Source organism: Strongylocentrotus purpuratus, unplaced genomic scaffold, assembly GCF_000002235.5.
Source record: "Strongylocentrotus purpuratus isolate Spur 01 unplaced genomic scaffold, Spur_5.0 spur5_scaffold_21, whole genome shotgun sequence".
Classification (NCBI taxonomy): domain Eukaryota; kingdom Metazoa; phylum Echinodermata; class Echinoidea; order Camarodonta; family Strongylocentrotidae; genus Strongylocentrotus; species Strongylocentrotus purpuratus.
Genome location: NW_022145607.1, coordinates 18,576,745 through 18,865,102, shown reverse-complemented (window position 1 = coordinate 18,865,102; position 288,358 = coordinate 18,576,745). Strand labels below are relative to the sequence as shown.

The 288,358-nt window shown below is 37.6% G+C and overlaps 9 protein-coding genes and 2 long non-coding RNA genes across 15 annotated transcripts; 4 read left to right on the top strand and 7 right to left on the bottom strand.

The window, feature by feature from the left end:
- Positions 1-86,868: 86,868 nt before the first annotated feature.
- LOC105447081 lies at positions 86,869-89,738 on the bottom strand. The gene is made up of 3 exons (XM_011684728.2): positions 89,471-89,738; positions 88,442-88,600; positions 86,869-87,423 (listed from the first exon to the last, which is right to left on the bottom strand). Exons 1-3 carry the CDS (start codon positions 89,607-89,609, stop codon positions 87,413-87,415), a joined length of 309 nt encoding a protein of 102 aa, XP_011683030.2. The 5' UTR covers positions 89,610-89,738; the 3' UTR covers positions 86,869-87,412.
- A 747-nt stretch (positions 89,739-90,485) lies between these two features.
- Positions 90,486-97,561, bottom strand: LOC100894041. The gene is made up of 4 exons (XR_143695.3): positions 97,209-97,561; positions 94,168-94,260; positions 93,365-93,684; positions 90,486-90,721 (listed from the first exon to the last, which is right to left on the bottom strand). It is a non-coding gene; the product is annotated as an uncharacterized LOC100894041 (long non-coding RNA).
- Positions 97,562-99,003: 1,442 nt separating this feature from the next.
- LOC593338 (transient receptor potential cation channel subfamily A member 1 homolog) lies at positions 99,004-147,828 on the bottom strand. Of its 3 annotated transcripts, none has more exons than XM_030995239.1 (25): positions 147,373-147,828; positions 134,730-134,898; positions 133,234-133,331; positions 122,056-122,232; positions 121,155-121,364; positions 120,635-120,728; positions 119,436-119,631; positions 118,931-119,114; positions 118,225-118,332; positions 117,451-117,539; positions 116,787-116,933; positions 116,037-116,148; positions 115,369-115,505; positions 114,272-114,393; positions 113,698-113,829; positions 112,750-112,764; positions 109,372-109,502; positions 108,406-108,723; positions 107,921-108,073; positions 107,014-107,122; positions 106,525-106,616; positions 105,565-105,783; positions 104,515-104,583; positions 103,752-103,940; positions 99,004-103,053 (listed from the first exon to the last, which is right to left on the bottom strand). In XM_030995239.1, the coding sequence occupies exons 1-25, from the start codon at positions 147,556-147,558 to the stop codon at positions 102,871-102,873; spliced, it is 3,639 nt and encodes a 1,212-aa protein (XP_030851099.1). In that variant the 5' UTR covers positions 147,559-147,828; the 3' UTR covers positions 99,004-102,870. The 3 variants fall into 3 exon arrangements, with proteins under 3 accessions (XP_030851099.1, XP_030851098.1, XP_030851100.1); XM_030995238.1 differs by lacking the exon at positions 147,373-147,828 and adding an exon at positions 137,973-138,681; XM_030995240.1 differs by lacking the exons at positions 112,750-112,764; positions 147,373-147,828 and adding an exon at positions 137,973-138,679.
- Positions 147,829-158,378: 10,550 nt separating this feature from the next.
- On the top strand, positions 158,379-160,581 carry LOC105440398. Its single transcript, XR_004065821.1, has 2 exons — positions 158,379-158,647; positions 160,443-160,581. It is a non-coding gene; the product is annotated as an uncharacterized LOC105440398 (long non-coding RNA).
- A 6,327-nt stretch (positions 160,582-166,908) lies between these two features.
- LOC584165 (cAMP and cAMP-inhibited cGMP 3',5'-cyclic phosphodiesterase 10A-like) lies at positions 166,909-184,882 on the top strand. Its single transcript, XM_030994215.1, has 18 exons — positions 166,909-166,948; positions 167,383-167,441; positions 168,190-168,240; positions 168,682-168,740; positions 169,676-169,727; positions 170,477-170,619; positions 171,323-171,415; positions 171,926-172,124; positions 176,393-176,541; positions 176,949-176,961; positions 177,040-177,182; positions 178,072-178,222; positions 179,006-179,212; positions 180,236-180,357; positions 181,474-181,585; positions 182,416-182,496; positions 183,164-183,252; positions 184,469-184,882. The coding sequence occupies exons 1-18, from the start codon at positions 166,909-166,911 to the stop codon at positions 184,554-184,556; spliced, it is 1,851 nt and encodes a 616-aa protein (XP_030850075.1). The 3' UTR covers positions 184,557-184,882.
- Positions 184,883-188,368: 3,486 nt separating this feature from the next.
- LOC100893048 (protein fem-1 homolog B-like) lies at positions 188,369-192,513 on the bottom strand. Its single transcript, XM_011670474.2, has 2 exons — positions 192,387-192,513; positions 188,369-191,024 (listed from the first exon to the last, which is right to left on the bottom strand). Exon 2 carries the CDS (start codon positions 191,018-191,020, stop codon positions 189,002-189,004), a length of 2,019 nt encoding a protein of 672 aa, XP_011668776.2. The 5' UTR covers positions 191,021-191,024; positions 192,387-192,513; the 3' UTR covers positions 188,369-189,001.
- Positions 192,514-196,636: 4,123 nt separating this feature from the next.
- On the top strand, positions 196,637-211,428 carry LOC589772 (NADPH-dependent aldehyde reductase ARI1). The gene is made up of 8 exons (XM_011665180.2): positions 196,637-196,993; positions 200,603-200,804; positions 201,171-201,352; positions 205,037-205,174; positions 205,883-206,089; positions 207,123-207,203; positions 207,571-207,692; positions 209,771-211,428. Exons 1-8 carry the CDS (start codon positions 196,975-196,977, stop codon positions 209,888-209,890), a joined length of 1,071 nt encoding a protein of 356 aa, XP_011663482.2. The 5' UTR covers positions 196,637-196,974; the 3' UTR covers positions 209,891-211,428.
- Positions 211,429-211,646: 218 nt separating this feature from the next.
- LOC100889322 (NADPH oxidase 4) lies at positions 211,647-256,181 on the bottom strand. 3 transcript variants are annotated; one of them, XM_030995234.1, is made up of 18 exons: positions 255,692-256,181; positions 253,187-253,684; positions 230,999-231,094; positions 225,306-225,416; positions 224,308-224,389; positions 223,366-223,463; positions 222,405-222,432; positions 221,468-221,540; positions 220,885-220,965; positions 218,004-218,214; positions 217,351-217,515; positions 216,694-216,756; positions 216,158-216,218; positions 215,383-215,455; positions 214,710-214,829; positions 213,715-213,835; positions 213,060-213,229; positions 211,647-212,696 (listed from the first exon to the last, which is right to left on the bottom strand). In XM_030995234.1, exons 2-18 carry the CDS (start codon positions 253,343-253,345, stop codon positions 212,576-212,578), a joined length of 1,833 nt encoding a protein of 610 aa, XP_030851094.1. In that variant the 5' UTR covers positions 253,346-253,684; positions 255,692-256,181; the 3' UTR covers positions 211,647-212,575. The 3 variants fall into 3 exon arrangements, with proteins under 3 accessions (XP_030851094.1, XP_030851095.1, XP_030851096.1); XM_030995235.1 differs by lacking the exon at positions 255,692-256,181 and adding an exon at positions 255,003-255,200; XM_030995236.1 differs by lacking the exon at positions 255,692-256,181 and adding an exon at positions 254,169-254,255.
- A 4,166-nt stretch (positions 256,182-260,347) lies between these two features.
- Positions 260,348-266,995, top strand: LOC100889053 (sine oculis-binding protein homolog A). Its single transcript, XM_003729408.3, has 4 exons — positions 260,348-260,577; positions 262,209-262,320; positions 262,884-263,033; positions 264,114-266,995. Exons 1-4 carry the CDS (start codon positions 260,485-260,487, stop codon positions 266,099-266,101), a joined length of 2,343 nt encoding a protein of 780 aa, XP_003729456.2. The 5' UTR covers positions 260,348-260,484; the 3' UTR covers positions 266,102-266,995.
- A 6,026-nt stretch (positions 266,996-273,021) lies between these two features.
- LOC115928235 lies at positions 273,022-276,612 on the bottom strand. The gene is made up of 2 exons (XM_030995233.1): positions 275,898-276,612; positions 273,022-275,394 (listed from the first exon to the last, which is right to left on the bottom strand). Exons 1-2 carry the CDS (start codon positions 276,202-276,204, stop codon positions 273,242-273,244), a joined length of 2,460 nt encoding a protein of 819 aa, XP_030851093.1. The 5' UTR covers positions 276,205-276,612; the 3' UTR covers positions 273,022-273,241.
- A 701-nt stretch (positions 276,613-277,313) lies between these two features.
- Positions 277,314-285,119, bottom strand: LOC585198 (sorbitol dehydrogenase). Its single transcript, XM_030994214.1, is given in 11 exon segments — positions 277,314-278,327; positions 278,831-278,952; positions 279,610-279,763; positions 280,303-280,306; positions 280,675-280,740; positions 281,560-281,678; positions 283,186-283,345; positions 283,815-283,916; positions 283,919-283,981; positions 284,490-284,523; positions 285,017-285,119. Coding segments are annotated over 11 exon segments (1,059 nt in total). The 5' UTR covers positions 285,077-285,119; the 3' UTR covers positions 277,314-278,152.
- Positions 285,120-288,358: the final 3,239 nt, after the last annotated feature.

Below are 288,358 nucleotides of genomic sequence, written 5' to 3'. Positions count from 1 at the left end.
GAAAAATGTTTAAGTAAGTATGTTCAATGTTGTTTTGCTTGAGTGAATTAAGTCAGAGACATTAGAATTTAGTTTTGAATGGGTTTTATTTTGTCATCCTTGGTATACAGTAAAAGAGGGTGTAAATAAAAAGTTGAATCTGCTGTGTTATATTTTTTAAACAGAAAAGCGATGAAAGGTTTTAAAGTTAAAATTGACAAAATGTTTGTTCTTAATCATAAGATATTAAGCTTATTAAGCTGCATGAAGCCATTTGTGCTCCCTTAATTTTTATGAACGTACTCTGCATTTTCAATTCAGGCCTTGTTTCAACGTGTCCCCTTTGGCTAGAGAATTGAAACAGATATAAAAACTAAATCAGTAATGATCCAGTCTGATTGGAAACCAATCTTGATATATTGACGTCACAATGACCTTTCACCCTTGTACATGCAGAGCCTAACCCACCCATTGATGAGGTGATTCAGATGGGCGTGGTTTCGAGGTTTCTACAAGCTAAAACTAAGAGTGTCCTCCAGGTATGAGCAACGCATTGTTTTTCTGTTCTTGCCCTTAAATCATTTTCCTATCTCCCAGAATCTTATTTTTCTTTTCATTCCTTCCTTCTTATATGCAGCTTGCATATAATGTTTCTGTGTTTCTGTCTCTCTCTCTCTCTCTCTCTCTCTTCCTATGTTGCAACGTAGTTATGTTGCTATTCCTCTCTCTTAAGTGCTTTTCTTGTCGTAGAACAAATATGCCATCTCTTAAATTGTTCATTCTGCTCCCATACGTTTTACTTACTTTTTCAATGCAGTATGCATTACACTAAATGTCAATTTTGTTCTTGTCATATAGTTTGAAGCTGCCCGGGTCCTTACAAACATTGCATCTGGTACCACCGCTCAGACGGGCACTGTCATAGATGCAGGTGCTGTTCCAATCTTTACACAACTGCTTCAATCCCCATACGACGATGTCCAAGAACAGGTGAGATAATCAATATTACATTCTAGCTCACATCACTAGCCTTCAGTAGGTACATAATCACTAAATATAGAAAAAGGTGAAATTCATGCAAAAGTCATCAAACAAAATAATGTCATCATCCACCTCGTCGTTACTATTAAATTGGAAGAAAGGAAGTAATGCTGGAGAGTTATTTATTTTCAATAGAGAGTATGCAATTCACAAGAGTCGATTGAGTTGGGGAAAAGGTACGCTCGTCGCCCACATCCCCCATCCACGCGATGTGGAGCCCATAAATAGATTTGTCTTGCTAACATGCATGGATTGAAAAAGGGTTAGGAATAGTTTGGAATGCCCCCCCCCCCTTGACACCAAGGTACAGATACACCTCCGATATAGCATTCACCATATTGGCATCTCAATCACTTTGAAAATGGCAATTTGACATTGTATTTTTTGCGGCATTTCCATTTCCAAACTATCTTTGAATAAAACGTACATTTTGAGAGATATGCTAAACAATACTACCTTGAAGTGGGTCACCCAAAAATAAAATTATCCTGAATTTCAGAAATGTAGAAAGGTGTAAACAGGCACACATTATTTTGCAGGGGGTGTCTAATGCCTCTTGCTTGAATATCAACTTCCCCCCCCCCCCTTTTTTTTCTCGTCGGACTGTTGTCGGTCTGTTGTCGATCTCGTTGGACTGCGGTATAAATGCTAAAGGTTTAATTGAAGCATGTGAAAGGGATATATTTTTGTATAAAGAAAGCATTCTTATTTATCTTTTTAAATTTTCAGAATGAGCCTGGATTGCAGCTATATCGGTGATTGCAGTTAATGTTACATCCCAAAATGAAAAGCATCTAGGAGACCAGACGTCAAAGGGAGAACACGTGCAGGCACGAAAGTGGGACGCCTTTTTACTAGACGTGATGGGGCCACTCAACTCTTGATGACTTTATACAGTGCTGTGGGCCATTCAAATTATGTGCAACAAGGTAGGAACATTATTTCCCCTTAAATGCCTTTGGGTAAATCTCAATTCCTTGATATCATATAACATCTTGAGACTTGAGATTTCAAAGTGAACTTTATGACTAGTATTTACAAAACAAAACACGATGTAGACGAGCAACACAAAGCACAAAGTCAAAAAATTTGTAATAATTAAACATACAAATTCAGCTCGATAAAATAAATCTCAATACCTTTGACATCTTGAGACTTGATATTGCAAAGTGAAGTTTATTCATTTATTTGAGTATAATTTACATAAGTAATTACACAAAAATACTGTACAAAAGACAATAGTAATAAAAAGTCATTAAAAATAGTACATTCAAAACAAAACAATAGATACAGTAACAACTTTAAATCAAAGAATATTGATGGTGGGATAACGGAAGTGGCTAATGGATGTGAAAAGAATAAAGGTTTTATGATTTGATTTCAGCAAATTCATGGAATCCTTCCCCGACCTTTTAAGTGACAATACTTAGTTGTTTTGTTTTAATGATCAGTTATTCAATGAAGATACCAATAAATTTGTATTTTACCTGTTCATATGCTTGTATTTATCTATTTTTTTTTGCTGCTGTTATTTTTTTTATTCTTACCAAACAGGGCCTCATTGAAGACCGCCATATTGGTGATTATGTGTCACTCTGTATAAATATCAGAAATAAATAGATAAATAAATACTACCTCAGTAACATACTGGCAGACACCAAACTGACTCTGAACCGATCATTGCTGTTGTAGTAATATCATTTTTTTTCCCAGTCTGTAGTCGGTCCATTGTCGGTCTGTTGTAGGTCTTGTTGGACTGGGGCATAAATGGTAAAGATTTGAAATAGTTGAATTCAGGCATGTGATAAGGATATACTTTGATATAAAGAAAGCATTCTTATTCATTTTTTTTAATTTTCAGAATGAGTCTGGCTTGCAGCTATATCGGTGATTGCAGTTGATGTTACTTCCCAAAATGAAAGACATCTAGGAGACCAGACATCAAAGTGAGAACACATGCAGGCACGGAATGATGGACGCCTTTTTTATGATGGACCACTCTACTCTTGATGACTTTATACAGTGCTACGGGCCATTCAAATTATGTGCAACAAGGTAGGAACAGTTTTTGCTCTTAAATGCCTTTGGGTAAATCTCAATTCCTTGTGCCTTGAGATTTCAAAGTGAAGTTTATGACTAGTATTTAAAAAACAAAACACGATGTAGATGAGCAACACAAAGTCAAACAATTATTGATAATTAAACATACACATTCAGCTTGATATACAGTTCACAAGAATTGTTTAGTGCGAAAGCTCAAATTATAGTCGACATAAATGGGAAAGGACATGTGTCTCCCCCCCCCCCCGCTATTTATGAGGACCGCTATTCATAAGGACCGCTTTTCATAATTTGAGAAAAGGGTCATTATTCTAACCATCAGCACATGAATGAAGCAGTAGAGAGGGGGTTTTACACAATATTCAATCTTGTCGTAAATATACAATATTGCACGAAGTTAGATTTTCAAGATTTTAAGCCAAATCAGATACGATTTTGTGACCGTAAGGCATTTTGCGAACGGTGATGTCCCCTGTATTATGTCTTTTTAAAAGTATATTTTTCTTTTTAGCTTTGATAATTATATAGAGACATTCCCATAAACTTGCTTATATAGTTCCCCTGCTCCAGTGATTACAAAAAAACAAAAACAAAACATAACTCACGATTAATCCTATCGTAATTTGTCCCCCTTGTGGGAAATCTTGCCCCCCCCCCCCTCCCCTTAACTGAGAGTAAAACTTATGACAATTTATTTTGGTAACAAGACGCTATATTTTACCCCCAAAAAACACCTACCCCCCCCCCCCCCCCCCTCGCCGAAATAAATATAAATGTCCTACATATGAATGTTCGAATCTTCATCATGAAATTATAGGCGTAGGCGGCGGGGTTAAGATTAATAATATGGTTTTAAAACAACTATAAAACAAACAATCTATTCCTGTTCTCAATGTGTATGAAGAAATGACAGGTGGTCTGGTTTATTATGATGTGTTTGTTCTGTAATTATCTTTCTTGGTTCGGTTCACTGGCGTACTGATAAGGGGGGGGGGGTGGGGAGTTAACCTCCCAAATAAATTTCAAATGTGGTTAATTTCTAATTCGATACCAGTGATTTACAAATGATGCTGAAATGACAGGGTTTTTCCTGGTTTTTCCTGGTTTTTCATTAACTGTTGCCCATCACACCAGTGGCGGAATTCCCCACTTTTTCCCCCTTTTACATAGGACCAGTACCCCTTTTCTTTTTTGATAACTGTCCTTTACCTCTCTTTTCATCTCTGGTGAGTGCTTGCAAATGTAGATCGAGTCACAAACTAGCTTAGGCTGTTTGGGGCATCCCCCGAGCACGGAGAAGATATTTCCAGGGCCAGAAGACCCGCACTGGCTAGATAACAGACGCGAAAGGGGCAGAACCCTTAAGAAGTTCACTCGAATTTTATTGATTAAAATAATTAAATATCAAAACGAATCTCACTCGGGTCCCTCCAGAACGAAGGCTCACTAACGAACGTGGTTGCCTAGATCGGACCTGAAACTGGCTTAGGCTGTTGGGGGCATCCCCTACAAAGCTCACTCGAACTTTATTAATTAAAATAATTTAATAACAAAACGAATCTCTCTCTGGTCCTTCCAGAACGAAGGCTCCATAAAGAATGTGGCTGCCTAGATCGGGCCACAACTTGGCTTAGGGTGTGGGGGCACTCCCCTGCCCCCAAGCACGGATAAGAGATTTCCAGGGCCAGAAGACCCGCACTGGCTAGATAACAGACGCGAAAGGGGCAGTACCCATAAAAAAATCACTTCGAATTTTATTGATTAAAATAATTAAAGAAAAAAACGAATCTCACTCGGGGTCCCTCCAGAACGGAGGCTCCCTCAGGTATTTGGCTGCCTAGATCGGGCAGCAACCTGGCTTAGGCTGTGGGGCCATCTCCTGAGCACGAAAAAGAAATGTCCAGGGCCAGAAGACCCCCACTGGCCAGATAACAGACTCGAAAGGGGCAGTACCCATAAAAAAATCACTTCGAATTTTATTAATTAAATAAAAAAAACGAATCTCTCTCGGGGTCAGTCCAGAACAGAGGCTCCCTAAGGAATGTGGCTGCCTAGATCGGGCCACAATCTGGCTTAGCCTGAGCATGGAGAAGAGATTTCCATTGCCAGAAGACCCGCACTGGCTAGATAACAACCGCGAAAGGGGCAGTACTTGTAAGAAGTTTACTCGAATTTTATTAATTAAAAAATTAAATAACAAACATATCTCTCTCGGATCTCTCCATAACAGAGGCTTCCTTAGGTATTTGGCTGCCTAGATCGGGCAACAACCTTGCTCAGGCTGTGCGGGCATCTCCCGAGCACGGAGAAGAAATGTCCATTGCCAGAAGACCCGCACTGGCTAAAAAACAGACGCGGAAGGGGCAGTAACCTCAAAAATATCACTCGAATTTTATTGATTAAAATAATTAAACATTAAACGAATATCACTCGGTGTCCCTCCAGAACAGAGGCACCCTTAGAAATGTGGCTGCCTAGATCGGGCCAAAACCTGGCGTAGGATGTGGGAGACATCCCCCCGAACACAGAGAAGAAATGTCCAGGGCCAGAAGACCCGCACTGGCTAGATAACAGACGCGGAAGTGGCAGTAGCCCTAAAAAGTTCAATCGAATTTTATTGATTAAAATAATTAAATATTAAACGAATCTCACTCGGGGTCCCTCCAGAACGGAGGCTGCCTAAGAAATGTGGCTGCCTAGATCGGGCCACAATCTGGCTTAGCTTGAGCACGGTGAAGAGATTTCAATTATTAGAAGACCCGCACTGGCTAAATAACAGGAAGGGGCAGTACCCTTAGAAATATAACTCGAATTTTATTTATTAAAATAACCAAATAACAGATCGAATCTCTCTCGGGGCCACCCAGAATGGAGGCTCCCTAAGAAATTTGGCTGCCTAGCTCGGGCAACAACCTGGCTCAGGCTATGGGGCATCTCCGGGGCACGGAGAAGAAATTTTCAGGGCCAGAAGACCCGCACTGGCTAGATAACAAACGCCAAAGGGGCAGTATTCTTAAGAAGTTCACTCGAATTTTATTAATTGAAATAATTAAAGAAAAAAAAAAACGAATCTCACTCGGCGTCCCTCCAGAACGGAGGCTGCCTAAGGAAAGTGGCTGCCTGTATCGGGCCATAATATGGCTTAGCCTGAGCACGGAGAAGGGATTTCCATTACCAGAAGACCTGCACTGGCTAGATATCAGACGCGAAAGGGGCAGTACTCTTAAAAATATTACTCGAATTGTATTAATTAAAATAACCAAAACGAATTTCTCTCGGGATCCCTCCATAACGGAGGCTCCCTAAGGAATATAGCTGCCTTGCTCGGGCCACAACCCGGCTCAGGCTTTTTTTTTTTGGGGGGGAGGGGGTGCATCTACCCCCCCCCCCCCCGAGCACGGAGAAGAGATGTCAAGGGCAGAAACCCGCACTGGCTAGATAACAGACGCGGAAGGGGCAGTACCCTAAATAGTTCACTCGAATTTTGGGGTCCCTCCAGAACGGAGGCTCCCTAAGGAATGTGGCTGCCTACAGTTTGTACGTCTTTTCGGATAAAAAAAAACCCTTCCTTTTCTTGTATCTGTTACTCTTCACCACTGATCAGTGCCCCTTTTTTGAGTTCTGCACGTGAGCCTTTTCCTTTCTATTAAAAATTACCATGTTTCCTTCGGATAAGTGCCTCTTTTCCTCTTTTATATGAACCTCTCCCACTTTCCGAAATGCACCTCTTAAGATCTGATAAATGCCCCTATTAATATCTGATAGGTGCCCTTTTCCTTCAACAGATTCCTATTTCCATTCTCACAAGCGCCTTCTTCATATCTGTTGAGTGTCCCTTTGCAGGTGCAAGAAGTGCCATTTCACCTCTGCTAATAATCCTTTTTACTTTGACACGAGCAGCTTTTCTTTTTTTTTATAACTGTCTTTTTCCCTTTTTTCCTTTCTTCATAGCATGCACCCCTTATTCATGGCGACTTAGAGCCCTTTTGTCTATAATTTTCCCTAGAGCTCGCTCGCATTTATAGATAGTTATAATCATGTTACTTATAAAAAAGGACTTTTCAGTCTTTCTTCATTAGATTGGGCTTATTAATACTCATCACGGTTTGTTTTTTGCACTGGGACCTCACAAATCTTAAAAATTTTGCTCGCTCGCCTCTCTCGCCCTAAGATTAATATATAGACCATCACACCAACTGCAAAGTATGTTGCTTAATTAAGCAGTATCTTGTACAACGTAAATAAAAACATTGATTTCATCCCTGATAGTGTAATCACAATCGTGACGATGTAGGACTATATACCAATGTCTAAAAATGGGATATGTTTTTTGATGTTTCCCTTTGTAGGTGCCCCTTTTGGGTTTGTGCCCCGCTCCCCTATTTTGGAAGACGCTCCGCCGCCACTGCATTATGCTATTTGGTGGTGATACGGATTTTGGTCTGACCCCCCAATTTTTTTATTTTGTTTGCTCATTACGCCACTGTGTTTCATGACAACTCACGTCAGCTTTACTCTTCGTTTGTTTTGTTACCTTTATCGTATTTTATTTTGTATTTTTACTATAAGCTATTTTCTACAAAATCCTTATTGTCGTATAAACAATTACTAGTTTCTGAAATATCAAACTAATTCCTTAAATAACTATGATAATGGGCCTGCTTGGTCTACTTAATGTCTCAGTGGCGTAGCCTGGATAAGATCAGTCGAGAGCAGGGTGGTGGGGTAAGATCTCCCACAAGGAGGATAAACTTTTTTTCGTCACCACAGGAGCGGGGGATGTCTCTATACAATCATCAAAGATAAAAGATAAAATATAACTACTTTAAAACAAGACAAATATGCAAGGCCATATACCCCCCCCCCCCCCTAATGGCTACGCCATAGCCGTTGGGTCGTCCTCCATCCAATATCTCCCTTTGTTATAAGCATTTTGTTTATTGCTTTGGCCTATTTAGTTTTATGAATAGCGACCCTCATTTCGTGTTATGAATAGCGACCCTCATTTCGTGTTATGAATAGCGACCCTCATTTCGTGTTATGAATAGCGACCCTCATTTCGTGTTATGAATAGCGACCCTCATTTCGTATAATGAAAAGCGACCCTCTTCTCGTTTCATGAATAGCGACCCTCTTTTCGTTTTATTAATAGAGACCCTTATTTCGTACTATGAATAGCGGTACTTACGAGTAGTGACCCCAAATGTAAATTATGAATAGCGCCCCGTCTTCGTGCTTACGAATAGCGACCCCGATTTCGTGTTATGAATGCTAGTCCTTACGAGTAGTGACCCTCAATGTGAATTTATGAATAGCGGTCCTTATGAATAGCGACCAGACCCTGCTCAACCCGACCCAGAGTATTCAGTGTTTCTGTTTCCTAATTCAAAGAGTTACGGAAATATCCAGAGAATTTCGAGTAAAAAAAATATAGACATTCAATAAAAATGTACAAATTGTTAACTAATATTAGATACTTCAAAGCATTCATAAAAGTTATGAAAATAAAATTGAATTTCATACAGGTTTGTTACGGAATGATATAGAAAGTTATTATTTTGTGCACTTTGTTTTCTTTTCTTTACTTTTCCTCTCCCGGCTGCGGTTGAGCTGGACTAGGAGGTGGCGGTGGACTGGACGGACCGCTGTAGGGAGGACTCGGCATCCCCGGCAGTCACAGCGGGACAAGTTCCGACGTCGGCGGCGTCAGGTCGGCACGGTCGATCGTCGTCATACAAGCCAAGTATGCAGGCATCGGGGAGTGGGACGGCTGACACCGGTTCGGGGATATCGTGATTAGAAAGCTCTCCGATGCGCAGTCGGGGGGCGATAGATCGTGGTGGCCTTTCCTGTAATGGTGGACCCTAATTGTCAATGATTTTACTCATTCAAATTCATGCAGAATCATGCAAATTCTAGTATACGTGTTAGACATACATCAGTGGCGTATCCAGATATTGGTGATCCAGACTGGCGGACGCCCCCATCTCTAGAAGGCACAGGAATTTTGAATCCACAATATGCAGGGATTGTGCATCACACAGGGCTGCCTAGATAATTATGTCAGGCTTCCCGACTAGAGAGGATCCTGTCTCCTGCTCATTATTATATGGATATGCCACTGTTTATTATGGAAAGTCCAAGGAATTCGGTCGCTAATTATTGTAGTCCCACAAGTTACTAAGTATTGTGGTGTTCTTAACCACATTGGCCTACATGTAAAATGTATAATTTCCTTCATATTATTTGGTCTGATCTAAGCTCTTAATTGAATAGTCAAACACGATAGCAAATACAATGTATTTTCGAAAATTCATCTAGTAAGGGCAATTCCAATCGCATTATGTGTCACCTATTAAAATGAGCGAACTTGGCAATGACGTATTTCAAATCCGAATATTTTCTATGGGAAATACAATAGCTTTGTCTGAACCAGAAGATATAGCAAGGTAATACAGTCATCAGATAAAGGTAAATATTTATATTTGGCAACATATAGGACAAAATATGCTTGGATTTGCCGAAATTAATTGTTTTAGATTCTAGGATAACCATCCCACGGATGGACTACCCTACAGGCCCCAGGTTTATAGGATTAAATTTGTAGATATTGGACATTTAAATTTGTCGGTAATTGGTGGCTAGTGTTTTTGGTAATCGTTGGCCTCTACACCCCCCCCCCCCCCCCACTTAAAAAGGTCTAGTTAGTTGACATCTGTGTTTATTTAGTATTATTTGTTATTGATGTACTTTGCTCTAACATTTATTGCTTATAAATGATTTACAGAGTAAGATAACCACTTACTGTTACACAACCGCGCTATCCCAATCGTTTCAGAATACCTCACTGACTTTACAAAGGGCAAATTGAAGTTCTTATAATTATGGAATGTTTTCCAACGAAAGGCTTTGAACACCATAAACTAAAACTAAGTCTCTTTGTCGACGATCGTTTGCTCACCTCCGACTTTGTCTGCTTTTGATAGATTGACACATTCACATTTTGATAAAGGATCATCCACGATTAACATATTTTTTTGCCTATAAAGGCGTTAGTGGTTTGACAAAAACAAAGAATTCGAACTGAGGAAAGTGACGACCACAGGAGTCAATTTTGTTTGCTGTTTGTAGTGAAATAAGCAGTGAGTATTAAAATTCGTCATTTTCAAACAAAGACCAATAGCAATAGACAATGGAAATTTGTAGTATCATTTTTCTTGATGTTAATGTTTGTTCTGGTCAACGTCCTGGTACGATCCTTCCTTATTTAATCATATAATGAGACATATTTTTTGTTCCTATCGTACCTAAATGATTGCAGGTCTTGTTATATTATTTTATTATATTGTAAGAGTGAATAATTGTACAAACTATATGTTTATATATACACAGTACGTCCAAGAAAAAAAGAAACCGAGACTTATTGATGTTTCATCATAACTTAATCACAATTAAAACTAGAAATTTAATTCGTCATGGGGACGAATTAGGTGGTCTGTCTTCAAGTCTTATGATGTATTATAATATTTACTATATTGAGAAAGGGAGAAGTTATATAGACATGTAAACAATGATGATCATGATGATGATGATGATCTTGATAGTAATGGGGATGACGATGATGATGATGATGATGATCATGATGATGTTGATGATTATCATCAAGAGACCACGATGACATCAGACTGAAAAAAATGAGAGAACATTTAGATAGTATATAGTCTCAGCTACAACATACTTAAAAATCAACAAAAATCAAGCCGAAATAACGGCGATATTGCTCGCAAAAGACAAGAATGTAGAATCCAGATTTCAGAAAAAGTCATCTCCCATAAGGATTACACGCAAAAAGTAATGGATCTAGTGATAATAGGGTAATAATAAAGTAAATATGGTTGTTTATTACATTATTTGCGATTGTACGTGTTTTAATATTCAAAGGAGATGGTAGAGTGAATGGTCAAAAAGAAAAAAAGTGAAGAAAAAAAATTGTTGGAGACGCCCGGACTCGAACCAGGGACCTCGAGGTCGGAAGTCAAGTGCGTTATCGATATACCAAAACATTTCCCATAGAGATTACACGTAAACGGAAAATGGAATGCACAAATCCCACTTTGTAATTGAAATATGAGCATGATCCCGGCATCTGATCGAAAAATAAAGGGCACACTTGTGATAGCTTATTGTCTCAGCTACAACATACTCAAAGTTCAGCGTAAACAAAGCTAAAACGACGGAGATATTGCTCGCAAAAGACAGGATGTAGAATCCAGTTTTGAGAAAAAGTCATGTCCCATAGAGAATACACGCAAAATGTGAAAAATTGACATGCCTCCTTTAATCGCAAAAATACGCCATGATGCCTTTGTCAAAATGAAATATCGTGTTGACTGCATTTGTAGAGAATTGTCTCAGCTAGATCATATCAAAATTTGAAAGAAAATTGATCAATATTGACAGAGATACAGTCTATTTTCCAGAAATCTGCTGACGTCATAATATGCAAATTGAAATTTTGAGTTGGGAGGCCATTATGATGACGTCATGAGTTAATTGAGGGTCAAATGAGACATGAATTCATATCTCCAACTCATGCTTTTTCCAACCATGATATAAAAATTGGGGGTCAATGGACTATCTGAAGAGCTATTTTGATTTTTAAAATGGCATGTTTTTGATCAAATTTGCATTATATTGCCCATAGCAGCACGCGCGGATTTTGAACTTTGACGCGCGCTCACGGCCTTATGAAAGGTCAAGAGTGACTGAAATTAATGTAAATTGTCATTTACGGTAAGAGGAATCTAAATCATGTAAAAAAAATTAAATTTGACTTTTTACGCGCGCTGTGAGCGCGCGCAACGCGCGCGGGGACACTTACGGACGGAAAATTTTGAAATGCTTAAAATGACCTGAAACGTGTGCAAACAAAATTTGGGACGAATTGGAGCATTTTAAAAATTTTAAGCGGGCGTACGTGCGCGTCGAGGTGCGCGCACGGATTTTGTTGACATTTTTAGTTGACCTTTGACCGGAAGTTGATGTATACTAAATATGGTTTATTTTTGATTACTCGTTATTGAGATATGATAATGACCTGATTTTTACAAAATGGCGCCTGGATTACGTCACGATGACCCCATGAACTTGAAAAAGGTTTCGGGAACTTCATATCATAGGGCCTGATGACTAGCAGAAATTTGAAGGAAATTGACCAGGTCGAGTTCGAGTAAACGTATACACAAAAAAAGTGTACGGAATAAATAAAAATAAATAAAGAAAGAATAAAGAATAAAGAATAAAGAATAAAGAAAGAAAATTCTAACGAAATCAATAGGTGATCTGTCATCGACAGACCACCTAATGAATAAATGACACATATTTGTAAAGCTTAAGCTCCGGTCTTTCATTTGATACATCTCATATGATGTATTTATCACGCATAAGTGATTAAAATCAATTTAAAGAGAGGGAACCCAAAGTCATTTGGCGGACGGAATGTGAAGTTCAAAGAGAAAATCACTTTTCCAGACAGTTTAGTTTCTGCCCTTTCATATGACACCTCAATCAGGAAAAATGAAACAAACAAAAATGAATAACAAAGTTCTTTTTGTTTAAAGTGAATGTGCTTACATGTCCATAATTGTATTAAACGAATTCATTTTCACAGGCTGTCTGCCGTAGCAACAAACAGAATTGACAAAAGACTTAACTCCGTTTCGTCGACAATCAAATCAGCCCTGCATGAAGTCTTTTGAGTTGCCCCCCCCCCCCCCTAAAAAACAAAAATAAACATGGTTTATTACTAATTCGATACCGGCGATTTACATTAATGTTGCTGAAATGACATAATTTTCCAAGATTTTTCCTCACATTTTGAAAGCAAATTAAACCTTTTTTGCGTGTGTTGGTAAATGACAAATTCCTTAATTTACAGTCAGGCAAAAAATATGCCTATTTAGAGGCCCCCCCCCCCCCTACTAACAAAAAATGACTTCCTGGCACCCCAATGCTGGAAAAAACACACATTTTAGGAAACTTCACTTTTTCATGGAGAAATGCTCATTTGTTCTATGCACGTAAGTCAGATTAAGCTGATGATACAACGTTCCCAAATGGTCGATCAGGCGCGTACGCAGGGGGGGGGGTGGGGTGGTTAACCCTCTCCCCCTCTCCCCCTTTGGTATTTTGTATGTGTGCATTTTGAAGGAAAACCTCCCCCTTTGGAGAAAAAAAATTATACCAATGGCTGACCTAAAAAAGGAAAAAAGGTGACCTTACCCCCCCCCCCCCCCAACCGAGCAAAATGTCAAATATTCAAATTTCGAGACCCCCCCCCCCCCTCCCGTAATAAATTTCTGGATCCGCCACTGTGAATAACTGGTAAAATTTTTTGATTATCGTTCTCATCTGTGTTTATTCAGTATTATCTGTTATTGATGTACTTGCTTTAAATGAACAGTTAATCATTAATTAGAACACATCCAGGAACACAACCGCACTATTCTTGACTTATGAAGGGCAGATTGAAGTTCTTTTATTGGATGTCATGCAACGGAGGTCAGTCTCTTTGTCGACGATTATTTGTCTGCTTGTGAAAATTTTACACATTTACATTTTCAAAAAGGATCATCCAAGATTTACATGTATTTTGCCTATAAACGCGTTAGTGGTTTGACAAAAACAAGGATTCAAACTGAGGAAAGTGACGACCACAGGAGTCGATTTTGTTTGCTGTTTGTAGTGAAATAAGCAGTGAGTATTAAAATTCGTCATTTTCAAACAAAGACCAATTGCAATAGACAATGGAAATTTGTAGTACCGTTCTTATTGATGTTAATGTTTGTTCTGGTCAACGTCCTGGTACGATCCTCCCTTATTAAATCATATAATGAGACATATTTTTTGTTCCTATCGTACCTATATGATTGCAGGTCTTGTTATATTATTTTATTATATTGTAAGAGTGAATAATTGTACAAACTATATGTTTATATATACACAGAACGTCCTAGAAAAAACGAAACCGAGACTTATTGATGTTTCATCATAACTAAATCACAATTAAAATGAATAAATGACACATATTTGTAAAGCTTAAGGTCCCGTCTTTCATTTGATACATCTCATATGATGTATTTATCACGCATAAGTGATTAAAATCAATTTAAAGAGAGGGAACCCAAAGTCATTTGGCGGACGGAATGTGAAGTTCAAAGAGAAAATCACTTTTCCAGACAGTTTAGTTTCTGCCCTTTCATATGACACCTCAATCAGGAAAAATGAAACAAACAAAAATGAATAACAAAGTTCTTTTTGTTTAAAGTGAATGTGCTTACAATGTCCATAATTGTATTAAACGAATTCATTTTCACAGGCTGTCTGCCGTAGCAACAAACAGAATTGACAAAAGACTTAACTCCGTTTCGTCGATAATCAAATCAGCCCTGCATGAAGTCTTTTGAGTTGCCCCCCCCCCCCTAAAAAACAAAATTAAACATGGTTTATTACTAATTCGATACCGGCGATTTACATTAATGTTGCTGAAATGACATAATTTTCCAAGATTTTTCCTCACATTTTGAAAGCAAATTAAAACTTTTTTGCGTGTGTTGGTAAATGACACATTCCTTAATTTACAGTCAGGCAAAAAATATGCCTATTTAGAGGCCCCCCCCCCCTACTAACAAACATGACTTCCTGGCACCCCAATGCTGGAAAAAAACACACATTTTAGGAAACTTCACTTTTTCATGGAGAAATGCTCATTTGTTCTATGCACGTAAGTCAGATTAAGCTGATGATACAACGTTCCCAAATGGTCGATCAGGCGCGTACGCAGGGGGGGGGGGGTGGTTAACCCTCTCCCCCTCTCCCCCTTTGGTATTTTGTATGTGTGCATTTTGAAGGAAAACCTCCCCCTTTGGAAAAAAAAAATTATACCAATGGCTGACCTAAAAAAGGAAAAAAGGTGACCTTACCCCCCCCCCCCCCCCCAACCGAGCAAAATGTCAAATATTCAAATTTCGAGACCCCCCCCCAAAAAAAAAAAAAAAAAAAAAAAAGAAAAAAAAAAGTGTCCTCTCATCCCCCCCCCCCCCCCCTCCCGTAATAAATTTCTGGATCCGCCACTGTGAATAACTGGTAAAATTTTTTGATTATCGTTCTCATCTGTGTTTATTCAGTATTATCTGTTATTGATGTACTTGCTTTAAATGAACAGTTAATCATTAATTAGAACACATCCAGGAACACAACCGCACTATTCTTGACTTATGAAGGGTAGATTGAAGTTCTTTTATTGGATGTCATGCAACGGAGATCAGTCTCTTTGTCGACGATTATTTGTCTGCTTGTGAAAGATTTACAAATTTACATTTTCATAAAGGATCATCCAAGATTTACATGTTTTTTGCCTATAAACGCGTTAGTGGTTTGACAAAAACAAGGATTCAAACTGAGGAAAGTGACGACCACAGGAGTCGATTTTGTTTGCTGTTTATAGTGAAATAAGCAGTGAGTATTAAAAATCGTCATTTTCAAACAAAGACCAATTGCAATAGACAATGGAAATTTGTAGTACCGTTCTTATTGATGTTAATGTTTGTTCTGGTCAACGTCCTGGTACGATCCTCCCTTATTAAATCATATAATGAGACATATTTTTTGTTCCTATCGTACCTATATGATTGCAGGTCTTGTTATATTATTTTATTATATTGTAAGAGTGAATAATTGTACAAACTATATGTTTATATATACACAGAACGTCCTAGAAAAAACGAAACCGAGACTTATTGATGTTTCATCATAACTAAATCACAATTAAAATGAATAAATGACACATATTTGTAAAGCTTAAGGTCCGTCTTTCATTTGATACATCTCATATGATGTATTTATCACGCATAAGTGATTAAAATCAATTTAAAGAGAGGGAACCCAAAGTCATTTGGCGGACGGAATGTGAAGTTCAAAGAGAAAATCACTTTTCCAGACAGTTTAGTTTCTGCCCTTTCATATGACACCTCAATCAGGAAAAATGAAACAAACAAAAATGAATAACAAAGTTCTTTTTGTTTAAAGTGAATGTGCTTACAATGTCCATAATTGTATTAAACGAATTCATTTTCACAGGCTGTCTGCCGTAGCAACAAACAGAATTGACAAAAGACTTAACTCCGTTTCGTCGATAATCAAATCAGCCCTGCATGAAGTCTTTTGAGTTGCCCCCCCCCCCCCCTAAAAAACAAAATTAAACATGGTTTATTACTAATTCGATACCGGCGATTTACATTAATGTTGCTGAAATGACATAATTTTCCAAGATTTTTCCTCACATTTTGAAAGCAAATTAAACCTTTTTTGCGTGTGTTGGTAAATGACACATTCCTTAATTTACAGTCAGGCAAAAAATATGCCTATTTAGAGGCCCCCCCCCTACTAACAAAAATGACTTCCTGGCACCCCAATGCTGGAAAAAAACACACATTTTAGGAAACTTCACTTTTTCATGGAGAAATGCTCATTTGTTCTATGCACGTAAGTCAGAATAAGCTGATGATACAACGTTCCCAAATGGTCGATCAGGCGCGTACGCAGGGGGGGGGGTGGTTAACCCTCTCCCCCTCTCCCCCTTTGGTATTTTGTATGTGTGCATTTTGAAGGAAAACCTCCCCCTTTGGAAAAAAAAAATTATACCAATGGCTGACCTAAAAAAGGAAAAAAGGTGACCTTACCCCCCCCCCCAACCGAGCTAAATTTCAAATATTCAAATTTCGAGACCCCCCCCCCCCCCCCCAAAAAAAAAAAAAAAAAAAAAAAAAAAAAAGTGTCCTCTCATCCCCCCCCCCCCCCCCTCCCGTAATAAATTTCTGGATCCGCCACTGTGAATAACTGGTAAAAATTTTTGATTATCGTTCTCATCTGTGTTTATTCAGTATTATCTGTTATTGATGTACTTGCTTTAAATGAACAGTTAATCATTAATTAGAACACATCCAGGAACACAACCGCACTATTCTTGACTTATGAAGGGTAGATTGAAGTTCTTTTATTGGATGTCATGCAACGGAGATCAGTCTCTTTGTCGACGATTATTTGTCTGCTTGTGAAAGATTTACAAATTTACATTTTCATAAAGGATCATCCAAGATTTACATGTTTTTTGCCTATAAACGCGTTAGTGGTTTGACAAAAACAAGGATTCAAACTGAGGAAAGTGACGACCACAGGAGTCGATTTTGTTTGCTGTTTGTAGTGAAATAAGCAGTGAGTATTAAAAATCGTCATTTTCAAACAAAGACCAATTGCAATAGACAATGGAAATTTGTAGTACCGTTTTTCTTGATGTTAATGTTTGTTCTGGTCAACGTCCTGGTACGATCCTCCCTTATTAAATCATACAATGAGACATATTTTTTGTTCCAATCGTACCTATATGATTGCAGGTCTTGTTATATTATTTTATTAAATTGTAAGAGTAAATAATTGTACAAACTATATGTTTATATATACACAGTACGTCCTAGAAAAAGCGAAACCGAGACTTATTGATGTTTTTATCATAATTTAATCATTATTAGTTGTAAAGCTTAAATCCTCCTCTGACATGTGATACAACTGATATCGGATGCATCTATCACGCATGAGTGATTAAAATCTGATCTAAGGGAGGGAACCAAAAGGTCATTTGGCGGACGGTATCTGAATTTAAAGCAATGCTTACATTTCCATAATTGTATTAAACGAATTCGTTTTCACTGGCTGCCTGCCGTATAAACAAAGAGAATTGACAAAAGACTTAACTCCGTCTCGTCGACAATCAGCCATCATGAACTTTTTCATCTATGGCTGATCGTCAACGATAGGAGTTAAGTCTTTTATTATATTTTTCATTATTTTAATTATTATTTGTTTTTTTAATCATTATTATTATTATTATTGTGAATATTATCATTATTATCATTGTTATCATTATTTTTGGTTATATTATTATTAATTTCATTATTAATAATACTATTGCGATTATTGTTATTTTCTGTAGCATTTGTTTAAATATGTATTATTATTATCCTATGTAAACTCAACGTAAATAACTATTTAAGTTTTGCAGTGATAGTCAATATGTGAATATGAATCACAAAGCTCACATGATTGTTGGTTGTTAAAGCTAGAAACCTATTCACGATCATCATAGTTTGTTGATTTTATGATGAATAAAATAACCAAATTTCCTATGCTACGTATTATATTTAAATAAATAATATAGTCAGTGAAGTTCATCCATATAAGAATATTATTTTTGAGCTTTTTAACAATTTAAGAAATAAAAAAGGCACTAACCAAAATGAAGATCAATGTTATATTTATATACATGAAATTCAACATGATGGATCAATGGTAAATATCCTTTTGTGTCTTATTCTGTTCTTGTAAATACTTGAATTATTTTCATTTATGTCACTATCTAATGTCTGTTTGACAAATTTGATTTAATGAAACAAAATTACATCATATTATTAGAGTCACTGTGTTATTAACATAAGTCCTAACTCAAATGTATAAAAAGACATAGAGAGAAAGGAATTTTCACTGTCGAGCGATGGCAAGTGAGATACATCTGAGATTTTCCGACGAGAACGCGGATCCACGTGGCGGCCCCCTCCCCAGCCCTAAACACTGTTTAAAAATAGGATGATAACGTAAATTAAACCTCTAAAACCCCCCCCCCCCTCAAAAAAAAAAAGTATTTTTGGCCACAACAACAAAAATTATTGGTTCTCCTCTCCATGACCCCACCCCTACCCCCCCCCCGCTTATTCACCGGCCGGCTGAGTCGGCGCTAAATTTGTTCTCAAGATTTGGCCCCCCCCCCCCTTGTCGCCGGCTGGATTCACCCCTGGAATACTACTTCTACTACTATCACTACTATCTCTACTACTACTTCTACCACTTCTACTACTACTAGGACCAAATCAAGATATTCGGCCAAGGATCACTTTGCCTGTTATGCTACTGTTCAGATATAAATTATGATCATATTTTGTGTACATACTACAGGAATTACACAATGAGAGTCGGCATTATCACCTGCGTGAACTGCATGACCTGTATGTTCGTAGTTGCTTTGACGATGGGAGGGCCAATCAGAAGACAAGCTGCTCAGTCAGGTATGTTGATTTTTTTATGCATGTTTTACAAAGCATAAGGAAGATTGTAACATGACCATTTCTGGTAGGAGCTTGAGTACTGTATATGAATTCAGGCCCTCCCTCTCTCTTTTTCTCTTTCTCTCTCTCTCTCTTTCTTTTGTCTCCCCCCTCTCTCTCTCTCTCTGTCTCTCTCTCTCTCTCTCTCTTTGTCTCTCTTTCTCTCGATATATATATATATATATAGAGAGAGAGAGAGAGAGAGAGTTCTGAACTTTATTAACGGCTGCACGTGACAACAAGAGCTCTGCAAAACCTTGTCAATTGCGCAATTTTTCTCACTTCGGCAAATATTTTCACCTTCATTTTGTGTCACCATTATCATCACTTCCATCAAGGTAACGTTGTTGAGGTCCGAAAAATTGTCTCTTCGTTGTTTATTCTTCATGTTTATGTAACTTTGTCTGTTTGGAGCCACAATGCATTGATCCATATTACTTTGAAAAGGAGTTAACGCCCTTGCGACCCCAAATAGGAGACATGTTATTTGTGTCTGTTAATATGTGTGTATATTAGTATCACATATTCCATTAGGAATAATATGAAGTATTAGCCCTGCATTGTTAGTAAAAAAAACATGACCTAGACCTTTTTCTCTTTACTATTTTTATATACAAATTTTTTTGGGGGGAGGGATAGTATCTATACAAGTGTATGTACTAATACTTCCTTTGTTAATAATCATGATTGTTAATAAAGTGATATTATAGTAATAATGACTGCTATGAGAGACATAGTTGTTTTTAAACGCTCAAGGGGAGGTTACATCGTGCTATGATAGCACGATGTAACCTCCCCGAGAGCCTTAAAAAACACCTATGCTTCAAATATTAAAGCAGTCATTATAACTTGTATATACCTAAAAGGGTCATAGAATACATAGACGACTTACCAATCATGGTAATCAAGTTTGTTAATAGGGTGTCTGATCGCGCACCACTCGAGTTTGTGTGCTAAAATTCTTCCCACTGAGATTGCACGCATATACGTACAATGCCACAACCGGTCAATAGTCTTTTGAAAAGTGCCCTAGGGCATTTTTCAAAAGACTATTGACCGGTTTTGGCATTTTACGTTTCTTTATGGGAATGGCTAAAATCACGACTCCAATTTCGATCAACCAGGTGGCTGGATTTCTAAAGTGAGGTATATAATGAAACATATATCTTTCTCTCTATATCTTCCTCTCACATCTATTGCTCCTGTTTCATATTGTTTTGAGCACACACCCCCCCCTCCCACCCCCTCTTTGGACTCTATGGTTTGGATCAACTCTCATTGAAATAGGCGTATAAAGGTCCCTTCTCTATACAGGGCGTCCCAGAAAAAACGAAACCGAGAAGTATCGATCTTTTATCATAACTTAATCACAACCATAATTAATAAATGATACATATTTGGAAAGCTTAGAGCCTCCTCTTTCAGTTGATGCTACTCAGATGATGCATATTTCATGCATGAGTGATTAACAGCAATTTGAAGGAAGGAAACCAAAAAGACATTTGGCGGGCGGTATCTGAATTTCGAAGAAAAATTCACATTTCTAGAAAGTTGAGTTTCTGCCCTTTCATATGACACCTCAATCAGGAAAAATGAGCGAGGAATAACAAAGTTCTGTTTGTTTAAAGTAGCCATTTTCATAATTTTAACAAACGAATTCGTTTTCACTGGGTGCCTGCCGTAGCAAAAAGCAGATTTGACAAAAGACTAAACTCCGTTTCGTTGACAATCAGCCATGCATGAAGACTCTCGTCTACGGCTGATTGTCAACGAAACGGAGTTAAGTCTTTTGTTAATTTCGTTTATTGATACGGCGGGCAGCCAGTGAAAACGAATTCGTTTAATAAAATTATGGAAATGCAAGCACTACTTTAAACAAACAGAACTTTGTCATTCCTCGCTCATTTTTCCTGATTGAGGTGTCATATGAAAGGGCAGAAACTCAACTTTCTAGAAATGTGAATTTTTCTTCGAAATTAAGATACCGCCCGCAATATGTCTTTTTGGTTTACTTCCTTCAAATTGTTTTTAATCACTCATGCGTGAAATAGGCATCAGCTGAGTAGCATCACATGAAAGAAGAGACTCTAAGCTTTCCAAATATGTATCATTCATTAATTATAGTTGTGATTAAGTTATGATAGAACATCGATACTTCTCGGTTTCGTTTTTTCTGGGACGCACTGTATATAGCATAATGTACTACTATTACTGCCACTGGATTTCTCAATGAGCCAGGGAATACAATTCTTATTTGTTCGTGTATGTATTTCAATGTGAAAATACAAATTGCACGATATGCTTTCAATCATGCACATGATGAATAGAAAGAAAACAAAATATCTGTATACACGACTAGAGAGTAGAGTAATTTATCCTTTTAGGTCTGTATTTGATAGCGCCCTGCATCAGTAAAGGCTCATTATAGGATATCATGCATTTCGCATGGTAATAAAGCTGCCAGGTTTTGGGGGTAACCAAAATGAATGGCAAGTAGGGATGAACAAACAAAAAAAGCTATGTATTAAAGTGTATAATGATATTAGATCTGCATGTATATGATAATTTTCTCCTTCTATAGAGAAAACCGCCTCCATAGGAGGAAATGTCACTTTGCTGTGTCCCCTTCCCCCCGACGATTTATGGATATGGGTGTTCTGGAAGAAGAACGATAACACTATCTACTCTCTCGAAGTCAAGAGTAATACCCCATGGACAAATGACACAAGATATGAGAGCAGCAACCATGCTACACGTTTAACGATCAAGGACCTCAAGAAGACAGACAGTGGACTCTACCACTGTCAAGTGGCGACTCTACGCTTCATTAAGGAACGTGGCCAAGTAATGCTATCTGTTATAGGTATAATAAAGTATCATATCACTTCTAAAGCATCATCCTAAGATAACTTCCACAAAATTAGCCTGGCTACGTTATATAATACTTACTAGAGTTTGATACACGCTTGAACCTCCATTTCATTTTCATAAGTCATTAATTTATAACCCGACTGTACTATCATATTCATTACCTTGGTTACGTGAAAATCATTTACTACTTTTTTATTTATTCTTATTCATTCTTTTTTTCTTCACCTTATTATTATTATTATTTCAAATACATAACAAAATTCCTTTATTAGTAAATTAAACAGTACAAGTTGTCTAAAGATATTGCCGTATATTTATGATAATTATGATAATAAAGCATAAAAGTCAACTACAACGTAATAAATAGATTTTAAAAACGTTTCATCATTCATGTGTGGCGACGTATAGTGAATGGGTCTAAAGTAAAGCAAGGCTTGTTTTGGATAGGCCCAGTGAATCAATTATTTACGGTCAGGTAGAAAAAGAGAATAGTAGAACGGAGGAATGAAAAGGAGAGAATATTAGAAGACAAAGCAAACATTGTCACAGGAATTCGTACGCACAGTAACTAGACTAGAAAAATCAGAAAGGATGGACAAAATAGATGTTATCGTTATTTTTGAAATTTATAGATGAAGAGAAATGGTATGGTAAAAATAGAACGGGGATTTCCCGCCACCATCTTTGTTTGGGAAATGTTTTGTTAGACCCTGGTCTTAATACAGTACACCCCATTCAAACCCCAAAACAACAGTATTGATAATGAAGCCGACGAAGAAAAACGATGAAATCACCAACAACAAACATTGATATATAACCCACCTCCAGAAGGTATTCATAAATATCTACCGAATCATATCGTCAAAGATTTTGAAATAGCTGAGCTGTATTTATAATGTCTACAAACCAGATATATATATATATATATATGCATGTTTAATATTAGCCTCAACTTTCTCAAAATGAAATAGCGATAAATTCATGATTATTTCGTATGATTTTTCCTTTATTAGACCAAGAGGTAGGACCTTCCACCCCGGTGGGGTCACTCCCCTGCAAAGAGTGACACGTATGACCGTTACCACCAATGCATATAACCCCCTTTTGCGGTCAATTTCAAGGACATTTTGTGAAATTTAACCCCCTTTTTTACGTCAAAACAAGGACAAAATCGTACTTTGGAATACCCCTATTTATAAGATTGTAAGGACACTTTCGAAAATTTACCCCTATTTTACCATATTTCAAGGACAAGACTCGGCTCCGAGAATTTTTCTTCCCGGTTTTCTCTTTTCCCTTTTCCTGACCCCTATTTATCAATTTCGGGGACACCTGTGCCCCCCTATTTTCTTTATTTCGAGGAATATTTTGTCCGCGGACATTGCTTGAAATTGACCCCTTTTTCCGCGATTTTGGTAACGGTCATGCGGTCCGGAAGTCACATTGAGTGACCCCACCGGGCCTTCCACCACCTCTCCAGGTTTTTCCTTTAGAGCTTCTACGACGATACCCCCGCAACCTGAAAATAAGAAAGCCACCGTAGCCTTCTCAATATATGGCTTCCTAATCGGCGCTATCATGGTGTTTATTGTTTACATGTACGGGAAACGTAAGGACATTCGTTTTTTGCCTTCGCTAGAGTTATTTACATTGAACAATTTTTATCAGATATTCATGTTGTTTGTTAATTAGGACCGTGATATAAACGTTGCCCTCAGGATTTTGGAAATTAGAATATCACATCAATGTTTTTTTCTAAGAAAATGAAATTAGAAAATATAATACCTAAACATCATGACTTTCCAATATTAGAATTTATATAGAAATGTTAACAACGTTACTTGTTTACATAGTGAGCTGAATTACCGAGTTCCACATTTTGATTCATGATTTAATTTGTATTAATTTGTTTTTATTCATAATGTTTTAATATAATCTACTATCATATTATCATCATTATTATTATCATTATCATTATTATTTTATTAATTAATTGATTTAATTGTTTATATATATATATATATATATATATTGGGGGAGGGGGCAATTCTGTTTTTGAGGGACGGTTGGGCTTGTTAACAATATTGGCGGGGATGGGGAGGGGGTATATCTTGGAAAATACATGCGCTATGGACGAACATTTTCATTTTTGTATTATTATTATTACTATTGTTAATGAAGGAGGCATAGACCTCGAGCATAATTATGCAGGATACATCAGATCTCAATCAAATTTGGTAAACAATTTCACTTGCTTTTGATTCGATTTGCTTTGATTTTTATCTACCAACATTCATGTCACACAGAAACAACAACAAACAACATGTGTTCAGGCCTGTATGTGTTCACAAGAAGATATCCGTAATCACTTGATAACAAATACAGCTGTTCAGTGTGTTTGTTATTAGTTTAGTTCGCAGAACCCCATCAGGTTTCGGACAAAAAGGAATTTAAACTGATCAACATCATGAAATGTCTATTTTTTCTTTAGGAATTAAGAATTTTCTGACAGGATCTGTGAGTGCCTTCACCAGACAGGTAAGGAAGTTCCACGTTCATTTGTTTTCATGAAGTATGATACAAAGGATAGTTACCTGCAAGCAAAGGGTACTACGCGCTAGTGCGAACAGGGTTGCTTGTATACGGCATGACGCAAAAATATACTAATTTGACCTAATGGTATATATAACATCTAAACATGACTGGGAGTAAAATAAAATAATTAAAGATCCTCGCAGTCGATACACGTGACGAACTTTAGTTTAATCACAGTTTTGTATCTGTAAGAGCTATCTAATACAGCTCTCTACTTTGTAGGTCTCAATAAAATATTCATTTGGGACCCAGTCCAGCTGTTAAAAATGGCTCATCTGAAATACTGATACCTCCCGTTTGTCCACAAATTCAAACCCTTGAACTAATTAGTATCAATAACTGTGTACAATAATTTTTCAGCAATTGCATCATATTTTATATGATCTGAATGGACTTCCCTCGATATTCCAGACATAATATGTACAGGAATGTGAAGAGATCAGTGGTTCTTGTTTTGTATGTAATATAGAGCACTAGAGGTCAGCCAGTCACAAATTTTCATTTTGACTATTTTTGGCTTTGGGGAACAAGGCGTTGTTACATTTAAAAACCTAGGAAGATCTACAAAGATCTTTCGGATGAATCAGAACCTATCTCTGTAAATTCGTTTACCGAGGTAGCCCTTTACTATTGACAATCATCATATCCTTTCACTTATAGGCACACAAAAATACTTCTACACCGTTGGACCCTGTTTCTTCTCATCTTGAGATTGGTGACGAGGTAAATATCGAAGTTACAAAATTGTTATTATTAACGAACAAGCATTTCCACAATTTTGTTGTAAGAGACGGACCATGAAACTGTAACATAATTTGAGGGCTATTCTGTTTAATCAGGATTCCCCTTCAGTAATAGTCACTTCAACACGCACCAAACCCTGAAATCCATTTTTTATCAATGACTGTTAATTTTTTCAACCATTGCATCGTCTTTGAAACGATCTGATTGGACTTCCCTTGATATTCCAGACATATTTACAGGAATGTGCAGAGATCAGTGGTTCTTGTTTTGTTTGTAATAGAGCACTAGAGGGCAGCTAGCCCCAATTTTTCAAGGAGGGGGTCACTTGGTCTATGTTGTTCATTGATTGATGAAATTCATGTAGTGTCTTGTATCAAAGATCTTGTTTTATATTACTTATTGCGACAATTTCTTGTTATGTGAATTTCTTAATAATATGTGAATTCATGAAGAAGGAAATAAAATATCATTTAACAACAACAATTTTTTAAAAATTTTTATTTTTTTTTATTTTTTTTAAATAGGAAAGTACGCAAATATGTTTACTCAGCTCAGACACACGTGGCAGATATGATGTAGACGTAGATTACAGGCCAGAAGAAAGTTCAAATGCATCAAAAGCATTGGTAAGTACACTCTTATCAATATGCCTACCCTGATTTAAATTTTTTTTTTTTTATTTGCCCTATTTGTTAAGCTAATTTTTAAAAAAATCAAATCTTCTAATGAGAAAATGGGTGTCACAAATATCATCAAAATTTGGGGGAAGATGTAATGCTATTTCACACAAAAAGTACAGCATTGTCATTTCGACATCAATTCGAAACGGAATAGCACATTGAAAATCAAAGCGACAGTGCAGTCATTTTCATTTCGACTATTTTTGGTTTTGGAGAACAAGGCGTCGTTACATTAAAAACCTCATGCATTTTGGTCAATGCCATCATCCATTTTTTTAACTGTCAAAATGGATTCTTCAGGAAGATCTACAAAGATCTTTCAGATGAATCAGAACTTATCTCTGTAAATTCGTTTACCGAGGTAGCCCTTTACTATTGACAATCATCATATCCTTTCACTTATAGGCACACAAAAATACTTCTACACCGTTGGACCCTGTTTCTTCTCATCTTGAGATTGGTGACGAGGTAAATATCGATGTTACAAAATTGTTATTATTACAAACAAGCATTTCCACAATTTTGTTGTAAGAGACGGACCATGAAACTGTAACATAATTTGAGGGCTATTCTGTTTAATCAGGATACCCCTTCAGTAATAGTCACTACAACACGCACCAAACCCTGAAATTAATTTGTTATCAATGACTGTGAATTTTTTCAACCATTGCATCGTCTTTGATACGATCTGAATGGACTTCCCTTAATATTCCAGACATATTTACAAGAATGTGCAGAGATCAGTGGTTCTTGTTTTGTTTGTAATAGAGCACTAGAGGGCAGCTAGCCCCAATTTTTCAAGGAGGGGGTCACTTGGTTTATGTTGTTCATTGATTGATGTAATTCATGTAGTGTCTTGTATCAAAGATCTTGTTTTATATTACTTATTGCGACAATTTCTTGTTATGTGAATTTCTTGATAATATGTGAATTCATGAAGATGGAAATAAAATATCATTTAACAACAAAATTATTTTTTTTTATTTTATTTTTTTTTAAATAGGAAAGTACGCAAATATCTTTACTCAGATCAGACACACGTGGCAGAGATGATGTAGACGTAGATGACAGGCCAGAAGAAAGTTCAAATGCATCACAGTCATTAGTAAGTACAATCTTATCAATATGCCTACCCTGATTTAACGTTTTTTTTTTTTATTTGCCCTATTTGTTAAACTACTTTAAAAAAAATCAAATCTTCTAATGAGAAAATGGGTGTCACAAATATCATCAAGATTTGGGGGAAGATGTAATGCTATTTTACACAAAAAGTACAGCATTGTCATTTCGACATCAATTCGAAACGGAATAGCACATTGAAAATCAAAGCGACAGTGCAGTCATTGGTAGGACTTTATATTAACGACAATAGAAAGAGGCTGAACAAGTTTATAATGTTTCCCCTGCCTTTAAATGGTTGAACCAACCTATACAATATTGTCTGCCTCACGTTACAGACCTCAGAAACAGGAGAAACTCAACTGCCACTTTTAGGACCAGTGCAAATAGACACCCAGGTTAAGTAGAGATGGACCATGAAACTGGAACATAATATAGGGACTAACCCACATTTTTAAGAGAGCTAAGGATATTTTCTTTTTATACCATACAATTGACAAATAATACTTAGTTACATAAGTAAGTGGCGGAACCAGGGGGGCCTGGGGGGAAAAAAGTTTAAAAACACGTTCATTTTACCTTTTATTTTATTTTTTAGATGGGCCCCCTCCCCTGGCGCTCAAGAGGGGGGGGGGGGTGGGGTGCGATTTTTCTAATTTTCGAGGGCTCCCCTAAAAAAGAATTGTGCTCACTACCGACCCCCCCCCCCCCACACTGAGTGATTTTCGGCCGGTGCGATTATAAAATTTTCGGAAGCAAAACATAATAATAATAGTGCTCACTACCCCCCCCCCCCCACACTATGAGCGAATTATTGACCGGCTGTTTCGCCGCTAAATATTTTCTCATGAATTGGACCCCCTCCCCTGTCACCGGATGGATCCGCCCCTGACATTAGTGGTCTTATTCAAGCTATATACACGAATTTCAAACGTTTAATAACCTTTTAAATACCTTTATATGAGAGAAAAGAAAGTTGGGAATTGTATCCGCTTCTACATGAATAAATGAATTAATAAATATATAAATAGGAGGTACGTTTATTAGAATATAGAAATACATGTCCACATGAAGCAATTGTCCTTTCCATATCCAGGATTGCCTCAGTGATTTTGTATCAAAATATACCATGCACTGAGAGGCTCCAGTTGAAATATGGATTCACCAAGGTGATTGACAAAGACACAAAGTACTCGCCCTCAGCAATATTCACTAGTGACTAGTCACTACGTCACCCACCAAAAAGATCCATAATTTTACCAAATCCTAAAAAGAGCACATATTGTTTACATTTACATCCCGGATCCAAAAATTGAAATTTATTAGGTACTTTAATAATTTGTAAAAGTTAATATGAAAATATAAATATTCATATCCTTCCCAAACTGTATGAGAGTCTATTTTACTGTATCATTTAAAATAATGAAATGCATTTCTAAGGCAGAGATTGACACAGGGGATAAATACTAATTTTGCCAATTTCATTTTCAAAATTTGCCTTGATAACTCGTTGAAATATTAGATGAGTAGTGAAAATATGGCGATATAGATAGCTTCTAACTGTAACATCATGGTATACCCGGGATTAAAAAACCGTCGCTATTTCTTTTATTCTCGTGGTGGGACTACTTTATGTCACATGAGCCATCCCTGCCCAGGATTTTTCGACACGGGGTATAGTACTCACTATGAATATGACGGACAAAGAAAGAGGACAAAATATACAGTTCCTCATTCTACCCTCAACAATTGCTGTGGTAGACAAAGAAGTATCCATTCACTGCTATGTTGTAAACATGTGTAGAACAGGTGTCACATGCATATTCACCTGTTTTACACATTTTTACCCAATAGCAGTGAAGGGATGTTCCTTTGTCTACCACAGCAATTGTTGAGGGTAGAATGAGGAACTGTATATTTTGTCCTCTTTCTTTGTCCGTCATGTTCATAGTGAGTTTAAAGTGTTTTCCATCTACGGTGACAAATCCCTTGTGGATGAGGGCATTTCATTTTCTAAGGCTTAGCTATATATTTTTCTTTTAATAGTCGGATACAAGCACTACTTTACTCAGCTCAGACACACAAGGCCAAGATGATGTAGACGTGCATGACAGGCCAGAAGAAAGTTCAAATGCATCACAGTCATTAGTAAGTACAATCTTATCAATATGCCTACCCTGATTTAACGTTGTTGTTTTTTAATTTGCCCTATTTGTTAAGCTACTTTTAAAAAAAAAATCAAATCTTCTAATGAGAAAATGGGTGTCACAAATATCATCAAAATTTGGGGGAAGATGTAATGCTATTTCACACAAAAAGTACAGCATTGTCATTTCGACATCAATTCGAAACGGAATAGCACATTGAAAATCAAAGCGACAGTGCAGTCATTTTCATTTCGACTATTTTTGGTTTTGGAGAACAAGGCGTCGTTACATTAAAAACCTCATGCATTTTGGTCAATACCATCATCCATTTTTTTAACTGTCAAAATGGATTCTTCAGGAAGATCTACAAAGATCTTTCAGATGAATCAGAACTTATCTCTGTAAATTCGTTTACCGAGGTAGCCCTTTACTATTGACAATCATCATATCCTTTCACTTATAGGCACACAAAAATACTTCTACACCGTTGGACCCTGTTTCTTCTCATCTTGAGATTGGTGACGAGGTAAATATCGATGTTACAAAATTGTTATTATTACAAACAAGCATTTCCACAATTTTGTTGTAAGAGACGGACCATGAAACTGTAACATAATTTGAGGGCTATTCTGTTTAATCAGGATACCCCTTCAGTAATAGTCACTACAACACGCACCAAACCCTGAAATTAATTTGTTATCAATGACTGTGAATTTTTTCAACCATTGCATCGTCTTTGATACGATCTGAATGGACTTCCCTTAATATTCCAGACATATTTACAAGAATGTGCAGAGATCAGTGGTTCTTGTTTTGTTTGTAATAGAGCACTAGAGGGCAGCTAGCCCCAATTTTTCAAGGAGGGGGTCACTTGGTTTATGTTGTTCATTGATTGATGTAATTCATGTAGTGTCTTGTATCAAAGATCTTGTTTTATATTACTTATTGCGACAATTTCTTGTTATGTGAATTTCTTGATAATATGTGAATTCATGAAGATGGAAATAAAATATCATTTAACAACAAAATTATTATTTTTTATTTTATTTTTTTTTAAATAGGAAAGTACGCAAATATCTTTACTCAGATCAGACACACGTGGCAGAGATGATGTAGACGTAGATGACAGGCCAGAAGAAAGTTCAAATGCATCACAGTCATTAGTAAGTATAATCTTATCAATATGCCTACCCTGATTTAACGTTGTTTTTTTTTATTTGCCCTATTTGTTAAACTACTTTAAAAAAAATCAAATCTTCTAATGAGAAAATGGGTGTCACAAATATCATCAAGATTTGAGGGAAGATGTAATGCTATTTTACACAAAAAGTACAGCATTGTCATTTCGACATCAATTCGAAACGGAATAGCACATTGAAAATCAAAGCGACAGTGCAGTCATTGGTAGGACTTTATATTAACGACAATAGAAAGAGGCTGAACAAGTTTATAATGTTTCCCCTGCCTTTAAATGGTTGAACCAACCTATACAATATTGTCTGCCTCACGTTACAGACCTCAGAAACAGGAGAAACTCAACTGCCACTTTTAGGACCAGTGCAAATAGACACCCAGGTTAAGTAGAGATGGACCATGAAACTGGAACATAATATAGGGACTAACCCACATTTTTAAGAGAGCTAAGGATATTTTCTTTTTATACCATACAATTGACAAATAATACTTAGTTACATGAGTAAGTGGCGGAACCAGGGGGGCCTGGGGAAAAAAGTTTAAAAACACGTTCATTTTACCTTTTATTTTATTTTTTAGATGGGCCCCCTCCCCTGGCGCTCAAGAGGGGGGGGGGGGGGTGGGGTGCAATTTTTCTAATTTTCGAGGGCTCCCCTAAAAAAGAATTGTGCTCACTACCGACCCCCCCCCCCCCCCCCCACACTGAGTGATTTTCGGCCGGTGCGATTTTAAAATTTTCGGAAGCAAAACATAATAATAATAGTGCTCACTACCCCCCCCCCCCCCCCACTATGAGCGAATTATTGACCGGCTGTTTCGCCGCTAAATATTTTCTCATGAATTGGACCCCCTCCCCTGTCACCGGCTGGATCCGCCCCTGACATTAGTGGTCTTATTCAAGCTATATACACGAATTTCAAACGTTTAATAACCTTTTAAATACCTTTATATGAGAGAAAAGAAAGTTGGGAATTGTATCCGCTTCTACATGAATAAATGAATTAATAAATATATAAATAGGAGGTACGTTTATTAGAATATAGAAATACATGTCCACATGAAGCAATTGTCCTTTCCATATCCAGGATTGCCTCAGTGATTTTGTATCAAAATATACCATGCACTGAGAGGCTCCAGTTGAAATATGGATTCACCAAGGTGATTGACAAAGACACAAAGTACTCGCCCTCAGCAATATTCACTAGTGACTAGTCACTACGTCACCCACCAAAAAGATCCATAATTTTACCAAATCCTAAAAAGAGCACATATTGTTTACATTTACATCCCGGATCCAAAAATTGAAATTTATTAGGTACTTTAATAATTTGTAAAAGTTAATATGAAAATATAAATATTCATATCCTTCCCAAACTGTATGAGAGTCTATTTTACTGTATCATTTAAAATAATGAAATGCATTTCTAAGGCAGAGATTGACACAGGGGACAAATACTAATTTTGCCAATTTCATTTTCAAAATTTGCCTTGATAACTCGTTGAAATATTAGATGAGTAGTGAAAATATGGCGATATAGATAGCTTCTAACTGTAACATCATGGTATACCCTGGATTAAAAAACCGGCGCTATTTCTTTTATTCTCGTGGTGGGACTACTTTATGTCACATGAGCCATCCCTGCCCAGGATTTTTCGACACGGGGTATAGTACTCACTATGAATATGACGGACAAAGAAAGAGGACAAAATATACAGTTCCTCATTCTACCCTCAACAATTGCTGTGGTAGACAAAGAAGTATCCATTCACTGCTATGTTGTAAACATGTGTAGAACAGGTGTCACATGCATATTCACCTGTTTTACACATTTTTACCCAATAGCAGTGAAGGGATGTTCCTTTGTCTACCACAGCAATTGTTGAGGGTAGAATGAGGAACTGTATATTTTGTCCTCTTTCTTTGTCCGTCATGTTCATAGTGAGTTTAAAGTGTTTTCCATCTACGGTGACAAATCCCTTGTGGATGAGGGCATTTCATTTTCTAAGGCTTAGCTATATATTTTTCTTTTAATAGTCGGATACAAGCACTACTTTACTCAGCTCAGACACACAAGGCCAAGATGATGTAGACGTGCATGACAGGCCAGAAGGAAGTTCAAATGCATCACAGTCATTAGTAAGTACAAGCTTATCAATATACCTACCCTGATTTAACGTTGTTGTTTGTTTGTTTTTTGCCCTATTTGTTACGCTACTTTAAAAAAAAATCAAATCTTCTAATGAGAAAATGGGTGTCACAAATATCATCAAAATTTGGGGGAAGATGTAATGCTATTTCACACAAAAAGTACAGCATTGTCATTTCGACATCAATTCGAAACGGAATAGCACATTGAAAATCAAAGCGACAGTGCAGTCATTTTCATTTCGACTATTTTTGGTTTTGGAGAACAAGGCGTCGTTACATTTAAAAACCTCATGCATTTTGGTCAATGCCATCATCCATTTTTTTAACTGTCATAATGGATTCTTCAGGAAGATCTACAAAGATCTTTCAGATGAATCAGAACCTATCTCTGTAAATTCGTTTACCGAGGTAGCCCTTTACTATTGACAATCATCGTATCCTTTCACTTATAGGCACACAAAAATACTTCTACACCGTTGGACCCTGTTTCTTCTCATCTTGAGATTGGTGACGAGGTAAATATCGATGTTACAAAATTGTTATTATTACAAACAAGCATTTCCACAATTTTGTTGTAAGAGACGGACCATGAAACTGTAACATAATTTGAGGGCTATTCTGTTTAATCAGGATACCCCTTCAGTAATAGTCACTACAACACGCACCAAACCCTGAAATCAATTTGTTATCAATGACTGTGAATTTTTTCAACCATTGCATCGTCTTTGATACGATCTGAATGGACTTCCCTTGATATTCCAGATATATTTACAGGAATTTGCAGAGATCAGTTGTTCTTGTTTTGTTTGTAATAGAGAACTAGAGGGCAGCTAGCCCCAATTTTTCAAGGAGGAGGTCACTTAGTCTATGTTGTTCATTGATTGATGTAATTCATGTAGCGTCTTGTATCAAAGATCTTGTTTTATATTACTTATTGCGACAATTTGTGGTTATGTGAATTTCTTGATAATATGTGAATTCATGAAGATGGAAATAAAATATCATTTAACAACAACAATTTTTTTTTTCTTTTTTCTTTTTTTCTTTTTTTTAAATAGGAAAGTACCCAAATATCTTTACTCAGCTCAGACACACGTGGCAGAGATGATGTAGACGTAGATGACAGGCCAGAAGAAAGTTCAAATGCATCACAGTCATTAGTAAGTACAATCTTATCAATATGCCTACCCTGATTTAACGTTGTTGTTTGTTTGTTTATTGCCCTATTTGTTAAGCTACTTTAAAAAAAATCAAATCTTCTAATGAGAAAATGGGTGTCACAAATATCATCAAAATTTGGGGGAAGATGTAATGCTATTTCACACAAAAAGTACAGCATTGTCATTTCGACATCAATTCGAAACGGAATAGCACATTGAAAATCAAAGCGACAGTGCAGTCATTCTCATTTCGACTATTTTTGGTTTTGGAGAACAAGGCGTTGTTACATTTAAAAACCTCATGCATTTTGGTCAATGCCATCATCCATTTTTTTAACTGTCAAAATGGATTCTTCAGGAAGATCTACAAAGATCTTTCAGATGAATCAGAACTTATCTCTGTAAATTCGTTTACCGAGGTAGCCCTTTACTATTGACAATCATCATATCCTTTCACTTATAGGCACACAAAAATACTTCTACACCGTTGGACCCTGTTTCTTCTCATCTTGAGATTGGTGACGAGGTAAATATCGATGTTACATAACAAGAATTTCCTAACTTAGTAGAGACGGACCATGAAACTGGAACTTTATTTGGGGACTAACCCATGTTTTTAAGGGAGCCATGGATTTTTTGTTTTATAAGAATACCCTCTTAGTAATAGTTACTACATTACCCACCGAAAAGATTCCATTATTTTACCGAATCCCCCCAAAACAAAAACATAGTATGTTTACATTTACATTCTTGATCTAAAGATTGAAATTTATTAGGTAAGTTAATACTTTAAAAAATTGATATCAAATTTAATTATTCATATCCTTCCTAAGCTTTGTGAGAGTCTATCCACTGTATAATTCTTGTATGACATAGACATTTGTAAAATAATCAAATGCATTTATAAGGCAGAGATTAATTAAAGATGGAGGACAAATAATAAATTTGCCATTTTCATTTTCAAACTTTGCCTTGAATATAACTCGTTGAAATATATGATGGGTAGTGAAAATGTGGCGATAGATTTGATACGTCATTGTATACCCAGATATCATATTTACAATGTTGGAATTTCTTTTATTCTCGTGTTTGGATTATTTTATGTCATATGAGCAATCCCTGCACAGGATTTTTTTTTACATGGGGTATAAATGTAGTTAAAAGTATTTTTCATATTCAGTGACAAACTCCTTGTTGATGAGGGCGTTTCAGTCTCTAAGACTCCGCTATATTCTTTTTTTTTAATAGGAAGGTACACGCACTGAATTACTCAGCTCAGACACACATGGCAGAGATGATGTAGACGTGGATGACAGGCCAGAAGAAAGTTCAAATGCATCCCAGGCATTGGTAAGTACACTTTTACCCTGATTTAACATATTTTTTTTTTATTTTTTATGTGCTCTTGTTCATTTTTACATCGCAACTTCGAACCAGAAAAAGGGTGTTACAAATATCATCAAGATTTGGGAGAAAATATAATGCTTTTTTCACACAAATAATACGGCATTGTCATTTTGACATTGCATCAATTATAAACGGAATGGCACATTAAAAATCAAAGCAACAGTGCATTCATGTCTGATATTTGTGAAACCCTTTTTCTTGTCAAAAGATTTGATGTAATATCTCATCATCATTTTTTTAAACACCAGACACCAATGCCACGATCACTTCTAAAGTAATTATGACACATCCAGGTGGAGGCTTTAAACAGATTTTGTTTGGTTATCCTGGAAGGCTGATATGATAACAAGGTGGCTCGATGGATGAGAAATAACGTTTTAATATCTCAAGGCGACAAATCCTCTGTCAGTAACCATGGTATGTGTTTTTCTTCCAAATTTCCATGTTTGACTCCTTGTTGCTTCTGTTTCACTTTGACTTCGCAGAATATATGTAACACCGATGATGGGACAATCTGACAGCTCTCGAGACTGACATTGCCGAACCTTTGGTATTTTTATGTGTGTAAACCCCCCTAAAAAAAACTAAAAACCCCCCCCCCCCCCCTTTGTTTGTTTGTTTTGTTTTTTTATTTTTTTTTTAAATTAAAAAAAAAAAAAAAAAAAAAAAAAATTATGCCCACGGCTAACGTAAAGTGACCTTACCCCCCCCCCCCCCTCCAACGAAAAAAAAAGGTCAAATTTTCAAATTTCGAGACAAAAAAAAAAAGTGTCCGCTTACCCCCCCCCCCCCCCCCCCCCCCCCCCCCCCCCCCCCCCCCCCACCACTGAGCGACTTTTCGGTTGGCTGAGCCTTTGCGATTTTTTAATTTTCGGGAGCAAAATATTTTGAGCCAGATTTTAAACCCCCCCCCCCCCCCCTTGAAAAAATCCTGCGTACGCCCCTGGGCAGGAGTCATGTATTATGTAGTGTGTATATGTTTTGATTTGTTGTTGCAGGCTTTGCAGCTTTGAAGGGACTATCCTATATTTTAGAAAGAAAGAAATAAACTAGCAAGTTACGAGACCACTGCTCTACCATTGAACCATCGCGTTATACTGTAGATATATACTTTTTCCTAACTCGTATAATTGTTTATGTATATATTTCATGTATTTACCTTTGAAGTTTTAATCTGTTTGCTGGAATTGAAATAAACAAATTGAATTAAATTGAAAAAAAGTATATATACCATAGAGATATATACAATGTACATGTATTTCTGTAATTGTAAAACTTTATGACTGCACTTTTACGACAAAACAAGTTTGCTCTGCTCTCAAAATAGCTTGGAGAAAATCTGCACAAATCGCTCACAGAATTAAAAGGGAAAAACAAGGGTCCATGTATCATCCAAACGTTTTACGACTTTGTACCTATCTGATCAGTTTTTGCAAGTATGATAAATTGTCCACAAATAGATCAAAGTATACACAATTAATGGTTGTCTGATAATAATGATAATAATTATGAGGGTGATGATAATGGTTAAAGGCGGGGGGTAGGGGGCGGTCGCTCCCAAAATAAAATTCAAACGTGCTTTTTTCTTCTAATTCGATACCAGTGGTTTACAAATGTCGCTTAAATGACATGATTTTCCTGGAATTTTTCTCAATTTCTTATTGTAAATTAAACTTTTGTAGGCCTATGCGTTTTCTTGGAAAATTACAAATTCCCAAATTAACAGTCTTGCAAAAAAATATGGTTCTTTAAAAGCCTTCATGTCAGGGCCTGAAACGGCGGGGAGCGGGGGCTTGAGCCCCCCTCACGTTTTTTAAAAAGTATATTAAAGAGAAAAAGAAAATGAGTGACCTGCCAGTTTCACAGATGAGGTATCAATATATGCTCTTCTGAGTGTAATTAAATGCCTAAAACCCCTTAGCTTACTGGGGCTCCACCCCTGGACCCCACCAAGGGCCCTAAGGCGGGCCCCTGGATGCTCATCTAAACGTAATTAAATACCTAAAAAAAAACCTGAGATTCATGGGGTTCAACCCGCCACACCCCCGCCAATGTGGGGTAATTGTAGTTTAACAAGAATTAATTCCTTATTTTTGCTTCAAAAGAGAGCGATTCGCATGATCACTAACTCGCATTATATATCACACACAGAACCTTTATTTCGGCGTTTAAAAACATTAAAAATACAAGGTATCCACATTTTTCAGACATGCATTTTTATGTATGAATATTCTCGTAATCAACTACCATCCCTATTTCACAATATTTACAGTTTAAACTCAAACATTCACACATACCCCACCCGTTGTTCAACAAATTATCACTCAGAAAATCCTAAAATACTTTTAGCACAAAAATCAGTAAGACATCATGGACCAGATGTTTGGAACTCCTTACCAAATTCAGTAAGGCATTGTTCATCTCTCTATTCTTTTAAAGCATATCTCAAAAAAACTCTTATATCGAAGTATCTACTTAACTGATTTCAACATGCAGTAGGCAATTGTCAAATTTTGGTCACATTGCAACTCAGTTTTGCAAATTTTGTTTTCTATTTCGTATTCTTAGTTTCCTTTATTGTAAAGGCTATATTTGTTTGCACTCCTCTATACCCCACAGAGCTACGTGCACTTCCACTATTCGTTACAAACACATACATACACACGCGCACACCCACACATACACGCACACACACCACGTGTGTTCGTGTGTGTGTGTGTGTGTATGTATGTGTTTGTAACGAATGCATAATTACTTGTATTTTATATGTTCTTTGTTCTTTGTTATTCAGTTATATTTTAAATGGAAAAAATGCAGAAATAAAATCAATTATGATTATATAGATATATGTGTGTACATTTGCACAACACCCTCACCAACTCATACATCGTTTAAACACTTTTTAATTTTAAGGTTTACCTTAAGATTTTTTTTTTTTATTTTTTTTTTTTTGAGGCCGCCATCCTTGTCAAGCTTTGCTTATGATTGCGGTCTCCTGCACTTTTCCAACAGAATAGTTCGATTAATACTTTAAATTAATGATTATATTTATGATTATATGTTATGGAAATTTCAATCATAAGCAAAGCTTGACAAGGATGGCGGCTTGAAAAAAAAAATCTTAAGGTAAACCTTAAAATTAAAAAGTGTTTAAACGATCTTTGTATGTTCTTTGTTTCGTTATTATATGTACATATATTATGAAAAAAAAACATTTTGACATGAAGAAATTATTGTTTATTTATGTTGTATTATACCTTACATTTATATGTTCTTTGTTATTCAGTTATATTTTATATGGAAAAAATGCAGAATATAATAATATATAATTCCTATATATGCGCAATTTCGGGATTGAAATGACAAAGCTCTTCTAATTTTTTGTCTGTCGCGCCTTGATCGGAGGATACGTGCGCGTTATAAATTTATATTATTATTATTATTATTATTATTATTAATCCAGTTCGAATGTAAATGATATAATACAATGCAAGTGAGTATGCATTGGTGTTTTATTATGATTGTGTTCATTTGCAATGAAAATTTAAAATAAATCAAATAATTTTTTTCAGATCAGTTTGTTAAGTGTGTATTCATTGAATACTGAGAGCATAAAATACGTCGCCACACGCATTGGGCACTTGGGTGGATATGAGGGCTTTACAAGAAATCAACAAATTATAACAATTTTCATTCCGACCCCTCATCCTATCTACAGGGGGCACGTTCCCTCCTAATCGAATGGCGAAAATAGAAAAAATAACCCTCCCCATCAAAAGAGGGGCAGAGAGAGAGAGAGAGAGAGAGGGTAGAGAAAAAGAAAGGAAAGTAAAATTGTAACGTTAGAGAGAAAGCAATATAAATTCTACTCCCACTCCCCTCTCGAACGCCCAGTTCTCGCACAATTCATTCAAGTAAGACCGGTTCAGCCCCTCTTCCTGACGCCCTTGCCTCATCAATAGCCCGACACCCGCAACTCCAATAACCCTCGTTTAAACACAATGGCAAGGGCGATAATCAAGGGGTAAGGAGGGACACCCCCCCCCCCCCCCCCGATTAGAAAGGGGGACACGTTGTCATTTACCTCACGATTTTTGTTTTTGTTTATCCTTATCTTGATTGCGTCCGAAGCACAAATTAGGAGTAGTTATTGAATTAATCTTCTTCCGACAAAGTTTTCATTACTAAGGAGTCATATTACGATGGTTATGGCCCGGTCCCACTGGCCGATGGACACAAAACGTATGCATAAAGGACACAGCGGACGAGCAACATTTCGGGGGTGGCTCCATCTGGTTTCATCCGCTCCAGAAATGGACAAAATTTGCGAAAATTTGCAAAAACAGAACGGAAAATAACGGACGTGGGTAGTATGTAGCGGGGATGTTAAACGGATGTTCATCGGAAGCCTAGCGGATGAATGCGGATGGAAGTGGATGACAGCTTTGAATACTTTATATACGAGATGCATACGCTTACATCCTTTCTATTTCCGTGCTACTAACGATGTATAGACGTTCCATGTACCTTCCCTTTCCTCCCTCTATCCGTTTTCAGCTGCAGCGGATGTGAGTTGCGAGGATGCCCCGAGGATGCAGAGAGGATACAGCGGACGTTTAACGGATGATAACGGACATAGAACGTTTGTTGCTCGTATTTGTCGCGGATTTACATTGTACACGGCGGAAGTTCATCCGTTCTAAAAGTTTTGTGCAGCTCAAAACTTTTTGCGCGGATGAAATCACAGTGGACGGATGCTCGATGGATAGAGCGTATGAAACACGTATGCAATGAGTACACAACGGGTGCATAGCGTTTTCCAACGGATGGCAAGATTTTGTTTACGTTTTACATCCTCTTTGCATCCGTGAGTGCAGTGGGACCGGGCCTTTAGAATATCAGCTGACGTATACCTTGGGTAAGATTGTATAGTGTGTCGCTTTGATGGAGTATGAACTATTTCATATTTTAAACGCGGAAATGTAAAAGAAGAAACTACAGTATGTGGGTAGACTATGTAGTTTGGGGTGTATTATTCAGTTTGTGAGAAAAAGTGTTGAGAGTCAAACAGGAGGAAATAATAATAATGACAAACCACCGAAGAATAGTAATAATATTGGATATTTATATAGCACACATATCCACCATGCATGGTGCTCAAGGCGTTCCAATATCACAGCATTCAAGGAATACTTTCCTACCAGGACCCATTTAACAGCAGGGTGGAGAGTGGCAGTGCAGAATAATGTCTTGCCAAAGGACATTAGTGCCGCGGCGGGACTCGAACAGCGGACCCCGACTTATCCACTAGACCACAGCACCTCTTTAGCAGGATCATTCGCACCCCATGACCATGGACCCTACTACAGGTGGACTAATAATGAGAGTCTTTCTTTGATCATATCATGACCACGCCACCTGATATGTGTTTGTTGATGAGGACATTAATTTGACACAACAATATTGATTATGTAATCACGCATCATCACAGACAAATTTAAAGAGCCTTTTCCATCCCTTCAGATTCTTTTCGCTGGACCAGGGCTCAGAGTGTAGTTGCAGGAAAAGTATCGTCATTTAAGACCAGTTAGAGGAGCAGTGAACCCCAAATAATGACAATTTGTGTGACATTAGATTGATTATTAAAGAAGTGGACACTGGTGGACATACACCTGTACACTTGCCAGACTTTGAACAAATACACATTCTTTACTGTCCTATTACTATTCAATTCAATTCAATTCAATAATGGTTTATTATGTAATTTCAAAATACATGCATGATAATTGTCATTTTACATGAAAAGCAGCAGAAGCTGGATTATTCATGTGTACATGTTGACATAATAAAGTGACAGGTTGCATTTTTAAATATTTACACGTTAAAAAGTTTGTTAAAAATACATTCAAAATAACATTACACGTTAAGAATAACAAAAAAAAGTTTTATACTCTCGTTTAGAATGAATACATTGGATTTTAAGACTAAGGACGACTGAGGTGAAGACTAGTACTGTGTTTGAAATTTAACACGTAGTTAAAAAAGCATTTAATTATGGTTAATTAGATTGATCAAATATGGTAAAGGGCTGTTTTTGAAGCGATTGGTTTTGCATTTGAAATTATGATATGTAGGAGTCTGACGTAATGATATTCTAATTTCTTTTTTTGGAGGTAGCCAGTTCTGGCATGCTGGGTGAATTGCTAAAGATTTTGCAAATTTTATACACAGTACTAGTCTTCTTTCCTCAAGTGTACTTAAATTGCATATTTGACATGCTTGTGAATATGACATAAAATTAGAGCCTAAAATAATTTTGCAAACCCTCCGTTGTATTCTTTCGAGACTGTTTTTCTGTTCAGATGTAAGACCACTATGAAACACAGGGGCGCAATATTCTAATACTGGTCGTATATAACCTGTGTAGATTAATACTAAATCATTTAAAGGTAAATTAAATTTCTTGAGTTTCCTCAACATATACATTTTTCTATTACATCTTTTCATTAGCTCATCAATATACCTTCTATTCCTTATAAATGAATAGGATAAGTTTTAAAATGAAGTTCAAAATCATTGTGTTACAGGAACTTACAGCCAAATTTAAAGGTTTCTCTTGTAAACTAATTTCCTATTCAAAACTTCATATACGTCAATATTCATATGTACGCCACAACTGCACATGCATTTCCGTGATTTTAAGCGATTCGGTTTCTTTTGCGCAGGCACTTTGTAGATTCTTCAAGGCTCAGTTCTGTTTTTTGTTATGGCTGAGTGGAGGCGGTCGTGATGAGATCAAAGTTTGGAAGCATGTTTGGAATGCCATTATGATACTTTTGACAGAGTCAGGTACATGAATGTATTATGGTACCGATCAGTGTCCATTTGTAGTATTTCCATGCCATGACTAATGCTTAAAAATCGTCTAGGCCCTATTCATCATTAGACTTGTGCCTTTCAATCGTCATATTCTTTTCTTCTCGTTTGCCATTCTTTCGCACTGTATGCCTGCACAATGTGACTATATTTTGAAACTGTTCATGCATGATCACTGCCAAGTATGTAGTAGTTTGAAGTTGGACGATGTGCAACCCGGCACCCTCTTGAATGCGTCTGAAGCACAAATCAGGAGTAGATATTTATGAATTAATCTTCTTCCGACAAAGTTTTCATTACTAATACTACGAAGGTTGGAACATCAGCAGACGTCTAGCTTGGGTGAGATTGTATTGTGTGTCGCTTTGATGGAGTATGAACTATTGCATATTTTCAACACGGAAGTGTGAAAGAGAGAAACGATAGTATGTGGGTAGACTTTGTAGTTTAGGATGGATTATTCAGTTTATGAGAAGAATTGTATTTTCCTGCGGTACAACGGTATAGCAGGAAAATGTTGTATATGCGGATCTTTTAAATGATTACGTAATAGCGGAGTGGCGAGCTATAGCTTAGACGCCACGATCCCACAGTGCAGGGTGGTTTAAATAACTTGGGCAGGTGAACGTTATTGTATTGAGAGGGAAATGGTGTGGTAGTCATTCTAGCTTTGTCAGATACTAGATACACGACACAAATTTCAATTGAAAAATTTTAATAAAGAAAAATAGTTTGGTGATTGTTTTTGTTGGTGGTATAGTATCAGTATATACTTAGGTGTGAACGTTCACGATTGAGATTGAAATTATGCAATGCTAAGAATATTTACATTATATGAAACTTTTATTTTTTTCAAATAAAGAATGAGCTTAAAAACTGGAATTATTTGATGTTCAAAACATTTATTAGAAGGCATTATGTAACAAGATTGTTCAAGATTGTTCTTGAAGATACAACTCGAATAGAAGCTGGCTTGGTCGGTCTGGCAGGCTTTCCCATAAATATTTACATTGATGTAATATGTGAGTCATTAGTATGCGTAGTATTCAATGAGTAATGAAGGATGAGAATAATTGTTAATGCCTGGATTACATTTGCCCCGGGCGCCGTACGAATAATTAGTCTACGATTTTTCGTAGACATCGTAGGAGGCTACGGGCTACGATGTTTGTGTTAACATCATCTACGAGCATCGTGCCATTTATTGTATTGGCCCTCAGGGGCAGGCCGGGGCAAATCCGTACAGAGGCTGCTCGGAGATTGTACGGAAATCGTGCAATTTGCATGCAGTAGCCGTGCAGTCTCCGCAGCCTCCGCACGGAAATCATACGGAGCCCGTGCAGCTTCCGTGCAAAGGTTGCGCGGAGAAGGCGCGGTGACCGTATAGCAACCTTGCGATAGCTGTGCAATTGCCGTGCGAATGCCCCATGAGTCTACAATCTCCGTACGATTTTCTTTGCCCCCATGTTCACCGAAAAATCGTACGTTTGCTGCACATTCAGTGCGAGGCCTCCGGGCGATGCCCGTGCGGGGATTGTGCAATGCCACCTACGACATGTATACGGGCTACAGGCTTACGATTTTTTCAAATTTGTTTAAATTCTCGCGAAACAAAATCGTAAAGGCTGCGGAGCCTGTGAATCCGTACGAAAGTCTCACGGCCGCCTCCTGCCACCGCACAGAGGCCGCACGGAAAAGGGGATACGAACAGGATACGGGCTCCGTAGACTAATCGCAGGCCAAATGTAATCCAGGCATAAGAGTCAAACAGGAGGAAAAAAGCAAGATCATTCGCACCCAATGACTAATGCTGAAATAATCTTCTGGGCCCTATATTCATTAGACTTGTTATCAATTACAACCGCAAAAATGCTATAACAATTTTGTTCACACTCAATTGACAAATACAAGGATTTCAGTAGCATATACTATTATCAGATATTTAACTTTGTCATTGATAAGACTTTTTATGAAACAGGGACACAGAGGAAGCCTGCTGTTATTCACATTCATATCATTTTCTTTACAAAGTGCAACGGTGCCTAGCAATTGTCAGATTCTTTTCTTCATGCTTGCTATTCTTTTGCACTGTATGCCTGCATACTGTGAGTTGTATTTGAAAACTTTACATGTACATCATGATATCACTGCCAAATGGGCAGTAGTTTGAAGTTGGACGATATACAACTCAGCGCCCTCTTGATTGCGTCTGAAGCACAAATTAGGAGTAGATTTGATGAATTAATCTTCTTCCGACAAGGTTGTCATTATCGAATGAGTCTCTACGTTGTCAACGTTCTTTTTAAAATTCATATTTAATACGAATGTTAGAAATGCATTTGACGTCTAGCTTGGGTGAGACAAGGAGCGGATTCAGCCGGCCGCGAGGGCGGAGACCGAAGGGGGGGGGCACACAATTCGTGAGAAAATATTAAGCAACGAATTAGTAAGCGGAGGGTAATGAGCACCTTTTTTCTCAAGGGGGGGGGGGGGGGGGTAGTGAGCATTTTTTTTTTTTTTTTTTTTTTTACTTAACACCCCCTTCCCCTTTGAGCAACAACAACAAAAAAGAAAAAAAATGTAGTGACCATTTTATTTTTTTATCTTTCTTTTTTGCCTGGGGGTGGGTCCGGTTAAACAGGGGTCAAAATTTAAATATATTCCAATCGTGTCTATATGCATATCAAATTACTCATCTAGTCATGAGGATTTTTAAAATATATAGTTTGATATGTCCAACCTTAACTGAGTCAAATTCATCAACACAGTTAACATTGTCCGATTCTAATGATTTAGTGTCTAATAATATGTTTTCTGGAATGGCAAAATCAAATATACAACTCTCAAATATAAAGAAGCTTACCTTGAACATGAACATGCAAACTGGCTGCCAAAAGGGCTACTTAGAGACTTGAAACAGGATCATTGGTTAACAATAACACAGTTATTTCGAAACGCATTGTTCAATGATGCTTATCCTGCTTTATTGCCCAGTTCGGTGTCATATCCATCAGAATCAGAGTCAGAATCACTGTTACAATTACTAGCATCTGAATCTCTGTCACAGTCTTCAGTGCAGTTTGGCTGTGAATACCATATTGGCAAAAATTTGCCCTCTCTCAAGCTCCAACCATGTGAAGGGGAGATAACGGAGCATCTGGATTTTTATAGATCCTAACATGGTGAATGCCTGATAGTTGGCCTGTTTTTCTTTCAAATTAGGTGAATTTGTATCATGAGGAATCCTGAGAGTCGATTTCCTTAGCATCCATCCCACCTTTTAGCCCGAGCTTCTACAAGTGTCTTGCTTGATTTTATCCTTGTATATGTATTTGATCGTATACTGCTCTATCATCGGAAATCATGCACGGAACATGAACATGACTCGGAAATATGTCTTTAATTTGATATAACTGGAACAATACAAGTATAAGAACATATTTTAAAAGTTACAGTCCAACTTCCCTTGTACTGCTAGAACTGGAGAAATATCTTTTAAAGTTGTAATCATTCAAAGCCAATTTGACATTTTGTTGTACAGAGTGAGTCAGAAAAAAATGTCCCACTTTTTAGAAGTTGTATTGTTTGAATAATGAATATTTAATCATAGGTTTCGTGATATGTCTTGATAGAGTTATCCTCCCAGTACATTAGATACCATTTTCATTTGAATCTCTGCATGCATGACTGAACATCAGACAATCTTTACAAGCCAGATCTCACTTGCGCCAAGTTACTGGATGAGGAATAAAACAGTACATTGAACAAAGACAGTCAGACAGACAAACACAGACAGACACACACACACACACACGCAGACACGACACATACGATGACAATTGTTTCATAATTTCCCCTTTTCTTTATTGAGTATCGATTTTTATCAAAATCGCTGAATGTTTAAGTGGCATTTTCCTGACAATCTTTCCCTTTAGTACACATTCACTACCACCGTCATGTCATCATCACGTCATTGTAATCATCTTAATCTTCATCATCATCATCATCATCATCATCATTATTAGGCACCACATCCGCCAATACGCACCAAGAGGACAGCGGCCACTTAACTTTTCGTACGTGAAGAATAATTCACTACAAAAAGTAACAGTTCAGGTGGGCCTTGTCTGGAATGGAACGCTCATTTGTGTTTGTGTGCATATCCGTGTGCGTGTGCGTGTGCGTGTGCGCGCGTGTGTTTTTGTCTGTCTGGCTGTCTTTGTTCAAAACACTATTTCATTCCTCACCCAGCAACCTGGCGCAAGTGAGATCTGACAGTCTTGTAAAGATTGTCTAATGTTCAGTCATGCATGCAGAGATTCAAATGAAAATGGTGCTTAAATGTACTGGGAGGATAACTTTATCAAGAAATATCATGAAATCCATGATTAGATATTCATACTTCAAACAATATAAATTTTAAAAAGTGGGACATTTTTTCTGACTCACTCTGTATAGTAAAAATGTAATGAGTTTCTAATAGATATACTAAAACTACTATTAGTACTACTACCAGAACTACTACTATTTAAACTACTACTGTTACTACTGCTATTACTACTTCTACAATTACTACTACTACTACTACTACTACCACTTCTACTATTACAATTAATGATTTATAATGGTAATAATAATGATGATAATAGTGATGATGAAAATATCATTTAAAAAAATACAAATTATTTAGTGGACTTCATGAAATTAGGGATGAATCCTTAACTGAATTGAAAACAATCTCGCGTGGGGTAGGACAACATCAAGATGTTCAACCAAGAACCACTTTGCCCGTTATGCTACTGTTTGGATTATATTTTGTCTACATACTACAGGACTTAAACAATGAAAGGCATTATTACTTGCATGATCTGTATGTTCGCAGTTGCTTTGACGAGGGGAGGGCCAATCAGAAGACAAGCCTCTCAGCCAGGTAGGTTGATGTTTTAATGCAAGACCATTGCTGGTAGGAGCCTGAGTAAATACAGGAAGTCAAGCCCTCTCTCTCTCTCTCTCTCTTTCCCTGTCACTCTTTATACAGTGCGTCCCAGAAACTGAAAATTATCGATGCTTTATCATAACTTAATCCCAATGATAATTAATAAATGACAAATGTTTGTAAAGCTTAGATCCTCCTCTTTCGTTTAACGCAACTTATATGATGCATATCTCACGCATGAGTGATAAAATCAGTTTGAAGAGAGGGAACCAAAAAAAATCATTTGGCGGACGGTATCTGAATTTCAAAGAGAAAATCACATTTCTAGAAAGTTCAGTTTCTGCCCTTGCATATGACACCTCAATCAGGAAAAAGGAGCTAGGGAATAACAAAAATCTGTTTATTTTAAAGGCCCACTGCACTACTTGTAGCTACTTGCGCCCTCTATATAACAAACAATGCCTAATCGGTGACCATTGGTCCCCCATGATCCTCTTTTTCTTATGTTAATTGAGAGCTGAGTTGGTGAGATAACCACCTGTCCAGTGACCTTGCAGGGCAGTCTAATCCCTCCTGTAATCTACGGCAGATAAGCTTTAAGTAGTACTTGCATTTCCATAATTTGATTAAACGAATTCGTTTTACTGGTTGCCTGCCGTAGCAACAAGCGGAATCGACAAAAGACTTCACCCCGTTTCGTTGACAACCAGCCATGCATGATTTCTTTCGTATACGGTTGGTCTTCAACGAAACGAACATTGATAATGTCTACAAATCAAATATAACTACCGTTATATGTATATTAGCTTCTACGTTCTCAAAATAAAAAAGCGATAAATTCATGATTATTGTGTATGATTTATCCTTAGACCAAGAGGTAGGACTTTCCACCACTTCTCCACGTGTTCCCTTTAGAGCTTCTACGATGATACCACCGCAACCTGCTGAAGTTAATAAAATCTTCTTAGTCCCCTTAATATTATTCCCCATCATCTTCATCTTGTGTCTTGTTTACAAGTACTGGGAAGGTAAGCACATCCGTTCTAATACCTTCTCAAAGACTATTTACATTGAATAATTATGATCAGATATTCATGTGTTTTGTGGGATTGCACCGTGATATGAATGTTGCCCTTAGAATTTTGAAAAAATCAAATCCAAATTCTTATCAATGTGTTTTTTTCTAAGAAAATAAGTGGAAAATATGATACTGAAAAATTATGACTTTCTCAGAATTGAAATTCATTAAGAAATGATAACAGCGCTTATACATGTATATTATTATGTATGTAGACAGAGTGAGCCGAATTTATACCAAAGTCCACATTTTATCTTTTTGTTTTTCTTCGTTTATTTATTTTATCTCATTTTATTTTATTCTATTCTATTATACTCTATTAATATCATGATTATTATTTGTATTATCATTATATATTATTATATTTATTTGTTTATTATCTTATTAATCTAATTTTTTAATTTATTTATTTATTTTATATATATATATATATATATATATATATATATTCGGGGAGGGGGATTCTGTATTTTAAGGGACGGTTGGGCTTGTTTACAACATTGGAGGGGATGGGGGAGGGGCTATATCGGGGAAATTACATGTGCTATGGACTTTATTCAAATGTTATTATTGTATTATTATTATAACTATTATTAATGAAGGGGAAAACAGACCTTTGGTATTCGCAGGATACATCAGATCTGAATCAAATTTGCCAAATATTTTAACTTGCTTTTGATTTGATTTGATTATTATTTACCAACATTCATGTCACATAGATACAACAAAAAGATAAACGACATGCAGTATATAGATTTTTGGAAAAGGAAGCTTACAAAACCAAGCATGATGCTAATAGAGATCAATCACTTGATAAAATAAGTACAGCTGTTCAGTGTTTATATTATTTATTTAGCTCGCAGTTCACATCACGTTTCAGACAAGAAGGAAATTAAACTGATCAATCCGGTGAAATGTTCCATTTTCTTTAGGAATCAAGAATTTACCGGCAGAATGCGTGAGTGCCTTCAGAAGACAGGTAAGGAAGTTTTATTCATTAGTTTTTTTTAATAAAATGTCATGTAAAGGATAATAATCTTTTTTGATATTTGCCAAATTACTTAAAGTTTCATTTTCCTTTGGATTTTGTTTGTTTGAGCCGAGATGAGACGGTCAAGAAATCTAATCAAATATTGTGCAGATATTGACCGGTAGGGTGTGTAGTATTTCAATTTTTGGACCGCCTCTTTGGATAGAGCGTCTCTTATCTTTCACCTCGTGCAAAATCTTACTATTGCACTCATGGCCATTCACTATTTGTATATTGACCTGCTGGTCAATATAACATATCAAAATGATTGGGAGTGAAATATGGTAATAACAATACACGCAGTCTAAACATGTGAAGAGCTGTGGACCAATCACAACTTTGCATCTGTAAGAGCTATCAAATACAGCTCCCTACTTCGTTCAGCTTTTGTGCCGATTAATATAGGTCTCCATAAAATATTCAATTAGGACCCGGCCCATCTGTTCAAAATTTCTTAAAAAAAAAAAAAAAACAACCCTCTCCTGCCATCAAATCCAGCAACAGCTGTCCTTCTCGATACACAGTTCGCCTCTGGCATTCCAAATATCAAAAAATGTTACGCAACGCCGTCTGCTTCCCTAAGTTCTCTATTCACTCGGTCGTAAAAATATGCAGGCATCGAGCTTAAAAGTCATGCGTGGCACCGCAAAATTTAGGTCATGATCAGTGAAGATGTACATCTATTTAGCTATAACATATAAAATACAAAATTCACAACATATGACCAAATTGGTCATATGTTGTGAATTAAGAAAATCGTGAGTTAGAGCAAATGTAAGGTTTTTATCATCATGATTTTCTCATCTAATTATTGAAATTTTCCGAAATTTTCCGAAATTTGTACATAGCTAGGAAGGTAGTCCAAAGGTTTATCTTTCAGATCTAAATGATATTGTGTTATATGTTTGCGCATTTGTTGGATTAGGGTTAGAAGTTGTCAATTCATCACCACTTTTAACGCAAGTACGGGCCGGCAACGCAAAAGCCGCCGTGCTCGATGGGCTGGGTTGTGAGTGGAAAGGGAGAACTTAGTGCTACTAGGAAGCTGTACGGTTTCGGAGGGGGATTAAGGGGAGAACGGTTGGGGAAACAAATGACGCGCGGTGCCACGGATGACTTCAAAGGGGCCTCTTTGACGGGATCTCCATTCATTTCAGCTTCCTGGTAATATAGAGCCCGAGAGTTGCAGGTAGTCACACGTTTTCACCATGAATTTTGTCTTGGAGTATGAGGCCATATGTCACATTTAAAAACCTCATGCATTTTGGTGGATGCTATCTAATGTATAACGTTTATGTTACATAGAAATTAGGAAAATAATGAAATGCTTTTCTAAGGCGGAGATTGAGATTGGGAATTTAAAACAAAACTTTTCCTTGAATAACTCGTTGAAATCTCAAGGGTAGTGACAATAGTCGCGAGTCGCGTATTCGGGTAGTCGCGATATCGATAGCTTCAAAATGTAACGTCATGGTAAACCGATGTATCATTAAAAACGTCGCTATTTATTTTATTCTCTTGGTGGGACTATTTTATGGGAATCGGTCCAGCTGTTCAAAATGGCTCATCTGAAATGATGATACATCCCCTTTGTCCACAAATTAAAACCCTTGAACTAATTTGTATCAATGACTGTGTACAATACTTTTTCAACCATTGCATCATCTTTGATACAATCTGAAGCGACTTCCCTCGATATTCCAGACATATTTACAGGAATGTGTAGAGATCAGTGGTTCTTGATTTGGTTGTAGTATAGAGCATTAGAGGGTAGCTAGTCACAAGTTTTCACCGCGACTAATTCTGGCTTTGGAGAACGAGGCTAGGCTACATTTAAAAACCGCTTACATTTTGGTGAATGATAGCATTTATTTTTTTTAACTGTAAACTAAAAAGTGTATTCTTCACGAAGATCTACAAAGATATTTCAGATGAATCGAAATTTACCTCCGTAAATTCGTTCACCGAGGTAGCCTTTTAAAAAAATACTATTGACAATCATCGTATCCTTTCATTTATAGACACCAAGAAGTACTACTACACAGTTGGGCCCTGATTCCTCTCATCATGATATTAGAGACGAGGTAAATTATCAATGTTACGAAATTGTTGATGTTACAAACAAGTATTTCCAAATGTTGTTGTAAGAGACGGACCATGAAACTGTAACATAATTTGGGGACTATTTTGTTTAATAAGAATACCCCTTTCACTAATAGTCACTACAACACGCACCAAACCCTTGAATTAAATTTTATTAATGACTGTGTACAATATTTTTTCCAATCATTGCATCATCTTTAACAGAATCTGAAAAGACTTCCCTTGATATTCCAGACATATTTACAGGAATGTGCAGATATTTGTAATTTTGTTTTGTTTTGCAATAGAGCACTAGGGGGCAGCTAGTCACAAGTTTTCACCCTGACTATTTTGGTTTAGGAGAACGAGGCTATGCTACATTTAAAAACCGCTTGCATTTTGGTGAATGCTAGCATCCATTTCTTTTAGCTGTAAACTGAAAAGTGGATTCGTCAGGAAGATCTACAAATACATTTCAGATGAATTGGAACTTGGAACCTCCGCAAATTTGTTTAACGAGGTAGCCCTTTTACTATTGACAATCATCGTATCATTTCCTTTATAGGCACCGATAAGTTCTTCTACACCGTTGGATCCTGATTCTTCTCATCATGATATTAGAGACGAGGTAAATATCGATGTCAATTAAGAAGAATTTGTAAATTTTGTTGTAAGTAAAGTTGGACCATGAAACTGGAACATAATTGTTGGAACTACTGTAACCCATGTTTTTAAGGGAGCCATGTATATTTTGTTTTATAAAAAATACCCCCCTCAGTATTAAAAATTGTCACTACAACACCCACCGAATAGAATCCATACTTCTACCCAATCCTAAAAAAGAGCACATAATAGGTTTACATTTAGATCCCTGAACTAAATACTGAAATGCATTAGGTACATTAATAATTTTAAAATAATTAATATGAACATGTAAATATTTATATCCTTTCTAAGCTTCATGAGAGTCTATCTACTGTATAAATATGACATAGAAATCTGGAAAATAATGATATGCATTTCTAAGGCATTGATTAAGATTGGGAATTTAAAAAAAAAACCTTTCCTTGAATAACTCTTGAAATATCAAATGGGTAGCGAGAATGTCGCGATATTGTTAGCTTCAAAATGTAACGTCATGGTATACCCGTAATATCATTAAAACACGTTGCTATTTCTTTTATTCTCTTGGTGGGACTATTTTATGGGACCCAGTCCAGCTGTTCGAAATGGCTCATCAGAAATGCTGATACCCACACCCTTTCGTCCACAAATTAAAACCCTTGAACTAATTCGTATCAATGGGTGTTTAAGATAATTTTTCAACAATTGATCTGAAGGGACTTCCCTTGATATTCCAGACATATTTACAGGAATGTGCAGAGATCAGTGGTTCTTGTTTTGTTTGTAATATAGAGCACTAGAGGGTAGCTAGTCACAAGTTTCCACCACGACTAATTCTGGTTTCGGAGAACTAGGCTAGGCTACATTTAAAAACCGCTGGCATTTTGGTGAATGGTAGCATTTATTTCTTTTAACTGTAAACTAAAAAGTGGATTCTTCAGGAAGATCTAAAAAGATCTTTCAGATGGAACTTACCTCCGTAAATTTGTTTAACGAGGTAGCCCTTTTACTATTGACAATCATCGTATCATTTCCTTTATAGGCACCGATAAGTTCTTCTACACCGTTGGACCCTGATTCTTCTCATCATGATATTAGAGACGAGGTAAATATCGATGTAAATTAAGAAGAATTTCCAAATTTTGTAGTAAGTAGAGACAGACCATGAAACTGTAACATAATTTGGGGACTAACTCATGTTTTTAAGGGAGCCATGTAAATTTTGTTTTATAAAAAATACCCCCTCAGTATTAATAGTCACTACAACACCCACCGAATAGAATCCATAATTGTACAGAATCCTTTTAAAAAAAGCACATGATATTTTTACGTTTACTTACCTGATCTAAAGATAGAAATTTATTAGGTACGTTATTTTATGTCACATTAGCCATCCCTTTGCAGGATTTTTTTGACGTGGGATATAGTTAAAAGTGTTTTCTATGTACGGTGACAAAATGTCTTGGCTTTATTCTATTTTTTTAATAGAAAGGTACACGCATCTATTTACTCAGCTCAGACACACATGGCAGAGATGATGTAGACGTGGATGACAGGGTAGAAGAAAGTTATTGTTAAAATTCTCCGAGGTGGCTGACAAATGACTCCCCTTCAGTAATATTTACTACGTCACCCACCGAAAATGATCCATAATTTTACCGAATCCTCAAAAAAGCACATGGTTTGTTTACATTTACATCCCTTATCTCAAGATTGAAATTTATTAGGTACGTTAATAATTGAAAAAATTAATAATTATTAATTTATATATTGACTTATTTATTTCTGATATTTAGACAGGGTGACTTATTGTCACCAATAGTGATGGTCTTCAATGAGGCCCTGTTAAACATAATAAGGAACAATAGTTTAAGAAATGAAAAATGAAAAATAATAATAATAATCATGATCATAAACTCATAACAAAGAATAAGAAAGAACATGCATGTATAAACATATATACAAAGCATTTGATATCCTTGTAATGAACGATATGAAAATGTAAATATTCACATCCTTCCTAAGCTTTGTGTCTATCCACTGTATAATTTTCATGTGACATAGAAATTTGGAAAATAATGAAATGCATTTCTAAGGTGGAAAATGAGATGGGGAACTTTGTGTTAGTAGAACCAGACACGATTAGCATTTAATGCCACTTCATTAGTCTTGTTCAGACGGGGTTTTGCTAGTCGGCGTAAGTTAATCCCTGCAGCAGTAAATACCTCAATCATGTATTTTTCACTTACACCAATAGTTGTCCACACGCTCTTACTCTGACCAACTTGCCACGATTATTTTTGGTCGGGGTAAAGGTAGGCGTAGCTAACACGATCATCGTTCAGACGGTCACTACTCCGACCTTTACACCGACCTTACCATATTTACCCCGACTAGCTCTTACACAACCTTTTTCCTGGGGTAAGTTGCCTCAGCCTTAACAAGACTAATGTTAACAATTCACATTTGATTGTTATATTGATGCACTTTTTGTTTATATACTTTTTTTTTGGATACTAAAACTTCAAACTCAAACTCAATCTCATTCAGCAATGCTAGCATTCAATTCATCAGTATATCTATATAACACAATAAATAAAGCATATGTATCTGTTATGGTCAGTAAAGAAGATTTATTATTCATTCGACATCATCTCCATACTGAAATACAATCAATAAATTCGTTAAACAGATTTAAACGAAAATTGAAATTTTTTTTTTATTAACAACTGAATATATCTTAATCATGTTTTTTAATTTTTTATACTGCATTGTGTATTTTGTGTAGGATTTGTATAGGTATTTGTTTTTGTGTCCTTTTTCCTTTTGTTTTGTTATGTTATGATATTTATTGTTTAATTAACTGGGTTAACTCGTTTTGTTATGGCCATCCTAATTCTTATTCTACCTTTTTGTTAAATTTATACTGTATTATACTGTATATATATATATATATATATATCTATACTTATTTTAAAACCCGTATATGTACGTATATATTTCATGTATTTACCCATGTGTTTTTAATGTATTTTGTGGAATTGAAATAAACGAATTGAATTGTAAAAATTGTAAAATTTATAATTAAGTTAACTGGGAATAAACAAATTATGTCAAACATATCCTGCAATGTAATAATAATAATAATAACAATATTTATAAACCGCAACATATCCATCTCTAGAGATGCTCAAGGCGCATGTATTTCATTTATACTTTAATTTGTTCGGTTGGCTATTTCGAGAAAAAAAAAATTGTTTTTTATTGCCATCTTAATTCCTATTATGCCTTTTTGTTAAATTTGTACTGTATTATACTGTATATATATATATATATATATATATAAATATATATATTTTTAAAACTCAAATATGCATGTACCGGTATATTATTTCATGTGTTTTTAATGTATTTTGGTGGAAATAAAATAAACGTATTGAATTGTAAAAATTGTAAAGTTTATCATAAAGTAAACTGGGAATAAAAAATTATGTCAAACTTGTCCTGATATGTAATGATAATAATATTAATAACAATATTTATAAAGTGTAACATATCCATCTCTCGAGAAGCTCAAGGCGCATGTATTTCATTTATACTTTAATTTGTTCGATTGGCCATCTCGAAAAAAAAAAAATAGTTTGGTATTGCCATCCTAATTCTTATTATACCTTTTTGTTAAATTTGTACTGTATTATACTGTATATATATATATATTTAAAAATTCGTATATGTATGTATATATTTCATCTAAATATTTACCTATGTATTTTGAATGTACTTTGCTGCAATTCAACGAATTGATGCAATCGCGAATTTTCATCACTGAATCATTATAGAACCTTAACAGTACATTTAACCCCATTTCTACAGCACCCCAATCCATGCAACACGAATGTTCCATGGCCAGTGTGTGTGCGTGGCTATACAATAACATGCTGTAGAAATAGGGTTTATCCCCCCCCCCCCCTCTCTCTCTCTCTCTCTCTCTCTCAGAAATACACTTGTTGCACTTTCGGGATTGAAATGAAAAAGCCCTTCTGAATCCAATTCAAATGTAAATAATATGATAAATACAAGTAATTATGCATTGGTGAATATCATGAATGTGTTCATTTGCAATGAATATGTAAAATAAATTAAATAAATCATTTTTAAAATGTGTATTTATTGACTACTGAGAGCACATAATCTGTAGCCGACCCCTTCGAGAGCCTGGTGCAGGCGCGTACGCAGAGGGGAGGGAGGGGGGGGGGGGGGTTTTAACCCCTTTGGTATATTTTATGTGTGTATTTTGGAGGAACCCCCCCCCCCCCCTCCTTTGGATTTTTTTTTTTAATAAAAAAATAAATAAAATTGTACCAATTGCTGACGTAAAAAAGTTGATCTTACCCCCCCCCCCCCCCCCCCAGAGCAAAATGTCAAGTTTTCAAATTTCGAGACCAAAAAAATAAAAATAAGTGTCCTCTTACCCCCCCCCCCCCCCCCCACTTATTCAGCGGCTGGCTGAGTCGTTGCGAAATTTTCGGCCCGATTTAAAAATGTTAACCCCCCCCCCCTCCCCCCTTGAAAAATCCTGTGTACGCGCCTGGCCTGGTGGATATGAGTGCTTTACCAGAAATCAACAAATTATATACATTTTCATTCCGACCCTCTCGTCCTAGTGGCGTATCTACAGGGGGCACGTTCCCTCCTAATCGAATGTCGAAACATAGAAAAAAATACCCCTCCCCATCAAAAGAGGGGATGCGAGAGGAAAATAGACAAAGAGAGAGAGAGAGAGAGAGAGAAAGAGAGGGAGAAAAAGAAAGGAAAGTGAGAATGTAACGTTAGAAAGAAAGCAGTACAAAACTCTACTCCACCCCCTCTCGATTGCCTAGTTCCCTCACAATTCATTTATCAAGTAATACCGATGCCGTCCCCCTCCTTGACATTCGCGCGTCATCAAGTGCCTGGCACACGCAACTACAATGCCAACTCTAAAGTATCATGGGCTGAAATCCTGGGGTAGAGGGAAAAGTCCCTCATACTATTCGATAAAATTGGGGGGGGGGGGCGGCACATCAATAACTCCCATGATTTCTGGTCGTTCGTTCTGCTAAATATAAATCATTCAAACCAAACATGATTGTCCTATTAAACTTTAAAAAAGTAATTTAACAAAATGTCTGGCCCGTCAAAGAGGAGGGGGTACGACGGTCTCACCTTTATTCTTGTTCTTTGAGTAAAAGACTCGCATGATAAAATTGTTATTGTTGTTTTTTGGTGTTATCGACGTCCTTTGTGAGAATTTTTTACTGATGACCCCCTTTTTACGCTAGCCAGGAAAACAAAATGTGCCCCCCTCACGTTTGAAAAGAGATTTTTGTCCATGTAAATTGTGTTTTAAAATCGTTGATGATTATCTTGTCCTGCTCTAGATTGTAAACCTCAGACACACCTTCAAACCAACTTCAGACCGTTTGACCCTTCGCCATTTAGGCTATAATTGTAACTTTAAATTTAGTAAGTGTTGATCTCGGTGTGATTGGAGTATAGGGTAAGAAAACATATGCGCGTCCATTGAACGATTACGTAATATGCACCCAGGCGATACACGAGCTCGGGGTGGCGGGAAAGTTTGAATAGCTCAATAGGCAGGTGAAAGTATGTGATTGTATGTGGTGGTACAGGAATGGCGTGATACAAAAGGGAATGTTGTTCAGTCACGACCATGCACAAGGACAACATCTTTGTAGAGTTTCCACTGCGGGAAGATACGTCTGGGAACGTGTCACATACGAATCCATTGCTAAATATACGACCAGTTTTCACCTTTCTTAGAAATGTAAACCTACCAATAAGAGTAAAAAATAACAGGTATTTCAAGAAGGACGGAGGTGTGTTTCGTCTACAGAACCTTTTGGCACTACAGTGAGCAGGCGATACAGAAATTCATCATGCAGCGGAGAAACAAGATTCGAATAAGATCGGGACCTGGTAAGTCAATCTTATATGTTATATGTTTTGAAAGAACTAAATTGAGTTAGCAGGAAATGGGGTTAATGTACATGAACGTTGAAGGCCTAGGGTTAGGGTTAGTGTAATGGTAAGGGTTAGGGTTAGCCCGTTATGGTTAGGTTTAGTGTTACTTAAAACGCTTAAGTCTTGAAATTAAGCTTCATTGGTGAAGTTTTTGGTACCGTACGAGCGTTTGGTCAATTTTAGTGGTGGGGTATTCTAAAGTTGTTCCAAGAAGAAAGTAATCGACCTACAAATTACTGTAAAATAATGAACGTAAACTGAATATTGTACTTTATTTTGAAATTATAATTGACAACAGACCGTCTGTTTGGATCTAGCCATAACGGGAATTAACTCTGTATAAAAGATATTCATTAACATCCTCCTGACTGCAATAAAACGAGATAATCTAATCCGAAAATGTGAGACAGTCAAACAATCTTGAAAATCATGTTCGATTTGGCCTGAGTAATGAGAATGGTCTGCTTTTTACATGCTAGACACCCTTCCATGGCTGTCGTCATTTTACATTTGTATTATATGGCAATAGTTATGTCAGAGTGACACCTGTACGAGCTATTGCATCAATTGCCGTTATACAATGGATATGATGTTGCATACAAATTGTAATTCAAAGCCACCGATGCTAAACGGCTGTCATATTTTAGCCTATATAAATATGCACACATCGCCATATAGAGTCTGGCCCATGACATATGATATTGCATTAAGTTTTCTGATGTACGATTTTGTCAATTTGTAATAATTTTTTTGTTCGTCTAGTCTGACAAATTATGCTTGCAAAACGCTCCTCCAAAAAGTCTTATCACTATAACTTTATGAACATAAGGGAAATAGTACCCAAATATTATGAGGAAATCCAAAAAGTAATAACTCTTTACATATTATATAAGTCATCTTTATCATTTTTATCAGTAGAAGAAAATCAAAGAAACAAATGGAAAATACAAATTTCCTCTGCCAGCAGAAGAGAAATTTTTCTCCTCACCCACTGGCGTACTGATGGGGAAGGGGGGGGGGACAGTTGACCCCCCCCCCCAAATAAAATTAAAACGTGGTTTATTTCAAATTCAATACCAGTGATTTACAAATTTTGCTGAAATGACATGATTGTCTGGGTTTTTTCTCTCATTTGTGCCCATTTTGCCAGAGGCGGCACTCCCGGTGGGGGGCACTGTGCCACCCACTTTTTAGGTACCCGCAAAAAGCCCCTTTTTACATAGGACAAGTACCTCTTTTCTTTTCTAATAACTGTCCTTTTCATCTCTGGTGAGTACGTCTTTTCAGGTGCGAGAAATTCCGCTTTTCACCTCTGATATTTTTGCCCCTTTTTACTTTGACTCGTGCCCCTTTTTTTCTTTTTACTAAGTGTAACTTTCCCTTCTTAATAAGGACCCCCTTCACAATAAGAACTCCTTCACAATAAAACCCACTTTCTCTTGAATGCTACTTTTATTTTGACACGTGCCCCTTTTCCTTTTTTATATGAGCCCCTCCACCTTTTCAAACTGCAAAATTTTAGGTGCAAGACGTGCCATTGTCACCCCTGAATGCTCTGATAATTGCCCTTTTTACTTTTCTATAACTGTCCTTTTCCCTTTTGACATGCACCCCTAATTTAAATTATTCCTAGAGCTCGCTCGCTACGCTCACTCGTATTTATAGATATTATAATTATGTTACTTATAAAAGAACTTTTCAGTCTTTCTTCATAAGATTGTACTTAATACTCATCAGGAAATGTTTTCGTCTTTATAAGATGTAATTTTTTTGCACTGGGACCTCACAAATATTGTTGTCGGTCTCGTTGGACTAGTAAAGATTTTAAATAGTTAAATCGAGGCATGTGAAAGGGATATACTTTGATATAAAGACAGAAGCATTCCGTTTTTTTTTAATTTTTAGAATGAGTCTGGCTTGCAGCTATATAGGTGATTGCAGTTGGTGGTACATCCCAAAATGAAAGACATCTAGAAGACCAGACGTCAAAGGGAGAGCACATGCAGGCACGAACGAGGGACGCCTTTTTCTGATGGGCCTTTTTATGATGGGGCCACTCTACTCTTGATGACTTTATACAGTGCCATGGGCCATTCAAATTTCGTGCAACAAGGTAGGAACAGTTTTCGCCCTTAAATGCCTTTCGGTAAATCTCAATTCCTTGATATCTAATAACATCATGAGACTTGAGATTGCAAAGTGAAGTTTATGACTAGTATTTATATAAAAACACAATGTAGATGAGCAACACAAAACATTACACATACACATTCAGCTTGATTTACAGTTCACAAAAATTGTTTAGTACCAAAGCTAAAAATTATAGTCGACACCAGTGGGGAAGGACAATGTGCACTGATAAAAAAAAATGAAAGGGACAGCGAACATTTGCTGAGATACTATTTTCTGTGTATGTAGGAATTCGAAATCCTGATATTTCATGCGCTCTTGTATCTCACCAACAGGTTAACAGTTGCAGATTAGCGCATAAAATTACTTTTCGGCGGCTTGGAGCATGGGGTCAAAGGAGAGCGGCTTGATTTAACTCCTTCTCTATCACCTCCCTGATTATACCAATATTAACTTGAGATGAGAGCATCAAACACAATAATTATCATGAATTTCAGGGGGTAAAAAGAAAATATACAACGGTGTATACAGGCAAACATTTGCAGGGGGTGTCTAACGTCTCTTGCTTGAATATCAACCTTTCTAATTTTTTTGTTGGTTATACAAGCGAGTGATATTTGAAAAAAAAGTTAAAACGTTGTAATAATGATATACTTGATGAGACAAAATCAAAACAAATAGCTCACGTCCAACTCGCTGCTCGAATATAAGACGGGGGGGGGCGCCCAGGGCATGAGGTGACGGCTGCTTAAATACTGGTAATGTCATCTTTTTATAGGGAGAGGGTCATCAGAGCCCACCTTATACGCCTGTTTGTTCTTAGAAACCCCAAATCAGGACTTCTTATGTTGGAAAAAAAGGATCCTTTTTTCTTCCTCAGCCATTTAAGTGACAATACTTAGGTTCTTTGTTTTAATGATCAGTTATTTCATGAGGATACCAATTAATTTGTATTTTACCTGTTTATATGCTTGTGTATTTATCAATTTTTTTGTTTTTTGCTGCCGTTATTTGTTTTAATCTTACCAAACAGGGCCTCATTGAAGACCGCCAAATTGGTGATATGTGTCACCCTGTATAAATATCAGAAATAAATAAATAAATAAATAAATAATAATAATAATAATAAACACTACCTCAGTCACATACTGACAGACACCAAACTGACTCCTAACCGATCATTGCTGTTGTGGTAATATCATATTGTTTCCAGTCTGTAGTCGGTCCATTGTCGGTCTGTTGTAGGTCTCGTTGGACTGGGGTAAAAATGGTAAAGATTTGAAATAGTTGAATTGAGGCATGTGATAAGGATATACTTTGATATAAAGAAAGCATTCTTATTCATTTTTTTAATTTTCAGAACGAGTCTGGCTTGCAGCTATATCGGTGATTGCAGTTGATGTTACTTCCCAAAATGAAAGACATCTAGGAGACCAGACATCAAAGTGAGAACACATGCAGGCACGGAATGATGGACGCCTTTTTATGATGGACCACTCTACTCTTGATGACTTTTTACAGTGCTACGGGCCATTCAAATTTTGTGCAACAAGGTAGGAACAGTTTTTGCTCTTAAATGCCTTTGGGTAAATCTCAATTCCTTGTGACTTGAGATTTCAAAGTGAAGTTTATGACTAGTATTTAAAAAACAAAACACGATGTAGATGAGCAACACAAAGTCAAACAATTATTGATAATTAAACATACACATTCAGCTTGATATACAGTTCACAAGAATTGTTTAGTGCGAAAGCTCAAATTATAGTCGACATAAATGGGAAAGGACATGTGTCTCCCCCCCCCCCCCCCCCGCTATTTATGAGGACCGCTATTCATAAGGACCGCTTTTCATAATTTGAGAAAAGGGTCATTATTCTAACCATCAGCACATGAATGAAGCAGTAGAGAGGGGGTTTTACACAATATTCAAACTTGTCGTAAATATACAATATTGCACGAAGTTAGATTTTCAAGATTTTAAGCCAAATAAGATACGATTTTGTGACCGTAAGGCATTTTGCGAACGGTGATGTCCCCTGTATTATGTATTGTTAAAAGTATATTTTTCTTTTTAGCTTTGATAATTATATAGAGACATCCCCATAAACTTGCTTATATAGTTCCCCTGCTCCAGTGATTACAAAAAAAACAAAAACAAAACATAACTCACGATTAATCCTATCGTAATTTGTCCCCCTTGTGGGAAATCTTGCCCCCCCCCCCTTAACTGAGAGTAAAACAATTTACTTTGGTAACAAGACGCTATATTTTACCCAAAAAAAACACCTACCCCCCCCCCCCCCTCGCCGAAATAAATCTAAATGTCCTACATATGAATGTTCGAATCTTCATCATGAAATTATAGGCGTAGGCGGCGGGGTTAAGATTAATAATATGGTTTTAAAACAACTATAAAAAAAAAATCTATTCCTGTTCTCAATGTGTATGGAGAATTGACAGGTGGTCTGGTTTATTATGATGTGTTTGTTCTGTAATTATCTATCTTGGTTCGGTTCACTGGCGTACTGATAAGGGGGGGGGTGGGGAGTTAACCTCCCAAATAAATTTCAAATGTGGTTAATTTCTAATTCGAAGTGATTTACAAATGATGCTGAAATGACAGGGTTTTTCCTGGTTTTTCATTAACTGTTGCCCATCACACCCATTTCCCCCTTTTACATAGGACCAGTGCCCCTTTTCGAGTCACAAATTAGCTTAGGCTGTTGGGGGCATCCCCCGAACACGGAGAAGAAATTTCCAGGGCCAGAAGACCCGCACTTGCTAGATAACAGGCTCGGAAGGGGCAGTAACCTTAAAAAGTTCACTCGAACTTTTTTACTTCAAATAATTAAACACAAAAACGAATATCACTCGGGGTACCTCCAGAACGGAGGCTCCCTAAGGTATTTGGCTGCCTAGATCGGGCAGCAACCTGGCTTAGGCTGTGGGGCCATCTCCTGAGCACGGAGAAGAAATGTCCAGGGCCAGAAGACCCGCACTGGCTAGATAACAGACGCGAAAGGGGCAGTACCCATAAAAAAATCACTTCGAATTTTATTGATTAAAATAATTAAAGAAAAACACGAATCTCACTCGGGGTCCCTCCAGAACGGAGGCTCCCTAAGGAATGTGGCTACCTCGCTCGGGCCAAAACCCGGCTTAGGCTGTGGGGGCACCCCCCCCCGAGCACGGAGAAGAGATTTTCAAGGGCCAGAAGACCCGCACTGGCTAGATAACAGACGCGGAAGCGGCAGTACCCCTAAAAAGTTCACTCGAATTGTATTAATTACAATACCCAAATAACATATCGAATCTCTCTCGGAGCCATCCAGAATGGAGGCTCCCTAAGGAATTTGGCTGCCTAGCTCGGACCACAACCTCGCTCAGCCTCTGTGTGTGTGTGTGTGTGTGTGTGTGTGTGTGTGTGGGGGTATTTCCAGGGCCAGAAGACCCGCACTGATTAGAGAACAGACGCGGAAGGGGCAGTACTCCTAAAAAGTTCACTTGAATTTTATTGATTAAAATAATTAAAGAAAAACACGAATCTCACTCGGGGTCCCTCCAGAACGGAGGCTCCCTAAGGAATGTGGCTACCTCGCTCGGGCCAAAACCCGGCTTAGGCTGTGGGGGCACCCCCCCCCCCCCGAGCACGGAGAAGAGATTTTCAAGGGCCAGAAGACCCGCACTGGCTAGATAACAGACGCGGAAGGGGCAGTACCCCTAAAAAGTTCACTCGAATTGTATTAATTACAATACCCAAATAACATATCGAATCTCTCTCGGAGCCATCCAGAATGGAGGCTCCCTAAGGAATTTGGCTGCCTAGCTCGGACCACAACCTCGCTCAGCCTCTGTGTGTGTGTGTGTGTGTGTGTGGGGGGGGGGGGGGGGTATTTCCAGGGCCAGAAGACCCGCACTGATTAGAGAATTAAATAAATTAAATAATTAAATATTAAACGAATCTCACTCGGGGTCCCTCCAAAACGGAGGTTCCCTAAGAAATGTGGCTGCCTAGATCGGGCCACAACCTGGCTTAGGCTTCCTGATGGCTGTCTAGATCGGGCTTCAAACTGGCTGAGGCTGTGGGGGCATCCCCCGAGCACGGAGAAGATATTTCCAGGGCCAGAAGACCCGCACTGGCTAGATAACAGACGCGAAAGGGGCAGTACCCTTAAGAAGTTCACTCGAATTTTATTGATTAAAATAATTAAATATCAAAACGAATCTCACTCGGGTCCCTCCAGAACGAAGGCTCACTAAAGAACGTGGTTGCCTAGATCGGACCTGAAACTGGCTTAGGCTGTTGGGGGCATCCCCTACAAAGCTCACTCGAACTTTATCAATTAAATAATTTAATAACAAAACGAATCTTTCTCTGGTCCTTCCAGAACGGAGGCTCCATAAAGAATGTGGCTGCCTAGATCGGGCCACAACGTGGCTTAGGGTGTGGGGGCACTCCCCTGCCCCCAAGCACGGATAAGACATTTCCAGGGCCAGGAGACCCGCACTGGCTAGATAACAGACGCGAAAGGGGCAGTACCCATAAAAAAATCACTTCGAATTTTATTGATTAAAATAATTAAAGAAAAAAACGAATCTCACTCGGGGTCCCTCCAGAACGGAGGCTCCCTAAGGAATGTGGCTACCTCGCTCGGGCCAAAACCCGGCTTAGGCTGTGGGGGTACCCCCCCCCCCCCCCGAGCACGGAGAAGAGATTTTCCAGGGCCAGAAGACCCGCACTGGCTAGATAACAGACGCGGAAGGGGCAGTACCCCTAAAAAGTTCACTCGAATTGTATTAATTAAAATACCCAAATAAATCGAATCTCTCTCGAAGCCATCCAGAATGGAGGCTCCCTAAGGAATTTGGCTGCCTAGCTCGGGCCACAACCTCGCTCAGCCTCTGTGTGTGTGTGTGTGTGTGTGTGTGTGTGTGTGGGGGGGTATTTCCAGGGCCAGAAGAACCGCACTGATTAGAGAACAGACGCGGAAGGGGCAGTACTCCTAAAAAGTTCACTTGAATTTTATTGATTAAAATAATTAAATATTAAACGAATCTCACTCGGGGTCCCTTCAAAACGGAGGTTCCCTAATGGAGGCTCCCTAAGGAATTTTGCTGCCTAGCTCGGGCCACAACCTCGCTCAGGCTGTGTGTGTGTGTGTGTGTGGGGGGGTATTTCCAGGGCCAGAAGACCCGCACTGATTAGAGAACAGACGAATCTCACTCGGGGTCCCTCCAAAACGGAGGTTCCCTAAGAAATGTGGCTGCCTAGATCGGGCCACAACCTGACTTAGGCTTCCTGATGGCTGTCTAGATCGGGCTTTAAACTGGCTGAGGCTGTGGGGGCATCCCCCGAGCACGGAGAAGATATTTCCAGGGCCAGAAGACCCGCACTGGCTAGATAACAGACGCGAAAGGGGCAGTACTCCTAAAAAAGTTCACTTGAATTTTATTGATTAAAATAATTAAATATTAAACGAATCTCACTCGGGGTCCCTCCAAAACGGAGGTTTCCTAAGAAATGTGGCTGCCTAGATCGGGCCACAACCTGACTTAGGTTTCCTGATGGCTGTCTAGATCGGGCGTTAAACTGGCTGAGGCTGTGGGGGCATCCCCCGAGCACGGAGAAGATATTTCCAGGGCCAGAAGACCCGCACTGGCTAGATAACAGACGCGAAAGGGGCAGTACCCTTAAAAAGTTCACTCGAATTTTATTGATTAAAATAATCAAATATCAAAACGAATCTCACTCGGGTCCCTCCAGAACGAAGGCTCACTAAAGAACGTGGTTGCCTAGATCGGACCTGAAACTGGCTTAGGCTGTTGGGGGCATCCCCTACAAAGCTCACTCGAACTTTATTAATTAAAATAATTTAATAACAAAACGAATATCTCTCTGGTCCTTCCACAACGGAGGCTCCATAAAGAATGTGGCTGCCTAGATCGGGCCACAACCTGGCTTAGGCTGTGGGGGCACTCCCCTGCCCCCAAGCACGGATAAGAGATTTCCAGGGCCAGAAGACCCGCACTGGCTAGATAACAGACGCGAAAGGGGCAGTACCCTTAAGAAGTTCACTCGAATTTTATTGATTAAAATAATTAAAGAAAAAAACGAATCTCACTCGGGGTCCCTCCATAACGGAGGCTCCCTCAGGTATTTGGCTGCCTAGATCGGGCAGCAACCTGGCTTAGGCTGTGGGGCCATCTCCTGAGCACGAAATGAAATGTCCAGGGCCAGAAGACCCTCAATGGCTAGATAACAGACGCGAAAGGGGCAGTAACCTCAAAAATATCACTCGAATTTTATTGATTAAAATAATTAAACATTAAACGAATATCACTCGGTGTCCCTCCAGAACAGAGGCACCCTTAGAAATGTGGCTGCCTAGATCGGGCCAAAACCTTGCGTAGGGTGTGGGAGACATCCCCCCGAGCACAGAGAAGAAATGTCCAGGGCCAGAAGACCCGCACTGGCTAGATAACAGACGCGAAGTGGCAGTAGCCCTAAAAAGTTCACTCGAATTTTATTGATTAAAATAATTAAATATTAAACGAATCTCACTCGGGGTCCCTCCAAAACGGAGGTTCCCTAAAGGAGGCTCCCTAAGGAATTTGGCTGCCTAGCTCGGGCCACAACCTCGCTCAGGCTGTGTGTGTGTGTGGGGGGGGGGGTATTTCCAGGGCCAGAAGACCCGCACTGATTAGAAAACAGACGAATCTCACTCGGGGTCCCTCCAAAACGGAGGTTCCCTAAGAAATGTGGCTGCCTAGATCGGGCCACAACCTGACTTACGTTTCCTGATGGCTGTCTAGATCGGGCTTTAAACTGGCTGAGGCTGTGGGGGCATCCCCCGAGCACGGAGAAGATATTTCCAGGGCCAGAAGACCCGCACTGGCTAGATAACAGACGCGAAAGGGGCAGTACCCTTAAAAAGTTCACTCGAATTTTATTGATTAAAATAATCAAATATCAAAACGAATCTCACTCGGGTCCCTCCAGAACGAAGGCTCACTAAAGAACGTGGTTGCCTAGATCGGACCTGAAACTGGCTTAGGCTGTTGGGGGCATCCCCTACAAAGCTCACTCGAACTTTATTAATTAAAATAATTTAATAACAAAACGAATTTCTCTCTGGTCCTTCCAGAACGGAAGCTCCATAAAGAATGTGGCTGCCTAGATCGGGCCACAACCTGGCTTAGGCTGTGGGGGCACTCCCCTGCCCCCAAGCACGGATAAGAGATTTCCAGGGCCAGAAGACCCGCACTGGCTAGATAACAGACGCGAAAGGGGCAGTACCCTTAAGAAGTTCATTCGAATTTTATTGATTAAAATTATTAAAGAAAAAAAGGAATCTCACTCGGGGTCCCTCCAGAACGGAGGCTCCCTCAGGTATTTGGCTGCCTAGATCGGGCAGCAACCTGTCTTAGGCTGTGGGGCCATCTCCTGAGCACGAAATGAAATGTCCAGGGCCAGAAGACCCTCACTGGCTAGATAACAGACGCGAAAGGGGCAGTAACCTCAAAAATATCACTCGAATTTTATTGATTAAAATAATTAAACATTAAACGAATATCACTCGGTGTCCCTCCAGAACAGAGGCACCCTTAGAAATGTGGCTTCCTAGATCGGGCCAAAACCTGGCGTAGGGTGTGGGAGACATCCCCCCGAGCACAGAGAAGAAATGTCCAGGGCCAGAAGACCCGCACTGGCTAGATAACAGACGCGGAAGTGGCAGTAGCCCTAAAAAGTTCACTCGAATTTTATTGATTAAAATAATTAAATATTAAACGAATCTCACTCGGGGTCCCTCCAAAACGGAGGTTCCCTAAGAAATGTGGCTGCCTAGATCGGGCCACAACCTGACTTAGGCTTCCTGATGGCTGTCTAGATCGGGCTTTAAACTGGCTGAGGCTGTGGGGGCATCCCCCGAGCACGGAGAAGATATTTCCAGGGCCAGAAGACCCGCACTGGCTAGATAACAGACGCGAAAGGGGCAGTACTCCTAAAAAAGTTCACTTGAATTTTATTGATTAAAATAATTAAATATTAAACGAATCTCACTCGGGGTCCCTCCAAAACGGAGGTTCCCTAAGAAATGTGGCTGCCTAGATCGGGCCACAACCTGACTTAGGTTTCCTGATGGCTGTCTAGATCGGGCTTTAAACTGGCTGAGGCTGTGGGGGCATCCCCCGAGCACGGAGAAGATATTTCCAGGGCCAGAAGACCCGCACTGGCTAGATAACAGACGCGAAAGGGGCAGTACCCTTAAAAAGTTCACTCGAATTTTATTGATTAAAATAATCAAATATCAAAACGAATCTCACTCGGGTCCCTCCAGAACGAAGGCTCACTAAAGAACGTGGTTGCCTAGATCGGACCTGAAACTGGCTTAGGCTGTTAGGGGGCATCCCCTACAAAGCTCACTCGAACTTTATTAATTAAAATAATTTAATAACAAAACGAATTTCTCTCTGGTCCTTCCAGAAAGGAGGCTCCATAAAGAATGTGGCTGCCTAGATCGCGCCACAACCTGGCTTAGGCTGTGGGGGCACTCCCCTGCCCCCAAGCACGGATAAGAGATTTCCAGGGCCAGAAGACCCGCACTGGCTAGATAACAGACGCGAAAGGGGCAGTACCCTTAAGAAGTTCATTCGAATTTTATTGATTAAAATAATTAAAGAAAAAAACGAATCTCACTCGGGGTCCCTCCAGAACGGAGGCTCCCTCAGGTATTTGGCTGCCTAGATCGGGCAGCAATTTGTCTTAGGCTGTGGGGCCATCTCCAGAGCACGAAATGAAATGTCCAGGGCCAGAAGACCCTCACTGGCTAGATAACAGACGCGAAAGGGGCAGTAACCTCAAAAATATCACTCGAATTTTATTGATTAAAATAATTAAACATTAAACGAATATCACTCGGTGTCCCTCCAGAACAGAGGCACCCTTAGAAATGTGGCTGCCTAGATCGGGCCAAAACCTGGCGTAGGGTGTGGGAGACATCCCCCCGAGCACAGAGAAGAAATGTCCAGGGCCAGAAGACCCGCACTGGCTAGATAACAGACGCGAAGTGGCAGTAGCCCTAAAAAGTTCACTCGAATTTTATTGATTAAAATAATTAAATATTAAACGAATCTCACTCGGGGTCCCTCCAAAACGGAGGTTCCCTAATGGAGGCTCCCTAAGGAATTTGGCTGCCTAGCTCGGGCCACAACCTCGCTCAGGCTGTGTGTGTGTGTGTGTGTGGGGGGGGGGTATTTCCAGGGCCAGAAGACCCGCACTGATTAGAGAACAGACGAATCTCACTCGGGGTCCCTCCAAAACGGAGGTTCCCTAAGAAATGTGGCTGCCTAGATCGGGCCACAACCTGACTTAGGCTTCCTGATGGTTGTCTAGATCGGGCTTTAAACTGGCTGAGGCTGTGGGGGCATCCCCCGAGCACGGAGAAGATATTTCCAGGGCCAGAAGACCCGCACTGGCTAGATAACAGACGCGAAAGGGGCAGTACTCCTAAAAAAGTTCACTTGAATTTTATTGATTAAAATAATTAAATATTAAACGAATCTCACTCGGGGTCCTCCAAAACGGAGGTTCCCTAAGAAATATGGCTGCCTAGATCGGGCCACAACCTGACTTAGGTTTCCTGATGGCTGTCTAGATCGGGCTTTAAACTGGCTGAGGCTGTGGGGGCATCCCCCGAGCACGGAGAAGATATTTCCAGGGCCAGAAGACCCGCACTGGCTAGATAACAGACGCGGAAGTGGCAGTAGCCCTAAAAAGTTCACTCGAATTTTATTGATTAAAATAATTAAATATTAAACGAATCTCACTCGGGGTCCCTCCAGAACGGAGGCTGCCTAAGGAATGTGGCTGCCTAGATTGGGCCACAATCTGGCTTAGCCTGAGCACGGTGAAGAGATTTCAATTATTAGAAGACCCGCACTGGCTAAATAACAGGAAGGGGCAGTACCCTTAGAAATATAACTCGAATTTTATATATTAAAATAACCAAATAACAGATCGAATCTCTCTCGGGGCCACCCAGAATGGAGGCTCCCTAAGAAATTTGGCTGCCTAGCTCGGGCAACAACCTGGCTCAGGCTATGGGGGCATCTCCGGGGTACGGAGAAGAAATTTTCAGGGCCAGAAGACCCGCACTGGCTAGATAACAAACGCCAAAGGGGCAGTATCCTTAAGAAGTTCACTCGAATTTTATTAATTGAAATAATTAAAGAAAAAAAAACGAATCTCACTCGGGGTCCCTCCAGAACGGAGGCTGTCTAAGGAAAGTGGCTGCCTGTATCGGGCCACAATATGACTTAGCCTGAGCACGGAGAAGGGATTTCCATTACCAGAAGACCTACACTGGCTATATATCAGACGCGAAAGGGGCAGTACCCTTAAAAATATTGCTCGAATTGTATTAATTAAAATAACCAAAACGAATTTCTCTCGGGGTCCCTCCATAACGGAGGCTCCCTAAGGAATATAGCTGCCTTGCTCGGGCTAGAACCCGGCTCAGGCTTTTTTTTTGGGGGGGGGGGAAGGGGGTGCATCTACCCCCCCCCCCCGAGCACGGAGAAGAGATGTCAAGGGCAGAAGACCCGCACTGGCTAGATAACAGACGCGGAAGGGGCAGTACCCTAAATAGTTCACTCGAATTTTGGGGTCCCTCCAGAACGGAGGCTCCCTAAGGAATGTGGCTGCCTACAGTTTGTCCGTCTTTTCGGATAAAAAAAAAAACCCTTCCTTTTCTTGTATCTGTTACTCTTCACCACTGATCAGTGCCCCTTTTATGAGTTCTGCACGTGACCCTTTTCCTTTCTATTAAAAATTACCATGTTTCCTTCGGATAAGTGCCCCTTTTCCTCTTTTATATGAACCTCTCCCACTTTCCGAAATGCACCTCTTAAGATCTGATAAATGCCCCTATTAATATCTGATAGGTGCCCTTTTCCTTCAACAGATTCCCTATTTCCATTCTCACAAGCGCCTTCTTCATATCTGTTGAGTGTCCCTTTGCAGGTGCAAAAAGTGCCATTTTCACTTCTGATAATAATCCTGTTTACTTTGACACGAGCAGCTTTCCTTTTTTTAATAACTGTCTTTTCCCTTTTGATAAGTGCCTACTTTTCCTTTCTTCATAGCATGCACCCCTTATTCAAGGCGACTTAGAGCCCCTTTTTCTTTAGTTTTCCCTAGAGCTTGCTCGTTATGCTCGTTCGCATTTATAGATGTTATAATTAAGTTACTTATAAAAGGACTTTCAAGTCTTTCTTCATTGTATTGGGCTTAATATTCAATTGCATTAAGCAGTATCTTGTACAACGTAAAAAACATTGATTTCATCCCTGGTAGTGTAATCACAATCGTGACGATGTAGGACTATAAACTAATGCCTAAAAATGTGGTATGTTTTTTTTTTTTATGTTTCCCTTTGTAGGTGCCCCTTTTGGGCTTGTGCCCCCCCCCCTCCCCTATTTTGGAAGATGCTGCATTATGCTATTTGGTGGTGATGCGGATTTTGGTCTGACCCCCAAGGTTTTTGCGTCATACCAAAAGATGGGAGTTGTTGCTACCTTGTTTTGGCGTTCAACAATAAGGGATAGAGCAACGTCGATCTGGCGCTGCTCAGTGGCTGCCGGGCTAACGATCAATTGGGCAAAAAGAATTTCCGTTTCGGTTTAATAAAATTTTGAGTGGACTATTAGGCTATTATTATTATTATTATTATTATTACGCCACTGTGTTTAATGACGACTCACGTCAGCCTTACTCTTCGTTTGTTTTGTTACCTTTATTGTATTTTATTTTTTATTTTGGTACTATAAGCTATTTTCTACAAAATCCTTATTTTCGTATAAACAATTACTAGTTTCTGAAATAGCAAACTCATTCCTTAAATAACTATGATAATGGGCCTGCTTGCTCTACTTAATGTCTCAGTGGCGTAGCCTGGATAAGATCAGTCGGGAGCAGGGTGGTGGGGTAAGATTTCCCACAAGGTCAAAATTACGGTAGGATTATATGTGTTTATGTATTACTTCTTTTTTTCGTCACCACAGGAGTGGGACGTGTCTCTATACAATCATCAAAGATAAAAGATAAAATATAACTACTTTAAAACAAGACAAATATTCAGGGCCATATGCGCCCCCAACAGCTACGCCAAAGCCGTTGGGTCGTCCTCCATCCAATATCTCCCTTTGTTATAAGCATTTTGTTTATTGCTTAGGCCTATTTAGTTTTATGAATAGCGGCCCTCATTTCGTGTTATGAATATCGACCCTCATTTCGTATTATGAAAAGCGACCCTCTTCTCGTTTTATGAATAGCGACCCTCTTCTCTTATTATGAATAGAGACCCTCATTTGGTATTATGAAAAGCGACCCTCTTCTCGTTTTATGCATAGAAACCCTTAATTCGTATTATGAATAGCGGTCCTTACAAGTAATGACCGTCAATATGATTTATGAATAGCGACCCTCAACTCACATTATGAATAGCGGTCCTTATGAATAGCGACCAGACCCTACTCTACCAGACCCAGAGTATTCAGTGTTTCTGTTTCTTAATTCCAAGAGTTACGGAATTTCCAGAGAATTTTGAGTTTTAAAAAAATAAGGACATTCAATAAAAATGTACAAATTATAAACTAATATTAGATACTTCAAAGCATTCATCAAAGTTATAAAAAATAAAATTGAATTTCATACAGGTTTGTTACGGAATGACATAGAACGTTATTATATTGTTCACTGTGTTTTCTTTTCTTTTTCTCTCCCGGCTGTCGCCCAAGCCTCAGGTGTCGACACAACCCTCGACTCTCTCTCAAGAGCTCCTTAGTCACACATAGGAGCGGGTGAATATCGAGGACGACGATTCCAGAGCACCAAAGCGGTCAGGTCATCGGTTGAGCTGGACTAGGAGGTGGTGGTGGACTGGACGGACCGCTGCAGGAAAGACTCAGCATCCCCGCCATGCAGTCACGACGAGAAAAGTTCTGACGTCGGCGTCAAGACTAGTCGTGCCGGTCGATCGTCGAAATACAAGCCAGTATATCATCGGGGAGAGGGGCGGCTGACTTCGGTTCACGAATATCGAGGACGACGACGCCAGCACCCAAGCGGTCAGGTCAACGGTTGAGCTGGACTAGGAGGTGGCGGTGGACTGGACGGACCGCTGCAGGAAAGACTCAGCATCCCCGCCATGCAGTCACGACGAGAAAAGTTCTGACGTCGGCGTCAAGACTAGTCGTGCCGGTCGATCGTCGACATGCAAGCCAGCATATCATCGGGGAGAGGGGCGGCCGACTTCGGTTCACGGATATCGAGGACGACGACGCCAGCACCCAAGCGGTCAGATCTACGGTTGATCGTCAACATACAAGCCAGTATCCGATGCGCAGTCGGGCGGCGATAGATCATGATGGCCTTTCCTGTCATGGTGGACCCTATTTATTGTCAATGATTTTACTCATTCAAATTCATGCAGAATCATGCAAATTCTAGTGAGTGTTAGACATACATCAGTGGAGTATATATCCAGATCTTGGTGAACGAGGCTGGCGGACGCCCCCGGGCCGCGAATTTTTTTTCCGTACTCGAGAGGGCAAATACCCCATGTGCGCATGCGCGTGGACTTGTGATTTCTCTGCTACTTCCCATACGAAATGTACATGTATTCGCATCTACTGTGCACGATTCGCGTTCTACGAGTAAACGATGGCATAGTAGTCTTCAAACATAGACTCTGATTTGCCAGTTTGACAAATCAATATGCGTATGTGTCGCGATGTGCTTATTCAAGTCTGTGTAGTTGTATGATTCAGACCCAGTAGTGCATATGGAAATACATTGCAACTTGTATAGAATGGTATAGTAGTCTGCAAGCACAGACGCTAATCTGACAGTTTGACAACATACTAGTAGTGTGCTGAGAAGTACTTTATTCAAGTCGCCAACTTGTATAGAATGGTATAGTAGTCTGCAAGCACAGACGCTAATCTGACAGTTTGACAGTGATTTTATGCAAGTTTGTGTAGTTTAATGATTCCAGACCCCATGGTAGGCCTATGTATTGTGCCACTGCTCTCTCACACTCTTTCTCTCTCTCTCTCTCTCTCTCTCTCTCCATATCTCTCTCTCTTTCTCTCTCTCTCTCTCTCTCTCTAGCCCTCCCTCCAGTATGCTCACTACTCATCAATACACAATATATTATTATGTCCTTGCAGACTACTATACTACACTCTACACATTGAGATGCATTTCTAACGCACGCACCAGTAGGGTCTGAATCATACATCTACGCAGACTTGAATAAAGTACTTCTCAGCACACTACTAGTATGTTGTCAAACTGTCAGATTAGCGTCTGTGCTTGCAGACTACTATACCATTCTATACAAGTTGGCGACTTGAATAAAGTACTTCTCAGCACACTACTAGTATGTTGTCAAACTGTCAGATTAGCGTCTGTGCTTGCAGACTACTATGCCACTCTGCAAGTTGAGATGCCTTTCCAATACACGCACCAGTAGGGTCTGAATCATAAAACTACACATATTTGAATATAAAGCACTACTCAAGACACTATGTTGTCAAACTGTCCGATTAGCGTCTGTGCTTGCAGACTACTATACCATGCTATTCAATTTGGGATGCATTTCTGTAAGCACTAAAATGTCTGAATCATACAACTACTCAGACTTGAATACTAGTACTACTAGTACTATTGCTACGCACGATATATGCGTAATTGTTTTGTCAAACTGGCAAATCAGAGTCTGTGTTTGAAGACTACTATGCCATCGTTTACTCGTAGAACGCGAATCGTGCACAGTAGATGCGAATACATGTACATTTCGTATGGGAAGTAGCAGAGAAATCACAAGTCCACGCGCATGCGCACATGGGGTATTTGCCCTCTCGAGTACGGAAAAAAAATTCGCCCCCGGGCCACCCCTAGAAGGCACAGGAATGTTTTGTACACAATATGCAGTGAATTTGCATTACACAGGGCTGCCAAGATATATAATTCGTCGCTGTTTTCACGAAGTGACGGTAGTGAAAAAAATTGCATTCACTTTGCGTTACGATTTTCCTCACTACCGTCACTTCGTGAAAACAAGGACGAATTATGATGTCACGCTTCCCGATAAGGGAGTTTATAGATACAATCTGCGCATGGGCAGATAAAGGTCATTACCAAAAAGGTAAAACGCACAGAGATGAATACTGGATATGCGCTCATGAAAGTTATGTAACATTATTCATTTATGCACCAACGGTACATTCTATGATACGCAGGTGGAAGTATTCTTTTCAAGAGGGCAAACAAAAGGTATTCATGAAGCACATCTAGGACTTTGGCAGTTATTATTCTAATATGCTCAAAGCTAGTGGAACTTCTCCATGTGTAAAAAATATGTGGATATTTGAGGTCATTTGTACCATGTGCTATCTGTAAACTCCCTTATTAGGGAGGACTCCGTCTCATGATCCTTATTATTATGGATACGCAACTGGTTATTATGAAAAGTCCAAGGTATTTGGTCGCTTAATCTTGTTGTCCCATAAGTTACTAAGTATTGTGGTGTTCTGAACCACATTGACCTAAAAATGTATAACTTTTCCCTTCATATTTGCTTTGATCTTAGCTCTAATTTGCTATTAATTGAATAGTCAGATAATTTATAAACACGATAGCAACTACAAAGAAATTTCGAAAATTCATCTAGTAAGGAGAAGAGATAGCAACTTAGTACAGTCATCAGATATAGTTAAATCTTTATGTTTGGCAACAAATGCGACAAAATATGCTTGGACTTGCCCAATATTAATTATCTTATATTCTAGGATAACCATCCCATGGATGGACTACCCTACATGCGAACCGAATCCTATATATAAGTAAATCTCTTGTCAATGGCTTGATTCTAAGTTTGGAGGCACATGTCCTCAACGAATAGTGAAAAGGGCGAGGAAAAGGATAGGAACAAAGGGAAATCAGATAAAATAAAACTAAAAGGGAGAGGGGCAAAAGAAATTGAAAGAGACTCCCCCTCCCCACAATGATCCCCTCCTTTCACTTTATATGAATTCCGTTGAAAAATGGTAAGATATGTAATGTTTTGATATTTAATGTTTTAAAATGTAATGTTTTGAAATGTTATGCTTTCAAGCAATGTCAATGATCATTTAACTATGAATGTAATTTTGGAAGTGTCATATTATCTGTATACGTTCAAAGTTTCAGTGTGTTATGATAACTGCAGAGAGACTTTCTATGATTGTTTGAATAATGGTAAAGAATCTCAGGTTTGATCGCCCCATAGAGCCTGCGTTTGCTTTTATCCATCGTGACTGTTGTAGAAAAAGGCCTATATTCATCAAAACAAGTTTTTGGCTGGCCAGAATGTACTTAAAAATCTAATGAGATTGGAGATTTTTCATATCATTTAGCAGCTAATTCCCCCGATTTTTTTCAAGGAAGTAAGATTGCCATGCACAACTGTAAACTGATGAGAGGCCTCTAAAATTGCCCTCCCCCTTTCCCTTTAAAAAAAAATATTATTGCCAATTTTGTACAACCCAAATGGTTCAAGGAGTACAAGAAAACAAAAATTTTCAGCATTGATATTGCAAATATGACGCCGTCCGATTCCTAAACAAATTGGGCGATAAATAATGTAACTTTCTTCATTTTAAAACATTTTGCAATACAGCATATAGGTACCTTTGTCACTGTATAAGTTATAAGTAGTTAGGGGTATACTTATGAAAATGATCGTATCCACTATTTGTGTGTCTATAGATTTTAGTCTAGTCAAAATAAGAAATTTAGGCATACCCAAAACTAATCGCAAATGAATTTATTTTACAGCAGTCCACTTCAAAATAATCCTCCTAACAACATAGAAAAATTGGGAAAGTTTATGAAAATCTAAGTAATGGAAAGTCAAAGTTGCATGATATGCAAATTAGTTATTATCATTTTAGAAAATTCATATCTACATTATTTTGATGGCATTCATATGTATATTTTGCAAACATTAACCGCAATAAGATTCTTAAATGTGTCCACCTTGTTCAATGAACTCAAAAACATAAGCTTGACCACTTGATTTGGGTCAAATTTAAAGGGAAATATGACACACTAATGCATTCATGACCGACGCTTATTTGCATATTACGCAAAGTGAACTCGGTTTGGTCATTCAACAAAATATTTATGTCATATTTATCAACATTGTTAACATGTGAAATATGTGAATTAATTGTTAGGTACTGAATCAGATATGAAAAATTATGAAAACAAATTAATTTCTTTTCCTGGCGAATGATAATTTACATAACAGGCCAATCATATTTATATTATTATGAAAATGTCATTGTGTTTACTGACATTAAAGAAAACAAAATCATTTTAAGCACTAAAATCCCTTAAGTATGATAATTGGGTGCAAGTTTAGAGGGAAACTATGAATATTCTAATATGACAATAGCTATATGCATATTATGCAAAATTAAATACTAAAGTCTTTCCTGACTTCTTAGATTTACCGAAGGTTTTAGTGAGTTCAGCGGAATATTTTGAAGTGCACTTCAGTGGAATAAATTCTTTTGTAATTAGTTTATTACACAAGATTCGTTTTTTTTACTTGACTAATTTTATTAAATGACATTATTTTCCTTTTTTGGCTACTTGTCTTTATTTTGTTGTTCTTGTTACACTTCATATGTAACTCCCCTCCTGTCTCCCTCTGTTCTCTCTCTCTCTCTCTCTCTCTCTCTCTCTTTACCAACTTCCCCCACTCCATTTGTCACTCTCTTGCACCACTTGTTTGCCAATTTGTACCCCATTCTCTCTCTTTCTCCCCAATTTTCATTTATAATCTCTATATTGTTCTTTGTACATTTAGCATCCCCCTTAAAGGTAATACAAAGTTAGGGGAAATATTGAAAATTGGGTGGGTATAGTGATTCTATACCATTTTTGATATATTTGGATGCCCCTATGATGTATTATAAGCACTAGAAAAATTATCCCCTAAAATACTTCTGCGTTTGAGAAAAATTGAATATAAAAAATTACCGGTGCTCCCGGTAAATTTTGATGAATTTCAAATAGCTCCTACGGTCGTACAATGGTAGCTGCGGCCATGAACATCTCGGAATATGAAGTTGGGATATATAATTTCCAAACGGGAAAAGCTAATCGATCGATTTTAGTCAAACATCGTTTCATAGCTTAATTAATATCTTGACCTTGAGAGGGAGCTATACAACATCAAGAGTTTATTATTTATAATTTCATAACTTTAGACTCTATTTCAACTGCGACAACGGTCACTAAATCGCAAATGCTTCCAATTAATATGTTCATTTGAACCAAGTTTATAACCCCATACCAAAACTTTGTATTACCTTTAAACTCTTGTTAATCATTATATTGTTCGTTATACATTTGGCCACCCATTCCCCTCATTCTCTCTATCTTACCCCCCCCCCCCCTCCACTCCATTCAGCATCCTCCTGCATCCTTTCTTGGCCCTTTATACCTCGCGTATCTCTCTAGTTTCTTCATTTTTCTTTTTATCCCATTCTCTCATTCCTTATTAAATCTCCCCTACTTCATCTCCCCTCTCCCGTTGGTTTAAATTATACATTTAGCATTTCATCACCCCCCCCCCCAATTTCTCTCGATCATTTTTTAAACCTCCCCACTCCGTTTTTTGTCATCTGTTTGCATCCCTTACTTTCTCTCTCTCTCTCTCTCTCGTGCATTGTACATTTCGTCCCCTATTTTTCTCTCATTCCTCCTTTCGCAAACCTCCCCCAATCAATTCGTCATCTTTTTGCACCCATTTTCTCTCTTTTCGTTATCACGCATTTAGCATTTACCCCCCCCCCCCCTCCTTCTCTCGTTCATTCGTTAACGCCCCCCCCCCCCCATGGCCATTTGTCATTTCTCCATTTCTCCTCTTTCCTCTTACGCCTCCCCCTCTTTGGTCATGTCATCTAACCACCCCCTCCCCTCCACTCTTCTCTCTCTCTGTTCACTGACACTTTAGGCATAAGATGAACTACATAAGATTTTAAAAAGTACGATAAAATTTTATTAAGTAAAGTTTAACGGATCAAAAAATGCAAAAACCTTGCAGAATGACTTCTTCACAACATAAACCGATCCGTGAATACATTACAATGTCCTCTTTGATATCAGAATGAAAGATATAAACACTAAAAACTTTGAATTTCAGAACTTTATTCTCTTTTAGTCTTTTTTTTTTAAGTGCAAAGGGCCAGAACAACCGACCTCTTTGGTCAATGAGGGAGGTCCCTGGGCCTTGCAAAAATGTATTGCTGATCGGTCTGAGCTGTGGTCCTCTTGCTAAAATTACACAACTTGTGACATCACTACCGAAAGACCTATTTTTGATGATGTACAGAGAGGGCCACCTGATACCATCACACATGACATGTCCCCTCCCTAATGGAAGTGTTTTAATTGCGATTTTAATGAAGATTTCTCTAGCCTAGAGTAAACGGGACAGCACAATGAGTTTTCCCGGCGATGGTGTCACTAATGAAGACAATTATGGCTTTTTTTGCCTCAGTGACAGATTCAACTATTTGTAATTCTTCCAAATATTTTGTTTTGCAATTTTCAGCAAGTTGTAAGAAGTATCATATATGTAACTTGATACATGTCATATTTATCTCTATCCTTCTCTCTTAATCCATTGATCTCTGTTGCGGTCACTGTGTCCCTCCTCATACTACATCTCTCGCTCTCTCTCTCACTCATTACCCCAACCCCCTCTTTTTCTTGTTACCTTAAACCCCCCCCCCCCTCCCCCATGCTCTTTCTCTATATGTCTCAATCCATACTTGCAATCTCTCTAGTCCTCCTTGTACTACACGACTCCCTCCTCTTTATTACCCTAATCCCCCTCTCATTACCTCATCCCCATGTTCTCTCTTTCTCTCTATCCTTTCTTCATGTGTATATGTTGATCCATTGAGTGCGGTCTCTCTATACCACTTCTCATTGTCACTCGCTTTATCTGTCTTCCTTTCATACCCTTTGAACATACATCCATCATGACTGATTTCTAATATCATAATGTTCCAAGTATTCATTCGACCAAGAGCTTGTTTTGTTTTTTGTTTTTTGTTTTCACTTCAAAGCAGTCAATTGGAAGAGTAGTATCAACTATTCTGCTTATTTAATACACTTTATTTCTCTGCACAATACAATTATGTTTTTATGAATTTCCAATGAACATTGTGTTTTGGTTAAAATTTGAAATTAAACCAAATAAAACAAAAAATTGTGCTACCGGGTTTTCTTTTGTTGTTGTTCTCAATTAAACATTCGTCATCATAAAGGAAAATGAATGTTTGTGTTTGCGTAACCTTCATTTCACCTCACAACTCTGAAAGATAAGGAAGAAGCATCGGAACAATAATACATTTATGTGAATAGGGTAGGCTCTCAACATAGGCCAGTCCCTGAGCAATTGTTACTTCATATTCCCCAATTGTCTATAATGCTTTATCGATCATTATGATACATGTACCAAGAGGTGAAGCGCAATGTCATATTTCGCGGATAGCATGGGATATTTCTTCAGATAATCAATGATTCTCACATCACTGACCTGGTTGCTTTCTTAGCATTCAGGTAAAACAATCATCGATCATAATCAATCATCATGTTTCTTTTTATAGACAAAGTATGGTCAAGCCGACGGGATGAAAACCATGAAAGGAACAATATGAAGGACAGAAAAGCAAAAAGGGACAACCAAATCGAAGATGATCTGTCGAGTACCCTCTCACGTCATCATGAAGAACAGCTTTCCGCGTAAGCAAGATTTCAGACGGCAATATCCTTATAAGGTCAAGTGATACAAATGTTGTCATCATCTTGGTTTGGTTCTGTGGGAGGTCGACAGGGATATCCATCATTAAGGACAATGGTCAGACAATAATATCTCGGATGTAGCTACCCTTCTTGAAATGAAAAAAACTAGTGTGACAGAAGCCCGGAATTGTTTTCATGCACAGACTGGGAGTGACTTGGCATCATTTTCTAGAGGAGTACAGTCTAGCCCAAAGAACCACTGGGGTAAAAAGGATGGAAAAATAACGGGGACAACTAACAGTAATGTGATCTGCTGAGCGATCATATATCGAGGCCAATACTCCTATAGCTTTTCAGGCAACCAATATTGTCAATATTCTTGAAGGATTGAGTGAAAGAGAGGTCTTCATCCTGGTTTGGTTCTGTGGGAGGTCAACAAGGGTCAACAAGGACAATGGGTCTGGCAAAAACAGGAGATACACGACATCTCAGGTGTAGCTGCCCTTCTGGAGAGGAATTTACTGATGTAACGAATGCACAGGATGGTCTTCATGGCTTCGACTCGCAAGTTGAATCCCTTTAGGTCAAGCCAAATGAATTGAGAACAATCGGATGGATAAATAAAAGGGACAATCAACTAGAAGTAGATCTGCAGAGTTCTTTCTGATGACATTACAACAGAATCACAGACTCTCATAGTAGCATATCATGCCAAGAAGATTGCAGATGACATTATCTTTGTGAAGTCCACAGCATGGAAACCACAGCAACACACATTGAAGTGCTCTGATCAGCAGTGATCACTATCACTAACAAGCATGGAAGTAATACCCGCTATCATATCATTCGCCTTGGTTGTGGATGAATAAGCACATTTGTTGAGGTGAGAAGTGCTGTCTCGCAAAATTGAAGCAAATACTGGTAAAGTATCCCCTCTTCCCTCGTTTGCAAAGACATGATGGGTAATCAGATAAAAAGAGCACACTACGTCGCCGAAGTAGAAGAGGGCCGATCAGAAAGACCAAAGTAGTGGGGCTAGAGCCTTAGACTATGGCTGGAAATCAACTGACCACTGCCTCGATCCAGAGTGGTACACAGCCAGAATTGCAGTCCCAGAGTCACTCAGAAGTTCACCTATCACAGAGGACTGTGACAGCATCCAGGTTGAGAAGTGATCAGATGATGCTTGGAGTGAAGAAAGTCATGACAGCGATGCCAGAATCAATGATGAAGAAGACTCGTAATATTGCATGCTATCTGCGAATTATGACATTGCGCTTTACTTTCTTGATATTTGCACTGAGATAATCGATTAAGCATTTTTTTTTTCACAATAGAGAATAAACCTTTAAGCACACAATGCTCATAAAAAGTGGGTAAAAAGTAGTAACCGGAATTGATTATACAAATCTTGGCGGACTAGCCCATATATATTGAGCATCGACCCTATACACGAGGAGTATTTATCGTTCCAATGCTTTCAATATTTTCCTTTATCTTTACACATTCTGAGGTTACATGACGGATACGCAATCACAAACGTTAGGTCTCCCATTATGGAGAATGAGTAGAGAACCAAGATTTTAAAAATATTTACCCAAAGTAGCCTGTTCAGTTGGAAATCCATAGAAACATAACCATAAATGTACATAAACAGAGTATATTGATATAGCAAATCAGTTGATACTGCTCCTCCATAGGGCTCTGCATTCAATTTGTAAAATGATCGAAAATCAAAGTACTTAATAATAAAAATCTCTGATAAGCACAATTTTTGCAGACTTCTTAGAACATTATCATATCAGTCATGATGGATGTATGTCCAAAGGGTATGAAAGGAAGATAAAGAAAGCGAGTGACAATGAGGAGTGGTATAGAGAAACCGCAATCAATGAATAAACATGTCAAAAGGATAAAGAGAGAGAGAAAGGGGTGAGGTAATGAGAGGGGGTTGAGGGTAATAAGAGTAGGGGGTGGTGTAGTACAAGGAGGGCTAGAGAGACTGCAAAATAGATCGATGGATTGAGACATATAGAGAAAGAGCATTGGGGGGGGGGGGGGTTGAGGCAACAAGAAAGAGAGGGGGTTGGCGTAATGAGTGAGAGAGAGAGAGATGTAGTATGAGGAGGGACACAGTGACCGCAAAAGAGATCAATGGACAGAGAAAGAGAGAAGAGGGGGTTACATAAATATGACATATCAATAAGTTACATGTATGACATTTCTTACAACTTGTTGAACATTGCAAATAAAAAGCTATTTAGAAGAATTACAAATATTTGAATCTGTCACTGAGGCAAAAAGCCATAATTGTCTCCATCAGTGACACCATCGCCAGGAAATCCCATTGAGCTGTCTCGTTTACTCTAGGCTAGACAAAATATCATTAAGATTGCAATTAAAACACCAACATTAGGAAGGTGACATGTCATGTGTGATGGTATCATGTGTTCCTCTCTATACATCCATCAAAAAATGGGTCTTTCGGTAGTGATGCCACAAATTGTGTGATTTTGGCAAGAAGACCACAGCTCAGACCGGCAGCAATACATTTTTGCAAGGTCCAGGGACCTCCCTCATTGTCCAAAGAGGTCAGTTGTTCTAGCAAAGGCAATTGAATAAATCTTCTGGGCTGCCGGTCTAACAATGTTTACCCAAGAATAAAAGGGGTTACAAAATCATGAATACAATACATGTATATCGAGGAGTCAGTGACACAAAGTTACAAAGACGTAACTCCATTTTGGCCATTTTGAGAAAAAGTGGTTTTGTGTCACTGAACACTTGGGCATTTAGTCTATGTTTCACTAGCCATTGACTTCAATGGGGTGTTGGGTGGAGTTTAAACTTTGTGTTTCCCTGAATGCCCACATTTTTTCTGAACATTTTGATATCAAATACTCATTTTGGCAATATATGGTTACGTCTTTGTGTCACTGAACCCTCAATATGGTCTTCATATAGTGTACTATGGGGCAGGTCCAAGCTACTTAACATGTGACATACAGGACATATCAGAACTTACACATTATAAGCAATTGTCATGATGTCATAATGAAATATACAAATTATTAAAAAAATGCACTGATAGTATAGCTTTTTGTGAGATTTTCACAAAATTTTGTTTTTAACAAAGACCTTTTTAACAAGGTTTTGAATGCATATGTGGCATGAAGTATATTGACCGGAGAAAAGATAATATTTTCTAAACCAAAATATCAGTTATCATCAAAATGATCTTCTGAAGTTTAAAGGACATATTTGTCTTTAAAAATAAGGATACACTTCATTATTTCATCCAGAAAATTTTGTAATGGCACTCAACATTTATTTTTCTAAGGTATTACAAATCTATAAACTGCTTTGAAAATTATAAGGGACTATCTGATCTATTCTTAAACAGTATTATTAGTTTTTGGCAGACTGTACATGCCATAACTAGTATCCAACAAAAGTGAGTACATGCACACACCTATCATTATGCTGGATATTTCGATTTCAAAACTTTTTACAAATTGTATTAAAAACCCAAGCCTTAAATCCCCACTGCACTACTTGTTGCTACTTGCGCCCTCTATATAGCAAACAATGCCTAATTGGTGACCATTGGTCCCCCATGATCCCCTTTTTCTTATGTTAATTGAGAGCTGATTTGATGAGATAACCACCTGTCAGTGACCATGCATGGATGTCTAATCCCTCCTGGCCAAACTAGTGCAGTGGGGCTTTAACAAAAAGGTTGTGTTCTGGTAAAGGTGAGAAATAAATTGGAAGCTTTCTCATTCTTTTTGTCAGTGCAGAAGAATATCATAGAAGAAATGTCTACTGGAAGGGATTACTATTGATATACCCTCATATAAAAAGGTGATATGTCCCATACATACATTTTTGTGTGCCGTGCATGAGACTGTCAGGATTTAGGAAGATTCAATTTGTTATCATTTTGATTTGCATCAAATCTCATGTCCTACATTATCAACCTTTCCTAAATTGCTTCCAGTTTCATTTAAAAAAAAATCGCAGAACCAGAACCCAACTTATCTTTAATACTTTCTTGTAATGCAAAAAAACTCACTTAATTAGCATAATCAACAATTTTCAAGCTCAGTTTTTCACAATGTTCATATATATTTATACCCACCCCCCCCCCCCCAAGCATGAAAGAAATCTAAATTCAACTTGAATAAGTCACACATAAAAAAATACTATGTCCTGTATGTCACACTACAACATTTTCACTATAAATAATAAGCCCAGAATTCAGTAATTACATGTCGTAATTTAGGAACATATAATAAAATATTTTCACTTCATAGGTGAAGTCCACCCTGGTGTTTAAACATAAAGATTATAGAAAATGAAAATTAATAAGTGTCCTATTTCTTTGTTATGGTATTTATTTTGTACACATGATACAGGGGTCTTGTAAAAGCATACAGTATATCAGTGGTGCATACTGTATGTTTAGAAACTTTCAGAAAAAAAAGAATTTATGATTTTATTGGTGCAGAGCAAATGGAATAAGGGTCTATAGGACCTCGTAAAATATTCCACAGATTTGCCAATTTGAGTTTGATTGATTACAATTTTTAAAAATTCAAATCTTTCTTATCTTTTATCAGATTCAGCTCAAACTTTCAATTACATGTATCATTATGTCTCTAATTTTTCTGCTACTGTTCAAACAAATTTTAAACCAGGGTGGAATTCCCCTTCAAATAGCAAACACTGTCCATTTTTTACATTCAAATAAGTTTGAAATATCGACACTTGAGGAAAATAAAGCTTGGACCCGCCCCTAAGAAATAGGGATATTTATTACTCCTAAATAACATTTCATATGAAAACACAGGAATAGTTGAGTTTTGTTGCAGAGGGCGCTACCTAATGAAAAACTGAGTGTCAAAGTTGAAAGAATGTACAATTTAAATGACAAAATCATCTTTGTTTGATCAAAATCGGTTCAAAGACAGTTGAAATATCCATAAATATAACGATTTCTATTATTTCTGGTGTCCAACAAAATTATTGATAATCTAAACCAGCCGTTTTATACGTTTTATTACAGCCAATGCTGATGATGTTGGCTTTTTGTTGGCTTTTTCGTGTTGGTATGATCGTATTAATGTCATAGCAAGTTTAGGTCCTAAAAGGGCAAAAGAAATGTCATAAATAAGAATAAGAGCAATAACCATGTACTTTGAAGGCACTTGCAGTCTGAAACAAGAACTCAACTATCCCTATAAACTCAAACTCCTAGGTCAGTACTCAATTCAATACTTATGTCTGAAATGGTATAGACCATGCATAAAATATTATATATATATTAAGGCTGTGCATAACAGTGTAATGAGGTACCCGAGTACACTCCCAGGCTCACAAGCGAATACTTGAATATTCGGACACCATGTTTTTTTATAATTTTTTTGAATTTTTTTGAATTTTTTTGAATTTTTTGATTTTTTGATTTTTTTTCTTCTTTTTTTCTTTTTTTGCCACTACCATACCACTCGGCAGTTTCCCAGGTCCCTCGCCGAAAACCATGCAATTTTACTTCGAGTTGCAGTTGAAGGCGCCGATTGAATAAGAATAATAACAGTAAACAATGCTGTTTTAAAAACCAAAGATGGCAGAATAATCCATTTTCCTCCAAGTCCAAACAAAAATCTGGTCCCAGTTTCTGAAAGGTGAGTTTGACAGTGCTTGAGTTGGGAAACATTTTTACTGACAGTACCAAGCCAACGGCTGCCGCTCTCCCTGGAACGGGTAAGCCTGGACATTTTTTAATATTTTTTTTTAATTTTTTTTTTTTAATTTTTTTTTTTTTGCGGCCGAATATTTGGGTACAAGAAACCCGGGTAGTTGTCAACCGTGCGGGTACTCGAGCATTCGACTACCCGTCGCAGCCTTAATATATATGGATTCTGCTGCAGCAAACATTGATCTTGAATAAGCGTAGGGCTCGTGTTCATATCCTCACCACATGGAGCCAGTTCTGGAGGGCTGTCCTCGAGTCTGATGCTGGGAACTTTGAGAGAGCTTGGAAAGCATGGTCAGAGTACTTACAGAGGCAAAGACAACCATCTTGGTCAGGTGTAGGGCTCTTGTTCATATCATCACTGCATGGACCATATCTTGGAGATCTCTTCTGGAGTCCGGATGCTGGTAATGATGGGAACTTTCAGAGGACACAACTGAAAGAGCTTGGGCAGCTATGGCAAAGACACAGTCCCAACCTTGATCAAGCATAGGGTTCATGTCCATATCCTCTCTGCATGGACCATGTTCTGGAGGGCTGTCCTCAAGTCTGATGCTGGGAAAGCTGAGAGACCTTGGAGAGCAGTGTGAGAGTAGCTCAAACAGAGACTCTTGTCTTTATCAAGGGTGGGGCTTTGACGAATCTCAGGTATCAGCTGTAAAAAAGAAGAAGTAGAAAATGGAGGTTAAATGATGGATTCCTTAAGAGCAAAATCATTGTTCTGTCCAGAGAAAACAAGACACAGAAGCAGTGAGCACTTAATAAGCTTCCAAAAGCAATGTGGTAAATAACAAATGAGCTCTGGTAAAAAACAAAAAAAATTGTTAAAATTGCATTTAAACAACAACAAATCGTGAAACAGTTCCGGCGAACAAAAAAAGTATTGTTTAAACTGATACTATCTATATCAGGGTTTCTCAATCATTTTCGCTGATGTGTTTCCCATGAAAGCTAAAAGCTCCGAAACATGGGATGCCATTCGCGATAAAATTCTTAGGGTCATTCGTATACTTCAAATCAAGTAGAACAATTTACTATTAATTGCTGAAAAGCTGGCGAAAAATTAAAAATTATTTAATTTCCTTTCAGACACAATCTACTAACATTTACAGTAATGAGTACACTGGTAATACTGAAGAAAGTGATGCTTGTTCTAATATGTCTATGTCTGATCCAAGGGGAACAGTTACAATTTATTTTTAAAAAGCAGAGCCTCACGGTGGTCCGGATGAAAATGCATGGCCGTCCAGACTTTGTGAAGACCTGATCTATATGATCTCTACTCTTTAGCAATGAGAGACTAGGGTAATTCCATAACAAGAACAAATAAGATATACCGGTAGTCAAATAGTAGATTTAAGATACATGTAGATGCGGTAAGCACAAACAAATGTATCACTTCTGTGACATTTAATTTTACGGTACTCTATTTCTTGTAATATGCCAACAACTAAATGAATATATAACGGTCAATATTGCAAATTGTTTCTTTAGTTTCACACAAAGCACAAATAAAACTTTACAGTTCGAGTTTAAAAACAGGGGGAAAGATCTAAATTTGCATGATATTTACTGAGCTGCCAAGTTATGTCAAAGCTTTGCAGTAATCTCAAATCTTAAACAAAAATCACTTATTTTCAGACAAAATCAGCCTTGGTTTTTGTTTGACCTACCTCTGAACTGGGTGTGGGTCTCGTTCGGTAGTTTGCTGCCCCAAACATCCCGGCGGTCATCGTGACCTACATGTAGGCTGAAGGGGGTGGTGGTGACCCCTACAGGATGAAAGGGCAGGTGGTGGCATGGGAGAGGGCACTCATAGGGATGGTATTTGCCTAGGAATACAAAAGATACAACATATTCAATAACAGCAAGTGATTATCAAATAAAAAAGCTTAAAAGTTTAAATACATGTATTTCAATAACAAAAACAGGTTTGTGATTAAAGTGCTTACTGGTAACTTTATAGCGTACTTATCACCTACAAACATCTTGCTCTGTATGGTATGGGTTCAATGTCGCTATACTGTATTAATTTATGAGCTCCAAATATTAATTTCTACAAAAAGATAATGCAAATCTAAATACACTCTCATTTTACATATAAGCAACTTATAAGTACACTATTCACACATATATGTGCTCACATAAAATATGGCATGGAATGGAACCAAAGCCTAGTGATTTGGGTTTCAGGCACAGAGATTACTCTTTATTCTCTTTATGCTCCTTGACCATTAACCCAGAGAATGCCAGGTAAAGGTTTTTTTAAAGTTAATTTTATGCATTCCAGCTGTACACAGATTTTGTGGGTAATTGGTCCCCTTTAATGATTATTATCATTGTAATAAACCTGATAGAATTAATAATGAAAATTGTAATGTACCGGATATGGCAAACTTGATTAACATTTCTATTTGTTGGATCTATTTCAAATATATACATCATACTTAATTGTCCTCCATTATTTCCATTTTACCTTGCACATTTTGGTAATATTTTGTGTAAACATACTTCTAGCATTCTGGGGCACTTTATGAGATTAAGATAAAAGTTGACACTAGATGGGTGTATTCCAGTGAGATCACTTGAATGTGAAGCGGTTCCAATGTTGGGGTTATAAGTTTTTAAATTTTTAATTTAATACAAGGTAGACTGGTAGATTGGAAACTAAGCAAAATGGACAAATTATTTGAAATGTTTACCTTGAGTAGAGGTTTCATGGTGTAGTGGTTCATTCACTTGACTCTCAATCCCGAGGGTTGTAGGTTCCAATCCCAGCCCAGCAATAATGATGATGATGATGGTGATGATGATGGCTTCGTGTATAGCACCTGTGTCCATCTCTGATGTGCGCTCATGGCGCTAGACATTAATCCACATTTGTCACTGTCCATCCACGTGCAAATGGGCAAGTGTCGGAGCAATAACAATTGCAGGGCCCTCAGGAAGAAGGACATTGATGCTGATGAGGCTTCCCTGGGTTTAAAAAATATATATATTCATCAATCCTATCACATGGACACTGGAGGAAATGTTGAATATTACTAAAAGTATAGCAGAAATAATTTATCTTACACAACCTAGTCAAACACATTAACATTTTTCCCCCTTCATTATGAGTGTACTCAAAGCTTGTAATTTGTAAACATCACATAAAATACATGTAAGGCAACCCCTCGGAGTGAATTTCAACTTCTATATTCTGGTGGGTCTATCTGTTACTCACTGGTATGTTAAATATGAGAGGAAAAAAGGAACCCAAATTAGTCACATGTTTAAAAATATTGAGCAGAAGTTTAATACAATATATTTTAAAACCATTCTACTAAAGATAAAAGCAGAAATGAAAGTTTTTGTTGTTGAAGTTTTCAATGTTTCGGTTTGCTTCACTCTACTTGGTGTCTCACTACATACCTCTTGACGTAGAATTAATATGAGTTCTCTCTTGCGTTGACCCAGGTACCTGCCGATTCTGAAGACTCTTCTTGGAGATGAAGGTGGAGCTGAGGCCAAGGTCTTCTAGGTACGGTGTGCCTCCAGTCCAGTGGTGTCACTTCATATTGACATTGTGTACGCATGATAGTTAGAAATTTTCTAAATATGTAATATTTTGGGGAAGTTTGCGAAGATATTCACAAATTTGAAAGAAAAACTTTTTTTTAAATCTTTATTTTGAAGAGTAAGGAATTCCATGAAAAGGGTTAGAAACTGCGACTCAAATATCACTTTATAAAGCAAATTCTATGAAAAGTATATACTAATTTGTATTTAAAAATACAAAAAATGGATATGTTTTTATGCAAAAAGGGTCCATATTTTGATGGAAACTTTTCTTGAATGGTCATTCTAAACTTGATAGCGATCGTGCGGTACCCCTTTCAATATGAAGTGACACCTTTGGGATCTCCAGCTACTGGCAAAAAATATCTGGGTTCTTGGTCGGCATGGTTGAGCTGTAAATTGATGGGAAAAAAGGAAATATTGGTTTAGTTTTGTCATATGTACAGTAGAATGTCACAAAGATTCACAATCGGCAGATGTATTTTCCAAGAATATGGATACCACTAAGTTTTAACTTTCTTTGCTTACATGTACATACGGTGTATTCAGTCTGTATACAATGTACAATGTTTAACATCGACAATGGCAGTGACAACTCTTATACATGATTCCTCTATACCTTAATTACAAAGATTTGAGAATTACAAAACACGTAACCCTGGCAGCTGTATGCTTGCCAAAGGTTGATAGCTACATGAAGGCCTAAAACCTAATTTTCATGAAATGTGCGTTTGGTGCGCTAAGTAGTACAAGAGGCCGAAAATTTGCATCTTCAAATGATCATGAGATGAACACCTGTATATAACAAAACTTTTTATTAGAGTTAATATTTTTCCAAGCTCTTCATGACAGCTACTAATGTTTTACTCATTGAGTGCATCACTCCGCCATGGACGGACGTGTACGATTTTAGCACTGATTGTTATCAGGTTTTGAGTAGAAATACAGCAGTAAATCAATTTACTCATCAATGACTCTATCTTCCATGGTCTTTGTGGATAGCATTCTTAACAGGATATTGAATCTTCCTCAGAGATATTTAATTGATGATCAGTGTTCGACCTTGTGATCATATGAAATCTGCTCCGCACGCATCACACCGTGAGCTACAACACTTGAAATTTCTTACCATCTCATGCATTACCTACGCTAAATCACAGCAACAGCCTAACTGAATCCACTGTTAATACCGTCTCGGCCGGTGTTTTAAAATTCAATATATTCTCTTTAAGATGATATAAATTTGGAATAATTTCATTCATGGGAAAAGGTTGCACTTTTTGCTTAAAAATGTTCCAAAAAACCCTTTCACGACACTTTCTCTATGGAGGTCAACCGATTTTCGCCCAAAATTTGTCAACTCTCCATACTCATCTTGGCTGTAGATCTGATTAGATGGCCGAATTGCACCGTCTCGCATATCAAATTAAAGCAGAGTGTTCAACGATTCCAGTCATGTATCATTCATTTTAATTGGATAAGAGGAAAAGGTTGCACTTTTGCATCCAATGATTTGCTGTCTCTCATGTATGCTCCTTTTTGCGCAAGAGCATGAAATATGCCACACTACACGAGTTCCATAGACTTTAGAGTTTGAGTTGACAACAAGAGATGAGAGGATTACAAGAATGGAAAAGGAAATTGAGCAATTGAGAGAGCATCAAGATGAAGCAGAACAATATTCGAGGAGGAATTGCCTTATTTTTCATGATCTGAATGAGAATGAAGATGAAAATACAAATGAAATTGTGAAAGGAGTCTGGGAGAAAAAAATTAGCATAAATCTACAAAATGGCGACATCGACAGGGCGCACCGACTGGGCGCAAAAAAGGGCAGGTCACGTGGTATAATCATACGGTTCACCAACTATGACCCCATAAACCGTGTGTATCGAACCCGGAACCTACTGAGAGATCTACCAGGAGTTCCCATCTTCATTCAGGAGAGTTTGACTACATATGTAGGTCAAGGTCTGAACTTTTCAAGGAAATTCAGTCAAACCACAAAAGCAAAGTCAAAAGCATCTGGACCCAAGATGGTCGCATACGTGTGTTAACCAACGGAGGTCATCGCCTTACGTTGACGAAGAAGTCTCATATAGTCAAACTTCAGTCTGCGGATTAACGTTACAATTGGTACAAATAAATTCATGGGCCATCCCGCCATCTTCTTTTTGTAAGTGTGTCTTTATGATTGTAAATGCATATTTGTTGATGTTTTTTTAATTGACGAAAAATAATTAAAATACAATATAATGGCACGGCGAGTGTTTATCAAAGAAACCCCCAGAACGTGAATCAACTCGACCTGTCTGTCAGCTAAAGACCAGACGTATGTCTATCAATCCAATTGAAGAATCAATTCAACCATGCGTCATAAGTAGGAAGACCGACCCTCCACACTTCCGTGATGCTGCCGAGCAACTAGTGACATTGAACCCAATTATTGACGAAAAGGCAAGGGATGCTGACTTCACGTGGAAGCTATTCCATAAACCTGAGGAACAAGAAGTGCCGGATGGATAGGCTTCAATGGCAAGATTTAGAGAACCCGTTCTCCATCTCAGACACGAGATGTGAAGCCACACAGAACTATTCACAGGCCTTCAGATAACGATGTTGTCTCCACATTTCTATGCAGATCTGTTGAGATGGTGGACAAGGTTATGGATTCTGACCATGGCGGAGGCCCATGCTCTGTCTAATCTAATCTTATCAGTTAATTGGCTCTGCCAGATACATACAGGTACATGTACATGACCCCAGTTTGGCAGGAATCAATCGGTCTGTTCTTGGGATAACGCGATCATGAGAACGGGTTATACGGATGTACGGACGGACGGACAACCAAAAAAAATTATGCCTACGGCTACTTCGTAACGGAGGAATACAAAATGAGAGATAACATATACACATTGGAACTTATACTAGGTATCACTAAAACCCAGAAACAACAAGCATGCCAATGCCATTCTTCTGACTAAAGACATCACATTCACCTTGTTAATTCTAGGACCAATTGAGTCAGAACTTACTTTAGTGAGGCCACGGCTTTTAGTTGAGGCTTCCTTGTCATCTCATGAGGCTCTTTGTGGCTCAGTGCTTGTTCCTTCACATCTGTGCGAAGAGGCCACTGCTCAATTCAAAATCTTCCAGTCTGGTGGTTCCCTCTTTCCAAGATGACCCCAGGTCAGGCTTGCTGGTAGGGGTTGTTAGTGTAGCAGTACAAGAAGGCTCCTTGTTCCAGGTTCCGAAAAGCCACTGCTCAATCCAAAATCTTCCAGTCTGGGGGTTCCTCCTTTCCATGATGACCCCAGGTCAGGCTTGTTCGTAGGGATTGTCAGTCTAGCAGGTCCTGTAAAAGAAGACTATACAAATGATTCATGTTTGCAAACTTGTGTACTAGTGAATATGCACTTCCCACAAGTTAAGTCACAATCGGATAATGAACGCGACTTTTCGATTTGTTGAGTTCAGTTGGTGACATAAAGGAAATAAAGGAACAGAACAATTTTAATAATTTGTAAGTCCGAAGATTTGGGAGATAACTGATTGTAAAACCAGGAATTTACGAGACATGAAACTGCCGCAAATTGTTAAGGATCGCTATTTGCACGGAAGGACACTTTTGGAAAATTGCAAAAATTTAGTGTTGTGTCTGTTATGATTCAATTATTTCACAGCATGAAAATTTTGTTAACTTGAAAACACTTACAAAAGCCACTAACATTTGATGCAAGTGACAGTCTCAGGTTCTACAGTAATTAGAAAGGGTAATTCCATATAACCTGCTTTTAGGAAACCTGAATGTCTCACAAACTTTCTTTCATTTCCTCACCATCATGTGTTGATGCATCAGGCTCTTCTTTGACGTTGTGTGTTCCCTTGGTCATCACAGCTTCTTTCTTCAAGATAACACTGTAAGGAACTCCTGAAAAGTAAATTACAATTACACTAATTACAATTTACAATCATATAGCATTCTTACAAACTAACTGTTGTTTCAGCTATAATGTACAGTACATGTAGGTCACCAAGCTGTGAAATGCAGGCAAACATGGTTTCTTGATAATAGACCACTTTGGTAATGCATTCAAATGAATGGACATTCTCTTACAACATACTACGCTGTGACAAGCTACTTGGTTCAGCTGTTTCAAACAGTTGAGCAGTTTCTTTTGTTAAGCAGCATTTGGTATGCATAAATTGTTGTTTGGTCAGATGAAGCTTGACTTATTATTCAAAAGAGTGACAATGACATAGAACTGCTTGCAAAAATCACAGATTTTAGATACTGGAGTGAAAAGACTTTCTGTTAAAGTAGATATTCATTGATTTTAAAAACTAACTTTATTTTCATTATTGCAAAGTTGAAACTTTGATTCGACAAGGTTATCAAAATTTAATGCTTTGAAACATTTAAAGTAATGGTTATTATAAATTACAAAATGCTTAAATACAGCCCCGGCATAGCACCTGAAGAGCTCTCCGAACGCTGCTGAGATGTGTGAGATCACAGTATAGACATGATTTGCACAAGCAGACGATGTCCCATGACATCTCACACATTTTCATCTTCTCTTGAGTTCTTTCTCTTACTTCCCTACCGTCAGGCTAAATGTACATGAATAATCTATTGCCTCACTCTAAACCCCGCGCATCGTTTTATTTTGATGACAAATGCAACGATACAAAAATTAAGGAATCTGTCGCTTGTAAACAAAATAAGACGCCATTGTATATTCAGCTGCACACACTGTGGTATGTTCGACGTTTCAAGAGGGAACAAATGCCGTCCTTAATATCATTCCGGGGGTATTTCAATTTGAAAGTCTGGTTTCTTTGATTGTTAATTAACTCCTACATGTATCTTGTGTATTTACAAGCAAATAATTTTAGTTATCAGAATCAGGTCATATCCCTTTTTGAATGGTTTGACATTTATATACACTACACTAAACTCATTATAATTGACAAATAATAGTTTTGCAATTGGGCAGGTCCAAGCTATTTGGATTGTGACGTACGGGACATTCAGAGACTTTAAACAAGAAATAACAACAGATGAAATTATTTATATGGCTATCTTTTGGTATGAGTCTGTGGCTGTTATGGGCTAGTTCGTTTAAGTTTTAGTTCTGACCAACTCTTTAGTTAATTTTTAATTTAATTAATGTGCCGCGTGATGTATGGGATGCTGCAAACCCCCACGTCACGCAGCACATTAATTACATTAAAAATTAATTAAAGAGTTGGTCAGAACTAAAACTTTCCACAAATGAACTAGCCCATAATAGCCACAGACTCATACCAAAAGATAGCCATATAAATAATTTCATCTGTTGTTATTTCTTATTTAAAGTCTCTGAATGTCCCTTACGTCACAATCCAAATAGCTTGGACTTGCCTAATTATGTTCATTCTTTATGGGATGTCGTCTGCTTGGGCAGTATTGTGATGTCATTAAAACATCGTTATTTTTCTGGCGAATCTCTCGTATATCCCAGCTGCTATGGAGGTGGTTGTATTTGTATTTTTATAAATCACCCGATATGTACATGTAGTTGACCTAAAACTTGTACGATGGCCATCTGTTAGCTTACCAGTTTCTAGTGATACATTACCGTAGTTGACATATTTGTGATTTTCTTTAAATTTCAACTTTAAGCAACTGTTGGCATTATACATGTATGTATTGTGAAAGACAAATATAAAAGCTTGCCCTATTATAACATGTACAGTTATACAGTGCATCTACAATGTAATATGCATTCTGACTGCTGAAATACAATTATTTTAACAGGTGAATTAAATATTTTGTATTGAGGCACTCAACAAAGACATATTAGGCCTACAGTTCATATGTAGATTAAATTTGGTTACATTACAAAATGGCCTACATACTTTCCCTTTCTCTCCTTTTCTTTTTTGACACTGTTGAGCATGACTGCCACTTCAATAGTGACAGCGGTTTTTGCCTGCAAACTAGAATGCTAGTGCTGTCCGAGTCTAAATTGTAAATGAATATTTTTCGGTTAGTGCAATAATTTAACTTCAGCAGCCTTGTTCCTTTTCATTTTCCTTTCTCTTTTATTTATTTATGTTTTACTCCCACTTAATTTATTTTCTTGATCCTGTCGCTTTCTCCTTTTTCCTTTTCTATTAACATTATCATTCTTCTAATTTTTTCCTAGAGTCTAGATCTTTTTAATCCTTCTCATTTCATGTACATGTACGTCCCTCTAATTCCTCTTTCTTTCTTGGCTACTTGTCTTTCCGTCCAATTCAGTTCAAGGCTTCATTTACTTTTCTCTCTCTCTCTTCGCCATGGCATTATCTTTCAACTTTCAAGTGACATTGGCCACTGGCACTATAGGCCTAGGCCTACTGTTTTTTCCTTCCTTCTCTCAGGACTTGCCCTTTTCCCTTCTCGTTTCTTCCTCTCCTTCCCTTCTATGTTGTCCTCCCTCCTCTTTCCTGGTTCTATCCTTCCCTTTTATGCCAACAGAGGTGACACATTTGCAGACAGAAATGTTTAGTGGGACTGGGTCACGTACGTCCTAGACAGAAAGAACTGTCTGATATGGGTCATTTCTTTAATAAAACTGACATTTGTTGACATTCTATAATCGGAGGTCTAGTGGAGCCAGCAAACTGCAAAGTCTCAGTGGAACAACCGACGATATAGAGAGACATGAAGCTTTAGTTTTGGTCTACGTACGTCCCTGTCATTAAATTTAAAGTTGAATTATTAATAATCTAGAAGTCTAGGCCTATTAACAACAATGGTTAAAAATGAAAAAGAGACAAGTTAAAACAATTTTAGAATACGTTGTGGAAAAACTAAAAATCAAATCATCCTAATAGATGTGTACGCACCTTCGAATGGACATGGTGTGATGGGCTGCATGTGCATCGGCATCGGCCAGCAGTCTTCGCAGCTCGGCTCAGCTCAGCTAGCGGGCAGAGTCCCCGCTGGCACGGAGATCTCCCGGCCCACGCCACGGCCTACTCCTAAACAAGACAAGCGCAGCGCTCTCTCAAGTATCATTTTTTAACGTTCTTTGCAATCCGTCTAAGTTCAATTATGATTGCTCAAAGACGTTTTCTCCATCAATTCTTCTGAATCTGCGATCTAAAGCTGCTAAGATACTTTTTATCAATCAATGGAAACTTCTAAAAAAGGAGTCGGTGGCCAATTTTCAGTTCCACTTTTGTACTCCCCGCGATAACATCTGTATATTTTATAGCCTCATTTCAAGACCTCATAGTGCGGTGTGCAGTGGGCAAAAAGATAGGCTCTGTGAAAACAGAAATCTTTGATATAATTTAAATTGAGAAAACAAGGATTAATGGTTCATTATCAAAATGACTCGTCATAATTATATGTGAGATATCTTGGGGAAAGGGTGTAATAATCTTTCTTTCTATAAATTCCACCTCTCTCTCTCAATCTCTATTCCCTCTCTCCCCTCCTTCGCTCTTTTTCTCTCCCTCCCTCTGCCCCCTTCACTCTCTTCCTCAATCCCCCTCCTTAATATCATTCTTTTGTCTGCTTTCATCCAGTTTTTGAATGCCGGTGTTTAAAAATATCTCTTACTCATTATCTTAACATAAAAGTCCAAGGCCTTTTAATTATTCTCAATCAGATGCATCAGTGCACAAATGAATATTTACACATAGTCATGAACAAAATCAAACATATCAAACAGAAAGAAAATCAACTATTTTCTTCAAATAAGCATTTTATTGTGTTGTGTAACAGAGATGTAAAAGATATAAATTGAATAAGGTTAATTAATAATTGATGTCATAGTACACAGTTAAGGACACAATGGTTCAGGAAATCATTAAAGAAGTTGGCCCACGATAAAACAGTATGTCTCGAGTAGGAATTACGGGAATGTATTCTAATACAATGCTGGTAACTAAAATATAGCAAAACTGTTAAGTACTAAATCTAACTTAAAGTTAACATATAAACAAATTCTTCAAGTTGGATAATTTGATACAAATCCAGTGCTTCTAAATCACAAGCTTCTTTCAACTTGGCAGTGCATATAGCACAAAGTATTTAAAGCCGGTCTACTATATAAATCAGGTTCTGATTTGAAACCAACATGAACAACAGACTAAATGCCTTGACTGCTGAACATACACATTGAGAATTCACACAAAAAGTCTTGAGATTAAAAGATAAAGAATGGACCACTTCATATCTTTCATTAATTTACAGAATAATGACATATTCTTTAGAAAAAGAACAATAAAATATCCATGCTATTTGGATATGTACAATGTACAATTATCGATAGGGATACAATGTAGAATACAGACATAGTAGTAATATTGATAAATATCAGGAAAAAATATATAAGCACAAATATTCAATAACAGGCCTCCTGAAATCCTTTATGATACAGGTCGATGAAATTTAATAAACAGTATTGTCACCATTTATGGTAGTTGCACATAGACACAAAAGAAAGAGCAGCTTTCAGTTTACAAGAAGAATATGATTAGTTGTAGTCTAATGTACAGGTTAAAATAGAACTATACAAAAATCAAAACAAAACTGTGCAACCTCCATTTGTTTGGCACAGTATTTAATTATTTTACACAAAATCAAAGCTTGGCTTCACCTAATCATCAAAATCACTAGAAATACGCTGAATTGTACATAATCTGGTTGCTTTAATACTTATAAGCATCGATGCTTTCTCAATATTAATCAGGTAAAACAAACAATCAATCAACAAAATATTACAACCCTGTATCCAAATTTCAGATTGTTCACCATGCAAAAAAATCATAGCGAAAAGTTAGAATACATTTTAGCTTGTGATCTATAATCATTGTTTTTAGAAATTCTTAATTGGCGCTCCTTCTTTGGGGCTTTTTCGTTGTTATTGTAGATTTCGATAGATGTTTGTGAAAGACAATAAATTTGTGACACGATAATAATTGTAACTTGCACTACACCCGAGGGTTGGGGCTAACATTGCGCTATATTACACGCCTACTCCATCAGATATCCACACACACACAAAAAGTTCTTAACTGTAACAGGCCTGAAAGAAAGATTAAAAACATATACAATTAGATATGTAAGTACAGCTAAATGTGCTTACAATAGATCTTATAGCTCTTATAGACATTTTTCATGGTTGAAAATATATACTGTTTAGAGTGAAGCAAACAGACAAGAAATAGTATCACAATAAAAGCTCGTTTGAATATATTATTTGAAAGTTATCTCTTTTTTTACACAATATAATAAAAACATCTTTTATTTTACAGAAATACAAATACAAATCTTAAGTAAATTTGAGATGATAAATGAACATGTAGATACAAAATGATGTAATCAATAGAAAGTACAACGTAAACCCCACAATTTCTTTTGGAAACTCAGGTTTGATCGATCTTTGAAGAGGGTATGACTGCTGTGTTAGTGTAGTGCACTGCATAACAATACCAGATAATAAACTTTTACCTACAAAGTACATAAAACAGGGACTATTCTTCACTCGGCTTTAATAATAAATCCTCCCACAGTTTTAATCTATTTATTATTCATGATATTCATTCACACAACTGGTATATAATGGGTATTATATCATACCTTAGATATCTATCATACTAAATTTTGTTAACATAGAATCATAATACATGATACATAGATATATAAAGTTTCACTGTTCATAATTGACAATTTTACCCAAAAATATTTGCATCAGGACGTTCAAAAATATGACAAACATATACAAATATAAAAAGACTAAATATTATGGTAATATAAATCTTCTTAATAAAACTTTCATTTTTTCCCCTAGCTCTGCATATGACATATAAAGGACATAAGGTTTTCATAGTTACAACATCGCTTGAGACTATTTATACAATCTTTAGAGTGTAGGAAAAAGAATAAAACTTTAAGGAAGAAACTGACAGAGAATTTGTTCAACAATTAGAAAGAAAAAATACTGGAAATGGAAGGGAAAAGGGGGGAAAAGTTTACAAAATGAACAAGGAGAAGAGGTGTTAACTCTGTATTAAAGAATATAAGTGAGTGCTCTTTTGGCTTCAAACTGACGCTATTATCTTTGAAATACATATGGTTCATTTGTACAGATTGTGCACATATAACCTCTTTCTACCAAACAAGTTTTGTGCAAAATATTTACTTGAACAGTGACTTCTTTACACACATCCTTGAAACTGCAACATGTTTCTTTATCAAGTGTATTCCTGACAATGGTAATGGAAAGATGTATTCGATCTTAGTTTATACATCAGTTACATTCGTAGGAATATATATTTTGTTATAAGTTTAATAATTATCCTTATTAATTCTCTATAAAGGATTGTAGTTTTAATATTCCACAACCTGATTACCGTACAGATGACAGGCAAGATTGAAGATAAAGAGTTATTGAAAGATATCAAATTTCTATTTAAAAAATCTGAGTTTCCCAATATTTGCAATTGCTAGAGGCTTAAGGTCAAGACTCTTATCATTTCAAGGTTATCCAATGACAACAAGGCAACAGTGAGATGTAAAGTTGATAGGTTAGAGGAGAATGTTCATATATTATTTTCATTCGATGCATAGAGATTTGTGAATACATGCACAGTTCATTTCTTTCTTGGACGATATAAATACTGACAATTACTTAGCATGATTGTGTTGTATACACTAAAATATGATAGGATACATCCATGATTCTATATATCACATAACTATCTCGATGCATATGATTGAAAAAATATACATGCGAAATATGTTATTACACAAAAATATACACTATACAATACATTTCAAAATTATTCTTACTTTTTACAAATAGTCAAAGAACAAATATAGCATTATCATTACAGGGCACCATCTGTTTCACCTCCTATTCTAGGGACATATGTGACCAAGCACTAATCAGTGCAACAGACTATCAACATGTATACACAGGTTTAAATGCCATAATTATAAAACATGATCATCTTAATAAATGGCTGACATGATTCAGATAAAGAGATCCAAAATACACACAGACGCTGGTATTTTTGTTATATCAACATTATCTCTGTACATTTGGATAAATTTAGGACCAATCTAAACTCAACAAAAAACAAGTATTGGTATAATACTTTGGCATATTTGGAAATGTTGCTGTCTAAGTATCATTTCTACTTACCATGGGTATGGAAAGAAAGAATTTACTTTGTAAAAATTTGATCTCAAAGCAGGCCTGTCTCAAAGCAAGACTATTTTTTTTGGAAGTATTCATATGGAAAGTTGGCAATAACTAGGATGAGATTTGGCCATGTACATGTAAGTATCAGGAATGACTACACTGGAATACAGGGAAATATTGGCGAACTTCAATTTATCATGCAAGGAATGACAGTGTTTAATAGCACCGGGGTCCAGATAACTTGAATAGCACTAGGACAAACTCGGCATGGTGCATTAATCAGGTATTAAGAATTCAGTGCCAGATGCACATAATTATATGTCTTGTTTACCCAGGGTAGCCTCATCAGTATTCTCCTGTTGTTGTTGTTGTCAGGTCCCTGTTATCACAGGACCACTATTAATAGCATTAAAAGTCATATGTTGTGGAATTTCACATGATGATATTTCTACCATAACCTCTTTACTATTTACCCAATTCCTATCCAATTATTTTGTTTAAGTTGTGTATCACGTACTCAATTTAAAATTTGAAACTAAACATTCACATATGTGTTGATGATATATTCAGATCTCTGAACTACATGTACATGTAACAAGTTTTTGCAAAGTCTGAGATGTCCCTAGTGCAAAGTTGGCCCAGAGCTGTAAGTGCTTCTCTTGGACTTTAGGCATGTTTATATTCAAGCTAGAAACAAATTGCAGGCATATTGATATGATTGAGATAAATGTAAATTGATTATATAAAAAAACAGAATTCCTGAGCATATCACAGTTTATATTATAATCCAAAGTATCATGTAACATTCGTGCCTCCTAAAAAAATTGGGGTCGGGAAGAAAAATATCAATTAAAGTTTCAAAGTTTTGGCTAAACAATAATTCCTGAGTAATATTACATATACTTGTGCCTCATCTTGAATATTCTAATATTTGTTCATTTGCTGTTCTGGTTACTTTCAATCGGTTTATGCCTATCACATTAAGTGATACTCAATCTACATATTGAAACAAGGAGAAAGAAAATCAATGGATGAACGTTTTTGATTCATTATACGACCATCATACTCTGGTAGCTGGATTAATGTAAATGTTAAGCGTAAAATCAATATCAAAATGTTAATCATACAGACCTACAGTGTATGGCAAAAAAGTTATCCTACAGACTATTTGTATCAAAAAATTGATAGAAAAGTCTGCCCCATGGGATCCTTAAGTCAACCAATGCCTGAGAAAAAGTAGTTCTTGTATCAATGACTTGTCAGATCTTAACGATAACAATCAATTGTTACCTAATCCTGACGAGACACAAGGGACCCAATCAATGAAGACTACACTCACTGATAATTCTCTATTCTCCAATGTTCTCGACAGAGTCTGCCTCACCTAGCGTCAGGTTGCCGTTGTCCAGGATCAACTGCAGCATCCTCTCCATCTTATCGTTCTGTGACTTAACCTGTTTCATCCTCCACTTGAGGTTCGCTACCGTGTCGCTGATGACCTCCTGCTGCGCCCCGATCTCCGCTAACTCACCCTACGATAGGAAACAAAAGAACATTAGAAGATACAGTGAAACCTGTCTATAAAGACCATCCAAGGGAGAGAAAAGAGGTCTTTATAGGCAGGTGGTTGTTATGTACAGGTTCCTTTAATACATGTTTCATTGCGAAACCATTTTTAAGGGGGAAAAAAGTGGTCTTTGTAGACAGGTGGTCACTAAAGCAGGTTTGACTGTATTTTGAATATAAAAAGGTTTTGCACTTGCAAAACTCACCCTATGATAACAAACAAAATCATAGTGGAATGTAATTTGAACGAAAAGAAGGTTTGGCAAGTATTAAAACTTTAGTTAGTACAAAATCTTCAGAGGCAAAAAAAAGTTATAACTTTCCCTTTTATTTAGCAATAATTAATTATCACATAGATACATTTATGTTGGGCACATATCAATCCCAGGGGATTCTCAAGACACCTACCAAGGACTAGTAGTACCCTGGATTTAGCCAAGACACTCAAAGCATTAAAAATATAAATTCCTATCGGGTACCCATTTACTACACCTGGGTGGAGAGTGGCAAGTGTAAATTAATGAAGATTGATTTACATTGTGGAATAACTTAGATAAAATATCAGTAATAATAAAATAATTGGATAGCAAATTTGTGCAGATTATATAAAATAAACAATGATAATAGTAATGGCAGCAAGGGTTCTGCTTTAATAGTGACCTACCTTTTCTGGGTTTAGAGCAGTTTCGATAGCTTCAGTGAGAACAAAGTCATAATCTCCCCTCAATGAAGCATAGATTCTGCTGAACATACTGGTAGCAAATCGATTGGGGTAGATTCTCTTTGTCTTGATGATGTAACGCCTCCAGATAAAGGACGGTAAGGCTTCTTGTACATCCATGGCCAGATCAACCTAGGAAATGACATTGAAAGGTTTACAATCATAAAGTTATCAGGATAAATATCATTAAGTGCATGTATAGTTGCAATTAAAGTTAATACTTTTTTTATTGTCTTACTAATTATTTCCAGGTACAATCTTCTAAGAGAAAAAGTATTGCACTCACTTAAAACTTTAGCGATTAACTAATGGTTATTTGTCTATGTTAACAATGTAGTTCGTAATTTACTGGTATATAAATGTCAGAGTCTTATGTTTCGCAAATGACTTCTGCCACAAAAAAGAAACATAGTCAAAGTAGTACAGTACTCTCTTAATTTATAAGACTTATTTCTAAGTGTGAAGGGTAGTAGTACTACTACTTCTTTCATTTTTTTTCTTTTGAATTCCATTTCAACTACAATATAAATCATAAAATATGAGAGCGTATTTTAAACAATCTAGGCAACACATACAGATATCATCACATGCAATGACTTTACCGAATTGCTGGATTTGAGCATATCCGCCATCTCCGGATTGGTGCCGGTACTGATATAGCTGGATAAACTAGGTTGAAATTCAATAATCATTATAACTCTCTTACCTGCATAGCAAGTCTCTGTAATTTGGCTTGTTCCTGAACCTCCTTGATGTCATCTACTGCCAGACCAACCTGGGAGAGAATGAAAAGAAACAAAAGAATAATGAAAAGATCCAATATACACTACCCTATGCTGTATCTATATATTCCCACAGGAATATTCATAGTGCAGAAATAAAGTGCATTTCAATAATATCATTTGCATTTTATTTATTTCCAATAAAATAAAATAAAATACATGGGATTACATTGTACATAGTGAAACAATGAAACTTAACAATTTATAATTGTAATTGTAATTGTAATCGTTCTACAGTGTACAACAGGCATTGAAAACAGGTTGGTCATGGAGAGGACTGCTGAAAAGCTGGGCTTGTAGATTGCATCCCCTTATCGTGTATCAATAATATTAAGAGAATGCACAAATAATAAATGTGTGTGTCTCTCTCTCTCCAGAACCCCTGGTTTAACATACAACCCCATTCACCTGCTATGCATAATAGCATCTCTATAGTTGGAATCCACTTTGCATACACTGACTGTTGCTATGTCTGGCAATTCTCTGACCAGCTTTTGGATTTGTTCAAGAAGCATGCATGATTAGACAACAGGTCTATTAATTCAAAGTGACGTCATAAATCCCAAATATTTGTGAATCGATTCATAGTGGATTGGGGGAGGGGGTTATATTCATCCTTGCATGCATCTTGATGTTGTGCATAATTAAGTGTTGACTTATAACCAATTAATTACTGATTTCTCGTATTCCCTTAGACTTTATACGAGGGCCACCTGGTTCCCGTAGAAAATGGCCTGAATTCAAGTGTGTTTCAGACCAAGAATTGTCTGAACCTTGGTCTGAAATGCATCGTAACCTAGGTTTGTCGACAAACCTCCTCTGTGAATTCGGGCCAATGGATTCATGACCAAGATAGCACTGACATCAGAATTTTAATTACTGATCTGTACACAAACATGTAAGCCAATGCTGCCACATGATTGACTCTAAATAGATACTCTCCACCAACACAGATCTCTACACGTGGGACTCACCAGTAAGTTCATGATGATGATTGACATGATGACCACGAAGACCACGAAGATGATGTAGGTGATCTCCTGGTAGTAGACGTGGCCAACGAAGTCCTCCTGATTGGTCAGATCAACCTCGGTCAGATAGTCTTGGGTGTGGAAGATGGAATCAAACTCAAACTCACCGATCATCATGACGAAGGTCTTTACCAGGGAGTACTCTACACGGTTGAATGGAGACTGCAAACAAAGAAATCAAACAAAGAGGATGTATTATCCCAGTAATAGTATACAAATAATACACAGCAGTGAGGGCATTAATAAGAATTACCCACACAAGGTACCTTTGGAACAGTCTAACATGCCTGAGGCGATAGGTGTTTGGACTGAGGGTGTTTGAACTGTTTCAAAGATAACGAGTGTGGGTTATTTTACTAATGCCCGAACAAAATGATGTGTATCATTTGTTTGATAAGGTGATGTTTCATTTCTTTTATAAATGTTACGTGTTAGGCAAAATAAATGCCTGGTCACGTGTACGCTCTCAACCAATCATTTGATTAAGATCCGCTTCATCATCTTATTAACACCATAAACACTTCTGTGCTTTCCTTGCCTCTCTGTATGGTCGCTTATTAGCGCATGCGCAATAAATTCTACTGCACGGCAAGTCCGAGCTAGTCTGTCTCATATTCTACTGCGGTGACCCCATTTAAAATTGAAGATTATCTTTTTATTGTATGGAGTATATAAAGTGAAACAAATATATACGGTGTCAATGATAATATAATAATAATAAAAACAATATTCCATGTTTATCTAGGGCTTAATTCGACGATGTCTCTAAGCGCTTTACAGATATATTATTAACTCGGTCATCGGATTTAGGCTTGCCCGCACACAATGTATGCACATTCTCCACCCCCGCCACAGTCTGACGACTTATCCACTAGACCACAACACCTCTATGGAATGACATACCTGATTCATAAGGAGAGCGTAGAAGGCCAGTGCAAAGGCAATGATGAAGAGGATGAACAAAACCACAAAGTTGGCAAAGGTCTTCAAGATATCTGAAATGATCAAGATAAAAAATCAGGGTAAAAATTCATTAAAATTAAATAAAAGCTCATATCAATGTTAATACTGAACACCTGCATGAATTTCAGTGACAATTTCAATTCCTATCATTATCATTTGAGTAAAGGGTACACTAGACCACAAAGCTTATCAGAATTTGATCATTATTATGCTGTGGGAATTCAGTCCATTATTATTTTTGTTCCAAGGGAAATCCCCCTCTATAACATCAATTTTTTTTCTCAAAAAGGAAAAACAATCATTTATAAACCCATCATCTTTATTTCTTTGAATTCAAATTAAGCTGTGGGTAATTTGATTTTTGATCAAAGAAACTATTAAGGGCTAGTCACTATCAATGACAACGATGAGTTCTAGATAGAAATTCACCTGTAAACATGACAACGTAGATGCCGAGCTGAGGAAACTTTCTGATGAAGAGAATAAGGTTGATCCAAGCTAGGAAGATACCTGCAGCACCACACTGCCACTGCCATGCCTGTGTGGTAAAATCATGAAATAATAAAAACAGTTTCAAGATTCAAATCATCTGGGAGAGGGGGGGGGGGGGGGGGGGGACTAATATTTCATTGCGATCCCATACTAAATATATCATAATCCTTTCATTGGCTCGTGAATGTATGCAAGCTTTCAGTTCACAGCAATGGCATCTTGATACCCCTGTCACACCGAGAAGACCGACACCAATCTACTGCTCTTGGCCATTTGGGGTAATTTTAATTTTTTTTCTTGTCCTTTCTATGCTGTCACAATTTTTCAATTTTTTATCATAAGTGAACTTTAGACAGCTAATATTTGACCTGTGATGATTCGTTAATTTGTTTTGTTTTGGTCATGAAATATCTCCAATGAGGGAAGAGAACTTTACAACATAGGTATTTATTTCTGTTTTGGGAAGTATGTGTAGCAATTCGTAGCTAAAAACATATAGCTGAACAATGTTTTCATTTGGGGGGGGGGGGAATGGGCTGGATTTGCTGCCCATTGCATGGAAAGGGTAACGTGAAATGCCTTCGAGATGATTGCTAACTGCATATGCTGGCATTTTAGGTGACAGTGCAAGTTTTTGCTCAACGAAGGAGGGATTAGACCTCTCTGCAAGGTCACTGACAGGTGGTTATCTCATCAAATCAGCTCTAAATTAACATAAGAAAAAAAGGATCATGGGGGACCAATGGTCACCGATTAGGCATTGTTTGTTATATAGAGGGCGCAAGGAGCTATAAGTAGTGCAGTGGGGCTTTAATAGGAGTAGAAGGAATGGTGGAATACTTGCCTCTCTAACCCTTATTTCGCCCGCGCCATCTCCGTAAGGGTACAAGTATGGACTGACAGGTGCTACGAAGAGAATAGCCAGACCGTAGACGCACCATTCCAGCAGGTTCTCAAAGCCCAGGTAGTTCAATTTCTGATGATAGATCTGAACAACCTGGAATAAAAACGTCACAACAGGCAAGGACAAGTGTAAGCAAAATAATAACATCCAAATTAGATCACAATTATGTTGAATATTTATCATCATTGTATTTATTTACGTTTACTATATAATTATACGGACTTTCAAAATCTCAGATATTGTACAAAAATCCTCATTAACATGTTATGACTGCGAGGATTTAAAATGGATTGTTAATGTGGTGCCAGCCACTGAGAAGTTTATCCCAAATCTAAACTAAAACCCAACTCTATATCTTTGGCGAGATGAAACCTGTGGCAAATTGTCTCTGGAGCAAATGTGAGATCACCTTGAATTAGACTTACCTCTCTCAGTAGATTTATCCCAGCAAGTGCTATGATGAGCCAGTGACCAATCTCCCCAAAGACGAAGAACGTTGCATTGCTGTACGACTCCATCCAGCGCACCTCTCCATCAAAGTTGAAGACGACCTTGGCGTCCGCCGTGATGTTGTAGTAGAACGGTGGAGGGTTGACCACCAGGTAGCCGGTGAAGAAGGTCAGGAAACAGAGGTAGAAGAGGAGGGAGGAGTAGTAGAAGAACCGACCGTAGTTGCTCCACTTGTGGTTGAGGAGACTCGTCACCAGGGGGTGTCCTAGCAACTGCTCACGTTTGGATCTCACCTATAAAAGGAAGAACAAAAATGAAGATACAGTGAAACAGGCTTTAGTGACCACCTGTAGAGAAAGACCATGGCCCTCTTGCACAAGGAGCCCAGTAATAAACACCACCTGCCTATAAAGACTGCTCCCCTTGTCTCCCCTGAGAGGTCTTTATATGCAGGATTCATTGTATCATGAACTCCTTCCTGTAGGTCCCTCTACATTACTGCAATCTCTAGAAATAGTATTCCAAGGCAAGTAGGACATCTTAGACAGTCCTTGGAGAAGGATCGGTGAACTTGGATTTCATACTTATTCCAAGTTTTCATGGATTTAATAATGCTCACCACATATGACGTTTGTTAATGAGAAACTAGGGGACTACTCAAACATGCAACACTCTCTTCACATTTCATTCAATGTGGGTCACTAAAGCATGTTATTTCTAGATTTCTCTTATTATTACGTATATAATAATAATTATAAATATTTATACTGCTCATATCCGAATCCATGCTCTCCCGGATATTTCTATTTCTACCCTCTGGACTATCTTTAAAGATGTATCCTCTTTCAAAATAAACTTGCCCCTTGAGATGGATCCAACCCCTACATCTCCAATGGGAAAACCCAATCTTCTTATTCAAGGTACTATAGGATGGAACTTACCATTATGACAAGAGGGTGGTTTTTTCTTATGGTTTCAGCACGGGTGGTGTATGGTGTTGCACTGTCCCTTAGTTGGCCATTGTCTTGGAATGGCGAGTCTGAACCTTCTGACCCATTATCAGATAAGTTGTCTGTTTGGATTCAAGTCAACAATACAAATAACAATTATTTTAATATCGATTTAACCCTATTTAGCCCGGGGGGGGGGGGGGGCTTGAGAAGCCCCCCCCTCGACATTTTTCGCGATAATTTTTTAATGCAAGAAAATCTTGCACTGAAATTTTGTGACTTTTTTCTTTCGAGTCTTGCGCAACTTTTGAAAGAAATTTTTCGAAAATCGGACCTACCATTACAAAGGCACGTGTCCTTTTGTCTTCGCATGTCAGCCCGAAAATCGCTCATTTTTGTGATTTGTGTACAAAACATATGGAAATCTCATTTTTCAAATAAAGAGGTAAAACATTGGTTATTTGGTCTTGTTTAGATTTTAGGTGTTTATTTTGGGGTCAAAATAGTTGAGTTATAGTTGGAAATGAAATAAAACAACAAAAACAATAAAATACATAAGTTAAAAAAACAAAGAAATACATAAGAAATTATCAAAACAATAGATAACATAAGGAATAACCCTGGTTTTTCAAATTTTTGTGTTGTATTATTATTCCAAATGGTCTAACAAATATATGTAGTGAGAAAGAATGCTTATATGTAAATATGAATAATGTCTGATTTATGGGCAAAAATGTGAATTTAATGACCTTATTTGCATAAATTACCATAAATATGCAAATGAGTGAATTTTTCAAAAAAATTGAAATTACCATAGTATTCTATACACTTCACTTAACATGTATGCAAATTTTCGCGGCGATCGGGCGTTTCACGGCCGAGATCATAGGGGGGGGGGGGCCTTAGAAGCCCCCCCCCCCCCCCGGGCTATGCAGTTTCAAAATAGCCCGGGCTAAATAGGGTTAGGTTAAAGGGATTGGGTATCTTTGTCTCAGATTCTAAACAAAATCCTGGATTTACATATACCTGTAGCTCATGCTGCAATCATGATTATAAACCTTTAGGTTAGTCAGAAATCCCATGACGTTTACAAGCCTATTGCCTGTCTGCTATCAAGATATTTATCCAGATCTTAGATTTAAGTACAGAATTAACATAATTCTAATAGATTTAAATAATTTTTATGAATATTCCTTTTTGAATATGATTTTCTTTTTACATTGCTTGCATAATGTACATGGCAGGGGTATAATTATATTGTATTGTGTTGGTTTATTGGGATAAAAATCATCGAAAATGCAGCTACATGTAAGAGCTGGAGTTGTTCAATTTACACAGTAAAAAGTACATGGCATGAAATCACATTGAAAATTCATTAAAAGATATTTAAACTGAACAAATGTTGTGTCTATATGCAAGTGAGTTAAAAAGATTCATTGTTTATATAAAATTGCCATTTGTTTTAAGTAAAACAGAAATCTTAATAATACTATACATGTTTATTGCAACAATGACAAGTATGTATGGCCCATTAAAGGGACTTTGTAACATTGTTCAGATGAGAGATAGTGGTGCTAAGGTAGTGACTTCAATGCTAGAATTACAATTAAAGATAATGTGAAAATTTGAGCGAAAACGGACCATTATTCATGGTACAAATTGGGAAAAAGTGATCCGATCGATTCCTTAATTCTCCCAACTATATTATTACAATTTAATTACATTTTACGTGAAAGGAAATCTCACAAAGCAATAAAATGGCTCTACATTCCATTCCAGACATTTAAGTGTTGACAGATTTTTTATGGCCTGTTTTTATGTCTTTTTTTCATGGAAAAACGGTTGGGAAAATTAAAAAATGTTTGGGAGAATTTCGATTCAGAAGCGCCACACATCGACGCCCGTTCGAAAACCCGTAGAACTTTGTTTAAAATCTTCATATTGCGTGAATTAATTTCGGATTTGGGGCATCGTAGTTGGATAATCCATACATACAAACATAATTTTACGTGCTTTGCATCCTGATTCAACCGATTTGTGAAATCAACCATCACAATGTTACTAAGTATCTTTAAGACTGAGAAAGATTGTGATTGTGATATCACATGTACATCAGAACATTACGTAATTGTGCATACATTGTTGTGCACATATAAACATTTTAACTTACTAGGGGTTAATATATGATTATACATGCACATCTATATCTACACAAATCATATTCAAAATAAATTAACATAAATTTACTAAATTTAAGCTTATCTAGACACATTGCACAAGAGACAGTTACAATTAAAAGAACAGTTACTAGTTCACACAGCACTCAGCAAATAAAGATAAAAATGCTCAAATTAACTTGACTAAAAATTTCTACCATGCTAATTTCATTATTTATTTAAAAAAAGTTAATGAATAAACATCACAACTTAGTGCCTTGTATGCAGAAGCAACAGGTGAACAGCTAAATGGGGGGGGGGGTGTAAAGGATGGGATGAAATCTATATTTAAAAGTCATATCAAAAATCATATCAGAACATTCCAAGTTGACTTATAATTGCCAAATAATCAATCTGTTTTGAAATTTAACTTTACATTAAACTTGGTTACTTTGGATAGCTTCCGAGTAACAAGATCCTTTGTTTTAATATATCTCTGATATAGTGGAATTTAAGCAAAAGTCACAGGGTATACTACCGGAATGTCCCATTTGCAGGCCCAAAAAACGAAAAGGTTAAATTCGAACGGCATTTGAAAGATAATACAATTTAGAACTTCCCTCAAAATGAAAGGGCTTGAAAATGTGTTTTAGTGGGAAAATAACAACCATTAGTTATTGAATCGACTTGAGTGACTGCAATCCATTTTAATAGTACCGAATGGTTGTACTTTTTGTGCTGCGCAAAGATTCAATCTGTTTATTTTGGCCATTATAAGTAGTGGGTTATTGATGTAGACAAATGATCATGTACCTGTTACAGCTCATTTTATGTATGTTGGTAGCAAAGAAAAAAAAGTCAGTCAGTCACTCAATAGTGTCTGACAGTGAAGTCTACGTAAACAGGATTCCTTGCACAATTTGAATAATAGGACACTGCTAAGTCTTACATTTCACAGATAGGACATACGTGACATATTCATAATTCCTGGAAATTTCTACAGAATTTGATGTTGGCTGCAAATGGGACATAGTACCTTTAATAAACAAGTTTCACTGTGTTACAATGACACATAATTAATGGAGTGTAAGTGCACACTGTCTACAAGAAATGATTTAAAGTGACAATACAATATGAGAATGTTAAGCAGATATTAAGATAACATTTAACTCTTCATTATTAAGCAGCACATGTCTCAAACACAAGATCTTACCTTTACCAAAGTGACCTTAATTTTTTGAAAGCATTTAGGTAATTTAGCATTTTTATAGAGAAAAGATTTAATAAAAAATGGATGAAAATATATAGCTTACAAAATTATATCCATTAGCAACACCAATTATGTTCTTGCCTTTATAATCCATCTCCATATTCATGCATAATTATTTTGTGAGCTGTTTAATTTTTTTTTTTAATCAGCGAAAAAAATAAATGTCAATTTGAACTTTAAATAATGCAAAGGAAGGAAAATACAATAGGTTCAGCTTTTAATGCACAATATATCCTTTTCTTGTTCCCATGCATATCATATTACAAGGTACAGGCAGCATTCCCTTTTCATTGCAGAATAATATAAGAAAAATCATGAAGAGGATAATAAAAGAGAAATCACGAAGAGAATAATTTATACATGCTGCAGACATCATAAGGTGATGCAACTAGTATACAACCATTTTGAAATATTATTGAGAATCAAGCCAATCGGAGCAACATTGAATTCTCATTTCTGCTTAAACTCTTTGAGGGCTGGGGGCTGGCGACTACAGAGCTAATTTCAATCAAACGAATGTCAAGTTGGACTTCCACTTTAATCTCTCTATAGGCATTCTTCTGCCTAAAATGATGATAAATTGACCATTTGGAAAATAACACTTGTACAAATGACCCCAAGATCCTCAGATCTTTTCAACAAGGATAAGTCACACTTTGTGCATTTTAGAAAAATCACTGCCAGAGTGATGGTGGTGCTTCACGAATACCTATTGTTTGCCCTCTTGAAAAGCATACTTTCACCTGTCTATCATAGAATGCACCGTCTATTCATAAATGAATACAAATTAAATACTTTGATGTACAGATACCTAGTATTTGTCTAGTTGGCCAAAATGGAATTAAGTCTTTGTGTCACTGACCCCTCTATTATGAGAGTAATCTGTCTCACCTGAGGTATCTTCACCCCATCTGGAGAACATGTCATCCAGGAGCTCGTAATCAACCGTGATGCAGTAGTCCCTGTGTTCCCGGGGTTTGTCGTTCTCAATCATACAGTTGTTGAATACCTTCGCCGCCACCTCTGAAAAGGTGCAAAAATGTTTCATTATATCAAGGTAAAATATTGAGATACAAACTAGTTCATCTGTAGAATAATCAATATGTAGCATTGCATTGCTGACAATTACTGGCCCTAGTATCAACAATGCTTCTTCTATATCATAAACTCCAGATAGCTGCTGACTTTTGTTTTCTAACTCCATCACATGAAAAACAAATCATAATTTATCGCTGTATTAAAGCATTATACCTCTTTATGTCGACATTTTCTATTACTCCTTGGAATTAATATTCCTGTGGAAAAGTAAGACTGTAATAAACAATCATGCCATGAAAATATTTTCAAGGCCTTTTTAAAAATGATTTTCGAATGGGTGTGGAAGCTACTATACAAAATGTTAAAGTTGTATTCACATGGGAGCTACTGTACTCTATTAAATATTCATGCTATATAAGTATCTTACCAGGCATTTTCTTGATGAGTTTTCTCATTGGTGTGGTCCTTTCCATGGTAACGGCATCGATACTCTCAGAATTCAAAGCATCTTTCCACTTTGAATGAGAGATGATCGCCATAGCAACATCCCTGCAAACAGAAAACAAAAATTTACATCGTCCAGTTTAATTCAATTTAATTTCAATTACCGGTATATATTTTCCACATTCCAGTGAGAAAAAAAACATGCAAAATACAGAATGATGTACCTTTCATAAAATAGAAAGGAATACACAAAGAAACAAACACATAAACACAGTCAAATAAAGGACAAAAAGGAAATTGACCTGAAAATGTGATGAACCTTTATGTTAAAGGTAATACAAAGTTTTGGTTTGGGGTCATGAATTTGGTTCAAATGAACATATTGGAAGCATATGCGATCCCACAATATTCAGTGATTGTAGTCGCGGTTGAAATCGAGTTGAAAGTGATGAAATTTTAAATAATAAAGTCTTTATGTTGCATAGCTCCCTCTCAAGGTCAAGAAATTAATTTAGGTTTAAATAATGTTTCTTGACTAAAATCGAACGATTTACTATTCCCTTTTGGAAACTATATATCACAACTGCATATTCTGAGATTTTCATGGTCGCAGCCAAAACTTTGGATGGCCGTATAAGCTATTTGAAATTTATCAAAATTTACCGGGAGCACCGGTAAATTTTTATATTCAATTTTTCTCGAAGGCAGAAGTGTTTTAGGGGCTAATTTTTCTAGTGCTTCTAATACATCCTCAGGAGCATCCGAATATATCAACATTTTAAAGAATCGTTATCCGGCCATTTTCAAAATTTCCCAAAACTTTGTATTACCTTTAATTCTGGTTGCTGTTATAACTTTTTGCACTGTGCCCCCTTCCCCTACCACTTTAAAAAGTCCTGGGGCCTGTTTCACATAGCCTTTTTTTCGATGACAAATGACAAAAATCTGTGACAAATCTCCTGATAACCAATTAGAAGCAAGGATTTCAGTAGCTTATAACAAAAACTATCATTTGTCACAGATGACAAGTTTTATGAACCCCCTGGATCCACACTTGGAGAGAGTAGAAGGAACACTTACTCATGGCCACTCTCAATAGCCAAGTCCAAGCAGTTCTTCTGGTCAGTGTTGACCAAAGAGAGATCAGCCTTCCATTCTAATAGCAGCTTGACCATGTCAACGTGACCACTGACTGCTGCAAGATGCAGTGGGGTTACCTAGTAAAAAGATAAGTTAAAAAAAGAAAAATATACACAGGAGAGCTTAGCGATCAAGCTCTACAAAACTCCATAAGAGCAGTAGTGGAAAAAGTCAATAGCTCTGGTTAAAAAAAAAATGGATCAATGCATTGAAATATCGCTCAAAGTATAGGATAAGAAACATAATAGCTTTTCTAAACAAACAAAAATAATAAATGAATTAACATTTATCTGTGACTGGAACTAATATGTTCTCTTTTGTAGGACCACTTCTGTGGAACAAGCTACCTTGTAGAATCAGAAACATTATAAATTCTGTTTACCTCGAGCTACACTAACTGAGTTTTGTATATGTTGTATAACATGTACATTTTTTGTGATTTTATTCCTAAAACTATGAATGTAACTGTATTGTATGACCTACATGCATAGTGTATCAAATTTACTGATTATTGAAATGCCTTGAGTGACATATTCTGTCAGAAAGTGCCCTAATAAAAAATCTATATTATCGTTATCAATAATATTTTTGAAATACAAGATCATTACCTTGGCTTTATCTGTTGGATCTACAGTACTGTCATTTTCTAGCAGTGCATAGGCAGTTTTCACCCATCCCTTATGGGCTGCACAGTCCAAAGGAGTCCAGAGCTGCTGGTTCCTGTAATGCAATAACAAAACAATTACCTTAGCAAAGGTCTCACTATCGCTAAGTGCGTGCGCAACATGCATCCGTAGCTAAACCAATCCAAAATTATGTATGATGAAAAGCACATACATGGATATGTAGGTCAAAAAATGAATGTACGGTACATGTATGCCCAATCTGAAGCACATCATATCTTTTAATGCATTAATCAACTGTTATTTAGTGAACTAAATGTACTTCCAGTTAAAGTACTACAGCGATGCATCGCATGAATAGTACACTAATGTATTACCTGCAAGAGGAAAACCCTACCTGAATTCAATATCAGTGCCTGCATCAATGAGAACCCCTACTGTCTTAATAGCCTGTACATAATTTCATAATGCAATTCGGTAATACCAGTCAAAGTCACCTGTCTATAGCGACCGCCCAAGGGAAACACAAAACGTGGCCTTTGTAGACAGGTGGTCTTTGTAGACAGGTTCCTTTAGTACATGTTTCAATGAGAAACTATTTTCAAGGGAAACAAAAAATGTGGTCCTTGTAGACAGGTGGTCACTAAAGCAGGTTTGACTCTACTTGGTAATGTATAAGACATCACTTTGACTTGCCTACTAATAAATAAAGACCTTGCGAGAGGTAGATCCTACCTGGATTCAATATCAGCACCTGCTTCAATGAGAGCCCTGACTGTCTTAGCATGCCCTGCCATGGCAGCCTGGTGAAGAGGTGTGTTGGAATTCTCATCTTCATCGTTGATAGTCGACTCGTCTCTCTTGACAAACTCCAATACGATCCTGCAATCATAATGGTCATGGTAAAAGTATGATAGCGATGCTAATAAATGATTTTAGAGTTAGAACATTGCACATGATGACATTTATATCACTTGTGGTAATAATATACATATAAGGATCATTAGTTATTGGTCACATTAACAGTAGAAAAAACATTAACAGATTTTTTTTTCCCTACTCTGTTTTTGGGGTGAAGTTCACTTTGTGGTGACAAATACTCAGTGGTCAACATCCCCATAAAACAACTTCTAACTTCAACACTGGATCGCTCACTATACCTAGCCCTCAACCACTTCACAGCATTGCAAACCAGACCCTAATCCTAATCTCTGGCAAAATAAAGCCAAGAGTAAATGTAGCAGGATCACTAAAATATCAAACAGATACTTGACTATTGTTAAAAAACTCTGTGGCAAAACAGGGTTAATCATTTCTGAAGTGCCGAGCAACTCTTTCTGAAGTACATGTATACTACACACATTGCGGAACTAATTGCTTTATCATAATCTTAACTTACGCTGTATGACCATTAGCAGCTGCAACATGGATTGGCGTTTCCTCATCCTCATTCTTCCAATCTAAGGCTGCTCCATTGTTTAACAGAATCTGTAATGGCAAAATCAATCAAACATAGCACATCTATCCTTATTACATTAATAATAGGTTTAGTAAGCAAAACAAAACAAAACTAACACAAAACTTACAATGGATAACTTAAAATTGACAATGTATCTCATCTTTGTATCTTTCTGATTGCTGTGTCTCATTTTGATATCTGTCGGATTGTATCTGATTTTACTGTACCCGACCTTGTCATTTTGCCCAGTTTTGCTAACTTTTGTATTACATGTGTATCTTGTAATTTATTGATTTTTGTGCGCCTTGGGTGCCATTATAGGCTGATATGTGCGCTATACAAATCTAAAATTCTAATTCTCATTCTGAAATTATCATATTTCTTTGAAACATCAAAATTACGAAGGAAAAAAAAGAAACAATACAGATGATGAGTTTCAAAATTACATTTTTTTTTATATGTGACATTATTGTGAAGCTTTTGTAGAATCGATGAAAGTGTGAGAATTTCAATGTTTCTGGCATCAGAGCTCTTTCTCAGCTCCTGTATAATATATAATATATTTTTCCATGCAAAGGAAATACAAAAGCTACTAAATAGCAAGAGAGAGACAGAGAGAGAGAAAGGGGAGACAGATATCACTATCATGCATATTGATATTCAGTTCGTACGAAATGAAACTCTAATTATGAACAGAAGTGAACTTTGACCTACCCTAACAATTCCCAGATATCCATTCTCTGCAGCAATGTGAAGCGCTGTGTTGTCATAGCGATCACTGTATTCAAGAATTTTTGAAGCCATCCGATGTTCCAGCAGAGCCTACAGAAAGGAACATTATAAACAATTATATCGTACTTGCAACTTGGTCAGTCAAAAGGAAAACATAACATGTGAAGTAAATATAAAGATTTTAATGTGATAAATACCACCAGGCCTCTTCGCATTGCATGAGAAGGTCTGCTGGTGAATCATTTAATAATGCAACTTTTTCTACCATCACTACACACTCTATGTACTACAACAATAATTATTACTAATGTTGAATGAAATTGCCCATATTTATGTACTGTTGATATCAATACTACCAATACTGTTCTTTTCAACATCATTTTTGATCATTCAGCTTGAAACCTGCAATTCATTGGAAAAAAAAGCAAGAGCAAATCATGACATATTATTATCATTGGAGTAATCTAATTTTTTGTTCTGGGAATAAATGGGAAATTAGGTCGCTATTTTATCAAATCTTATTATTTTGGAGGTGGTCATTATTCTCCTGATATATATGCACATGTGAATTGAATTGATATAAATGGCATTTAACTTAACCCTATGTAGCCTGGGGGAGGCCCCCCCCCCCCCCCCCCCCTCTACAAGTTTATGGACAATCATATGAACCTAACTTTATTGACTATACCTGGAGCGCCTCAGGCTTGTTTTCCTCGGCAGCCCAGAAGAAGGCTGTCTTGTCGTGCTTGTCTATGGCTGCAATGTTAGCTTTCTTGCCCAGCAAGACCTTGATGGTAGCACTGTGCCCAGAACTGGCTGCGATCAGGAGCGGAGTGAAGTTGTCCTTGTCCTTGGCTTCGATTCTTGCACCTCTGATGTTTTATATCATTAAAAAAAGAGAATTAAAATAGTTAAAACATTAATGATGATACTAACTATCAATCAATTTTTGGGCAACAATAGTAATTTCAAAGAGATATATGAATATGAATCGTGGGCAAACAAATTTACATTATCATAAAAGAAAATAAACAGAAACAGTCAGAAAGAGAGATATAGTTGTACTCACAAATAAACCATGATTAGGTATTGTTTGCTATATAGGGGTCACAAGTCGCTATAAGTAATGCAGTGGGACTTTAAATTAAAACAAAAGAAGAAATTAAGTAGAAAGGATTAACTACAAGACTCACTTTTCCAGAAGATGCTCCACAATCTTATGTCTATTGAAAGAGCATGCCCTGTGTATTGGAGTGGCCCTGTCTGCATTGACGCTATTCACATGAGCTCCTTTCTGCAGCAGCAGCTCTACAATCTTCAGGTTACCGGCCACACAGGCTGCATGGAGTGGGGTGCTCCTGTTGTCACGGTGGCAGTTCACGTTGGCACCTATGGTGGAAGAGGAGAATGATGATAATAATATTTCAGGACCAAAGGCCCTCTCAAGGCGCTTTACAGATACATGTATAAATCATTACCCGGTATAGGATTCAGGCTTACCCGCACACAGTGTATGCACATTCTCCATTCCCTGGGGAGCATTCCAGCCAGGCGTCATTTTTACAAGCGCACACTTGCTCATCTAACCACAACAACTTTCGCATCCTACCGGGTACCCATTTAACACCTGGTTGGAGAGTGGCAAATGTAGATCAATGATGATGATGCAAATAATAATGTGATACCCCCTGTTCACACCACCAACACCAACACAATACTGACACAAGAACGTAGACAACAGACGGAAGAAAATTGATGTTACCCGGAATGACCAAGGATATCTGTACAGTGCTTAGAGACATCGTAGAAGTATTAAGCGCTATATAAAAGCGGAATATTATTATTATTATTATTATTATTAAGGATCAGTCGTTTTGGAGAGGGTGTGGAATCAATTTGGCAGTGTTTCTGAGTTATGACAGAGAGGACAAATTAATGAGGGGGACCAGTCATAACAAATTTCCTTGCTCTGTTATAATTATATAAAAATCTTGATTGATTCATAAATATTTGTTTATTTATTAACTCTGCTACAATGTGTCCAGTAAATCACTATGGCTTTCAGAATCTATCAGGTCCCTTTTTAAATCAAGTATACAGAGTGGTACGATTTTTAAAAATATATTAAACTATTTTGAATATAAAATATTAGGGTGAATAGGAAAAACATGGAAAAGCAGTTTCAACATCATTTTTCTCCAAGAATGTGGCAGACCCTTTTAATTCCTTGGTGTCAGGATCCTTTCTGGGAAAAAAATTATATAAAAACACTTTTCCCATTTTTGTTCCTATTTACCCCAGTTCATGGTATGCCATAAATAAATGCAGGATGAAGTCGTTCTAGTTTGATGTGAATTACTATGAATAGACTGAGAAAGTCAATTATACTTACTTTTAGAAAGACAGAGCTCCACAATTTCAAAATATCCACTGTCTACAGCAAGATGAAGAGGGGTGCTGCGGTCACTGTTTACGTCGGTCAACATCTAGGATTAAAAATGGAATGAAAACATTTCTGAGTAATATGATGATTAAAATTGTTTTTAAAAAGAAATTTTCCATCACACATATTAAAGTGATTTTAATTATGTAAACTGCAGTGTAAAGGCCTTTAAAAAGGCACAATAGATTTTGTTTCCCCTTTTTTCCCTCTTACTTCTAACATATTGATTTTTTTCCCCTACCTTTCTGTTTGGTTTGGTTAATAAAAAAAACACAAAGCAGTAGTCCAAGGACTAATTGTACAATGTTTAAAATTTAAAATGTTTATAAGAATAAGAACATCAATAACACATTTATGTCAATCAAAGACCAGTCATTTACAAATGCCAGATTTATGTAACTTGTCATTGACAACAAATTTTAAGAGAAGGGTTCCCTGGAGGGGGGCATAGTGTGATGCCCTGGTTTACCTGTTCCAGAAGCCCCTGACCCTCTCCTGCTTCAAACAAGAGATTGACAATATCCAAGTGTCCCTCTGTGCAGGCAGCATGTAAGGGGGTCCCCAACTCTTCGTCGGTGGCCCTGAGCTGTGAATGTTTCTGGATCAGCATGGCCGCGATGGTGTCACTGCCGTGGGTACAGGCCATGTGAAGTGGGGTCATCATCTGCCCATCACAGGCCTGTTCACATTGACACAAAAGATGACACGATTTATATAAAGTTAGTGTAGTAATTCTAAGCGTTAAATAATTACATTTTCAAACAATACACATTATGATGATAATCTACTAAATGATATACTGTACATGCAGGGATGCCAACCTCTTGACACAAAAAACAGACTGAATATCCTAAAACATCAGATATTTGATATTTTGATTTTTGATGTGAATATAATTGGAAAGTTATTCCCAAATAAATCAATTGGCAATGAGAGTAGTATTTGCATGTAGTGACAATGATCTTTGTCATTGCTTTTACCTTTCATATTTGTTTCATAATTAAAAATTAAAAATATACAACATGCAAATACATGTACATACACATGTAGAAATATACAGAAATATTAATCGTAAACAAGATAGTAATGAGAGAAAAATAGGAAAATGAAATAAAATAAAAATGCAACAGAATTCAAAGGAATAAAATTAAAAGGGTTGGTACATGTAGGAAAAGAACCTTTAGACAGGGACATTCCTTGCTTGAGGGAATTGTCAAGGCACCGACCATGCAGTTAATACTAAAAAGTTGCAGTGTACATATATAAAAATACAAAACATTGAAAAAAACATGGGAGGAAGAAATCAGAAAAATGGGTTAGAACTTAGAAGTGGTGGGGTTTCCTTTTCAAATCTATAGATTTTAACTCACATCGACTTGTATGGTCTTGATACTGAGGAGTTCGCTGGCCGCTATGTCGTTGTCCCTAATGGCCGCCATGTGGAGCGGAGTGACGCCGTAGATGTCCTTCGTGTTTACGTCGGCTCCTTTGGATTCCAGGTAGAGGATAACACTCTCCTGCTGCTCTTCCGTTCCATTGGCAACAGTCTGTTTGAGACGAGGGGGAGAGAAGGGGGAAAAACAGAGAGAGAGTTACGTATACGTACCTGATGTTATTATAGGGAAGGTCAAGTTTTAATGAGAGTTAAAAATGCATGTACATTTAAATGATTAGCTTTCTCACTGTTTTTCATTCATAAATGAAAATATTATACATATGTTGTAAAGTCAGTTGGACCGAGTTGCTCTTGAAAAGCCCGCATACTGAATACATGTACTGTGTATAAACATATGGGTATGTTTTCTACAAATTCATTGGTCCAAAATCACATTTAACAAAAGGAAGAATTTAAGTATTAGGGACAGAAGCCTCAATCCACTACTGGGTTTAGTAGAAAACAAGCCAAATAGATTTGTTTGGAGCTTTGCACTAGATTTGGGATAGGAGGGGGGAGGGGGGAGGGGGAGGGGGAGGGGGGGAGGGGGGAGGGGGAGGGGGAGGGGGGAGGGGGAGGGGGAGGGGGAGGGGAGGGGGAGGGGGAGGGGGAGGGGAGGGGGAGGGGGAGGGGGAGGGGAGGGGGAGGGGGAGGGGTGGGCTTAGGGGGTGGGGGGCTAGTTACAAATAGAGAGAAGGTAAAGTTTTGGTAATAATATTTAGACAAGTATATTGTGAGTTTTTTTTTTATTTTTTTTATTCTTCTCATACAGTGGAAGTATTTTAGCCATGCCAGATGAAAAGGATACACCAAGCAAATACCAATAGTACTTGGACCAGATTTGGAGTGGATAGGTAGGGGTGGATGAAGAGAAGTAATAGAAGTTGGAGGCAGGCTAGAAGGTAGAGTACATGTACTTGTGGCACTAGGTTACCTACGGTTTTGAGCTTTCTCAATTTTTTATTCCAGGTGAAAGATTCAAAGAATAGTAGTGTCTGAAGTTAGAACTCGCACCAAAATTGTCTTCTTAATTTTGGTGTAGTCCCATTAAATATATCCAAATCTATGTTCAGTGCTTTTCACTGTTTATATAGATTTATTTACATTGTACAGTCAAACCTGTCTATAGCGACCACCCAAGGGAAACACAAAAAGTGGCCTTTGTAGACAGGTGGTCTTTGTAGACAGGTTCCTTTAGTACATGATTCAATGAGAAACTATTTTCAAGGGAAACAACAAATTTGGCCTTTGTAGACAGGTGGTCTTTGTAGACAGGTGGTCACTAATTAAAGCAGGTTTGACTGTACTACATTCAGACCGACTACTTGGCATTTTACCCTTTAAATGGCTCTAAATGTAAAGGACAGGATATGATGGAAATATGCAGTAAAGGATCTAAACTAGCCATTTTCTTTCTTTTTTCTTTCTTTTCATGCACAGGAAATGATGAGGTTAGAGTGTGGGTGAGCTTTTAGGATGTAGTTTAATACAGGTGCCATATATTGCTCAATTGATGATCAAGTTTCTTTCTACCTGTACCCATAGACTACACATCTACACTGAACATCTGCATTTTGTACACGAGTGTCAATTTTTTTTTAATTGACTGCTATCCACTGTAGTGATGACCGTTCTTCTTTTTCTTTGAATTATATGTTCAGTTATTTCAAATCCCTTTTCATAACTACGGTTTTCATGTATAAAATTACACATGAAAAAAAATATACATGTACAAATACATGTTCCGGTATACATGTATATACACTGTACATGTACATGTATATTTAAGAAAGTATTGACATGCAATGCACATCGAGTAGAATCAGAATTATTGGTGACTGTGTGTGAAATAAACTGATATCTCCCCACATACCCAAAACATATATTGTTCTGTTTTTGTGCTGAAGAAGTGCGCCACACTGACAACAGGCAGAACAAAAGTTATATTTCCCATATAATGGAAAAGATTTGGTCGGTCTGGAATCAATTTGGAGTCTGTTAATACCATGGTGACTAAAGTAGACTTGCCAAAACATAACAAAGCCTCCATGTGTTTAACTATTTCCTGTATACTTCCTGTTGTCAGATTTAGATTGACAGTGACTTTTTGTCATTTTCCTCATTCCTTGCTCGATGGGTTGAAAATACAGTAAATTTGAATGTTCATAATGGTTTGTTATGGACTGCATTTTGACATTCCTCACATATTTTAATTGTTGTTTTTTTTTCAATCCTACACTGTACATGCATTTTGGGGCTCTAAATTTCCTATCGACTATTCTTCAGTTTAACTTTATAGATACAGCAAATGTCCCATTATTACCCAACACTTTTGGGATTTAAATATTTGCTAATTGTTACATGTGTCTAAAATTCCAAAGTACAGGTGTAATAAATAGTTGTACAGTAGTTCAATTTGTTAAACATTCTATTATGGAAGAACTAGTCTACAAAGGTAAGTAAGAGGGGAAATGTGTTTTTTGTCTGCTGGAAATATATTTAGAAACAGGAGATGGGGAGAAAAATAAATGAGGTTGAAGATTTACAATGGATGTCATCAGAAAGACCATGTAATCTCTTTGAGATACTTTGAGACATGGTGAACTTTCTGAGATTACCAGAGCAATATCACTCATAGCTCTCCCCCCCCCCCCACACCCGTAATAGGGTACGATGCACTATTCAACATTATGAACATGGCATACATGCAATCACACTCAAGTAGAGAGCATTGAATGAATAGCACAGTATGGTATTCCAATCACCGACTTCCATGTATCTGAGCAATCATCCCTATCAAAGCCTGATTGATCGATACAAGAGGTATTCTGCTTTATGCAAAATTCATCAGGCTTTTTGTATACACTGTTAATGTACATGTAGCTGTACAAATACATGTTTGAAAAACAGCCAGTAAATGATATATATATATATATATATATATATATACAGGACTACACGTACAATGTACATGTTTATCATGTCAGCAGGCCTTTATGATTTATCATTCTGTTTGTCTTTCCTACATGTACATGTACATGTACCTGCACATGTAATATTCCTAAACTTCACTGAATATTCTCCTGCTTCTCCTGTTTTTGAATACACTGGACTCTTTCCCTCTTTATTTGTCCTAGCTCACTATAAAACTCTTGATTCTTTTATACCATTGTAAGTTGAACAAAAGTTGTTGAAAAGGTAAGACTACATGTTGTACAGTGTATACATTGTGTTTGTTAAGCCAGTTTTTCCTCTGTATACTGAAAAGCATGAATTGCATATGAATTAACGACCTAACTGAGCATTTCTTAGTATTTTATCCAAGTAGGCCTAATCTTCAGGAGACCGATTTCATGGCTATTATCAATATCACTTCATGTACAATGGGACCAGCCCCTAAATCTAGAGCCATGGCCAACGGTTACCGTATAGTTTAGGCTATCATATGTACAAGCATAAATGTACATGTACTGTAGGACCTACATGTACTGTACATGTAAATTGGAAAGTGAAAACCGTGAGAATGAGTCTTTTTTGTTCTCTTTCTTTCTTTTTCTTCCTTCTGTATGCTGAATAAATAGCTGATTAATCGCAAATAGAGTACAATGTAAATTTACTTTGCAAGGAAGAACAGACCACACCTTTTTTGTGTGTAGATTGTATTCATTGTTATGCATAGTATGGACTTTATTTGCACCTGAAAAAAACTCACGCGGAGACAAAAGGCACCATACCAAAGTCCTTCAGAAAGTCCTTCAGAAAGTATAAGTTATTTATCTGTTTCATGGATTGTCAGTGAGTCATGGATGATTGCATTGCATCATTTCCTAAACTGAAATAATTGAAATTCAAAATGAAACTAAGGGCGTGTTTATGCTTGATTTTGAAGGTAGAATGAGCGATTTGTAACGCTCATCGTAAATGCTCATCGTAATCGCAGTTCCACGGTGTACTGTTCATGCTCACTTCTCTGGCTCCTCCAGGCAATTCTCCGTGGGTGGCCTTAATTGGTCTTTCAGCTGGATTCGCAACCGTGAAATGCGCATGCTATGTAGACCATGGTCCATACGTAAACCCACTAGAGGTCAGTGCGTTGACCCCATTTAAACGCGTTTACAAATTGTAAACGCATCTTTTTGTGAGTTTACGATCGGCGATCGTGATCGCCGTTTTTCGGTGATTCTACAAAAGTGAGCATGGACGCAACCGTGTTTTAAACTAAACGCGTAACAGATGCCTGATTCTGGCCAGAAAAAGTGACGCATAAACACGCCCTAAATGTAATAAGGGCCTACATGTCCATGAAGATGTACATGTTGTTTAAATATAAAAACATCTTCTGGGCTTTTCACACACCTGCACTATCATAATAAATTGAATACCATTTATATTATATTCAAAGACTTAAGCATCGGTCACAAATGCCATTCTGACGTACGAACGATTTTCAGACAATGGAAATTCCGGAAGACAATGGAAAAAAGGGAGATTTGTACGAAATTATCCTTCGTACATACGTTTGTGACCGTAGCATTACATACATGTAGACCTGTACATGTTAAGAGAATCCTACTTCTTAGTATGAAAAAAACTATTACAAAAATTAGTTATAACAATAATAATAATGGTAATAACAATAATATAATAAATTACAGGTATATCAATTTATATTGCCAGGAGTTACATGTACATGTATACTCAAGCAGTCATCCAAATACATTGTATTTACTCTTTCAATTGAAGAGATTCACACCACTTGGCTATTTACAATACAGATGCTTGCATAACCTTGGCACAATTGTAACCCAAGGTATTTTGTGATGAAATCTAGAATTTAAAAAAATCTTATACTGTATTATGCACCCTATATTCGGTCAATATGAGAATTATTTGCTTTCAGTTTCATTTTTGTTTTTTGACTTGTACATGTAATTTCAAAGCATTGCATTGATCTGGAAGGAAAGAAAGAAAAAGGATTGTTGAAGTTTGCCAATATAAATACAAGGTACCTTAGTTGAATTTTCTTTCTTTGAGGAAGAGATGGAGCTGTTTCACATGTAATGATAATTCTTTCTGAATCAAAGAATCTGAGAAGTCAAAATATAATGAAATTAATGCTTCTATACAGATTTATACATGTATTTATTTACTTTTTTAAAAGTTAATGTGTTGAATTTGTTAGAAATTATAGACAAATTATACAAAATTCCTTTATACATGTACATGTACTGTAGCAACAAGCCAAGAAAGAGGATTTAAATGTGATTTCTGATTATCTAAAAATCAAGTCTACATAGTTTGAAGAAGAAAAAAAAGGATTAAACCATAACATATCCATGGCTGACCACAATAAATACCTTTCTACCTTGAGGATTCTAAAGACAGGACATGATGAATATGTTTGGAATGACAGAAAATACAAATTTCCTTAGCAACAAGCCACTAAAGAGGATTTTAAATAATAATAATAATAATTGTAAATTTATAATGCGCAGTTTCTATATGTATATACTCAACTGCGCATGACATAATGATAGTAAAAGGAACAATACAAATAAACATTTAAAAGTTAAAATCGATGCTAAGGGGGAACCTGTGTATGCTTTACAATGAAAATGTCTATGTAAAACTTTCCTGAAACAGATAGGTTTTCAGGTTATTTTTAAACACATTGATTGATGATGCATGTCTAATTGTGGCAGGGAGACTATTCCAGAGTTTGGGTGCAGCGCTAACAAAGGCGCGGTCACCTAGAGTAACCTTTGTTTTACAAGGTGGAAGACTCAGGAGCATGGTATCATGGGAACTACGGAGCCTGTAGGACTGGGTGGGTGATTTTAACGTCAGGAGTTCACTGAGATAAATGGGGGCCAAGCCATGGAGTGCCTTATAAGTAAGGAGGAGTATTTTGAATTTGATTCTCTGGCGAACTAGAAGCCAGTGCAGATCATGAAGTAGTGGGGTTACATGAGAGAATTTGGGGGAATTGCAGATGAGTTTGGCACATGCATTTTGTACACGTTGTAATTTACATATCTGAGATTCTGGTAAGCCAAACAGTAGTCCATTACAGTAGTCCAATTTGCTTGTTATAAAGGCATGGACTAATGTAATGATACATGTGCGAGTTAGGTATTTCCGAATGTGACGTAGGTTGTACAGATGATAGAAGGCTGCTTTGCATGTTTTGGATATATGGGTCTCCATGTTCAACTGAGAGTCAAACCAGACACCAAGGTTTTTTGCAACCACAGACTGCTCGACTACAGTATTTCCGACTGTTATACAATTTATATTAAGTTTTGACACTTGCCTAGGTGTTCCAATAATAAGAAATTCAGTTTTGCTGTCGTTGAGTTTCAACTTACAGCTTAACATCCACCTACGAAGATCCCTTAGACAGTGTTCAAGAGCTGAAACACAGGACTGTTCTTGTTCCCTGACTGGGCTACATGAAATGTATAACTGGGTATCATCTGCATAGCAGTGACAAGATATGTGCTGAGAGTATGCTTTGATGATAGCAAAAAGGCGACTCGAATAAAGGGAAAAAGGAGGGGTCCGAGCCTGGAGCCTTGAGGAATACCCCATCTAACATCGAATTTCTTTGAGGTGGTGTTACCAATTGATATTTGTTGCTCCCTATCGCACAGGTAAGACTGTACCCAAGATAAAACAGAATCTGTAATCCCAAAATCAGACTGTAGTGTTTCAGCTAGTATATTATGATCGACAGTGTCGAAGGCGGCACTGAGATCTAAAAGTACAAAAAATGTAACTTTCTGCTGGTCCATTGCCATAAGTAGGTCATTCTTAACTCTTAGTAAAGCGGTTTCTGTACTGTGATACTTTCTATACGCCGATTGTGTTAAAGGGAAAAGGTTGTTACGAAGGAGGTGATCCTGAATTTGAGCAGTGGCTGCCCCTTCAACCAACTTCGACACATATTGGAGATTACTTATTGGCCTGAAGTTGCTGAAGTTCATTTCAGAATTGGGTTTCTTTGGAATAGGTCTAACCAAGGCAAGTTTCCAACCTGAATGAAACTTGCCATTATGTAATGACAAATTTATGATTTGTGTAAGCACAGGTAGTAAGGTATCTAAACATTCAAATATGCTCTCTAAGAATCAAGGGCACACATTTTGCAAATAAGGATTTAACCAGAGAATATCCATTGAATTTGTTTGGAATTAAGACAAATTCCCATAGCAACAAGCCACAAAGAGGATTTTAAATGTGCAATCTGATTTTTAATTTTTGATATTTTAAATAGTATTTGGAGGTTTGAAGATGTTCATGTGCATGAAGGCCTATTCACAATTGTCCAAAAATAAAACCACAGCCAAGTCTGAACGTCTATAACAAGATGCACGTTTGAACATTGTTTCAAATGAAAACGCAATACAGAATCTGCATCCCGTTTTAGTCTGAATGGCATATCGTAGGAAAAGTGTACAACTGGGTAGGGCTTTCTGTGAGGGCGCACTAATAATTGGCCAGATTTTTTTATTCAGTGACCTTTTCAAATATACAATGTAATTTAATGTGATGTTTCTCTATGATGTTGTTTTCTAGTCTGTACCATTCTTTCATTGTAAGTTGATTCTTTATACATGTATATGACATTTCTTTTAACACAAGTTTCATATAAATATCAATAATATCTGAACAGGATATGAAACATACATGTACAGTAACTGTATACCCTCATTATAAATAACACCTTCACCTCCACCATAATAAAAAAATAAACAGTAAATGCACACTTCCACCAAATCACTTCCACCAAATCACTTCTGTCTGTTTTGATGTGCCAATAAAATGCTCTTCATGACAGTACATGTATTTGCAAAGTGCATGAACCTTTCCTGTGCCAAGGTGATCTACAAAATGTATATAACGGTACATGTAATGGTTTCTACATGTAGTTGAACTGAATCAGAGACCTAAAACAATGCGCTGTAAAAAAAAAAATCTACAATTCTATTCTAAGTTTGTGGACACCTACAGTACATGGAAAAACACATACACCTGTAAATGTAAATCTCTTAAACCAGTGTTTATTTGAGGTGTCCACAAACTATGATTTATCACTTTATTGCAAAAGGCCCAATATTTCTATGAAGAATTATGTGGACAGTACACCTCAAACTCCATACACCTGTACATGTACGTACATGTACATCCCAACATGAAATACAGACTAAATGTACACTTTTCAAAATGAACTCCTTATCCCTTCGACTACATTTGTACCGTGCACACCACTACAATGTGTACACAAAATGCAGGAAAAATGCTACATGTACAATGTACCAAAGTACAAATTTAAGATTAAGAATTTGAATTGTCTGGAAACTGAGAATGTCCATTAACCGTAAAAATCTCTACAGTGAACATTTACATGCTGCACTAAATAATTGGAAATTTATACAAAATCTACCTTTCTAGCTACATGTAGCTTGATGAACAGATTTTATGTACATGTATACATCATGAATATAGTTTGTAATGATTTGTAATCTACTTTTAATATGCAGCAGGTCTTGCAGGGTGAACAATTCTAATTCTATCAACATATTGATGTTATTTAGTATTTATTTCTGTTTGCGAAAGGATGATCCAATGGTACAACTTTTAGAAAGAGACTTGCATGCATTTACAACTCAGAGTGTAACCAGTCTGTGAATGAATTTTATTTTTTAGCACATTGTCTTCTGAGAGCCAGTAGGGTGTGTTTTAAAGCACTTCACACATAAAACCACTGAACACAATGGTAGCTTTAGCAAATGCATTGGCGCGACGCATCCAGAACACTACAGTGTATTAGGTGATACCAATAAAATTTTAAGCTCCTGTTTATGTCTGAATGACAGTTAATAGGTGATAATGATATCACATGTAATAAACCCAATGAATCCTGAATTCTCTCATTTCTATAGGCTTTCATACAGGAGCCACCTACAGTACTCCCCATAGGCAATGGGTTAAAGGGTAGGCCTAAGTCCACTCCAAAAAAAAACTCATAAATAGAAGCAGAAAAATAAAATTTTGATTGGTTTATCTGATTTTTCTGCTTCTATTGAAAGTACAGTGTACGTGTAAGTTATTTTGGGAGTGGACTTGGACTTTAACCCTAATCTAGGTAAATGTAGTTAATGATTAAAGTATTTACCAGATTCATGTCCTGGCAATGTATTTCTTTGCCACAACTTTCAAAATTACTCTCTTTTTTGCATTCCGGATGCATCTTATCGCGCCACTAAATTTTGCCGAGCTACCATGCAGGGACCCATTTCACAAAGCCATTTTTCAATGACAAATGACAAAAGTCAGTGACAAATCTGCTGATAACCAATCAAAAGCAAGGATTTCAGTAGCTTATAACAAAATCTGTCATTTGTCACTGATGACAAGTTTTGAGAAACGCCCCCCCCCCCCCCCAGAAGTTCACATTCTTCAGGCTCTCATCAGACAGTGTGCTTTATAAATTGCAATAGAGGGAGGTAGAACAGATACCAGGTTGTGTGCACAATACATTTGGGAGACAGATTATCAAAATGTTTGGCATTATTACCTCATCATAACCATTTGGAACATCACCTGTGTGCTAAAATGATAAGAAACAAAATATCACACAAGCACAAATACATTTTGTACATGTACAGTGAATGAAGCACATGTACAGGGTAGGGTAAAATGCAACAAAACATTCTTAATGAATAATGATATAGAACAGGCAAGCACAAAACTTAAAAGAGAATAAATGTACACAATACTGCATGTGCATGGTTTCAACTATCAAGTACATTGTATTTTATAAAACATCCATTTGAAGTTAATTTTTGAAAGTCAAAACAAGCAGACCATAGGAAAAGTAAACATGCCCATTATTTGTTCTCTCTTCGGACCTAAAATATGTAATTTAGTATAATCCCACAGAGCATACAGTGTAAGTTTAAAACCCACATTGTATTACTTCATATACAATTATCTTAATAATCTATTTACACTGTACGTAAAGCAGGTCCTCTGTGCAACTCAAAACACTAGGCCATACGCAAATTCAAAAATCTATTTATTCTTTTCTATTTATCGAACAAATATTCTATTGTCGTGAAAATATGCTTTTGTATTATGAGCCTCCCACAGATTCATACGTGACACAGCTAAGATACAGGTTGCAGCTCACAGGTATTGAGATATTGCCTGCAGTGCCACACCTACTTGTATACCCTCTTGTACCTTGCACCTAAACACAAATTATGCATTACGAAAATACCTATGAGATAGAAGGGATTTCACTGTACACATGATGCAGTGTATGTTTATACATGGTTTATTAATTTGTTCAGCATTTCTTCTTTCTCAAAACTGTTCTCAAATAGAACTAATTTTATGATATTTGATAGTGATACAAATAGGCAAGGGATACTGTAAGTACAATATATAGTATAAAGTAGGTGTCTTATCTCACTATAGTGCATAATGGAAGATACAAGCAATGCATCATTGCTATTAATAGCTCACTTGGTATCTAGAGCCTCCCACACTATGCAATACTCACTGGTAATAATGTGTCATGTTGATATTGGGCCAAACATACATGTACATCACATGTACATTAAACACACGTACTGCACGTTGCAAAAGCCTAGCCTTTTATACTTTCTTTGAAATTTTGTATTTTGGAGGGATAGTAGTTAAACTTAATCATCAACCATTCGCTTATTTTTTCTTTTTCTTAGAGAAGATGCTCTGTATACTAAAAGGAGCAATTTCCTACAATGGGGTTTTCTGAATCCATCCTATTTTATTTGTAATGTTTGCTTATTTTGGATCCTACAGTTGCTGAATTTTCTTTCTATATATTCAATACGTTTTTTCACACCTGTTTCTATCATTTAAGACATGTAAAGCACAAAGAGCAAAATAAAAACAAATTTTTCGAAGGCAGTTCTTCTCTCTAGACTGAAGATAAAATCAAAGCACATTCAATGAAAACACAAGCAAATACATTGAACATTACAATTTACAAATAATTAAAGAAGGAATTTAATGTTTTAAAAAAAATGTATTAATCCATGAATATGTATGCATGCAAACTTACCGCATCTTCACCGTCTAATGAGCCAGCATATTTGGAATGTTTGTACTTGCAAGCAAAATGAAGAGGGACCATTCCTCCTTCTCCTTTCCAGTTAACATCTGCAAGAATATGGGCAATAAATGAAAATACATTCAAGTATTAAAGAAAAAACAACATCGGTGACTTTTAAAGCCCCCTAGCTACATGTACTTGCTCTCTCTACTTCCCAAATCGGTGCCTGTTGGTCCCCCATGATCCTCTTTTTCTTATGTTAGTTGAGAGCTGAGTTTAATGAGAGAGAGCCACCTGTCAGTGACCTCGCTGTGTGGTCTAATCCCTTCTGGCCCAGTAGTATTGACGGTCTTTAAAATTTAAATCCACTGAAGATATACATTGTATGTACACTGTACATTCAATATGCATCCATTAAATACAAAAAATGTATACATTTACAGCTCACGTGATAGCATACAAATCATCCCCACATTGGGAGAAAATAAGACTTTTCATGTTAAGAAATACTTTTCAGAAATAGTCATTATTTATACATACTGTGTATTTGAAGCTACATGTATACAGGAATGTACACCTGTATGTACATAGTAAACATATCTACACCGCAAAGATGCGGTTGAGGTAAATTTCTACATGTATCTCATATACATGGACGGAAGAACATAAAATTTGAAAATAGTTGCATATTATTAAATATAAGTTCATCTTGATTAGTATTTTTCGGCCTCCACCAATGAAGTGACCTGAGGCATTATGGTTTGGGTTGTCCGTCTGTCTCTGACTCATTATATTTTAAGAACCGACCGATCATTTTGAAATTTTGTTTGAAAAAGGGGAAACATTAACTGATTGATTTTACAGGAACAGTTAAAGTTTATGAATGCAATTTCGACCAATCAGATGGCTGGATTTCTTAAGTGAGGTATATAATATTTTTTATATACCACAACATTTAGTAACAGTTCATTACACTACAACCTCGCGATATATGTATATTTAGCAATATTATTTCAGACTTTAACATTATTTTTTTTGCTGTTTTCTGACTTAGACTTATGGTTACCGGTATTAAAAAAACTTATGACATGTTTTTGTTTCTTTTACGTTTAAATTTTCATTGAAATAAGCAGAGTCACTCATCACTATTTTGTTTCACTCTAACTTTGGCTTTCTAGCTAGGGCACTTGAAGAACTAATCACAATAATTTACATTTTCACAGTCTCATGATATCAAGATCTCTGGATTAACTTTAAAGTTTCTGAAGTGAACATATCATCTTTCTTTTCCAGTTGATCTTATCTGATATTTCTGCCTTTTCCTTTGTCTTTGAATGTAATGTTTTACACTTACAATGTAGTCATCTTCTTTTATCTGTTTTACTCCTCCTTGTCGTTTTGTGGTTGTTTATTGTTTTGTAATATTGTCTTTTGTTTTCCACTTTAACCGTACAACGTAACTTAAAGTTAATAGAGTTTCATGTGAACCTCTCTATATATCTTACCTGCTCCATTGTCGACCAGCATCTTGACCACAGGGAGATGATTATATCTGGCAGCATAATGTAATGGACTGATTCCATTCTCATCAAGGGCATTTAAGGCTTTCTTCTTACGCTTTATAATCTGATTTATCAGTCTCTTTAGAGTTATGGCGTCCCCATCACGAGCAAGCTGTAGAAGAAAAAGAAAAGTAATAGTAAAGATGAAACAAATAAAACAAATGTGGGAAAAAAGTTTGTGGAAGATTTACAAGACACAATTAAGCATATTTTTTTAATTTAATTTGGAGATAAACACAATGTGCTAACTATCAAAACTAACTTAATTAATATAGGGTGGACTTCCCCTTTCACAGGTTACATTTGTAATTTTGTATAGTGATCATATAAAAGAAATGTTATTGGGAATTTCATCTGTAAAGTGTGAGTTTTATATCTGTATGTACGTGTAGTGAACATGTGAAATCTGAGCTGTCAACTTCATATGCATCACTGCATACTGCACATGTACTGTACACTGTACCATGTAATTGTACACACGTGCAGCACCAGTGTATTGTATGTGTTGAGCCAAATCAATCAGATTTCCTCTGAGCCACACCAAATATCCTGTAATTACCCGCAATTACTTGTACCGGTTTTACAAATGAATCCTTCAATATCTTGTGCACGAGCTGACAATGGATTCCAAAGGCAAATTTATGATCCTATGAAGTGTACATGTACATGTATGATCACTCCAGATTGTAACATAATGCTATGTACCAGTACATTGTACATAATAATAATAATAATAATAGCCGGCAGCCACTGAGCAGCGCCAGATCGACATTGCTCTATCCCTTATTGTTGAATGCCAAACAAGGTAGCAACAACTCCCATCTTTTAACGTCTTTTGGTATGACGCGGTCGGGGTTCGAACCCACGACCTCCCGGTTGTGAGGCGGACGCCCTACTGACTGAGCCAACACTCCGGTACTCCGGTACATGATGTATACCACATTGAATTAAATAATAGAGATGTTAAACAATCATGAGTTCTAATAATATTTCATATTAAATGGTGCATTTCATAATTTCATGGGAACTGACAAATACAATGTAATTTGCATTTTACAAAACAAAGCGTTTGTTTACAATGTACTTTTATAGCAGATACCAAAGGACAACACAGATAATACAGCCTCAAGCATACACTGTGCCTACAGTATGTGTATGTGTTTAGGGTATACTTTTAGTACTTGAAGGGCATGGTGCACAGTGCACTCTATCTATTAAGGACACACCCTCTGAAAGCTGTACATGTGCTGTACATGTACATTATTTATGTCCATGGTTACAGTTACAATTTACAACTTCAAGAGATGTTAAGGGTGCAGCAGATAAAGGGATGTACATGTACATGTAAATCCCCTAAAGTAGATATTCTTTGATTTTTAAAACTAACTTTATTTTCATTATTGCAAAGGTGAAACTTTGATTGGACAAGGTTATCAAAATTCAATGCTTGGAAACATTTGAAGTAATGATTATTATCAATTACAAAATGTTTATTATAAATATAGCCTGGCATAGCACCTGAAGAGCTCTCCGAACGCAGGTTGGACATGATTTGCACAAGCAGACGATGTCCCATGACATCTCACACATTTTCAGTGCCTGTTAAATCATCTTCTCTTGAGTTCTTTCTCTTACTTCACTACCGTCAGGCTACATTTGTAAATGTTATCTATTATTTCCTAAACCCACACATGGTACAGTTGTACCATTTTGATGAAAAATGCAGCGATAAAAAAAATGAAGGAATCTGTCGCTTGTAAACAAAATAACACGCCATTGTATTTTCAGCTTCATACACGGTATGTTTGGCGTGACAAGACGGATCACATGCCGTCCATGCTATCATTCATCGTCGTCTGCTTGGGCAGTATTGGTGCATTATTTGACGTCATTAAAACATCATTTTTTTTTTGGCGAATTTCTTGTTTATCGCTGATCTATGCTTTGGAGGTGGTTTTATTTGTATTTTAAAAAATCACCCAATTTGTATTTGACCTTAAACTTGAACGAAGCCATCTGTTAGCTTTAATACCAGTTTCTAGTGATATTTGTGATTTTCTTTGAATTTCATGATGTACATGTACACCTGGGCATCGTTTCACAAAACCGTTATAAGTACAAGTTTGAAGGTATTGCATTGAAATGTTCATTAACTTTTATTACACATTTCAATAGGATGTCAGTGAATTTGTACTTGTACATGATGTACTGTATGCGGTTTCGTGAAATGCTGATAAGCTGAACAAATACATGGTAGTGCCACTTTAACTCTTTCCTCCATGTAAAATGTACATGTAGGAGAAGTCTATATAATTCAGCCCAATATTTAAATAAACAAACACGTTTATAGTACGTAACTTAGTAGGGAGGCCAATACCAAAATCAATCAGCCAAGGATGAAGTCTTTCATCTACGGCCCAAGTATAAAAATACTTTTAAAATGTTGGGGGCTACTTTTCAAGCTTGCTTGCATAAAAATAACACTCTTTAATTTGTTTTGCATTGAACTCTAGACAGTCTATTCAAAATTTGGGGGCTCTTTTGGGCATTTCGGGGGCTAATTCGCCTCGAGCCCCCATGTATTTTTTTCCCTGCTACGGCCGATCGGTAACGAAACGGAGTTAAGTCTTTAGTCAATTCTGTTTATTGCTACGGCAGGCAGCCAGTGAAAACGAATTTGTCTGATAAGTTATGAAAATGCAAGCATTACTTTAAACAAACAGAACTTTTTTATTCCTAGCACATTTTTCCTGATTGATGTGTCATATGAAAAGGCAGGAAACAAACTTTCTAGAAATGCAATTTTCTCTTTGCAATTCAGATGTACTGTCCGCCAAATGAATTTTTGGTACCCTTTCTTCAAATTGATTTTAACCACTCATGCGTGAAATATGCATCATATGAGTTGCCTCAAATGAAAGAGAGGGATCTTAGCTACATAATGTAAGCTTTACAAATATGTGTCATTATATTAATTATAATTGTGATTAAGTTATGATAAAACATCGATAATTCTCAGTTTCCTTTATTCTGGGACGCGTTGTTAGACCTAGTCTAGATCTAGATCTAGATCTACAGTATATAGACTAATCCCAATTTATGTTTGTATTTACATGTATTTGTAAAGTGGTCAGAAAAAGTGGTCTTGCATTAGTCGCAATCAATGCCAGTAGATCTATTACAGACCTGATGAAGCGTCACTCCAAGATCTTCTGAGCTTTCCCAATGCCGGAGCACTGTTGCAGTAGGTTGAAACTCTTCTTGACCAGTACCAGCAGGCCTGTAATCGGGCATCGTAACTGAACGTCTGTTATGGTCGCTGCCCGTTCTGTACTTTAGCTCGTACGTTGTATCCTTTCGCTCCAACTCCGACATTGTGCCTTCTTCGTTTCCACTCTTCTGCTGATCAGGGGCAACTTTTGAGGACCGCAGTGTAAATGGCGGTATAACAACACGACTGGCACTCGCAACACTAGCTTCACTTGGAATCCGGCATATATTTTCAGGTTCTCCGGAAACAGATTTATCAGAAATCTGTTCTTGGGCTTGTTCTTCCAGTCTAGTTCCTCGACGAACTTTCCTTAATTTCCGAGACTCTCGCAGCGGTGGCAATGCTGAGGTTGAGACGTGTGCCAAATCTTTCCCTTCACCTTCACGCACAACCGCAGGCAGTGCAACTGAGGGCTTGATTAGTATAGCAGACTCCACTGTCTCGTCTGTATCGACACAGTCCAAATAGTCGAAAGAATTACGCTTCTCCAGGGTGATTATTTTGCGTCACAAACTGTATACAAAAGTTTCACGTCACAGCTGAGTGGTTAGTAGGAATGGGTTAAAGGTCCCCCTTTTTACGATAACACTGGCACTGTCGCTCCTTCACGTGCACACACAATATCCAAGCTAGCTAGCCATATCTAGTAGTTATCTTGGTAATCCGATTGCGCATGCGTACAGTGCGATAATGCACGCTTGATTAATTAATTTAAATGACAAATTCGGAAACACCTGTCATGCAGCAGAACGAGATCTACAGTAGTTCATAAGCTCGCGATTACGCAAAGGGCGGCGATTTCTTTCCATGACCGGGGAGCGGGGCGAAATGTGATCGAGAGGGGGGGGGGGGGGGGGGGGGGGGGGGGGGGGGGGGGGGGGGGGGGGAGGTGACGGAGGTGACTATTATCAGGGATATGTGAGTTAAAACCCCTCAGAGGTTTCTGAAGTTTTGGTGTATTAAAAATTACATTCCTTAGCAAAACTATAGTATAAAAAAACAAGCAATATACTTTTTTCACAATTCACTTTTACTTTGCCGGTAATTAGTGTGCTGTCGGCAGGGTTGTAAATAAATATAGGTAAATTTTAGTAAGAAGGCCGCTTGGGCACGGATGGGATTTCTAGTTCCCACTCCATGGGTGGGGGGGGGGGGGGGGGGGGCACTCAGATTTGGTTTGGACAGGGGTACGCAGCTGATCGAAGCCTCGAAACCCCTACCCATTTTTAAGGGTCATTTGAGGGGGATTTTTCTCGAAGTTTAAAAACGCATGAAATGTATTGAAAAAGTGTTAAAATGGACTGGAAAACCTCAATTTACAAGGTTGTTAACCGTGAGAATATACACTTCTCTTTCTGCTAAATCCTCCGAACACAAGGTGGGAACATTTTTTGGAAAAAATCCCTTCATCATGAAGGTTAAAGAGAATATTGATACCATCAGGTTGAAAACAATGTCAACAACTTATTTATCAGCTGCTAAATATCCAATAAACAGTATAGAGTACTCTAGTATACTCCCATCCCACTTTTTTTAGGCTCATAACCCCTCTCTCTCTTCTCTTTTATCCCCTGTTACTTTGTTTCCTTTGTTCTTCTTTTTTTCCTTTTCTTCTTTCCTTTCCTTTCTTTTCTTTTTTCCCTTTCTTTCCTCTCCTTCCTTTTTCTTTTTTCTCTTTCTTTCTTCTCTTCTCTTTCTTTCCTTTCTTTTCCTATCCTTTTTTTCTTTTATTTCCCTTTCCCTCTCATTTTCCCTCCCACTTTTATCATTTTTCCCGACAGCAGCGCAATTCTACCGACAATTTTCTGACAGGTGAGGGGTACACACCCGCACACACCCTCCCCCACACACACCTCCCCCCCCCCCCCCCCTCTTTCATGACGCCCCTGGTTGTTATCCCATTATTCTGTTAAAAGAAAAATACAATTCCTCAGGATCTCGCACTTCTCTCCTATCGTTGTTTTATTCTCTTTCATTTTGTTTTCCTTTTTCCTTCAACTCATAAAATTCTCTCTTTTCCCCCTTTTTTGTGTTCTTCTTGTGCATTTTGGGGTTTGGGGGCTTCACGCCTGGCAAGAGGGACCCTATTTTATGCACACTGCGAAATTGAGTGCCCCTCACCCCTTTCCCGGTATAAAAAATACCTTCTTATAATATCATCCCCCTTTCTGTCTTTTCCCTTCTCATCATTCTCCTTTTCCCCCTTTTCTATACTCCGTCTTTCCCCCTTTCTTCCCTTTCCGCCTTTTCTGTCCTCTCTCTCCCCCTCCTTTTCTCCTCTCCACTTTTTCTCTCCCATTTCCCCCTCTTTTTTCTCCTTTTCTCCCTTTTTCTTTTCCCTCTTTCCTCTTCCCCCTTTATTTTTACCGGGGGGGGGGGGCACGTGCCCTCTGTGCCCCCCTATATTCGCCACTGAACAAATTGGACCCGTTGCATAAAACTTTTTATCTATAACAAAATAATGCTAATTTTATATGACAAATTTGCTCTCAGCCAATCACATGCCATGATTTCATTAGCAGCTTTTAACAGCAGCTTCTTACTTGTCAGATCACTAACTTCGATCAGACGGATGCGAGATAACTTTAAAGTAGATATTCATTGATTTTAAAAATAGCTTTATTTTCATTGTTGCAATGTTGAAACTTTGATTCCACAAGTTTATCAAAATTCAATGCTTGGAAACATTCGAAGTAATGATTATTATAAATTAAAAAAACGCTTAAATACAGCCCCGGCATAGCACCTGAAGCGCTCTCCGAACGCTGCTGAGATGACTGTGTGAGATCACAGGATGGACATGATTTGCACAAGCAGACGATGTCCCATGACATCTCACATATTTTCAGGGCCTGTTTTTTCATCCTCTCTTGAGTTCTTTCTCTTACTTTTCTGCCGTCAGGCTAAATGTATAATATATTGCCTCACTCTAAACATCGCGTATGGTTTCCTTTTTTATGTCAAATGCAGCGATACAAGAATAAAGGAATATGTCGCTTGTAAACAAAATAAGACGCCGTTGTATATTCAGCTGCACAGACCGCGGTATGTTCGGCGTTTCAAGAAGGAACACTGCCGTCCTTAATATCATTCCGGGGGGTTTTCAATTTGAAAGTCTGGTTTCTCGGATTGTTAAATAACCCCTCTCCTGTGTATTTACAAACAAAAGATTTTAGTTATCAGAATCGGTTTCATATCCCCTTTTGAATAGTTTGAAATGCCATCACAATTATACTAAACTCATTATAATTCGAGAAATAATAGCTTTGCAATTAATATGTTCATTCTTTATGGGATGTCGTCCGCTTGGGCAGTATTGGTCCATTATGTGACGTCATTAAAACATCGTTATTTTCTGGCGAATCTCTCGTATATCACAGATGCTTTGGAGGTGGTTGTATTTTTATAAATCACCCGATATGTAGTTGACCTAAAAATTATATGATGGCCATCTGTTAGCCCACCAGTTTCTAGTGATACATTAGTTGATATTATTTGTGATCTTCTTTGAATTTCCACTTTAAGATGTTTTCCATGTATACTTAGCTCTAGCACTTCACTATTCCAGGGAAGGTTCACCCCAGTCACCTACATGTGCTATTAATTAGTAATGATGCGATAAACTGCCTAAGAATATACAGTGTGAAATTGAATGAGATGAGCTACGCAAGTTGACATTTCTATACACTGCAAATTCGTTGTGTAACGACTTTACACAACGTTGGGTAAAAACATAATTACACAGCTTTACACAACGATTTTGCAGTGTAAAGTTGTTTATATTATTTTACACAAGCTGAACACAACCCCTGTGTAAGGAGTGAACCACCCAATGTTGTGTGAACTGTGAAGGGGGGGGGGGGGGGGTCGGGGGTTAACCCCCCCCCCCCTTGGGACTTCGTATGTGTGTATCTTGGAGGAAACCCCCCCCCCCCTTTGTTTTTGTTTAAAAAAAAAAAAAAATTAAATTATGCCAATTGCTGACCTAAAAAAGTTGACCTTACCCCCCCCCCCCTCCCCCACCGAAGAAAAATGTCAAATTTCCAAATTTCGAGTCCAAAAAAAAAAAGTGTACTCCTTACCCCCCCCCCCCCTCCCCCCCCCCCCCCCCCCCGCTTATTCAGCGGCTGGCTGAGTCGTTGCGAAATTTTCGGACCGATTTTAAAATGTTAAACCCCTCCCCCCCCCCCCCCCCATAAAAATCCTGCGTACGCTACTGTGTGAAGTCGTAACACAAATAATTTGCAATGTATATTATATAAACAGAATGCATTGTGGGGCCATTGTTGTTCGCAGCTGTATATTTTCCAGAACCCCCCCCCCCCCCCCCGGCCCCTATCCCATAGTAATTCCTTTTGTTTGAACCTGAGGATTTGCCAGGTGGATTCTGAGGCAGTTTACAACTGCTTTAAAGATGTGTTGACGTACAATTTGTTAAAAGAGGCAAACATTTGTATACATTCTTTGTACCAGTTTAATGCCCCCTCCATATCCAGTACTATATTATAGATCCACATCTACCCCCCCCCCCTCCCTCCGTGATCGGATGGATACCATGCGTGTTACCAAAATGTCCGGTAAAGGGTTAATTTTCACGCACCAAAGTCCGGCTCGTAGCAGGCGCGGATCCAGGATTTCTTAGGGGGGGGGGGGGGCCACTTTTTTTTTTGTCCGAAAAAAAATCGTAACGACTCAGCCAGCCGCTAAATAAGCGGGGGGGGGGGGGGGGGGAAGAGGACACTTTTTTGTTTTTGGCCTCGAAATTTGAAAATTTGACATTTTGTTCCGTTGGGGGGGGGGTGAGGTCACCATTTTTAGGTCAGCCATTGGCTGAAAAAAACTTTTCAAATTAAAAAAAAAAAAAAAAAAATCACAGAAAGGGGGGGGGGGGTTGCTCCAAAAAACACATAAAAAACCGAAGGGGGGAGGGTCAACCCCCCAACCCCTTCCCCCCTTCCGTACGTGCCTTCTCGTCTGAAAATAGTTTTTTCCCCTCCCGCGCGAAGCGCGGAAGTTTTTACGTTTCATTAAATCATTAGAAAAAGAAGACGATTCGTTGTACAGTTTTTTACTCTTAATCCTCGTCTTAATTCATCCCCCTCTCCCGCGCAAAGCTCGGAAGCTTTTACGTTTCATTAAATCATTAGAGAAGGAAGACGATTCGTTGTACCGTTTTCGACTCTTAATCCTCATCTGAATTCAGTTTTCCCCTCCTCCCTCCCGCGCGAAGCGCGGAAGCTTGTACGTTTCATTAAATCATTAGAGAAAGAAGACGATTCGTTGTACCGTTCTCGAAAATAATCCTCGTCTGAATAAAGCTTTTACGTTTCATTAAATCATTAGCGAAATAAGACGATTCGTTGTACCGTTATGACTTTTACTCCTTGTCTAAATTCAGTTTCCCCCCTCCCACGCGAAGCGCGGAAGCTTTTACGTTTCATTAAATCATTAAAGAAAGAAGACATTTCGTTGTACCGTTCTCGACTCTTAATCCTTGTCTAAATTCAGTTCCTCCCCCCCCCCCCCCCCGCTTCGACGTTTCATTAAATTTTTAGAGAATGAAGACGATTCGTTGTTCCGCTCTCGAAAATAATTTAGTTTCCCCCACCCGCGCGAAGCGCGGAAGCTTTTACTTTTCATTAAATCATTAGAGAAAGAGGAAGATTCGTCGTACCGTTATGACTTTTAATCCTTGTCTTAATTCAGTTTCCCCCCTCCCACGCGAAGCGCGGAAGCTTCGACGTTTCATTAAATTATTATAGAAATAAGACGATTCGTTGTACCGTTCCCGCAAATTATCCTCGTATTAATTAAGTTCCCCCTGCCCTCCCCCGCGCGTAGCGCGGAAGCTTTGACGTTTCATTAATTCATTAGAGAAAGAAGACGATTCGTTGTACCGTTCTCGACTCTTAATCCTTGTCTGAATTTAAAGTATGTTCTTTGTCTATTCCCTTTTCTTCCTACGTCCTCTTCCTTTACACTCCTCTCTTTTTTGGCCGGCGTTTATTGGGGGACCACCCCACCGCCCCCCTGGCTACGCGCCTGCTGTCAGATGAACATATGTTGATACCTTGTCCGCCCCGGAAGCTCAGGGGTTTAAGGTTTTAATTTACGGTCAGATTAGCATTCAGGGGTCCGCCTTAGCGCCCTAGACGGGGTCCAGGGGGCAGAGCCCCGGAAGTTCAGGAGTTTAGGCATTTAATTACGGTCAGATGAGCATTATTTTGATACCTAATTGTTACAATGGCAGGTCATTAATTGGCTTGGGGTTCAGGGGGCGGAGCCCCGGAATCTCAAGGGTTTTAGGCACTCAATTACGGTCAGATGAGTATCGAGGGGCCCGCCTAAGGGCTCTTGGTTGGGTCCAGGGGGCAGAGCCCCTAGAAGCTCAGGGGTTTTAGGCGTTTAATTACGGTCAGATGAGCAATTTTGATACCTTATTATTTGTGACACTAGCTGGACACTATTTGGCATGGGGTCCAGGGGGCAGAGCCCCCAGAAATCAGGGGTTTTAGGCATTAAATGACCGTCATATGAACATCTAAGGGCCCGCCTTAGGGCCCTAGGCGGAATCCAGGGGGCATTAATTTTAATCATGGTCAGATGAGCATATTTTGATACCCCATTATAATGTGACACTGGCAGTTAACTATTTTTTCTTTCTCACTCTCTTTCTTTCTATTTCTCTTTAATATACTTTTTCAAAGAAAGTGTGGGGAGGGGCTCGAGGATCCCGATCCCCGCCGTTCCGCGGGCCCTGATATGTAGGCATCTCAAGAAGCATTTTCTTGCCTGGCTGTAAATTTAGGAGTTTGTCATTTTCCAACAAACGCATGAAGTGAGGAAAATTATCTCATTTCAGCATTATTTGTTAACCACCGTTATGGAATTATAAATAAACCACGTTTGAATTCTATTTCTCCAACCCCCCCCCCCCCCTTATCAGTATGCCAGTGCCCCCCCCCCCCTCCGATCTACACCTTGTTGGCGGGAAAATTGCAACTGATATCCCCTACCTTTCTTCATTCTCTTTTTTTTCCTTTCCCTTTCTCTCCTCTTTCACTTTCCCTTCCCTTACTTATCTCTCTTTTAGGTTTGCTGGGGGGGGGGGGGGAGGGACACGGTCATTTTGGTCCCCAACACGCTCCACACATTGTTGGCGGGATTAACCGCAACTGATCTCCGCTTCTTTTCTCCCATTTCGTTTTTTCTTCCTCTTTTTGTTCCCTTTTAGCTCTCCTCTTTTTCTTCCTTCTCTCTTTTTTTTTTAGCGGGGACGGGGGGAGGCTAGGGTCTTTTACCCCCCCCCCCCTTGATCCACAACTTGTTGGCGGGAAAATTGCAACTGATATCCCCCTTCTTTTCTTTTCTTCTTCCTATTTTGTCCTTCCCTTTATCTCCTCTTTATCTTTTTTCTTTCTCTTTCCTTCCTTCTCTTTTATTTTTTTTATTGGGGGGGGGGGGGAGGCAAGTCCTTCCCCCCGATCTCCTTCTTCCCTCTTTTCTTTTCTTCTTCCTCTTCTTTTTTTCCCTTTCCCTCCTCTTTCCCTTCTCTTCCTTCTCTCTCTCTCCTTTTTTTTTTTTTTTTTTTTTTTTTTGCGGGGGGGGGGGGCCAAGGCACGCTCGGCCCCCCCCCCCCCTGGATCCGCGCCTGGCTCGTAGTACACAAAAGCCCGTTTTACACACCGGACTTATAGGGGGTGTTTTCAAAAGGAGGGAACATGCATAAAAATTATGCGTACCCTAAATAACACTGAGTTGGGGGGGGGGCACATCATAAATATATAGCTAAGGAGTTTACATTTCAAATGCGTTTGAGAAATAAACCTTGTTTCACGGAATTATTCCAGAGGGTTTGGAAAGTTATTCTATCAAAATTGAACATTGAATAGAATAATAGATCATCTCATCCAACTTCTAAAATCTGTATAACTTAACATCTTCTTAAGATAACAAGGCAAAATATAAGCTAGCAAAAGGAATTTTAACATCTAATCCAATTTTATGGGCTTTAGAAAAGGATATAATATATCATGACTTAAATTCATAGCGGATCAAGAAACTAATGAAAGGCTAAATTGCTTGTTTCTGATTCTACATCTTCACAAGATAGCTTGGAAAATGATGCCTGAAGGTGCTTTGGAAGGCGCTAACTCCTTTTTACTTCTGTAGAGAAAGGTTCTAAAAAACGCCTTATTATTTCAATTTGACATGGCCTAATATATGTAATGACTTTAATGTATCGTGTGTCTAAATTTCCATACTGCCTACATTTTATCTAACCTAGATAGCATGGCCCTCGAAAGTTATTCAGGCTTGAACCCTGTTTTATTTTTGTATTTAACAAATTGTTTGAAAGATGATTTAACTGGTAAATGGAGACAGCATCCCAGTTTATCTCATTTGTCGAGATTTAAAAACTTTATACGTGTGCTGAAGATATTGCATGGATAATATCACTCTCGGCAATGACTGTATAGTAGATACATTAAATGTTCAAATATCTTATTTGTATTGAATAGCTTATCAAACGGCTAGTTCATTTCTACTACAGTCAAACCTGTCTATATACAATGCGTCCCAGAAAAAACGAAACCGACAATTATTATCGATGTTTTATTATAACTTAATCAAAATTGTAATTAATAAATGTTTCATTGGATGCAACTCATAGGATCATAATGTCATGCATGAGTGATTACAAATAATTTGAAGAAAGGGTACCAAAAAGTCATTTAGCGAACGGTATATGAATTTAAAAAGGAAAATCACGTTTCTAGGAAACTTTTCATACGACATCTCAATCAGGAAAAATGAGCCAGGAATAACAAAGTTCTGTTCGTCTAAAGTATTGATTGTATTTCCATAATTTTATTAAATAAATCCGTTCCAATGGCTGTCTGCCCTATACAACAAAGGAGACGATGCATGGCTGATCGTTGACGAAACGGAATGTTGTGCAAGTACAATGTCACTAAAGTACTTTTTTCTTGTAGACTACATCTGTGCAATATGTGTAGCAGGATGAGTACGATCATATTTCAGGAGCATCAGGGACTATAATATAATATGATTTTACAAATGACCGGTCATTATCCAAATTACGCGTTAGGCAAAATAAATTCCTGGTTACGTGTACGCTTTCAACCCATCATTATTAGAATCCACGTCATCATCTTATAAATTGTGATAAAGAGTTGATAAGGCGCCATTCATTGAATGCTCAAGGCGCTGAGAGTGTACAATCATGTTTGATATATATTTTTTTAAAACTTGGATTCCAAATTTAACCAATCAATGCCAAGTATTACAAACCTGATGAAGTGTGATTCCAAGATCTTCTGAGCTTTCCCAATGCCGAAGCGCTGTTGCAGTAGGTTGAAACTCTTCTTGAACAGCAGGCCTGTACTCGGGCATCGTAACTTGGCGTCCACTCCCATGGTCGCTGCCCGTTCTGTACTGGAGCTCGTAGGATGTATCCTTTCGCTCCAACTCTGACATTGTGCCTTCTTCTTTTCCAATCTTTTGCTGATCAGGGGCAACTTTTGAGGACCGCGGTGTAAATGGTGGTATAACAACACGACTGGCACTCGCAACACTAGCTTCACTAGGAACACGGCATATATTTCCAGGTACTCCGTAAACGGATTTATCAGAAATCTGTTTTCGGACTTGGTCTTCCAGTCTATAGTTCCTCGACGAACTTTCCAAGACTCACACAGCGGTGGGAATGCTTTCCCTTCACCTCCACGCTCAAAAGCAGGAAGTACAACTGAAGGCTTGATGAGTGCAGCAGACTCCACTGTCTCGTCTGTATTGACACAGTCCAAATAGTCGAAAGAATTACGCTTCTCAAGGGTGGTTATTGTGTGTCACAAACTGTATACAAAAGTTTCACATCACGGCTGAGTAATTAGTAGGAATGGGATTAATGGGGTTTATACGATATATATTGTGGTTATATTACAGTTGTAGTTATATCCACATTTTGGGGTGGAGATGTTATAAAATTTGTTGTTATTTATTTTACATTTGTGGGATCTATAATGTACTAATAAAAAGAGAAGAGTTCCTTGCCTCTTTCAATAGTCGACCCTCTATATAGTCTTGAACATCTGCAGTCTCTATAGCTGCTTCCATTATCATGAACAGACAATTAAATCTTTACATGTATTTTGTTATGATCCTTTGAATAAGACACTCTGTAAAGTTATGTCCAAGGGCAATCCAATCCTTGCAAATACGTTCATTTGAAGGAAAGCAGAAACATCGTAGAAACAGAATGGCAAAAGGTTGAAATAAATCGGAACAATAATAAGAAATGTATTTTTTTTTTCTCTTTGCCTCATCAGAGGATTTATTCATTATATATACATGGTTACATTCAAAGATACAATACTACAAATCAAATTTACATAATCGCAAAAACGATAAGAAATGTATTTAATGTTTAAAATCTGAGATCACTACGGGAATATATATTAGGGGGGGGGGTATTATTGGTCCTCTTAAAAGAAAAGACCATCCCGAGTCACACATAACCCCCCCCCCCCCCCCCCAAAAAAAAAAAAAAAAAAAAAAAAAAAAAAAAGTGGGAACAAAATTAAATTTTTAGTCATTTTGTGCGTTGGGACAAAATATTGGGAACGCCGTCCGCCACTATACATCACTGAGACAGTAGGCCTACCAATGTCCGGACATTAGCAAAAATGATGTTGTCAATTTTACTTGGAATTTAACGAAATATACTCAAATGGCACTAACTATAATTTTGTCCTATATTACACCGTCCAACATAAATCCCCAAAGGTTTATGAAATATTGCATATCACTTCTTAAAAACTACTGCTGAAATTGCTGTTTGAAATCAACCGTCCGGACACAAGTCATGACAATAAAACTACGACACTGGGGAGCTTTTGCATTTCCAAATTTTCAACAGAATTCATTGACAAAAAAGTACAATGTTTGAACAGGATTTCCAAAGGGCACTTCAGAGCCAAGAGGTGTAGCGTACGTTAACTTACGTATCTACAAAAGTGGTAGTAGATAGCAAAGGAATTTTACATTTCAAATGTGTTTGAGAATTGACCCTTGTTTCACGGACTGATTCCAGAGGGTTTGAAAGGTGATTCTATCAAGTTTGAATAGAATCATTTCACTTCTAAAGTCTGTATAACTTTACATTTTCTGAAGAGAGCAAGGCAAATAGAATCTAGCAAAAGGAATTTTAAGATCTAATCCAATGTTATTGGGCTTCAGAAAAGGATATTTAACATGACCTAAATCTAAAGAGGATCGAGAAACAAATGAATGGCTAAATATTGCTTGTTTCTGATTCTACATCTTCACAAGATAGCTCGGCAAATGATGCCTGAAGGTGCTTTGGAAGGCGCAAAGTCTTTTTCACTTCTGTAGAGAAAGGTTATAAAAACCGCCTTATCATTTCAATATGACATGGCCTAATAATATGACTCGTCTTTATTGTATCGTGTGTCTGTGGCCGACTGCCTACATTTACATCTAGAGTAGATAGCATGGCCATCAAAACTTGCGAATAAATATTTGGACTTGAGCCCCGTTTTTATTTTTTTATTTCACGAATCGTTAAAAAGATGATTTTATAGTTAAAAGGAGCATCCCAGTATACCTCATTTGTCAAGTTTTTGAAATGCTATGTCTGCCGAAGATAGCCTGGATAATATCACCCTAGACATATTTTTAGTAGACACATTTGAATGCTCAAACAGCATATTTTTATTTAATAGCTTATCGAAGGGCTAGTTCATTTCAACTACAGTCGAACCTGTCTATATTATAGTGGCCATATACTTGTTCTCCCTTGAGAAAGATGTATTGTAGAACCTGCCTAGAAAGGCCATCTGTCTACAGTGGACACTTTTGTTCGTAGGTGGCCTCAAAAGAGAGGTGAACTATACATACACAAGACATATCAAACCAGTTTGATTGCCTAAATAGGTATATACACGGCATGTTTACAGCACTATATTGCTTCAGAAGATAGCAGGAGAGTTTTGTTAATTTTTAGCAGTTTTTATTTTTGTTTTCTTTTTAGACAGTTAAGAAAACATTTAGTGTTGTGGATCTAACACTATACTTCTATCATGAAGTTTATTCCATTGTAGATCTACAGTGAAAACCAGTAGTCAGAGAGAAATCTTGCCCTAGTCCAAGAACAGCAGCTTATCTACTACACAACAAAAGTGAGTAGCATTGGATCAGAGGCGGCGCTCCCGGAAGAAGGGTGGGGGCACAGTGCCCCCCCCCCAATTTTTCATGTACCCCAAAGTGCCCCTTTTTAGATAGGAAAATTGTCTCTACAACTTCTTAAGAAGTGTCCCTTTATTCATAGGAAAAGTGCCCATTTTACTTTAACAAGTGCCCCTATTACTTTGCACCTATAAGTGCTTCTTTTATTTTTGACACGTGCCTCTTTTCCTTCGACAGGTCCAACTTTCCTTTGCAATAAATTTCCATTTTCCAAAAGTGTCCTTTTTAATCTTTAGTTAGTGCCCCTGTTGACGATGATGATGATAATGATGAGGGTACGTTTTGCCGACATGTCTTTTTTCTTCTTCTTCTTTTGCATGCAGTTTTAAAGAAGAATATTTGACAGTATGAAGGCACTTTTTTTTTTTTGGTCTCGAAATTTGAAAATTTGACATTTTGCTCCGTTGTGGGGGGTGGGGGTGAGGTCATCTTTTTTAGGTCAACCATGGGGGTAATTTTTTTTTTTTTTTTTTTTTTTTTAATAATAAAAAAAAAAAAAAAAAAATCCAAAGGGGGGGGGGGGGGGTTTAGGGATTTTTTAGGGGGTTTACACACATAAAAATACCAAAGGGGGGGGGTTTAACCCCCCAAACACCCCCCCCCCCCCTGCGTACGCGCCTGATGTAGACTGTTGAATGTTCTTGTTTCGATACATGAACCACCCCCTTCCCAAATGTGAAAGGAATACTCTGTTATGCTTCGAGTAGACCAGATAGATAATCAGTTTCCTTTAGTATGCTTTGGAATCAATAACCTTCATGGGATTATCTGTTTGGCTATATGACTTTGTTCTCCCCCCCCCCCCCCCATTATTTTAATCTTCTCTTATGGGAATTCCCCTTTTTTGCTATAGGCATCTATTCATGAATCCTTTTGCATTCTTCTTGGGTAGAATAAAAAATGATGGAATAAAAGATTAGTACGTGAATGAACACACCATTCAAGAGAAGAGAAAGAAAACTGCCTCCGTATACCCAGTCCGTTGGTCTTTATTAATCACAGTTCCCTTTCATATAGGTTTTCTTACAAAGGCTATAAGGTAAACAAAAGGGAACGGTATCTGTATATTAATAGTCTATAGTCGAACTGCTCAACTCAAATTTACATGTTATTTTTTTCATCATGAATCATTAATAATAGGAGTCTTATTTTCCTATTTGAACCTTATTTCAAATCTAATGTTGGCAAATATAAATTCGATTTCTGATAAGTTACGGTTGTACAAAGTAATGGAACTTCCTTTGACTAACCATACACAGAAAGCAATATAAATGTTTTTTAGATACATTTTTTTCAGGACTGATGCTACATGTACATGAACATGCTCATATTATACATGCATTTTGTTTACATGATTGATTTTTCTTTTTGTGTTATACTTGTTGGTAATTTATTTCATTTTTTTCTTCAAACTGAGATTCCTAATCTTAGCTGTTTTAACGAATTTTTCAAAACAAGTATATACTGTCTTGTGCATGAAAATGGGCAAATATATAGTGCTTAAGCACTCCTAGTGCCATTATAAACAAGTCTTTTGAAAGTTTTGGTGACAAATATTATGTAGACAGAAGAAAAATTGGAGCAATGCCGACAAAAGATTGGCTCAAAGTTACTGCATCTGGAGTTCTTAAATGAAGTGTGATACAATCGAAGATGAATGTATTCTGTTTTGAGGCCCTGTCCGATTTGTACGGTACATGGAATTTTATAAACTTTCACTTTCTTCATTACTGATGACGGAATAGATTTTTTGTTATTACCAAACATGGGTTGTATAATTGTATTTGCATTACTCATATTTAGGGTGCACGTATAATTATGATTGAAAATTTTCTAGAAGGAAAAAGGCAATTTCTATTGTTTTAAGAACAGAGCAATGGGAGGGGATCTCGCATAATACATGTACGTCACAGAGTTGCAAATTTGTTTGATTGATCGCAACGTTAAAAAATTAATAACTTTTTAAATTTTAAATCGGAGTTTGCTCAAACTTTTGTTGACCTGTTCCTCTCATGTTTATGCTCCTAATAAAACCAACTTTGTATCAGGGTATAATTCTCTTTAAATAGGGTAACTTGGTGCCGACGACAGCGCGGCACTATTATATTGCCAACAATTCGGGAGAGGGGCTATTTTCTATCATTATTATTAATCTCATTCCTAATAAAGGTATAATCCAAAAGAAAAAAATGGTCCGAAAAGAATGAATGGGCTTGTATTTGTCACAATCAATGTGTATTACCTGATGAAGTGTCACGCTAAGATCTTCTAAGCTTCCCGAATGTGCAAGCACTGATTCAGTACGTTGAATCCGGTCTTGATCAGCAGGCCCGTAATCGGGCATCTCAAATTGGTCACTGCCCGGTCTGTTATTAAGCTCGATGGTCGTCTCCTCTTGCTCCCATTCCGACATTGTGCTCTTCTGCTGATCAGGGGCAACTTTTGAGGACCGTCTAGTTCCACGACGAACTTTCCGAGGCTCACGCGGCGGCGGCAATGCCGAGACGTCGTGTGCCAAATCTTTCCCTTCACCTTCAGACACAACCGCAGGTAGTGCAACTGAAGGCTTGATAAGTGCACTTCACTCTCTCTTTTGTATCGACACAGTCCAAAAAGTCGAAATAATTACGCTTCTCCAGTGTGAATTTTTAAATATTTTTTACAGAGGCTCTTTGGACCATCAAGGTGAGTGCATGTAATTATATAGACTGTTGTATACTCTTGTTTTGGTACAGGAACTACCCGCTTCCCAAAGACAACTGCTGAAAGGAAATATTACCCTGTTAGTCTGTTATGCTTCAAGCAGACCAGATGGAATATCAGTTTCCTTCAGTTTGCTTTGGAAGCAATAACCAGGGGTTACCTGTTTGGCTGTATGACTTTGCTTCACACTATAGATACAATTTATCATGGGAATTCCCCCTTCTTGGCTACTCTGAGAGTTATCTCAAAGTTCATTGAAATTTGTTCATGTACCCTTTTGTTTTCTTCTTAGGTAGACTAAAATAAATGATGGAAAAAGAGTAATGCGTGGATGAATACACCACTCAAGAGAAACACAAAAAACTGCCTCCGTATAGCCAGTCCGTTGGTCTATAATAATCACAGTTCCCTTTCATATAGGTTTTCATACAAAGGCTAAGGGAAACAAAAGGGGACGGTATCTGTACACTAACAGTCTAGTGGAACTGTTCAACTCAAATTTACATGTTTTTCTTTTTTCATCATGAATCATTAGTAATATGAATCTTATTTTCCTATTTAAACCTTATTTCAAATTTTATGTTGGCAAAGTCAATATAATAAGATTCCTAAGAATCCTTACAGTTTGGCATAATAATGGAACTTCCTTTGATTCACTATAGCTACATAAAGCAACACAAATGTTTTTGAATATACATTTGTTCAGGACTGATGCTACATTTTGTTTACAGTCATGATACTCAATACTTCTCTAGTATCACCTACGTGTATATGTACATTATATATTTCAACTTATCACTTTGTTTTCTACAGCACATATTCTCTGGAAAACCAGCAGGGATCCATAATTACTTTTTTTTTTCTGTCACACTCACTCAAATTTGAGAGTGTACGTGCACTGTACACCTGTTGGTGTCATGTTTCGAAATGTGAATCTAATAACTAATTTAGATACATGTTTTGTACTTTTGTTGACTAGAATAAATTGTGTTTGTCATTCAATTTCAAGAAAACATCATTTTCCAACAAGCACTTTTTCCAAACACCCCAAATAACTCTAATGTAAAATTGACATGAGTCAAAGTTTACAAGTATGTTCATGTCTACACTAACTAGATCCTACTAACTTGTTAGAGATGAATAATATTCATACAACTATAATTTGAATTTTGCGAAATGATTAATTAAATATGTTTTTTTTTAGTACAGGGCAAAATAATATGGGAGGAGACCTCGCAAAAAAAAGTACGTCACAGAGTTGAAAACTTGTTTGATTGATCATAACTTTTTATTTTTAAATCGGAATTTACTCAAACTGATATTGACCTGTTCCTCTCATTTCTCTGCTTCTATTAAATCCAACTTTGTAACAGGGTAAACTTTACCTTTCAGGGTACATTAATTTTGTGCCGACGATAGTGTGGCGCTATACTATTATTATTAATCTCATTCCTAACAAAGTAATAATCCCAAAGGAAAAAGTAGTCTGAAAAAAGTGGTCTCGAATTTGTCACAATCAATGCTAAGTATACAGACCTCGTGAAGTGTCACTCGAAGATCGCTGTCCGAACGCTGAAGCCATGCTGCAGTATGTTGAATCTGGTCTTGACCAGCAGGCCCGTAATCGGGCATCTCAACTTGGCGTCTCTCTCCCCCATGGTCGCTGCCCGGTCTGTTATTAAGCTCGATGTTCGTATCCGTCTGCTCCCGTTCCGACATTGTACACTTCTGCTGATAAGTGGCAACTTTTGAGGACCGTCTAGTTCCTCGAGGAACTTTCCGAGGCTCACGCGGCGGCGGCAATGCTGAGACGTGTGCCACTTCACCTTCAGGCTCAACCGCAGGCGGTGCAACTGAAGGCTTGATATTAAGGGCAGCAGACTCCACTGTCTTATCCGTATCGAAACAGTTTATAAGAGTCGAAAGAATTACGCTTCTCCGGCGTGATTATTTTTGGTCACAAACTGTATTCAAAAGTTTTCACATTACGGCAGAGTCATTTTATTGAAATGGGATTAAAGGTCGCATTTAAAAGAAGATAAAACTGGTACAGGTAGTATCGCCCACTTCGCTCAGTATAGTTATGAAATAATAGTATCCAAGCTTCCTTGGTAATCCAATCGCGCATGCGTTAAGTGCGAAAATTCACGCTTGACTCATTAATTTAATTGACAAATTAGGCGGCACCTGTCGTGCAGCGGAACGGGATAGTTTATAAGCTCACCGATACCAACTTCCACCCTCCACCCAGTAGTACCTGGTATGCTGGTAACCATGAATTTCTTGGGGGGGGGGGGGGTTCCCATATTTTAGGTGAGGTGAGAAATCGGTTATTGCTCCGTGAACACTATCCACAATGAAAATGTTAAACGTAATTTGTATGTGTTTTGTTGCTGCTTTTTTTTTAAATACTAACGATTTGTCATATCTAATGCTCCAAAGTACAAACTTTCAAAAATTCAAAATAAAGAGTTACTCACAAATTGATAAATACAGAATCTCTTAACAATTCAAAACCCCTTCAACATATAGAAAGAAAGCGAGAGAGGGGGGGGGGGGGGTAGGTGCTCCCCTCATTCAAGGATAATATATTGTTCCGTTTCTAGTGCTGCTCCAGTACGAGAATAAACCTGACGGTATAGCCTGCACCCTACTCCAAGCGAAGAAGAAGAAGAAGAAGAAGTTGCAAATGATGTTTACATTAATCATATTTTTGCTTTGAGCATTATATTATACCATGCTACCATGTGAAAAATTTCTACTGCTCTAAAAAAAAATCCGACATTCTTTACGTAGTCGCTACGGTCGTAACACTGAATAGAAACCAGTGTAACAAAAGTTTCCCGCTATTGAAGGGAAGGGGAGGGGGGGGGGGCGAAAAAATGATAATAATGAATATATCGAAGTTAGTATTATATCCAATGACCAAACACGAAATTGACTATATAAATAATGCTAGAAGTGCAGGAAGTGTTGGGATACTACTTGAATTTAAAAAAAAGTATGGAATTAATTGAAAAAGGTGTTACAATGGACGGGAAAACCTGAATATGTCATGGTCGTTATTCGTGAGAATATTCACTTCTCTATCCCTCTCTGCTAAATCCTCCGAACACAAGTTGGGAACATTAAAAACGATTCCCTTCATTATGAAGGTTGAAAACAATGTCAGAAACGTTATTTGTCAGCTTCTTAATATCCAAATAACGTTATGATATATTGGTAAGGACTCTTACCCCCTTACCTCTCATGCACAAAAAAAAAATCGTTCTTTATCAGTGCTACGGCTTACATCCTTGGGCAAGATGTTTTACTTAATATGTCTCGTTATATATTAATCTTTAGGTAAAAACAATATTAGAAACGATTGCTACTGAATTTGAGAAACGATCATTTTGCAATCGATTTTCACTCCTAAGTGATCACGGACGTCACTCCCAAGAAAGTGAAAATAGAGTGAAATTCACTCTTTCAGGACTCATACTAAAGAAAAAGTATGGAAATTGTGATCACACGACTGTGAAAATGTGGTCTACTTTAACAGCCAGGGTATATAGCCATATCTTTATTAATACTCCTGTTCCTGCGGGCCCTGCACATTATTACTCCATCATTCACAGGTACACCTGGGTCGAGAGGAAAAATCATGAACATGTTTTTTTTTTCTTGATAGTAAGCTAATATTTTTTAAAGAAATTTATTTATCATCGAGTCAAGTTAGTTAAATATAAAGGGCACTTATGATCATACTTTGTATACGGGCACTTATCAGTGGTGAAAAGGGTGTCCGGACACTCAACAAAAATAACGCTATCAATTTTACTTGGAAAATAACAAAAACTACTCTATAGATACTAACCATCATTTGTCTTTTATGAAATTGTCCAACAAAAATCTCAAAAGATTTATGAAATATTGCAAGTAAATTACTCCAGAAATTAGGCCTTCTGTTTGAAATCAACCGTCTGGACACACACGTGTCAAATATAACTACGACACTGAGGAGGTTTTGAATTTTCAAACTTTAAAGTTCCAAAGGGCACTTCAGAGTCCAGGATGTAGCGTACGTTAACCCACTTATCTGCAATTTTTTTTTTGTATAGGGGTGGCCTCCTGTATGTGTGTGTGTGGGGGGGGGGGGAGGGGGCTTTGCCAAATTTTGTTGGGTTTTGATCCCCCTCCCCCCCCCCCCCCCGGGGTCGGAGCGACCGCATGCGAGTTCCCCAAATCTCCGGTAAAGTGGTTCTCTTTCGCGCGACAAAGTCCGGCCCGCCATAGACACCTGAGATAGGGGGGGGGGGGGGTGCTTTAAAAAAGAGGGAACATGCATACGCGTACCCTACAGAACATAGAGTGGGTAGGGGGCGGGAGGGGGAGGGGTAGGAATTTGGATAAACGTGTCCCTGACAACTTTGTTGTTGTCCCAAGGACTGTACAGACATATGGAACAACCTACAACAAGCAACAAACCTCCTAGACTGAAGCTTTCGGAGGTCTAGTGGAGCCAGACGTAGTCTCAGTGGAACAACCGACGATATAGAGACTAAAGCTTTCGGTCTACAAACCTCCCTGCTTTCATTTAAAAATGCAGTTAAACTTTTTTCAAAAATGTAATCGTCCACCCTACATCTTCTTCGGAATATTTAGGAGGAAATGAATCCAAGATCCAAGAGGGGGGGGGGGGGGGGGTCCCTTTCAACTGACCGAGGCATCGATCTTTCGAGGCTTTCGACGTTATTCCTTTTTGGGGGCTTTCGCAAGTTCAGGCTAGTTATCATTTGACGAACCCTTAAACACCAGTCAGAAAGTAAGGGTCATAGCAGTCGGATTGAGTCTTCGGGGGGGGGGGGGGGGGGTACGTTCTAAAGAGAAGAGCCGACCTTACCCAAAATAAGAGGCTAATTAACGAACGGAATTAGAGACAGAAATTTTCAGTCTAGACCTTCAAGAGTTAACTCATTCGCGACAATCGACCACATTGTGTGGTTGCTGTGTTTACAAAAAAACTAGACCGTCTGGCGACCTCTGATTCAGTCAGACTCTGACAGGATGGTCCTTCAGATGAAAAGTAGGTCAAAAGTCATCCTTGATGATAAAGCCAAATTTGGCTACAAGGCTTACAACACTAGAGGTCATCAATGTGTACATGTATGATTTATAATGGTTCGATGTTTTCGTGTTGGAAGATTGGCTTATTTCTATCATTGAAACCAGCCACAAAGTCTCAAGGAAAAGCCAAAATGCAAGCATAACGCGTTTTGAGTACGTACGCGCATTATTACGCGCATATGCAGCTTAAATGGAATGGAAGATAGATCTAGCTTTTTTAGGTATCACTCGGGTCTAAACTGAGGTCACCTAGCTAATAATCCATTAATATTCGTATCATGAGGTGAAATGTCTTCACCGTGGAAGCAACTGGAGCGCCGTCTTCCTTCATTACCCGGCAACTCATCCCACTCCCAGTCTGTTTTTGCATTGAACCGAAGTGAAACATTTGAATCGACACAATCCGCTCCTCCACAAACCCAGGGGAGACCCCATTCAACACGGGAAAGAAGTGACGGAACGGATAGATCTATGGCGCACCAAATCAGTAAGTTGGGCATTCAATTATCTTTTATTCAATGTCAAGAATTTATCTAATGTCTAGAAATCTAGCTTGCTTAGTTTTAATTTGAGGACCTAGACTTTTTCTAGGTCTAGTCCTAGATTCTAGACCACCAAATCTTGTCGAGAAGGAACAAAGAAAGGAAGAAAGAAGAGACTAAACTTAAGTTTAGTCTAGACTTTAGTTTAGCTACACGAGCCACAACACGTACGGTACCGGTACCTCAGGAAACTCCTTCATCCAATACTCTAGACCGAATTTTCCGTCTCTTTCGTTCGTTAGCCTCTTATTGGGGTAGGGTCGGCTCTCTCTTATTGGGGTAGGGTCGGCTCTCTAAAGAGAGAGCCGACCCTACCCCAATAAGAGGCTAACGAACGAAAGAGACGGAAAATTCGGTCTACCAATACTCCACCCGCACCAATTGTTTTAAACACTCCTACATCATGACATACCTCGTACCATCAAGGACTGGAACTCACTAGTCTACCCTCCGACATCCAAAGGACCACAAACATCGACACCTTCAAACTCCAAGCAACCAACTTTTTCCGCAACCAAGACTCAAGCAATTAAGACCTAAACTGTAAACAAGCACAGTGCACACCCCCTCATCCTCCTCGCTTGGTTCCTAACGGAACGTTGAGGAGTATCCCAGAAGAAAGAAAGAAAAAAAAAAGAAGAAGAGAAAAGAAAGAAGAGAAAGGACTCAAGTCAAGAGTCAAGGGCAAGTCATTGAAGATCTAGCCTATGGCGGTTTGACCATACTCCATAGATCTAGTTCACGCGTGACATGTCCCAAGACAGTTCGGTATCTAAAAAAATCGGCGCTAGTGTAGCAAGGTATCCAAAATATAGCCTACTAAAACAGACCCCCAAATTTCAGACCCCAAATTTTGTGGTCATCATTACCCTAACCCTAACCCTAACCCTAACCCTAACCCTAACCCTAACCCTAACCCTAGAGATAATGATAAACACGAAATTTGGGGTCTAAAATTTGAGGTCTGTTTTAGTAGGCTATATTTTGGATACCTTGCTACACTAGCGCCAAAAAATCTGTAAGATGTCAAAAATATGATAGACCCTATCACCAATGGAAAGAGGAACATGAAATTACCCAGAGACGAATTTTCCTTGGAATTGGGTGTTAAATTATGAAAATATTAACAAAAGATCAGCAAATTTTGCAGTCATTTGAATTTTGAGTCCGTTCCGAAAAATTATTAACTAGAAAAAAAATCTAGATCTAGGTCTAGGTCTAATCTAGGCCTAGTACCGTCTAGGCCTAACCGATAAAAGTCTAGAAATCTTCATTTGTAGAGCAAATATCCTAAAACTTGTAAGTAAAAAGTAAACTGATTGTACAATATCTTGCCTTGCAAATTATGAAATTACCTTATTTTTGATGGATCGCTTTTTTTGATAAATTAGCTGTAGGGTGGAGGCCTTACTATTACTAGCCTGTAAACCCCTGTGCATGAAGTAAGGTCTCGCTGTTTTTATGACCTTTTTAGTTGCATCGTGCATGCCAATCTGACACCAAATTTTCTAGATCGCGATATCTCAGGAAATCCTTTGACAACAAATTTTGTAGTTGAATCAATTTGTAGTAAAAAACTTTGCAGTCCATATGATAATATTTTAAATAAATACATTTGTGTACTGTAGAAACAAACAAACTTGCAAACAAACTTGATAGTCTTGACTCTTTCTCCCTATAATTAAATCAATCTATGAAAGCAAATGTCTAAAGTTCTAGCATTTTATGTACATCCACAAGTTCCAGGTATTCTTGCCACACCCCGGGAAATCAAACGCTACCTGGCTGAAAACCCTTGGCTGGTAGAAGAGCATGTGAAGGATAACTTCAGCCTGGATGATGTACAGAAATGGTTCAAGGAGGAGAGTAGGCCCAAAGGTGAATCAATAAACAAGGTCACAGTGAGGAAGAGAGAGACAGAGAGAGAGAGAAAGAGAGAGAGGAACAAAGAGAGAGAGAGAGAGAGAGAAAAGGGGAGAGAGAGAAAGAGAAAGACAGAAACAGAGAGACAGAGAGAGATGAGGGAGAAGGGGGTAAATTAAAATCACAGTAGATCGAGTATGGGTAAATAATACCAAAAGATGAAAAATTATTGATATGGAACAGATGAAGGGAACATACATTTTGCCAGGATATTAGAGAAAATTAAATCTTCTTGTTGAAATTTATCCTTAAAGCAGGAAAAGAACTGTCACTTTAGTGTTCGAGTAAAAAAAAATGTGCTAAATATCCTTGGGTTGTAAACAGGGATAAATATATAAAATAGCTTTCATGTATAGCTGGATATTAATACTGGGCACAAAATTTAGATTAGCTGAAAGCTAAATGTAAAGGTTTCTGTTCTTTTCTGTACTTGAACACAGGAAAAAAGGAGAGGCCTTCTTCAGTGAAGGAAGGCAACTTGTTGGTGAGTGAATATGTTAAAATTAAAGTAAGATAAAGGAAGCACCAAAGCATGCTGGGAGAAATATGAATCATAGTCAGTTTGATGTCAGCATTGGAACATTTTTGAAAAGTATACAGTATTAAATCCAAAGTATTAAATCATATTCTTAAATATATGAATATTGACGTAGTACCTGATACAATATCTGGGACTATATTCTTGATAGTTACTGGAACTCGAATAAAAATTAACAGATCTAAACGTAAAACCACAGTGAGTCATTACCTAATTTCTTTAGATAGATAACTGTGCATGGGCATAATCGACAAAGCTCCTAACCAGTAAAAGTGTCTATTCCTTGCGATGCAGATAATGTATGTTACAATTGTTGAAGGGCAATCTCAAATGGAAGATGGAGGTGATCAAAATATCAATCCTGGCCTTCACAATCACTTGAGCTTTTCATAGAATTTGTCAGCAGCTGGTTACAGAGTACCCACTTGGGTTCTATCATAACTTCATATCTAAGGAAGATACCGGTCTTGCATAATAATCATACATAACACACAATGATTTCTATTCGACACCTGCAGTAATCCATCCCTTATCTTAAACATGATATGTGTTGTACATGTACATATACATGTACATATGATTTTTGAGTAGGTTCACTTTCTATTTCCTTATTCATTGATTTTCAGAACATTATTTCATGTCATTAATTACTATTATTCAGGATTATTTACTTTTATATTATATAAGAAATGTTAATAATTTGAAAAAATGTATTATAATTCAACTGCTTTTGCATCGAATATGATTAAAAACAACTAATCACTCAATCACACTCACTCTTTTGTCTAGGAATGAGGGTTGACGTGCAGACTGAACCTTATCTTACAGATACTATTCTTGTTCTATGTCTATGATGCAAGATTTATGAAATGTTTGATTGAAACTAAGAAAGAAAAAAAGATTGGAAAAGACATCATTGAGTGTTTGACAAATTTCCACCCATTGGCTTCTCAACAAAATGGTAAAAGTCATAGAATCAAGGAAAGAAAGAACCCACATTTCCTGGTTTTCATACGAGATGGAAAAAATAGTTTTGCTTGAAACCTAAACTGTACCCATTTAAAAAGAAAAGTAATTTGATATTGTTAGTAGATAATTTTTCTTCCATCTCAAAATGGAAAATACTGATAATAGTATACTTTAAACCTGATTTTGACAATCCTTGTAGTGTCCGAAAACCGGTGATGACATCAAGACTTTCCTTGTGGACATGGTGGAGAGAATCGAGGAACATGATGGCATACCTGATGTCCTCTATCAACTCAGCTCCAACATCTCAACAGGTAAAATGGTCAGAAGGGTATCAACTAATGGGGCGTCGCAAGAAAGTTGCGATTGATTACAAATTGCAAAATTTGCAACTGATATTTGCAATCGATTGCAAATCAACTTTCTTGCAAGTTGCAACACCGAATTAGTCTCCTAAATTTCCTAGGATTTTGTTAGGATCAAAGTTTGAACAATTAGATTAAAAGTTAACTAGATCTAGCTTTTATTCCCCCCCCCCCCCCTGTCTCTCTCTCTCTCTCTCTCTCTCTCTCTTACTAATGGGGCGTTGCAAGAAAGTTGAGTTGTGATCAACTGCAAATTTACATTTAATTGCAAGACTTACACTTGATTTTGAGGATTTGCAATTGATTGCAACTTTCTTGCACACCACATTAGAGCTTTTAACACAGAGTTCATGCCCTTTTGGTGCTTAACAGATGCTATAGTCATTGTTGATGAATGAGCTAATTTTTGAAATTTGCATTCGGTGCACTCTTTAAATTAAGTTTAAATTAACATTACAAAATTTTTTTTTTAAACATTTACGTAAATCCAGTTGTATCCATAAACTTTATCATTCTTATTTGTAAATTGACCAACTGTTTTACAATATGGATAAAAACCTATGGATATGCTTTTGAAAATAACTGGGGAACATGTATGCAATTTTAAGAGGTAGAGGTAAATAATATGTATGTTAAGCAGCGTTCATAGACTAAACAATGATTCTGTTACATTGTATAAGAAAATGATGCTGATAAACTTTGGAGACTTAATAGGAGGTAAAATTAGTAAGCTATCAGTGAGATTTGCAGTATTTTAAAATGGTGTTAAGAAATAGCATCTCATGTTGGATATATGTACATGTAGAACCATTATTATTTTGTACTAATTTATTCTTTTTTGTACAGCTGTTAAAGCTGATGAAGTTTTCCTCTTCATGGTTGGTGCACAGGAGAATGTAAGTAAAATTTAAGGACTTCCTTTAAAAAAAAGTCAGTCTATTTTAAGCATTTTATATTTGTACTTGTAAAATTTTAACTTGAAAGAAAAAAAAACTTTAAAGCAGCGGTCATCTATTCTTGATTGCATTATTGTAGTTGCCATTTTATGGAGAAAAAATGACATTATCCTTTCGTGCTCTCAGGATGAACTGTGTAATCATTATTATTTATATTTGTTTTTTGGTTGTGCATACAACCTCTTTGTTTTCCTTAAAAAATAATGTGAACAAAATTTATGCATCAATATATGCCATCTATTGATCTTCTGTTGCTTCAATTTGTAATTTTATTTCATTTGATGCTTGTGATTCTTTACATATTTAAATATATTTATTTTGATTTTTGTAGAGTTTGTATCTGTGCAGTGAAGGAGAGGAGTGGTAAGTATTCAAATTTCACCCATTTACACTATGAAAATTGTACTGACAATCAGGATAGTGTTGTAGACTTTTAGATATCAATGGAATGGAGTGTAACACGGGAACAATTCTAAATAACAAAGAATATAAAGCCTAATACCTCTGATGAATGCATCTCACATGAAATTCTGAATTTATTCAAATAATCGGGAAGTCTAAAAAAAAAGTACAATAAAATATGCAATAGTAAGGGAGTCATTTCACTCACTTTTAGACCCCTGATAAGAAATGTAATTAGTTTGAGTATATTGGTGGGATTTTTTGTTTGTTATTTTTTCGTTTAGATGTTGACTTACTGTTTTCAATGACCCACATACTTGTACAGCAAAATTGAGATTTAAAACCTGATTGTGATTCTACATTATAACCTACAAGCATATTTTCTTACTCGGAATCCAAACCCTCATTTGTGATCAATGCATTGAAAAGATGGACAATTATACTGGTGAATAAGAGTACAAAGTTGTATGGTCATTGCACGTCAAGAGAAAGTATACTTGTAAATGCTGTTGATTTATTCTATTTAGCATCCAGTTAACTCCCTTTGCTCCAATTGATCCTGGAACAAACATCGTTGCTCATGTAGCCCACAGCAGGCAACCAGTATTTTCAGAGGACATCTTAGGAGTGAGTCCTATATTCTCATTGCTCTATGTATTCAATATTTTCATTTTTTATTCTTTGTTCCTATTTGAAATATACTTATCTTTTTTGGTATTTGGTATTAATAAGAGAAAAAAATACATCACTCTCTTTTTAATTTTGTTTACTTAATTTTAAATGATATACTGTGGTACCTCAATGTCAATCAACACATATTCTTGTCTCTATCTTTTATGTCCAGTATTGCATGGGAAGATTCACTTTATAATCCCTATCTGATGTTCGTTTTCAGGACTTTGACTATTTCAATCATTACCGGTAACTTGAGTTGCATGATATGTAGACCTCTATGTAGACCTACACATGTACATGTAGTGAGCTGAGATCCAGAAGGGCATTTAGTAGTATAGTTTTACACATGATTTCACTTTTGGCTTTCAACAAACCATGCACCTGTGAACGTGTAAATGAATTGTCTGTTGATTTCTCCATATTTTTGACATTTCATAAAGTTATCGTGAGCAGAACAAAGAGATGATAACTGAAATCCGATATAGCCCTAACAATCTCTTTCTCCTATAACATCATGTTTTGATAATGCAGGATGAGCGCTTCCCATTAGGGACTGGCCGGGATGGTAGCCTAGCCAAGTCTGTCCTGAGTCTCCCTCTTATTCAACCCAATGGAGAGATTGTGGGTGAGTCAATCAGTAGCTTTCCTTAAGGCTTACGGCAACTTAAAGGTCATGTTTCTTTAATTTGACCTTAGTGTTATAATAATAATAAATAATAATAATAATAATAATAAATTTATATAGCGCAGCTTTTATACAAAATATATTCAGCTGCGCTGGTCAAGAGCTCCTTTTTACTAAATTCTACAAAATTAGATCTCTCAGTTGAACAAATAAGTTTTTAAATTGGATTTAAAAACATTGAGAGATGGAGTGCTTCGTATTTCTATTGGCAAGTTATTCCATAGTTTGGGGGCAGCAATAGCAAAAGCATGGTCCCCAAGAGTTACTTTAGTTTTGCCATGGGGAATCTGAAACAATAATTTATCTGTGGAACTGCGCAGGCTACGACTGTGTGACTGGACTTTGAGTTGAAGTACATGTAATTCTGTGATGTAATTAGGGCTTGACCACTCAATGATTTATAGACGATTAACAATATTTTGAATGAGATTCTTTGACGGACTGGCAACCAGTGGAGTTCTCTCAGAAGAGGTACGGTTGAAGTGAATTTCGACCGACGATAGACAAGTCTTGCACATGCATTTTGGACTCTTTGTAACTTAGCTATCAGAGAATCAGGCATTCCAAACAGCAACCCATTACAATAATCAAGCTTACTTGTGATAAGAGCATGTACAACCAATTTTATACTTTCTTGATCAAAATATTTGCGGATACGTCTGAGATTGTACAGAAGATAGTATGTTGATTTGCATATATTTTTAACATGTGTTTCCATGTTCAAATTAGTATCAAAGTAAACTCCTAAATTCCTTGCTGTAACAGAGGGTATCACATTGGAGGATCCAACACTTACACCGTTAATGCTTATTTTTGAGATCTGTTGTGGAGTTCCTATAACCAAAAATTCACTCTTACTATCCTTTAGCTTAAGATTATTCTTAAGCATCCATCTATGAATAAAATTAACACATTTTTCCAACATTGAAACACTTGCATCTTGAGAACTTGTGGATGGTCTAAAGGATAAAAATAATTGTGTGTCGTCTGCATAACAGTGACAGGAGACTTCAGGAAAATTATCCTGAGTGCTCTTGATTAGATTACTCGTGTATAACATAAAAAGCAAAGGGCCGAGCCGAGAGCCCTGTGGCACACCAAAGGGCACCTGGAAAGAGTCAGAGACAATATGCCATCAATTTTAACTTTTTGATGTCGATCAGACAAGTATGACTCGATCCAGCCGAGAGCAACACCGTCGATACCGCAACATATCTTTAAAATATCTAGTATTCTGGAATGCTCAATAGTGTCAAAGGCAATAACATTCTGAATTCATATAATGCTTAATACATCAAAATATGTACCATGTATCATAAGTGCTTTTTATCATGTACAAGGTTTTTTTATATGTGACATAAACACATTAATTGACCAATTGGACATTGAAAGATTGTTGTTTGTAGTTTTTTACTGAGTAACTCACTCCTTTGACTTTATGCGTATTTGTGAAATAGATTTGTTTTGATCTTATGTTTAATTATTTTGTTGGCTTTGTGTCTCTTGGCATTTGTAATCCAGTATCATGAGGCCACCAAAAGATTGGCAGATATGATTTTTTTTAATTCCAGATTTTTGTTTAAGTTTAGGTCAGATTCTAAAAGAGGAGATTCTCAACTTCAAAATGAGTATAATTCATCAAAAAGTGAGAAGACTGTCTGTCCAGCCCTAGCTTTGTGAAAGATTTGGTTTAATGTTTGGAGTCTATCAAGACTCACCAGGTATCGTGCAAGGTGACAAAAGGAGGGTTATAACTTGGCAATTCCTTATCAGATTGTCCTAAAACAAGAAACAATAATTGAACGAATTCTCATCACATCCTGCTCTATCTTTATTGTGTCTTGGTATCAATGCACCAGTTTGTTCCATTAAATGAGACCATTTGCAAGGGCTATAGAGAAATGAAAACTAATATTAAAAACTCCAACTCACACAAACATACATGTAGGTCTACAAAAAACTGCCAAAATAATCACTTACAGATTATTCACGGGTTACAAATTTGAAAATACATAGAAGCTAGGTAGTTTGCTCCTTCAACAAATAGAAACAAAAGGAAACAAAATAACAAAAACAACTAAAAGTGACACATGCTGGTTGACCACTTATTGAATAAAAAAAGTTTGCCCATGATAAACTTGTATTTTTATTTCTATGCTATACACAGCTGTGATTGAGTTGAGTCGGCAAGTTGGCAGCCCACCCTTCACGCAACAAGAAAAGCAGGTATGCAACATGTCTTTGTATACAGTGCGTCCCAGAAAAAACGAAACCGAGAAGTATCGATGTTGGGCGGCCAAATGTCTTTTTGGTTTCCTTCCTTCAAATTGCTTTTGATCACTTATGCATGAAATATGCATCATCTGAGTAGCATCAACTGAAAGAGGAGACTCTAAGCTTTCCAAATATGTATCATTCATTAATTATGGTTGGGATTAAGTTATGATAAAACATCGATACTTCTCGGTTTCGTTTTTTCTGGGACGCACTGTATATTGAAATTCAAATAGTCATCAGATACAAATAAATTCATCATTTTCATATCTCTTGTTTATTACAAGTTTCTCCATGGTAATCAAAACCGAGAAAGTTTTGGAGTGTGGGTTATATTGAGTTTGATTATTTAAAACCAGATAGCTTTTAGTTGCTGTCTGGATTTAAAGTGTATGTTATAACTCCAGGGTACTATCAGTCTTGGCTGTCTTGGAGCTCTTGGCTTGATTTGTATGAAGCTTAATTTCACCCTATTTTATTTTGATATACATGCTATGGCTACAATGTATTTCTTTTTGATTATGTATAAGTCTTAATGTCAAATTGTATCATATTTACTTTGTATTGCATTTATTTAAATTGTTATGATGTAAATTCCACTCAATTCAACTGTGAGCTGCCATGTGTTTTTTTTTTATTAATGCCTTTTCAAATCATATCAAATCAAATCAAATCAAATATTTCCTTTGAATATCTACAGATTGCAGGAACCTACTTCACTTGGGTGGCCATCGCTTTGGACAAAATTCAGGTAAATTTGCAATATATATGTGAGCATACCAGTATCAAATATTTATCAACCTGTTTTTAATATTTCTGTATGTGTGTATGAAGATGTTTTTGTGTAACATAGCAATGCAGGAAAAGCTAATGGAACACTTTACATCTATGGCAGCTTGTTAATTCTTATGAGATTGCTTTCACATTGAAGCTTCCATTAAAAAAAAAATTGTTCATATAGCATACAGTGCATGTCCAAATTGTAAGTTTCTATGGACCTAGATTAATGCATCTCACAGCAGAATTTGACCTTTAAACCCAACACTGACCCTTTTTTGCAGAAGTCTACTTATTTTTTTTATCCATTTCAAATTCCTGTCGTGAAATTTATACAATGTTTAAACAAAAAAATATGATCAATTCAGGCTTTTTCATCCAGTAAATTTTGTCGGGCACCTTAAATATCATACAGGTTTGCAATGGTCTCATGAAACAGAGGGAGTTCAATGATTTCCTTCTGGAAGTATCTAGGTAATACAAATGTTCAGGGAGTTCAACCAACAGTTGATAAGCTGGATATGAGAGAGTTTTGTTAATGAGGCTAATCAGTTTATAGAGGTTTTTCTTTACTTTGCTATTACAGTGTTGCTAATCTTTTGTTTTAGTAGTAGTAATACATTATATTATTAAAATTGTTCAACTTGTTCAGCTTATTAATTTTGTTTTTTACCAGTTCTTGAGAACATTTGGTGTTATTCAAGTTTTAACAAGAACACCATTTCTCTGATTCTGTTTATATATTTAATTACCTGTTTCACATTGATGACATTAACAAAGGTAGAACATATGCAATATAACAGCACAAGTCTTCTCAAGAATCCAGTTTTTGAAAATATGAATAATGTTCAAGGTACTATGTGTTCAACATTCTTAGTGAAGTGGAAATATAGCAATGAATACAGACATACTAAAGCTTTTTGTCATACCCTCATCAAAGTAATTCACAAAGAAATGGACGTGTTTGAAATTTGCATACACACATTTTTAAATGCCTGAAAGGGTTTGTTTTTATGTTATCTTGTATTTCATGAAACTTTTGCATGCTTGTGTTTGATTGATTTGTTGAATACAATACAATACAATGAACATTTAGGGCGCCATTCCCATAAGGCTCAGAGCGCTAACATCAAGTGTCGTTTATATATTGTGTAGGTATTTGATTCCTATACCCTTGGTGAGTTCTATAGATGCATTCTTTTGATTTTTAAAGTCAATGCTGGTTTGTGGCAATATCAACGTATTTAAGTTCATGACTTTTGTTGTTGTTTCAATGTTATTCTTCTAGTTATGTTTGGAAAATTCATGTAATCAGAGCTGTATAGCACCAAGACTATACACGTGAAGTAGTATGAGAAATTCTAAAGTTGTTATATATAAGATTGCTCAAATGTATGTTTCTGCTGCAGGGTAATCTTTGATGACATTGTTGCAATCGATGACCTCAGCCAGCACATCATGGTAAGTTGAGTCCTTATGCATCTTATTAACCCCTTGACTACTGAATTATATAGGCCCCATAGGCTTAACACAGGGACCGCTAGGTTCCCGTAAGCACAGGGTTAAAGCAATCTTCAGTATTGTAAGTATAGATTATATTCTGGCGGGTTAGGAATAGAGCTGATTGAAGATAACAATTCTTGGTCCTGCATAATAAGCATACATAACACACAATGATTTTTATTTGACACCTGCAGTATTCCATCCCTTAGCTTAAAGTATGAAGTACTGGTTGACACAAAGCAATATGAAGATTTGATATACTGAACATTGTAACGTTTAAAGTAACATCTCTTCCAATATATTTTCCTTCATATTCTGTAGAATACTCTTGTAAAATATTAAATTTAAAAAAAATCAAGATCACATATTTTAAGTGCCTGGTAAATCAAGAAAAAAAACTTCAAGCCCTTTAAGCAGGAATCGGCTACGCCTGAGGAACTGCAATTTCATGTAGGAACATCACCGAGCAATATACCGCAAATCAATTTTACTTAATTAAAGCAAGTGTCACATTTTTATTATTATTATTATTATTATTATTATTATTATTATTATTATTATTATTATTATAAATAAATACATTATCTTTGGCACTCCAATCACTATTTCTTTAATTCGATCATATCTTTTTTTAAAAGCTACATTATATGGATGCAACACCTTCATCAATACATCACTTTTCATTTTCTGAATACTCTGTCTCACAGATGTTTGCTAAGAGCCTAGTGAGTGCAGACCGGTGCGCTCTCTTCTTGGTAGACACTGAGGCAGAAGAGCTGTACGCTGACCAGTTTGATGATGGCCTAGACAGGGATGGGAAACCAGTCTTTGTCAAGAAGAGCCAGATCAGGTCAGAATTATTTCTCTCTATCATCCTCTATACTGAGTATCAAAATAAAGTGTTGTTTTTTTTTTGCGGGGGGGGGGGGGGTGGGGGGGGGAGGGGGTATTTTGCACACAACTTGTGAGCATCCCCAATGCTTATTTTGAAGTTTTTTTTTTTTTTTTTCATTGAATATATCAAATCAAAATTTGTTGTGCAAGCTTTTTAGGTAAAGTGCTCTTTTTAGAAGAACATCCAAATATACACTAACAGAGACGCCAAGTTCAAAGACCAGCTATGCGTGACATTTTCATGACTCGGCGCCCGAGGGTGTGACACTTGGTAGCTCTGCACTAAATGTGTTCAAAATTCACAAAATGATGTTGATATACACTTAATTGTACTAAAAGTACACGAAATACATCAAAGACGTTATATATTATTAAAAATACATGTGCACTAAAGATGATTCAATTACAATGAATTAAGGTAAAATATTGCTAAACATATCAAATTGATTGGCCTCTTTCTTTCAACAGACAAGCAATTAAAGTATGCTTAAAAAACTGAAAGATGCCTAATTCACACAAGATGCAAAAGATCATGCACATCAAAAATGTTCTAAACCGTAAGGAAACAATAGTAAATCTTTGAACAAATTACTTGAGTGGTTCTTATCTAATTATGTGGTGTATGTTTACAGTTTACCTGTGTTATGTTTTTGTGCTAGGTTCCCATTGAGTAGAGGCATAGCTGGACATGTCGCTAAGACCGGTGATATTGTCAACATTCCAGATGCTTACCAAGATCGAAGATTCAACAGGTTTGGTTTCCATTTTTCCTTCTTTACCTCCTTTTGCACTCTTCATCTAGTTCATGATATTCCTTCCAATATGGTCATACAAGAAGAGTGTCTTAAACAGATTTTCCTTTAATTGTAAAATACTACAACCTAATAAATGCCTAGGTCTCATGTACACCGGGCCCTGTACGACTTTCCCTTCCCGGCTACTTGCCGTGGATTTTAGAGACCGTACGGGACCCTTCTGATTTTCATTTCTACAGCATGTGTGATCACATTCTGCGGCGCCCGGGAGGCATCCTGCAAAACTCTTCCCATATTTACAAATAAAATACCTCTTTTAATTGAACCCTTATCATTGTTCTACCACTGTTTACATAGTTAAGGGTGGCGGTGAATTGGTACACTTCTAATTTTCTTGGGTGGGACTGAGTCATCACCCACAATATGTACATTAAGTAGAGGAAGATGACCGTTGAATAACCTCCATCATCAATGTCACTCATTCGTGTTCTTCTCCGATGTATACAGGGAGGTGGACGTGCAGACGGGCTACTCCACCCGCTCCATCCTGTGCATGCCCATTACCAGTCACGGTCTCATCATCGGCGTCGTCCAGATGATCAACAAGATGGGTCAAGACGGTCAGACCACCGCCTTTGACCAGACGGATGAGAGTAACTTCAAGATCTTTGCCATGTACTGTGCTCTAGCACTTCACTTCTCCAGGGTAGGTCCTAGCTTCTCAAGGCTTGTGCACATCGTAGCGTTTTGAGAGAGATAGTTGTGACACACACATCTACGCATACGCGGTCATAAATTAAATCATGTTGCTCCAACATACACATACAATCTCTATGAGATGAGAGGGAACTATTTGGAGCTTCATAAATTGACACATTCAAATGCTCAAACATGTAAATGAACTTCGCAATGATTGCATTTGGGGCTTGTGGGCGGGTCGATGAGGCGGTAGCTCCACCAATCAGAAGCAACTTCCAGTGATGTAACTATCTATCTCAAGTAGCTATGGTTCACATATGCACCAGTAAACCATTGTGATGAAGGGCACTGGGCTTATTGACACACAGAGCAATGTGTATGCAGGAGACATGGTTGCTACTTTTTACCTGTTTAAAAGATGCTTATCTGTTTTATAGAGTTAAAACCAGTAATATCTTAGAAATGTTGTGTTTCTAAGTCTACATCTTTAGTAGATAGCTATACAGTTACAGCTTTGAAAAGCTTTTGAGATTTGAACTTTGATTCACAAAACCTTTCCAAAAGGTCTAAAAGATCGTTTTATCAACCTTGTACAGAATAAATGAGCATACTCAACTACTTGAGTCTATGTTGTTCTACATCTTCTAAAGATAGCTAGGCAAATAGAAGTCAATTTTAACATCTAATCCAACTTCATGGAGCTTCAAATTAGTTAGAGAGAGAGATAGAGAGAGAAAGAAAGAGAGCAGGAGAATAAAAGCTAGATATATTTCACGAAATTTAATTATTAAAACTTTAATCCCAACAAAATCCTAGGAAATTGAGGAGACAAGTGGGGCATTACAAGAAAGTTGAATTCCGATCAATTGCAAATATCAGTTGCAAATTTTGCAACTTGCAATCAATCGCAACTTTCTTGCAACGCTCAATAAGTCTACATCTTTAGTAGATAGCATTTCAGTTACAGCTTGTAAATGCTTTTGTGACTTGAACCTTGATACAACAAAGTTTTCCAAAACGTCTCAAAAATTGTTTAATCAAACTTGAAGAGAGAAATGAGCATACTCCACTACAAGAGGCAATTTCGCTCTACATCTTCTGAAGATAGAAGGCAAATAGAAGCAAATTTTCAAATTAGTAAGAGAGAGAGAGAGAGAGAGAGAGAGGGAGAGAATAAAAACTAGATATATTCAACTTTTTTTAATTTAAATTGTAATCCCAACAAAATCCTAAGAAATTTAGGAGACTAGTGGGGCATTATAAGAAAGTTGAATTCCAATCAATTGCAAATATCAGTTGCAAATTTTGCAACTTGCAATCAATCCCAACTTTCTTGCACACCCATAAATCTACACCTTTAGTAGATAGCATTTCAGTTACAGCTTGTAAATTTATTTATTTATTTATTTCATTTCCAGGCAAGATGATAACATACAAAATATCACAAGGTTAACAAATGATAGAACATACTGTAAACATAATGATATTTAGCACCAGCCAATGCCTGAGGATCACCTAAAAGAATTAAAAAAATTCTGTCGAGAGGCTCTCCACATTGCTTTTGAGACTTGAACCTTGATACAACAAAGTTTTCCAAAGAGTCTAAAAGATCATTTTATCAAACTTGTACAGAATAAATGAGCATAATCAACTACTTGAGTCTAAGTTGTTCTACATCTTCTAAAGATAGTAAGGCAAATAGAAGCCAGTTTCATACATTTTATAATATTCGCGGTATATTAAATTTTGCATATTTTGTGTTAAGATCGTTAAGCGCAAATTTTAGAACTCGCGAAAATATAAGCATCACTTCTCATGCATGTTTTGAATGGGCTGAATTGTGAGCAACGCAAAGTTAAGAACCCGCATATATTTTTTTGGGTCGCTCAGCACAAGAAATTAATCACGCAAAAATAACAGCGTTTACAGTAATCCAATTTCATGGAGCTTCAAAAAGGATATCCAAAAAGGCTTTAATATTCTAAGGATAAGAAACCATTGAAGGGCTAAATGGATTGTTTCTAAGTCAACTTCTTCACAAGAAAGCTTGGCGATTAAAACCTGAAGGTACATTAGAAGGCGCAAACCCATTATAATTCTGAACAGAAATATTATTAGAACAACCTTTTCTTTTTTTACACATTCAACATCAAAGTAATGAAGGTACAATTCCGGTGTCTAGTTTGGCTACATCTATATCTAAGGTAGAGAGCAGGGTCCTTATAACTTGCAGATTAGAACTGAGATTTGAATTGAACATTGGTTCAATTGATTTTGGTTTCAAACTGTTTGCAAGATGATTTTAGAAATGGACAGAGCATTCCATTTTGTCAATTTTTAGGATTTTTGCAACTCTACATCTACTAAAGAAAGCATAGCTAATACTACTCTTGATGCATTCGATTGCTCAAACATCATATTTCTATTGAAAGGGCTAGTTCATTTCCACTATATACGATAGACGTATTTGTACCAAACTAGTTTAAAAACCAGTTCAAAAAGGATATTCAATAAGGATTTAATATTCTGAGTATAAGAAACCATTGAAGGGGTAAATAGACACAAATTAATTAAAAATTAATTAAATTAAGTAAATTAACACAAGGATACTGCACAAAATACAATAGTATTACAAAGTCATTAAAAATAGTACATTCATAACAAAAAATTATAGGTACACCTTAGATCAAAGAATATTGATGGTGGGATAACGGAAGTGGGTAATGGATGTGGAAAAATAAGTGTTTTATATGACTTTAAAAGCAAATTCATAGGAGGAATATAACAGTTGAATAAATTATGATCAGTGCTAAGAAAATTTATCTGTTTTGCATGCTTCAAAGTAGGCCTATTTTAATGTGGGTGCAAGGTACATGTATATGGAGAACAAAATGGAAGTATAATTCACCTATTAAGTCGCTTGGAGAGTGAAATTATAGTTTCACTTCCTATTATTGGCTAATAGAGAATATGGTTGGTAATGCAATATTGAAATCAATATAATCCGTATAAACAAAACAGTAAACCTTCAGTAAACAATATAAGTTTTCATTCAAGCACATCTATAAGATAACAATTTGATTTACGTATATGCTCAGCATTTATGAACAAACGATCTGTCTTTACATTATTCCAGTTTTGATTTGAGTAACCTCACAATGAAGGGGAGTGCGCTCTTTCTGTAGTGCTCATTTTTGCATTTGATTTCAGAATAGTCATTAGCGTTGCGCAGGTTGCGGGAAGTGCGAGAAGCTCGCGTAAGGGGGAACCAGTGATAGAAGGGGGACGTTTCCTTTGCGAGGTTACTCGCAAATTTCTTTGTTAACCTTTCCCTCCTCTCCTCCAGTGTGGGAAGGTCAAGAACATTGAGGGCATCATCATAACTCGTGTATCTTTGGCCAAGCATGAGGCGACACGCTCGTTTCTGAATTATCTCTATCAGTTTCTTGTCTGCCCTAGTCAAACCTGAATGCCAAACAGGTGCGCAGTATTCGACTTTCGGGCGCATGTACGAACAATACACAACTTTCAGATCCTCAACAGGTAGCTGAAAACCTCAACATCAATGTGATGAAGTTACAATTATACCGGTGTCTAGTTTGGCTACATCTACATCTAAGGTAGAAAGCAAGGTCCTTATAACTTGCAGATTAGAACTCAGATTTCAATATCGTTTCAATTCAGTGATTTTTGTTTCAAATTGTTTGAAAGATGATTTTTGAAATGGACAGAGCATTCCAGTATATCAATTTTTAGATTTGTTGCAACTCTACATCTGCTAAAGATAGCATAGATAATTCTCTAGATATGTATACATGCAGTAGACGCATTGAAATGCTCAAGCATCATGTTTATTATTGAATAGCTTGTGAAAGGGCTAGTTGATTTTCATCATATACACTAGACGTACTTGTAGCAAACCAGTTTAAGTACCTAAGAGGAGCGTTTGAAAGGCATGTTTACAATTCTACTTCTTCAGAAGACAGCAGGGCCCTGTTGCACAAAACTTACCATTGACGGTAACTTTGTGCCATCAGTGGTAACTACCATGAAAACCTTGATTTTGATTGGCTGTTGAGCCCTGTTACCATGGCAGTTGCCATTGATGGCAGAGCTACAATCAATGGTAAGTTTTATGATACAGGGCCCAGGTGAGTTACTCACGTTTGCAAATTTTTAGTATTTAAAAAAAATAAAGAACTAATTAGAAGACGTTTCTTGTTGTGGATCTAATTGTACGTACATCATTAACTTTATCTACATTTTCCATTATAGATCTACCGTGATAGCCAGCAGTCAGAGAGAAATCTTGCCGTAGTCCAAGAGCAGCTGATCTACTACACGACATGCAGTGAGCAGCAGGTGGACAGGCTTCTCAATAGCTGGAATAAACAGAGCTTCACAGTACCAACGGAGATAGAACAGTAAGTGAAGGAATTAGTGGAAAGCACATGTAAACATTGGAATGTGTGCGCTTCTTTGGTAGATTTCCAAGTTCAAACAAATTATTCAGTTGAAAATTATATTTGGTATCTGCTGAGAATGTAACTTTGAAATGTTTAACATTGAAACTCTGTCAGATGGAAAACAAAATTAACCCAAAATGAATGATAATTGAAAAGAAAAAAGACAAAAAAGAAGCCAGATGTACATGTATGGAACTCTAAGGAGCAGTTGCATTAACATTTGGGTAGATACATTCTTCTTGCTGCAAAGCTGATCATTATAACTTCTTTACATTTGAGATTCTTATTTTGTCAAAGCATTTATGAGAAAAATATCAACAACAACACCAAATAAAGATGATGATGATGATGATAATAATGATGAGGGTATACCTGCATGTAGGTATACAATGTTTTGCCATTATGTTTTTTTTTTTTGTGTGTGCAGTTTTTAAGAAGAATATTTGATAATTGAAGGCTTTGGACTATCTAGTAAAATGTTCCACAAACATGTATGTATATATTCTTTCCATCAGGTTTGATTTTCACAGCAGACCTTACGTGAGTTCGTTAAATGAGATATTCATCTACATGGTACAAAAGCTCTTTGGACCATCAAGGTAAGTGTATGTAATATGTAGACTGCTCAATCCTCCTGCTTCGATACAGAAACCACACACTTCCCAAAGACAACCGGTGAAAGGAAATATTACTATGTAGACCAAATGGATAATCAATTTTCTTCAGAATGCTTGAAAGGGATAATTTGGGTTTATCGGTCTGGCTGTATAACTTTGTTTCCTTTCATTAGATTCAATTTTCTCTTTTGGGAATCCCCCTGTTTTGCTACTTTGAGCGTTATCTCAAAGTAATTGGAAATGTATTCTTGTTCCCCTTTTTTGCATGCTTCGTAGGTAGAATAAAAGAATAATTGAAAAAAGACTAATGCATGAATGCATGTATACACCAGTCAAGAGAAACACAATAAACGCTTCTATAGCCAGTCCGTTGGTCTTTATATTCATAAATTCCCTTTCATACAGGCTTTTAAGCAAAGACTAAGGGAAACTAAAGGGGGCAGTGTCTGTACATATGCATGCAAGTTATTGCTGATCCTGGTGTGAACAGTATGCATTTCTTCAACTTAAGCTAAGGCATGTGTCCATTATCATGAAGCTGATTAGTGAATTAAATTTGTGCCGATTTGATTTGATCATTTCTCACATAACAGTTTGGTCACATAGATACAACATGTTGATAGGTTTTGTTAAAAGGAACCCCCACCCCCCCCCCCCCCACCCCCAAACAAAGAAGTAAAAATAGCATACTCCCAATCCCGATTAGTCTGGTTAGTATTATATCCACTGTCTCTCCCAGTTTAATATAAAGTTGACAACATAGCTATAATGACAAGTTCAGGATTTTTCTATATACAGATTGGTAATTAGCAAATATTGTACAAATTTAATGAGACCTCATGTAATTTATTCCTACATCCCCCCCCCCCAGCTTTGACCTGACGACTCTAGCTCGATTCATCCTGACTGTCAGGAAGCATTACAGGCTGGTGCCATTCCATAACTTCTGTCATGCCTTTGATGTGTGTCATTGCATGTTCATGATTCTCTTGCACAGTGAAGGCAGATTCACAGATGAGGAGGTGGGTTTAATAGTCAAGAAAAAACTTTAAGAATACATTATTCCATGGATTCATCTTTAAATGTACTTGAGATTAAAAAAAAAATAGGCTGGTCCCGTTCTATAACTTCTGTCATGCCTTTGATGTGTGTCAAATTATTCATGCTTCTTCTACACAGTGAGGGAAGATTCCCAGATGAAGAGTTAGGCTAGTTGTAATCATATTTACAGTGAAACCTGTTTTTAAAGAACGCTCAAGGGGGACAAGAAAAGGGATCTTAATAGGCAGATGGCCTTCATGTACAGGTTTCTGTAATACATGTAGCATTGAAACATTTATTCAAGGATTTTTTTTTTTTAAATGTGGTCTTTATAGACGAACATGTGTACTATATACACCTGTAAGAAGCCACCATTATTATTTTTATTATCATTATTAAGTGGTCCATCTATGCAGAGGGTCACTGGAGCAGGTTTTAATATAATTGTGTTTCTCAATAAAAGTTGTGTTATTAATTGTGCCTACCATACATGCAGTAAGTTGTCATGCTTAATCAGTTTCATACAGTATGTCATTTTTCCAAACAACACTCTTGAGGACGAAACTACATCTTAAAGTTAGTTACAATGTTGATACCATCCCCAAATAGAACAGATATGTTCATAAAGAAAATTGTATAGAAATTCAAAATTCAATTGAATATTACAGGTAAAATAAATCGTTTTGGTTCAAGCTAAATTGACCTCTAAAAGCTTTGTGGTGAAATGCAAGAAATTAAACTTTCTTCACTCTATTACAACCCAGATGTACGCCATGTTCTTTGGGAGTATCTGCCATGACATGGACCACCGTGGATTGACCAACAGCTTCCATGCCAAGTTTGGAACCCCTCTCGGTAAACTCTACTCATCCTCCATCATGGAGAGCCATCACTTTGCCATGATCGTCTCCATCCTCCATCGAGAGGGCTTCAATGTGTTCTCTCATCTCCCACCCGACACATTCAAGAAGGTTAAAAAAAATGATTGATTGGTTGTCTGGTTGATTGATTGATTGATTGATTGATTGGTTGTATGGATGATTGATTGATTGATTTAAGAGACATCACTTTGCAATCAATGACGGTCTCCATCCTGCATCGAGAGGGCTTTAATGTGTTCTCTCATCTCCCACCTAACACATTCAAGAAGGTTGGTTTGTAATGATTGATTGATTGACTGGTTTAATCTTGATTGGTTGTTTTTTTGGTTGATTATTATTTGATGATTGATTGATTGGTTTAAGAGACATCACTTTGCATTGACCGTCTCCATTCTGCATCAAAAGGGGGCACAAGGTAGGTACATGTTCTCTAATATTCCACATTCAAGAAGGTTAGTTGCAATCGATTGATGGAATAACTCGTTTTGACTAATCAGTTGATTAACTGATTTAGTGAATCTTCATTGATGAATTAAGTGATTGATTTTTGAATGGGTAATTGGTTGATGATTTGAAAGGCATTGTTTTGTGATGAATTTGTTTACTTATTGCTTGGTCAATTGATTAATGGTTGACTAGCCGGAGGATCGATTTGGATAGATTGATTAATTTAGTGACTGGCTGGAATGCACCTCCGTGGAGTAGACAGTGTGTATGTTAAGTGGAGAATCACCCTCATCTACCGAAAAATGTTTTTACAGTGGCTGATTCGAAAACATGAAACAATATACCACTTTCCATCAGTGAATTATTAAACCTGTCTTGCCTCCTTCAAAGGATCCCATAAAAATACTTCTTCCCTCAGTAACCAAATGCGATTTACCTTTTTGGTAATGAGTCTACTGTCTACCGGTATGTACTTTACGTCGCATTCTGTAGTTTTGTAAGCACTGGTAATTAATTATTATTTTCAGCGCTCCAAAATAATGAATATTATCATATTATTAATAGAATCATAATTGAATCCAGTATACTGTAAACTGCTTTGATCAGTAGGGTGTAATATAAAGGTGATATGTAAACACCGTTGCTATCGTTGTCATTACTATTCAGATAGTGGATCTGATTCAAGATATCATCATGTCGACAGACCTTACAAACTTCTTCCCAAACCACAAGGAGCTCTCCAAGCTGCTGGTTGCTCAAACCTTTGATTGGACCATAGATCATCACAGGTTAGAGCATGGACCTACTTCAATTTTTTTTTTAAATGTCTAGTATGAGGTTGTTACTGTACCCTAACAATAATAATAACATTAATAACGGTTTCTTATAAAGTGCTTTACGTGAATATTGCATGTAAACGCAACAAATTTACTTTTGGACCAACAAATTTCGAATTTGAGTAGGTCCATGGTTATAGAGTCTCTAGAATAGGATGTCAAACTTTGAGTATTTTTCATTGCATTTATAAGAAATAGTTTGTTGAATTAGGTAATTCCTAAATAGATTTTAGAATACAGACGGACATGATAATGATCTGTTCCCTCTTTTCTCTTTCTCTCTCACTCTCTTCCTCATCTCCTTTTATCTCTCTGGAACCTTGATTATAATAACACATTTTCCTCTAGAATATGATGTCAAAATATTATTCTTTTGAATACTGTAATACTTTAAGAATAAATTAGTGAAAAACTTTAATTTCTAGTATAAGGTTGTACCCTAATAATAATTATAACATTAATAACTGTTTCTTTAATATAAAGCGATTTACCAGTTACAACATATACAATCAAAGCGCTCACAGTATTATGAGACAAACATAAACATTTTATATAGAGTTCTTTTTCTTAATTCGTCTATTTCTCACTTTCATTCTTTCTATATTTCTCTCTCTCTTTCTGTTGATCAACACATCTCCTTTCTTGTATTCCTTTTGGTGCTTGTAATGAATAAATCATGGTTTGATTGATAAATCATTCATATACTTCTTTTGGGCCTGCAAGTAAATGCTTTAGGGTGACAAAGTTTTACATGCTAACCTTGGTTGCTGCTTTTGTGTGTTTAAATTTTAAAAAATGAAAAAAATGAAAATGCTATTAATAAATGTTTTATCCACTTTGATCACACCTGGGCCGGTTGCATAAAACTTACTACTGATGGTAACTTTGCCATCAATGGCAACTACCATGGTAACAGGACTCAACAGCCAATCAAAATCAAGGTTTCCATTGACTCATACCATATTGCATGATGGCAAAGTTAATTACCATCAATTATAAGTTTTGTGCAACGTGCCCTGGAGATAAAGAGAGTATGTTAAGATTGAATCATAATCTCATATCATTCAGATGGAGCATTCGTAACATGTGCATGACGGCCTGTGACCTTTGTGCCTCAACCAAGATGTGGCCCATTCAGCAGCAGATTGTTGAATGTCTCTACGAAGAGTTCTACAGTCAGGTAGTTCAAGCATAGTTCTCCAAAGCCTTGTTCGTCAAGCTTTACTGCATGATTGAGCCAACTGCTGCCATGCAACAGCTAGTGATCGAAATATTGATTTGTTGATGAATGGCAACAGGCAATGTTGTGCAAGTACAATGTGGCTAAAAGGGTTAAAGTACTCTTTTTTTGTAGACTACAGCTGTATGGGTGACACATTGAATGGTACGATCATATTTCATGAGCGTCCGGGAACAATAAAAAATTGTAATGATAAAGAGTATCTGTAAACCGCCATTCATTGAATGGGGGTGACATGGAGGGGAAAAAAAGACAATTTTTTTCATTATACCTCACTAGACATAATGTTGGGATTTGTTAGGGTTAAGAATGTTATCTTACTAACCTGTTTTCATAAAGTTACTTGAGCCTTAATATGGACAAGGAATTATATCAGGACTGATCTTGGAGAAGATGGATAGAACCCATCTACTATTTCCTGGGTTGTTTTTAAATTATATATTTTGTTTTCCTCCAGAAAAGATTCTTAAAGTACAATCTGCATCAAAACAACATCAAAGATAAATGTATTTCATAAGGAGAAAAGAAACTGAAGTAAACTGTAACATTAGTCATTTTAGCTATAATGGGTTTAAAAGCTTATATTCTAAATGATGCATTTAAGGAAGACAGAGAAGAAATCAACTAATGAGGATAAATGCTTAATTATGACAGACCTGAGCACTATACAAAAAATGCTTTTAGTGTTGTCTCTGTTAATACTACTTTGATTATAATGATTGTGCGTTTTTTTTTTCTAAAAACACTTTGTTCGCATTCTTTCCCTCTAGGGTGATATTGAAAAGGAGAGAGGGGAAACCCCTATTCAGATGCTGGACAGAGACAATCAACCAAACCGTGCACAAGAACAGGTATATACTAAGAAGTGAATGAATTCTAGCTACCAAAGAATCAATAACACATTAAAAACAATTTCATTTGTAATGACAAAACATTTCCAAAGGGTTTAATGCACAGTTAGCTTGGACTGAAAATATGTCATATAGGTTTAAGGTAAGGGTTAGGAAGAATGAACCATTCACCTGGGCCCCGCTGCACAAAACTGACCATTGATGGTAACTTTGCCATCAATGATAACTACGAAGGAAACCTTGATTTTGATTGGCTGTTGAGCCCTGTTACCATGGTAGTTGCCATTGATGGCAAAGTTACCATCAGTGGTAAAAGTTGTGCAACAGGCCTTGTACACTCAACCTTACATATAATATGATATACAAATAATTCTTGTGATGAATTTATTATGATAGACCAAGATGGCCAGCATGACCTCTGAAAGTATTAGTGAAAAATATTTTACAACGCCTTTTCTGATGCAACAATACTAAAATAAGCTATATACTGCTTAATAAAATAAATATCAGCATTTGCAATTAGTGATGTTTTCTTCATTCAGAGATTACAAAACAAAAATCATTCAAAATCAACATCTTGCACATTGGAGTATTTAGCCCATCTTGTTAAAGTAATTCTTCACACTGAAAGAAAATTACCAGCCCCATTTCTTGTGGTTGATGATAGATTGAGTTCCTGACAAACGTCTGCTTGCCATGCTTCAGTGATATAGCAGACTTGCTGCCTGAATCTCAACCTCTCTTGTCAGGATGCAAGTAAGTTCTAATTCTTATGCTGTTTTTATATTCTTCCTTAATTACTCTCTCCTTTTCTCCTGTCTTACTCTTTCCCCCACTGACTCTTTTTCTTCTCTCTTACTTTCTTCTTCTCTTTTGCCTTTCTCTCTTCTGTGTTCCCCTTTCCTTCTCTATCTATTTTTCTTCTCTTTTGCCTTTCTCTCTTCTGTGTTGCCCTTTCCTTCTCTATCTATTTTTCTTCTCTCTTACGCCTTACTCTCTTCTGTGTTTCTCTTTCCTTCTCTATCTCTTTTTTTCTCTCTTACTTTCTTCTGCCTTATTTTCTTCTATGTTTCTCTCTCCTTTATCTCTTTTTCTTCTCTCTTACTTTTTTCTTCTCTCCTGTCTTCCTCTTTCCTTCACTGTCCATTTGTCTTCTCTTCCCACTCCCCTCACCATACTGAATCTCAACCTCTCTGGTCAGGATGCAAGTAAGTTTGATTCCTACACTGTTTTTCTCTTCTTTCTTTCTCTCATCTGTGTTTCTTTTTCCCCCATTATCTCTTTTCTTCTCTCTTACTTTCTCCTTTTCTTCTGTCTAACTTTTTCCTTTACTATCCATTTGTCTTCTTGTTCCACTCCCCTCACCATCTCTGAATCTCAACTTCTCGTGTCAGGGTGCAAGTAAGTTTGATTCCTACACTGTTTTTCTCTTCTTTCTTTCTCTCATCTGTGTTTCTCTTTCCCCCTCTATCTCTTTCTCTTCTCCCTTACTTTCTCCTTCTCTCCTGTCTTCCTCTTTCCTTCACTGTCCATTTGTCTTCTCTTCCCACTCTCCTCACTATACTGAATCTCAACCTCTCTTGTCAGGATGCAAGTAAGTTGGATTCCTACACTATTTTTCTCTTCTCCCTTTCTCTCTTCTGTGCCCCCCCCCCCTCTCTCTCTCTCTCTCTATTTCCATTCTCTTACTCTTTCCTGACTTTCTCTTTTTCTTCGCATTCCACTCCCCTCTTTTCTCCCCTCCCCTCACCATACTCTTCATCTCCTCTCTCTTACTCTCTCCCTTTCCAGTCTCTATTCTATCTTACTCTCTCCCCTACCCACCCTCTATCTCTTCTCTCTTAATATCCCCTCTCACTCTTACCCTCTTCCCTCCTACTCTCTCTTTCTCTTCTTACTTTACCCCTATATAAAAGTTGAATAAATATATCCAACTTTAATTTGATTCCATCTTCTCCTACATTCTTTCCAGGGACAACCTCCAGCAGTGGCAGTTGGTCAAAGAAGGCAAGGCGGCATCAATGTGGAACGTAGCAACATCAAGAGTAGATAAAGAATGATTTCTAAAGCTGATATTGTGCCTCATGTTTACCAGAGAAAACAAGTATGTACTTGCACGCTTAACCCCTTCAGTACATGGAAACAAGAATGGCAAACAATCATCCTAAATGAAATTTGAGGTTTAATGTTGATACATTTGACCTCAACTATTTTCTGTGGGAATACACACCACTTTTGGGAACGTTACTAACCTGTTGCATCAAAGAAAGTGCATTTTATTGCAATATTATCTTCATCAAGAGTAGATCAAGAATGATTTCTAAAGCTGATATTTTGCCTCCTGTTTACCAGAGAAAACAAGTATGTACTTGCATGCTTAACCCCTTCAGTACATGGAAACAAGAATGGCAAACAATCATCCTAAATGAAATTTGAGGTTTAATGTTGATACATTTGACCTCAACTATTTTCTGTGGGAATACACACCACTTTTGGGAACGTTACTAACCTGTTGCATCAAAGAAAGTGCATTTTATTGCAATATTATCAACATCAAGATTAGATAAAGAATGATTTCTAAAGCTGATATTGTGCCTGTTTACCAGAGAAAACAAGTATGTACTTGCACGCTTAACCCCTTCAGTACATGGAAACAAGAAAGGCCAGCAATAATCCGAAATTTGATGTTTAAATTTGAGGTATAAAGTCGATACATTTGACCTCAACTATTTTTTGTGGGAATACACACCACTTTTGGGAACGTTACCACCCGTAGCATCACACAAAGTGCCTTTTGTTATTGCGACATTATCTCCATATTGTACTAATTCAGAGAAGAAAAAAAACACTTTGATGTACGATTTATCAAAATGACCTGGCAACATTGCTTACAAAGCATTCATGTTCGATCCTGAGGTATATTTATTTTTCTCATTGATACAACACTTGGTGGCATGTCCTGTGTGTGTGTGTGTGTGTACCTCATGTTTGCAGAAATATGCAATATACAGTAGAAATGTAGGTGGCTTGACTGATAAATTGAAATTTCATGCTACCCCAATTCCAACTGCATCTTTTGAGAGGTATATGGGACATGAACAAATTAAGGAATAGGGGGAGACTAGTTTGCATTGCAGGAAAGAATTCACCAAGAAAAAATAAAGACCAGTTTGAAGGAGTACATGTAATGAGTGCCTGTCTGGAACCTTCAAAATACGTGTATATACAGGTACATGTACATTTGTAAAGAAGATGGTATGTATGTATGCCATAATTACAGAGTTAATTTGAAATTATGGCCTATCTACATGTACTATCATAAAACAATCAGACAACAGTGGGTATTGATTAGATATTTGGTGTGTGGTTTGTTAACCCTTTCTTAAAGTTGTTTAAGACACTGGTGATCAATGATTTTTAAGTATTTCTGTTGCACTGAAATTTCACTCATGTACATGTATGTATTGTATATTTGTATGATATAAGCCGTTAATTTGTTTAAATTATATATTTGAATAACAGAATAAAATACTCAGAATGGCCTGGAAATCTTAAGAATGTAATGTACCTTCTTTTTTTTTTTAAATGATCAAAATGTATGTATTTTCTATTCAGATACTGAATTTCTTCCGTCATAGTATTCAGAAAATGTTGATATAAATTGTTTACAAATTTCAAAGGGTCTCCATGCAACTAATTTCTGTCACAATGGTGTAAAATATCAATGTTATACCTACGGTTTATTGGTGTGTGAACTTGATTTAATGAACTTTGGATGTATGTATTTTAGTAATAGCTTATATGCATTTGTAAATATCATTTAAATACACATTTCATGTACATATATACCTCATTCAATTCTGCTTTACTTGCCAAAGATGTCCTTGTACCATCAATTTGAGTCTACTTTATTGGATCGACTTGCTTGCTTCTGTAAATATTTATTGGAATGTTCAATAATAAAATTAAAATTTGTATCTATGACACAACCGTTTTGACTTGTATGATTTATAGATGATTGTGTTGTCACTCTCTATGTATCCCATCCATGAGAAAAGTTGCTTTGGAGACAAATGGAAATGTATGATACAAGTTAACTCTGCCTAAATTAAAGTCACACAAGTAGAATCAATTTCGGGGGACTGAATTATGCAGAAACGTGATATTTACACTTCCTAAGCCAACTTTTTTTTTGAGGGGGGGGGGGGTCCAAACAGATTGAACTTATGCAGAGTTAACTGCATTTTGTACACAAAATATGGGTACTTGTCGCACATTTCACTTCACATAAACATGACCAAATCACCAATATCAAAATCAATCTCACTCAAAGTAACTTACTGCAATGGTGTTATTATCTTAACATACAATGAATTGTGGGACCACTCTTTTAACTTAAAAACATTAATATCAGATGTTTTATTGAAAGATTACGTTTCAAACAAAATAGAGAGTTGTTCTTTGACTGTACTTACTATAAATAACAAATTGTTAGATCAAAGGTTGATATACATGTATGAATACCCTAACACAAAGGCTACATGCACATTGCATACAAACAACAGAATATGATGTACACTGTACAAGTTGACTAAATAGATGAATTTTTGTTTGGTCAAAAATGTAGAATTTCAGTGAAATCTCAAATGATACGAAAATGGTGATCCAATTTATACACTGAAAACAAGTTGGCCAAACTCTGCATATAGATCGGCTCTGGTTGATTGTAGCATGTTATAAGATGTAATTGTTTTCATCATATTGCCTGTATCAATCAAGAAGAGATTTAACTGAGGATATGATCTCTTAAACATGGGAATGTAATACTTTAACCCATACAATCCTAACAAATACAACTAAATAGTACCGGTACACACTCAATTTTTTAAAACATGTATACATGTATGTAAATTTATATGTCCAAACGCAGGGTGCTTACAATGTATATACTTGTGCATTAAAAATAGTGCATTTCTTCGACTTTGATGAGTTGTTTCTCTCTGTAAAAAAGAGGTAACAAATGACAGGTACCAGGATTTCTAAATTGGTAGATTTCTTAGCAGATAAACGCCTTCCCATCTACTAAACATGAAAAACAAAATATAGATTTCACAACAGCTATTTTAAAACCTCCTTACAGCATTTCAAGGTACATTTTCGATTGAACTTATGTACACTAAATCATGAATTATGTGCTAGAAAAAAAACTTTTCTTTTTAAAAAATTTTTTTTTTGCGGAAATGAGGCATTAGACCAAGACCCCTTTTTAATATTTGCAGACATACCGTAGTTCAAGGAGAATTGAAAAGAAAAAAAAGGCAGCAACAAAAAACAGCAAAACCACGCCCACATTTTTTTGCAGTATACAAAACAGTTGTTTATACCGGTACATATTTAAAAAATAATAATGATATTGAGTTCTTGTACATGTACATGTACTCCTGATTATTCCCCTGGCTTGAGCATGGCTGCCATTACGGCACTCTAGCATTTCAAGGAATTAATTCCTGCCAGGTACACATTTTGATGTTGACTAATGACTATAAAGTATCTTTTGAGCTGGAAACGGAAGATTAAAAATGTCTGCTTTTTTGTTTCAAATCTTGTTAAGAGACCTGAATACCTGCACCAATGGATGAAAGACTATTTAAAGCACATTACACAACTTTAATACTTGATCGCTTACAGGTCGGAAATCGTTACCTCAGCAAAAAAAAATTAAAGCGAGGCTCTATCTACATGTACTATGAAGAAAAAAATGGAAGAAATTGTCAATAGCTCGTGATATGCAGCTGTATTGATTCAAATTATTGATATTACACCCCTCCCCCCCCCCCCCCCTCCCAAGAATGAAGCAAGCCCTTTACATTTCTTTTGGTCATTATACATTCAAGTGATTTACCATGATAGCAAATGGAGGTTGAAATTATTTAACATGCACATTTCAGTTGTTTTGGATTGCTAAATCCAGCCTCGATTTTGATTGTTCATTGTTTATCGTCTTGTTCAATATTTTTTTGGGTATTCTGTTACATGTACAGTATTTTGGTTGCAATAAAAAAATATATATACAAAAATGAACGTACATGTATGCTTCACTCCTGGAGAAAAAGAAAGTCATATTTTTTTCTTCTCCTTGGGTTCCTATTCATCCCATTTTTCTGGACTCTCACTTTTAACATCAAGTAGCAAACTAAAGCATGAGGCCGAGAGAGACTAATGAAGGCAAGGTCACTACCGGGTCAAAATTTTGAATATTTGAATATGAGTAAAGTCAACAAATGTTCGATACATTTAAATAAAGTCATAACTTGTCATAACATTTTTCATAACTTCATAGTTCAAGAAGGCCTGGGAGTGGCACTGTATAAACAAACTCTACTCTTCTAATTAATATCTGGTAGGAATTATAGAAAATGTATATGGATAGGAATACTTTGATGTTCAAAAAGTCCATAAAGTGGCACTATCAATCTTTATTGCTTTGTTTGGTTACCTTGACCAATCACACGTCCATGTCAAGGGCAGCTGCAACGGTAACGGGGACGCTCCTTCGGTACGGAATCTTATTCTTGCGGATCACTCGGCCGCAGAGATTCAAGAGGGGTGGCAACGCTAAGTCTTTCAAGAGTTGCTTGGTGTCTGGATTGCTACAGTCCTCGATAACACTGCTACCCGTTTCAGGATTCCTCTTGAGGATAGGGCAACCCCATTCGGCTAAAGGAACCACAATGTTGTTCCGGAATGTATCCGTCTGCTTAGAAGCTGGACACTTCTTTACCAGAAAGTGGAGAGCATTGTAGCCTTCCATGTTCACCTGACATGGGTCTGCACCGCACTTAAGCAGCATGGTCACCAGGCGCTCCTTGATGTTTTTTTCGTCTACTGGCCTGCGGCGGGCCACTACAGGGTAGTACATATGAATGACAGGTAATCCTGCATTCCGTTTGGGATGTCGTACTACCGATGCACCCTCTGGACCCTCCTCAGCAGAGGCTCTCTCTGCTTCATGAAGATGCCGCATGACATCTATCGTCATCTGATATGCCATGACAAACTGGTGCACCAATGTGAGGAGAAGTTCCTTGTCTTCATCATTCAGCTGCGGGTGGTTTGCATAGATAGCGAGCAAAACAAGGATATTTGTTGACTTGTACCTGTGGTACTGGACAGCTTCCTTTCGTCTTTCAGGCGTCATCTCACTGACATCAGGGGACAAATTTATTGCTGCTAATTTTAGAAGGACCACAATCTCCTCTAGGTTACTGTCTGCAAGGCAAACTTGATTAGGATCCAGCAATCTGTTCATACTTTCGACAGCAAAGCCGCAGAAGAACCCGGACTCCATTTCTAGATTTGTTTCGTGTCGTAGTGCCCGAAGTGCCAAGCTTTTACCTTCCGGGGTAGGTCTACATCGGTCTACAAAGTCTCTAATGGCCTGCCAAAGGTAGTTCTTCTGACCTTCCTTGGACAGAATTCGTTCCCGGATAATGAGTGAGATCACCTGGAGGTAGGTTTCATTGGATCGAATCCCGTCTAGTTCCTCCTGGTTTACTGGCTCACAGAAGTCACCGTATGGGGATCTTTCATCAGTTACACCCTTGGGTTTCTCGTGTGGTGAGGTGAGTGCCTTGGCCAGAGTATCCAGCCCTATCTGGTGTCTCTCTTTAAGGAAAAAGTGCGATGCCATCAGCTCAAGGGCTTCTACTGTTTTTTCATGTGACAGATTTTTCATGATTCCTGTACTGTTATAGACCCCTAAGAGATTTCCAGTCAATGCTCCTATCATGATGGGTGTCAAGCCCATTGCATTCTGTACCTGGCTTGCCCCATGCTCCACAAGCATCCTGATGATCCTTTCACCATCTTTAACACAACCTCCTCTGCATCTCATCTCTGAATGCTGATTCCACATGGCACTGAACGCTGAATGCATCGGCAGATTCCCATGTTTGTCCGGGATGTTCGGATCGGCTCCCTTCTGCAAGAGATACTCCACGATGTTGGTGCACATTTGTTCACTCGCAACAGCAAGAGGTGTGCTCTCATCCGTCATTTCTCCGTCTTCCTGACTGCAGATGTACTTCCTGTTCACGTCTGCCCCATGTGCTATGAGGAGCTTGACACACTCAACGTTTCCAGTGGAACTCGCAAAGCATGCTCTGTGCAAAGGGAAAGCATGATTCACCCTTGCACGGTTCTTCAAGAGAACTTCAACTGTCTTGTGATGCCCAACGTTGGCAGCATAAACTAAAGGAGTGAGCTCCTCATTGGTGTAGTCATTGAACTTTGATTCCTCAATGTCAGTGCCGTATTCTTCTACTAGAACTCTCACCATGTCTGTATGGCCGGCGGCTGCGGCTGCCATGAGGGGAGTGCGGTCAAATGGATCCCTCCATAACAGGGCACCTCTCACCCTGCTGGCCCTCTTGAAATGCATCAGAGACCGAAGTCGCTGAACGTCCCCTGTGGAAGCTGCATCAAACACTGCTGGGCCCAGTTCTTCATCATGTCCACTTGCCATCTTCCTGCAAAGTAAAAGAGGGAGATGATTTTAAGATAATTACTTAAAGACTTACATGTACCGGTACATGGTATACTTATAAATAGTACAATTCCCCACTTATGTTTTCAGATCTACAATGGGGCTTGGAAATCTGTTCAAAATTCCTTTAAAGCAATGCCTGTGGGCTGGTAGTCTTTCCCATTCAAAAACGTGTGCGCAACCCACATATATTTAGATTCAAACTGTACAAAACTCAACTGATTTCTCTAAAAATCGGTAGTTTAGTGACAATTGATGACACCTAGCTAAATAGCAGTAAAATACAATTTTTTCAACTCACTGATGTTAGAAAGAATAATTTGAAAATTAATATTGTGAGTCTACTGTCAAACTTGCTTACAGCCACATCGGCAGCACTGTGTGCATTTGTGTATTGACTATTCACGTGTACAATTGCTGCCTATTACCACATAGGGTATAGTGCAGCGCTAGAGGTCAATATGCATTAGCATTGACTCTCTATGGCTTTTTTGGAGTGCATCGACAAACACATGGTTGAGGTCTCGCTTCATTTTGAAAAGACGTCATAACATTAAAAAATGGCAGAACATAGCTGCACACTATGTGTTGTGGCGTGCCCCTGTAATCCAGCTGGAAGTTACAAACTGATTCAGCAGAGGACGAGGTTCGAAACCGAGTCCCGTCTTTCGGATGGTGACGTTTAAACGGTCGGTCCCCAGACGTAAATAATCATATCTGATTGATACACGTCTGTAAAAACACAACACACACACACACGCAGTATTGCCCGTCTTAAATACACAGCATGGCATAGAATCTAATTAGACCCCCTAGGCCCAATGTAAAACCAAAAAAATCTGCACCCTCTTTCAATTCATGAAATCTATGAACATTTCAATGTTCGTAAATATCTCAGAAAGTTACCCTTTTTTTTTAATGAGAAATTTTATGCATAGAGTAAACAACAAGTTATACCATCAAGCCCGTTCTCCGCCATGCTTTTTAAAAGTTAGACGAAGTTGAGAGCAAGACATCCGGCAAACAGCAAAAAATCTGCACCCTCTTTCAATTCATGAAATCTATGAACATTTCAATGTTCGTAAATATCTCAGAAAGTTACCCTTTTTTTTTAATGAGAAATTTTATGCATAGAGTAAACAACAAGTTATACCATCAAGCCCGTTCTCCGCCATGCTTTTTAAAAGTTAGACGAAGTTGAGAGCAAGGCATCCGACAAACAGCACACATGAAAAGAAGCATACGGGACTGAATAGTCAACATTCACACAGAGCCTTCAGCTAATGTACCAGCTAATGTCCGCCATGGTTCATTTTATTATAAGTGAAATTACACCAGTACTCACCACAGATTGTTTTGAGATGAAAAATGAATTGAATGATGTTCAAATCACCAGTGAAATTAAGCTAACGTAACGCTCAGATAAGACTGTCACTGTCAGGCAAAATATAAAAGCCACAGTTAACAAGGTAAACAAGCTAATTTCGGAAACGCCCTCTGCGATAGGTTATGGCGAAAATAATAATCGTCGAAAAAAAAATCTTTGTTTGTGATTATGTTTTGTTTTGATTTTGCTCATGTTTGGTTATTTGAACCAAAATTTAGATTCCTTGTACAAAAGGTGTAAACCATGCATGAATCCAGGATATTTAAAAAATGGACAATCTGAAAGGCAAAGGGGAAACATCAGACCTAATAAAAAATTAATACTTAAAAGTGGTGGTGGTGGTTGTTATTTTACCTGACTGCTAAGAAAACATAAATGCTTGTAAGTAAGCAACCAGACGGCCGACGGCTTTAGGTCCTCTCCGAGGGACCTGGTAATGAGGATGCCTTACCAAAGGGCACTATAGCGCATCGCCTTGGTTACGAACCCGGGTCACCGGATTACGAGACCACTGCTCTACCGATTGAGCTATCGCGCCTCCTTGACAAAAAAAAAAAAAAAAAAAAAAAAATCGGGCCCCGACAAAAAACAACAACAAATGTAACAAATTTTGGTTGAAAATTTTGAAGTTCTTTTTCTCGTGTGTAGTTGAGTTATGGGACAATCATTATAATGAAAAAGAGGCAGCTTGCTCCTCCTGACTCTAGATTTCCGTCCAAGATTTTTTTCTTCTTCAATCTCAATTTATTTTCCATCTTTAAAAACAAATTTAACCTAGTATTGATTCATTGTATATTAAAATAATAATATAAACATAAACATGGAGGGATACCCTTAATAGGCAGGTTGCTTGTAGGCAGGGCCCCGATATACAATATACAATGTATAACTTTGTTAGAGAAATACATAAATAAATAAAAAACTTTGTTAGAGAAATATCTAAACAATTGAGAGAATTATAAAACAGAAAAATTAAATATAAATCAGGAAATTGCGATCACCTAATAACAGCTACTATAAATAGACAGATACAGGTACACGTCCACACACAGACAAACATACACCCTAGCATACACACACACACACACACATGACCATATGCCGACAGTTAAGAGAAAATAAGATAGATGAGATAGAGTAAAATATCACAGGGAAAGAATACATAGAGAGAAAGAGAGAGAGAGGGGGGGGGGCAATCTGAAATAATATTGGAGATAGTTAGTAAGATAGGAAATCATTTAAAAGTCTAGAAAAGTACCTATTAAATGTTCTCAATGATTTTAATCACAAAATAAGTCATTTTAGAGATACCCTGCCGTAAATAAACATTACATCGATAGGCCATTGTATCTCATTTTTAGTTATTTATTTATTTATTTGAAAATATTTATACAGGATGACAATATCAACCAGCGCTCAAAATACACGGGGGCGGTGGGCGATTCGCCCCCGTGGGCTACATAATCGCCCCCGTCAGGTTGCTCACGGGGGCGATTGCAAAATTAAAAATCGCCCCCGTGGAATTATAAAATAAAGATTATCTTTTCTGTCATAACTTTAACACAATATTGAGTTTCAATTTTCAAACCTTAAACCAATGAAATGGAACTTAGATTAGCGTGCAAGATTTCTCGTTTTATTAGTATAGGCCTATTATTACCGTTTCAGCTCACAGTGCAGTGCCGCCGTCAGCAGTGGTTATAGGCCTACTTCTTCTTAGCGGTACGTGTGCACGCTGCCGCGCCATGTCTGCTGGAGCTGGAGGCGATCGCGCAAGGGCAGAAAGATGGACATGGAGAAGTTTTTCGTTGTGAAAGCGTTAACCCGCTGAAATCTGGTGATTTCAAATGACCAGCAAATAATGAACCTCAAACAGTAAATCAATATTAGGGACTTTTAGATCTGCACGATGAGAACGTGGACTGCAACGTGTGACCCCCCCCCCCCCCCCCCCCCCGGCCCCCTTGGGCTGCCAAGTGAAAATGTGATATTAAACCGGGGGGATGCTGGAGAGGAGGACTACTAATCTATTTTATTTTTTTCAGGGGGGGGGGGAGTGAAGCGCCGTTTTAGCATGACTTTCTTTTTAACTCTTACTTTCACCTATCTCAGATAACCCTAAGTTTTTGGTTGCTGCTTTATATGTAGTTGATAATGCATGATTAAAATAAAGAGAGAGAGAGGGACAGCCACCATCATTTTGCAATGGTTCATGCAGGGTTCGTGTAATGTACATTTTGAAACCATTTCTTAGCGTCTCAACCCCAAAGAAATAGCAAAACTATTTTTGAGGAAAAGCATTATACTGAATTAAATAAAGAATAATAGCTTTATATTGGATGATACTAATACTGATACGGGCTAAAGACAATGTGGTATTTGTATAGAGGTATTCCAAAATGAAATTCTGATAATCAACATTTGTTCTGGTATCATAAATGTATATACGCATAATACAACTGATCTTTATGATTTCTTAACGTGACATAGCTTCTTCTCCCCCTGCAAACAAAAAAAGAAAACAAGGTTATTTAATAAAAGGATCATGCGACAAATAATCATTGTGATTCAAATTGATGCAATGATTTTTTTGAATAAGCAATGCTTTTCACCAGAATCTTGTTTGTAAAAACGACTTTTACAAATCTCAGCCATGCAAATCTGCCACTGTGTTGTAAGATCACTTTCAGATTAGGAGAAATGTATTCTTTAATGAGTATTTTACATTGAATGGAACGTCTCAACTCAGTAAGCATGGCTGAGATTTGTAAAAGTTGTTTTTACAAAGAAGATTCGGGTGAATAGCAGTGCTTATTCAAACAAATATTCGCATCAATTTGAATCACAATCATTATTCGTCGCTTAATCCCTTTTAATGACCTTGTTTTCTTTCTCGTTTGCAAGGGGAGAAGAAGATATGTCACGTTAAAGACATCATAAAGATCAGTGTTGTATGCGTATATTATACACAGGCCAGTAACAGCTATGTAGCTTGTAAATTTGTAAGAGGGAAAATGCTGATTGAAATGATAATGATGAAATAGCAAATAATTGAGGAGTATCATAGGTACCAATTAAATGGATATTTGTATAAAAAAGAGCCCCCGTCAGTACTAAAAGAGCCCCGTGAGAAGGCTCACGGGGGCTCTTTTTGGGGGGAAGAGCCCCCGTGGACAAAAAATTAATTTGAGCCCTGATATCAACCAAGGCTGTTTTTCATATTGGTCCTGTTGTATAGTGACACCGATTTCCTAGCTTGGTACGACACAAACTTGACAATTATTGGACGAGATCGCTTTTTGTGCATTATCTTGTCATTGTCATCGTTGGAGGTTTCTTGGTTACGGACCGGTGCTCGCGGTCTTTGATTGGAGCTCCTATACTCTGCGCTATTTTAGGATGAAGCTGAATTCCAAGCTTTTCCTCCGCAATCTTGCACACAATCATGAGCGTCAATTCTGGGGGGACGGGGGGACACCCCCCCCCACGAATTTTCAGGTGGTGAAATGTCCCCCCCCCCCCCATGATTTGGGGTTAAAATCTTCTTCTTTTTTTTCTTCCTTTCTCTCTTTCTCTCTTTGTTGAGAAAAATCAAGCCAAATCAGGCGATAAGATTTTATTAATAGAAGCGTCATTAATATTACATTCACATTACCGGAAGTTCCAACATTGGTTTACGATGAAAATCCTTTCACTAACTGAAAAAAAATAATCAAATTAATCCCTTGTATCTTTCAAACCTTATGGCTGATTGTTCTATGGAAACGACAAATTAATCTATCTACCCCCCCCCCCCCCCCTTGCGTTCTTGTTCCTGTTAGTTGAACTTAAGAGTGTTTTCTTTTTAATTTGGCAAAAATTATGCACCAAATCGAGCCATCTATCCATCAATTTCAAAAAATTCTTCAACTTCTCGGGGGGGGGGGGGGGGCAGATCCCCCCTCAGACCCCCCCCCCCCCTCCCCTGCGTTCTTGTTCCTCGTTAATTTGGCAAAAAGTATGCACCAAAGCGAGCCATTTAAGCATCAATTTTTAAAAAAATCTTCAACTTCTGAGGGGGCACATCCCCTCAGACATCCCCCCCCCCCCTGCGTGGCGCGCCCATTCGCCCCCCTAACAAAATAACTTGGCGTCGCCCTGTCTGAAATTGTGTCCCCTCCACGGTCTAATTTGGATTAACGCCCATGCACACAATGTGTCTTCGTTCTTATTCTCAGGAACGCCAACCAAGCGAAAACAATTCTCTCGCGATTATTGTTCTTGATCGTTGCAGCTCCGCATCAGGGCACTGATCTGTGATGATTATATAATATTATGCAGGTCATACACATAAAGGCGGAATCATCCTCTCGACAATATTTTGCTGAATCACCCTTAGCTTTTCAGTGGAGCGGAATTAATGCAAGCAGAATAGAGTTCAAAGTTCATTCTATCTCGAAATGTGTGCATGAAAGTTAGGTAAACTGTACGACTACGGTAAAACATCATTCGGTCAATGCCATCCAACAAAAAACAAAGCAACAACTAGAAAGCCTGATACCTAACAATGGCTGCAAACGTAGAAAGTAAGTATACATTTGAATAAACTATTATTCGTTAAAGTTTGTTAGATTTTTTGTTATCATGAATGTCAATTTGAGGTCAGAGAAGTCAAATTATGACTTGGCCTTGCTGCATATCGCCAAAAACAAACTGCAAAGTTGAGATCTAAGGTATACCAGCGTAAATCATGAAGGTTGTCCTGTATACCCTCTCATTTATTTCGCTTAAATTTGAATGAAATGATATATATATGATATTCTCCATCGTCATTATCATATAATCAAAATTGTTATTATTGCTTTCATAACGTAGAAAGTAAGTACATTTTGTTAAACTATTCTTGGTTAAAGTTTGTTAGATTTTGTTTATCATCAATGTCAATTTGAAAAGTCGATATCTAAGGTAACAGGTAACAGCGTAAACAATTAAGGTTATCCTGTATCCTCTCAGATTTAGCTTAGATTCGAATGAAATGATATATCTATGAAATTCTTCATCGTCATTATCATATAATCACAATTGTTATTATTTTCTTTGTTGTTGATGTTGTTGTTATTATTATGTTTTATTATTGTTTTCATTCATGTTGTTATTACAAGTATTTAGTAGCAGTAGTGTAATAATACTTTTATTATTAGTAGTATCATTACTGTCATAAATAGACAGCCGCTCGTCTATACATATTGTGAAACATCCCGTTCCTTCACGATATTCAATTCAATTCAATTCAATGTATTGATTTGTCCGATGTCATTCAACATGGATTTTCTTTTTGCTCACATGTAAAATAAAGGCTCTGAAAATGTTTACAAAGAACAGAAATATAATACAAAGCAGGGATACATTTTGGGTGATGACAAAATAAATTCATACATAATAATGATTCTCGTTTAGTTATATGGCTTCTGTGATCTCCGCATTTTCAATCACTTCCTTCAAGATAAGATTGGACAAGCACTGGTCCTCTCAGCACCAAATGCTTCCATAACATTAATACATATATTTTGTGCGTCCACCCGCCATGCGAGCAAAAATAGTTCAGATTTATTAGAACGAAGCACCACTGACAATGCAACGACCGGAAGTTTCAACAGGATCACCTCACACTTCCGTATACTGATGCTGATGCTGAGTTAGTTTCCTTATTGTTACGTCATCTAGCTGTCTTCATGCAATCTATTTTATACAAATTATTTACCACTATACACATATAAAATTAGGCTTTTAAACTGAAGTATATCGGAATAAATCTGAAAAATTGAGAATACAAATGCTGAATCATATGGGCCACTGATTACCATGGACCACACCGTAATAATGACTTTGACCAAATATTAATTCCTTAACGAAACAGAAACGCAGGTAACAAAAAGGCATCATACATGTATTAATATAAAACGGGATGAATGTACCCTTGTAGTTCTTACATCAAATATATATCATCTCTTTCGTTTTGGGGGCATTTACCTGTAGGAAGTTATCAATAGACCAGTTTGAAAAAATTGTCAACTCTTTTCGACAATTCTCTTCTTCCCTGTTTATCAGACCATTCAATACTGTGTCGTCTGCATACTTCTTTAGATAGTTACATCATCCGTTACTGATTAACCATCATTTTGTAAATCATATGAAAAGGAGTGCCGACAAAACACATCCTTGAGGAGAACCGGTACACACTAAGAAAAAATGGTGCAACTATGCACCTTTAGGGGTTCAAACCGATGCAACAATAGCAGCACCTTTAGGGGTTAATTCCTGCACCCTTTTTAAAGGTGCAATCCTGCACCCTCTAAAAGGGTGCCAGATTGAACCTTTTAGGGGACGTTAGTAATCTTTATGGTTCAATCCTGCACCTTTAGGGGTGCAAACCGATGCAACAATAGCAGCACCTTTAGGGGTTGAATCCTGCACCCTTTAATAGGTGCAATCCTGCACCCATCATCGAGGAATACAAATGGAATCTGCTCGTACACAAATATATATTAAACATGCATGATGTTTCTTTGTTAGTAATCATATAATTAATATATATATTGCTAAAAACGTGAATGTAATTGTAACATGATCAGAAAAAATAAATAATATTGCTTAATAATTGCCGAAGGAAAATACAAATCACAAAATTGATGTGCATTGTCATAAATGCTTAACAAATCATAATAAATGTATTTTTATGTGAACGCGTAGAAAGTATCATGAATATGCATGCACTATGCAAATTTTTATTTTGCACCCTTTTAGGTCGATAGGGTTCAATTTTTTGGGAAGGGTGCAAACTCTTATATTGCACCCTTTTTTGAACCCCCTTTCCTTCAATAGGGTTCATTTTTATGTAAAGGGTGCAAACTCTTATTTTGCACCCTTTTTTGCACCCTTTTTTCTTAGAGTGTATTCAAAACAATAAATTCATGTTGTACTTCTACCTTTTGAGTTCTATCGGAAAGAAAGTCCCTAATCCATAAAATCATAAACGGCTTTACATATAGCTCTCTTTATTTGTCTATCATGACATAATTATGTACCTGTATTGTGTTAAATGATGGGCCTACTTCTTAGTAGGTCCATGGTTAAATGCAGAATAGAAATCAACAGGAAACATCCTTGCATATTGACTTAGTTTATCAGTGCGTTGTGCAATCATGACTGTGTACTACGGTAATCAGATTAAAATATTTCTTAGGTCGGTACGCACATTGTAATTTGTCAATTAGGTTTGATTTTTGAGACATCGAATGTTGTAAAAGGTCGTTTGGTATCAACGTTATCAGGGCACCTCCCTGAACAATTTCTAGGTGGACTAAGGAAATGGTTGAACAAAAAGATGGCGGCAATTTTTCATAATGACCATTGTGTACTACTTTAGAATTTACTCAGCTTGTTCAATAACCTACTCGCATTAATACTCCAAACAGCACCTCTTTCGTAGATTTAATATGTGTTTCCAACACAATTGGTCCATTGAAAACTGGAGTTCAATCAGTCGGACTAGGCGACCATTATATTTAGTGTACTTAGTCACAAAATTCACATTATCCAAAGTTAACGCCCCAAATCTCTTCTTTTAGAACGTTCAAGTCCTTGAACGAAAATGACTTTCAAAATGACCTTGCATCCATTGATTGGGATTCAGTCTTCTCCTTAGAAGACATGCAATGTCGACCAAATATGGGAAATATTTTCGTCATTAATACTTGGTGTTAGCCCTAGAGAGGGACTTCAACAAAAAGAAGTTCGACCAATTTAAAGCTAAGATACCGGAATCCAATTATCAAGCTAATCTTCAGCAACCTGTAATATAACCAAACCATGAAGTTGCACTGGGAAAAATGCACTTGCTTTCGAAACAAAGCGAACAATTTGAATATAAAATTGAAAAGGCTTTATTATAGGACTAAGCTTACGGAAAGCAGCAACGATTTTTGGAAAAGTTGAAAGGTGATAAATGATTTACTTCCAAGCGAAAAGTTTGAGAAAGAAAGGCATATTGTTATTAACCAAGAAGTTATTTCTGATAAACAACAATAGTACAATAAATATTTATTCAACCCATCATGACCTCATGACTTGAAACATTGAGATAAAAATGGTAGATATTTTATAATCATGAATATTTTGTTCTTAATACTTTCCAGGAGTTTTGGTTACTGGCGCATCAGGCTACATAGCCACTCACATCGTGAAGCAACTACAGGAAGCTGGGTACAGGGTCAGAGGAACCGTCAGAAGTGTATCCAACCCCGTCAAAGTTGGACCCCTCAAGGAGCTCTGTCCTAACCCTGCTCATGAGCTGGAACTGGTGGAAGCCGATCTGACCAAAGATGAAGGATGGAAAGAGTAAGTTACACCAGCGAGACCGACACAAGGGGCCCGTTTCACAAAGCCTCAATGACAAATGACAAAAATGAGTTACAAATCTGCTGATATCCAATCAGAAGCATAAATTGATTGTATACATACATCACGGTCAATAGCCAAATAGCAATCGGTTGCTGCGTTATGGGGCCCTGACCCGCAACCCCCCCCCCCCCCATCCCCCACTCAGTGTTATTTAGGGTACGCATATGCATGTTCACTCCCTTTGAAAGAACCCCCTATAAAGTCCGGTGTGTAAAGTCAATACGGGACGTTTTTTGTGTGTATTACGATAACAAATATTAATTTTGTATAATTATTTTGATTGGCATTTCAATCTTTTTAAAGAGCTGTCCAAGGATGCAGCCATGTCCTGCACACAGCGAGTCCGTTCCCCTTGGCTGCCCCGAAGCACGAGGACGAACTCATCAAACCAGCCGTGGACGGTACGGTCAGGGTGCTACAGGCGTGCCAGGAGGTGGGCGGGGTCGAGAGAGTTGTGGTGACCAGCTCCTGTTATGCAATCAGTGGTAAGACATGGGTACTAAATACTACCCGCCGCGGCACTAATGTCCTTTGGTAAGACATTGATCTACATTTGCCACTCTCCATCCAGGTGTTAAATGGGTACCCGGTAGGATGCGAAAGTTAATGTGGTTTGATTAGCAAGTGGCGCTTGTAAAGTGGCGACTGGCTGGAATGCTCCCCACGGAGTGGAGAATGTGCATACATTATTTGCGGATAATTATGAATCCGATGACCGGGGTAATATTATATATCTGTAAAGCGCATCGAGAGGGCCTGCGGCAGCGCTCAAAATACACGGGGGCGGTGGGCGATTCGCCCCCGTGAGCTACAAAATCGCCCCCGTCAGGTTGCTCACGGGGGCGATTGCAAAATTAAAAATCGCCCCGGTGGAATTATAAAATAAAGATAATCTTTTCTGTTATAACTTTAACACAATATTGAGTTTCAATTTTCAAACCTTAAACTAATGAAATGGAACTAAGATTAGCGTGCAAGATTTCTCGTTTTATGAGTAGGCCTATTATTACCGGTTCAGCTCGCAGTGTAGTGCCGCCGTCAGCAGTGGTTATAGGCCTACTGCGCCGTTAGTAGCGGTGCGTGTGCACGCTGCCGCGCCATGTCTGCTGGAGCTGGAGGCGATGGGGCAAGGGCAGAAACATGGTCATGGCCTGGAGAAGTTTTTCGTTGTCAGCAAATAATGAACCTCGACCAGTAAATCAATATTAGGGACTTTTAGATTTGCACGATGAGAACGTGGACTGCAACGTGTGACCTCCTTTTAAGGCACTGCCAGTGCTTAAAAGGACGTCACATATTGTGAAGGACGTAACACGTCCACGTCCACGTCCATGCAAATATAAAAGTCCCTTTTGAGGAGAAGAGGAAGACCAAAATGTCGTGGAATCAGGGGCGGCGATTTCTGTTAATGACCGGGGGGGACGAAATGCGATTTTTTTTTTTTACGAGGATGTTATGCGAGGGAGCGTAGCGACCGAGCGAGATTTTTTTTGCAATTTTATTAGTCTAAACGCTGCACTCTTGGGCTTTCCAGAGCCTAAAAGTGTGTTGCAGTCATTATTCAGTATATGCTATACAATTTGTTTTGAGGGGGGGACGTGTCCCCCCCCCCCCGTCCCCCCGGGATCGCCGCCCCTGCGTTGAATGATATGGTAACATGGGCAGATCTACGGCGGGGGGGGGGGGGGGGGTAGGGGGTTTAACCCCCTCCTCCCACCCCCCGGCCCCCTTGGGCTGCCAAGTGAAAATGTGATATTAAAGCGAGGGGAGGGGGATTCTGGAGAGGAGGACTACTAATCTATTTTATTTTTTTCAGGGGGCGGGGGAAGTGAAGCGCCGTTTTAGCATGACTTTCTTTTTAACTCTTACTTTCACCTATCTCAGATAACCCTAAGTTTTTGGTTGCTGCTTTATATGTAGTTGATAATGCATGATTAAAATAAAGAGAGAGAGAGAGAGAGAGAGAGAGAGAACCACCATCATTTTGCAATAGTTCAGGGTTCGTGTAATGTACATTTGAAACCATTTTTTAGGGTCTCAACCCTAAAAAAATAGCAAAACTATTTTTGAGGAAAAGCATTATACTGAATTAAATAAAGAATAATAGCTTTATATTGGATCATACTAATACTGATACGGGCTAAAGACAATGTGGTATTTGTATAGAGGTATTCCAAAATGACATTCTGATAATCAACATTTGTTCTGGTATCATATGTATATACGCATAATACAACTGATCTTTATGATTTCTTAACGTGACATAGCTTCTTCTCCCTCTGCAAACAAAACAGAAAACAAGGTTATTTAATAAAAGGACCATGCGACAAATAATCATTGTGATTCAAATTGATGCAAGGATTTTTTTTGAATAAGCAATGCTTTTCACCAGAATCTTCTTTGTAAAAACGACTTTTACAAATCTCAGCCATGCAATTCTGCCACTGTGCTGTAAGATCACTTTGAGATTAGGAGAAGTGTATTATGTAATGGGTATTTTAAATTGAATGAAACGTCTCAACTCAGTAAGCATGGCTGAGATTTGTAAAAGTTGTTTTTACAAAGAAGATTCGGGTGAATAGCAGTGCTTATTCAAACAAATATTCGCATCAATTTGAATCACAATCATTATTTGTCGCTTAATCCCTTTTAATGACCATGTTTTCTTTTACGTTTGCAAGGGGGGAAGAATATATGTCACGTTAAAGACATCATACAGATCAATGTTGTATGCGTATATATTATATACACAGGCCAGTAACAGCTATGTAGCTTGTAAATTTGTAAGAGGGAAAATGCTGATTGAAATGATAATGATGAAATAGCAAATAATTGAGGAGTATCATAGGTACCGATTCAATGGATATTTGTATAAAAAAGAGCCCCCGTCAGTAATAAAAGAGCCCCCGTGAGAAGGCTCACGGGGGCTCTTTTTTCGGGGGAAGAGCCCCCGTGGACAAAAAATTAATTTGAGCCCTGGCCTGCGGTCCTGAAATGCATATAAAGACGAACTATTATTATTATTAAATGGTATACTATGAGATATAAAATAACCGACGTATAGTATGAGCACAAAACTGGTACAGTATGCATGTGGTATAGCGTGAGCAGTAGCAGGTGCACTATTAAAGGTTCCGTGCCGGTTCCTGTCATTATAGTGACAATGCATGGAGTTAAATGACAAGGGTATCAGAAATGATATGAGGTGACAGAAAGAAAGAGAAAAACAGAAAGAGAAGAGGGTTGGGGGGGGGGGGAGTTTTAATATCAGTTATGCAGTTTATACCTCCAGCCATTTAGGGCGGGGGGGGGGGGTGTAGCCTAGGGCTCGATAGATGATTCATTGAGTGGGGTAAGTAGTGTGCGTGCGTGTGTGTGGGATGTTTTCCTCCCGTTGCCTTCCACTTCTCTCTCTCTCTCTCTCTCTCTCCCTCTCTCTCTCTACCTCCCTCTTCCCTTTTCGTCAAACGAATGGGGGTGGGGCAGGTACGTGTTCCTATTGTGCCCTTCTATAGCTACGTCAATGAGAGGTGTATTACATATGCATTTTATTGGTTAGAAGTGAGTTAAATGCGTCATCACTAGCTGCCCTAAGTAATTAATGCATGCAGTTTTAGATACTTATTTGGTACAATTAGAATTAAACTATACGTACACAGCCGCAACGATCGCTAATGAAAGAAAAAAAATTGAACAATTTATACAGTCAAACCTGCTTTTGTGACCACCTGTCTACAAAGACCACCTGCCTAAAAGAAAGTTTCCCTTGAAAATGGTTTCTCATTGAAACGTGTACTTAAGGAACCTGTCTACAAAGACCACTTTTGGCGTTTCCCTTGGGCGGTCGCTATATACAGGTTTGACTGTATCACCTTAGCCATCACAATTTGAAATATGCGATCATGACAATGACATATTACATACTCCAATCCTGATTTCTAGAGGCAATTTAATAGGGTATTGAAATTAGCAATCAATTTCTTTACAATCGTACTGAACAAAAACATTCAACTGGGTAGCATTTCACGAAACCGTCGTAAGAACAGATTCACCGACATCTCATTGAAACGCGTGTATTACACTGTACACGCATATTGTGTCGGCAAACTTGTACCCTTTACGTTGGTTTCTTGAAACGATACCCCTGTATCTTTGATTTTTATTTGTAGATTTGGCTGAGACCCCCAAAGAGCCTCTGACAGAGGAAAATTGGTTGAAAGTGGAGAAGCTTGGTCTTAACGCAGCTTACGCCAAGAGCAAGGCACTTGCTGAAAGAGCTGCCTGGGATTTCGTTGAAAAACTTCCAGGTACCTGTATGATTCTTTTATTTTAAAAGATGGTTATTCACTTGTGTACAATGTTTAGTACCACCCCTGTCATCATCATCATCATCATCATGAAAATAAGAAGCAAATGAAGAAGAAGAAGAAAACAGAAGATTATGATTAAAAAAAAATTAAAAAAGAACTTAGGAGAATAAATGCAATAATAACAAAGAATATTATGAAGAGGATGATGAGGATTTTGAAGAATAAGAAGAGGAGGAGGAAGAAGAAGAAGATAATGGGAAAGAAGAAGAAGTATATACTGATTAAATTACTTTGGAAAAAAAACAGTGATCCATCCATCAAACATGGATATTCTCTTCCTTCTTCCTCCTCTTATTGTTATTTTTGTTGTTGTTCTTCGTCGTCTTTTTCTTCTTGTTCTTCTTCTCAGGCTCGTTCACCATCTTCTCACACCATGTATTCACCTTTTTTTTTTCTCCCTTCTATTTTTTCTTATTTTTTCTAATATTTTACTCTTTCAACCACAATTTTTTTTTAAATCCATTAAAAGGTACAAGTACGAAGAAAACGATTCTTTTGAGAAACTAGATCAAACTGGATCGCGACCTTTATGCACAACTCAAAAAGGCGACTTTCCGTATTAACGATATAATTCATGTGATATGCAAGTACAGCCCTATAATTGAAAATCTGTTGACCTTTGACCTATACTACCGCTTCTTGCAGCTGAATCCAAGTTTGAGCTGGCCGTCATCAATCCGTCCGTCGTGTTGGGTCCGGCGCTGTGCGGAGCTCCTGGGACCAGCGTGGAGATCGTACGCCGTATGATGGAACGCGACCCCTTCCTGGCAGCTAAGGTCAGCTTCCCAGTCTGTGACATACGCGACGTCGCTAAGGCCCACGTCGTTGCCATGACACTACCCGAGGCAGCAGGTAAGCCTACTTGGATGGGTGTTACGATCATCAGAACATTGCACCTGAGTGGTATATCTGCTTTCAGTTAACCCATATAAGTTTCTCGGGGAGCGGCGATCCCATGAAGATATATATATATAAATATATTTTTTTTAAATTCATTTCATCATTATTATCATTATTTCTTCTTTCCCCCTCTTTTTGTAATGGGGGGGGGGGGGGGGGGGGGGGAGGCTTAGATAAGAAGCAGACAGTGGGAAGCTTTGTGAAGAAAATAAATCATTATTTTGGGGCTACAGAAAGTCCATGGTAGTAAATGGAAGTTGCCTACTAAACATTTTCGTCGGTTATAACAACAACAACAACAACAACAACAACAACAACAATAATAATAGATTAAGTCTTGTTTACCCAGGGGAGCCTTATCAGTATTAAAATTGTTCTACCTGAGGGCTCTGAAATCATATTATTGCCCCGCCTTAAGCTTCCATCCTCCATGGTTGTACGAACCATGCTCTGGCGACGAATACTCCGCATCAATCTTTAACCGAAATCTAAATGTCAATCCCAAACCAGGCAAAATACCTATAACACCAATCATAAACTAAACTAAAACCTAATTGGAATTCTAGCCTGAAACCGATATTCTACTTGATTGCAACCTGCCGGTTTTCCTTTGACCCAAGTATGGGTAATACGAACCTTTATCTTTGATTTTTTTTTTAAAGAAAAAAGAAATGCGGAGCAATAGACCGGTTTATATTATTTACATATTCAAATACATGGATGTTTCTTTCTTAAATAGATGAACTAAAATAATCGGAATCCAGTATGCATACATTACTTGTTGCTCTACCAGGCTAGCCTCTGGCAAGCTTTTAAGTTTTAGGTTGTCAAGAACAAACTATGTTAAAAAAAAGTATGCATAGAATGTGAATATGTTAATAAACCGGTCTATATAATTGTTGCCGGAGCATATAATAATGTCGGAGCACTCGGTAGATGTTTAATTAAATCATGTTAAACTTGAACTTGTATCCTTTTATTCTAGGTAATCGGCACATCATCGCTCCATGTACATTATGGTATCTGGAGATGGCTAATGCCCTGAGAGAGGAATTCGGCAAGCAGGGTTCGTAAAGAGATCATTTCATAATAACTTTTCGAAATTTTTACACATTTTCCCCATTTTACTCCTTTTCTCTCTCATCACAAAATACATTATAATTGTAATTGCCTAATCTCCTAAAGGAAGAATTCAGTAAGCAAGGTACGTAGAGACTCATATTTTTACAACATTTGTCTAAATTTCTTGCATATAGTGAAAGATAAGATTATATCGAACATTCATTTGAAAATCTGAACTATATAATAGTGTTCTCTTTCTTTTTTTGCTAAGTGTTTATTTCACATATATAACACGAAAAGAAAGGTTATAAAGAATGAAGACATCTAATGACTCTAATCAATCAAATTTATTATTTGGACCTTCCCCATAGGCTACAACCCGCCAACAAGTTTAGCCCCGTATTTTTTGCTGAAGGTGGGTAGCTGGTTTGACTCTTCCGCGAAAACGATTGTCCAAATTCACGGCCACAAGGTTAATTTCTCCGATCACAGAGTGAGTATTAAAGGCCCACTGCACTACTTGTAGCTACTTGCGCCCTCTTACAACAAACAATGCCTAATCGGTGACCATCGGTCCCCCATGATCCTCTTTTTCTTATGTTAACTGAGAGCTGAGTTGATGAGATAACCACCTGTCCAGTGACCTTGCAGGGCGCTCTAATCCCTCCTGTAAACTATGGCAGATAAGCTTTAAGACCCGGTCACAAAGAATCACTACAAAATATCAAAGAAAACCAAAACCTTCATTCCAAATTGTTTTTTTATTGTAAAGTTAAAAGATTTCGATAAAATCTAGGAAAATTTGCACGGAGTTGGAAAGTTGAATCTTTTGTAATAACTTGTCATTAGAGAGAGACATTTGATTTGTTGACATTTTTATGGACACCTCTTCATGCTTTTTGTCCATGTAATTTCACAAATCTGTTATTTTCTTCTAATTCATATTTGTTCGTGATCCGACTTCATTACATCTTAAGGAGAATATCGTTCTGCGTACTATATCTTATTTTCAGAGATCATCTAAATCACAAGAAAGAAGGAAAACGTTTCTTTTTTAATAAAAAAGGCCCGGGTACTCGCCTAATACGGTATACGGCGATGTGCCTCTCCAACGGGTAACTTTTTTGCAAAAAATCCCTAAACATGGGGTATGATTTTGTGCTGCAAAATCCCTAAAAGTGCCCCCACTTTTCAGATCTTGGCCTTAAACATGAGTAACTATTTTCTCCAGGATAATATCTCACCCATAATCTAGCTAAAGGGAAAATTCAGAAAATCCATACCAAATACGATTATTCCCCGCCTCCCCGGGATGGAGTGTTGTCCACAAAAGATGTCATCAAATTGAATGTCGCTCTCTGGTGACATTCATTATGTCACTACCTTTAAGTTATTTCAAAAAGCTTTAACTTCCTTATTCCTTACCCAATTTTGTTCCAATTTCAACAAATTCTATTCAAATATTTAAAATTTAAATAACTTGGTAAGAAGGTTTTTGTTTCCTGTAAAGAACCACAGTGAATCGCCACGAATCACAATGACCCACAAAGAATCACAACGAATTACTTCGAATCATAACGAACATGACGAACCTCAATAACCTATATGCCCCTCAAAAGCTGCGAATGATGAAAGTGATCGCTATTTAATACCAATCGTAATTAAACTGATCAATTAAAAGTAACTAATTAAATGGAGTAATACCTACTAACTTGCAATTTATTCGAATATCAACATTCAAAAGAGGTATTTGCAGGTCAAGATCTACTGTAGGACTCGCGATCAGCCTGGATCAATCGTATCTCTTTCATAAGAGACAGGACTCTGGTACAGTAAACCTTTGTCAGTGGGAATACAAAGGATGTAGCAGGTGGTTCTAGGACACCTACCCCCTGGACAACCACCGCCAGAAAACCACCCCTATGATACCCATCCTCTAGGACAACTACCCCTAGGGCAACCACCCTCTAGGACGACACTACCCCTAGGACAACTACCCCTGGATAACTACCCCCAAACAACTACCCCTAGGACAACTACCCCCCGGATAACTACCCCAGACAACTACCCCTAGGACAATTAGTCCCCAGACAACTACCTCCTACGACAACCATCCTCCAGGACAATTCCCCCAGACAACTATCCTAGGGGGTAGTTGTCTGGGGGTAGTCGTCCTAAAGGGTGGTTGCCCTAGTGGGTAGTTATCCTAGGGGTGGTTATCTGGTGGGTGGGTGGATGGCCAGGGCCGGGGTAGGTGTCCGGATACGAGCAGGGGGGGGGGGCGGGAGCGTGATTATGTGATGTAAATGACACCGGGAGTACTCCACTTTTGTCAGGAAGAATTCGTAACTTCTAGCTTTCTATCTGCAATACGATGACAATATGAATGTGACGACTGCCGTACGAAATATGACGGCATTCATAGTTACGAAAGGGTTACGAAAATCGTAAGAATATGACATCAACTAACCAAACTTAACCTAAATCTAGCCAGTTATATTCAGTTTTTTTCATTTGTTTCGTGTATGTCATACATCCTGTTAACAGAAGTCACTCTCTTTTGCACCTCAGCTTCGTCAAGTCCTCGGCATCACACCGTACGATCCCAAGGTTACACTGGTCGACATGGCATACTCGTGTATTGATCGCGGTTTCATCGTGAAGAAGAGTGCCTACAAACCACGGGACTGAATCTAATCAGCCAGTCAAATTGGCAATGCCATAGTACCCATAGTTGCGGCAAATGGATCATGTTTTCCTCTTTTATACCATTTGGCTTGAGGTAAACTCGTGTTTTTCCCCACAAATTGGTATGAATTGGTGTTGGTTTAATATTATTGATAGAGCTGTTATCGTATGAAAATATGAAAAGTATTACTTATTGCATGGAATGGAATGGTATTTTATGGAACAATGTCTGTAACGAGACTTTTCGAGGAATGTTTGAGATGTTTACACTCCTTGAAAAAAGCAAGTAAGAATGAAACAAACCTGTGAAGTATAACTTATTTCATAATAGTTTTTTATACATGTACTTGCATTTATCATAGTTAGAAATAGTTATTTTGGGCATTTTCGTAATATGTTATTATTGTAGTTATCATTTGTACAATTTTAAATTGTAAGTAAAGGAAAGAAATTTTTCCCTTTTTATAAGTAACACGAGAACATATGTAAATATGAAAATATGTCATGGATCACAAGCGCTGTACTTCACGACATGTACAAGTATACCAATATTATACTGTAAATCTGTAATCATATTGGGGTGTCAAATTGTATTATACAATTAACCCCTAGATACTAATCCAATGATTGGTCAAAAGCTGTCACGTGTCATTTTTTCCTGAGACTATCCCACGTTTTCAAAGTCGCCACTCATAACATTTAATTCTTTCGAATTTCAAACAAATTTATTTCTATTCATATTTTGTATAGGTTCAATGTATAATTTTATTGCAAATATGGTAATAATATTCAGATTCCTGTATAATGTACCAAGCAATCTGCCATAATGTACAACGATGGCGACCCGATACATGCTCCGGCGGCGGTTGCTCCAGGTTTTATTTTCATCAGGGATGTGGGGTTAGGATTGAATTAGTTGTTGGGTTTTGAGCTGGGTTTGTGCTTGGTGGTGGGGTTGGGTGCGGTGTAAGTATCTTGTCCAGGCTCGGGATTGGGAGTTCGATTAATGTACTGAATTGCCGCGGAGTAATTGTAGCCGGAGCAGGTGTACAATCATAATATGTGTACTAAACGAATTGCAATTTTACTACCATAATGTTATTATGCATATGTTTTACGTGTAATTTTTCTTTGTCACTGATGTATACTTTGTTCGGGCCGCGAATGTTTTTTTTAAAGAATTAAACCACTTTATTGAGGACATGCAGGGATGTAATGTAATGTATTCCAAAAATAGTAGGAGAGAAATGCCATTATCTACAGGTTTACTAAAAATTTAGATCGAAAAATTGTTGTCGATGGAGATGATGATGATGATGATGCTGATGATGATGATGATTTATAACAGATAGGATCAAGAGACAACCTTCCGATGAAAAGAAGATTTTTATATTTATCTTAAAAAGAAGGTAGAATGCAGTTTTCGTTACAAATAGATATGTTTATTGTGGGTCCGAGCATAAATACTATTTACAAGGCATGAGGTAAAACAATTAAAAGTCAAATCATTTATCGTGATAGATCAAATCAACTACATCAAATACACACTTTAATAGTCATTCATTTCTTTCAAGAGGGTGTTTCACAAAGATCTTAAAAATATATTCAAAAGCAAATATTCAAGTATTTTAGACTTTTCATAAATTCCAGATCAAGGAACATGAAATCTCTTTGAAGATAGAAAATATGAATGATTTGAATCAACATGTTATGCCTTTAAAAAAATCTTTTACAAAATCTTTTCAAAGATGCTAACGATGCTTAGAGATAAGTTCAACTTAAAAATCTTTGTGAAACACCCCCAGGACTACTAATTTCTTTCATTCACCATCAAATTCTTTAAAAATGTGACATAAAAAGTCTGCATTACGACAGTAAAAATACAATCCTTGTAATCTACCGCGATCTATTTAGACATTCAGATGACTTCAATATCATTAATGATGAATAAGAATAAGAAAGCGAACTTAGTCACTACGATCCTGCGGTCTCTCCTCCAGGTTTTACCGACTTTAATTCATTTTGACAAGAGACCCCCAGTCTCTTTACAATCTATTTAATGAAATGAAATATATAAAATTGAACATAAGAACATGGGGCACATTTTGCTCATTAGGAGCATCTTCATGTTAATATTGCCATCTGCGGATCGATAAAAATGAACGCAACTTCCCTTAATTGACCGAGCATAATGAATGACAACTCATATCGTCACTGATCGTATGTTTAGAATATTTGAATATCTATGTCATTGGGGCAAAAGTTAACTGAGCAGCACCGTGTTGAGTCTTGGCTTATTAACTGAAAATCGAGTCAATCCTTGCACACTGCATGGATCAATGTCATTTTTATAATCACTGCCAAATCATCGTCCGTTAAATAACACAATTCGAAACACCATTATTACGTCATCGGTTGACTATTGATGATGGTAAGAATAACAGCTGCATGTGAAATAGCACCAAGTTCGTAATTCTGCTTGCATTTTTTTCAATAAAGATGGAAGATAATGCGACATAGAAATACCAGATCGTCGCTGTTCACGTACACAAAAGTACATTTTATGTAATTATGAAAAATTAGGATATACATTAGAACTTGGACCTTCTGATCCATTTTCAGAGACATGGATGAAAAGCAAGCTATTGACTTTACAAGTGGCACTGACACATTTTACACTTCAAATCATCAACTAAAGCTTTCTTGGTTGAAATGCAATTGTGCTTTGTTTCTGTTGAGGCGATTACACAATCGATGGACGCGTGACGTCATCTTCCTTGGCCCGCAGACGAACACACCAATATTCTGTCTGTTGATTAATAAAGGAATGTGATAAATTATAAGAAAGAAAAATATCATGAGGAAAATTGGAAATGGAAAAGGTGAATGTATTATTTTGTCGACATCTTTAAATTCCAAAAAGAAACTTTCACAAGGAAACAAATTAACAAAGAAAAATCTGGGTTTTTTTTCTTGGATGAGTTTTTACATTTTTAAAAATGAATGTTGGTTTATCTTATTAAATAAACATGAGAACCGAAAAATTGTGATGTGACAGAATATATTCATGAAAATACGTTAAACTTTCGATTTAAGATTAGCTTACTACGTTATTTTTTTCCAAAGCACTAACTCCATTGATGCAGTTTGGTTGCAATGCGAATATACTCACTTTGGATTGCATATTGTGACGTCATTCAAAATATCTTTTAAATTTGGACGTCCCTGTCCTATACTACAGCATAATTGAGTGTCGGTAGACTCTGACCAGCCGCTCTTTGATATATTACCAGTCGTGTGTAAACGAAGATTTAAGAAGTCGGGTCGGTTCATCTGCCATAACTGGAGGTCGAAGGGGGTACATCGAGAATGGGGAGACGGGGAGAGAGAAAGGCAGATAATGACAGAGTACGGCACATGTATTGCAATCCGTACTTTACGATACAATTGAAGAAAACAAAATCACAATTTTAAGTTCTACGTTTGCTCCTAAACTTATTGTCCCACGAAATGACTGTGGATGCTTCAGCAACATTGTGATATTTGAGGCAGGGAGACCTTTTCACTAAATTTTGAAAGTATGAACTATGAAACTCTTGCTTGTACAAGAAATGAAACTCGTGATTTAAACAAATTCACTAGAATTTGAATCACAAAACGATTACAATGCCTAAACTCTCTATGCCACAATCAAGCAATATTTCAAAGAACTGTACCAGATTGTAAAATATAGGTTTGACGGAAAATTAATAAAATAAACTTCAATGGATATCTTTGTATTAACTGAAAATATAAACGTTCACAATAATGATGATTTCTCTTAGTACCTTTAATTGCAGTGAGTTGATAGTTTGAGTGAACCACTGGAAATGACTTTCATCTCGACAGATCCAGATGAAATATAAGCGAGAAAGTTTAAGTCTCGACAGCTCATCGCAGCCGAGGGACCTGAAAGTAAACAGCGCAAAGCAAATCATACATATTTATGACATGGATATTGATAAATGAACCTAGTAAATAAACAAACAAGCACATAAACAAACGAACAAAGCAAAAACAAACCTTCAGTAAAAAAAAAAAAAAAAAGGTAAACAGGATGGTTTCAATCTCAACAGCTCCTCGCAGTTAAGGGATATGTATACGAAAAGCGCGAGCAAAACGCAAATTGATACCAAGAATGGTAAATCAACTGAATCATTCAAACAACAAACCAACACACCCATAAAAAAAAGTGAACATACATGGAAAAAGGATATATAGCAACTGATAAAGATTCAAACGTTGATTACATTCATTGATTTCTGAAGTAGGTCGACAGATTATTGTTAACCTTACATCAGCAACATATGTTGATTATAATGTAGCTTTGGTGTTTTGTAAAAACACTATCTTCTGTAATTTGTTTTATCAATGTCATCATAAGCTGACGCCTACACTTTCGACAGTTGCGTTTCACCTCCAAAAAAGAGGAATCAACACTCATATTGCAAGGCTTCGAGAAATTACATCTAAAGCACTTTGATTGAGGCTATGTTCATCACCTACTGAAATGTGCGGACATCACAATCGCATTTAGTCAGCTATTATGATAGGCATTGAAATCGCCTACGAGTTGATTTTTCGAAAGTAACTGCGATCGTGTTTCTGAAAAGGGCTACTATTTTGGAAGGTTCCAATATAATCTGGAGCGGAGTGAATTCGAAAAAAAACGTGCTTCAGTTGAAAATGAATCCTTTTCAACCCCGCAGGAATAAGATAGTATAATGGAGTTTGTAACAATAAGGTGATCGTTCCTGATACTTATCTTATCAACGTTACTTACGCAAGGTGATTAAGTATAGCAGCAAATGGTGTCACGCCGATACCACCGGCTATGCAAACACTCACTCGATACCTCAATATATCACCACTCGCACTACCTAAAGGTCCGTCCATCAGAATTCTGAAAAGCGAGAGAAAAGTTATTTTCTTAACTACAAGTCATGTAAATTAATATATTCATCTTTAGTTTCATTTAAACAGGGCGAGATGATACACAAATATTCCACTAACAGTTTAATCGACGAGTCAAGTATTTGAATCTTTGCGCAATTCAAAATATGTCGTGTTAGAAATATTTATAGTAATATATATCATCTTGAACTGTCTGTTTGTTGGTGGATCGAATCGTCAGGTTTCACAATTGTTTTTATCAGGCAATTTCGTGATAACAGCCAAAACGCCCTGATCAAAAAGCCTACAAAGAATTTAAACTTGTTATGGAACTCAGCAATTTTCACGGGTCATTCTTTGATTTACTTTGAAGGTGAATTGGACAAGACCATTTTGTAGACGAGAGTGGTTTATTTCACAAACATTACCCTTAACAATTTGTGAATAAAGGGGCATGTTTTTTACATAAGGTCGTAAAGCACCACCACCCGATCCGACGCGATGATTCTAGTAAGCCCCTTTGAGACACCCGCTTTAGAAGAGAGGAGTTTGATACGACTTACTTTGGCATGCTCATGTAAGGATCATCTCCATGTGATGTCTTTAACCTTTCCTGAAGAAGCTGACGAAATAAATCTGGAATAAAATCGAGACAAATTATAAATATCACTTCAAATTTCCTGTTGATGAAAGAAATCTGAAAATAAGATATGCAAATGTTAGCGATAGATTACCATTGGATGATGCCCCACAAAGTACATGCACTTTTTAAATACTGCTCGGTTACTCGTAAATAAAATGATATATAGAATTGAGAGATGTGTTACTTTTCAATTAAAGATGGAAGTGATCTATCTTTTAAAATGTGTTTGCAGAACATTAAACAATTTTCATTTCACTTAATAAAATGGACATTAATACTGAAACGATTCCGTTAAATAATATTTTCTTTTTCAAAAATAGGTTGCAAAATGTCTCGCTACATTTAGTGATAACCGTACGATTAAAGGCTCGTTCAGGTATGTCACAGCAATACCGCTGAGGAGTTTTGTATGATAACTTCAAAGAGTTAAACGCTTCATATCTTTGTATCATATTACACAGAGCTCAGTGAATAAACGCAAGTCCTTTGTTCTGCTCACTTGTCATTCATTTACATTTTAAAAATATATTGAACAACTCCGACGTTTTTTTTTTTGCGGCAGTTTACAATCCTATGGTTTGGGAGCTCAGGATTTATCGCTCAGGATTTAAAGCTCAGGCTTATAGCGATATTTCCCGAATTCCAAAGTCTTCCGATTTGTAGGAAGCTGTTCTGTGGCTTGTTATTGGGTATACCTGTCCAGTCTCCACATGCTTTCATTTGCAAACTAAACGATGGGTTTGAAGGAGTCGGACACTGTGTAATTAAAAGAAAACAAAACAAAGAAATCAATTAATTTGAATGTATAATTATCTACTCCACGATATAATTTGCCATTATTTCTCTAACAAGAATACAGATTGCGTGCGTCCTCTATCTACCGTGGAATTTGACAGACACAATGTCACAAACGCCCCCTTCCAAACGATGTAGCATTAATCAGTGGGTGGGAAGTGGGGCGTTTGTGCCTACAATTAAATGCCGAATAAAGGGAAAAGGGAACACTTTAAAGAGAATGGGTAAGCAAAGTAAATGAGACGATACGACCACTCCGACACGCTCCCCATCTCAAGAGTTTTCATCCATCTAGTAAGACAGGTGTGCCCCCTCCTCCAAGAAATTTTAACTTCCATGTGCTTCCCCACCCCCCCCCCCCCCCCCCGCCCCGACTTTAGTGTTTCTGTATATAAAACGCCAGTGGTAGAGTGTGCTGAGAAAGTGTATAACTTACCGAAGTCAATGTGAAAGGATGCCATTCTAATCGTGAGATAGCGGGACAATTGATGAGGATGTACTGAAATATATAGAGAGAGAAAAGGAAAAGAGATAATACCTAAACATCTTTAATAAGTTAAAAATTCATAGCTAACTTCCATCCACGAATTTTGCACAGATCCAATTTTTGTAACATTGAAGTCTAAAGCCTCGTTCAGAAATGACGTGGTAAAATCGCGGCGTTTTTTTTTTATGATGACGTAAATGTAATACCCTTCGCATTTTTGAATGATAAAGCACAGAGCTTAGTGAATACGCACAGTTGCCATTCTTTTACACATATTTTATTTGGCGGTTTAACGCACCGTAATATGAACGAGTCTTAAGCTATCTATTATAATGTTTTCATGCAACCATAAAACTCCCGATCGGTAACAAAATAAAAAGGAGTTTAGATTCCTGACGTCAGACAACGAACTTGTTATGTTATTCGAAATAAAAATACAAACCATTAAAATCTGTTATTACATCCACTGTGTTGGTGGCTGTCAAACTGCCAGTTGTAAAAAGAAAAGTTACCCCCTTCCTCAAAGTAAATAAAATGTGCGGGATACATTCCCCGTCCCCTTCCCGAGAGGTTTCCTGGGCGGGTTGTATATAGTATAGAAATTACCTGACCCGGTTGAGCGCTAAAATTCTCGACATGGAGCCGAAATTCTATGACGTCACCCGGTAAGAAGCGGAGATTTTCTATGGTGACCGAACGGCGAGATTTGATCCATCGCCACACACGATCGAGGATGTAGAGAGACGCTGGGACCAATAGAAACCTCCACGTCTGTACAAAAGAGAAGAATGGTTGTCTTATTATTTCGTAAAATATTATATGCATCATAATTTATGGTTTGCCAAGAAAAAACGCTTGAAATTGAAATGGAATATTGAAATTGCGCAACCATTCTTATCTCTAGGCCTACCTCTACGCCGTGAACTCAAGACGATGTTTATACTGGCTTATTATAACGTGTTTTTTTTAGTATCGAACACTGTGCCATTAAGAATTCTGACAATTAAGCCATTTAATCAATAACCCCCTAAATGTAGTAAGTCAGTGTCGGTAAAGTGTAAAATTTGTATGTCTTCAGGTCTATATTTTTGTAACACTGATGGTAATAATTCCATCTTCATCTTCAACTTAATAGCAGAAATATTTGCTTCAATCATTCCCCCTTCCCAATTAAAATATTTAAGCCATGAAGTATGCAAGTCGTAACAAAATATTTTCTAGCGATATCTCTTAAAGTTAAGCTGTCCCTAATGTCTTACCCGAGATTTGTGTGAAATAAACCTGGGTTTCTCTCTGCAAATAGATGATGAATTCACAGCACTTGGTTCTGCATGCGGTATTATCCGACTAGTGTACTCGACTCTATCATTTGGATCGGGTTTCACGGACATCGGTTCAGGTAGCGGATCATCCGGATAAACGCAACCCGGAGTGTGGTTGACCGTGTTGCACTGTTCCTTTAAGATTCCACTGTAGTTAAAGGAACGACATATTGATATACTGTCAAACCTGCCTTTAAGTTAGTGGCCACCTTTCTATAAAGGAAACCTCTCTATAGTGGCTTTGTATTTCGTATCCCTCGAGAAAGAAATTTGTGTTGTAGAACCACTGGTTTTACTGTTAAGTTAAACAATAGCACTAAACAATAAACTTTAATTGTTATCTGTAAGGCTGATATAAAAAGACAATAAATCCCCACTAAACCACCACTTCAGACCTTATGCGTATATAGCGCGTACGAGGGGAACGGGAAGGGAAAGGGGGGGGGGGGGGGCTGCCGTTCCCGGGAATTTCGAAAATACCAATGTTCGCATAACCGTCCCTCAGTCAAATTCTATCTAGTTTATTTTGACGATGAAATAATACCCTTGCTCACACGAGAAAACACATAAAAGGGTAAATTGACATGCAGTGAACCCCCCCCCCCCCGGAGATGTGCTTTGCGTACCTAACCAGTATTAAATGCCAAGTGAAATCGAATGTTAGTTTGTCAGCCGGATTTCTTGAAAATGGAGAAGTAATGTTCCATGTTATTTAATAAATGATATTTCTTCCAGGACATTAATACCAATTAAAAACAATTCTCCACGGATTTATGAATGGATTACAGTTTAAACAATTAATTTGAAATCGCATTCTATAGTACTTTGTTACTCCGTTATCCAGAATTCCCCATTCAGATCTCTCTTATATCATGTTAAATAAATATATTAAATAATATCAAAGAAAAGGTGGGATTGAAAGGGGGAAAGAGGGGGGGGGGGACAAAGAATTACCAATCCAGTTTACTTGGTCTTATAAAACGGTTTTGTACAAAATCTCAAGGATATTCTGGCAAAGAAAAATTAACATTAAATGCAAGTTGCAATCAATTACAGAGGCCTGTATTCTGAAATGCAGAAAGTGATATCTAAAGCTCTGGTTCAAACTGTCGATTTAGACTGGACTTGACCGCACTTAAACACCGGTTACATTTAAAGGAATTATAAATACGCGCCAAAGTGTCTGAAATCACATATTCGATTTTCAACCTGGCACTTGTTGGTTGCAATTAAACACACACGTGGGGGAAGGGGAGAGGGGGAAGAGGGGAGAGGGGGAAGAGGGGAGAGAGGGAGAGGGGGGGGGGGGCTTCCAGGTCTATTTATTTTATTGTCACTGAAAATCAGAACCCCTAACTTTATACAATGATTCGAAAAGACAAGATTCAGAAAATTGCATTATTCTACCAGTATACATAGCTCCTGCAGCTTTTCTCAATCAATACAAATGATAATATGGAGGCAACGTATGCAGAGGAGAAAGAAATTTGAATTTCAACAAGATACACCAACGGTATTAAACAATTACAAAAAACAACTTTTGTATTCGGAGGTTACTTTTCAGAAGCGGGCTTACATTGTGGATAAACATTTGAATTAATCATGCATGCAATAATTCTAAATTATCGAAATAATTGTTGTGTGCACACACATTTCCACAACGTAGAGCTATCAAAAATAAGGAGAGAAAAATCAGAAATAAGGCAGCCTTTATATACCCCACGCCCCAGAACCCCAGCGCAGTCACGAAGGTCGATTTGACCGGGTCAACCCGGTAGAAATCAGCTGTACACCGCAGGGAATCCCCGTGAATCATGTAATTAGTTGCGAATGTGATATTCTCTTGGTGGCTACAATAATAATATGATTGGAGAAAGAGACCAAGCTTTTTGAAGAAAACATATGGTTTTGATTTCAAAACGGGGTGAAAGAGAGGTGACTTGGCAGTGGCGGATCCAGGGGGGGGGCCCGGGGGGCCCGGGCCCCCCCCCCCTTGAGAAAAAAATCATGTAAAATCACGTGATTTTTACCTTTTTGGGGGGTTGGGCCCCCCCCCCTGGCGCTCAAGGGGGGGTGCAAATTGAATTTTTTTGAGGATCAAAAAAAAAAAATGTGCTCACTACCCCCCCCCCCCCCCCCCCCCCCCCCCCCCCCCCCCCCCCCCACTGAGCGAATTTTTGGCCGGCGCGATTTTCAAATTTTCGGGAGCAAAAAAAAAAAAAAAAAAAAAAAAAAAAAAAAAAAAAAAAATGTGCTCTGTACCCCCCCCCCCCCCCACTGAGCGACTTTTCGGCCGGCGCGTTTTTCAAATTTTCGGGAGCAAAAAAAAAAAAATTGGGCCCCCTCCCCTAAGAAATCCTGGATCCGCGCCTGTGACTTGGTACCGGTTTAGAAACAGATATTGTGACCCTTAACACATTTTCATAATTTCACTGAAAAAAACATGTAATTTGAATTAAAATGTAGACTGAATTTGATCGCAATTCATTTAAGGTAGTATATGGCTTCCAAAACAGCAGACTATCAAATTTCTCTTTTATTGGCACAAATGAAACTACCCTACAGGAAGAAAATATCTAAACAAATAAATACATTAATGAAATGTATCATGTTTTAATAAAATCTTAAGAACCTGCTGCAGTGCTGCAATTGAATTACTCAGAATATATTGCCAAACGAGTACATTTTGTCTTTCAACGTAAAATTTAAATGGATTCAGCAAAGATGTGTTCTTTATGTGTTTTATTAATTTTTAAGAACTTATAAACAAAATTATTGGAGTATAATTTACTGCCGAAAGGAGACGTTGTATACTTACCCAAGTGGGTGGCATAATAGTAGAATGTAGAAGACTAAGAAAGCATGATGTGACATCCAAAATACGTTATGTCTTTCCCGTCTGAAAAGGACATTACAAACAAGAAAATAATTAACAATGGTAGGCCTAATATTATAGGCCCAATTATATTTGAAACTATTGCAAAGCAGTACGGGACTACATCACCTTCATCTCTCATTGGCCGTTGTAAGAGATGCAGGATAAAAGAGGGAACACAAATTGTGGTGGAAGGGGGGAGGGGGGCAATTCCCCCAATGATGAAGAAATAAAGAGTATATCTTATGTTTGATGTACCCCCTCACTATTCCTAAAAATATGACTAAAAAGTGTTTCTTCATCCTCATTGGTCTTTATGTCGAATCGAAGAACATGCCTTGATGATCATCATTTTACACCTTCTTTATTTTTCAAAAACAAGGAATAAAGGTTAATGCATACATTTACGGAGGTTTGTATAATCAGGGCGTGAGATTATCTTCCTATACTATTGACAACATTAGGAGTGAATCAAGATCATATATATTGTGCAAAATTTTGTGAAAAATGGCTCTGTTTTACTCACCTAAAACAAGGCAGCGATGTGATGATTATAAATATAAGTATACACAGCATACAGGAACCAGTTATTCCAGCCACTATAAAAGAAATGGAGAGAATGTGAGACGAATTGTAATAATGGAAATTTAAAAGATCAGGATCCAGTATTTAAAAAAGTTAGTCAATCGAAACTATGTACATTAAAAACGGGGGACTGCAAACTGGCGAATGATTAGAGGACTTGCGATTGATTGGGATTAATCACAACTTTTTATAAGACAGGGCCCTAGCTGTAATGTGCAAATCTAGTCGAAGCCATTAAGGCCAAACATGATGCTCATAGTGACTTAAAGTTTGGGGAAGGATATTTAAAGACCGTCCACTGTTGAACCTGCATGTGGTTCTTTAGTTTTTAAACACTGTGCAAGGTATGTTCCAAAAGTAGACAGTCCGTTTTCTTCAATACAACAAAACTTGACTGTGTTAAATTAAAACTTAGATTAGCAGTTTTTTATTCGTTTAAGTATGATCCGTGATAAGACTTTAAATTTGTACAGAAAAGTTATTTATATAAGCACGTTGTATTAGATATCCACCCGATTTGACCCTTGCCTCACTGAAACAGTAAGTGAAAGTGGGAAATTAATTAAAACGAGACCTCCATTACGTTATATTTCTGAACCAGGTTTTGACAACTATCCATCGAATGCATTTGCGGTGGTTCGAAAAATACCACGATCTGTGGTTCTCTGCCATCCGCGTTTTCTAATGGATAGGGTGAGGGAAACCAAACTAAATCCGCATGCATGAGCTTGAGCTGGTGAAAAGGCATGACAAAAGTAACAATTTTCCGTCATCAAGTTATTGTAGATTGTAAAAGTCACCCATTTTCACCGCAATTTCAAAGACTGGAATTATCCTACAATAATAATGATGAAAAAGAAGAAATTATGAGAACTCACCCGTTGATAGCAGCATCGTGCATGGATTCTGAACAAATGAAGTGGTTAAAAAGTTGTTTTAATAGATTGGAAATAGACCCCTTATTTCATCTAAAATACGTCCATGCTCTTTTCAAATGTCCATACCCATCATGATATAAACATGATATAAACATTGATATATCATTTTATACAAATGATATACATGTTAATTGCGAGCCCTTATATATTTTTTTAAAAACGTGAAGTACATTCATATTTTATACACTCCCGGTGGTGTCACTTCATATTGACAACGTGTACGCAACATAGTTAGAAATTTTGCGATATCAATATCATGTGTGACCGGATTACAACTATTTTCGAAAAATCAACTCAATGGAAATTTCAATACCATATTTTACCGTCTAATATAAATCAGGCATTGGATTATGAAATATATGTCATTATAATGTTGGCAATTTCCAATAGGTGACCGCAAGAAAATTTAAATTAACTTTTAAAAGCCCTTGTGATCGTGTTCAAACAATTTTCATAGCCTTTAGGCCTACTACTGATCAGTTTTTATAATAATGATAATAATAGTTAGCTCTTATATAGCGCATTTAATTACCGAAGGTAATACCAATGCGCTTTACAAATGTAGAAGACAGTAGAAATAAAGACATATATAGAAATAATTACATATATAGAAATAATCACATATATAGAAATAATAACATATATAGAAATAATTACATATATAATCAAAACTTACAAGTAAGTAGGCATACAGTATACAATAGAATACTAACGAATAAGATAAAACAATCCAGTCAAATCAAATCCAGGAATGTTTTAAAACGCAAATCTCTAGTTGCCTAATCAAAGGCGCTGATGAGGCCGAAAAACGACTAAATATGCCGTTCATGCATCGTTAACATTGGACAGACTGGGGTAGTTGCTATAATTATTTGTAATATAACAAACATTAATGAAATACCTGGCCTGAAAAAGTAGCAATATTGATGTCAGGAAAAGCACTGTTGAATCCCGTAGAAAACCTTACAGCGTTGAACGAATGTGCTGTACAATGAATAACTATTATGTGAACAGAGGAAGAAAAAGACGTCAGTGCACAAATTTTGTTCTGCTTCGGTTTGCATATTTCTACTAATGATTACTAATCACGCTTTTAAGGCGCAAAAACATTGAGGAAAAGCAGAATGACAAAATAAAATCTAAAATAAATTGGATTCACAGAGAAAGAGAAAGATTATTCAATAAAATACAAAATCTAAGAAAAACAAGATGAGGCAGATACCAGGTTCTCTACACTTACATCCTAAAATAAGAAAAACTTTGTGTACATTCTCCTTTTCTAGAGTATAATATCTACTTCATATTTACTTAATCATAATTAATATACTATATCTACTTAATATTTAAATTTGGCATAGGAATTAAAGTGATTAATGGGACCCCCGTTTATAAACAACAGCATGTGTGAGGCCCCTCCCAAGTGTATTCAGAATTCGTTTTTAGATCTTTTCTTGTGGGAGGGGGGGGGAGGGGGGGGGGGGGGGGAGGGGGAGACGAAATACAAATAATGTACGATCCTCAAGTCAAGAAGTGTAAGTAGCTTTTAAACCGCACTGCCCATGAAAAAAAAACACGGATGCATGTATACTTGAACTCGGTTGCTATTAAAAGAGAGGGTGATACCGTTATAACCTTGATTTCTGGCTTGGGACTTGGGTCAATCAATTGCAGAAGTCAACATTATCATGTCATTTGAAAACTAGAAGGGCGTTTACTCATATCCTTTATTAATCAACGTATTACATCCATTACACAACGTTAACGCCCCTCTGATTCTCGGCAGCCCATTTTCCGTATCTCATGACATATGCCAAACTATTTGTATACTGGGTACCATGGTTACCTGTTCCTATGCACACACAGCCTGCACACATGATGTGAGTAAATCGGTAGTGATCCAGCCAGCGTCTCATTGATCGACTTGACTGTGAAGAAGAAAAAAAGAATACAAACAAAATATAGATATTTATATACCCCATGTAATTCTGAATGAAACGTAAAAATATAACAGAACATAGTTTACACAAATAGGTTTTGAAGAGAGCAATACAAATATTTAAATTATATTTTGTTTTAAGTTTAACAATTATAATACTTGCCCATTATTATGTAACCTCACAAAGCTAATTTTGACTAATAAATAGACAAAGTATTGCATAATTTAGAATCGTGATAACCTAACTTTTTTAGAATTTTTCTCAAAATTAATGTTATCTTCTAAACTTTCGGAAATACGTCTTGGACAGTTCTAAGGTTAACTAATATGCAAAGTTTAGTGTATAATAATTACATATGATTCAGTCTTTATTTCCATACCTTGTTTTCTCAATCTGTGAAACAAAATAATATAAAGTGCGTCACAAAATGTAATAAGGCCTATCTACATATTTTCATATGTGGGGTAGCTAGATAACTGTCATCTTGCCATTAACATGTTCTCCACCCACATTTCCCTCAAAAATATTTATAAATAATCTCACTCTCCAAAGCTTTGGGTCAATAAATCGATTCGTTTCTGAACAACACATTAAGTATAACCCAACATTTATTTTAGTGTACTAGTAATGATACAGGTTTTGATCGTCGTACTCTCGCAGCCAGGTGTTCGCATTTAGTGTATATACAGTAGGAGTGCAACACAGTTGAGGTAAATTTAGAGAGAATCATTTTTATTGCGAGGCTCTTCGGCCACATCAACAACATCCCTTTACCCTTAAAATGTATATGTTATTACATACTCATTTCACACTTTCAATAACTCCTCTGACTAACGAATTGATTCAACCACTCTTTTCTAAATCACCCAGGTAAGTTTGCCTTATAATTTACATCCAGTCATACCAGTTTTGATCTTCGTAGTCTCGCAGCCAGGTGTTTACATACAGGTAATAATAGTGCAGCACAGTTGAGATTCAGCAAAGCAGCAGAGGCGCGTGACACACACAAAGTTCTCTGAAAAACACAAACAAAATATATCACATTTTATGTAAAATTTATTTTGTTACATGTTTTAGCAATACTCTGTCATGTTTTGCTTTCTGAGTCATGCATAACATCATCTGAGCAGAGAAGTGACTTGGCCTATTTGGGACTCTCAATGTATCCGCACTCTCTGACAACAATTATTGTTGTACTATAATGATAAGAATCCGTATATTTTTTTTGTTATTGTTATAATTTACTCTTTTCCCTTCTTTCTTTGTATATTTTATTAAAGCATAACATGAAAACCACATTTTTACAAGATTCGATAAATTTTAGTGAGTTCCGAAAATATTAGTGCACAAACATCATTACTTCTCGTGAACCATGCCTATAAGAGGCCAATTTTTTTTCTTTTTTTGGTCCCAAAATTTGAAAATTTGCCGGATCGACATTTCGCCCCGTTGGGGGGGGGGGGGGGGGGGGGGGTAAGGTCACCTTTTTTAGGTAACCCATTAGCATGATTTGTTTTGATTTATTAAATGAATAAATAGAATAAATAAAAAAAAGGGGAGGGGGGGGGAGTTTCCTAAAAAAAAACACATATAAAACAACCCAAAAGGGGGATTAACCCCACCCCCTCCCTGCGTACGCGCCTGGTACCCACACATCGCGTGTCTGGACAATTTGGTTGGTTGATTTCAAAGAGTAATTAAAAGATGTTTACATGAAATATTGCATAAATATTTTGACAACACGCATGGCAATATCATAAAGGACAAGTATTTAAGATGGTCTAGCGCTATTTGATGCATGTCGGTTGTTAAATTCGAAAGCAAAAGTAAAAAGCCTTGTTTCTGCTAAGAATATTTCTAAACTAAAATGTGTTTATTAAGCGCTGACAGTTATAACTAAATGAAATTATTTTGATACCAATAGTATTAATAAATACTTATAAAGCGCACTTATCTATCAAATTACTCAAGGTGCTATACAAAAGAAAATACATAAGACAAAATACACAATGATATACATGTAGATGATGTAGTATAAACCACAGATAAATCGGTTTAGTTTCACATACTTCAGGTATAAATTTCTGCAAATAAAGAAGCGGCATGTGCTTACGACAATTATACACTGAAATTGGATACAAAAACATGCAAATTAGTTCAAGTCTAGCCCTCCTCCGAACCTCCCACTTCCATATTCATCGACCAATCTTCCCCTTTGCTTTGAAGTACAGTTTTACTTGCACATTGTCCACACAGAATTACTTATGGAAATTAGTAGGCCTTTCATTTCAATGTGACTGTTCAGCGTGAACGAACGTGGCTGGAATCTCATCACTCTCTTAATATTGACCATTACGAAACATCTTCTTTGGTGCCCCAATTCCCAGAGGTCTGTGAAAAACGAAGGTAAAAACATGCATTTTATCCTACATTTATATTAAATTTTGCTAAACAACAAAGTTTGTTTTTATGTGTTCGTTGTGATATTCAAAGATGAAAAACATTCAGCTGAATAATCTACATGTACAGTATAAGCAAACACAAAGGAAATAATTTGTTCAAAAACAAAATCGTCTTCGGAAATGAAAAATAAAAGGATACACCATCTTAAAACTGCTTTTCTATATCCAAGTTACAGACAATACGTCTGTAACAGCGAACGTGCATAGTACTTCAATCGAAATAATTTGTATGGTTCTCCTTTTTTGCAGACAGAAATCGGTCATCATGGCTTTCAAACACCCATTGCTTATTCTCCATTTGGTGATCAGTTTAAGCCAAACCTTGCACGGGGTTGCGACATTGGTTTCCTCCAGGAGCTTATATTTGGAGACTTCTCTTCAGGGATGTGAAGCAGACTTAGAACTAAAGAACGTTGACTGTATCAAACAAGGGTTATATTATGTGCCCCAACATCTTCCAGAGGACATCGAGGGTTTGAACCTTACGTATAACTACATCACATCTCTCCTGAGCTCCTCCTTTAGAAGATATCCTCTCGTCACCATTCTGGACCTTTCCTTCAACGCCATTAGGGTAATAGAATCAACAGCTTTGCATCCTCTCAAGGATTTAACCCACTTGGACCTTTCACATAATTCTCAAGTTGTGCTTCCAAGAGGCCTCCTCAGATGGGCAAGAAAGCTGTCGCACTTAGATGTGTCTCAATTATACTCGAGCTCGATCCCTAATGATATTCTAAAATGGAGTCGAAATTTGGATACTGTGGACCTTAGTTACAATTTTCTCACCGTCATAAACATAAGCTCATGTGGCACAGCAAGAAATGTCGACCTGAGTTATAGCACGCTAGAAGGCTTCACAGAAGATGCTTTTAACTTCGTGTGCAACTCTGATACTCTGGTTCTAAAAGTGTCAATGTCCCTCACCGAATCGGTGGATCCAAACGTAATTGCATTGCTCCGTGTCAGATCATTGATACTAGGTCAAAACGCTTTTACAATCGAGGAACTGAGAGACATATTCATCGGTATCTCCCGTTCAGTGATAGAGAATGTTACATTCACGCAAGGCCCTGATTTGCGAGTCGTTCCGAAAGATCTATTTGATCCACTGCGCGATTGTTCTCTTAGACTACTCGACCTCAGCTCGACTCACCTAAGTGCCCCTTATCCTTTCGTCTTCTCGAGTCTGACAAGGCTCAGACACTTTAATCTTCAGAGCAACGGTATAGTTACAATAGAACCAAATTTCTTTGAGGGCATGCACAATTTAAGAATGTTAGACTTAAAAGATAATCATATTAAAGATATAAACACGGTCAATGTTTCATGGACAATAGACTTAATTGAGTTACACTTATCCGGAAATGCCTTGACTACAATTACAGAATCTGCATTTCGGGGTTTGCATAATCTAACGCTTTTAGATTTGCGCTCAAACGAATTGCTCACATTTTTCTGGACAACATCTTTTTTGGAACTGAAAAGCATTCAAAGCATTGATTTGTCACAATGCGATATCAAGGTATTTCAGTTGATGATCCCAAGCATAACATCATTTTTCCTAAATGATATGATAAACGACATTTGGTTCATAAATCCAATGTCGTCCTTTGAAAATGTAGATCTCCTGGAACATTTGGAGATGAGAAACATTGGAATTGGGATTGATGACCTGTGGTGGTCAGGCGGGAATGCATCTCTTTTAGACGGATTGTTCAACCTTACGTTTTTGGATCTGAGCGAAAATAGTTTGAACGGAGGTATAGACGATGATCTGCCTCCTGGGGTCCTGCAACAACTTTCCGCTTTACAAAATCTTTCTCTAGAAGACTGCGACCTTTCCAACCTTCATCCACAAGCCTTCACGGGATTGAAATCACTTCGGGTTCTAATACTAAGAAATAACAAACTTAAGCAGCTTCCTGTCGATTTGTTTAAGCAATTATATCAATTAACAGGCATTGATCTTGCTGATAACGTTTTGACGTACCTTGATGGAGCGATCTTTTTGAGTAATCGAAAGTTAAAAACTCTTGATCTATCGAACAACAGATTAACACGTCTCGAGCAAAATACCTTTAAACCGCTCTATTCTTCTCTGTTATTAATAGATCTATCAATGAACACTATCGATTGCAACTGTGGTCTAAGCTGGTTTCCTAAATGGCTTAGCGGACCACTTAACCTCATTGACGGCGATGACGACGATAACAGAACAATCTGTTCATCGGATTCTTTAGAGCCTCTTCGGGGCAAGCATCTAATTGATTTCGATCCTAGAGAGTTATGTAGCATCAACATCGCCCTCGTATGTTTGCCTACCCTTGCCATCATTTGTCTGATTTTCATCGTCGCTCTCGTATACCACTACCGGTGGCCGCTGAGGTACAGACTGTTTCTAGTCAAACTGGCAGCCGTTGGCTACAAGGTGATGCGAGACGCTAGGGATCATAATGATTATGAATTTGACTTGAATGTCATATTTTACGATGATGACGAAGATTGGATTCGCGAACATCTCCGACCAGCTCTCGCAGAACAGCTTCCGCAGTTTCAGAGGAGTGTCTTTGGTGATGCGGACCTCATACCGGGGATGCATTACTTAGATGCTGTTGACTACGTGGTGAGTCATAGTTACAAAACCATCGTAGTGCTCAGCATAGCTGCTGTTCGTGATCGCTGGTTCATACTCAAGTTCCGTACGGCCATGGATCACGTGAGTGACACTCTGACTGAATTCGTTGTCGTGGTCTTCCTCGAAGACATCCCAGATGATGAAATGCCATTCTTGGCGAGGTTGTATCTCAGTGATGGCAGACCCTATATCCACTGGACTGAGGACGTGAGAGGACATGAGTATTTCTTCGATAAATTGACAAAAAATCTTACCATTAATCTCCGCACCAATGACAGGATCCCGAACGAGTAAATAGAATGTGAGATATGTTTAAATTTAGTGTAAGTCTGAATGGAGAATTTGAAAATGTTTGAATAACACGTTTGAAAGATTACGTTTTTTGATGAACGCATTACTTTTGTGCAGCTATTGCACTTCTTTGCACGCCTCGCAAGAGCTTCTTGCGATGGTTTACGGAGTCGTAAAAACACATCGCACATCATTCTCAAGGCACCTGCACAGGGGCTGTGAGTTCACCTCAAGGAGGGCGCGTTTATCGGGGCTTGCTACTAGATATGTACATATCGTACCCAACTATACGATCGTGATTTGCGGGATGTCGCATTTATCGACTCTTCACGATTAACAATAAAGGCCTTGTCTCTTCGCAGCTGCTCAGCGCTATTTCTCCGAACCGGAAACTAGCCTTGGAATTCCTATTTGTATGTGAGGTTCTAAACAGCTTTGCGTTTATCTCTCAGAAACGTGATTCTGGCTGTATGTCACATTCAAAGCACACCTTTTTGCGTCTTTAGATATGCCCATATCTAAAGCCGTTTAAAAAAGGCTTTGCGTTTATCACCTTCTAAATTTGCCAGAAAGACGTTTGAGAAACCTGATTCTAGCCAAAAATTTGGTCGATAAACGCAACCGGAGTCTTGTAGGTAGGGGGAGTATGTTTGTTGGAAGGGAGCAGGGCGCTCACGAGGAGACTCGACTACAGCTGTAGACATAGGCTGCGTTCATGCTTAAATTTTGAAGGCAGAATGAGCGATCTGAAACGCTCATCGTAAACGCTCATCGTGATCGCAGTTCCACGATGTAGTGTTCATGCTTACTTCTCTGGCTCCCCATGCAATTCTCCGTGTGTGGCCTTAATTGGTCTTCCAGCTGGATTCGCAAACCTTCACTGTGCATGCTACGTAGACTCACTAGAGGTCAGTGCGTTGACCCCATTTAAACGCGTTTACAAATTGTAAACGCATCTTTTTGTGAGTTTACGATCGGCGATCGTGATCGCCGTTTTTCGGTGATTCTACAAAAGTGAGCATGAACGCAATTGTGTTTTAAACTAAACGCGTAACAGATGCCTCATTCTGGCCGTCAAAATCAAGCATGAACGCGCCCATATACGTGCAGAAAGACGCGGGAGTTGTGACCATGGCATAATGGAGAAAAGGAGCAGCACAAAATGATTTTTATTTTTTTTTGGTAAAAGAGAAAAAAAATACTTACCCCTAATATTTCCCTGAGGTAATAGTACTTTGATTCGTACTTGTAGTGGTAATAAACACTGAAGAACACTGCAGCATTAATGAGAACCCACAATACCTTTTGGGAAAAGAGAAAAGGAGAACGACCGTGAATACAATTTTAGTTTTTCAATAATATGAAGCAAAATTATCTCATCAACTTCTGTGAAATGGTGTAATCTTGTCACTCCCTGGTGTCACATAATATCTATAATAATAATACGCTAAGGCTCCGCGGGGGGCGCGACGTCTCCGCCGGCCTTTGTATTCTATTGTTTTTTAATGAGATCGCCGACCGAAGTTGGTGCAGCTATCTCCTCCTGAACCCTCCCCTCGGGGTCCCGGTGCCCGGTGCCGTCGTCCGCGGGAGAGTCTACTCTAGCGAATTGGCTATACTCCGCCCGAGGTCCTCCTCCGTGTCGACGTCCAGGGCGAAAACAGACGCGACATGCATAATGCATGATATGCATGACGACAGAGATACCTCATGGATATTCAACATTGCATCCGTAGACACACGACAGACGACGAGCAACTCACATTAAGTTGCGTATTAAATGCACGATGCACACGGTCGGGCTTACCCGAGTAAAGCATCTTTCTATAGGATATCCTTTGTAGTAGCTGCACAAGCCACAGAGATACACACGAAGCTTCGATCCCGCGTCCACGTCCAAACTTAGAGACCTATTTCCATCATGATTGCCGCGATTTTGATATAGTTTTCGTGAATGGAGGTATGAAATCAAAGCTTATTTTGTGATTACTACGGCCATATAGTCTAGACCTATACTAAATTGTTATTATCATTTTCTAAAGGAAAGTTTTCACAAGAAAACCATTGGACTGACAGTTTAGTCGCAAGCTGCCTTCATACAGTGCAGGGCTTCTGTTCAGTGTGTGTGAGTTGAGACGAGCTTGCAGGAAGCTCCAACACCGGCACCGAGCACCGCAGGCGTCCGACGCCTGCGGCGCCGGTGTTCGAGCTATGGAGTTACGCTGTAGTGTGTGTGAGTTAAGCTGAGCTGAGCTCGAGTCGAAGAGATTTGACACTTTGAAATTGTTATCTGTTGGTTTGCATCATTATTGCCGCGATTTCAATATAGTTTCGTGAATAGATTTACGAAACCTGAGCTTAGAATTAGTAAAAGTATTACTCATGTCTACGTTTTTAAACGACTACCTGATTTTCTTGTGAAAATTTTACTTTGAAGAATGATTATCGAAATTCATGGTCAGAAATAATCACAATCTAGGGTCTATTATGTTACAGTTCTTGCATCAAATCAATGCACGAAAACTTAGTTATTGAACTAGAATTTTTTTTTTTTTTTTTAAATAGGCAATTATGAAGTAGGTAGCCTGAAACCTGAGCCTTCTAAACAAATCTCAACAAAGTGAAGGCCTATATCCTTTGATGAATTAATGAAAAAGTAGCCCCAGAAAAAAGAGCCCCCGAAAGTTGAAAAAAGTAGCCCACGAAAATTTTTCCAAAAATTTGAAATAGAGCCCCCGAAATGAAAATCTTAATTTTCTGCCTGCGCCCCCCTCTAGAATCCCGCGATTTCCGCGGGTCCTGAGTTGAGTGTATATATAATATAGGCGTGGGGTCCCCGGCTTTCAAGGGGCCATAAACCCCAAAAAGCTCAGGGGTTACGTTCTTCAAAGTTGGTGGGGGGGGGGGGGGAGAGATCAGATTGCAGCGAGTTGAGTGTATAGGCGTGGGGTCCACGGGTTTCAAGGGTCCATAAACCCCCGAAAGCTCGGGGGTTTTAGGCGTTTAATTAGGGTCAGATGAGCATATTTTTAATACTTTATTTGTGACACTTGCGGGTCACTAATTGGCGTGGGGTCAATACGAGAGTTGCATAGTGTTGCGTACCAACTACGCTGGCCTACATTACTATATGCTGAGGGACGGAACTGGGTACGCAAGATGAACGAAAACAATTCAACATGTTTAATTTTTTTCGCGTACTTTCGGCGTAGAAACTTGACGTAGAAAGTACGCCTTTTTACATACGCAACACTACGCTACATGCCTACGCAACAGTATGCTACCCTACGCCAGATCGACAAAGCAGTAAAAGCTTTCCACACAGTAAGCAACCATAAGCAAACCTGTACGCCAGCCTACGCATAACCTACGCAGGGACTATTTTCTCATTAATACGTAGCCTAATTTCTGCGTAGTCGGTACGCCACACTACGGAACTCTACGCAGTTCCAGTGGCTTGAAGAATAACTACCGGTACAGTTGGATCGTTTTTTAAATTTTTATATAAGGCCAAATTTAAAAAAAACATGTTTAGCGTCCTGTTTTTTTTCGAAAAATGGGAATGAGGAGGCCCTTTTTTTTTTTCCTTCTTTCAAAATGGCCGCTCCATACATTTTCCCTGACATTCGGGCTTTTTTTCAAGATGGCGGCCGACAATTGTTTTTTTTTTCTTTTTTAATATCAGAAATAATTTTAGCAGTGCTTTTCATGTTTTTTTTCTTTCAAAAACTTAAAAAAAAAAAAAAAAAAAAAAATTAAAAAAAAAAAAAAATTAAAAAAATAGGAGGCGGCCCCCAAAAAGGAAACGGACAGGACACTGTTTTATTTTCTTTAAAAAAAAAAAAAAAAAAACAACAAAAAATAAAAAAAAATTCAAAAAAATAAATAAATAGGAGGCGGCCCCCAAAAAGGAAGCGGGCGGGGACGCTAAACATGTATATTTTATTTAATGGCCTGAATGGCAAATAAAGTTCTTGGTGGTTTTAATTTAAACACTCTCTATATATCTATTTACACCCCCCGCCCCCCTCTAGAATCCCGCGGATTTCCGCGGGTCCTGCTAGTCTATATAAGTAATACGCTAAGGCTCCGCGGGGGGCGCGACGTCTCGGCGAGCCTTTGTTTTCTATTGTTTTTTAATGAGATCGCCGACCGAAGTTGGTGCGGCTATCTCCTCCTGAACCCTCCCCTCGGGGTACCGGTGACCGGTGCCGTCGTCCGCGAGAGAGTCTACTCTAGCGAATTGGCTATACTCCGCCCGAGGTCCCCCTCCGTGTCGACGTCCAGGGCGAAAACAGACGCGACATGCATAATGCAGGATATGCGTGACGACAGAGATACCTCATGGATATTCAACATTACATCCGTAGACACACGACCGATGACTATCCACTCACATTAAGTTGCGTATTAAATGCTCTATGCAAAGGGCGGGATTACCGAGAGTAAAGCATCTTTCTATAGGATGTGCTTTGTTGTAGCTAGAATGTGCCTTGCATACATGTAGTAGCTGCACAAGAGATACACGGGGCTTCCCGTCGACGTCCAAACTTAGAGACCTATTTCCATCATGATTGCCCCGATTTTTATATAGTTTTCGTGAATGGAGGTATGATATCAAAGCTTATTTTGTGATTATTACGGCCATGTATACTCAATTTTGATTATCATTTTCTAAAGGAAAGTTTTGACAAGAAAACCATTGGACTGACAATTCAGTCGCAAGCTAACTTCAGTCACCACACATCACAGTGCAGTAACTCTAGGAATCTCCAACACCGGCACCGGGCACCGCAGGCGTCCGAGGCCTGCGGCGCCGGTGTTCGAGCTTCATGGAGTGGCGCTGGAGTGTTATGTGTGTGAGTACAGCTGAGCTGAGCTCGAGTCGAAGAGATTTGACACTTTGAAATTGTTATCTGTTGGTTTGCATCATTATTGCCGCGATTTCAATATAGTTTCGTGAATAGATTTACGAAACATGAGCTTAGAATTAGTAAAAGTATTACTAGACTCTATTGTCTACGTTTTTAAACGACTGTCTGATTTTCTTGTGAAAATTTTACTTTGAAAAATAATTATCGAAATTTATGGTCAGAAATAATCACAATCTAGGGTCTATTATGTTACAGTTCTTGCATCAAATCAATGCATGAAAACTTAGTTATTGAACTAGAAAAATGTTTTTTTTTTAAATAGACAATTATGAAGTAGGAAGCCTGAAACCTAATAGCCTACTAAACAAATCTCAACGAAGTGTAGGCCTATCCTTATATGAATTAATGAAAAAGTAGCCCCAGAAAAAAGAGCCCCCGAAAATTTCCCTAAAATTTGAAATGGAGCCCCCGAAATGAAAAACTTAATTTTTTGCCTGCGCACCCCCTCTAGAATCCCGCGGATTTCCGCGGGTCCTGAGTTGAGTGTATATATAATATAGGCGTGGGGTCCACGGGTTTCAAGGGGCCATAAACCCCCAAGAGCTCGGGGGTTACGTTCTTCAAAGTTGGGAGGGGGGGGAGAGATCAGATCCCAGCATGTTGAGTGTATATATAATATAGGCGTGGGGTCCACGGGTTTCAAGGGGCCATAAACCCCCAAGAGCTCGGGGGTTACGTTCTTCAAAGTTGGGAGGGGGGGGGGAGAGAGATCAGATCCCAGCATGTTGAGTGTATATATAATATAGGCGTGGGGTCCACGGGTTTCAAGGGGCCATAAACCCCCAAAAGCTTCGGGGTTTTAGGCGTTTAATTAGGGTCAGATGAGCATATTTTTAATACTATTTGTGACACTTTGCGGGTCACTAATTGGCGTGGGGTCAATATGTAGAGTTGCGTAGTGTTGCGTACCAACTACGCTGGCCTATGTTACTATATGCTGAGGGACGGAAAGGGGTACGCAAGATGAACGAAAACAATTCAACATGTTTAATTTTTTTCGCGTACTTTCGGCGTAGAAACTTGACGCAGAAAGTACGCCTTTTTACGCAACACTACGCTACATGCCTACGCAACAGTACGCTACCCTATGCCAGATCGACAAAGCAATAAAAGCTTTCCACACAATAAGCAACCATAAGCAAACCTGTACGCCAGCCTACGCATAACCTACGCAGGGACTATTTTCTCATTAATACGCAGCCTAATTTCTTCGTAGTCGGTACGCCACACTCACAACTCTACGCAGTTCCAGTGGCTTAAAGAAATACTACCCGTACAGTTGGATTGTTTTTTTAAATTTAATATAAGGCCAAATTTAAAAAAAAACATGCTTATAGCGTCCTGTTTTTTTCGAAAAATGGGAAGGAGGCCCTTTTTTTTTTCTTTCAAAAGGGCCGCTCCGTACATTTTCCCTGACATTCCTGCTATTTTTCAAGATGGCGGCCGACATTTTTTTTTTTTTTTTTTTTTAAATCAGAAATTCATTTCAGCAGTGCTTTTCATGTTTTTTTTCTTTCATTAAAAAAAAAAATAAAAAAAAAAAAATAAAAAAAAAAAATAGGAGGCGGCCCCCCAAAAAAGAGCGGGCGGGGCGCTGTTTTTTTTTCTTTCAAAAAAAAAAAAAAAAAAAAAAAAAAATATTAAAAAAATTTCAAAAAAAAAAAAATAGGAGGCGGCCCCCAAAAGGAAGTGGGCGGGGACGCTAAACATGTATATTTTTCAATGGCCTGAATGGCAAATAAAGGTCTTGGTGGTTTTAATTTAGACAGTATATATATCTATTTACACCCACGCCCCCCTCTAGAATCCCGCGGATTTCCGCGGGTCCTGCTAGTTATCATGTAATTTCGCTATTAGGCCAGCGCGGGGAAATCAACTAAAATAATAATGGTCCGACTTTGGATTTTGATTCAACCTTGCGATTTACTCTGATGAGTGCAGTACGAAAAGCTTTAGCATGTTGGTATTCGTGTATTATAATAATTCATTAAATGGTATGCTAATGTACACTCATGGTAAGCATCATGTATAATTATGATGAATACATTAATACAAGCACGTAATAATGCGGTTTTAAATATATAGTGCATCTAGATTAAAAATAATTGTAAATGGTCAACCCCTTTAGAAGTCCAGAATATGGCCGATTTATTTTTGAATAATCTATAAGACCGCGATACCACTTGCAGCAAACAGAAGATCACGTGATCCGCCCAGTGGGAAAAAAAAAGGCTGGGCGTACGAGTCCGCTGATATCGCCATCTTCGGCGGCTTGCAGCAAGTGTAGGGAATATATGAAATAAGAACCGGCCAGACTCTGGACTATCACTGTAGCTATTTAGTTACATCAGGGACATGCTTATAATCAGTGTGCCTTTACCACTCATTCGTGTTGTGAATTTGTTAATAACACAACACGAATGAGTGGTAAAGACACACTGATTATACAGATTTATGGCGAAATGTTTGTACATATTGTTTAGCAAAGGGATATGATATAAGAACAGTTTGCTTGTATCACTCGTTCGTGTAGTGTTATTAACATATAGAACTTTATGACGAAATGTTTGTACATATTGTTTAGCATAGGAATATGAAATAAGAACAGTTTGCTTGTACCACTCGTTCGTGTAGTGAAATTAACAGATACAGATTCATGACGAAATGTTTGTACATATTGTTTGGCATAGGGATACGAAATAAGAACTGGCCAGATTCTGGACTATCACTGTAGCTATTTAGTTACATGACTGATACGATCAGTTTGCTTGTACCACTCGTTCGTGTTGTGTTATTAACAGACACAGATTAATAACGAAATATTTGTACATATGGATTAGCATATTAAAAAACATTAGGTTATTCACATCATTAGAATGCTGAAATTTCGAGTCCATTATTCACAAAAAGTATGTAATTAAATATGGTTGTATGTCTGAGGAAAGAGATAGGAGAGAGATTGAAAGAGAGAGTAAATGAGAGGGAGAGAGAGAGAGAGAGAGAGCGAAGGGAGAGGTGGGGCGAGGGGTAGCGGAGAATACCCTTGGCATCACCAGCTTTTTCATGCAAGGGGGGGGGGGGGTGCCCCCCCACCTGTCAGGATATTGTCGGTAAAATTGCGCTGCCGTCGGGAAAAAGAGAAAAGGGGGAGGGGAAAAAGAGAGGGAAAAAAAGAGAGGAAATAAAAGAGAGGGGAAAAAAGGGAAGGAAAAAAAGAGAGGGAAAAAAGAGAGGGAAAGGGAAAGAAAAGAAAAAAAGAAAAGAAAAGGAAAAGAAAAGAAAGAAAGGAAAAGAAAGGAAAAAAAGGAAAAGAAAGGAAAGAAAAGAGAAGAAAAAAAGAGAAAAAAAGAAAAAGAGGGAGGAGAGGAAAGAAAGGAAAAGAAAGAAAAGAAAGAAAAGGAAAAAAGAAGAAAAAAGAGTGAAAGGGAAACAAAAGAAACGGGGGATGAAAGAGAGGAGAGAGAGGGGAGGTAAGAGTCTCAGAGAGGAGGAGTGGGAGTAAAAGAGAAAGGGGGTTGTTGGGTGGAGTCGTCTCGTCGAGGGAGCAAGAAAGACACGGGTAAATATATTGCTGTGTCGCGTCAGCTGTGTCGGTATTCTTGCCCGATCCTCGTGTACTATATCAATGCAGAAGTTTGAAGTCGGTGAGATGTATATTTTTTTCCCTACGAACTGTGACTTCTTATCCGCTGTGACGACTTCGAAAGTGACTACAACTACAATACTTGTATTTTGTCGAAGTTTCACTTTCCATTAGTATCAGCTAAAGAAATCAGAGGTATAAAATTTTCGGGGAAACTAAATACAAACAAGGTTTAAGAGTCAACAACGGTACGACGAATCGCCTTCCTTTCTTTATAATTTGTGATGAAAAGCCAAAAATTCCGCGCTTCGCGAGGAAGGGGAAAACTTCATTTAGACGAGTCGAGAACGGTACAACGAATCGTGTTCTTTCTCTAATAATTTGAGGAAACGTCAAAGGGGGAAACTGAATTCAGATGAATAGGGCTTAATAAGATCGAAAACGGTACGAGGAATCGTCTTCCTTTCTCTACATTGTGATGAAACGCCAAAAATTCCGCGCTTCGCGCAGAAGGGGAAAACTTCATCTAGACGAGTCGAGAACGGTACGACGAATCGTTTTCTTTCTCTAATGATTTAACGAAACGTCAAAGCTTCAGCGCTTCGCGCGAGAGGGGGAAACTAAATTCAGACGAAATTAATAGGGCTTATTTAGAGTCGAAAACGGTACAACGATTCGTGTTCTTTTTCTTATAATTTGAGGAAACGTCAAAGCTTTCGCGCTTCGCGCGAGAGGGGTAAACTGAATTCAGATTAATAGGGCTTAATAAGAGTCAAAAACGATACGATGAATCGTCTTCCTTTCTCTATATTGTGATGAAACGCCAAAAATTTAGAAGGGGAAAACTTCATTTAGACGAGTCGAGAACGGTACGACAAATCGTCTTCTTTCTCTAATAATTTAAGGAAACGTCCAAGCTTCCGCGCTTCGAGCGAGTGGGGCAAACTGAATTCAGATGAATAGGGCTTAATAAGAGTCGAAAACGGTACGATGAATCGTCTTCCTTTCTCTATATTGTGATGAAACGCCAAAAATTTAGAAGGGTAAAACTTCATTTAGACGAGTCGAGAACGGTACAATGAATCGTGTTCTTTCTCTAATAATTTAAGGAAACGTCAAAGCTTCCGCGCTAAGCGTGAGAGGGGGAAACTGAATTCAGAAAAATCAATAGGGCTTATTTAGAGTCGAAAACGGTACAACGAATCGTGTTCTCTCTCTAATAATTTTATTGAAATATATATTTAATCAGGATATCAAGAATCAGATATACATTGTAGATACAAAATCTGTTTTACATCATGGTCCTGAACAGGATAAAAACACGGAAATATAAATAACGAATATCACCAAAGCTCACAGGCAAAGGTAAGAACAGTATAAAACTAACATATAAGCATACTACGCATTAAAAATAGTAAAAAGCACAACAAAACAAAAAAACAAACAAAAACGACAATTTAAGGAAACGTCAAAGCTTCTGCGCTTCGCGCGAGAGGGGAAAACTGAATTCAGACAAAATTAATAGGGCTTATTTAGAGTCGAAAACGATAGAACGAATCGTGTTCTTTCTCTAATGATTTGAGGAAACGTCAAAGCTTCCGCGCTTCGAGCGAGTGGGGCAAACTGAATTCAGATGAATAGGGCTTAATAAGAGTCGAAAACGGTACGATGAATCGTCTTCCTTTCTCTATATTGTGATGAAACGCCAAAAATTTAGAAGGGTAAAACTTCATTTAGACGAGTCGAGAACGGTACAATGAATCGTGTTCTTTCTCTAATAATTTAAGGAAACGTCAAAGCTTCCGCGCTAAGCGTGAGAGGGGGAAACTGAATTCAGAAAAATCAATAGGGCTTATTTAGAGTCGAAAACGGTACAACGAATCGTGTTCTCTCTCTAATAATTTTATTGAAATATATATTTAATCAGGATATCAAGAATCAGATATACATTGTAGATACAAAATCTGTTTTACATCATGGTCCTGAACAGGATAAAAACACGGAAATATAAATAACGAATATCACCAAAGCTCACAGGAAAAGGTAAGAACAGTATAAAACTAACATATAAGCATACTACGCATTAAAAATAGTAAAAAGCACAACAAAACAAAAAAACAAACAAAAACGACAATTTAAGGAAACGTCAAAGCTTCTGCGCTTCGCGCGAGAGGGGAAAACTGAATTCAGACAAAATTAATAGGGCTTATTTAGAGTCGAAAACGATAGAACGAATCGTGTTCTTTCTCTAATGATTTGAGGAAACGTCAAAGCTTTCGCGCTTCGCGCGAGAGGGGGAAACTGAATTCAGATGAATAGGGCTTATTAAGAGTCAAAAACTGTACGACGAATCGTCTTCTTTCTCTAATAATTTAATGTAACGTCAAAACTTCCGCGCTTCGAGCGAGAGGGGGAAGCTTCATTCAGATAAGGATTAAGAGTCGAGAACAGTACACCGAATCGTCTGCTTTTTCTCATAATTCAATGAAACGTCAAAGCTTCCGCGCTTTGCTCGGGAGGGGGGGGGGATACTGAATTCAGAAAAGGATAAACAGTCGAGAACGGACCAGCAAATCGTCTTCTTTTTTATAATAATGAAACGTCAAAGCTTTCGCGCTTCGCGCGGGAGGGGGGGGGGGGGGACTTCATTCAGCCAAGGATTACCAGTCGAAAACGGTACAACTAATCGTCTTCTTTTCCTAATAATTTAAGAAAACGTCTAAGCTTCCGCGCTTCGCGCGGGAGGCCCATCACCCACACACCCCTAATGAGCGCGCTTTTAAGTGATTCTCTTGCTCACTACCGCCCTCCCTAAAATAAGATCCTAGCTCCGCGCCTGCATTAAAATATATAGCTATGATGCTGACTAAATTGAAGAAATAATTCGTATATTTATGTCGTCGAGGAAAATGACCATTTTGCGCATATGCAAGTACTATAGATAGTCCATAGGAAAAACAATTTAGCCTTCGGCCCCAGGTTTATAGGGTTGAATTTGTAGATATTGGAAATTTTTGTCGGTAATTGGTGGCTAGTTTTGTCGGTAATCGTTGGCCTCTTCAACCCCCCCCCCCCCCCCCCCCCACTGAAAAAGGTCTAGCGACGCCCCTGCCTGCAATTCGACTAAAATCATAAGTGTGCCGACCAAATGTGTTGAAAAGGCGTATACATTACTGTTTTAATGCCCCTCCCCCACCCCCTCTTCCTTTAGAGCCATTTACAATGTATGTTTTAGACATGAATAAACACATACAGGACTGCATCAAAATGAGGAAGTGATTTTATTTCCAGTTAATTGTTTTCGTATTTATTCCCCAAGTAAATTATCAATATGAAATCTTTTACACACGGCGCCACTCGAAGCATTCCATAATAAACAAAATCTTGTGAATCGGAAAGAAAAACAGACAATCACTTCCACTAAAAATGGATGTAAACAAATAACCTCTCTCGTAATTCTTATGAATGATAAAGAAAGGGGATAAATTGTGTTTAATAAATCACTATCCGTGGCATGTCCGTTCCGATGTCTGTATAATGTACGACGTGTCTGTATTTATTTAAACATTGTTCATTGATTGATGAAAGGAATTCTCGCACTTTCTGACCTCGTAATATCAGTAACCCCGTGACCCTTCTCAAATGCGTGCCATTTTGTTGTTTATGACAAGGTCACACTCAGACGCGTACGCAGGGGGGGGGGGGGTTGGGGGGTTAAACCCCCCTAAAACCCCCCCCCCCCACCCCCCATTGGATTTTTTTTTTTTTTTTTTTTTTTTTTAATAAAAAAAAAAAGGTGACCTTACCCCTCCCCCCAACGGAGCAAAATGTCAAATTTTTAAATTTCGAGACCAAAAAAAAGAAAAAAAGTGTGTCCTCTTACCCCCCCCCCCCCGCTTATTCAGCGGTCGGCTGAGTCGTTGCGATTTTTTCGGGACCAAAAAAAAGAAAAAAAGTGTGTCCTCTTACCCCCCCCCCCCCCCCCCCCCCCCCCCCCCCCCCCCCCCGCTTATTCAGCGGTCGGCTGAGTCGTTGCGATTTTTTCGGGACCAAAAAAAAAAAAAAGTGTCCTCTTACCCCCAACTTATTCAGCGGCTGCCTGAGTCGTTGCGAAATTTTCGGCCCGATTTATAAATGTTAAACCCCCCCCCCCCCCCTTGAAAAAATCCTGCGTACGCGCCTGGTCACACTTATATTACAGAGGTATTCAGGTAGGAGCTAGCTTAGTAGAGAGATCAAGTGAAGAAGGATTATTTAAATCCAGGTGATAATGCTATAATAACATGAATTCAGTTAGATTTGTTTCTATTCAGAATGGTGTCACGTCGATATGTCTCCTACATAGGCCCATCCGTTCCATGATCTACAATACATGATAGTGATTAATTACAGCATTTCGATTGACTGTGTCATCGCACTCAATTCATAGGCGATTATAATTAATGATGCAACCTAGTACATGTAGATGCAAACGCATTTCGTCACTACAGAGTCGGGGTCTACACGCCCCTTCCTTTACTTATTGTCATGAATTGTCTTAGTTTATCCTACCATTGTAGTTTACTGATATAACCACTTATCAACCTAACCCATTTCAAAACTATGGACTTGGTTTCCTCAAGTGAAAGTTGCAGTCTGAATAAAGTATACACCAAAAATTAAAACTAATTATCTCGTTTGTTATTTAAATGGTAATACGATCCCACCCATGCTGAAACCAAAACTTCAGGGACCCGTTTCACAAAGCCTGTTTTCAATGACAAATCAGTGACAAATCTACTGATAACCAATCAGAAGCAAGGATTTCAGTAGCTTATTACAACAACTGTCATTTGTCACCGATGACAAGTTTTGTGAAACACTCCCAGGTGTATCCAAGGTTGAATATTGTTCACATGTGATTTATTGCTAATTTTCATTTATTAAGATGAAAACTTTTAAATCACATTTTTATTTAGCGACTTTGTACAATTAGGATCAAAAAATCATTTTAGAATCTTTCATATTTTTGCATTATATCCGATCATTTTCGATGGTGTTGTATTATTCATTTGTTATAGATGAAATATGGAAATCACAGGACGTCGAAGTGAAAAACCCACATCAAACTTGAAAGCACTTTACTGAATACACGTACCATGTACGCGGAGAGCAAAGTAGTTGATACTACTCCCTCACTTGGTAAGGAGTGATTCGAGACTACCACTGTAACCATGACAACCGACAGCGGATGATAGGCAGACGACAGACCTATCTCGGAAGTCATTGACATCGGTGTAATTGGACGGGAAATAAGGGTGACATTAGAATTCAACCAAAAGAGATAGAGGTCAGATTATCGATGACCTTCTGACCCCTGACACCTTTCACGTTTCTTTTCTAAGTTATACCTCGGTTACACCTCCAAAGCCGACTGAAATTAGACTCTGCCCGGACAAAGTCTTGGCCTTTCGGGGTGACGTAGTTTTGTTTATTGTCAATGGGTTGTACAAGTACAACACATGTTCCTGCGATAATAATTCTTATGACCCCCGTTGCAAAAAACTTACCATTGATGGTAACTTTGCCATTAATGGCAACTACCATAGTAACATGGCTCAACAGCCAGTCAAAAATCAAAGTTTCCATGGTAGTAATACCATTGATGGCAAAGTTATCATCAATGGTAAGTGTTGTGCAACGGGGCCCAGTTAATACCGAATTCCCAATTTCAACCCCGGACCTAATACCATAGGGCCTAATAAATCCTAACCCTAAACCAAACTTAAAAGTAATCGCAACTCTAATCCTATACTTTGACGAAATCAAGCCTGGAGCAAAATGGTAAATCATCTGCAACAATAATTGATCCGGACTGATCGCAATTTAGTTCTCCAATCAGTTGCAAGCTTACAAACTCTTATCATTTTAGTAGACAATTGCGATTGATATCAAGTTGCATTCGATTTGAGTCAGACATGGCTCTGATGCTGAGCTCTTCGGTTAGACTGGTTGTTCAAGCAGTGCCCTTTCGTCTACCCCATGATGTATTTCCGTTCTAAATAAACGGTCTTGATTATCATGATTATTGCATCTAGTTTGTCGGTCGTGTGAAACAATAATATTGTTAACTTCGAGTTTCGACACTGCAGAATACGGGTAGGCATATTAGACTATTCTGTTTATTTTTGTCGCCTTGTCGCTTTCAATTTTTATCTCGTTAAAAGTGGTCATTTAAAATCGGACTCGATCTCTTTATCATACTAAACAGTTAGACACAATGGGCACATGTAGAAAACAAAATCATCACGAAATGAAAACTGTAAGTAGTTCCATGGCTATACACCTTTGGCAGCATAGTTGTTTCAACCTCCTGTGTTTATTGCAAGCCTGACTATAATATAGACCTATGGGGTTGGGGTTTTCAAAGGGCATCTTCTTGAAAAATCCACTCTATAACATTTTGCTGAATGATTTTCCATCCCAAATGCAATACACTACACACTTAGAAAAAAATGGTGCAAGTATGCACCTTTAGGGAAGCAAACCGATGCAACACTGTAGCACCTTTAGGGGTTAAATCCTGCACCCTTTCTAAAGGTGCAATCCTGCACCCTTTAAGAGGGTGCCCGATTGCACCTTTTAGGAGACATGTTAGTACCCTTAATGGTTCAATCCCGCATCATTAGGGGTGCAAACCGATGCAATAGCAGCACCTTTAGGGGTTCAATACTGCACCCTTTAAAAGGTGCAATCCTGCACCCATACTCGAGAAATACTCGTGAAATTTGCTCGTACACAAATACATATTAAACATGCATTTTGTTTTTTTGGTTAGTAATCATATAATCAATATATCTATTGCTAAAACGTGAATGTAATTGTAACATGATCAGACAAATAATCTATTGGTTAATTATTGCCGAAGGAAAATAAAAATCACAAAAACTGATGTGCATTGTCATAATTTGCTTAACAAATCATGATAAATGTCTTTGTATGTGAACACGTGTAAAGTAATCATGAATATGCATGCAATATGCAAACTTTTATTTTACACCCTTTTTTGGTCGATAGGGTTCATTTTTTGTGGGAAGGGTGCAAAATCTTATATTGCACCCTTTTTTAAACCCCTCTTCCTTCAATAGGGTTCATTTTTATGTAAAGGGTGCAAACTCTTATTTTGCACCCTTTTTTGCACTCTTTTTTCTTAGAGTGTATAGGAGGGAAAGACGTGAAAGGGGAAACGAAGAACACGCGACCCGGCCAATTTAGATTATGCCGCCCACCAAATACCCTATCGTTATGGGTGAAATTCTGTAGCAATGTGGCTTTTGTCAAGTCGAACTTTAAACCATACGGTGTGTATGGTTTGTATTTGCCCCATCGAAACCAGTCGATCTGGGATTGCTCTCCAGTGAATTATTACGTGACTAAATAAAATATGTGACACATCATAACTTTACACATACCAAAGCTTGTATTCATGGCATCGCTCCCTGTTTTTCCTTTCTTGTTTTTTCCACTCTTCACCACATCTCATTTCTAATTCATCTCTTAATCTATCTTACCTCATTTCTCTTCCCCTGTATACCATGCCTTTACTCCCCCTTCCCTCTCAACAGGTCAACCGATCCAAGCTGATAAATACAAACGTTCCCCCTTCCCCCTTTTTAACTATAATATAGCACGATCTTGACTACTTTCGAAGATAAATAAACTCAAGAGCAATTTCAACACCCTACTGTAATATATCCTATGGAAACCATGTTCGGATAACACGTCATTGTCATGATCGCACATCTCAATAGGTGACGCACAAGGCTATTAAAATTACCCTGGGTTGATTTTGTCGAAAGTAGTTGCTAAAAAGTCACAACTACATTTGCTACAGATTCTTTCTCTACTCACATCACGGAATATTCAATAAGACACTAGATGACGCGAATATTATGTTGGTGCCAGAATGGCGTTAATACTATTAAAGCCTTTCTCGTTCTGAGCAAACACTGACGAATAATGATGATACAGGTCGGGGTGGGAGTGGAGATGATCCAGTCATGATTGAAAAATATTAGTTGAGCACAGGTCTTAGTGTTTGTCCTGTCCTTTTCTCGTTAAAGCCCCACTGTACTTGTTCCCTCTATATAGAAAACAATGCCTAAGCGGTGCCCGTTGGTCCCCCATGATCCTCTTTTTCTTATGTTAATTGAGAGCTGAGTTAATGGGATAGCCACATGCGAGTGAACACACTTGGTGGTCTAATCCCTCCTGGCCAAACTAGTTCAGACGGACTTAAACATTTATAATCTTCTTCAATCCTTGACATAGCATGACTCAACTCCCCGCTCTGTCCATGCTTCCTGACCCTTTCCCCTCTTCACCCCCAATCAAGACGTGTCCATTAATTTTGGGGTATTTGATTTCAATTAAATACTGACAACCTTAAACCCAATCAATATTTTTGGCAACAGGTTTTTGTTGTTTCATCTCGAAAAAAGAAGGAATAAAAGGGGTGACCTGAAAGGCAGACTACATGCGTAACAAGCAGACATCAGTAGGAGATCGTATTGGATTACCTCATATCCCGTTACCATGGTAATCGTAATGCAGTATCCCCCTATCTTCCAGCGCTCACCCATCTGTTGTTGTGATAGTTGACATTGACTGACATCTAGCCCAGGTCTAGCCGATCGCGCAGATAACATGTGTGGTCTGCCCCTTGTATATCTCGGCAAGACCGAGATATTTTGTCATTAATTTGGCGCCCCTTACGTCATCAAGTAGGCATATTGTGGAGATGAGCATAGGTTGGTACAGACTATGTACTTCGTTATTACTTCATAATATGTGGTATTTACTGGACTTCAGTAGGGATGTTATTAACGTAACACCAAGATCGAAATACTCGAAAACCATGCGGCTTAAATGTTATAGTAATTCCCAAGAACCTAACATCACTTCCCTTAAATCTCTAATCATCATGAGTATTCAAAAGAATTTTACATTACGGATTTTTATACGAAATGTATTAATTTAAGATACAAAATAAATCGTTAAAATTTGTATTTCATTGCTTCAAATATGCAGATTATACAAAAATATATTCGACGCTTTGTCGGGACAGAGGTCCATTGGAACAAAAATGCTATCACTACCGTATCATATTTCCGATAGAAAAAAACTGAGAAAGAGATCAAAGCCAGACCATTACGTTATATGTTAGGTCTGTATTACATGTGCGATTACGTTACTTGCACTTCAAGATGAAGGCCCATGAGAAAAGTGAGATTGTCTCAACGCTCTAACTCCGAAGACAATCCACATCATGTAGCGATTTGCTTTTTACTTTGATGGAAAGAAAGAAGGAAAAAAACAACAACCGAGAATACATTAGTCCACTTTTGAATGAAATCAACTAAACGATAAGAAAGCTATGAGGGTTTAAAAATGAAATAACTAAATGTATGCTTACATCATGCTGTACATGCCATTGTATGAGAATCTCAAATAAAAAAAAATTGGGATCACTAGATAATTATAGGCGAATCAGTGAAAATTGGCTAATAGTTGGTCATTCAATTGCCAGTATTTGGGGAGACCTCTCCAATGTTGTCCGATGAAATAATCAATTTCCTAATTTATGTGGGGTACTTTTGTCATTGTGACTGTATTCAATACACATTCAGTATAGCATGTTGGTATAAGCACTATAAGAAATAACATATCTCACTTTGTGATAGCATTTTGAAATAAATATAATGCTTACTGTAGGTTATTTCAATTTATCGGAGCAAATGTGAGAATAAACCGACAGTACATTTAAATGTATATAATTTTTTTATATCGCTATATATAACTATTCTGCAGATTCCTTTCAAACTTGTTATATCATGATATATCTGTTTTCGCCCGAAATATAGCAATATCAGGATTGAATTGCCTTTTTAAACATTCGATCGTTCTTTTATTGATTATCACTGACCAGAAAAGACCGTCAGCGTCTTGGAGACAGACTATTATGTCGCAAATAGAAACTTCTATATTTCACTGCAGTTGTACCACAATATGTTATTTAAGGCAACTCGTCTAATCAGAGAGGCAGACGACTCCAATTTCCGACCTAGACAACCTAGCTTGGATGTGACCACTTTAAGGTTGTCAGCTATGTGTCTTCTAATTCAAAATATTTCCTGGAAGAAAGTCCATTTTAAGAGAAAAACCGACATCAAAATTAACCAAGCTTCCCCAAATTCTAATTATTTCGTTACTTTTAGGTACTTGGTATTTTTGATGGATCACGTGCAAATATTTGCCCGCGGTTTGCTTGCACTTTTTCATAAACTGGGTTGACTTTTTGAACCACTTTGCGATCCTAACGTATAGGCTATGCATTTTCTAATATTCTTCTCTTCTAATATGATATACATCCATAGCCAACAGATATCCTGTGTATGATACTGACCAATTGGTATCACAGCGGAGAAAAAGTGAGCAATAGCTCAGCTAACAGAACCGAAATGAACAAAAAAAGGGTGTTTATTATGGTTCTAGGACATCTACCCCAAGGACAACCACCCCTAAGAATAACCACCCTCTAGGACAACTACCCCCTAGGGCAACCACCCTCTAGGACGACTACCCCCGGACAACTATCCCCCGGACAACTACCCCTAGACAACTACCCCCTACGACAACCATCCTCTAGGTTACTATCCTGATTGTAGATTGACTTATTGTTACGGGGCTCTGGTTACATTGTTGCCAGAAACTTAATTCTTGTTTCTTTTTCCATGAAATGATTTATACAATATGGTATATTTTCGATAGATTAAAGTTCATGACTTCTCAGAACTTCATTGACCAAGTGCATGACTCTTTGAATGATAAAAAAAGTGCTGAAAAGATCCATAGAGATTTTATTCACAATCATTTTATAAAAAGATGTAAGAAAAATTATTCCAAAGTTAAGGGCAGCAGCTATTTAAAAACTCGTGTAATATCAATTATCGTTGTATTATATTATATTATATTATATTATATTATATTATATCATATCCTATTATATCATATTATATTATACCATGTATCATGTATGAAAATTTAGTTGATCAAGTTCTACATGTATGACTCTTTGAATGATAAAATAGTGCTGAAAAGATCTATCTAGAATTAATGTATTCACAATCCTTTCATAAAAAGATGTAAGAAAAATTATTCCCAATTTATGGGCAGCATGGTACTTAAAAACTCGTGTAACATATTAAGTTATCGTTATAATTATAATAACAAATTATATGAACATTTATTTTTTAAACTCGTGCAACGGCTATCATCCCCCTGAAGAACTCCATTTAACAGGAACCTGATGGGTTAAATTTGGTCACATTAATCAAACCACAGATTCATCAGAATGCTACCCTGGCAGTAAAACCACGGGATGGGCTACAGACAGTTCTACAAATAATCACTCTTTATAGAATAATCCTCTTAAACTTTAAAGGGCAACCCAAACCTTGTCATAAGTTCAGTTGTATGAAGGCAGAAAAATAAGTGGAAGTTTGAAATAAATCAGACCAATAAGAAGGCAATGAATAGGAAAATCGCGTCGAAATCCTCTTAACGCAATGAATAAATAAAATTTGAGATCACTACAGCTATACGAATCTCAAATTGGCAATTTTATCAGTGAATTGTGACGTACATGTAGTTACCGATAACTCTCCCGTTTGTCATGTACAAAAACATATTAATTTCGGTTTTTATCCAAAGTGCCTTCACCCTTGGGGCACTACTCAAAATATATTATGGAGAGTATACCGTATTTTTTTTAACCCATTTTTTTTTTGGTGGAAGAAATTGGAAGGTTGTCCGTCACTACATCACAGAGACGTAGTCATTACCTATTCAGCCGATTTGAAGAGCCCATATACCTTCGGTGAATGCAACTTTCAACTATTCATAACGTTCTCATTTTTGTTTACGTGTTCATTCAAACTTCCACCAGTGACCTATGCTTCCCTGACTTTGCACTTTATTCCATAGTATTTTTCGAACAACGTCGGATATCCCTTTAAAAGCACCCTCTAATAAAACTTATCGAATTGGAGATACATCATTTTAAAGAGCCAAGGAGTGAAATCATTTTCACAGTATAGCCTTTTGTTAATCGTAAATAGCGATATAAATTGCAAGAATGCAAGTTAAGTCTGAATGTCAAGTATTAATTTATTCTGTAGCCTACATGTTTAATTATGTTGATGGGACTGCTCTCGAATCGCATTATGCTATTTTGTCAAAATATGTCAATGTATATTACAATTTTTTCTATATACCCGTTGTATCCATGTGAAATGTGATTAAATTAATAAATGTAATAAAATATACGTATTGTACCAGTGATCTCACTGCTTGCTGCATGGATCGAACACTAAAGTCCTAAATAGTTATCCACCAACCTATAGTATACATGTCTTAGTTTAACTCCTTGTCCTTTTCAAAGATTTCTTCTTTTTTTTTTAATTATAAAAAAAGAGATATAATGATGGCTTTACTGTAGACCTATAAATGTAACTCTGACATTTCAGATCCGCCTACAGCTTCGAACATTCATTCATGTCTGGAATAATATTTTCAAGTACTAAATCGTAAACTAGATTTCCACTCTATCCTGCTTCTATCGATCTGGATAACAAACAAATACAAAAAAATATGTTATGTCTGATTGGCATATAAATAATCACTAAACACTCTACCAGTATTTTAGAAGAGTGCAGGAGCCAGCATAATTATATAAGGTTCTACTGACTCAATACTACTTGTGGCGTTTGTATCGTGTTTTTTTTCGCAGCATTTTTTAAGGGTGGTAATTCGGGCTATCAGAAATTCGGAAAATCAATAGAGCATACCTTTAATTTTCGACAGCTCGAGTTAGAGTTAACAAAAACACCATGATTTGCGGTTTCCTTCACCGCAAGTAACGAGTTGTTATTCGTTCAGGCTACACGCGCATAATAATGGTCGAAAAATAAAATGAGCCAAACTGAAGTTGGTTTTTATTGTGTAAGAAGTGACAGTTCCCATAAATCAAGATTTTCTCAGTTTTTCTTTGAAATAAGCGAACAAATATTACTATGATAATGTGCGTTGACTTACCAAGTACTTTGAAATTTAAGTTGATTTTAATATTTCTGTTTTTTCTTCTTCATAATTTGCTGAATAGCCATCTTTTGTTGTGATGGCTATTGTTGTTGTGCATAATACAGTGAAGGCATAGAAGTTTATCATTTGTGTTCAGTTCAAAAGATTATGATGGAGGTAACCTCCAAAAATGTACTCATCTCGAACATGTAACTCTATGTTGAAATAAAAATGAATGGTCATAATCAAAACAAAAGAAAAAGAAATATTTTATCAGATGGGAACCGTGTTATTTGCTTAACGATACAACTTCACATCAAAGAAAAGAAAGAAATGAACTAGTTCATCTCCAATCTACCAATCACATTGTCATGTGCACTACAAACATGACAAAATATTGGTGATAGTTGCAAATGATTCTCAGCGCGTTATTTATTTATGCATGCATGGGCACACCGTCATCCATGCCTACGGTGTAGAGCATGGGAAAATAAAATTCTTCTCAACAGAAGTACTAGTATATTACAACGGTCATGTATAATGGACAGGCTTTGATATCCTCATTCCTCCACATTTCACTAACATCCAATTTCCTGATCAGTCGAATGATATTAGCATTGACAGAAATGGGTCTTGTTATTACACTGAATCAATAGCCCAGTCTAGCTTAATTTACTTGTTTAGGACCACTGAACGGAATTGGGTTTCCCATGCTCTCACCAAATTGCAACGAAAATAGCGCATAAAATGGTCTGACTGCTATAATAGTTCAAAATTGAATCTTTGGACGAAAATAGGACATAAACTGATCAAACTGTTACATTTTCGTGTTTAAAACTAAACCATGAGACAATATTTATCCTCCACACTGTTATATGATATTTCATTTTCAATAAATGTCTTTTAATAGAACATGACTTGTGTATACATTTATATTTTTTATTCAATGATTTAATAATCTAACACTATAATACTTTGGTGAAAATCTATATTTGCATGGCTTATAGCTGCTGTGCTTAATTGTGATTTTAGGGCTAAATTTAGGGCAATAATGCTTCAATACTTATCTCTAAATCCAGCCTCTAAATCAACCAATTTGTCTACATATCAATAGACAGTGACGCATATTTATTATCGGCCAGTTGGATATAGAAACAAAACGATGTATTTTGGAAAGAGTTGGGCTATTGTTTCTTTTATAGTGTATTGACCCCTAACCTCTAGATAACACTAAAAGATAAACCTCATAAAAACTGTTCAGGCATAAATGCAGGTAGACCAAACAGTAGTTCTAATTGACAATTATCGAATGACAACGGAAACGGAAATTTTTCATGAATATTCAAAGTTTCAGGCAGTGGTAGTGATTATTATCAAGGAGGATTTTGTCTCTTTAAGTATATATTATTTTAACTAATATAATGTTTATTGCTAACTTATAGGGAGACAAATAGTATATTATTATTTTTATTTAATTTTTCAATGGATCGACGTGTATTTATTTGGATATTTGGATATCGTGCTTGCTATACCAGGAGCGTCTATCCTGGGATGGGAATGTGGGAGGGGGGGGGGGGGGGTAAAGCAGTCGTCACATATTTTACTGAACCAACTTTTGAAAAAGGAATATCTTTCATTTTGTACAATATCAAAGCCATAGCGCCTCTTATTCTCTCTGATAAAAGAACAACATCTTACAAAACATTAAAAATAATCATTAATATTCCTTCAAAACATGACATGAGAAGTGTGACTCACCGAGAAGGAATATTTGAACCCGCTGTTTCGAAACCAGCCACAGAAGGAGAACCTGCTGCGGTGCTTGGTCGCTTTATTCCTCGACATATAGTATCCCGTGGTCGAAGTGGTGATTGAGACGTCGCCCCCGACATCGTCACTTCGGCAGCACCCCATCATCCTTTGCAGCAAACTTCAATTTGTAAGTTCTTCTCCTTCTCCTTCACACACTGTCTCACCAGTTAATAACTGATACATTCATTGCGCTTTAGACCAAGCTAAACAACTCGCACTGAACTCCTGAAGAAAGTTCTTTGGCGTGAGTCCATCCATGGGCTTATTGTGGAAATGCTTCTGAGGCATCGAGAATGTCACCTTCTGTCTCTCTTGTCGATGCAAAGTTTATCCAGAAGTCCGTTCAGATGGAGTTGACATTACTAAAGCTTCTAGATTATAGACATGTCACTCCACACCCCGTTGTCGTCTGCGGTTTGGACTGAAGCTAGGAACATCTTTGCTCTGAAAAAGAAAGAGAAAATCTTATGAATATCTACGTAGTTACTGGAGAGGCAAAAAGAGAAAACAGGAGAAGAGCGAAACTTCAGGAAGATGTGTAAAATACTTAAGATGAATACAAATTTTCCTCCCAGGCGGGGGTTGATTGCTCTGTGTATCATATATGTTTATCATTTTGGTCCCCTGCCATGCCCCCCCCCCCCACCATAACTGTACCCGCCAATGATAACCACGAATTGATAATGATACATTACATATCCTCGCGTGATGATTTTGTTTTCCTTTTAAAATGATAATACGACTTTGATACACCGATGAAACATTACAACTGTTATATTTTTGTTATGGATTTTATCAAGACGTGCTATTTAAAGAGCTACATTGATCATGATGATGATGTTGTTCGTTCAGACATTGGGAACACCGTTTCTAATAAAAGCGAAATGTGCGGGGACGGATCAGTTTCGCCGCAAATGCTGAAAGTTACCTTCCTGACATGGAAAACATTGGTTACATCAGTAGATCCTGTATCACTATCAGGAACGTATGAAGTGCTCAGTTCTTATTTGCCGAAACTTATTTTGAAGATAAAAATATGATTATAACATTATTATACTTAAACGTGCTTTTGTAGGATTTGGGATATACAGGCCTACATGACTGTATATTTTCACAACAAGGTTTTTAAGGGGTAGACGATGCTAACCAGAGAGATAGAGTGAGTTAGAGAGAGAGAGAGAGAGAGAGATAGAGTGAGTTAGAGAGAGAGAGAGAGAGAGAGATAGAGTGAGTTAGAGAGAGAGAGAGAGAGAGAGTGGAGCAAAGGGGGGGGGCAGATAAAAGATGACCATATGCATACTTTATATGCAACTTTTTCTCTTTAATAATCAACACTGGGATTTAAATTTTGCTGCAGGACAAAAATAACTTGACTCTTTGAATCTTCCCGACTTAATTCCACCAAAGTCAATAAAAAGCCCGATCTTCGACGGGTTGTGATATACCAAGTACACTAGATTATAGATTACTGGAAAAGCTATTTAATGAAACATGATCAGCCAATTCGAAAGACGTTGAAGCTGTAGGCCCACATCCTGCTTGAAAGTTCAGAACCACTGAAGTCTAACTCTAAGCCAAATTTGGATGCGGTGGACCTTTTCGGTCTTCTGTTCCTGAACCCAACCGTCTGGAGGTCACGAATTAACGTGTCAAAGTTAATGCCAAGATTTGGTTCGGCTTTGACATTACCCAAACCACCCCTTGAAATTGCTCCCCATAGAAGAAAAAAATAGAGAGAAAAAGAATCCATTGTTTGACCCACCTGAGCACACAGACACAAGCCGAGAGTTTTCATGACACTTGTGCTCTTCATTGTTTGATTACGTCACGTTCCCTTGGAAAGCTTTTAAAAAGGACAAGAGATTATACTTGGTACTTGGGAAGGATTTCTCCAAAAGACGCCGCAAAGGTGTTTAAACTGGAGGTGTGTCCAAGTTGGTTACAAAAACAGACGATTTCCCGTGAAATCTGGCTATAGTCTCCATTTTTTGTTGTGATTTTGAATTCGCGCTTTAAATGATCTGATGGTTTGGTTGTGGGGAAGGAGATGGTAAGATGGAGTTTCATGAAAACTGAAAAGTGCAAAAGTTCACTGCAATTTTGTTTCTCTTTTCGAAACTGTGGTTGCAGACTTGCAGTCCGCAGTTCTCTTTCTCTCGGGGCTAATATAATTCATTTAATGGAGAAACAATAATAGTAATGATATATTGAAATACCAGTGAGTTGGAATGACTCCCTGTACTAATAAACGTGTTCTTTCGTTTACAAATACTCATCTTTTAGTCTTCATATCTCCTTTGAAAATGGGAGTCTGCATGATATAAATTGAAGAGAAAAACATGGACAAAAGGAGTGTCAGAGAAACTTATGCAGTCATTGATTCACATGCAGTGAGAATGTGAGATGCCATTTTGAAAAGTTGACAGGGCATAATTCGATCGAAACTCTCACCTTCCAATTTTCCACTGTGACCATCTGGTGTCCAGGTTTTGTACACTCCAGCTCCAGGACACTGCATTCAGAGGTGTGTCAACTGTGTTTTGACTCCTACATCCGACGAACTGACAGTTTAACCTTACGAGTTGTCTCTGTGAAAAGATCGGTTACACCCTTTTTTCCTCTCTTGACTCCAAAAACATTCAGGTGTATCCAAGATGCGCCAACTGAATATCAACAAAATAAGGTTTCCTCTGCCCCAAAGCCAGCTCAAGCTTGCCTCTAGCTAGAGGTGCTCGCTGCCGACAGATCAGGCTGGCTGGCCAAGCCTTTACCCCTCCACAAAAAGCACGTCCCACCCCAGTGACCTCACGGATGTAAACAGCGAGTGCGCCCGAAAGCAGTCAATCAGTTTTACGGGCCAGACGATCCAATTGCGGCGGGAGTTGGACTCGTGAATGAAAATCAGCTGTTCGTTGCCCTTGATGGCTGAGGACAAGGTTGCACAGCCTCGCCTCAAGGCGTTTTCAGTTCGAAAGTTTTGCTTTGGTTCTGTTTGGGTTTCATTTTTTCTCTTTCTGGTTGTTTGTAAACCTTGTATAATATTGAACTCACAATTAGGTGCTATTTTCATCAAGTATTTGGTAAAAGCCTGAGCATGGCCGGGGATTTATAACGATTTGCACGGATGGGTGGGTGGGTGGGGTCTTTGGGTTGGTAATGCGCAAGGAGAGGGGGGTTTTCTAATCATCAATGTTTAGTTTGTATATTTCGAACGAAAAATTTCTGCAGGAGGGGAGAGAGCCAGGGGGAGGGGGGGGGGGGGGTCATTATTGACGAATGCCCAATTTCGACGTTAAAGATCTGTCGGCACTCCGGCGCCAAGTTCCCCTGGCCCTGCTCACTGCTTATATCTAATTTATTTGGTTAAACCAGGGAAGTGAACTGTCCCGGAACTGTCCTGTCCTTTCTCGACATACTGGTCTATAATGTCAGTGGACAACTTTCACGTCTTCTCGTCTTCTATAATCTGAGTTTTAAAAAAAACAGATCCGTATCTTTATCTTCCTCTGTCTCTGTCTCTGTCTCTAAACTCTCTCTCTCTCTTTCTCCCTCTGTCATCTAGTGGAAATCTTTCTTACTGAAACACCAAACAAAATAATATACAATAAAAAAATATTTCTCTTGCTCATGACTATAGTGTGATGTGTGTCATTCTATTTGCTTTCCACACTGGTTCGACATTAATGCCGAAAGTAAAAAATCGTTTTATCCCTCCCCTCCTACTTTCTAGAATGAATTATTTTGCATACATTATTGCTCCTACCACCATCTTCCAAAAAAGTTTCACAAAATAATATTGTCTTCGTCTGACCATGGACCGACAAACCGTGGTCTGACAAGATAGGGTCCCAATTTCCGCTAGAGGGCGCTGACATCTCTTGCCCAAATGTCGACATGAACAGATTATAATCTCGAGCGAGCGAGCAGAGGAAAAAACCAACACCTTCTCTATGTATTTTAATTCAAATACACAAAATAAGATAAAATACAAGTAAACAGCCCCTCTGCCTGAACGGGAGAGGGGCAGGGGGACGTTTGCCTCCGCCCCTTATGTGAATGTAAACAACTAAATGTATGTTGATTTTCTAGACTGAAAGATAGACTGAAAGATAGCAGCATTTTTTTAAAGTGCTGGGGTGGGTGAGGTGCTCCGGGAGGCTCCGATGGACTTCTGGTGCATGTGAGGCCAGCGATTTTCTATTCTTTTTTTAATTCGGGGGGGGGGGGGGGGGGGGGGGAGCGGGTTGCGCAATATACCCGGGGAACTTTGCATTCAAGGGAACATATCGACCATAGACGTATTGATAGCGAATGAACGGGACAACTTTGCATTCTATCGACACTATATAACAAATTACAATTCTTTATGCGAGCATGAAATTTGCATCCTGTATAATTATAGTTTGAAACACATTTGTCCGCAGAGGCAATGCATTCTCGATTCGCTCGATGGGGTAAGGAAACTTTGAATCCGTAATATTATTCTATTTACGATTCGCACGGTTATTACTCCACTAACACCCGGGACTAACACTAACATCCCCTATTATCTTTCTAATTGGAGGCATGACTAATTAAGCGTGTTTGATAATGGTAAATAATGCCCCTTAAAGCTTATTATGCACAGGCCATCTCTCCCATATAAGCCAGGAATTAGCCCTACAAAACCAACATCGCATTTACTTACTATCAATATAGGCCTATAGCTATGTATGCGGTATGTATGCAACAGTAACAAATTATTGCATCGTGGTATTGAAGCTAACTTAATATTAAGTCCACCCCAAAAAAATAAACAAAACGGAACAAATAAGAAGAAAAAAGAGAGGGGAAAAAAATTAAAAAGAAAGAAAGAAAAAGACTAAAGGCATGCCGTTCTCCTACAGCTAGTTTAACAATTATTGACACAGTGACCCGTAGGATCATCATTCACAGACCCCCATCTCTCATCCAGGTATTCCCCTTAATATTTTCCGAAAGAAAAGAGATAAGTGCTACCCCGGAGAGCTACTCCCTGCTCCCGACCACCTCCCACCCCCCCCCCCCCCCCCCCCTCCTGAAAAGCACCTTTCTAGGCGTGCCGTTCTCCTTCAGTTCCCCGTAGGCTCATTATTCACAGGACTGGATCTCATCTTCCAGCCAGGCATTACCTATACACTTAACACGTTAAGAAAAGAGATAAGTGCTACTTTAATTATAACTATGATTATTATCATTATAATTAGCATTATTATCATAATTATTGTTATCGTAATTATTATTATAATAATTCTTATTATTATAATAATTATTATTATAATTATATTACTTATTATCATTACATTATCATTATTGTTATCATTATCGCTATTAATATTATCATCATTATAGTGATGCTGATGATGACATAAGCACAAGCACAAACCATACTTTTTTTTCCTCCGTAGAAAACGGGAGGAATTGGCTACTATAAACTCTGCAAAGAGGTCTTTTACTCGTAGTTTAGAACCATTATTCTGATAAGAACCGACGTGCAAAGTAGGGTATAACCCAACGGGAAAGCATCTTATACTTCCATTGAGACAATTTGGACCTTTTTAGCATAAAACAAGCCATATTTTATCATTATTTTCGAGGGGTGCAACGAGCGGTTGACGGAACTTTGGATCTTATGATTTTCGAAACTTTTTCCTTTTTTACTCATTTTGAATCTTTGAATTAAAAAAGGGTGAGACTTCCATTCTCTGGGGATGCGAATAGGATATTTTATACAACACCTACGTGGATCCCTGTCATTCGATTGGAGGATTGTTGGTCACATGATATTAAATAGATGGTATATTGCACGGTCGTGCATTTTTGGTTATATGCGCCGTGCATTTTTGGTTATATGCAGACTGCGTACCTCTCTGCCGTGCGCGCGCGTATCCCTGCGTGTATCTGACGCGAAGGCAATCTGAATGTAATCGAGAAGGCTTGAATCCAACTTGAATTTATCTTTAATATAAGGAGTAAAGCATAATTTGTTGATTAACGTTCTATTAGATCTTCTTCGATATGTTGTATAAAACAAATAATGAATGTTTTTCATTCGTTCAATGGTGCGAATATTTTCATTCGTTGAAAGATTAACATTAATTCTATTCAACTCGGCTGACGCCTCGTTGAATAGAATGTTAATCTTTCAACTCATGAAAATATTCGCACCATTGAACTCATAACCATTCATTATTTGTATAATATAGGCCTAAGTAAATCACCTGGTTTACTATAATTATAGAGCATTGTGATTATGCGCTGGCTAGAGTTGGTCCTTAAACTGAAAGAAGAGTGCTGTTTTCTTAACTTTCTTTTGTAAGGGTCAGGTTTGCTTTTAGCCCCCCCCCCCACCCCACACACTCAGTGTTATTTAGGGTACGCGTATGCATGTTCCCTCATTTTTAAAACACCCCCTAGCCCTAAGTCCAAAGTGTAAAGTCAAGTTACGAGCCGGACTTTGTTGCGTGAAAAGTACCTCTCTACCGGAGTTTTGGGGAACATGAATGCGGTCTTTCCGTTCCTTTAGTGGGGGGGGGGGGGGGGGGGGAATTTTTAGATCCAGTTGCATTTTAACGAATGCAATGTCTATTTTCTCCAGTATAATTTAAACATATTATTATACAATAGTAAAAGTGTACAATTTACTTTTTTTTTTTTAAATACATTAGAGATACATCATCTGAGCAGCAGAAAACAGTTTGGGACTCTCCTTATAGGAGCTGCTGGTTTGACCAGCTTTCTATTTAAAAAAAAACCTGAACTGGACATTGCTTGCAAATGCTCAAAATATACCCCCCCCCCCTCCTAAATGTAACCCCCCCCCCCCCCCGGGAAATTGCCATCATACCATGGGTTGAGCCTTATGAGGGACATTCATATGATTATATTTTCAATATGGATGGGGGTATTGGTCTTCATGAAATATTGTAGAGATCAGTTAAGGGTGGGGGGTAGCTCATCGGTTGGATAAATTAGTAAAAAATCCCCGGTATAGATTTCTATATAGAAATCATTGAATTATGACTGTTTAAAAATCAATTTGAGGTCCGCGTAAGACTGATCCGAGCATGTACTATAGAGGGCAGCAAACAATGAGCTATTTTTGTCATTTTTTTCGACGTCAATTTCTATAAAACAATAACATATTTCAGTGTCAAATCTGGATGGGAAAAATCTGATTTATTCTCCATTTATCATACCGAATTCCTTGATATCGGACTGCCAATATGGAGGAGAAGACGGATCAGGATTCGGATGTGAGTGCCATTAAAGTTCAACTTATTCAAGTCAAGACGGAGCCGCCAGACGAAGATATACAGGCAAGTTACCCCTGTCCCACGTATTTTAAATGGTGTTGGAAAAAAATATTTCATTCATTTTTTTCTTCAATATGTTATTATTAAGGTGTGTTCAAAATCATTTACTTGTAGTTGTATATACAAAAGTATTCATTTGAAATGGAAAAGGATTTGATAAGCCGATTATCGTGATGTCTTAACAAGTACAAGCGATCTTTTTTTAACGTCTTTAAATTTTTAATCAAATTGAAACATGATGATGAAGGTGAAAATTATTGTAAAAAAGAGATCTAGAATTTTAGAAAAGTAGAAAAAACCAAGGCGCTTATTCAGAATCATATCCATACTTTGACCCATAACTCTGGCTTGGAGATACTTTATTAAAACCTACCTAAAATCAACTAAATTGTCATCAATTCTTCATTAATGGTCATGATTCAAAAGTTGTTATGTTTGTCACCTGTTTCGTGTCAATTTTCTTATCTTTTTGGGAATATTTTTCCTAAAAGCATTACCAGAGCTACCAAGTGTCATGCATCGAGGGTCTGAAAACTCTGTCACGCATCAGGGCCAGAGTAGGGGAAAAAAATAAGTAGTAATTGCTAGACTACCTGTACGTACTGGCCCTAGCTCCTCGCAGGGTTGTGTACATATATCGCATGCATGATGCACGTAGCATGCATGCAGGCTGGCTATCATGTCATGCGTGTGCACGATTTCGAAATATACGCTATACGCTATACCCTCGCCCGCGCGCCGAGTCATGAAAATGTCACGCAAAGCTGATTTTTTAACTTGGCATCTCTGGATATATACTTTTCACGGGATTCATGGCAAACTACTGCACAATACAATTGCAATTGCATACTACATGTATACTAACGGTGGGGTGCGGGCACGCACGCCCGTACAGTATGTGAAGTTAGCAACCGTAATGAAGAATTGCTTAGATTAACTTAACAAGGATCTAAGCAATTCATCATTACGGTCGCTAACTAACTTCACACACATGTGCACGCCCGTAATTGTATTGTGCAGCAGTTTGCTGTGAATCCCATATACATGTACAATGTACATACACCTGAAGGCAACTAAAGTTAATGCACAGATATCTGTGCATCGCTGATATGAGCAATCATCCACTTTTACGGTGCCATATTCTTGCTTTTTAAGAAAATGTCTTGTTTCACAGACAGATGTAAACCAATTGAACAAGAGATTTTCAGATCTCATTCCATATACTAGCTCAAAATCCTTCCATATTAATTGCTGAATGTTGTATCTTGATATCTTGGATAAAACATCTGTTGTTGTTAAAGGGCTACATGCAGGGCAGGGCTATATATTTAAAGGTTGTATGTTCATGACATGAATCCATGTGATTGTGTGTGAATTTGAAATTCTCTCGTGTCATCTGCTTCAACTAAGTTCTTTTTCCAATTCCAGGTCCTTCTCCGTGGCTGTGGCTAGTCGCTACCCACAGTATTTATGCTCTTTCTCCAATTCCTGGTCTTGCTTCGTAGCTGTCGCTTCCTTCTGTCTTTTCACATTTTGCCATTGTGTTTTTGTGTGCATATATTCAATTACAAACCATTGAGAATACTTGAGCAATGCTTTAACCATTCTTAATGAAAACAAACTCTCGTTCACAGGACTATGCTGAAGACACCATGAATGAGTTGCTGGCTATTTATGGTTACAATGAGAAAGTGGAACATGGCGTTACCCAGAGTATGCAGTTAGCCCCAAAATATCAGAAGGAAGGTTAGTATTTGTTATTAATTTTAAATTATTTAACTCTATACAAAAGTGAGGCTTTTAACAGTTATTTCCAAGTTACACTGTGAAAATAAAGGGACAGGGATGGTATTCTGAAGCTCGGTCAGGTAGAGGTATGTTGATTCAAATGCTTATTTCAGAGGACCCTTGTTAAAAACATAAAATTGTATTTTCTTAGTCCCAACTTGTCTTTAGTCAATAAAGTTTAAGTTCCTTTGTATTACATTTTTGCTTAAAGCCTGTCAGTACTAATTTGGCTAGTAGGGATTAGACCACCCAGGGTGGTAACTGACAAGTGGCTATCTCATCAAATCAGCTCTCAATTTAACATAAGATAAAGAGGACCATGGGGGACCAACAGTCACCGCTTAGGCATTGTTTGCTATATAGGGCGCAAGTATAGAGGGCGCAAGTAGCTACAAGTACGACAGTGTGGCTTTAACTCTCTTCATACATGGTTCAGGAATGTAATGCTAAGAGCAAACCATTTTCACAGTTCTATTTCTTAACACTATTACTCCATTCCCTTTTTCATTGCGGCTTGGAAGAGAGAGGATTGAGAAAGCGGCTTCTTCTGGCGCATGCAAACAAAGGTGATGAGGCAAGCGAGTCGGGGAACGTCACGCCCGTGTCCGGTTCTGATCCCCAGTCGGCAGAGGAGGAACCCAGTTCACCTACTAGCTCTCAGGATGCTTCAGGTAATAGGTTCATGTTCATGTACAGTAGGTAGGATATGAAGTGATCATATTGTCCGCTTGGAAGCCAGAAGGATGCTGTTAAACCTATATAAAAGTGTAGGATTTAATGCCTATCTGTCTCACTTAAAGCCTCGGTCACAAATGCCATTACGAACTGCTACGAACGCCGTACGAACGATTTTCAGACAATGGAAATTCGGGAAGACAATGGAAAAACGGAGATTTGTACAAAATTATCGTTCGTACAAACGTTTGTGACTGTAGCATAACATTTCTGGGGGGTGTTTCACAAAGATCCAAAGTTGAACTTATCTCTAAGTTTGACTTAACAATTATGGAAAGCCATTAACATCTATGAAAATAGTTTGTACAATTTGTTTTAAAAGGCATAACAAGTTGATTTAAATCAGTCATATTTTCTATTATCAAGGAGATTCCATGTTCTTGATGTGGAATAAATAAAGAGTCTAAAATACTTGAATTTTGGCTTTAGAATATATTTTTTTTAAGGCTACAAATGGCTCTCCATAATTTTTATGTCCAAATTTAATTAGAGATAAGTTCAACTTAGGATCTTTGTGAAACAACCCCCGGATTAACATTATACTGAAATCTGCAAGTTATTTGCAATTATCACCAAGGGGTCACGACATTAAAGTTCATGAACAATGTTTCCAAGCAGTCATTTCTATATTGGTCTTCTATAATGACAGGATTTGAATGTTTACATGTGTGTACATGTAGTGTCAGATAAATTGCACAGTTTCCATTTCTCTCTCATAATCCTTTGTATCGAGTTACATACATGAACTTTTATATTTTACATTTATTTGGGAAAAGGCCTGTTATTAATTTTGATGTTTGAAAGTGTATTTATTGGTTAAATTATAAATTTAAGCTGCTAGTAAGCCTAAAGTATTTGAAGTTATGGTAGAAATAACCAGAAAGTTTATCTTCATGGGAAGGGGATCCATTTAAGCTATTATTTATGCCTATTGCCTATGACTATTTATAGGTCTGCAAATATATGTGTAATACTCTTATTAAATTCAAATTATTTTTTGTTTTTATTATGAACAGATATGCTTGAAGGTCTACAAGAGGGTGGCAAGTGTAGCGATAGAGACCATATTACTTGTGCTTGGTGCAAGAGTCCTGGCTTCAAGCATTATACCCTTAACACCCAGACCGAGTCGAAAGCTTTCTGCAGTGAACGCTGCTTCGCTTCCTGCAGAAGGGCATACTTCAAGAGGAACAAGGTCTGTGACTGGTGTCGGCATACCCGTCACTTGCAGGACTACATCAACTTGATAGATGGAGAGCGGAGGTTACAGTTCTGCTCCCCGAAATGCATGAACCAGTACAAGATGGAATCCTACTACAAGGATGGTCCGTCCCTGAAACGAAAAGGGACCAAAGCTGGTGCCAGCAGTGGCAGCAAGAGCAACGGTTCCGCCCCGGTGTCGCCCACTTTGCAGCAGCAGAGTTTATCAAGAGGGAACAGTCCAGACACTGTCTCCCAGGATACATCGTATCATGATTCCCAAACTAGCCCTTCTAACATTCCATTGTCTGGGGTGTTCCAGACCAATTCCAGCTCGTCGCAGTCCTTGATGGGTATGCCTCAGCTTAGGCCAAGTGGAGTCTTTGGAGTGCAGACTGTCATGCCTCAGGCCATGTCCTTCCGCCAGGTTGTTCCCCAGATGCCAGTTATGCAAGTGGTTGGGTCTGGAGGGGTGCCTCTGAACATGGTGCAAGGGCTTAATCAATCCTCAATGGCTGGCTCACGTAAAGCAACTGGCCGACTCAACCCGCAGCAGTGGGGTAATATTCAAGGGATCCAAGGTGTAACCAGCTTTAAGAAGATACGACCAAAACCACAAGGCAGCAGTGCTACATTACCCAGCAGCACAGTGACTTCTGCCAGCAACAGCGCACCATTCAGTAAACACAAGCCCCGTCGAGACACACCAAGTAGTACTTCAGCAGCAGCAGCAGGAAGTTCTGTCCTTCCTCCTGTGACTGTCATGGTCCCCCACCCTGTCTTTATACCCATTCCTGTTCCAATTCCAATCCCCATTCCTGTTTGTAGAGAGGTTTACGAAGCTGCTATGGCAAAGGTCAAAGAAAAAGCTGATGAAACTGAACAGGAAGCTGCAACCTCATATGATCATGATGAGCAGTATGGGAGTAAAACAGAGAGGAGGAGGATATCTGACATGTTTACTAATGGGAGCTCTCATTTGCCATCATCTAGCAGTACTGGGGCCTTTGTGCCCTACCGCAGCCATCCTGCAGATGTGCAAGAAAACGTAAGCAACAGTACTGATGGTCACTCCATGGATGCCATGTTATCCAGCAGCATGCAGTCAAATTTCACCATGCCCCCCTCCTCCTCCTCAGCCAGTGAGGCCTTGGAGTCCAGACTGAGACTTCAACCTCAACGGCACCCATCTCACATCAGTACAGCAACGGTAGAAGCTATGCACCGCTCCATCAACTCCCGCATGCTGCGCCACAAGTGCCTGCAGAGGAGCGCTAGCATGGACCTTAGCTTTGGCCGCTACAACACCCTCACCGCTCTCACCGACTTCCTGGGGGAGAAACGTAGCTTCAATCCCCTCCAACATGGTTCTCATGGTAACCAGGAACTACCTGCCAATTCCCATGGATTGAACACCAGAGCAAGCCACCCTGCACTGCCCACCAAAGGAGCGGGTGAGCTGTCACCGAGTGTACGGGAAGCCCTCCGTTGCCACCTTACCCGCAGACTGTCCCAGTCAGCCCTCAACCTCACCGACGTCGGCAGATACCCGGAAGAGGACCGACTGCGCAGGAGCCAGAGCATGAGTCGTCTGCAGGAAGACTCGGACAATGGTCACCACCAAGAGATGGAGGCCATCAGCTCCCATACAAGCCTTGAGAAGCTTGCTGATACCAGCGATTCCTCGGAGCATGTCGACCCTCAGATGTGTGGCAGCGGCAGCGGTTCCTTGCAGATTGATGACTCAAGTTTGCAGCCAACCACTAAGAGAAGATGCCTTGGAAGTCCAAACCAGATTGACTAACAAAGAGCAGTGGTATGTTTTATTGGTCCTACATGTATGGTTTCAGATCCACCTGTCTAGCTGGCTGTGCCTTTCACCTTGTACAGTTCATTCACTTGTAATGTATGTCTACAAATCTATTTCAAATGTGGAGCTGCATATCTATAATCTAAAATACCAGGGAACATATGTTTCCAAATCAACGAGAACAGATCTTTCTTTTTTTTTTATCCAGAAGGACGTTAACTCATATACTCTGACACAGAGTCGACGCCCTTTTGGTTCCAAACAGACAAAACGGTACATATCCATACAGAAAATAAAGGAAATGCAATGTGTGTTAGGACACACTTTACTTTATGTGTACTCAATTATTTTTACTTTGAGAACACACGTTTGAGGTATGTCCAAATGGTTGTCCCTGAATTGTCATGTGTTATGGTAGCATTCCTAGATGTAATGTGCTCCATGTGAATTACCCTGCTAAGCTTGATGTAATTAATGTAGTCCTTGTAGTTTTCTGTTCAATTCATTTTTGCAGCAAACAGCACAGGAAACTTCAGCTTGAGTATATAGGGTGTTCACTCATTTATATTGCAGTTGTCCAAAATATGCCTGTACTCGTATATTTGTACTTGTCTTGACCATACAAGGTGATTCATTAGCTGCAACCCAGTGAGCTTTACCATACATAGGGTAGATGGTTGTCTTTGACAGCGTTTGATTACAGTGGAACCTCATTATGAAGAGCTCTGTTATAACAAAGTGATTTTGCTGGTCCCAGTGGTTAATATTCTTCTTTTTTTTACACCCTGATATGTAAAAAAGATTCCTGGGCCTCGTTTTATAAAGAGTTGATATTATATACAACTTATTTGTGATTGATTGGAGGACTTGCGATTGATTTGGTTGTTGTTGTTGTTGTTGTTGTTTGGTATTATTGGCGTTTCATTCTTTTTAGAATATTTACGCCTTTGGATCAATTGCAACTCTTTATAAGATGGGCCCCTGATATAACAAGGTAATTTCCATTCAATTCAATTCAATTCAATTTATTTATTCCAATTCTAACAAATACATTAAAAAATAAAAGTACATATGTACATGTATATACATGAAATATATTTAGGAGAACAATACAGTACAAATTGTACAAAACGGTATGTTTAGAATTAGGAAGGCCATAAAAACTAGAGTGAGGGTCTTGTCGAGACTGCCAACCAAAGAAAGCATAAATAAACAAAGACCAAGATTGCACTGTATTGTGTTTTAGGGTAGTAGAATACAATGAATAATGTACGTCATGACATATTGGACATTGTAGAATGTGATCTATGGATACATGTATCTATTTACTGCGTACTTGCGCAACTGCACATACACACTGTGCTTGGAACCATCTATCATAGGTTATCTAACCCCAACATTTAGTAACTGATAGTCAACCAAAGTCTGAGATATTCACATGTGGTCTGTCTTTTTATTATTTCAACCTAACGGCCTAACCAAACCTAATCTAACCAAAGTTGACAGCTGCATTTGCGAGTATTGAATATTTATCCCAAGTTATGTAGGCATTATAAGGAAAGTACTTTACTACAGTCTATATGAATAAAAAGAAATCACAATCCCCCATCTCATAAAAGTTTAGTGTAATATGATATGCACTCCCTGTAATTGTAGTATTATTATTTTTAAAACTCAACTGGATACACGTACCTCAGCATTTGTTGTGCATCATTCTCAGTGGAATACTAGATGTACATGTAAGCATTTAATGCATTTAAGGTTGTGATTGAGTTTTTCTTACTGACACACACACTATATTTACAGATTATTTTAAAGGTTGAATAGCATTTCTGTGAATAATCACTGTACATCTTAGCATTATTCTTGCCAACACTCTCTACAGAGGAATATTCGTAGATGTTTGTAGATCAAAACAACTCATGAAATAAATGACAGAATTAAAATATTATTAAATTCCCTCTTGAAATTCGATTCGAGATTCAATCAGGGGGTAAATCTATGATTACTGAAATAATTAAATCAGGGACAACAATAATAATAATAATAATAATAATGATAAAAGGCATTTATATAGTGCTGTTAAATTAATTATTACCTTGGCTTTAGCCTAGCTGCCATTACAGCGCTCTAGCATTTCAAGGAATTAATTCCTGCCAGGTACCCATTTACCTCACCTGGGTCGAGTATGACAAATGTAGATTAATGCCTTGCCAAAGGACCTCAGTGGCGTGTCGGGAATCGTTTCACAAAGTCTTTTTTCAATGACAAATGAAAAAAATGAGTGACAAAACTGCTGATAACCAATCAGAAGCATGCAAGGATTTCACTAGCTTATAACAAAAACTGTCATTTTTTAAAAATTGATGACAAGTTTTGTGAAATGGGGCCCGGGTCGGCAAAACTAATCATAGCCTGGCATATGCTGGCATATGCTTAACTCTGTACATGCCACACAGATAATTTCCCTGTGGCATACTTTGTATTTATGGTGGGATATATATAGATTTATATTTCAATTCAATTTCAATTTCAATTTATTTATGTTTCTAACAAAACATTACAAATCAATTATGAACATTAACAACAATTTAGGAATACATAATGGACACATATTATACATGTATACATGTACCAAAGGCTTCAATATTATATACTGTACCTGTTTCCAATATAAGATTAATCTTTACCGCTGTTTATAGGGTTGTCATGGAGCTAATCAACCCTGGAAATGGGAAAATTTGCAACGCCATTGTGTTTCAAAAAGCAATCCTTCTGTCAATAAGCCAGTTCATAGTTGCAGTCTGAGCATGAACAGATTAAGGTCATTGCAGACCAAATTGTGAAATACACGGAGAAAAAATACTGTATACATGCTCATGAAAGTTATGTAATCATTCCTTTATGCACAAATGGTGCACTCCATGATACACAGGTGGAAGTATTCTTTGAAACGCGGAAACAAAGGCTATTTATGTAGCACCTCCATCGCTGTAGGAGTGATTATTTCAAATGTTCAAAGTGAGACCTCTTCATGTTTTGAAGATCTGTGGACAATCGGGGTTATTTGGGACATGTGCTAATTGTGAACTGGTCTATTGGTGCCTGTTGTTGTGTGTAAAATTGCACATGTGGCAAACAAGCGACAATGCAGAAAGGTGAAGAAAGCAAAGAAAGTCATTAAGTATATATAAAGCTTGCTGTTCAAAGAATCATTGATTTATTTTGTAGGTGTGCACACATCTACATGTATGTTTACCTAGCCTAATGCCCTTAGTAATTCCACATGTAAGTTGTTATCCTGAAAGATACCTTGACCATTGATGGTAACTTTGCCATCAATGGCAACTACCATGGAAACCTTGATTTTGATTGGCTGTTGAGCCCTGTTACCATGGTAGTTGCCATTGATGGAAAAGTTACCATCAATGGTAAGTCCCGGCCCGGCCTGGCCCTGGTAAGGCTTTTTGGGACATATATATTCACTGTATTCAAGATTTTGAAATCATATTCCCTTTGAAGGCAAAAGGATGGACACTGACATTTTATTCAGTGGTAATATGTTTTGTATACTCATCAATATCAATTTCAAGTTTATTAAATCACATGCTGTATTGCACTTCACAAACATTCAATTGTAGCTCAATATCAAAGAATGTTGACCATATATGTTCAGTTTAGCTTCAGTTTGTGTAAACATTTAATACTTTCTTGCAAAAGTTTTTAACCAGTATTTGATGTGTGATGTACATGTCTGTATTTCACTCAAGTGACAAGAGGATCTATGTTTAAAAAAAAATATTGATATATTTTACAAAGATTATTTCTTTTTTAAAGTTTGCTGCGATATGGTTTGAAGTAGAGCCTGCTTCTAGGTTTTTCAAGAGACATTTCAAGGAAAATGTATATTGGAAGTGCGTTTTTGTGAATATGTTTTCAATTTTCAAAGATATTAGTGATTAAACCTGTTTGATTGTTATATATGCATTTTTGCAAAGCGCAAGAGAGAGGATAAACATGTGTGAATTCTTTGTCACAGATACGATGATGTACGTGGACAAAAACTCTTTAAGCATCAATATTTTTGATATATGTATTGAAAAAAAGATATATATATATATATATATATATATATATATATATATATGCCAAGTGGCAATGTAAAGGTATTTGAGTCAGATATTTATATTTGTATAACAGATGAATATATTTACACGTATGAATTATTTGTTGTGCTATAGTTTTCTGTGGTTATTGTGCGCATCATTCGTGACATGACATTCTTGTACATTGTATCTTTGATAGTACAAGCCATGTACATTTGTTAATATTTCACATTTTCTCTTATTTGTATTGCTAATTGTGATATAATTCTGCCATAGAAAGTCACATTATTGGGAGGCATTTGCAACATGACTTTCCAGTAAGGAATGGGGAGGGGGTGGTATAGGGTTTTGTTCAACCAGGGCACGGTGCCCCCTCACCCCCTAAAAAGAAAGATGTATTTATTCTAACAATATCACATAATAATTTACATTTACCAACAATTTTACCTCAAATGTAGAAAAAAATTCTGCTTGTCCTCCTCACATAGAGATCATCTTATAAAGGTACTATGTCCCTTTTGCAGCCAACCTCAAATTCTGTAGAGCTTTGCAGGAATTATGAATATGTCATGTATGTTCTATCTGTGAAATGTAAACGACAACGTTAGCAGTGTCCTAATATTCAAATTATGCAAGGAAACCTGTTTACTTGCTAGACTTCACTGTCAGACACTATTGGGTGACTGACTGGATTTTTTTCCTTCTTTGGTATTAACATACATAAAATGAGCTGTAAAGGTTACATGAGCATTTGTCTACATCAATAACCCACTTCTTGTGATGGCCAAAATTAAACTGATTGAATATTTGTGTAGCATAAAATGTATGACCATTTGGTACAATGGTCTGAAAATCAAGACTATTACTTATTGGCTCTACAGCTTCTAAGTCGATTTGACCACTAATAGTCGTTATTTTCCCACTTGAAGACATTTTCAAGCCCAACCTTTTTTAGGGAAGTTCTAAATTAGTATTATCTTTCAAATGCCATTGGAATTTAACCTTTTCATTTTTTTGCCTGCAAATGGGACATAGTACCTATAAGAAGCCAAAAGGGCATTAACTCATAATCTAAAACATAGAGTTAGTGCCCTTCTTGCTCCTATAGACGGTTTACTAACATATTCAGATTTTATGCAACTTTTTAAGCAAAGGTTGTTCAGGAAACCTGAAGGCTTGCCTGACATAGCAAGAAATGGTGTATGCAGACTGGATTCTGAGTATTGTAGTTCATTCATTAATAACAGGTTAATGGAAAACCTGGTCACTAGGTCCCCAGGAAAGGAACATCCATAAATTTGAATGTGTTGGTATAGTACTCTGTGTCAATATTTTCATTGGTGTGCGATAAATTAAATTGTTATTCATGCTTCATATTCATGTATGAGAAATGTTTATGAATTGAGGAAACTACTTTCAGCATCACTGAAAAAACACCAATGTTAATTTCTAATACAAATCTTGGATCCTACAATGTACATGTAATACGATAGGGATGCATTCTTAAATTAAGAATGAAATTAACTACCTGCAATGATGGATATAGTTTTTGATATGTCTTTCCCATTGCACTAAGTCATATCCATATTTTGTTTATATTGTAGAAGGAACACATTACCTACATGTTTATTCATCAAGATATTTTACTACAGTACTATTTGAGAATCACTCCCCCAAAATGTACATTGGAGATTAATCAATATTTGCATGAATCCTTATGAAATGTACCGGTAGTTGTATTTTGAGGAAAATTAAAATGTCATATTTGTGTGTGAAGATAAAAGAAAGATTAATGTAAAAATGGATATTAAAAATGAACTTTCATTGGACAAAGAGACATGTACATTGACCTTTTTGCTACTGTACTTCAATTTTTGGTTAGACAAATCATAAAATGTTTACCATTTTTTATTTCTAATTACAAAAGAGTTTTTTGTTTGAAGGCAAAAAAGCCAAGATATAAACAATTTTGTATTTGTGATGAAGTAATCACTCATTATCAATGCTGTCATTCATTTGTCTATGAAATGTGTACTCCAAAATAGGTTTTAGGTTTGGGTCTATGCTTTTCTCAATTTTTTCTTCACCCAATTATAAAAAATACACTCATTTTATTTATTTATTTTTTAAAAGCAAGTCCTATTTCATATTGAAATATGTCATGTATTGTTTATATATTGGAAGCTTGGATAAAAGCCAGAGTAATAAGAAGAGTCAGCATTTTGTACCTACATGTAGCAGGTAAAAGCATTTATAAATCAGACTATTACTATCATTAAATAGTATTTTCACACAATACAATAATGGTTCAAGTTATTGGGAAATCAAAATGATAAGGAACTATTTCCATTCTTGTTAATTGTAATGATCGTATATGAACTCTAAGCAGTCGATTGATAATATATTTTGAACACTTTCAGTATTCCAAAAAAAGAGAGCACTTATTCTAAGCAAAACATGAATTCATTTTTCTTTTCGTATAAAGAGCCTTTTTCTTGCCTGTTTTATCAAATTGAGACAGTTTCATTATTCCTTTTCTATTTTTTGTTTGTTTAAGTATTATCAACTCCTTTAGACTCTATTGAACGTATAAAAACATTTCATAGAGCCTCGTCAACTATTATCAGGGATGTGAGTGCAGCAAACTAAAAAAGAGGAGATTTGCAAAGCGTAGCGAGCAGACTCATACCCAATGGCTGGGGGTCCAGGAACAAAGCCCCTAATGGGGGTCGAGGGGGCAAAGCCCCCCGAAACCAGAGGTTTTTGCATTTTAAAATGTAGAGAAAACACTATTTCATAGGGGTAAGATTATAATTTTACAATGTTTTAAACATTTAATTTTCCATATTATTTACAATATACATAATAGAGTACATAGAGCATCATTTACTAAATTTCTTCACCATTCCATATGATACCAAATCCAGAAACATCTTCTATTATGGTCTACAATAAAAAATGATTAACGTACCTAAAGTTAAGTATTTGATGCTCTAAGTATTTCTCATTTGCTAGTTCTTTACTCCAGTCATTTTTTTTTCAGTACTTTTTTGCTACTAGAAGGTAGTTCATGCATTTCAGATTTCCTTTTCTCCACTTTCTTCATCAGTTTATGTGTGTGCTCCACCCGTGCCTTGTCAGCATCTTCAATTGCTTTCTCCTTAGTTTGTTTCTTTGAAGGACAAGCAGACTTTCTGGGTACAGTTTGTGACATTCCAGACTTGTGTTCCTTTTCCTGTACATATGACTTGTATGCTGATCTCATATTCTTGCAGAGTTTGGGATTTACCTGATCTTTCAGGTAATTTTTTCTTCTGAAATATCTGATTCCTGATTTTCCACTTGCTGTTAACTCATACTTCACTGTTTGTATGGATGAAAATGTTTCAATGTGCAAGTTGGGCCTTTCAGTGTTTAGAACATTCCCCATTATACTGAAAGATGACTCCACCTGTGGTCCATGAAAGCAACTAACCAGTGCCAGTGCCACTCTTGTCATAACTGGATATTTCTCTCGTAATGAACTCCAGAATATGTCTATTCTCTCTTCTGTATTAACAATTTCTTTGTCTGTATTATACTGCCTTGCTTCCTTCTCATATTCATGAGTTTGCACATCTTTCAGAGCAAATGCCACTAATTGTGGTAGCTGGAGTAAGCGCTGGAGTGTGATTGTGTGGCCTCTACATGCTGGATCAATAGCTGAAGCACACCTCAGCAGTTTGTTGTTCACTGGCATCTTTCTCTGTAAGGTTTGACCACATTTCAGATATGCAGTCTTTAGCTTGTTCACTAGTTCACTTGCAGCAGGTCCCTGTAAATTCTCCTTGATGTACCTGACGAGGAACACCGCATTGTCAGGTAGTATGTTCTCCTCACTCACATTTACTTTATGCAAGGCTTGTGTGTTCAAGATTTCAGGTTTAATGAAACATACAAGAAAGTCCTTCAGTAAATCCTGCTGTTTGTCATTGAGTTTGTGGACAAGTGGTGTCACAGACTGAAAATACAGGACATACTTCTTGAGCATAGGAAGAATGGAGGTGTAAATGTGGAGAAGTACTTTGGTTTTACTCGGGGTATGGAACAGCTTCTTCACAATCCTCTTCTTACGGTCTTTTCCAGCCTGGGTCATTGTTTTTGTCTTATTTGACATTTTAGACTGATGTTTACAGATTTCCTTCTTTACTGATTCACTGATTGAATGTTTTTGATACATGCTATCAACAACTGGGAGATAAGTTGAACTGTCTGATCCAGACAAAAAGGGATAGTAAAAAAGTATCAGAGCATCTAGCAATCGAGATGTATCTACACAAACATCGTATACAGAAAGCCACCTATGGGGCACATATCGCTCTGGAATTGTTGCTTTGATGCCCAGTGCATCACAGATGAAACGCAAGACCTCTTTTTGGTCACTGGACCACTTGAAATCAGTATAGATGTCATTGAGAAGTCCCTCGATGTAGTTATCAAATCCATGGCAGAAGGCTTTTGCAGCATTATGTGCGTGGTGGCATGAGTCTCCATCTATGTCAAGCAACTGAGGAGCTTTCTTACTTCTAATGCGTGTTTCAAGTCCACTTTTTGAACCGCGCATGACGGCACAAGAGTCCATCAAAATAGAAACCAAGTTCTCCCATTTAAGGGAATACTTATCAAATAGAGCTACTAAATGATTGTACAGAGTCTCGCTGTTTACGGTCACTACTTTAAAAGATGACAGATGTTTTGTGACTACTTTGTTCTCCTTCTCTGAAAAATAACTGACTAGGACAGTTACAACGCGTTGATTTGTCTCACTTGTGCATTCATCAATATTCAGTGAGAAGTGAGAGGATTTCAAATCCTCAATGAGTTCTTCATGAAATGTTTTTGATAATCCATGGGTCATCTTATACGAAGCTGTAGTTCTGTCCATTGATAAATTTTCGAGCACTTGTTTATCTTTGGCAAGTTCTTGGTTAAGATGAATAAGATCATTCACGATTGAAAATGGCAGGGAATGTTCAGCTGTAAACGCAAGTATGGTTGCTTCTGCATATGCCTGTCTGTCGGGCAATGACACATTTGGCTCAGAGAGTCCACCTTTCAACTGTTGTTCATGCTTATCCAATTGTTTTTTGAACATGGGGTGAATTCCATATGTTGATGTAGTAGTCATTGGTTGTTTTTGACCTACAAGACAAACAAAAAAAAAATATATAAATAAATGAATAAATACAAAAAAGGCAAACTCATGAACAAGGTTACATTCATATACATGCACCTGCCCAAGTATCACTGTACTCACCCCAAATTCTTTGAAAATAAGTATGTTCTGTACGAAATAATGCATGACAATATATGCCAACATTTATATGTAGAAATGAACAAATCAAATTCCTGCCCACACACACACACACACACCCATCACATGAAAATTTGGGCAGCATAACACCCCCCTAGGCACTGGCCAGCAAAATCACTGATGCCATTCAAATGACATGATTTGACACATGTAACTTGAATGTACCAGTCTTATTAATAAAACTTTCCAGTATAATTATAAAAATGCATAGGCCTACAGCACAAACAAACAACAACAAAAAACACACACACACACAAGAAAACAATTTGATCAGTTAAAGGATTTTGAGGGGTCCGCGATTCTAATTTCTAAAATACAATTGTAAACTCACCTGGAAGTAAAGTATTTGCTGCTCTCAGTTTCAAAACTTTTTGGTGTGCAACAGAGTCCAAATGATCAGTCAATGAAACTCGTCCACGAGAACCATATTTGCACTCCTTATCACACACTACGCACACGGCGTAGCCAGCTTTTTTTACAAGACGGAAAGAGTGAGAAAGTTTTTGATCTTTGTGCGTGAAGTCCATCCAAGACCATTTCCATGGATTTTTAACCAGTGGATCCCGCTTATCTTCCTCCAATGATTCCGAGTCCAATTTCGTTCCTCGCTCAATAAAATTCCGATCTCGAGTTGCCATGTTGTCTCATATTTCACAGATTTTCTTTGAAAGTAATACATATTTCCAAAAGAGAACGCCGATTCTGATTGAAATATCGTAACAAAAATCAATAGCACACTGCACGAAGACATGTGAATCAATGCAAACACCGTACCGTAGATAGTATAGCGATCGAAATGCACGGTACGCCCGGCGCACGCGGCGCGCTGAGCTAGCAATACTCGATGCAGGCGCTGTACTATCTTTGAAGCAGGCGCGCGCGCGCGCTTTTGCTTTTGTATTAGTCTCGCATTCGCAGACCCTTAAAGTAATAAGTTGTCTTGGGGCAAAACGCGGATTTTTTCAATGGAGAAAATAAAAACGCGACGGGGCGATCTAAAAACGCGGAAATTCGCGGAAACGCGGAACTCTCACATCCCTGTATTATCTTTCAATGATTTTAATCATTTGATTCACCTTGTACATTACATCGTTCTAATCACAGCCCCTATAATGAATTCCCAAAGATGTTATCAAGTTTTTTTTAGTTTGTTGTGATGTATGTATGTATGTATGTTTAGTGTATAGTGTAAATGTGATACATATGTAAAGTAACACTATTCAAAATGCATATTATATTTTGGTGTCTATGTATCAGCTTTGTGTACAATAAAGATATGTCAAGCACTGAGTGACACTGCTAAACATAAAGGAAATAGTGAGCCTTTAATTTGTGTGTGTAGTTTTTGCTTCAATTTAAGGAGAAGATACAGAGAAATTCTGGGGTGGTATTCTGAATTCTAGTATACTTTTTTTTTTGCTCGTGATTTGAATGTTATTGTTGTGATGAAAATATACAACATCAATCAAAAACTTATCTATCAAGGTCCAATTTGTGATGAATGTTTGTACCAGGTGGCAATGGGTGGGTTAAAGAATAAAAGATTGATTCAGTTGTTTTCTTCTTTCTGTACCATGTTCACACATTTGAAATACATGTTCCAAAATTGACATTTTGACAAGTTAGGCAAATCTCTCTCTCTCTTTCTCTTTAATCTAATGACATTGTCCATACCGGTACTTAATTTGCTCTCTTGCCATTTGCTCATATTCTACATGAAAAAGTACAAATTCTTCAAAGTCTGCAATTTATTTCAGATCAATATATTTTTATTTTTCATAATTTTCTTTACACCTTTAAAAGGTGATTCATATAAATTTGAAATATATTTACATATTTATATTGCAACAATTACATACATTTAAATGTTTTGATGAATCATAGATTATAGAATACATAAACATGACTATGTGTACATCTTTGGAAAGATTCTTTTTTATTTTAAGTCTTATAAATGTAGAAAGAAAAATACTTAAAAATTCACGTTGTATATTAAATACATCTCTAATACTGAATCAAAATTGTCACATAAACATACATGTATTTTCACATATGTAAATGAAATAAAAAGAAAATGAACATCAAACACTGGTATCATATTCCCTTTACATGAGGATAACATATCTAATCACAAGAAATGTAGAATCTAGTTCAGTACATGAAGGAAGGCAATTGGGATATTTATTATTCTATGAACTTTTCTTTAACAAACGGCTTTAAAATGCGGTTCCCTAGACACAGGATTCCACACTAAGATAAACGTATCGGCAAGATCTCATTCTCATACTATAGAGCTCTTAAAATTATTAGAGAAAAACATTGTTTCTTCTCATAAGTACTGTCATGATGTACAAAATACATGTACAAAGTTCTGGTTCTCTTAATTACAACATTTTTCATGGTTCTTAATGTAAAATTCTGCTTTTATCTAAAAACTGATTCCATACTGATTTCTTTTCTAGTCCTTATCAAATGGTGACAACACAAACTGGTATAAAAATATGAAATTTAGGAGGACACACATTTAAAGCATTGTAATATCTTTCTCAAATGGTTCTATAGACTTGATAAAGCCTCAGTAGCATATTATCTTTGCAAATTAACTGATACACCTGTATGTATCATGACTTTCATGGCACAAGATTCACGGCTCATGGCTGTGGTGAAGGCATTGTCCACTTGGTCGAGGGGGAAGCGATGAGTGACGAGGTCTTTGATGGGCATCTGACCGGAGGACAGCATGGATATTGCCTTGGGGTACCTTCAAAGTTAGATTCAGGAATACAAACAAATTATGATTTCCATTGTGCAAGAGTGATACTGGATTGTAATAATGATTTGAATTAATGATAATACGATGAATTTACTTTAAAAATCGTGTTCATGTCTTGTACATGTATCTTAAAATACATTTAATGACAGATTTCACTTAATTTGATCTCTTCCTCTTTGCTCTTGCACTCAATATCTCATTTATTCACCAAGTTAGAACTTACTTTCCCATTTACAACCCCTCTCTCTCTCTCTCTCTCTCTCTCTCTCTCTTTCTCTCTCCTCTCTCTCTGTCCTTCCTCCCCCTATCTCTCCCGATCACTCTCTCTCTGTCTTTTATTTTCTCTCTCCCTCTCCTCTCTTTCTCTGTGCATCTCTCTCCATTTATCAATGTCTAAAAACAGAAGAACTACTACTGTTGGTAGTGGTCATTGGCACAGACATAATATTTCAGCGTCTTTCTATATAATTTTAAGAACCACAAGAACTCACATGTTTGCATAGCGGAAGATCCCTTTCAGCGTCAATTCTTTGGTGGATATGAGAGAGATGGGAAGCTTTGGCTCCAAGGACCCTCTTCCTACCAGAAGGACGTTTCCACCCGGTCTGCAAGCCTTCAAGTGAAGTGGGGCAGAGGGAAAAGCAAAACAGTGTTTGGTTGGACCAAAAACTTTTCACACCCACACAAAAATGATCTGTGCACTGTTATCACAAAGAATAACAAACTACATAGTCAGTTCAGAGCCAAAAGGACATAAGAATTGTGGATGGACCAAACAATTTTCATATATAATATTTAAGGAGGTTCCATACTCAACACAAAAATGATATTAATTATAACAAAGAATAAGAAACTACATAGTCTGTTCAGAGCCAGAAGGGCATTAGCATCGGGTTATTATATACATGAATTAAATGTCCTTCTGGCTCCAAACAGATGATACGATACATGTACATTTAAATAAATAACTTAATAGCATGTAAAGACAGAGCATTTCATACCAAGGTCTGCACACAAGTTACAGTATTAAACTTAACATTTCAGTGTGCATGTGTTGACTGGTCTACTCTTGGTTTATGGTACCTCTATCCAGAGTGCACTTTACATTACAGAACTCTTCATAACAGTAAATTTGAGACCGGTAGTTTGAATACCGGTATACGATAATGGCATGGGGGGGGGGGGGGGGGGGGGGGGGGGGGGGGGGGGGGGGGGAGACAAAGGAACACATATAAACTACCTTTAAAATGGGTAAAATCCCTAAACCTACCACTATACAGGAGATAAGAGCGATGTCAGACCCACAGCACTCCATACCACAATGAGGCTCACAGCCCAGCAGGTCAACGACCTTCTTTGCTGCCTCCTCACTGCTAAACCCATTGACATTCAGAGTGTAGTCCGCTCCATTCTGCTTGGCTACACTCAGCGATGATCATCAATATCTGCAAAGAATAGGGTGGCGTTGCATTGCAATTTTGTTATGGTATCTTATCATTTTGAACAAGCAACATCTGTGTAGGGCTTCTTTGAAATTAAAACTATTTTTATAATGTGTAATAACTTGATTATAGTACATTGTTATTCATCAATTTATGTATCAGACTTGACACTCTTTGACTTTGTGTACATTATTTCTACCATTGTTATCTATCTGTGTCTATTTTATTTCAAATCCAACCTCAAGTTTTGGTTGCAATAAGGAAATAATAATAAGAACTGGCTTCAATTATTTTAATTTCATCAAAATTATAAAAAAAATCATAATCTAAACCTGTATCATGATATCTCAATTGTATTATATGTTCATAAACTTTGTTGACACTACAGAATTTCACACCATAAACAAAATTTACCCCTTCAGTGTCTCACGGTTTATAGATACATGTAGTTACCATTCATGACTTTTAAATATTCGAATTTAGGATTTGAATTCTCAGTTTTTTTGTTAACTTTGGCTTACATATCTACCATTGGAACACCCTTGACAACAATGTTTGATAGAGCTTTCTTTCAGAAAGAAGAAAATAGCTACTTCTAGTCAAACGATTTCATTTTAGGACAGAGCTGCTCAGTGCTGCCCACAGTAACATAGAAGAGGCTAATGAGCTGAAAGGGGAAGTCCATCCTAATATTAAGTTTCACTGATGACAACTCCAAAGAGTCATAACTTCTTTTTTTTAATTGAATATTGCTCATACTTTCACTAATTTATTTCTCTAATTTTTCTGCTAATATTGAAACCAAGATAATATTAGGGTGGACTTCTCCTTTAAGACCATGGAAAATTGAATCTAGTTTATTTGGAGAATTATTGTCTAAATATAAAAGTTACCTGTTATAATGACTTGACTTGCTCCCATTGACTTCGCTGTGAGCATTGTGAGTATACCCACAGGACCTACATTAATAGAAGCATTGAAGAAGAAAGCAGTGATTTAAACATGTAGAATAGAGACGAGAGAGAAGAAGGACATACCCATAGTGATAAAACATACAGTTCACCTTACAACATATAATTTAGTATCGTTTTAATATTTTTTAACTATTGAATACTTGATTTGTCACTTGTACAAGCTCATCAAGGCATTTATTCTAAGCGAATACTGTTCACACAGAGCATTAGCATTTCAGTTTCAAAACAGACTAAGATTCCTTTAAATTCTTCATACACAATGCACTTTCAATTCAATGTTTCAAATTTCTAATTCCTAAGCAAACCCAGTAAAACTTGATAATCTTCGATAAATTTACAGAAAAAAAATGGGTTGAAGAAGAAAAAATGACAGCAGAGGTATTAAAGAATATTTTAACCCCTAGACTACTGAATTCTCTCAGTCACATAGACTTAATACAGGAGCCAGCTGCGGGTGTTTAAAAAGATCCTAAGTTGAAATAAACTCTAAGTTGGACTTAAACATTATGGAGAGCCATTTGTAGCCTTAAGATAAAATATATTCAAAAGCAACTGAAAAATTTAAGTATTTTAGACTTTTCATAAATTCCACATTAAAAGCATGAAATGTCCTTCATAATACAAAATATGAATGATTTGAATCAACATTTTATGCCTTTTAAAATAACTTTTACAAAATATTTTCGAAGATGCTTACAGTTTCCATAATTTCTAAGTCCAACTTAGAGATAAGTTCAACTTAGGATCTTTTTTAAACACCCCCTGGTATTAGTAGACAATGGGTTAATTGTAGAGCAGACTCACCACTCCCACATATAAGTACTTTGGATCCAAGAGATACTTCTGCTCTGCTGCAGGTGTACAGCGCCACTGCTAGGGGCTCAACTAAGGCCCCCTCCTCATAGCTTACATTGGATGGAAGTCTGGAAGGGAGACAAGGGTATGGTTAGAGCGAGGATTTATACTTTTATACAATAGAATGTGACCATTATTAACCATTAACTACTGATAGGGGTTTAACCCTATTTAGCCCGGGGGGGGGGGGGGGGGGGGGGCTTGAGAAGCCCCCCCCTCGACATTTTTCGCGATAATTTTTTAACGCAAGAAAATCTTGCACTGAAATTTGTGACTTTTTTCTTTCGAGTCTTGCGCATCTTTTGAAAGAAATTTTTCGAAAATCGGACCTACCATTACAAAGTCACATGACCTTTTGTCTTTGCATGTCAGCCCGAAAATCGCTCATTTTGTGATTTGTGTACAAAACATATGGAAATCTCATTTTTTTCAAATAAAGAGATAAAACATTGGTTATTTGGTCTTGTTTAAGTTGAGGTGTTTATTTTGGGGTCAAAATAGTTGAATTATAGTTGGAAATGAAATAAAACAACAAAAACAATAAAAATACATGAGTTAAAAAAACAAAGAAATACATAAGAAATTATCAAAACAATAGATAACATAAAGAATAACCCTGGTTTTCAATTTTTTGTGTTGTATTATTATTCCAAATGGTCTAACAAATATATGTAGTGAGAAAGAATGCTTAAATATGAATAATGTCTGATTTATGGGCAAAAATGTGAATTTGATGACCTTATTTGCATAAATTACCATAAATATGCAAATGAGTGAATTTTTCAAAAAATTGAAATTACCATAGTAATCTATACACTTCACTTGACATGTATGCAAATTTTCGCGGCGATCGGTCGTTTCACGGCCGAGATCATAGGGGGGGGGGGGGCCTGAGAAGCCCCCCCCCCCCCCCGGGCTATGCAGTTTCAAAATAGCCCGGGCTAAATAGGGTTAACTAGGCCCCTCCTCATAGCTAACATTGGATGGAAGTCTAAAAGGGAGCAAAGGACACATTGAAAGGGAGGCTATAAATACTTGTAGCTAGATGTGATGAGTTTAATAACCCATTAACCACTGATAGGGGTTTAGCTAGAGCCCCTCCTATTAGCTTACATTGGATGAAAGTCTAGAAGGAAGAGATCAGGAAGGAGCATTCACTTCAAGCAGAAGTGAGTAGCAATAAGGCAGAACTGAGACTTCCTACTTTTACTTTGTTAAAAACATTAAAAAAATAGTGCCTGGATAACAATAATGTTCCAAATATACAGAAATCTTCTGCTTTACCATAGTGAAGGATCCCTAACTATGGCCTCCACATACCGGTAGTTACAGCATTGGGAATAGCAATATGGCTGTTTATGCAACATCCAAAGAATCATTAAATGAACCAAACATCTTCATTTTTTCATTTGTTAAAACAGTATAATGTTATGACAAAGCAGTTATTCTTTCTCTTCTCTTCCATCATGTCTGCTTTTATCCTTTCCTTTTTTCTAAGCGCATAGGGACTTTATTTTTATGATATGCGCTATATAAGAATGGTTTATTATTATTATTATCCACGTTTACACTCACTTGAAGCAGAAGTCAGCTGCATGGAGGTAGTACTGAGACAGGTTACCGTCGACGGGAGGTGTGGCACAGAACTGAACGTCCTTGCACAGGTTGTACTTGCCCACTCGGCAGAGGCTACACATCCTACATGGCACCCCAGGCTCTATAGCTACACGGTCACCTGTAGAGAGAGAGAGAGAGGGAGAAATACAAAAAATGTTATTATAATTTGACTGATTTTGTCCTGCTACTGATAGATTCCACTGTAGCAAACTCAAATTTTGATTGCTAAAATCATCAATCATTAGGCATGTGCTCCTATTTAAAAAAAAATTGTCATACAGATGATCCTTTTATGGCAAGTTGTTGTTTTAATGATAATTAACCTCGGTTACTCAAAATACATGTTCATGTTTGCAAATGCATTACAAAATCAGAAAAAATCATGAAATGAAATCCTCTCCAAAGTACACTATAGTCAGATGATAGAATCATGGTGTTTGCAATTGCAATGGGTCTGTGTTCAGCAAATAAATAACATTTACTTTCCATCTACAACAACTTTCTGAATATTTCTTGCGATGCATCCTTAATTTTGAAGTCTATCCATATATGCAATTAATCCTGGAGGTACATACAAGAGTTACCACCTACCGACTTCTAAATGCTTGACCCTGGGCCGAGAGCCGCCACCGTGCCGCTAGCCTCATGACCTATGACCATAGGAGCGGTCAGCTTAAAGCGGCCACAGTACCATGTGACCAGTACTTGAGGTCAGACCCGCATATGCCCACTGAGTGGACAGCAAGCAGAACCTCTGAGAAAACATAAAGTAATAGTTCATATTTTAAATGTTTAAAAACTTGTTTCAACATAGATGAATGCAACTATATTTCAATAATATTTCAAGAGGGGGGGGGGGGGGGGTGGGGGGGGACACAGAGAGAGGGAGACAGTGAATGGGAAAGTAATTTCTAACTTAGTGAATAAACCTATAACTTTAAATTATGTCATAACATCACTCAATCTACTGATGATAGATAAAAATAATTTTATGTCATCAATATTACTAATATCACCAATAACTCAACTATAATGGTCAATCCATACTGATTTTTTTTCTGCAAGAGATATATGGGAGGGTGTCAATCTGAGTTCATCAAATTGGTACAAAAGAAAAATTTTGGCTGATGTTCTCAATTTTATGAATTATGGTGACAACTATACCTGTCAGAAGTAAAATATTAATAAAGTTACAATGTATGTTTTGATTAATTTGTAAATATCAATTGGCCATAAATAATTACACAAGGGGAAATAATTACCATTTGGTCCAGGTGATGTAACAGGCCGTTGTTCCTAAATTAGGACAAAAGGAGAAAGAGAAACATAAATAGACAGATAGACAGACAGATTGAGAGAAAGACAAATAAAAAGAAAGAGAGAGAGAGAGAAAGAGGATACATAGTTAAACATTACATGTACTATTGAAAGGCTATGTTCAGTTAATAAAAAAAAGCCTTCCTCCACTGTATCACTGAATATTTTTTCTCTTGAAAGTTCTTCTTTTCATATAATTTTTTTTAAATAAATTTATTTTGGAAGGAGGGGGGGGGGGGTTGTTAAAGCCTACTTGCTCCCTCTATAAAAAACATTGCTAAATCAGTGACCATTGGTCCCCCATGATCCTCTTTTTCTGAGTTGATGAGATAGCCACATGTCAGTGACCACCCTGGGTGGTGACAGTCTAATCCCTCCTAGCCAAACCAAAGAGATACTTGGCCAAACTTATTCAGATGTCATTTAATGCAATCGATTTTGGATCTATCTTTTAATGTTTTTAGAAACTCACCATTTTGATGTCCTTGATACCACACAGAACTGCACACTGAGTTTCTTTGGGGAGATCCATTGTACATGTAGTTAAGCTGGAAATTACACATTTTGAATGATATAAAAAGGGGAGAAAATAAACTTGAGAAGATGAACAGATTTTAGATATGCATTTATGGTGCAAACATCACACATGAGGAAAAAGAAAAAGTAGGAGAATGGGAAGGAGGAGGAATGGGGAAGGAAGACGATGCAAAGATGAAGGTGAAAAATGGAGGGGAGGAGAAGCAGAAGGAGCAAGAAGAGGAAAAGGAATGAGAAGGGGGGAGTAGGGAAGGAGGAGAAGAAGAAAATGAGGAGCTGAACAAGGATGGGATGGGAAGAGTTAAGGAGGGGGAAGAAGGAGGAGGAGGAGGAGAAGTGGAGGAGGAGGAGAAGTGGAGGAGGAGGAGGAGAAGTGGAGGAGGAGGAGGAGGAGGAGGAGGAGGAGAAGGAGGAGAAGTGGAGGAGAAGGAGGAGGAAGAGGAGGAAGAGGAGGAAGAGGAGGAAGAGGAGGAAGAGGAGGAGGAGGAGGAGGAGGAAGAGGAGGAAGAGGAGGAGAAGTGGAGGAGGAGAGGAGGAGGAGGAGGAGGAGGAGGAAGAGGAGGAGGAGGAAGAGGAAGAGGAGGAGGAGGAGGAGGAGGAGGAGGACGAGGACGAGGAGGAGGACGAGGACGAGGAGGAGGAAGGAGAGGAGGAGGATGATGCAGAAAAAATGAAGGAGAAGAACAGGGAAAAGGGCCAGGAGCAGAATTGCAGAAAATGAAGAAGAAAAAGAAGAAAGAGAAAAAGAAGAAGCCAGAAGGAGAACAAGCAAAAAACAGCAGCAGTAACAATACCATTTATGGCTAGACCTCATACATTGTTCGTGTAGGACTGGCAGCAACATCATCAACAATACGCTCAGCTGAACTCAGCTCAATCCGGTTTGAGCTTAGTTCAGAATCCAGAATTAGAATGGGTGAATCGATAATAATCTTACAATTAAATGCGGGTGTGGGACTGTACAAAATGTTTACGATTTCGTTGCAAGTATTTGAGGAATGAAAGTGTTTATTTGTAAATTTAGCCAAATAGTACGACTATCTATTCATTAGAATACACAAAGGCGCTTTAAAAAAAGTGAATTTTCGGCATAATCAAGAACTTACGAGGCAAAGAATGAAGTTCGGGGGCAGGCACCTCATCCAAGTCTAGCCTTGTTCCAGTCGTAGTTATTATTCTCCAATCGCAACGCGCCCAGTTCGAGTGAGTGGTCGCTACATACGCCGCTGACATATTTTGCCCTTTCTCCGACAAAATTCAAAGTAAGGCTAGATAAACTAATGCTCGTACGCGATCTGGGGGGTGTTTCACTAAAGCCCTAAAATCGATCTAAAATCGATTTGATCGATTTTAAGGGCTTAAAATTGATTTCGATTTTAGCAGCAGTTTCACTAAATAAATAAAATCGATTTTGGCCTTAAAATCGATTTTAAGTTAGAGTGTGATCCATATCAATTTTAAATCAATTTTATCCTTATTCATTGCATTATTGTTATGCTATGTTCAGCATTCATTGGTTTCAAAGGCGCAAGTGTCGGCTAGCTTCAATTTTAACATACATCTGAAAATGAAGAATTATGTTCTAGGGGGAATAAATCTTTGTTCATAACCAATTTTTTTTTTTAAATCATCATAGTTAGGCACTAATAATACCAAATGTGGCACTCTGGAGGGGGGGGGGGGAGCACAATGGCCCATTTTTTTCTTCAAAAATACATGGGCGGCCCGTTTTCCCCTTAACCCTATCTAGCCTGGGGGGGGGGGGGGGGGGGGCCCTCGAAAATTTGAAAAATCGCAACCCCCCCCACCTTGAGCACCAGGGGAGGGGGCACATCTCCAAAAAAAAAGGTACAGTTAACGTGTTCTTACACGTTTTTTCTCCAGGGGGAGGGCCCGACCCCCCAGGCTATGCAGTTTCAAAATAACCCATGCTAGATAGGGTTCAAGTGCCCCTTTTACATCTGATTAACATCCTTTTTGTTATTACAAGTGCACTTTTCCTTCATGTAGTTTGTCCCATTTCACTTGTTTAAAGTTCTTTTTGTTATTTCTAATAACTTTTTATGTTTCTCTTAGAAGTGACCCCTTTTCATTTTGTTATGTGCCCCTTTTTCTAATTTTTTTACCATATGCGCTTACAATTATGTGTCTTATTTCTTTCATATTCTCTCTCTCTCTCATTAACATAAAATGACACTCCATCACGCTTTGCTTGCCGTAATTTTGTTTCTTCATGAACACCCCCCCCCCCCTCCCCCACAAAAAAAAATAAAGAACAAAAATGAATAAATAAACCAGCATACAAACACACCATTCTTGAATCACATCATTGCCCTTTATCATCAGGTAATTATTATTACCATATACAATCTCATCTATTCATCCCCCCCTCCCCTTTTATCTTCTTAAAAGACAAAAATACATACAAAATAAATTAACACAGATTTTAAAGTATAATCAATATGATTATGCTTTAATGAATGAAATCTACATTTTGTAAATGATGAGCATAGCAAACACATTCAAGAATGAAATCTACATTTGTAAATGATGAGCATAGCAAACACATACAATATTTTAAATGACACAAATAAAGTGCTCCTATGAAAGTATCAGCATGTTTAAAACTACTGCAGCTGATATCCACTTTCTATTCGAGGTACCTTTATGGAGATTAAAAGAGCAATACTTGTCACAAATATTTCTGTTACTCATACGGTTGTTAATCTAAGGATGATTATACATTGTCATGTAAGGTCACGCAGTCGGTGAGAATGTGGTTTCTGATGCAATAGTTTGTCTATATGAAATTAATCATCAATTCTTTTCTATCAGCTTTGACCAAAAATTCTAAGGACAACATAAGTCAGAGTGAAATATTTCCTGCAGAAAAATCTGTTTTCACTCAATCACAATGTTCTGTTGTTATTTTGTATTTGTTGTTGTGCAATTGCTACAATAGCACTTTAAGCACCAACAGGTAATATCGATACATAGTCATGCAAGAAGTGCCTCTAGGAAGAGTTCCAAATAGGTCATCAAACTGTTGCTCAGATGAATTGCTAATTAAGAAATTCCAATTTGATATTTTAAGATTTATTGCCATGAACAAAATTATCTATGTAATGTGAGTTTGGTAACAAAACCTCCATGACAGAATAATAGCTTTATTTCTTCTCTTTTCTTCTGCAAGATTCTAAAATCTGTTTAAAATATAGGAAATCTTGGAAGTATCATTTAAAACGTTTACTTCCTTTAAAATATTTTATGTTAACAT

Bases quoted from the DNA above. Each gene is read 5' to 3' on its own strand.
- LOC105447081 (XM_011684728.2), bottom strand. From the start codon at position 89,609: ATGGACACAGGTGCTATACACGAAGCCATCATCATCACCATCATCATC. The intron at 88,601-89,470 runs GTAAACATTTCA...TTGTATTCCTAG, and splicing joins CCATGAAACCTCTACTCAAG to GCAAATACCATCCCTATGAG.
- LOC593338 (XM_030995238.1), bottom strand. From the start codon at position 138,161: ATGTCGGAGTTGGAGCGAAAGGATACAACGTACGAGCTAAAGTACAGA. The intron at 133,332-134,729 runs GTAAGATATATA...ATATTCTTGCAG, and splicing joins GCTGGTCGACAATGGAGCAG to ATGTTAACTGGAAAGGAGAA. The intron at 119,115-119,435 runs GTGAGTCTTGTA...ATAAAACATCAG, and splicing joins GTGGAGCATCTTCTGGAAAA to AGGTGCAAGAATCGAAGCCA.
- LOC584165 (XM_030994215.1), top strand. From the start codon at position 166,909: ATGTTTGGAGTCTATCAAGACTCACCAGGTATCGTGCAAG. The intron at 167,442-168,189 runs GTATGCAACATG...GAATATCTACAG, and splicing joins TCACGCAACAAGAAAAGCAG to ATTGCAGGAACCTACTTCAC. The intron at 180,358-181,473 runs GTTAGAGCATGG...CATATCATTCAG, and splicing joins TGGACCATAGATCATCACAG to ATGGAGCATTCGTAACATGT.
- LOC100893048 (XM_011670474.2), bottom strand. From the start codon at position 191,020: ATGGCAAGTGGACATGATGAAGAACTGGGCCCAGCAGTGTTTGATGCA.
- LOC589772 (XM_011665180.2), top strand. The intron at 201,353-205,036 runs GTAAGACATGGG...TTTTATTTGTAG, and splicing joins CTCCTGTTATGCAATCAGTG to ATTTGGCTGAGACCCCCAAA. The intron at 207,693-209,770 runs GTGAGTATTAAA...TTTGCACCTCAG, and splicing joins TTAATTTCTCCGATCACAGA to CTTCGTCAAGTCCTCGGCAT.
- LOC100889322 (XM_030995234.1), bottom strand. From the start codon at position 253,345: ATGATGGGGTGCTGCCGAAGTGACGATGTCGGGGGCGACGTCTCAATC. The intron at 231,095-253,186 runs GTGAGTCACACT...TTTTCCCAAAAG, and splicing joins GGTTCAAATATTCCTTCTCG to GTATTGTGGGTTCTCATTAA. The intron at 220,966-221,467 runs GTGAGTAAAACA...TGTCCTTTTCAG, and splicing joins ACATCGCTGCCTTGTTTTAG to ACGGGAAAGACATAACGTAT.
- LOC100889053 (XM_003729408.3), top strand. From the start codon at position 260,485: ATGGAGGAGAAGACGGATCAGGATTCGGATGTGAGTGCCATTAAAGTT. The intron at 260,578-262,208 runs GCAAGTTACCCC...TCTCGTTCACAG, and splicing joins CGCCAGACGAAGATATACAG to GACTATGCTGAAGACACCAT. The intron at 262,321-262,883 runs GTTAGTATTTGT...GCGGCTTGGAAG, and splicing joins CCCAAAATATCAGAAGGAAG to AGAGAGGATTGAGAAAGCGG.
- LOC115928235 (XM_030995233.1), bottom strand. From the start codon at position 276,204: ATGGCAACTCGAGATCGGAATTTTATTGAGCGAGGAACGAAATTGGAC. The intron at 275,395-275,897 runs GTGAGTTTACAA...TTTGTCTTGTAG, and splicing joins AGCAAATACTTTACTTCCAG to GTCAAAAACAACCAATGACT.